The following is a 288,358-nucleotide window of genomic DNA, read 5'->3' as shown; positions in this document are numbered from 1 at the left end:
ATAGTTAATTCAAAGGGAAATTTTAGTATAAATCCTACAATGGCAGAAGAAACAGCAGAGGAATCTGCACCTAGACAGCGAGAGTCAAAACCTATCAAAACTGAAAATGATAGCGATGATGATTGGGTTTGGGATTTTGACTTGGATAAGGTCAACAATGCCTACCAGATTTTAGTTAAAAAAACAAAGGTTCGGCGATATGTATTTCATAGTGACGCTGAAAAATAAAGAAGAAAAAGAAAACTGAAAAAAGAAAAAAGGTAAAAAACTAAAAAATTAAAAAAAGAAAAAAACTAAAAATAAAAAACGTAAAAAAAGGTAAAAAACTAAAAAGAAAAAAAACTAAAAAAGCTAAAAAACTAAAAAAAAAAGTGAATTGAGTGTCCCTTTGAGTGGGACACTCAAAGAGAAATTACAGACCGGGACACAAATGGCGACCGGGACACTCAAAGAGAAATTACAGACTGGGATACCGGGACACAAATGACGACCGGGACATAGGGAATATAAATGACGACCAGGACAAAGGGACACAACTACAACGGGGACGCCGGGGGCACAGGGCGATATATAAATGACGACGGGGACACAGGGAATTTTCGATTAGCAATCACCATCAACAAAGCTCAAGGGCAATCGTTAGAAAAATGCGGTATAGATCTGAATACGGATTGTTTTTCCATGGACAATTATTATGTTGCATGTTCAAGAGTTGGTAAACCTGAAAATCTGTTTATATGGACAGACAATGGGACAGCAAAGAATGTTGTATATTCGCAAGTTTTACGTAGTATATATATATATATATATATATATATATATATATATATATATATATATATATATATATATATATATATATATATATATATATATATATATATATATATATATATATATATATATATATATATCTATATTCACAGGTGGGACACAGGGACACAACTACAATGGCGCGTAACGACTTACGCGCGCGGGGGGCTTGGGGGGGGGGGCGCGATGCGTCTCCCCAACAGCTAGTATATATATATATATATATATATATATATATATATATATATATATATATATATATATATATATATATATTTATGAAAAAATTAAAAATTTAATCTCTGGTAATCTTACAATTTGTTTCTTATAAGCAAGTCGCTGGATTTCTATGGATTTTATCATCTTGATAGATATTATTACTAACTTTAAATAGAGGGACTTTTCCATTTGTTAAGAAGTCAATTATTTATCCACAGCGACTGAAAGTGTGTGGTTTGCTAAGCCTCCGTTGATTATGCCACGGCAAACAGCAATTCCAAGTGAAATTCTCAGTAACATCCAAAAGCTAATTGGCTTTTCTGCAAAATGTCTTTTTTGCTGACATTAGTGAATCATTAATCCAACTGAATCAAAGATTGTTTTTATGCTAACAGGTCAAAGTCTAGCTACCAGCTTGAGACAAAGTTATCGAGTTGAAAATTCTGAAAATATAGTTTTCATATTAGCTATTACACCAACACTTTTAATTATATATAGTGTATTCAAGCCATTGCTTCAGACTGCTGCTATTGTTGCCTACATTCTAGTGAAAAATGTCTTAGTGCAGTCAACATCAGTAAACTTGTATTTATCCTTACTCTTAACAGATAGGTGGTACCGATTCTGCTAACTGCTGGACAAACATTGCCTTTAAGGTATATTGTACCTTAAAATTATATTGTAGTATATTTTCAGGGTATGTTGTAAAATTAAATACGGGTACCAAATAACGTTGTTTTAAACGATTTATATATGTCTTTTATTGTGGACGGTAAGGGCCACGCCGCACATACAGGGTACCCATCCGGTGAAAAATGACTAGCTTTTAGTGTTTTTTTGGTTGATATGGCGATTTTCTTCAACAATCTTGTGATTTATGTACATTTTAGTGCTTTATAAAACTCACTAGAGATAGTGATAAATTCAAAATCTGGAATCCAATTTTTTTTTAAGCCCCTCCATGTATAGGGGTTTAGTTTTGGTTGCAATGGCTGTAAAATAAATAAAATGAAATGTCTGTGAAAATCAACGAAAGAAAATTTAAAGAGTTGTGTTTTAGAATCAATAGATCGTTAATATTTGAATTTTTACGGACGCAAAGATTTGTCAAGTACACATGGTTTACTTATTATTTTTAAGGATGAACGTGCAACGCCGATAGAAATATAATACTGTCTTAATAACATCATTAAAAAAAATATTGATGAAATTGAGCAAATAAAGAAGCTAAAAACAATGTCTTTTGGAATCAATATATTGTTAATGTTTGAATTTGTATGGACGTAAAGCTTTGTCAAATCTAACTTATTAGTTTTCCTTATTTATTTTAATGGCTCGACGCGGCAACACTGACATAAATGTCATACTTTCATGACCACTTCATAATTAAAAAAAAAAAAAATCTCATAAAGTCGTTGTCTTCAGGTGTGAATAGCCATAAGAGGAATTTAGGGGACAAAAAATGTTTTTAAAAAAATGTTGATGGAATTCAGCAAAAAAAAAGCCAAAAATTTTTGTCTTTTGGACTCAATAGACAGTTGGTTTTAAATTTGTACGGACATAAAGTTTTGTTAAATTTAACTGATTAGTTTTACATACTTATTTTAATAGTGCAACGTGGCAATACCGACAGTAATATGATACTATCCTTATGACTTCAGGTGTTAATAGACCTAAGATGTGTTTAGAGGACAAAAATGTTTTTCTTTTGATGTCTTTGGCACTTTAAATTTTGCATTTTTCCTCCATGCAAAATCAATCTGGTCTCCGTTTTTTTGTGGCAATTTCACAAATATTTGAAACCTAATAATAAGATCTTTGAAGAAATTTAATTTGAATTCCAGACTATAATTAATGTGGACAATATTCTGTGTTACTTGAACTATCAACGATAATATTTCTAATATATGCACCGTGTGGACTGCATTTTTATATCGCTTAATTATAATTGTATTTTTTACCTCAGACTCATTATCGGAAACATTTCTCGTTGGTTACGCGAAGATGAACGTGATGAAGCGTCAATCTCTCACAAATGGATGGTGTATATCCGCGGTAGTAAAGAGGAACCAGATATTAGCACCTTCATCTCTAAAGTGAAATTCTTCTTGCACTCTTCTTATGCTCCGAACGATGTTGTTGAAGTACTGTACGTATTAAGTTTCTATTAAATTATTGAGATTAAGTGTCAGCCTTTATATGTTCCATAACCCTGACTCCAAAGGGTCTTACATTATTTTTCATTCTCTGATTCCGACTCCATTCAGCAAAAATCTCCATTTAGCTTCCAAAAAGGATCTATTTACCTTGATTCCAGCCTTTATCTGTTCTACAACTCTGACTCCAAAGGGTCATACGTTATTTTTCATACTCTCATTTAGATTCTATTTAGCTTGAATCCAGTCTTTATATGTTCCATAGCTCTGACTCTAAAGGGTCTTATATATTTTTTTTCATGCTCTTATTCCGATTCTATTCAGCAAAAAATTTACTAACACTCTATTTAGCTTTACTCCAGTTTTTATATGTTCCATAACTCTGACTCCAAAGGGTCTTACTTTATTTTTTCACAGTCTCATTCTGACTCCATTCAGCAAAAAATTACTAACATTGTATTTAGCTTGACTCCAGCCTTTATATGTGAAGAAAAATTGTATTTACTATAATAAGTGGGAGACAGTAACAACGGCAATCAAAGGGGTAAAATTAACCTTGACTTGATGCCCATTTAATTAGACAATCTGTCTTGGCTTTTTCTAAAATTGGACCATGACTTGACTTTTCCCGCAACTATTCCCTTTTCAATTCAAAAGTCAACGGATTATTGTTGTTGCCACTTTTTAGTAGTATTTAAGAGTATTTAACTTGTCTCCAGCCTTTATATGTTTCCATAACTCCGACTGCAAAGGGTTTTACGTTATTACACTTAAGCCCATTCCGATTCTATTCAGCAAAATTTATTAAGACTCTATTTAGCTTGACTCCATCCTTTATATTTCATAACTCTGACTCCTAAGGGTCTTACGTTATTCTACTTTCTCTGATTTCGACTCAGTATTCTACTGTAGTACAATGGTGAAAAAAAACCTATTCACTATTATTATCCTACAATAATTTAACATCTCGCGTTTTGTGTCAGATATAGAGATATTCAGGTTTAATGAAACATCGTCAGAAAGATTAAAATTGTTTTTGTTTCTTTTTTTTCGATTGAATGGAGCAGAATTTAAGTTCTGAAAAGGGCAATCCCTAAAATTATTATATTTTACCTGCTAGGAAAACACTCAAAATTAGCTCGAAGGAATTATCATTTGGGCTACTTAACCGCTTTGGCAGTTCTCTGTGGTATCACCCCGCAAGTGGTGTTAAATGGGTTTGAACAAGTAAATGAAAACGGAACATTTTTATATTATATAAATCTATTTTCATTTTTTCTTTGCTATATTTAGCTTTTTCAGTGTAGGAAGGTGCAAGTTCGTCATGTACTTTAGCCATATTTCGCTTCTCTTAACAATCAGTAATGGGTGTTCTTATATACTTCATTCGAAATAGGTGCAGACACGGATAGGCAACACTCACAGCGCTGTTTTCAATTTTTCATGATTCTTCTCGTCATTCTTGGAGAATTCCCCCTTTCAGATTCAGCTTGTTCTTTTAATGTACTGCTAATACGTGAAGTTCAATCAGAGCAGGTGTTTCTCCATCCTCATCTGATATTAATAATTTGGATTTTTTATAGAAATTTGTTTAACTGTAATCTCCTCAGAGTCACGGGCTCACGGCAATCAAGTGCCCTCCTAACGGTTATCTTTAGTATCTTTAGTAAAAAGTGAAGTGTAAACTTTATATGATTGAAGATTAACTAATACAGACTCATCGTAGTGTTAAGCTAACCGAGTGGTATGCTGTAGAGCACTTTTCTTCCGTCCAACTTTGTTAAAACTTTGTGCTCTGGTCATCCTCCAGATCATCATTTTAATAGTTTTATAGTCTCGTTACACTCAATGTTCATTCTTTGTCTTACCACCTCCCAGCCCAGCAGAATTGTTCTAGCTATATGGTCATAGTCAATCTGGAGGACTGACTCAAGTCACCTAAATCTATTCTTCCTGATAAATGTACCGAATGGGGTGAAACTGCTTCGTTCATAAAGAATTATGTTTCGCACCGCATAGCCAAGCTTGATTTCCAAATGATTCTTTACGAATTTGTATGAAAAATGTCTAGTCCCTTCTTCTTCGTTTAGATCCGATGCTTGTGCGTCGAGTTAGTGAGGTTAAATATCATTGGCTTAAATACCCTAATTTTTAATCTTACTTGGGTAAATTTTGCTTTCTTTTATGTTCCTAAGTTAAACAAAAACGTTAGGCTTCTATTATTGTACCTTCTACTTTCTACTTAGAACCTTTGTCTTTACTCACAACACTGCTCATGCATGGAAACGTATTCTGAATGACTAGCATTATATCACCTACCTTCATAGCACCTCGAGTAACATCATAACGTCCCCTTTTCTGAAAACTTCTTCTACTATGGCTTCTTCAACTTAACTAAAGTCCTAGCATTTCATTTTTTCATCAAAATCATCATAGGTACGATCACCCCCCTCAATTCAGCCCTTAAGTAATTCAAGATTGTGTGCATGATCGAAGTTCTATATTGTCTTGCCTTCTCGTCGTAATTCTGTATTACCCTCTTCTTCTAAAAATCTTACGCCAAACCAAATCCATTAGAACAATCCCCCTTAGACGTACATCCAAAGGACCTTCTTCTTCTTTGCCTCTAAATGTAACCAATGCTTTTTTGCTCCGTCCATAGTTAGAAATATATTCAGTTTCTTTCCTCCCTCGAAAAAGTTAAAATTATAGCAGAACCCCTCGAAAAGGATGCTATGTGATACAGATTATCCCTGGTTAACTTTAATTTACAGCACTTGACAGATTACCGTGGCGTAAAACACTTGTTACTGTCTTACAGCAAAGACGGTGCGAAATGCGCTGTTGCTGCCTAACAGCACATAAGGCGTTGTTGTTGGCTTATGGGCCTGTAGGACTTGTAAATCTAAGAAAGTAAGTTTCTGCTAATCACAAATTATGAGTAGTCCAATTTCTGTTGAAATAATTTGAATTCTTTTCAGAAATTCTCCTTTTAACTTGACGCGAAGAGGTTGGGGCGAGTTTCCTCTGAGAGCCCAGCTTCATTTTAGACACCCACGTGATAGACCAATTGAAATAGTTCATCATATCAAATTGGATAAAACATACACTGGATTACAAACATTAGGTAGGTTATTACGAATTACTTCATTTCACTTCTACGTATAGTCTGATCCGCCATATAAGGAGGTTAAAGTCTACAAGGAAGAACGAGCAGTTTGGAATCAGTAAACGGTGTATAATGTAAGTTTACATAACCCGTAAACCGTATAATGGTGTACAATAAACCGTAAATAAATGGTGTCATGCTGAAAAGAACCTACATTCATTTAACTTAAGTCTAAAATTTTTTTTTTAAGATATCTCAATATAAAGGTGATGCACCAGATTTATAAAATGTATTTTAAACAAGAAGGGCTGGTGGGGAATATGATGAGGTTTTTAAACTGAAGGCTTATTAGCACCTGCATGGTTTCGGTAAACTGTGTAACTAATCCCACCAGTGGGGGATGCTGTTAGACACAGTTTTTTTTTCTATTGAAGTACTTCGTCATATTTTTAAATACTAAATCATGACTGCATACTGGAGAAAATGTGAAAGTTTCTGATGTTGCAATCCAGCATTATTGTTGATATGGTTTTCTTTAAAAAAAAAATGTATTTCTTCGTGTTTAAGTTAAACATGTTCAGCGAAGTTTCTGATGTCGAAGTTTAGCACCTGTGAAGGATGAGTTGGGACACCGATTTTTTTTTTTTCGTACTGAAGTGCTTTGTCATATTTTAAATAAATGATCATGCTTGCATATTGGGTGAAATGTGAAAGTTTCTGATGTTGCAATTCAGCACTATTTTTGATTTGGTTCTCTTAAAAAATGTGCGTTTCCTGAGTTAAAAATATTAAGTGAAGTTTCTGATGTTGAAGTTCAGTACATGTGAAAGATGAGATCGAACATCGATTTTCCTTCCTATTGAAATCCTTCGTCATATTTTAAATATAAGATCATGCCTGCATATCGGGGGGAATGTGGAAGTTTCTGATGTTGCAATTCAGCATTATTGTTGATATGGTTCTCTTAAAAAAGGTACATTTCCTGGTGTTTAAGTGAAAAATATTCAATGAAATTTCTGATGTTGAAGTTCAGTACCTGTGAAGGATGAGTTCGAACATCGATTTTCTTTCCTACTAAAGTCCTTCGTCATATTTTAAATATAGAATCATGCCTGCATATCGGGGGAAATGTGGAAGTTTCTGATGTTGCAATTTGGCATTATTGTTGATATGATTCTCTTAAAAAAGGTGCATTTCCTGGTGTTTAAGTGAAAAATATTCACTGAAGTTTCTGATGTGGAAATTCAATATCTGTGGAGGATGAGTTCGAACATCGATTTTCTTTCCTACTAAAGTCCTTCGTCATATTTTAAATATAGAATCATGTCTGCATATCGGGGGAAATGTGGAAGTTTCTGATGTTGCAATTTGGCATTATTGTTGATATGATTCTCTTAAAAAAGGTGCATTTCCTGGTGTTTAAGTGAAAAATATTCACTGAAGTTTCTGATGTGGAAATTCAATATCTGTGGAGGATGAGTTCGAACATCGATTTTCTTTCTTACTAAAGTCCTTCGTCATATTTAAAAATAAAATCATGCCTGCCTATTCGGGGAAAACGTAAAAGTTGATGATGTTGCAATTCCGCACTATTGTTGTTACGGTTCTCTTAAAAAAGGTACATTTTCTGGTGTTTAAATTAAAAATATTGAGTGAAGTTTTTGATGTTGAAGTTCAGCACCTGTCAAGGATGATGTTAGACAAAGGCAGGATCCGGACTCGAGTTTTTACTTCTGAATCTTTTTATGACGCGTTTTGAATATAGGATCGAGCCTGCTTAACAGGGGAAAAGAGCAAGTTTTCGATGTTCAAGTTCAGTACTATTCTTGATCCAGGTACCTAAAAATAAGCGCATTTTCTGAGAAAGAGAGTTGAAATTTCAGGCCAATTGATTTCCAAAAGCCTTCCGGGTGTTGAAGTTTAACATTCTCATTGAAGTTTCTTATGCTGAAGTTTAGCACCTGCGAAAGATTATGCTTGACAGAAAGAGGATGAGCTTTAGCACCAGTTTTTTGGACTGAAGTACATATTTTATCGTATTTTAAATATAAATCATGCCTGTATATCAAGGAAAATGCGAAAGCTCCTGGTTTTACAGCTCCGAAATACTGTTTATATAGCTGTCCTAAAAAATTATATCTTCTGAGAAAGACAGTTGAAATATCATTTGATTTGCTTTTCAAAAGCCTTTCTGGTGTTTAAGCTTAACATGTTGAGTGAAGTTTCTGGTATTGAAGTTCAGCACCTACGAGATATAATGTTGGACAAAAAGAGGATGAGCTTGGATATTAGTTATTTCTGCTGAAGTACTTATTTTTATATATTATAGATATAAAGTTAATAATAATAATTTATTTAAACCCTGTATAACAAAAATTATAAAAATTCTGAAAACAGGAGTGAAGGGGAGAGAGGAAAAAAAAGTCACACAAAACGCACAAACTGGAAAATACAAAAGTAGAAAAATATAAGATATGAACAAAGAAATATTAGAACAAACACAACCATAAAAAGAGTAAGAAATACCAACAATTGGACACACTATAAAATGTCTTTATTGGAAGGATATGACATTTGACGAACCTAGTTAATTAACGATGCCATTGGAAAGTTAGGAATTTTACTATTCCTACAAAGGAAATGGGTATGAACATCTTCCGTTTTATAAATTACATTAAAAATACTAAATACTAATGGTATTTTAAAATACACTGAATTAATGGATCTCTTTTCTTGACTTAGAAAACAGGCCACACCGGGACTGAAAAGAAAATACTACTACTACTACTACTAATAACTCACTGCAGCACCAAGCCGCCTGAGGCCAACACAGCTACGCACGCTCCTCCTCCAACCTAATCTATTTAAAGCCTCCCTCTTTACACCCTCCCAGGAAGTTCCCATTTCCTTTAAATCCTTATTTATGACATCCTCCCAACCCAGACAAGGACGACCTGCTTTCCGTGTAGCCCCAGACGGTTGGCCAAAAAGGACAATCTTCGGTAATCTGTCATCCTTCATCCGTAGAACGTGGCCTAGCCATCTCAACCTTTCTTTCATTATAGCCCCAGAAAGCGGGATTGAACCACACTTTTCGTACAACCTACTGTTTGAAATACGGTCAGTCAGCCGGGTACCCAGAACAATCCGTAGGCAATTTCTCTGGAAAACATCTAGTAAATTTTCATCTGCTTTTCGGAGTGTCCATGCTTCAGAGCCATATTTGACCACTGTCATCACTGTAGCTTCCAATATTCTAATCTTGGTTTGTAGGCTTATCTTTCTATTCTTCCAAACTTTTTTTAACTGTGAAAAAACACCCTGAGCTTTAGCTATTCTACTTTTAACATCTTCACTGCTCCCACCATCTTTACTAATAATACTACCAAGGTAACTGAAGCTCCCAACCTGATCAATCTTTTCGTTACCTAAGGTCACCTGTTCATCTTCACTTATTCCTAACCTTAGTGACTTAGTCTTCTTAACATTAATTTTCAAGCCTATTTTAGCACCCTGAACTCGTAAAACCTCTAAAAATTCATTCATTTTGCTCACACTTTCATCTAATATGCTTAAATCATCAGCATAATCTAAGTCCAGGAGCGTTCTTCCTCCCCATTTGATTCCATGGTCTCCAATTGCCTTTCCTGTGCTCCTTAAGACGAAGTCCATCAAAATGATCCATATAAAGGGGGATAGAACACAACCCTGCTTATCTCCTGATTTAATACAAAACCAGTTGCTAACCTCATTTCCTACCTTAACCGCAGCAGTATTATTCTCGTACATAGCGCAAATCACTTTAATGTATTTTTCTGGTATACCATATAACGATAAGACCTTTGTTAACGCTGTTCTATCAACAGAATCGAAAGCTTGCTCATAATCGATAAAACTAAGGACCAAAGGTGTTTGACAACGAAGGGACTTCTCAATTATAAACCTAAGAGTGAAAACATGGTCGACACATCCTCTACCTTTTCTAAAACCGCATTGTTCTTCCCTTAAAACTTTGTCTACAGCATGTCTCAGTCTAAAAAGTATCATATTACTCAGTAATTTGCTACCTACAGAGACCAGACTAATGCCTCGATAATTCCGACATTCACTCTTGTCACCTTTCTTATACAGTGGTTTAATTAAGGTTTTCCTAAAATCATTGGGTACTTCCCCTTTTTCAAAATAAGCGTTATAAAGGTAGCCTAGTGTATATTGGTCGAACTGACCTCTGACTCGGGCAAGTATTCCATATGACCTCCTAATTTTGCCTTTGAGGCTGTGGATTATTAGGTGTTCTGTATCACGAAGAGTTTTGCCATAAGGAAGGCCAAGATACCAAAGACTTTGCTTCAGCAACTACGGTTTCATCTATATTTATAATAGTTTGAGGACTTCTAATCTGTCAGTTAATACTAAAAATCAAAAACTTGATTTTGGACAGTGCAATGATTAACCATGCGGGATTTAAAATCCAAGAAATTGAGGTCACAAATTCCTGCAACCTAGATAGATTCTCATCTACTAATAGAGGGTCATCAGCGTGTGAAATATGACTGATATCAAGGGCATCTAGAGTGACTACAGGCTGCAAAACCGCTGTAGCTGAGCGAAGACCTACATTAAAAATTATAGGACTAATCACTGACCCTTGTTTAACCCCTCTCCGAATGCGTATCTTGCTTGAAGTTAAACAGCCAATTCTAATTCCAATGGTAGAATTTTGGTACCATGACCAGAGAGACTTGCAAATGAACGGATTCACCCGAGATTTCAAGAAAGATAAAATGGAATGGGAGTCCTATGTAGAGTCAAATGCTCCAAATACATTGAGTGGAAAAGCGAATAATTCTTTCTTGGAGTATTCATACTGACGAAAAATTGAAAAAAGTGTACCGTAAGCATTCAGAACATCAAAACCTCTGCGAAGCCGGAATTGTCCTTCATATTTGCTCTCATGAGTCTGGTCAAAAATAATTTTTTCTAAAAGCTTCCCAAGAATAGAACAAACTACAATTGGACAAACAGAAGGGTCTTTACCTCGTTTGGAATACAAAACGTTTAAAAATATAACAGTTCAAAATAGGGATGAAACCTTTTAATTGACAGTGAAACAAATATAAAATTTTTTAACTGGATATTTCAAACACATATAGATTGTTCATCATCAGCAGTAAAACTGATGATGATGGACACTGTATATGTGTTCGAAAAATCCAGTTAAAAAATTTACATTTGAGAGAGTGAGAGAGCCTTTATTTTAAAAACGACTTTCACAGTCCGTGTCGCTGTTCTACAAAATTCTTTTAGGGTTTTTTCAACTAAAACATTGTGGTTAATCAGATCAAAAACTTTTTGGAGGTCTATTAGAAGTAGATTTAGCCAAACATCAGGGTTTTCCAAATTTATATATATATTGTATCCAGTAAGCTTACAAGATGAGTAGTGGAAAGGCCACGTTGATTACCAAATTGCTTTGGGTCAATAAGTTCTTCTTTGATTTGAGCCAATCAGTCAGAAAGCTTTCATATAATTTCGAAAAAACTGAGGTGAGCGCAATTGGTCGAAACCTATTGAAACCCTTTCCAGCGCCCTTCTTCTGAATCAGCGTCACAAATCCCTGCTTCCAAATGTCACTGTCAATTACAAGGTTTCATCCCTATTTTGAACTGTTATATTTTCGTCATGGAAAGGTAGTGTGGTTTTCGAAGTTATGAGTTTTACTGCTGATGATGGACACTGTATATGTGTTCGAAATATCCAGTTACAAAAATTTTATATTTGTGTCACTGTCAATTAAAAGGTTTCATTCCTATTTTGAACTGTATATTTTCGTCATGGAAAGGCAGTGTGGTCTTCGAAGTTATCTACAAGAAGTTCGGCCCTCACAAAATGACTTTGGTACATAATTCTGAGACAAATTAGCTTGAAATAACAAAGAAAGATTAAGCGAAGCTTGGAAGAGCCGCGCTTCAATTATTCGGACATGATCCCATCAAGAACCACAGACTTACCAGATTTCAGATGTCATACCCGTTTTTCAATATCAGAAAATGAAACTGTTGTGAAATTTCCATAGGGATTGAAATCATGAAAATGAGTTAATAATTTTGATTAAAAGATTGTTTATTGAGGAGAAGGGTCAGTTGCAAATACTTTAGAAAAATGTTTGCTCCAATCGTTCGTTGAAATAATATCTGGAGAAGACATTGGAAAGGAGGTCAATTTAGACACGTAGTGCCTTAATTTGGAAGGGGTATTACTGATATTAGATGGTAGCTCAGTGATTTGATGCTTTTCCACGAAAGGACAAGCTTACGGAATTTATTTTTTGTATACTTTGTAAGATGGAAAAGGGACCCAGACCGTGATTTATCAGCCTCAATCCACACAATCCGCTAAAAACAGTGACGTTCTTTTGCCTCTTTATGGTCAGGATACGTAGACCAGCCTATTTTCCTGGTACCCCTCCTTATTCTTTCAAGTGGAACATAAGGAGTGGCTGCGGATTTCAGTGCGTGAACTATTTGGGCCAGATGAAGCTCAAGGGCTAGGAGCTCAGATGAAGGAGAAGTAGCTAGAAGAAGGAAGGGAACTTTATTTGTCTACTAGAGAGTTTCGATCAAGCTGGTAATAGTATAGATTAATACAATTGCAATTCAGGTTTCTTAACCATTTGGGCACGGGGCTAGTAGGCTCAAGGGCTAGGAGCTCAGATGAAGGAGAAGTAGCTAGAAGAAGGAAGGGAACTTTAATTATCTAGTAGAGAGTCTTGAGCAAGCTGATAATAATATAGATTAATACAATTCCAATTCAGTTTTTTGAACCATTTGGGCATGGGGCTAGTAGGCTCAAGGGCTAGGAGCTCAGATTAAGGAGAAGTTGCTAGAAGAAGGAAGGGAACTTTAATTATCTAGTAGAGAGTCTCGAGCAAGCTGATAATAATATAGATTAATACAATTCCAATTCAGTTTTTTGAACCGTTTGGGCACGGAGGTAATCCCGTTGGGCACGGAGGGTCTACAGGGACTAGTAGCTCTAGATGAGAATGGTCACTTAAAACAATTTCATCGAAGACGACCACCAACTGCGACCGTAACTCGAATATATCGGTCAATGCACTATTAGGAACACTTGCATAAAAGTGTGTGTAAGTAAAAGAACGTGTTTTGTCCATAATAAATAAGTCACTAGGCAAAGAAAATAACAAAATTCGTGAACGGGGTAGGGAAACATCAGTCAAATCAGTTTTAAACTCACCCAAAGTTAAAATCAATTTGTTATTGGCCCTGATTTTTACTAATTTAATTTACTAATTTAAACTTAGAAAATGAAACACAAGCTACCACAAATCTCTGATGTGAGCGAATATTGCGGTAATTTGTTGGTATAACAAATTTCCCAAATCAACAGTTAGAAAAAATTCCGAAAGCTCGAATAAAGTACTCCGAAACCTCTTCCTAACTACAAACAAGAGACGGCCAGACGAGCGGCCCCTCAGAAGGATTAGAATGAAAGCTTTTACCTTGACCAAGAGTAATCATACCATCTCTGCATGTCTCTAGGAACTTAGTGATGTCTCATGTAAAGTACTCGGAAACCTATTCCTAACTACAAACAAGAGACTGCCAGACGAGCGGCCCCTAGTACTCTTGGCAGGCGGTATCTAATAACTAAAATTACTAAAAAAAATTAAGCCCTGGCAATTAGCTGGTAGTACTAGATGTTCAGAAATACAAATGTTATCAAATTCACTGAGTATTATACCTATTAGGTCTAACTTCTCTTCAGCACCGATCACATTCTGGAAAAAAAGTGTGACTAGTTAGAGTCACAGAGAGAAAAGAGAAACGATAACGATAAAATAATATGGTTTTGCTTGCTGCTTTCTTGAGTACGGTACAAAGAAAATTGAAACTAGTGTGATTGCTACCACAATTGATGTACTCTGGGGCTCCTTTTTTAAAGAGCAATGGTCTCCCGCACATCTTGGGCATTGAGCTGTTCTACTACACTTCGAGGCTTTGTGACCAAACGATTGACAGTTATAACACTGACGGGGTCTCTCTATTGGCTTATAAACTTAGAAGTGTGTATAGTCGATATTAATTCCCTATTTCAATGCACAATCGAGGTCCCCACCACGTCGAAAAGATAATAGAACAGTCTTAGAGATACAGAAACGCTTCACACTATCTCTACAGATACCTGGAATAGTTCGCACATCAAAATCATTATCAATATAGCAATCCATAAAAACTCTTTTTGATCACTTTGCTTTTTATTTGCACAGGCATGGCTCTAAGAGCTGCCACCGCAGAGCACTCATCCTTCATTTGGAGGATTGTCTTATCTTTCTTGTTGATAATTCTCTCTATAATATCAACTTTTAGCTTTTTATTAAATTCATTCTGTTTACCTGGATTGCCATTCTTTTGTTCGGGAGGTGGATTAGATATAATAACGGGAATTGTTGTTTATCTTTCTGGTTTTAAAGGCCAATCTGGTGGACAAAGCTGGACAGTGCTGGATTCACTTAGTTTTTAAACTATTTAATTCATTTGATTTATTTAATATTTAATTTATTTAATATTTAATTCATTTAATATTTATTCATTCTAATTTATTAAATTTATTAAATTTATTCATTCAATTTATTCATTTTAATTTTAATTTATTTAATATTTAATTAATTTAATTCAACTTATTTAATTCTAAGTTTTTCAACTTAGTGAAAAATTTAGTTGAAAAATTTTCAACTTTTTTCAACTAAAAAATCCAATAAACTTTTGCAGTGATTTAATCTTGACGCAATAGCATTATTAACGTCATTAGACAAATCAGGAATTTCATTGGTCTCAGTTATTACGGAACGTGGAATAGACTGATCATCACTCGAACGAGAACTGAGTAACTCATACCCAGAATCTCCGAGAAATGAGGCTGTCGATGGCTGCCCCAACGACCATCAAGAAGGTCAATGCTAAATTCACTTTTACAAGCATTGATAGCGTCCTTAAAGGCTTCTTTGCTCAAGAACTTTGCATGTTTCAAGATTTTGTCTCTGTCTATATTTTCCTTAATGGATCTTTGGAGAAAGTTCCATATAGGGCTGGTAACCAATCGTACCGCCATTTTTAATTTCAGTCCATGTTTTGTATTTCAACTCATACAATGCTCAATAACTGTAGAATCTAGTAACAATCTAATGATTTCAATGCCTGAAAAATGGGCTAGTTAAATCAATAAATACCTTTAAGACAATGTCATATTTATGGGTAAGTCTTGGTAAGTAAGTATAATCTAGTCCACTTGGGTATCGACAAATGCACTCGAATCCAAAACAAAATAAAAATCAATATAATTAAATTGAAGAATTTTCACAATATTAATACTTCAAAAAAAAAACTTACTAAAATTATGTCTGTGCCACAGGGAGAAAGCGAAAGCCTTTCATGTTGAAATTCAGCAGTTACTAGTTGTTCCGAAAAAACTGTATATTTTATGGCAAAGGCAGTTGAAATTGCATTTGAATTGCTTTCCAAAAGCCTTCCTGGTGTTGAAGTTTAACATGCTCAGTGAAGTCCCTGATGCTGAAGCTCATCACTATTGCGAAATTGAAAACAGTGCATTTCACCATAATATAAACATGTAATTATGTACAAATTGCTAATACTAAATTTTAGCATTGTTGTTGATCTGGTTACGGGAAAAAAAGTTTCTTTTCAGGCGTAGATACTTGAAATTCAATGCAAATTACTTTCTAAATGATGATGCCCATGTTCAGTGAAGTTCCTGATGGTGAGGTTCAGTACTGTTTTTTTCTAGTTGAGTCAAAAACTGTTGAAAAAATTACCTTCGTCTCAAAACATTTTTTCCATTTTTCTCAAAATTATTTTTTTCAAGCTAATCTTATTTTTCTTTAAAAATTTAATGCTAAACTTCCAAGCGCCTTCCTAAGGATAAAGTTTGGTATATTCAGTAAACTTCGTATTGTTTTATCTCAGCACTGTTGTTAATCTGTTTGTTGTTTAAACAAAAAAAAAAGACTCAAGATTTGAAATTTAATGTAAATGGCATTTCCAAAGCCTTCCTAATATTGAATTTCAACCTGCTTAATGGAACTCCTGTTGTTGCAGTTCAGCACACTTGTTTATTGTTTCAGTCATAAAATTCGAAATATCAGACATAGAGACTTATTCAGTTTATTCAATTGGATATATTCAACTGAATGTGGAATACACCAGGACATTAACATTATTCAGTTTATACGGTTTCTTCAAATTTTATTCAGCTGAAACATCATGTAATGTACTTCCTGAGGTCTTCTGCTGGTTGATCTTCGATAAATCTTACAGATTTGTCTACTATATCTAAATATTTATGGTATATCTATTGAAGCCTTTGTTTTCAATATATGAAAAAAAATTAAGTTTTCTTCAAAATTTCAAATTTGGTTTACTAAAGTTTATCATTTGATGCTCTAAATATTTATAGGTTATGTATTTCAGGTGGCGAAAGCGTATATGATATAATGGTGCATGAAGGAGATGTAGATTCATTTGATACATCAAGCGAAATGACTGATGAAATAAATGTGAATATCAACTTGGACGTAGAAGAATTAGATGAACCAGATATAGAACTTCCTTCATATATTCCACCAGAATTTTCCCTTGAAACTAGAAAAGAAGCTGACTTTGAGTGTGAAATTGTTACTGATATGGCTCATCTTGAATCGACCTTACCGAAACGTGACCTGTTGGACCTCATAGAAAAAGAAAACGCAGCTTTGAAGAGTCTCGCTACAGTTAAGCTGCCGACAGAAATACATAAAGTTCAAAAAACTAACTTAAATTCTTTTGTGAAGTGTAAAGCTCCTAATGGCATGACATATTTGATTCACAAAGCAATGATTGTAAATAATCGACTTTCTCCGTCAGTAAAAAATAAAATACAGATTTGGCAAAACCCTGCAGCTAGTCACATTCCTAGTACTACTCGCGAAATTTCTAACAACAATGAAAGTATGAAGCAAAGGACGAAGCTACTCGAGGAAATCAAGTAAGTTTGACATTTTAAACAGTTTGTGGCGGTTGTGATAATCCCAAATTGGAACATAAAACGTAGATTTACAGCACATTCCGCCTAAGCTAAAGAGTTCTGTTGATTGATTGGGAAATAGCTGAGGCATGGAGCTTGGCTCAAAATCTTGAAATAATTGAAGCATTTTTTCTGATTTCTATCCCCCTTTAAAATTCAGGTAACAGAACAGCTTTTAAGGTTCAGCTACCGCTCTATGCCAGTTTCCCTCTCTCTCTCCAGTTTCACACACACACACTGTCTCTCTTTCTTTCTTTCTCTTTTACTCCAAAAAAGATAGAGAGATCTGCTACTTTCTGAAATATTGCTATTTTACGATGTCCCCATATTTATTCATTTCTTAGGATTTGCCTATTTTTGTACTTCTTCCAATTTTTATAAAAAATATTTTTATTTAATACTCTTTTTGTCGAATTTTCCTGTTTTACTTCGTGTCTATCTTATTTTTATCTGGGAGAGGGACATGGGAAGCGTGGGATGGCTGTCCCCAACTGTGCATTACACTCTCGGCCCAAGATGGAATCAGGAGATGGGTACTTACGCTTCGCAGAACATTTTTCAGCTAAAAAGTTTTCTTTTTCTTCAGGTCAATGTCAAGTAAAATCAAACAAAGGAAATGGCAATCAACAGACCAACTGCTTTACTATTTATTTTCTCGCTTTCCACTTGTCGATAGCCGATGCAAGACGTTCGCCCATAGGACTGTTTTACCATACACAGCATCTTCCGATCATGAAATTTTATCGAATTGGACTATTGGCAAAGTTCGAGCCGCAGAGGTAATGTTGCAACGTTGCAAAAGTCTGCTTGCAAACATTTTCAAAATAATATTTTGTTAAGATTATTTATACATGATGCTTAATGCATTTTCTTGTATTTTAAGTATTGTTTTTTTTTTATTAATATTCATAAAGATTATCTTGTGCTATTGACATGGAACAAAAAATATTGTGAAGATCTAAATAAACGATCAGGCATAATTTGTAGTAATTAATAGTAAGGTTCCTCCCTAAAAAAGAAGATCGAAAAAATAAAAATTACCAACGTTAATAAACTTTTATTGTATTTTCATTTTTATTAATTTATTGGTTAAAAGCATTAATTTAGTGTTGATATTAATTTTTCAAAAAGATCACACTTTTTATGTTTACTTTAAATCTTTTTTTTTAATCTGCTCCATGGGTTTTCCTTGGTGCTAAAGGTGAAAATACCAATTAGAAAACGAATCCTTTTATTGTTCGTTATAAGTAGTAATTCCCTGTTGTTTGTAATTCGTAATAAGTGGAAAAATTCGTAATAGTTTTTGCATTACTTTTGTGAGCATAAGCTTGGGACTGTTTTAACTTCAGCAACATCAACTCAAGAAATATCCTCGTGTTGATCTATATGCAAAATTAGAGTTGCAGATGTAACGTGATAGTGTCCGTAGTTCATCATTCATTATTTTCATTATTATTCATCATTATTCATTATCATCATCATTATTCATTAGCAATAGTTCATTATTTCTACGGTATTTAAATGTATCCAAATACTTTTCGTTGAGGGTATTCATAATTATTGCTTAGCATGTTTCTATTATAAATCTGTTTTTTTTTTTTTACCCGCTCCTCGCTTTTTTTTATTGTTCTTAAACTTTTAGATGCCAAATTACAAGAAATTCATTGTAGTTTTGCATTAATTTTTTAGGTGTGCAATTAATTTTGTGTAATTTCGCCAAATTATAAGCAATTCATTTTGGGTTTGCAGTAATTTTTTAGGTATGCAATTAATTTCTTGTAATTTCACCAAATTACAAGCAATTCATTTTAGTTCTGCATTAATTCTTTAGGTGTGCAGTTAATGTCGTGTAATTCTCCAAATTACAAGGAATTTATTTTAGTTTTGCATTAATTTTTTAGGTATGCAATCAATTTCGTGGCGATTTTTTTCGAAAATTTAAACTTTATTGTGAAAAATTGGTTACCAATTCAATATTCAAAGTACTTTGTCGTTAGCCACAACCTCTATCCACGGATCGACCCAAATTTTTGATTTCATCGTAATTGGAGAATTGCAGGTCATCCATCCCATGCTACATTGACCGGAAGATGGAGTAATTTATGGGCTATACTGTGATGGGGTAGGAATTCCCATTTGAGCGCTTCTAAGTATTTTTTTAACGGGAGCTTCAATATTTGGGTGACCACTGTCATGTTGCAAAATAGTTTTGTCTTTTCTATCGGCGTATTGTGGCCTTTTTTTTTGCAATGCTTGGCTCAAAAGCATCAGTTGTCGTTGGTAGACTTCTTCCTTCATCGTTTCATTCGGATCAAGTAGTTCATAATACATCACGCCTAGCCGTTGATGAAGTCGAGGATGGGACATAGCTGGTGTATCCGTGTTTTTCCCGACGCTTTGGATTATTGCCTGTCATAGTTCGATGCAAAAAAAAAAATAATTGTTTTGCCATCGAGTATTTGTTCATTTGTGAAAAGACAGCGCTGGATGTCTCTTGGCTTTAATTTATACGGCACACTATTTCCTACCTTTCAGGTCATTCCGTCGCTTTTAAACGACGGGACTTGATGAGTGACTTCAAGTGTTCTTGCAAGTTCTTCTTCCGTATGTCTTCATCGTGGGTTTACTTCAATTCTTAATCTTCAGGATTTTTCGGGGTTCCAGCACGTTCCTCGTCTTCTAAGTCAAAATAAAGCAAAGCTACAATATACTGCCACTAAAATATGATGGCTTGCAGAATCATTTTCCATCATACCGAAGTAATAAAGTAAAATTTCCCGCAAAAAACATATGGTTCGGTACAAAATTCATCGTATTCGGTGAAGTAAAAAAAATTGTTGTTTACACTTCATCTAAAAAAACTAACATTGAAATATGATAAAATTTGCAATGCTGGTAAGGGGCTGAATGAAATATAGAAAAATTAGCAAATTTGTGCTTTTTGCGGTTAATTGAATGTTTTGCAGGTTGACTGATAAATTTTCTTTTAAAGTCTGGCAGAGCTACTGGTTCTATGGTAAGGTCGTAACATGACTTTACCAGTCGTAATGATAAGGTAACATGATATAGACTTCTGCCTTTGCTTCTTGACCGCTAAGAGCAGTTTCAATTTTAGGGAAGATTCCTAATATTTAACATTCTACTAGAATATTTGTCTGATCTCAACCTAGCCTTTAAGGTATTTAGATATAATCTGACCTATTCTGGGGGGGAAGCTCCATCTTTTTTTTCATGAGGACTTGTACCAGATGGGATTATCGGAGCTCTGGGAAACTTTGGTTTATCCCAGATCTATCTTTTGTAGATGAGAAGCAAACTCGACCACTGTATGGATGAAAAGGGGGAGATGTCCTTAAATTATTGTCCTCAGTAAATCTAGTAGAAGAGGCTTTTGGATCTCCCAAAGTCGGTGGAAAGCAAAAGCACTTGATCTAGCTGAACTTCTGAGAGATCCTTGAGAACCGGTTATCAGGTCTCTGTTAAACTTTGTACAAAATAACTGTCCTAGTTGCACTATTTGGCTGCCCTCATACAGTCCTTTTCTACCTGAGGAGGAGTTATCTAAGTATATGTCATCAGGGAATCAACAAGGAAATGTGGTTGAATCGTCACCAAAGACCTTGAGAATTGACTGTTTTTGTCCTTGTTTGCTAGTTTCTTTCAGTCGAAAATACAAATATACGGCCTACTATGAAAGTTACTAGCCTGTTGGTATATTTGTGTATACTGGGTTGAGCTATGATTACTGGATGTGCAGTGCATATTTCTGTATATTTATCCCATTTATCGCTAAATATTCCCCAACTATTATATTGTTTTCAATTTGTTAACATGCATCAATAATTTTCAGTCTAGATGAAGTATGATGAAACGTTTCCACCAATCTAAACACAGCCCTCTTATATTCCCGCCTCAATAAGGAATCGTATGAAGTTTATAATTTAACCTAAGGATTTAAATGCACATTGCTCTGGCCTGTAGGGGGAGGGAATTTTTAAGGTGAAACTCCCTATATCTTCCACAAGTAGGGCTTATTTGGGCTAATCGTAGAAAGACAATTCCCCCTCCCTCATGGGAATGCAGTTACTGCTCAGAAGATGGTGAACGATTTAATTAACCGTTTTTGAACCTTTATATTCTTTTTCTTTTCAGTTGTATAGAGCAAAGATGATAAAGAAGATTGTTGACGAGTGTAGCCAAGATGAAAATTGGTCAACACACAGAATCATTAGATGGTCTCGGTTAAACGGATACCTACCAATCCATGCCTGGCCACTTTCTCAAGAAGGTTTTTTTCTTTCTTTTTTGTTTAAGTTTAGTATAAGATTGGATATTTATTATTGAAAATCGCTATTACAAGCCCCGAAGGTTCTAATTCGTACTTCGGGGTCAAAAAGAAAAGTAGGACAAAAACAACAAAATGTAATAAAAAGTTTGTAAATAACATTAGACTTAAATTGGCTAAAGAATGCCCGGTTAAATCATTCATTGACCATTATTGAGATACAAGGCCAAAGATCCTGCTTTGCCACTGATGGTATATGTGACTGTCAAATTGATCTATCAGTTACTAGGTCCTTTTTTTACAGGAAGTGGTATCAAATCTATCACCCAATCTTATTGCAGTTGGGATCCAATTGGCAATGGATTCTAATTGGCAATAGGGGGTCCCCTATTGCCAATTAGAGCATCGATCCATCTGTAGCTATCTAGTATCAGTATCATTATTTAGAAGCGTCATTTAATCACAAAAAGAAAATCGAAAGAGAAGAAAATTTTGTCATTTTGTAAAATTCATAATATACAATGGTGCCTAAATTACATTGAAAATGAATAGTTTTAATTTTTGAAGAAATTTATTTTATTCTTTTATGTGAAGTTTTGCAATGACAAATCTGTTCGGCTCTTTTTTGCGTTTTAGAGGAATTTGTTGAAAATGAAGAATCTATTAAGAGGTCTTTAGGGTTTATCAGCCTGATGGAACTGGATTGACATTACAAAATATAATCGCACTAATTTTGAGAGCTTTCGTTATTCCTCAATCAATGGGCCGTGATCATTCAAACGATTAAAAACAAGTAAAGCTTTTTGGGTCATATGCCTCTTAAAACTTGCTGTCTATTCATATTAATTGAAGTGTATGGAAGAGGAATTAAGATAGATAGGTCCATTTCAGACCTGTTGCCTAATATTTTCGTTTTTGGCTATCCATATGGTGCCAATCGATAAACAGGTCTTTCCCGATTGGGGTAGGGAACGCTCATAAGAAATGATTTAAAAGGAATTGGAAATTCATGGGAGCGGGGTAATGAGTGAAACGTTTAATAGGTTGGGGTGGAGGATGATCGTGCGCAGCTGTGTTGGCCTCAATTAGTTATTAGTAGTAGTAAGAGTAGTAATAAGCGATTCTGTGAAAATATATGTGTGATCAAACAGTTCAAGATAGCAAACAGTAATTAAGGAACTACTCTAAGAAATAGTAACCGAAACTCTAAAAAGACTAATTTTAGTAACAATACATACAACAAAAGGATTGTCGTTTTATAGCTAATTTCTAATCTTTCTTGATTTTCCGACAATTTTTAAGACTGCGCCCGTAGTATTGGTGTGTGTCAGGGGGAGGGGGTGGATATTATCCTCATACTTTGACTGGATTTTTCTATGAAGCGTAAATACTTTTGTTAACAATAATTTCTACGACCCCACTGCTTTTCCATTTACGAAAAATTAAGCAAATAGAAAACGGGTTTTAATTTCGACAAAGTATTGAACAAAAAATAAAATATAAAAACAAAACTACACTTTAACTAAAAAAATTAAAATAATCCGAATATTTCAAGCCCCACGTTCGGGAGCCTTTCTCAACGGAAAAATAAATAGAAACGACAAAAAAGAAAAAAAAATGTTTTTTTAAAACATTACACAAAAAAAAAACCACGACAACTGAACACACGAAAAAAAAAACAATAAATAAATAAGAACAACTCACATTATAAACAAAAACTCCCAGCACTGATGGTAATAATCGAAGACGACACCAAAGCAACACCAAACGGGTTTCATTCTAAAGATTTGTTTTGGTGTTGTCTTAAATTATTACCATCAGTGCTGGGAGTTTTTGTTAATAACGTGATTTGTTCCTACTTAATTTTTTTTTCGTGTGTTTAGTTGTCGTGTTTCTTTTGTGCTATTTAAAAAAAAAAAATTCTTATTCTTTGTCGTTTGTAATTTTTTTCGTTTAGAAAGGCTCTCTGACGTGGGGCTGAAATATTCGGTTTATTTTTATTTTTTTAGTTAAAGTGTAGTTTTGTTTTTATATTTTATTTTTTGTTCACTGCTTTGTCGAAATTCAAACCTGTTTTCTCTTTGTTTATTTTTGTTAACATGTATACTGGCGTAAAGTTGGAAAGGCTGGGGGAGGGGATCATTAGCACTGCCAGGAAATTTCTCGGGAAGTGTGGCGGGTGCTTCAAGGGCTAACAGAAACTCTGTTTTCACGGAAATTGAAATTGAAATCTTTTGCATTTTCCTATTTAGATACACGATTAATTTCTTCTAGTTTCCTGGGGGAGGCATTACCCCCCTCCCCCCTCTGACTGACTTCTATGGGAAACATCCCAATCAAAATACTTTTCCAGAGGATTCGTCTTTATAATCTGGATATGATGAAAATACAATTAGTTTTCAATATTCAAAACTCCCGCCTCCATATCTGGAGGGTGGTATTCTTTCAAGAATGATTGTTATTCTCGAAGTATTGTTTTACACATATTAAACTTGGTTGCAAAAACAGGGGTTGGAAAAAGTAGTAGTAATTCTTCTTTACATTTAAGAGGGCATTGGGTCATACAGGTCGTAGTAAAAAACTATGAGTAAACGGCTATCCTTGTCAATAGGAACCAAAACTCTAAAAAAAGCTCTATTTAAAATATATGCAACAACAAAAAGTTAATTACTAATGTGTAAAATTATTAATTTTCAAATTGTTCGTTAAACGTTATTAGCATATCAAAATTTGCATAACTTTGAAATAGGAATTACCCCCCCCCCCTAAAAAAACTTGGTTTGGACTAAAATTAAGCAGTGAAAGTCAACATATATGATAGTCCTTAAGGGACTATCTGCAAAATTTAAAGTATCTCATTTGTCTTATTAAGTGAATGACTATTCAGATGATTATAGATTTAACCTGTGGTCTCCCTTCTTTTGAAAAAATCTAATTTTTTTTGCATATATATATATATAACATTACTGTAGGAAAGTTAAACTTTGATTTACCGAGTCCGGTTTGAGGGGGATGTAATCCTCCTCGCATTTAGGGCAACCGTACATATACTATTAAAGGCGAACATAAATAAAATAAGAGCTAAGAGCTCATATGGCACTTGTGACGAGGCAAGAAGAGCTAAGAGCCAAGAGATCATATGGGTATGAACTCTAACAAAATTTATGAATCAGTAGATTGATTTAAAAAGGAAAATAAGAGGCTTAATGCCGGTCAGGATTTAAAATAAGAGCTCTGAGTCACGATGTCCTTCTAAATATCAAAATTCATTAAGATCCGATCACCCACTCGTAAGTTATAAATACCTAATTTTTTCTAATTTTTCCTCTCCCTTTCGCCCCCCAGATGGTCGAATCTGGGAAAACGACTTTATCAAGTGAAATTGTGCAGCTCCCTGACACGCCTACCAATTTTCATCGTCCTAGCACGTCCAGAAGCACCAAACTCGCCAAATCACTGAACCCCTCCCCCGAACTCCCCCAAAGAGAGCGAATGCAGTACGATTCTGTCAATCACATATCAAGGACATTTGCTTATTCTATCCACCAAGCTTCATCCCGATTCCTCCACTCCAAGTGTTTTCCAAGATTTCCCCCTCCAACTCCCCCAATGTCAAAAGATCTGGTAGGGATTTGAAATAAGAGCTCTGAGACATGAATTCCTTCTAAATATCAAATTTCATTAAGATCCGATCACCTATTCGTAAGATAAAAATACCCCAATTTTCACGTTTTCCAAGAATTCCGGTTTCCCCCTCCAACTCCACCCAATGTCACAGGATCTGGTTGGAATTTAAAATTAGAGCTTTAAAGCACAAGATTCTTCTAAATATCAAATTTCATTAAGATCTGGTCTTTCTTTCGTAAGTTACAAATACCTCAATTTTCAAAAATACCCCCCCTCCCAACTCCAACAAAGAGAGCAGATCCGGTCCGGTTATGTCAGTCACGTATCTTAAACAGGTTTTTATTCTTCCCATCCAGTTTCATCCTGATCTCACCGCTTTAAGTATTTTCTACGATTTCCGGTCCCCCCAACTGCCCCCCCCCAATTACGCTTGATCCGGTTGAGATTTAAAATAAGAGATCTGGGTTACGAGGTCCTTCTAAATATGAAGTTTCATGAAGATCCGATCACTCCTTCGTAAGTTAAAAATACGTCATTTTTTCTTATTTTTCAGAATTACCCCCCCCCCCAATAGAGCGGATCCGTTCCAATTATGTAAATCACGTATCTAAGACTTCTGCTTATTTTTCCCACCAAGTTTCATCCCGATCCCTCCAATCTAAGCGTTTTCCAGGACCTTAGGTTCCCCCACCCCAAAATCCCCCCAGCGTCATCAGATCCGGTCGGGATTTAAAAAAAGAGCTCTGAGACACGATATCCTTCTAAATATCAAATTTCATTGAGATCCGATTGCCCGTTCGTAAGTTAAAAATACCTCATTTTTCTAATTTTTCAGAATTAACCCCCCCCCTCCCAACTACCCCAAGCGGAGAGAGCGGATCCGTTCCGGTTATGTCAATCATGTATCTAGGACTTGTGCTTATTGTTTTCACCAAGTTTCATCCCGATCCCTCCACTCTTAAGTGTTTTCCAAGTTTTAGGTTTCCCCCTCCCAACTCCCCCCCCCCAATGTCACAGGATCCGGTCGGGATTTAAAATGAGAGCTCTGAGACACGATATCCTTCTAAATATCAAATTTCATTGAGGTCCGATCACCCGTTCATAAGTCAAAAATGCCTCATTTTTTCTAATTTTTCAGAATTACCCCCCCCCCCCAACTACCCCAAAGAGAGCGGATCCGTTCCAGTTATGTCAATCATGTATCTAGGACTTTTGTCTATTTTTCCCACCAAGTTTCATCCCGATCCCTCCACTCTAAGTGCTTTCCAAGTTTTAGGTTTCCCCCTCCCAACTCCCCCCCCCCCCAATGTCACCAGATCTGGTCTGGATTTAAAATAAGAGCTCAAAAACATGATATACTTCTAAATATCAAATTTCATTGAGATCCGATCACCCGTTCGTAAGTTAAAAATACCTCATTTTTTCTAATTTTTCAGAATTAACCCCCCCCCCCCCCCAACTACCCCAAAGAGAGCGGATCCGTTCCGGTTATGTCAATCATGTATCTAGGACTTGTGCTTATTTTTCCCATCAGGTTTCATCCCAATCCCTCCACTCTAAGTGTTTTCCAAGATTTTAGGTTTCCCCCTCCCAACTCCCCCCAATGTCACCAGATCCGGTCGGGATTTAAAATAATAGCTTTGAGACATGATATCCTTCCAAACATCAAATTTCATTAAGATCTGATCAACCGTTCGTAAATTAAAAATACTTCAATTTTACTATTTTTTCCGATTTAACGGGCCCCCCACTCCCCCCCCCCAGATGGTCAAATCGGGAAAACGACTATTTCTAATTTAATCTGGTCCCTGATACGCCTGCCAAATTTCATTGTCCTAGCTTACCTGGAAGTGCCTAAAGTAGCAAAACCGGGACCGACAGAATTTGCGATTACTATATGTCACTTGGTTAATACCAAGTGCCATGAAAAGACAATTTCTTTCAAATGAAAGATAAGACCGACATTAAAATCAAAACAAAAACCAAACAAAAACCTTGAAGCTTTAAAGACTAAACTGCAAGAATGTTCATGGGAATTTATAGATGATAAAGATGACTTGGACTCTAATTTTGACAAATTTTACTCTAAAGTAAAAGATTGTTTTATAGAATGCTGCACCAAAAGACCTTCTAATCAGCCTCGAAGAAAAAATCAACCTTTTAACCCTTGGATGACAGAAGGACTTCTGACAAGCTCCAGCCGCAAACTCTACTTGTGGAAAAGATACAAAAGTTCTCCTACAGCTCGTCACCTACAAGAATTCAAAACTTAAAAGAATTTATTCAAATCATTGATTCGCAGAGCGAAAAGCTCGTATTATGCGTCAAGTTTCTGGAGTGCAAAACGAACATGAGAGAAAAACTTGGAAAGTCATCAATTAGACCATCATCTCATAGTCCTGACATTCCAACGAAGCTTGATATTGACGGGGTACTGATCGAGGGCCCTTGTGAGATTAAGAACTCCCTTGCATCATATTTTGCTTCAGTTGGCGAAAAGACTGTCAAGGAACTTGGTGGAAGCGCGATTTCCCTCGCACAAGATCAACATCTCAAGTTCATGGGACCCCCTTGCCTTAAATCTATTGTTATAGAACTTGTATTGGAATCAGAGGTGGCAAGACACATTCAAGGTTTAAAAGGTGCATCGTCATCCGGCCCAGACTACATATCAACTAAAGCTGTGCAAGCTATATTCTCTTCAGTTCTGGGCCCTTTAACAAAGCTTATTAATATTTCGTTTGAAAAAGGAAAGTTTCCTAGGTCTCTAAAAACTGCGAGAGTGATAGCTCTATTTAAGGGTGGGAACAGAAGTGACCCGTCAAATTACCGACCAATTTCCCTTTTTTCAGTATTTTCAAAATTATTTGAAAAGCCGATGCAAAAAAGGTTCACAAGTTTTTTACAATCTAAGGAGTTTTTGCACAATCACAATCACAATCATCAGTTCGGATTTCGATCGAAACATACTACGGAGCAAGCATGCACTACACTCATCAGTTTTCTTCATACCGCTTTAGATTCTGGAAAAATACCAGCCGCTGTTTTCCTTGATGTGCGGAAAGCTTTTGATAGTCTTACTCATAAGATCCTTCTTGATAAACGGTCTCATATAGGAATACGAGGTTCACCCCTATCATGGTTCCGTTCTTATTTACACGATAGAACGATTTCCATGGACCCTGACTGACTAAAGTCCATTGGTGTAGACTATGGAGTACCACAAGGATCGATTCTTGGTCCTACTCTGTTTTTAATATACATCAACGATTTATTTAAAGTGGTAAAGAACGCAATTCCTTCTGCGTGTTGTACTCTATGTCACGAAAAGGAAAATACGGTGGCATCTTCTGATATTCTGCCATCCCCTCATGAAGATTTAGTTGCCTTCGCTGACGACAGCAATATCCTATGTGCTGAAGACACGGAACAAGCTTTAAAGGTTAAACTTCATATGCTTATGGAGCGGTCTTAGCACTGATTTGATACTAACCGACTTGCTTTAAATATCGCTAAATCACACTTTCTCATATTTTCTAGAACCGGCAAGGTATGCCCGTCCTTATCAACTATATCTACCTCGAAAGGACCTTTGTCTCGACCTAACGTAAGATACGTGCGTTTCCTTGGAATTTTGTTGAATGAGAATCGATCTTTTAGAAACCACATCAAGATAGTCCAAGCAAAAATATCACGTAGTCTTGGGATTATTCGGAAACTTAAACACATTTTTCCTGGATCTATTCTTCGGACCCTCTATTTTTCACTCATTCAGTCGTATTTAACTTACTGCAACTCGATTTGGATGTCTACTTTCCAGTCTCTGCTCCATCCGATTAAAGTAATTCATCAAAAGGCTCGCCAGTTAGTTAACGAATTTAATAAAGGACATCGAAAAGTGCTTTTGAATACTTATGCACTCTATGTCGTCTCTTGCTCTTCAATGATTTTCAAGTATCTTCATGGTGAATAGAATAGAATAGAATAGAATATATTTATTCACTACAATAGCCGGAGCTAGCATTAGCATGTCATGACAAAAATAATTTATACCTTCAAAAACACTCACAGGAAAATTTAAACAAACAATATATTAATCAAACATTAAATATTAGTCGTGTCAATATTATTAAAATGACGGGTAAAATATGGAACAAATGATTTGCGATATCTCTCAGTACTACATGCTGAGCAAGTCAGTAACTGTGGACAATTGTTTTTTATTTGTCGAAGTCTAGTAACTGGTCCTCCAGTTGGGGGGCTCGCAAAGTTGGGTAGTAGACGACAATGAGCTGGGGAATTTAAACAATTTAGTCCAAATCTGTATGTTAAGCCATGTCTACGACTATCAAGTGAGTCCAAATTGAGTTGTTTCAGTGCATCTTTGTAGCCAATTCTTGTAGAGATTTACTAGTTCAGGTGAGAAAGGCCTGTACACCACACTATTTATTTGTCGATTTGGGATAAAATGTTTGGGTGTCCAAGCAACACACAAGTGATCACTCAAACCTAATGGGGGTAATGTAACTGGAGTATTATAATATTCAGGACAGTTGCTAAAAATGAGATCCAACATACGGTTACCTCTTGTGGGCACATTGACAACCTGCTTAAGTGATAGTGAATTACTTAGCCATTTGGCATCTAAGTCATTAAAGTCACCACACATTATGATACCAGCATTATGATACAAGGATCGTACATTGTCAGTGCAATTCTGTAAGTAATTCACAAGGTCTTTACGATAGGGGCCACGGGGCGGATAGTAAACAACACATATCACCAGTGATGCCACTTCCTTGGGAAGCTTCTTAGGCCTGCACCACAACCATAATACTTCAAAACCATGCTTATTTGGTATATTACTGAAAGTGAGAACTCGATTTCTTATAGACGATCGACAAATAATACCAACACCACCACCATGTGTTACTGAAATATCATTGGGTGTCATTCTAGGTTTGAAATAGGTATCATATCCTTCAAATGCTACAACATCTTCAGTCGCGGACCATGATTCACAGATACAAGCAATATCAACCAGTTCATTCTTCAAGCAAAGTTCAACCTCTTCTAATTTGTTCATAAATGACCGGACATTTGATAATAGTATTTTCGGAAATATATAGGGATGAAAGGGGGGCTTTAAACTGCGGTCTCGAATCTCCTTGCCAACACATTGAATCGGTTCCAAGTTGGGATACTCGGGTGGGTGAATCTTTGATTTCTTTGAAATTCCAAATTGGTTGGTTGTTAGTACTGGATATATTGTCGGAAGGCTGACAGATGTTGGTTCTTGCCAGTTTCTCCAAGTTTTCACGAGGAGTGGTTGGTATGAGGGGGAACTGCCTCGCTGTTTCAATTCTTCCTTTCCCGATTTAGTTAAACCAAGGAGCTCTTATAATCTACGCAATAAAGACCACCTACTATTACCTCAAACTAAGACAGTCAGATCAGATTTTAGTCCCCGAATAGCATGTAGTAAAGTATGGAACAGTCTCCCTGATAATGTCCATAGCATTCATTCGTTTGATGCCTTTAAAACCCAACTAAAAATATTTTTGGTTGATAAATATAATGGGGAATAAATTTGAGAAAAAATTTATTTTGAATTGTTTTGAAGTAATATTGTATATGTTTAATAATATGATGAATAATGAGGGTAGGGCGACATCCCTAGTTGCTAGGCTTGAGCACGTTTATTTATTTAATATTAATTGTTGTGATTTTGTGATGGTGGGAGATGGTGTGGACTTGGATTTGAATTTCGAGGACGAAGAAGGAGTGAAAATAACACAAAGTTATTTAATTGGATTTCTTGTTTTTTTAAGAAGAGACTCTTTATTTGGTATTTATTTTTGTTTTAACCCCTATGTAACGGGCCGTGGAGCCTTGTAGTGGTAGAGAGTTATTGTTGTCCATTTATTTTGATGTTAATAAACTGAACTGAACTGAAAATTATCCCGTATATGAGGGGACATGCCCTCTCCTTAGTCCCCTGTTCTTTACATCAAAGTTTTATGTGACTTTAAAATACCTCTTATTCCGGTTTAAGTAGTCGTTCCTAAACAAAAATTAGGACAAAAAGCTAAGCTTTAGGGTAAAGACGGGGGGGGGGGGCTTAGGAGAGTCAGCTTTCCTCGTATACAAAATAATTTCTTATTTTCTGTAATACAGTTTGTACATTAAGTTAATCTGTAGCTAATCTTAATTGGAACTCACTTAAATAGGTCCCAAGAATAGTTAAAAACATAATTGGAGAGTTTAAAATTATATAGTGCAAGTATATATGGTATAAATGGTGACAAGGTTTTTGTGGAATGGGTGGTCGTTTTGAATGTGGAAAGGGCTCATTCGATTGGAAACCAAAAGCTCTAGTTCCTTTTAAGAGTCAAACGTGATATAAGGGTAACCAACCCCCTACCCCCTTTTTCCCAAATATATCTGGTCAAAATTTTGGAATAACAATTGTGTTCAAAATAGTCTAAAGGCAAAATAACTATTTTTCTGAGGTTTACCCCTTGCCCCGAGGAAAGGGGTGTAAGATGTACAAGTTGCTTATTGTTACTTAGATACTTTGTTTACTTTGATAGTTTGATTTACTGATTTGGGAGGAACCTTAATTGACGGAGCAAGGACTGTAAGTTGTGCAAGTTGCTTATTGTTACTTTGATACTTCTTTACTTTGATACTTTGATACTTTTTCACTCTCTTACTTTGTTACTTTGATATTAATTTTGATACTTTGATGAAACTTTAATATTGAAAAAAAAATGATTTTGAAATAGGGGTTGTTGAAAAAACTTGAAACTTTAGTAATCAAAAAACGAAGAGAAATCAATTAAAAACTTTCCGAAAAATAAGTTTTTCAAGGAAAAGTAAATTTCCAGGATAACTAAAACTCAAACGGACCAGAAATTAAATAAACAATCACAGCAAAAAGGCATACAGTGACGCATTAGGTTTTAGACTTTTACAGTGAGAGAAGGAGGCAATACCCAAACTCTTGTTTGTAGAGATTTTTGTTCGTTTCAAGCTTGATTTGTATATTCAATTTCGTTTTAAGATTTATTTCTTTATTTATACTTTAGTATGCTTATTACCTTATCCACTTTAGTACCTGGTTTCTGTTTGTTTGCTATGATTGTTTATTTAATTTCTGTTCGTTTTGGGTTTCATATTATCTTTAATAGTAATTTCAGGTTGTTTTAATTTTGAATTATTCTTTGAAAAGAAGAAGTTGAATATGAAGTTGAAGAAGTTGAATATGGCCTTTACTTTTCTTGGGAGAACTTCTTTTTCGGAATTTTTTTTTGTTGTTGCTGATTATGAATAAAAGAACAATGCCTCAAATTGAATTCGTAAAATCGATGACCAGGCTTCAAACTTAAATCGGAAGAATACATGCGTCATAAGAAAAAAATATTCAGTTGATGATGTTTGAGGCGTTAGAGCCCAGGAAAGAAACAAAAAATCTATGTTATTTACAAGAAGAGGAATATTCCCAAGATAACACATTTTCAAGTTTAGTCAAAAAAAATTATTTTGAATATGAAAATATAACTGCTATTTCAAAAGTCATATAAAAAAATTGATTCGTATTAAAAGATTTTCAAATTTAAATATCAAAAACTTGCTAGGCTAGTTCTCCAATAAAAATGTTGGTTTTATATTCATTTTTTCAACTGCATTTTTTCCATTTCTTTTTAGGTGTGCTTGTTAAATTGGAAAACTATGGCGTTAAAAACTTTAGCTCCCTGACAGTCGCTCCAGATGAAATAAATTTTTCCCAAAAATATGGTGACATTGAAGAAGAAATAATTGATGTAATTGGAACCGATGAGATGGACAGAAGAGTCAAGCCAAAGGGTAATTTGTACCCCTTTTAATTTGTTTTCCTAGGATTTTCAGGGTTTAATAAGCTGAGACTCAGTTAAATTTAAGGAATAAAAGAGCTCATACTAGAATGAAAAGAAAACTTTAAGCACCAGGGACAGTGAAAATGGAATCTCGTTGTTTGAACGGGTTCAGTAGGAACTTACACAAGATTATATTGCTCATATCTTAATAAATTAGGAAAATTAATGTTCAGTTTTCATTTAAAAGAAAAACCTGCATATGCAGTTATGCTGTTTGTCGTAGTAGTAGTAGGCGCCAAATTTCGAAAAAAAGAAGTGTTGGTAAAAAAGAAGCTAAAAATAAGCTAAAAACATATAGCACCAAACAGCTTAAGAAGATGTAGGTGCCTTTCTGAATCAACTTATTGTTAATAAGTTAAAATAATCAATTTTTCTTAATTCATATCACGGATCTACTTGGCAGCACTGACGAGACTATGATACTGCCCAAAGAGCATGGGTAACTTAGAAGAGCAGAAATTGACGCTAGCGTCAGGAAAAATCATCAACGTTATCTTGTGTTTGGCGACAAATGAAAATTTTAGAACTTGTTAATCGTTTTTATGGCACTTGGTATTTACCAAGTGACATATAGTGATCGCAATTTCTGTTGGTCTGTCTGTCTGTCTTAGTAAGGTACTCTTTGTAAGGTATTTTTAACTTACGAACTGGTGACTAGATCTTGAGAAAATTTGATATATAGAAGGAATTCATGTCTCAGAGCTCTTATTTTAAATCCCGACCAGATCTGGTTACATTGGGGGCAGTTGGAGGGAGAAACCGGAAACCTTAGAAAACGCCTAGAGTGGAGAGATTGGGATGAAACTTGGTGGGTAGAATAAGCAAATGTCGTAGATACGTGAGTGGCGTAACCGGACTGGATCCACTCTCTTTGGGGGAGTTAGGGGGGTCCAGCGCTTTGGCGAGTTCGGTGCTTCTGAACCTGCTAGGACAATAAAAATTGGTAGGCGTGTCAGGGACCTGCACAAATTGACTTGATAAAGTCATTTTCCCCGATTCAACCATCTGGGGGGCTAAAGGGAGAGGAACAATTTGAAAAAATGAGGTATTTTCTATGACACTTCGTATTTACCAAGTGACATATAGCAATCGCAATTTCTGTTGGTCTGTCGGTTTGTCTGTCTGCCCCGGTTTTGCTAGTTTGGGCACTTCCAGATAAGTTAGGACGATGAAATCTAGTAGGTGTATCATGGACCAGACCAGATTAAATTAGAAATAGTCGTTTCCCCGATTCGACCATCTGGGGGGGGGGGGTGTTAATTTGGAAAAATTACAAAAAATAAGGTATTTTTAACTTACGAATGGGTGATCGGATCTTAATGAAATTTGATATTTAGAAGGATATCGTATCTCAGAGTTCTTGTTTTGAATCCCGACCAAATCTGGTGAATTGGGGGGAGTTGGAGGGGGAAATCTGAAATCTTGGAAAACGCTTAGAGTGGAGTAATAGGGATGAAACTTGGTGGGAAAAATAAGCACAAGTCCTAGATACGTGATTGACATAACCGGAACGGATCCGCTCTCTTTGGGGGAGCTGGCGGGAGGGGGGGGTGTTAATTCGGAAAAATTAGAAAAATTGAGGTATTTTTAACTTACGAAGGGTGACTAGATCTTAATGAAATTTGATGTATAGAAGGAACTCATGTCTCAGAGCTCTTGTTTTGAATTCTGACCGGTATTAAGCCTCTGATTTTCCTTTTAAATCAATCTGTTGATTCTTAGAATTTTGCTAGAGCTCATGTCAAATTTGGCTCTTGGCTCTTCTGACCTCGTCACAAGTGCCATATGAGCTCTTAGCTCTAATTCTGTCAGGAACTGAGATTAGACACCTAGTTTACCAACTACACAAATTAATTATATCTATCAAAGAAGCTAAGTTCTGCCAAATGCTAGATGGCGTTGGGAGTTTTTTTAGGCAGTAGTGCCAGTTCCCACTCGTTCTAAGCCTCCCATCCTCTTTGGTACTGCCCTAAAACATCGTATTTTAAAAAACACTAAAGAAAAATCTTAAAAAGTCGTAGTTTAAGGTACGAATATACATAATTTTGTTTCATTATGTAAATTAAAGGGCATATAAAAGTATCTAAGGTAATAAAACCATCTTTAAAATTAGACAGATCCCCCCCTGCACCTTCTAAAAGAACGATATTCATGCTGGCACATATAGTAATTCATATATTTTGTATTATTCTAGTATTACACAAAGATTGGAAATCTGCAATTGAATTTATATTCCAAAATTGGAAAATTGGCTGGAGTGAGTTAATATAAATAAATACTGTTTGAAAAATCAGTTAAAATGAAATTCAATAGTAGCAGTTACTATAAGTAAACATAAAGAAATAATAATAAAGAAAATCAAAGGTTAAAGCAGTAAATAATATACTGCATGAAATGATGGAATTTATATTTTCTTGAAGTTAAGGTATCTTGGTAATTCTTGAACTTTTTTTTTTTTTGAGTTAGGAAATTATGCGAAAGTAGTATTTAGAATAAATTCTAAGCGAATATCCGGTGTTATTCGTATTCTGTATTTAAATTATTATCGTAACACTCAAAAATGAACTCTAAATTATGCTGGTTTCACAATTGCAAAGAAAACGCAAAAAAGGGTCAATTTTTAAATGCACTAACGAAATAGGACCCGACGGAGTTGGCAATTCTATTCTTACGACACGTGACCCTTTGTAGTTTTTTCTGATGCCTGGTAAAACAAAGAGTGAAAAATCTCTAGAAGAAAAAAACAGCGGGTCTGTAGCCAGTAGAAAGTAAAGAAAAGACGACAATCATGGACATTTAAAACCGAAATATTCTAAAAGATAACCAATTAAAATAGAAAAGGGATAAAAATCTAAAATTAAAAACAAAAGAAATAAAAAGAGCCAACCATATATATATATATATATATATATATATATATATATATATATATATATATATATATATACATATATATATATATATATATATATATATATATACATATATATATATATATATATATATATATATATATATATATATATATATATATATATATATATATATATATATATATATATATATATATATACATATATATATATATATATATATATATATATATATATATATCTATATATATATATATATATATATATATATATATATATATATATATATATATATATATATATATATATATATATATATATATATATATATATATATATATATATATATATATATATATATATATATAGATATATATATATATATATATATATATATATATATATATATGTATATATATATATATATATATATATATATATAGAAGATATACAATTTGAGAATGTCCCTATCAACACACAAAAGATTCCTGGTAAGTCTGCTGACTATTGTAAAAGGGTTTTCGTTTGCTTACATTGCTTTTCTAACTATCATTATTGGATCTGGGCTTTGATTGAACTAAGAGGGCCAATACATATTCATGAGTGTTTTGTAGTTGTTTCACCTTGATCCTAGTTTGACGCGTTTGGTTAAACGGTTTTGAATTTCCAATGAAATATAAGTTTGGGGACTTCAAACGAAATATGACTAATGGCTTTCCTCAAGAAGTAGAAAAAGATTAAACAACTAAAAATTTTTCTTGAAAAAACTAAAAACTAAATTACGGTTTCTAGTTTATGAATAACTTTTTAGACTTCTGGTTTTTATTTTGCTATCAAAATGTCAAAAATAAAAACCAAAATTACGGTTTCTAGTTTATTAGTTCCTTTTTAGACTTTTGGTTTTTATTTTGGTAATTAATTGACAATCCAAACTCCTTACAGGCCAAGTTTTACTCCTTGCCTCCTCCCTCTAAGAAAATATTGTGTGGTAAGCTCTTGGAATAAGGATGCAAGATATTATTATTAAATAATACTAAACAATTATATAAATAAAATAATAGATTATTATAATAGAAAATTTCGTAGTACGGTGAAATAAGGTGAAGGGAAGAGGGTTAATTAACAGCTTTTAAATCAGTAATTAGCTGATGATCCAAGCTTGTTATATATTTTATTTTTACACCAATTTTGCAAAATCCTTTTTTATTTTTAGTCTGGCTGTTGGTCATTTATCCCACCCGGTGATAGCCTAAAGTATGTTAAATTCATATGATATTTTATGATATGTCATAAAAAATCATATTGACATTCTATGCAAATGACATAATTAAAAATGTCTTCAATGTTAAATGCATTGGTGGTAAATTTCAAAATTCGTTGAAAGTAATTATATATATTGCCATGAAAGGAATTCATGAGCTGGTGAAAAATGTCAAAATACGCCTATTTTTTGTATTGCTTTCAGTTGAATGTTAAAATGGTAATTTCGGTGGGTCTTAAATTACTGAAATATTAAAATAAGAACACGCTATCCCAAAACAACTAAATATCTGAATGATATTAATTCAGCCTTTTTTAAATGTATGATTTTGTTGCTTTTGTATAGCTCGCACCGGCAATTTTAGCTTTTGAAGAACGCCCCACCCCCCTGTGAAGTTCCCGCCTGTTTGGCTATTTACCCATTTACCACAATAACCTAATTTCTTCGAAGTGAATATGATGTTTCTAGATCCGTCAGTTTTTCAAGGACTAGAATATTACCTTTCGATATTCCCCCTCCAGCATTGTCAAATATTTCTGGATAACTTGTCTACTGTTTTGCCTATGGCAAACCACCCCCTAAATAAAATCCTCCCTACTAGTCTTATGCTCCGTCCAACCATTTTGTGTGCCTCCCTTATTTTACCCAAAATCTACTCAATCTTAAACATGCGTGCTGTCAAATCAACTTGAAAAGAAGTAACGTAGTGCCTATATGTCCTTATTATGCACGTTAAATTTTTAGAGATTTATATTGCCCCTGAGAGAGCTCCAAAATTATATCCTGGAGTGTACACACACAAACATTCCCTTGTTCTTAGGCTATATACAGCCTATTGCCTATATAGGCCGTATTTAACAAGCAACTTAAATTATTTTACCTTAGACCCCCTGTGCCTCGAGAGGCACCCAGGTCATCAAGAAGCAGCTGATAATCTTCCCTAAACTTGGCTGCTGCCACAATTTTCTCCCACTGAGGCTGGATTGGGATGTTTAAGTTTCGCAAATCTGTCTGGTGTGTTCAGTGCTTGGTGTTTCGGGGTCTGCATCTACGGTGCATACCCGACGGTTGCCATTGGAACGCAGCACTCGGTAGTACGTGACCAAGGTATCTCAGTCGGTGAACTCCTATGACACTATTAATTACCTTCACAGAAATTAAAAGGATTTTTGTCTTATTATATTTGCTTATTTTCTAGTTCAAGTTTGCACAAGAAATGAGGCTTCAGAAGTTGTTGAAACATTATCTGGCGAAGATAGAACTATGGCTAATTTTTTGGTTTCTCATTTGAGAGTAGCTGGTTATTCCTTTGAGTCTTTATTTGAGATAGATGGCACACATATAGAAATACGGGGCGTTGAGGCGATTTTAGTAAAGGTAATTAATTTGATATTTGTATTAGTTTAATTGTAGCAGCTGTTATTAATTTGTATCAATTAAGTTCATAAAGTAATTTCTAAAAGTCTCGAAATAAACAGAAGTGTCCAAGAAACCCTATAAAGTTCCAGGAATGTATTTATAGGACCGAGAACAGTACTTGTTAAATCTTCAAATGAGCTCAAGGATGCGTCTAAACATTATAATAGCAAGATAGTGTTTGAAATGTTAAAAGAAGCAACAGGAAAAGCAGCTTCAACAGCTGATACGCTGAAATAATGCGGGAAATCATCCGATCCGAAGACGAGCAATTGGAACGCTGGCAAGAACACTTCTTTGAGCTACTGAACCATGTCAAAGCCTCGCCTGATCTCTTTTCTCGGGTACTGCTAGGGAATCTTACAATATAAATCTGGACCCACCGAATATCGTAGAAGTACTAAAAGCGCTCAAGTGCATGAACAGTAAAAAGACACCAATAGAGGATGGAATTCCTTGTAAAAAGTACAAAGCTTCGCAAACCCTTGTATGCCACCTAACCGACCTTTTTGGACAGGTTTAGCTTTCCCCAAAGACTGGAAAGTATCAGTCCTCGTTCCAGTAAAAAAAAAGAGGACAAGACTGTTTGCGGAAATTATTGAGACATTTTCTAAATTGACCATGCAATGAAGATCTTCTGCGTCATTCTCTTGAGTAGATTTAAAAATGTGTGTGACAAGCTAATCTGTCCTAAACAGGTAGGCTTCAGACCAGGGAGGGGCTGCCTAGAGAAGACACTAATGATCCGGCTCATCCAGCAACAGTACCACAGGTATCACATACCATTACTCATTGCTTTCGTTGACATCACTGCTGCTTTTGATTCCCTTCTCAGAGACAAACTATAGAGGACTATGGCTAAAGATGGAGCATCACAGGGCCTCGTTGAAATACACTGTAGTGGATACATGAATACTGAGACCTTTTTCCGCATCTTGGGTAACAATACTACCAAGTTTACAGTTGAGTCTGGTGTCAAGCAGAGATGCACCCTATCACCCACACTATTCAACTAGGTGATAGACTGTATAATTTATACTGATCTGTCCAACCATAGGGAATTGTCTATGGTAAACTAGATGACTTTCCTCAGTCCCTAACAGACTTGGATTTTGCAGGCAATGTTGCCTTGTTGGAAACCACAGCCGACGGCTTACAAGACATGATCGATCATGTCTCCGAGACTTCGAAGAAAATTGGGCTTACCATAAACAGCTCTAAGACTAATGTGATGGCTCTCAATCATTCTACTCCATATCAAATCATCGTGGGCGACAAACCAATTGAAAACATCGAGGAATTCAAGCGCCTTGGGTGCATTTTAACACCAGATGTTGGAGCAGGTGTTAAAATGGTGGAGTCTTTACCTGTCTGTAAAAGGTGCTATATGCCAGACTTGAGATTTCTACAAAGACCATAGCCAGAGTCTACAAAGTATCCATGCGAACTGTGCTACTGTATGCATGCTTGAAATGGATGATAAAGGCTGTAGATCTGTAGAAGCTAGAGCTCTGGAAGTGTTCGATCACCGCTGCCTTCGCTATATACTCCAAATTAACAGGTAGTCTAGAATTTTTCAATAGCCAAGTAAGAAACCGCTGTGGCCAGAATGAAGAGCTATCCTCTACCATCAAAAGACGTTGCTTCAAACTTCTCGACCACACTTTACGCCTGCCCAAAGGTACGATATGTCGAGACGTCCTTATATGTGAGCCAGTACCATCCTCGAGACGACATTGGGGAGGATAGATGAAAAACATTTAGTAAAAATTCAAGGATGGGCTTGAACCATAGGGAGGCTTCCGTAGGCATGATAGGAGATAGAATAGAGACTTGCTGAAGATCGCTGGGGAAGCTGCAACCGACAGATCGAAGCGGTGGTCGGATGCAATTCCAAAGTCCGTTGGTGCCAGACAGGGCAGCTCTTCGTCTAGTTCCTGTCGAAATAAGTAAGTAATGTGTATATTCGTCTTTTTCAGAACTCTCCCCACTCTTTTTTTTTGTTCTTACTTCAGCGTCGAAGCACTTACACTCTGTTTATTATTTTACTGGGAAATTTTGTATAACCTGGTTGAAAATTCGAAAACAGAAGAAAAATACATTTCGGTCCAACAACTCCTTAACCAAACATATACTCTTTGAGTACATTATTCACACTCGAAAGCCTCAGAAACAACAACTAGGCGTTGAACATTCATTTGAGTCTTTAATTGAGATAGATGGCACCTATATAGAAATATATTCCTTGGGCCAAACGAAAAGTAGGTCCTCCCCGAATAAGGTGAGAGATTCCGCCCATAACACTAATAATAATAACACAATATTCAGTCATCTTAGACTGATATTCTGCCCTATAGTTATTCTGCCCCTTTTTGGAATAAAAAAAACGGGGTAAAAGGAATTGACTGTTAAAAGTCACCATCTCCTCTTGTTTACTTGAGGCTTTTCTGTATTTTCAAAATTCTTCTTGACTAGAATATTCCCTACGCAGAAAACAATGAGGAGCTACAAGACTACTTTAGGCAGGTATACCCTAATAACTATTATGTACACAATCTAGGATGTTCATTGTTAATTTTTTTTTTTTTTTTTTTTTTTTTTTTTTTTTTTTTTTTTTTTTTTTTTTTTTTTTTTTTTTTTTTTTTTTTTTTTTTTTGTCTAGTGGAGACTCTAATGAACAGGAATTGAAATGAAAATACAAGTAAAATTGTTTTTAATCTGTGATTGTTTCGAAAATTTAGCTCCGGCTATTCAGTCATCAAGAAGTGAATCTAATACCCCTTTCTGTAGTATAACCTTTTCCACTAACGCATTCTCTATATATAAAACAAGATCGTCTCAGGAAACAATACATCAGTAGCTTTTTTGTTCTTTCAAATATTAGACATTTTTTAAAGAAGCATCTATTAATGTCACCCTCCTCTCTCGTTGACTTTAAAGGCTTCGAAACATTGTGTACCCTCAGAACCCTCTTGATTAGAGTACCCTGTATTTGCAGAAAAAAGGGTAGGGATGAGACTGTCCTAGGTCATCAACTGTCTCCTTCCTTATATATGGGTTTACCGTATTAGTTAGTTGTATAGAACAAATTTCTAGTCCCTTCTAGAATAAACCCTCCCTCAAAAGCCCTATTTCGCACAAACAAGGCTATCTGTACAAAGGATTAGAAATATTTGCTGAAAATTACACTTTTTCTTTTCTAGGTATGGAAGCTAGCTGCAAAAGATATGATACGAGCCACCATTGCTGGGGCGTTGTCAAGAAAGAGGGGCCAGTAAGTCAAATTATTTTTCGTAGGATAACAGTAATACCATAAACTCGAATTACGAAGGCTATGTATCTACGCAAGGCTTTATTGGGGGGACGTATAAAAGGATGAGCTATCGAAACATTTGAAAATTCCGAAGAAAATGGTGAACATTTTAGATTCCGAAGGGGCTGGAAAGTCACCCCCTCCCCCCATATATGCTCCTCGTGAAAATCTGCGTCTTCTATGTTTAGGCTGGTAGTCCTATTAGTTAATTGATGATGGTCGTGCAAACTTTTCATATTATTAATTTCCCTGCATTAAACGCCCAGATTTCGAAGGGGCTTGGACATGAACCTCTCCCTCACCGCTTATGTTCTTCGGGAAAGTCTATCTCTTCCACGGCTAGCCTGGTGTGTGCCATCAGTTACTTGATGAAGGCCCTGTAAACTTTTGATATTGTTACTTTCCCCGCGTTATACCTCCAGAAACAGAATTAAGAGAGTATACTAGAATAGGATCAAGTTCCGTTGTGTATGCAGGGTTACGTAGAGGGGTGGATATATTGATCTGTTATTACGGGGTTCCTGGTTTGTCCCCAGTATGAAATTAGAGCTTTTTCAGCATTTTTTTTTTTTTTTTTTCAAAATTTCTTTTACAATCGTAGTTTGGCTTGGTTTTTAGTTTTGACAAATTCGACTTCTCTCAAAAAGAAAAGTTAAAAGTAGGATTTCAGCTCTCTTAGGCTAAAGCCATTTCTAGGCATTCTTCTATGACCTTAGCTAGGTCCTGTTTAACTCGTAAAGTCTAAGTTCCGAAGTTCACCCTTACTTTTAAGGCATGAAAACTTATGTCAAAATTTGGTGATTTTTAAGAAGTTCTTGTCTACTTTTGCTTGGATTTAGCAAAGATATGAAGCTGAAAATGCTTTAGGGGCCTCATTTAGTCTATAGATTTATTTCTGCCATCAAGGTCATTAAAGGTCAGTGCCCTTTGGAGAGGGAAGGGGTAGAGGTAAACACTTTAAAAGACTTTCATGGGGCGTCATTTACATTTCCACGTAAATCAACGACTCTCAAAGATAGAAAACAGCCTTTCTTCTACAATTGTGCCAAAAAATTAAGTGAATGCCTCTTAAATATTTAATCCTCCTCTCCTCCTTAAAGACGAGAGATCACCCTCCACAGCTTGGTCATTAACGACTTGACTCATAGGTAGTGAATCCAGCTGAGAATAGGGCTTAGGGATAGAATTTGTTGATTTCCAAATTTTGTGAATGTCATTGCTATAATCAAAACGTTTATTCACGTATCTTTAATATTTTTAAGTTTGCGTAATTTAATCTAACTTATTAAAAAATTATTCAAAATTCAGAGAGACCGGTTCTTCCTTCATAAGTAGTAAAATTTTGATAGACAAATGACACTTGGTGAAGGCGTAGAGGTCTTATAAGTGCTCCAGGCATCGGATGTCCTTCTCGAACTTTCCGCAGTTTAGTTCATATTACACAAAAAAAAAATACAAAAAAATGATCATGCCGTTTTCCTATTCAAAGCGCTCCCAAAAGTAATAACCATCGCAGTAATCCCAGCAATTGGATATTTTCTAACTTTCCCAGGGCATTTTCATCTTTCTCCGAGAAATTAAGAATCATCTGCAATACCCCCCCCCCCCCACCTCCCAATAAAAAAAATCTAAATAAAAAACTGTCAAAAATGGGATTTTTGAAGGTCAACGAAAATACTGAAAAACCAAGCGAATATTTCGGGAGGACAACCGCCTCTCTTCTCAAGTGTGAACAAAAAAATTCGAGGAAAATGCGAAACAATGTGTTAAGACAAAGAAAACCAAACAACACGGAGAATCAAAGTCAAAAACAAACCAATAAAAAATAATAAAAGCCAAAATTAGAAGAAAGATCAAATTCAGTAAAAACTAAAATTAGAAGAATTAAAACCATAAACCTATCACCAAAGGTAAGTCACTCACCAATACCCACTACTAGCAAAAAAAACAAAAATCTTTTACTGCTATCTTTGGATACTAGTATTTTTTTTCTTGTGGGCCTTAAAAAACCTCTCTTTTGATCTCTTTCCTTAGGGTTTTATGCAATGGCAGGCCAATGGGGTTTATGGAATTGAGCCCCCCCCCCTTCTTAAAACTTCCATTTTTAAAACGACACCGTTTTTAGGGGTTTTTAGGCAATTTTTTTGAAATCCACTCAAATTTCTTTTTCAGAATATTTTACTACTAAAACCAATTTAGATAATAGTTACCATTCGTGAATCAGCAGCTAGAAATAGCAATTTTTTCAACTTACCAGTTTTTTTTAACGTGTTTTTTAGTTGTTGGCTATTAAGGGCCGTGGTTCGTTCTTTACATTTTATTGTGTTGTTAAACGTTCAATTTTATTATCCGTACATATGTTTTTTTCTATGTCATAATAAAAAAATTTAACCGTTATTAAAATATTAAAAACTAAACTATTAAAACCTTATTAAATAAAAAATTATTAAATTTAAAGTTGATTTTATTAAAATCAGAATCAAAATTGTATTATTAAAATGATTTCAAATTTTATTATTAAATTTAATACTATTAAAATCGTTATTACAATATTAAAAACTAAATCCTAAAAACTTTGGAACTTCTAGTTCCGAGTTCACATCCGAAAGCCTTTATCAACTGATTAAAAAAAAAAGAAAAAATAGTCACAACCATTAAAACGTGCAAGAAAATCTTATGAAGAGATGAAGAAAAGAGATAAAGAGACATAAAGAGAACAAAAGAAAAGGGAAAAACGAAAAAAATATTTCACTGACTGTTTTGATCGGCTTATACCAAAAGTTAATTTGTTTTAAAGTATTATACACTAATGCAGAGGGGTTTTGCGGATTGGGCTCAAGGCCATGGGGCATTCATTGGGCTCGAGGCATTCATGGGGGGATTTGACCCCCCCCCCCCAAAAAAAAGAAATTTGTCCGCCTTGCCCGACTTTTCTTACGCATTTAAACAAAACTTTGATACGATTTTAAAGTTTTTTGTAAACCTTAAAATTTTGGATAAGTTGAATATTTAGAAATTTTTTTGACACTTTCTGGAATTGTTCAGGAACTAGATTTACTCAGAGACATAAATCTAGCCAGTGGTGTTTACACGTACTTTGTAAATTGAATATTTAAATAAATAGAAATACAAATACATACAAATATAATATATTATAATAATATAAAAATAATAAATATACAATATAAATATAAATAAAATATATAATATAAATAATATATAATAATATGTAATATAAATACAAATAGCCCTGCCATTTGAAGCATTGTGACAAAAGAACATTAAACTTTTTAATTCATTACGTTAAAGATTCTTTAGGAAATTTGCTAAATAGTTCGTTTTTGAATTGCGTTAATAAACTCTAGTGTTTGGACGTTCATCTTCGAAAACAAAATAAAAAATTTGAGCCGAGGTGTGAAGGGTGGTAGGTTAAGGGGTTATCTTAGGATCATAGTCTAGACTGTATCAAGGGGCTTCGGTTATGGGGTTTCCCCCCTGCTCCTTGTAAAGAAAAATGTATAAAAACAAATTTTGGGTATGTTTATTTGGTCATATTGGATTTTAGTCCCCAGGTTGATAGAAATAGGGAAAGGTGGTATACCAGCCTAGGTAAATTTGGTATCAGAAAAGAAAATAGTAATGGTAGCTACAGATTGCTGCAACTTTGTAAGAATAACAATCTAGTTATAACAAATGCTTTTGAGGGGGTGAATTTGGTTTTTTCATTTATAGGCGTACAACAACAAAGTTGATGTCTAGAAAGTATGAAACCAAGAAAGGAAACGATATAATAAATGAAAAATAAAATCAAGTAGGTGAGAAAATGAGGATTTCGTCAGCCAGTAGCAAAATAAGAAGACACAAGCAAATATTTCGACAAGGACCTCCGCCAATTCGTCCTCAGTGTTCATAAAAATAACAACAAAAAATCCAATCTTTTGAAGTGAACTTCACAAGAGGAGAAAAGATATTACTTTCCTCCTCTTGTTAAGTTCACTTACAAAGGTTATTTATTTTATTTTGGAGCCACATTTCCCAAATCAAATGAAAACGACAATGAAAACTGAAGAACGATCCAAATATTAATATAAAGGCAAAGAAATACTAAAGAAAACTGACTTGTTTGTATGAATACTTGAATTATACAGGCTTATCTTAGTTTTGACAATTTTTTTGCAGAAACTAAATTTCAGCTGGGGTGGGGGCAAACTGAGATCGGTGGCCGACTTGTGTCTTGACGGGGCAGTTGAGCCCCTCTCCCTGCCTCATAGCAAAGTATGCCACTGATATGTTGACGAGGTCAAATTTAGGTAAAATTCAGGTTTACCTACTTTTTACTATCTTGGAAAGGGGTTAGGTTAGGAAAATGAAACTATCAGCAATGATTCCAAGGCCAAAAATATACTCTGGGAAGGTATTTTCAAGCTGCATGTTAACCCTCTTCTGACTTCTAACTCTTAGAAATTTGCCTACTTGACAGGTTGTCTGTTGAAATTTTGGCAAAACAACATTTCACCTTAATTTTTAGTTACCAGTTTCTTTTTCTGTTGTTTTAGTTCTGAGAATGTATTTCCTGCTATTTGAGTAGAATTTCAAGGGGATTTTCCTCATGATTTTTCCCATTTCAATGGGGATTTTTTTTCGAAATTTAGCAAATGAATCTGCAGATCTTCGAAACCTCATAAATTGGGATTGAGCAGTTACGAAGCTGAAATTAATTTTGTTGTGCTTCAATTAAGCAGAAGATCTGTTTTGCAAGGTTTCACTTTCGTAACACAAATATTTTTAAAGGTCATCAAAGTTCACTGCTCTCTAGAGGGAGAAGGGGTGGAGATTGGTGTTTCAAGATAGGCCTACCTTCCCTGGACATACTTTGGTGTGTATATTTATTCCAGAAAGTTTAATTTTTCCTAACCTAACCCCTTTCAGATAGCAAACAGCAGCTAATCTAGAATTTTATCCGAATTTATTCTCTTTTCTTCATTCGAATTTATTTTCTTTTCTATATTCGAATTTATTCTCCTCGTTTATATTCTATTCATTTTCCAGTATATTCTTCATGTTTTCTTCTCTTAAATCAGTTGTACAAGGGGCTGTAGCTCAGTGGTAGAGCGTTCGCTTTGCATGTGAAAGGCCCGGGGTTCGATCCCCCGCAGCTCCAAATTTTGTAGAAGCTTAGTTGTATTCGGATCACAGTATAAGTTAAGTTTTATAAAATCGACAATTATGGTAAACTTGAATAGTGATAAAATTACCGTGAATTGGGCAATTTCTATGGTTGCAACAATAGCTTGAACCTAGTAATGAGCAAATCACATTCCAAAGTAGCCGAATTTATGCAATCTTCTTACGTGGCTGAATAGTTCACACTAACTTTTGCCACCGTTTTTCTATTACTAGCTTTAAAATTTAACGCGAGGTCATTTTTGACTGCGATAAGCCCCAGGAGTGAAAAATTTGGTCGAGAAGTGACCTAGTATTGGTATTTAATTAAATGTAGATTTATCAAGGGAATCTGTCCGTATTACCACAAAAGCGAACTGAGAGGAGAAAATCTTCATTTCGTGATAACAAGGAGGGGAATTTAAAATTCTAACTTCTTTTTTAATTCAAGTGACATTTTCTCCTTATGCAAATTTAGAAGAAATGCAAATTAAGATTTTTGTTTTGTAGAGGCTTAACGGCCTGCCATCAAATTTGCGAATATATTTATTTATTTTATTTATTTATTTAGGCTGTCGAAATGATATTCCAGGATTGTGCTGTTACAACGGGGCTGAAAAACTGTCAAATAGTTGTTTCCGAGTATTGCTATGGCACAGAGTCGAATAAATTGATATCATTACTATTTTTGGTATTATACTATTATATATTACATTTTATATATTTATTATATTATGTATTATATATATATACTTATAGTGGGTACTTCGGGCTACCTTCCCAGGACATACTTTGGCCTGTGGACCCATCCCTGAGGGTTTCATTTTCCTAACCTAGCCCCTTTCCGGGATAGCAAGAATTCAGTAAAGTGCCGAAACCCTATAGGCAAGTGTGTATTCTCCTGATGAGCCCTTGTGTTGGGTTGTTGCCTCTGAATAATTTGTCTTTTTTTAATGTTTTTAATATTTGGTAAATGACGACTTATACTTACTTACGACACGACTGCCTGTCAATGGATTATTCTTTATGGTTGATTGTGTATGGCTATGCTGTTTGACCTGTGTAATTGTATGGATGAGTAGGGTTAAGGCCTTATTCAAGTGCTGGTCTATATTAATCACTAATGTAGGAAAACAGTCTTCCTTTTCTCCTTCTGTCCTCCTTTTTTTTTTTTTTTTTTTTAATGTGTTTGTGCTGTTGCATTGGTGATTTCTCTTTTCATTATAAATCTTGTGCTGGGAGGGAGCTGTCAGTATCAAAGACATAAATTTCAGACCTTTCAACTATGCTAAACGAAATGGCTATCTTAAAATTTTGATCAGATGTGTTTTGGGAATTGATGGGCGTGGGGGGGGGAGCTTGTTGCACTCCGATCACTTCTGACTAATAAAAAAAAGAACTAGACCTTTCAATTTTCCATTGAATGAGGCTTTTCATAAGTTTCTAAGACAACAAATGACCATCTCAAAATTTCTATCAGATGAATATCGGTAAACTAAAAGGCATGGTGGGGGGGGTATTCAACCTTTGATCACTCTCAATTAAAAAAACACAACATTAGAACTTCTGATTACCAATCCAATGTCCAATAGCCCCCCTCCGATGTTTAAATTTAGGCCTGGCAGCATAAAGTGTCTTCTGATTTATCTAGCTTCAGAACTGTGCATAAGTAGAGGCCTAATAGGAGCTTATAGTTTTAATTTTTCTTTATTTTTGTCTGGAAAGGAGACAAATATTTTTTAGCCCCTTCCCTCTTCCATCCATGTTAAATTTGATTTTGCTTTTCCTCAGACTCTCCATTACTTTACCCAAAAGTACATGAACGTCTAAACTTCACCTCCCAAGCTGTCCCCAATATACTGCAGAAATGATACTCTGATGAAATTTATGCAGATAATATATTTCAATAAATCTCTCCCTTATTCCTGAGTAAATATTCAAAATCTACTCGAGTCCTTATCCTTTTCAAAATGCTCACTCAAAGTTTAAGATCAATCTCTTTAACCATTACATAGATATTTTAAATGATTCCTCAAATCTGCCGTAAACTAAGAAGATACTATAAATAATCCATTGCATTTCTTGTATCAAAAAAATATGAACCATATATTGGAAAATTCAAAATACCACATACCTTGTGACAGCGTAGTGGATAACGCCGTGTCTCTTAACCAAGGGTTTTCTGGTTCAATCCCGCGTTTCACAAGGAAAATAATTCACTAACTCACTAAATAATTTTTTTGAGAATTCATAACTATGTAGATATGATAGATATGATTTTCGCACTATTTTTGAACAATTGGCTGTCTCAAAATTCTATTGGATGTTTTTCTGGAATATAAGGCGTAGGCTGGAATATAAGGGTATTCATAAGTTTCTAAGACAACAAATGACCTTTTGCTGTTGGGTTGTTGCCTCTTTGCTGTTGGGTTTGCAGTTGGTTTGTTGCCAATTATTTGTCTTTACTGTTTTTATTGTTTGGTAAATGATGACTTAAACTTATTGACGACACGACTGCCTGTCCATGGATTATTCTTTATGGTTGATTTTGTATGGCTATGCTGTTTGACCTATGTGATTGTATGGATGAGTGGGGTTAAGGCGTCATTCAAGTACTGATCTATATTAATTACTAATGTAGGAAAACAGTCTTCCTTTTCTACTTCTGTTTTTTTTTTGCGTGTTTACGCTGTTGCATTGGTGATTTCTTTTTTCATTATATATGTTATGTATCATATGTTATGTATTTTCACTATTGTATGATATTCATGTAATTTGGGTTTGCTTTTTTTGTGAAGCGGGGTGGTTTTTACAACATTATTTTTTTGGGGGGGATTTGTATAATAGAAAGCAAATGTATGAGAAGTTCAAGCATATTAATAATTTATGTTTTGGATTTCGGTTAGTAAATGGTGGCCAGTTCACTGCCTATTTTTATCTTATTAAAGCTCTGCATTATATGACATATCACCCCTTCTATTCATCCTAAGATATTAAAATAAAGACCAAACTCTTTAGAAATATTTGAAATTTAATGAAGGTCCGTATAAGTATAGACTTAAAACTAGGTATATGAGTCGAAATACCCCTTCAAATGTCAGAAAAATCATTTAAAATAAATAAATTTTTGAAAAATTGTTAATAAGAGAAGGTAAATAATTACGTTTTTTTTTCTAACTGGTATAGATGGGCTTCTGAATGTTCATTTTGAACAAATGGAATGGCATCGTTTTTTTTTTTCAACATTTACTAATAATATAGTGGAAGAATTAGACATTCGCACCACTTAAGTTAACCACGGAAACGGAATGCAACTAAAATATCTCTTCCGAATTTCTCCACTTCTCGATACCAACTAGTCACAAAATATAGTTATGTTTTTGTATAGGGGCTGCATATATTTGTCCATAAAATTATATAAACTGCTATATATACCGCTGAGGATTATTTTGATACATGCCATCCTATCATATTTCAATCATTAGTTTTTTTATAAATCAAAATTTTTACAGGACAATTCTCTTACTTAATGCTAAATCTGACACGATGCTTTAAATTTTATTTTTGTGGTCAAGAGACATATCAAGATTTAACCGTTTAAATTGAATCTGAAAATCTCAAGATTAAAAAAAAATTAATTAGAAAACTACCACAGCTCAAAATCTTGGTAATTTAAAACCATCAATTTATATGCCTATTAAATACAAAAATAACAAACACATAATCAATTATTTTTTTAAGAAGTATTTTGACTCATATGCTTCAGAGTTTAGACTTCAGAGTTTTCTGACGATTTTGGTCTTTATTCGAATATTTCTAGATGAATAGAAGAGGAAATTCTAATGAAGAACTCTAACCTGGCACGACTAGCCATTATAAACGTTATATACGTATAACGTTATACGTATAACATTATAAACGTTAGCCGAAATATTGAGGTAGACATTGACCGTGTACTAAATAGAAAGGGCGGAAGTAGAAATAAAGAAATAGGATTTTTCTTATAAAATTGTGAATCTGTAATTTCAGCACAATATATCGAACTTTAAAAGTGGAAAGATACGCTATGTTGTTATGAAAAGTCAAATTTTGTTAGTAAATTTTGAGATTTCTTAAAAGTTGACACGGTTTATTAAAACACTATTTTTAAAAAGAACTAGTGATTAATTAGTGCTTTATTGCCTAAATTAATTAATTAGTGCTTTAATTATTTAGTAATTAATTAGTGCTTAAAACCTTCGTTTTGAAGGTCTTCTGTGTATTTCTATGTATTTGTTCTGTTTTTCTTGTTACATCCCTAAAAGAACTAGTATTTAATGTTTAGTACATCTTTTACAAATATACAAATTGTATCTCAGTCCTCACTTCCTATTCTTCATTACTATCATAATTATTAAGCGATGCCACATAGTTAGGCGACATCCTAAATGATTTGACCTATACAAATAGTGACTAAGAATGCATAACCCCAAAGATGGTTAAAGAAAAATTCTGTTCTGACAGTACAAAGCTTAATTCACTCGCTATAGTGGGCAGAAGTGTAACGATGAAAAATTATGTAGAAAATATTAAATATCATATTTTTCTTATAGACGGTGAACGGCTTTTCATATTTTTTTTTTATCACGGGGTAATTTTTATAACTTACTATTTGTTTGTGTCAATATTTTATACCATTTTAATTTCAATAGATTTATAAAATTTATAGAAGCCTCACTAGATTTTAGATTAAATATACGACCATTTCTACTACCTACCTACGACACATAATTGTGGAGGCTTCCTTTAAATTGCTGGTATTTCTATATTTGCAAGTTTATCGAAGCAACCTATTATGCACCCTCGCTAAAGGAAATCCTGGATCCGGCCCTGAATGGGGTACTTGCGTTTTATAGCGACCACACCGAAGAAGTGAAGTTCGGTAAGTCCTAATGAAATATACCAAAATACAATTCTTTAGCAACAAAATTATGGAAAATGCACTGAGAATTATGGAAAGCAGGCCACCCAGGACACATTATATTAAACGCCTAATCTAACCATCTCTGTATATTAAATATTTAATTAAAATATACCTGCAAAGTAGTTTCTCTGACACAGGCTAAGCTGATTATATCGGAGTGGACACAGAAAACAAGTTTCATTTTTAAATAAGGTAATTTGACACCATTATGTGCATAAAATAAAAAATTGCTTTCCTTGGTGTCTCCAAGACTGTGAAATTTGAGATTAATGGTAATCATCGAAAGTTTTTAGCATTAGAAAATTCAAATGAATAGAAAGGGTGGAATAAAAATGTTTGCAATTATATTGATCTCAGGCGCATCTTCGATCTCATAAGTTGTTAGTAGTAGTAGCAGATTTTTATAGTTTTTCATTTTTCAGGAGACCTAAGGAAATTAGTCTTATCGATTCTGCCGTTGGTATTCAGCAAAGCAGTCGCTTTAGTTTTCTAACGGAAGAAAACCTTGGAAAACCGGTTGTGCGGCTTTGAAGCCCTTATTAGCCCTTTTAATTGATTCTACTTACTCTTAGGTGCTTTTTCCAGGTACCTTTTGTTTTCATTGTATTCAAAAGCCAGGAGTTTCAATCTCAATAATGTTTAAAATGTTTTTTAAAATTATTTTTGATATTATTATTATTTAAGTGATTATTATAATTATCGTATTTCAAACTAAACATATAATAATTATTTAAATATCATTTTTTAAATCGAAAAAGTTGACTATTAAGGTCGTAAAGGAAATTCTTAGCATTAATTCTCGAGCTTTTTTGTTTCATTTTTATTGTCTACTTTGTTTCGAATATTTTATTTTTCTTCTAAGCATGTATATCATTTAATATCCATTTTTAGCCTAAGTGCCTATTTACTCGATTAAGCGTATTTATGATTTTCTCACAATTCATTTTATATCGAATTTTCTTGTATATTTTATTTAGTCAATTTTGTTTTATCAGAATAAATTTTTGTTCCAACACGTTTTAATGAATCCAATGATATAAGTATTTTTATCCTGTCCATGCAATTTGAGCTGCAAGATTTTGATAAAATTTCCATTGAAAGCGAAAATAAAGGGTTTTTACCTTAAGGGTTTTTGGGACTCTTAAACACTTTAGAAATTATAATATTTGAAGTTCGGTGTACACGGCTTTTTTTATATTGATAATGCGTTGAAAATTGTTGAAAAAAGGACAATTTTCCTATTTTTTAGGCAAGTTTAGAATCTACCCTAGAAAAAGTCAAAGTAAAATCATAATTCTGGCTTGTGAATGAATAGAGCTGAGAATATTGAATCGAATGAAATAAGTATTTTATCTCCTTTTTGTGCAAGTTAGGACTGCAAGATTGAGATAAAATTTCTATTTGGAGGGGAAAAAAGGGTTTTTACCTTAAGGGTTTTGCGAATCTTAAACACTTTAGAAATTAGAATACTTTTTATGGTGTACACGGCTATTTTTCAGCTTGATATTGCGTTGAAAATTGTTGAAAAAAGGACAATTTTCCTATTTTGTAGGCAAGTTTAGAATCTACCCTAGAAAAAGTCAAAGTAAAATCATAATTCTGGCTTGTGAATGGATAGAGCTGAGAATATTGAATCGAATGAAATAAGTATTTTATCTCCTTTTTGTGCAAGTTAGGGCTGCAAGATTGAGATAAAATTTCTATTTGGAGGGGAAAAAAGGGTTTTTACCTTAAGGGTTTTTGGGACTCTTAAACACTTTAGAAATTAGAATATTTGGAGTTTGGTGTACACGGCTATTTTTTAGCTTGATATTGCGTTGAAAATTGTTGAAAAAAGGACAATTTTCCTATTTTTTAGGCAAGTTTAGAATCTCCACTAGAAAAAGTCAAAGTAAAATCATAATTCTAGCTTGTGAATGAATAGAGCTGAGAATATTGAATCGAACGAAATAAGTATTTTATCTCCTTTTTGTGCAAGTTAGGGCTGCAAGATTGAGATAAAATTTATATTTGAAGGAGAAAAAAGGGTTTTTACCTTAAGGGTTTTGCGAATCTTAAACACTTTAGAAATTAGAAAACTTTTTATGGTGTACACGGCTATTTTTTAGCTTGATATTGCGTTGAAAATTGTTGAAAAAAGGACAATTTTCCTATTTTTTAAGCAAGTTTAGAATCTCCACTAGAAAAAGTCGAAGTAGAATCTTAATTCTGGCTTGTGAATGAATAGAGCTGAGAATATTGAATCGAATGAAATAAGTATTTTATCTCCTTTTTGTGCAAGTTAGGGCTGCAAGATTGAGATAAAATTTCTATTTGGAGGGGAAAAAGGGTTTTTACCTTAAGGGTTTTGCGAATCTTAAACACTTTAGAAATTAGAATACTTTTTGGAGTTTGGTGTACACGGCTATTTTTAGCTTGATATTGCGTTGAAAATTGTTGAAAAAAGGACAATTTTCCTATTTTTTAAGCAAGTTTAGAATCTCCACTAGAAAAAGTCGAAGTAGAATCATAATTCTGGCTTGTGAATGGATAGAGCTGAGAATATTGAATCGAATGAAATAAGTATTTTATCTCCTTTTTGTGCAAGTTAGGGCTGCAAGATTGAGATAAAATTTCTATTTGGAAGGGAAAAAAGGGTTTTTACCTTAAGGGTTTTGCGAATCTTAAACACATTAGAAATTAGAATACTTTTTGGAGTTTGGTGTACACGGCTATTTTTAGCTTGATATTGCGTTGAAAATTGTTGAAAAAAGGACAATTTTCCTATTTTTTAAGCAAGTTTAGAATCTCCACTAGAAAAAGTCGAAGTAGAATCTTAATTCTGGCTTGTGAATGGATAGAGCTGAGAATATTGAATCGAATGAAATAAGTATTTTATCTCCTTTTTGTGCAAGTTAGGGCTGCAAGATTGAGATAAAATTTCTATTTGGAGGGGAAAAAAGGGTTTTTACCTTAAGGGTTTTGCGAATCTTAAACACATTAGAAACTAGAATACTTTTTGGAGTTTTGTGTACACGGCTATTTTTTAGCTTGATATTGCGTTGAAAATTGTTTAAAAAAAGGACAATTTACCTATTTTTTAAGCAAGTTTAGAATCTCCACTAGAAAAAGTCGAAGTAGAATCTTAATTCTGGCTTTTGATCTGAAACTAATGAATCCAATGATATATGTATTTTGTCCTTTTTGTGCAAGTTAGATATGCAAGATTCCTATTTGGAGCGAACATATGCCTGAGGAGTTTTTGCGATTCTTAAACACTTTAGAATCTATCCTAGAAAAAGTTAAAATAGAATCATAACTCTGGCCAATAGCGGATTCAGGGGGGCCAGGAAGCCATGAGCCTCCCAAGATTTTTTCCCGTGCCCTCTTTCCCTCTTTTTTCTCTCTTTTTTAGAATAAATTTGTCAATTCGGTCAATTATTGGCACCTATTCACATTGGGCCCCCCTCAAGATTTTGCTCATTGGCATCCTTGTCACATTGCCCCATTCCAAGATTTTGCCATAGATCTGCCCCTGATACTGGCTTGGTGAATCTGTCGGATTGGTATATTGGAACTTTGGCGTACACACTTTTTTAGATTGATGAGGGTGAGATAAAAACAAGCACAAACACAAAGAGTCAGATACACAAAAATATACAGACAAATATAGAGAAAGGCAAATAAACGCTCAGACACACACAGAGACATGCAAACACACGGTCAGACAAACAGGCACGGTGAGGGAGAATTAAAAAACACACACAAACACAGAGTCAGACACACAAACACACAAAAACAAGCAACGAGACAGGCAAACACACACTCAGACACACACAAAGCCAGGCAAACACACAGGCAAGGTGAATGAGAGAGAAAACAAAAACAAATTCAAAGATTAAGACACACAAACATGCAATGACAAAGACAGAGACAGGCAAACACACAGTCAAACATTCAGAAACACAAGCAAGGAGAGAGAGAGAAACATAAAACAGAAACAAATACACTGAGTTAGACGCACAAAGACAGGCAAACAAATACTCCGGCACACAAATACTCAGACACAAACAGAGACAGGCAAACACACAGTCAGACAAACAGGCAGAGTGAGAGGGACAAAAAACAAAGATGAACACACAGAGTCAGACACGCAAACACACAAAAATAAGCAAAGAGACGGGCAAACTCACACTCGGACAGCCAGACACAAGGGCACGGTGAGAAAAGAAAAAACAAAGAGTCAGAAACATGAAAACACAAACATAAAGACAGGTTAACACATGCCCACACACACATGGACAGACAAACACATAGTCAATCAGACAGGCACGGTGAGAGTGAGACAGAAAACACGCAGAAACACACAGAGTCAGACACACAAAACACACAAAGACAAACAAAGAGCCAGGCAAACACACACTCAGACACAGATACAGAAAGGCAAACACACAGTCCGACACACAGGCACGTTGAGATAGAGAAAAAACACGCATAAGCCCACAGAGTCAGACAGACAATCAAACAAAGACAAATAGAGAGACTAGGTAAGAGAGAGACAAATACACACACAAATAGGCAGATTCAAAAACAAACACGCAAAGGCAAACACAGACGCTGGCAAATACAAAATCAGAAAAAAGACACACACAGAGACAGGTAAACACATAGTCAGACACGCAGGCACGGTGAGAGAGAGAGAGAGAGACATAAAGCACACACAAAACACAGAGTCAGACAAACAAAGATACAGGCAAACACGCATTCAGACACAGACAGAGACACAGGCAAACAAACAGACACTAAGGCACGGTGACAGAGAGACAAAAAACACGCAAAAACACATAGAGTCAGACACACAAACACAGAGATAGGCAAACACACTTTCAGACACCTACAGAGACACAGAAACACACGGTCAGACACACAAGCACAGTGAGAGACAAAAAAATACGCAAACACAGAGTAAGACACAAAATCAAAACACAGAGACAAAAAACACACACAAAGACGCACACAGAGACAAGAAAACATACAGTGAGACACGTGGTGAAAGAGAGACAAAAACACACACGAACAAACAGAGTGAGAAACACAAACACACGAAAACAAACACAGATACAGGCAAACAAACACTCAGACACACACAGAGACAGGCAAACACACACTCGGACACACACAGGGACAGGCAAACACACAGTCCGACACACAGGCAAGGTGAGTGAGAGAAAAAACACAAACAAACTCAAAGACTCAGACACACAAACATGCAAAGACAAACACAGAGACAGGCAAACACACACTCACCCAAATACAGAGACTCGTGCAACCAACTTGTCGCAGCCCGGTTACGTACACCATGTTTTAACAGCTAGAACAAAACGTGGTTCGTAAGGGTATTTCAGGCAAATTCGCTCCGTTTTATAAGGATTCAGCCTTTTTCTTACATGCTAGTATGTTAGGTTAACCTAACCTACACAAGGTAGGTTAAGGTTGCAAAAACATGAACCAAAGGACTTAAGGTATGATTTCTTATAAAAAAATATCAGGAAAATGTCTTGGGGAATCATTAGGGGATGCTAAAGGGTGCCAGAGGGTCTTTAATAGTGTGACACGATGTTATGAAATGACCTGGCGCATCATGGAGGGTCAGGTTGCAAAAACATGAACAAATGGATTTAATTCATGAATGCCTTAGGAACGATAATATGCATCACCGGTGTCCCCAGGGCCAGCCACATATTTCCACGGTGGCGGGAATCGCTCTGAAAAAATGTCCTGCAGCTCAAAGTCGGGATGTGTTAAACGAATTTTTGCGGAGGGGGACTGAAATCTAACACCCCAGTTAAAGAAATGGGTCATTTTCATTAAGACCTCTCAGAAATGACTGTTAACATGATTTAAATTTATTTCTAACAGCAGCCCTACCCCTCTGGAATTGTTTGCTGGGGTTGGCCAGCCACAATGTCACGATGGCGCTAATACGTATAGTCTCCGGTCAAAGAGACATAGTATTTACATTAAAAACTATAAGAAATACCTCTTAACATGGCTTACATTTATCTCTTTTAACCCCCCCCCCCTCTGGGACTGCTTGCTGAGAAGGCCAGCCACATATTGTGACATTGCCGTGCATATGCATAGTCTTGGGTCAAAGAAACGTGGCATTTCCGAAAACCTCTCAGAAATAAGCGAATACTAAAATGGGTCTCTTTATCTTGCAGGTTGCATCTAATAGAGCAATAGAAACGATGCATTTTCGTTAAGATCTCTCAGAAGTACCTCTTAATATCCTTAAATTTATCTGTAATAACAACCCTCCCCCTCTGAAATTGCTTGATAGGGTTGGCCAGCCACATATTGTCACGGTGTCAAAGTCTTGACTAAAAGAAACGTAATGTTTTCATTAAAACCCAAGAAATTACGGAATGCAAAAATGTGCCTCTTCCACTTGCAGGTACATCTAATAGAGCAATAGAAACGATGTGTTTCCATTGTTACCTTTCAGAAATACCTCTTAACATGGCTTAAATTTATCTCTAATAACAATTAAATTTATCGCTAATAACAAGCCCCCCCCCCTCTGGAATTGCTTGCTTGGGAAGGCCAGCCACATGTTGTCACGGTGGCGTGAATATGCATAATCTTGGGTCAAAGAAACGTTAAAACTTCTCGGAAATAACTCTTAATACGGTTTAAATTTATCTCTAATAACAACCCTCCCTTCTGGAAGTGGTTACTAGGGAGTTGGCCAGCCACAGAGTGTCACGGTGGCGAGAAACATGCACAGTCTTGGATCAAAGAAACGTATCATTTTCATTAAAACCTCTCAGAAATAACCGAATGCAAGAATGTGTCTCTTTTTGCAGGTGCGTCTAATAGAGCAATAGAAACGATGCGTTTTCATTAAGATCTCCCATAAATAGATCTTAATATGGCTTAAATTTACCTCAAATAACAACCCTCCTCCTCTGGAATCACTTGCTAGGGTGGTTCAACCACATTTTAAACATCATGAAAGAAAATGAAATTTAAAAAACCCTTGAAAGAAAATGACATTCTGACGAAAATACGCCTTGAAAGAAAAAATTAAATCCTGAAGAAAAATTAAATCCTGAAAAAAATCTTTTAAAGCATTATGCTACAATCCACATGTTAACTGTCATTATGTAACACTCCATGTATGCACTGCCATTACGTAACATCCGATGTATGCACTGCCATTATGTAAAAATCGACGTGTGCACCGTCGTTACTTTACACCCACGTGTACCCCTCTCAGTTATAGTCGAGGATTCCCCGCTTGACTAGCGGACTCTTACAAGGCCTATTATGTAACAACCCTAGACGTCCTGAAGTAACTAACACATGCGTCCTGGAGAAAAGATTCCCTATTACGTAAAAGCATCTGCACCTTGCCCTAAGGGAATCGCCGTTAAGCTTCTTCGTCATCTTAAGTCATAAAAGGAAGAAAAGAGTAGCGGTTATAGACCTCGTGGAATCCATAGGGAGTTCACTACTAGTATGGGAGGAAGGTGGCAGAAATTTATTTCAAAATCTAAATGGGGCGGGGCAAATTTATTTATTTTCAATTTTTTCAGTGAAAATACAAATAAAAAATAAATTTGAAATAAAAATACGAAAGAAAGAGGTATATTTCATAATGTAGAACGACAAAATGCCAGATCCAACTGACACCTTTGTTTTTGTTGTCTCTGAACGTTAGAGGGATTTTTTATTTACATCTTAATTGCCTATTGTTGAAGATTTTCTTGTCCTTGTAAGTCATTTGTTTCAATGGACTGCACTTTCAAACAATATTTTCAGTCGTCTTTCGAGTTAATTTTCAGAATTGTGTTGCGAGAGCAACACTTTGGTATTGTCGTGTTTTTTTTCCTAGCACCCCGATTTCAGCTTATTCCTGAAAAGAAGTAAGGGTCTAACCTCTGCAGTTTTTACGAAAAAGTGTGGAACTTAGGCCAGATTGATGAATATGAAAGCATTTTAGAAAGCATCATAGTGCTCTTGCCAAGGGCCAAAAAGGATGGTTTTTGCTTGTCCTTGAGCCAGAGCCTATAGTGTGTGAATTGACTTGGAGTTTTATAGCCTATATGAGAGAGAACTATCTAAAGTTATGCAATCAAGCTTTCATTTCATCAAACCATATTTCTGCTTTCGAGTGGAAAGATCCTTTCTAGCAGGCAAACAGACAGACACCAGTTTCAAATTGAAGATGGACTAAAATCTACGAGTGTTAAATATATGTAGCAGTTACCCGGCCCCACAGCAAATACATCTTCTTTGAGTGATAAATAGAAAAATTTACAGAAATAAAAAAGTGGGAACCGAAAGTGCTGTCATCTATTCTTTCTATCCATTTCTGTTCGTGATTTTAGGTGATTTTATCATTCGGTTTTTCACACTTGGGATTGCGGTAGAGAAATGGTATCAGATGTACCTCTTAAACTTTAAAACTTCTCTCATTGCTAAAGAAATTAGAGTTTATCCTTTGCTCCATTCTAAGTGATGAGGTTAGAAACTTAGCCTAAGGCAAAAAGTCAACTTTTGAACTAAGATAGATAGATTTTTTCGACGGCAGCCGATAGCTCTTGATGAGCTGATCAAACTATATGTCATCCATTTTTGATAGAAAAATTTCTTCGTGAAATTTCTTCGTGAAAAGGGGCTGACAACTTCAGTTGTAAGGTACTCACTGAAACCAAGTTGGCCGATACCAATTGTGACACATATATGGGAGTTTTAAGCAACGGTTGGCTGTTAGCTCATAATCATCTTCGGCAACGAGGGGTTCGCAACTTTTGCAAGACTAATTTGGTTCCAGTGGTAAGACATGTAGGGGACTTGTAAGTAATAATCGGCTTTTAGGCTACAATCATCTTCAGCGATGAAGGGTTTGTAACTTTTGCTAGTTCCAATGAGGGGTTTGTAACTTTTGCGAGTGGGTGTACATAGTATTTATTTTAAGATACTTACAGATTAACAACTTCAGCGTTTAATCGAAGCGAGGAAAAAAAACCAAAAGGTTGCTTTCGCAACACTTTACTCGGCAAAGCCGAACAAAGGTTGCCACAACACCTCACGTTGCCCATGCAACGTAGATCTAGTTCAAACTAAAAAAAATATAAAGATTTTATAAAAATCATCTATTTTGGACTGTATTTGGAAAATTTTTGGTTGTACCTTTTTATTCGGAAAAATTTCGGAGAAATATGGAACAAATCCGCTTTCTTAGGTTGGATGATCCTGCGTAAAGTAGACCTAGTTTAGTTTGGAAAAATCTTGGTAGGCTAGGTAGCCTAGTCGAATTTAATCTGACAATCTTACTGGCCACGAAATTCTACTTTCTTTACCCCAGCCTGCAGTTTAAAGTACCCGAAAAGACAAGTATCCATCAATTTTTGGGTCAAACAAACTCATAGAACGGCATTGTTTTTTTGTTTTGTTTTTTTTTCCCTAAAACAGCACCAGTTTTCGCTCTTTTAAGCTTTCTATGCTTTTTCGTTTAACCTTCGATTTAAATCTCAGACCAAGGTCTGATCTAAGATTTTTTCTGGGGTTGGGGGAGAGGCTATAGGAGGAATTTTCGGTGGGCGGTCACAAAAAAGTTGGGAAACACATAAAAAACTTATCTATACTCATTTTATTACGTTTTTACGAGTCAGAAAAAATTTTCGGGGAGAGGGGGTAAAGCCCTCAACTCTCCCATGGATACGGCTTTGTCTCAGACTTCCTTTGGCTTCACGACTCGATATCTTTAGTGTGCAAAAATTAACCTAGTAGGCCGTGCAACCCTCTGTTTAAAAAAAAGTGCTTAAAGCTATAGCAAAACAACTTTTATTTGTCTAAGTATTTAAAAACTAGATTTCAATAGCTGGTAAGAAAAAAATTAGAGGGGCACTTGGTCCCGACTAAAAAGTCTCATTTTCGGCACTTTGTTGCCAATGAATTTATAAAAAATTGCAATAGTTCCTTGTTCTTTGTTATTCACAGACCATTCACATCATTACTTATTATTTGTGGTTTTATTATTTGCAAGTGACACTTTAGTAGTCGTGAGAATTATAATTAATTTTGGAGGCACTGACATTAATTTTAATTTCAGCGGAAATATGATGTTTGCTATGCTCTTATCGAATTTTGTTTGTTTTACACGATGCAAAAAAAAAAAAAAAAAAAAAAAAAAACGCTGATGCAATAAAGCATCATTAGCAGTTTTCATTGTCTCGCGACAATGAAATTAAAATAGTAACCCTTTGGCTTTTGGCCATTTAGATTTTCGGCTTAATTTTCAGTAAAAATGTTGAACTCTAACAGTCCAGACTGCGGTTGCAACCCTGTGTTTCATAACCTAAATATCAGAGAAAAGTATATTTTAATAGAATTGAAAGTAGGACTCTATTAAATTACTTATTATCTGTGACATGGTAACATGGCCACAAAGAAACAGTTTACCTGTAAAACACATTACGGCTCAAAACTTATTTTTTTTTTACTGGCTTGAAATTTTATATCAAAGAACCAATCAAGATTTACCTCTCATCTACCGGCCCAGACTTAAAATGGCAGACGAGGGCAGTAAAAATTGTGGGGACATACTCTTATCAAATAATCTTATGGAATCATGTAGTTGGATTGCAAAAGTACGTCACAGTAACAAACGGATTGAGTTAAAGTACAACTTTTAATATGGAAGCATAGAACAGTTAAAGACATCTCTCTTTTTCTGTTTGGTTTAGTTGTATAGTTCGTGCAGCCAAAATGTTCTGAAGGTACCGTTGTTTGAGTGAAATCAGCCGAAGGTAGAAATTCAGAAAAATTCTTGGGCAAATGCACCATTTACCATTTTCACAAAATTTTCACAAAATTTACCATTTTGACTCTTTCTCTCAACTCTTCTTTTTAAAAACAGTAAAAAAAACTTTAGCGTAAAGAGCAGGGCGTTGATGAAGAAGCAGTCCCTTTCATATACGAAGTAATTTCTGTTCGTTTTAAGTTTTAATGTCGCTCCTTACTTTCAGTTAAAAAACTTGTTTTTTTTATTTTAATTTCTGAACGTTTTTAAATCAATTCATGTTTTGACTTTGGCTCTCCGCAGAGGAATAATTAAAATGAAATTTGCATATTTATTTTTTTTGGCTAAATGGCTTTCTCATAGTTTTGATCGGATGATTTTGAGAAAAAGGAGCGGGGGAGGAAGCCTAGTTGCCCCCCGATTTTTTGGTTACTTAAAAAGGCAACTAGAACTTATAATTTTTTACGAATGTTTTTATTAGCGAAAGATATACGTAACTTGTAAATTAGCTTACGCAACGAACTTTTGTGTTCTCATGTTTTTAGTACATATATCAAGGTTCACCCCCTCGTCAGTACCTTGCTCTTTACATTAAAGCTTGTCCCAATTCATAAAGAATGACAATTGTCCCAATTCATAAAGAATGACCCCTGAATCACAAAAGCCGTAGAATAAATAGATGAAATTACTAAAAATACTTTAGCGTAAAGAGCGAAGTATTAGGAGGAGGTGAGCCCCTCATATGCGTAATAATTTCTGTTCGTTTTAAGTTTTAATGCTGCTCCTTGCTTCCAGTTGAAAAAAACTTTTTCATTATTTTTTTTAAATAATGCTAGAAAATCCTGCGCTCCTTCATGGAAACTTTCTTCCCCCATGATAAATTCCTCGACAGAAAATTCCCCCAACATATTCCCCTCTTCTCAAACCCTCCCCCAACCAAAAAATTTCCCTGAAAACGTCTGTACACTTCCCAATAACCATTACTACATGTAAGCACTGGTCAACGTTTGTAACTTGTAGCCCCTCCCACGGGGACTGTGGGGAGTAATTCGTCCCCAAAGACATAGTTATAAGGTTTTTCGACTACGCTGAATAAAATGGCTATCTTAAAATTTTTGTCCGTTGACTTTGGGAAAATAATTAGCGTGGGAGGAGGCCTAGGTGCCCTCCAATTTTTTTGGTCACTTAAAAAGGGCATTAGATCTTTTCATTTCCATTAGAATGAGCTCTCTCGCAACATTCTAGGACCACTGGGTCGATGCGATCACCCCTGGGGAAAAAAAACAAAACAAATAAACACGCATCCGTGATCTGCCTTCTGGCAAAAAATACAAAATTCTACATTTTTGTAGATAGGAGCTTGAAACTTCTACAATAGGGTTCTCTGATATGCCGAATCTGATGATATGGTTTTTCGTTAAGATTCTGTGACTTTTAGGGGGTGTTTCCCCCTATTTTCTAAAATAAGGCAAAATTTCTCAGGCTCGTAACTTTTGATAGGTAAGACTAAACTTAATGAAGCTTATATATTTAAAATCAGCATTAAAATGCAATTCTTTTGATGAAGCTATTGGTATCAAAATTCCAGTTTTTAGAGTTTTGGTTACCATTGAGCCGGGTCGCTCCTTACTACAGTTCGTTACCACGAACTGTTTGAAAACACAATCGAGAAGTGAAGTTTGGTGACAATAAAATATGATGAAAATACAATACTTTATTAGCAACACTCTGAAGCTCCTTTGTGAATTATTAAATTGGGAGCTTCGGCGTCGGCTGACCTGCTAAAGTTTTGTTGTTATTACTCTTTACAATAACCACACTATTATTACTCTTTACAATAACTTTTTCTTGTTGGAATTCTTCAGCATAGCGATAGGTTAATCCAATGATTGTTTTATGGGCGCATACCCACCACCACCCCCCCCCCTCAGAATGTCGATAATTGCGCTAATTACGGTGGTAGTAGTCCAAACAACACCATCGAGGGAAACCAAGTCTTTTTGGTACACCCCCAAACACTAATTCTCTATTTATCCCTGAGCATAGCCATGGGTGCAATCACTGATTTTTTAATTTTGGAACGCTTCCTATTTTCTTTAGATAATTTCAGACGGATTTTTCAATAGAAATCAAATCGATAAAAAGAAACAGGGAAAATAAGAAAGAACACATTTTGCAAGTTTTGATTATTTTATTTATTTATATTTTGACTGTGTAAATTAGAAAACATATTGGATTGAAATATATTGAAAACAATATGAAAATAATTCTAGTAATTTTTTGTTAAAAAAAAAATTTCTTGGAAAAAATCTTTGGTGTAAGATTCTCTATTAGAAATCTTTGAACAAAACTATTGTAAAATTTTCTAAACCATTATTAAACTTTAATATCATTTTAGGATTGATTTAGTCAAATTTGTTTCAAGATATCAGTCATGATATCATTCCTTGTTTTTCTAGTTGGAAAAAAATGGAAAAAAATCATGTTATAAAATTTCCTTGCTGGAAAAAGTATTTTTGGAACGGAAAATTTTGTAAAAAAAAAATCTCAGTAGGGAAACTTATTTGCTAGAAAAAATGTTTCTCGGAAAAAAATCTTGGGTGTAAGATTCCCTTATTGGAAATCTTTGAAGAAATACTATTGAGAAATTTTTATATTGGAAAGAATACTTATCGGCAAAGCTACTTAAAAGGGACAATCTTTTTTGAATAAAATATTTGTTGGTAAAAAGGAATAATTAATCTGATTGTCAATTAATTTCTTTGGCACCTGTTTACAAAATTCAAACAGTGGAGATAGCAGATTTGGCTTTGGAATAAGTCGTAATCAAAGCGGTATCCAAGATTTTTTCTTGGGGTAGGAGGGTACACAAAATTAAATTAAAAATAAACCAAAAAATTTTTCATATTTGAATTTTGGTATATTTTTACGAATCAGACAATTTTTTAGGGGGTCAAACCTCCCCTGGGTATGACACTGGTCATGATACAAAATACCCTGTAGTCTTACATTTGTTTGGTACAATATTGATTTGAGGCAGTAGCCAAAATAGACTGCAATACAATTATAGATTGCTATTAAAGGATGTTTCAAAAGTAATTTTTGTGTTTCAATCCTTTCCTAAGGATTCGAAAGCAACTCTCCAGGCATGACAGCAAGCTGTGTACAAAACTATTTGGTTTAAATGGCCTGCATCTAGATTGGTGCCACTGTTTCCACTAGTTCAAACTTCCCCAGAAAAAATGAGTTTGCCACAATTTCCACGATAAGAAAATGTTAGAAAAATGGCAATTCGTTTTTTTTTGTATTTTAGTGTTTGTGCGTTTATTAACGTTTATGTTGGTAAGATTCCGTAGAAACCAATTTTCTATTGGTAATTTCTTGAATCGAGGAAAAATTCGAGAAATTTGTAAAAATTCAAGGACGGCATCTACAAACCAATTTTCTATTGGTAATTTCTTGAATCGAGGAAAAATTCGAGAAATTCGTAAAAATTCAAGGACGGCATCTAGAAGCCAATTTTCTATCGGTAATTTCTTGAATCGAGGAAAAATTCGAGAAATTCGTAAAAATTCAAGGACGGCATCTAGAAACCAATTTTCTATTGGTAATTTCTTGAATCGAGGGAAAATTTGAGAAATTCGTAAAAATTCAAGGACGGCATCTAGAAACCAATTTTCTATTGGTAATTTCTTGAATCGAAGAAAAATTCGAGACATTCGTAAAAATCCATGGACGGCGTCTAGATGTATAACGAAAGGCAAGTTGAGATTATTAGGTCACTTTTTACATATTTAGAATTGCACTTTTTTGAAATCCTGCTCCAACCAGGGCGTCCTTAAACAAGGTGAAAGAGGCTATGCAAAAAAATTGAAGCAGAGTTTGGAGCTTTAAGGGAGAGAAGAGAAGGAGGATGTTTAAGTTGAAGGTGATGGAGAAGCTAAGAAAATGCATAATTAGATGGATAAGATAGATCGATAAATAATTTTATTGAACAAAAAATACAGAACATTTTGCTGCGCCTGCTAAGGAAACTCCTGAGCGCTCGTTGGCAGCAGGTGGAAATATTCTATTCTAGATATTCTAAAAAAAAGTACTATTTCACATTATTCTACATGGTAACAACACTAAATCCGTACGTATACAACATTCATCCTACTTACATAAAACACATACGTAAATTCTATTCTTTTGCAAGAAAAAATCTTTTTTTTGAAAAAAAAGAAAAATTTTGAAAAAAAGAAAAATCTTGAAAAAAAGAAAAATCTTTTTCTTTTTTTGAAAAAAAGAAAAATCTTTTTTTCTTCTCTGGTTGCCTTGAAGGCTACCAGATTGCTTGCATTTCGTATCGCAATTGGTATTACATCCTATACGCAGGGAGAAAAACTTCTTATCACAGAAGAAGCTCTAGTCGTTTTTTTCTAAATTCGAAAATACTTAGTACTTTTATAATAAGATTTTAAATATTCAATTATTAAAAGTATCACTTCAAAAATTAGTAGAAATAAATCTTTCAGATAAATAAGAATCAAAACATAGCAAAACAGATTTTGAAAATAAGGTGAGTATTAACAGCGTAACGAAGGCTGGATTGCCGAATTACAAATTCAAAGAACAAGGTTGTTGTTAAACTGACAACCAGGCAAAGCGAATAATCAAATTTTCTTTACGAATACCGTTATGGGATTGACTATGAACTCATCATCCCGATTGTCAGAGAAACATTGTTATTATGATCTAGATTATTCATGACCTAGAGTGGCCAAATTACAATGCACATTATAATTTTACAATTATGTTCGTTGGTGGAAAAGACTTTAGCTGTGAGGAAGCATAGCTAAGCAGTATTCAGCTAAGAAACGAATTACATTGAAAATACTGTTTGGCCGAAATACCCTAACTTCTTTAAAATGTTGGCTCTCTAAGTCTCCAGCATTTTCAATTTTCTTTTATTCTTAATCTGATCTTTTTTGTTTCGATACTTTTTGTTTCGACCTTTTTTTACATTGGAAGCAATTTTCACAACCCAGACAAGTTGTGAAAAGAACCTCAAAATTGGCGAGGCAACTTCCTCTTTTAAGTACTAAGGACAGTGAAAGTTAGTTCTGATTGTTTGTAACAAACACACATATCTCGAAAAACAAAGAAAATCAGGAAGTCGGATGTTGATGAAAAGTACCTCTATATGCAGCTTTTTGGTAAGTGCTGCCAAATTTAAATCGTAGTTTAGCTAATTCATTTTCAGTGATTAAGTATGGTTCTGAAATATGAGCGCTTTAAAACACAGAGGAAAATTTGCTAGAAGTTTTCCAGAGAAATTGCCACCGATTGTTTTGAGTACCCGACTGACTGACCCTAGCTAAAATAGTAAACTTTAACTTTCTTCGGCTATAATGAAAAAAAGGTAGAGATGTCTAGAACACGTTCTGCGGAAAAAGGATTACAGATTGACCAAGATCGCTCTTGTCGGGCAACCGGCCTGGGCCAAATGGGTAGCAGTTGACCCTCAAATGGAGTGGGAGAATGTCGCAAGGAAAATGTAAGGGAAACGGGGGGTTGTTGGGAGGGTGTAAAGATGGAGACTTTGAATAGATTGGGATGGAGTAGGAGGAGCGTGCGCAGCTGTTTTGGATTCAGGCGGCTTAGGACTGCAATGAGTTATTAACAGTAGTGATTCATCCTCACGGTTCAGCATTTCAACAATAATGAAAATGTGATACTGCCCTAAAAACTTTGTAATTTCGAAAGAACCAAAAGAAATTATGGCTTTCAAGTATGGATAAGCCTAAGATGGCGGAGGGGCAAAAAAATAATTTCTATGCCCTTTGTCCCCAGAAAACAGTCAAAGTGTTTGGAGCAAATTTTTCAGTTTTTTATTGCCCTATAAATTTATTTTAGTAAAATAACACGTTTTTTAATTGCTACAGTCAAAATGGCGTATTTGAAGATTTCTAAAGAACCTTGGGATTCTTATTTCTGATGCTTAAGTGCCCTTGCCTTTGCAAGTGTATGTAAATAATATAAAATCACAGTGAAGAATTGAAACAAAAAGTGAACGAGTAATGGTAAGATGACGATAATTTGTTTTCTATGTTGCTACAAAAAATACTGCAAAAAAGACTGCAAATATTTGGGTACTGCTGTTTATTATCCTTTCCTAATATTCAAAACTAGTTATTGATATTTTTGTTTGGCCTTTGGGCTGCCAGGGTTTCGAACACTTTTATTGTTTCTGCCAAAAAACTCTCGCAAGTAATACTTCATGGAACATTTTAAAAATAGTTATTAAGACTCTAAACTCAACTTCAGTAATAACATATAATCAGATGAAACTGGAGAGCTATAGAAATTTTATAACTACAGAAGATAACTTTAAGAGTTTTAGGTAACTATAAAAGCTGAATGAAATCTAAAAAGACAGATGCCCTGGTATGCAGATCCTTCTCCAATCGAAAAAACGATATTCCTGGCGTGATTCCAAATCGGAAATTTGCATAATGGCCATCTTTCTACAAAAAGGTATGTGGTGGAAGATAGAGAATGGTAAATGTCGTTAATGTCGTGCTGAAATGTTGCTGGAAGGAGGGACGGGGGGGGAGGGGCTGAGGGCAGAACCACGGGCCAACTTTACTTCCCAATCGTACAGAATAACAGCCTTGTGCGATTTTGCTTCCATGAAAATAAATATGCCTAGTCTTCGACTAAATAGTCAGTAGCAGAAAGGTCGGGGAGTGGGTGCGGAAGATGGTAGAGGCCCACTTCATTCCTCAAGCGATACATATTAATTATCGTCGCTCGAAGAGCCTCAAACAAGGCACAATCCTGCTAAAAAGCGGGCAGGAGGATTAATTGGGTCCTCTAGTCAAACAATGTAGCCAACCTTACCTTGTTCTTGATCTAACAAGGCGCACCAGGCATATTTTCCTTCTAATGTGTCGGTTTGGGAGGGATAGGGGCTGGGAGGGGGAGGGGAAATGGCCCACTATGTCTTTAATCACATGGATTGAAAATCGTCAAGTTGTATGGGTCTGTGGTGAATGAAGTCTTGTACGAAAAAAAATTGATGTCATGTGTTCAGCTCGATTCATCGTGGATTATTCATCCGTCTTAAATGAAGGTACTGTCTTAGCTTTCAAGTTCATTCTCTTGTCACGGGCCAATTTTCCAGTATCACTACTAAAAATGGGGCAGACAGCAAGATCCAATTCCTTTAGCAGTGAAGCAGTAGATGTGAAGAGCTAGCTAAAGCTAGTTTTTAAAGAAACTCCCAAGATACCTGAAGAATTGTTTAGCTTGTCATTGAGAGACCCGGTGCATGTGATGGGGGAAGCTTAGTCACTGAGTAAATTTTCTAGACGGCTTACAAATATATCAGCGAAACACGAGATCACGCATAAGGGCACAAGCGGTGCAATAAATTTCGATCTTGGACATATTCAGTAAAAAAATAAATTAAAAAAAAGATTGGTAAGCACTAGACTATAAGACAATCTTTTTGACAGCTGTTAGCCTTTTAGGTTACTAAAGGTGCACAGAACACTGTCGAGGGTAAAAACGTACTTAGATCACTTTTGGTTGACCAAAAAGAAAAAAAAGGCCTTCGCCATTTTGTTCAATTTCGTCTTTAATAATTCTATTAGTTCACTTCGTTATATGGTTTAATTTTTAGTTTATTTCATGGGACTCCACTTCCTGATTTACCTATTTTCGAAAAATAGTCACATAAGCCTTCAGAAATTTTTCACTTCCAACATTTAGGCTATCATCGTCTTTCAGGGTAGTCGAATTTTCAATCTTCTTATTTACGTTTAGCACTACCCCAATTACTTTCCACCTAACTTTAGTGTTCTTTTATTATTTTCAATTTCTCTCCTTGGCATTCGTTAATACAGTACCTTTGAAGCTGATTAGCTTCATTCTGAAGTTTCTTAAAGTCAGTCAATATATCCATAATTCAATTTAAATTTTCGGTTACTATGGGCTGTTTTTGCTCTGATGATTCCTGATACTGCCAAGGGTATAGTTACAGTATTTCTATAGGTAGTAAGGGTGGTGCTATCGCTGTATGTGCTATTTAAGTGGTAGTTAAGAAAAGTGACTATTTAACAAACGCACTACTTGGTGAATTTAAATACATTATAAACAATAAACATATATTGAACAATCATAAATATAAGGAGTGGTGCTTGGCTCTTACTTAAATTGTCAGCAATGAGCTGCAGCAGACGGCAGTAGTATAGTGTAAACAAGCTTTCTGGTGGGCGAATGCGAATGTTGTCTATACTCGGCTTTTTTTAGCCAGATCCACCAATAATGCTGCTCTGCTTATCTCCCTCCACTTCCACCAACCCCCCACGCGCAGCACAGGATGTTCGTAATTTTGGATGGATTTTGAATCTGTAAGATTTAAGTTGTTGTACTAAACTTTTAGTATACATGATTTGTTGAAATTAAAGTCTATGATTTTTTATTAGATTCATTTGTTTGTCGGACCCTGATTTATATTAATGAATAGCATTGATATCAGAAGGCCACATAAAGCTGGAACAAAAATCATAGGCAGCGCAATAGCGCTGGCTTGGTACAGGATAAGTGAAGTATTTCCACAGATAATTTAGTATTATATTGTGACATATTGCTCACATTTGAATAGTATGTGAATACGCGTATTAAGAATACGTATTAGGAATACGTATTAAGTAGAATACGTATTAAGAATACGTACGAGCGTATTCCTAATTTGAATGCATTTAAAAAATAAAGTTAGAATCATTAACTTATCCGTTGGGCATTGTTTGACAAAGTATATCCAGAAAATCTTAACTTCTTGGCATTGCTGCGGCAGAGACCATAAATCAATTAAAAATTATCAGGGATGCCAATTCGAAGGGAAGATTGACTTCTAGAGTTAAAAAAATCACCTTTCCCTTTGTATCTTTGTTTAAAAAAAACGAATTCTATAAAAATTAACCAAATATGTTCTTGTGTAAATCAGGGTAGGGGGGTATACATTTCCAGAAGGGGGTTGCACTGAAATTTTATTTCTATATTTCCTTTTACAAGCAAAACTTGTCCCCCTAGTGCTGCGTGATAAAAAAGATAACAATCGAAAATGGGTTGAAAATGAAAATGGATTGGTACCGCTTATGCGTGCACGCAAAATTTCTAAACTGTGACAAAAACATGCATATATTGTTTAAATTCCCTTTATTCTTTTCTCAGCAGACATTTCGTAGAGAATGCTGACACAGAGATAAATGTCCCACAAGTAGTGTTGGCGGTGTGTGAAATGTGACTGATTTCAGTCATAATACTTAGCATATCCATGTCAATTCTTTTTTTTAGAGCTGGTTAAAAGAAACAAGTAGAAAAGCGAAAATAGCGATAATTCAGCATGGTATTATACATAGAGGCAGTTCTACTTTTCTAGGTTAGTATGTGGATCTGATGCGTAAAAGAATAGAATGTTATCAGGCTTATTAGGCATTCCAATTACAAATGAGAGAATCAAAGCTCCAATTAATTACTGAAAATAGAAATTAAAACAATTAAATGATTCCAGGAGCGGATCCCCCTATACCATATTCCATGACCAAACTACAACCAATTTGACCTATCTAGATATAGTACGAATATCATTATAAAAGTACTAAGTCTTATTTCCTTTTACAATATTTTTTTTTTCATTCGGGAAATGAAACCTTCTTATTCTTCAATGATTACATATTTGTTCTATTTGCAGATATGGAGGGTGTATTCATTTCCACTTTTGAAAGTTTTAAAATAAGATATTCTAATCTTGAAGTGATATATTTTAAGAAGGTAAAGCACCTTAAATATTAGGGGGAGGGGAAATTTGACCTGAGAAAACATGCCAAAAGGTTCAATTGGGTTTAATTAAAAAAGGAAATAACTAAACTTAAAGTACATTGCTCTGTGACTAAACTCACATTGATAACAAAACTCACGTTGAAAAACAACGTGAAAAGAAAGCAAAACTTCCCAAAACAGGAAGTATAGAACATTTTAAATTTTGCTAGTAACTAGGATCACATCTTTACTTGATGATAATTACTTTACTATAATTAGAAAATATTATTGTTGAGCATATTTTGAAGTGTTATGGACCTTTAACACTTAAAACGAGCGACAGTTTTAAAGCTGCTTAATAAATTATTTTTTTCCAAAGTATTGGGGGGGGCAACTGTCCCCCTTGCCCAGACCCCCTACTCAACAACGCTACTGGATACTGTTACAAACATGATCGGAAGAACACGCCAAAAAAAGCACAGCTCTAACCAATAAAGAGCGCACGACAGCCGTAATGTTTCTTGAAGCTAATGTCTTCACAAATTTAACACAAATTTCCAGCTCATTCGTTCGTTTCAGGTTTCATAATTTTCATTCCTAGCCATTTTCGATCATTTTAGTTTGACCAAACAGTTCGTGGTAACGAACTGTAAGTAAGGAGCGAACCGGCTCAATGCTAACCGAAACTCTAAAAAACAGAATTTTGATACCAATATCAATAGAATCCGTCTTATTTTGCTTATTTAATATATATATGTTTCATTAAGTTTAATCTTACCCATTAAAGGCTACAGGCCTGAGAAAATTTGACTAATTTCCTAAAACAGGGAAAACATTCCCTAAAAGAAATGAAATCTTAACGGAAATGATACCATCAGATTCAACGCATTATGAAACCAAACTGTAGAGGCTTTAAGCTTACATATGCAAAAATATGGAATATTTTTTTTTAACAGAAGGAAGGTCACGATTGTATATTTATTGTTTTCCCCCAGGGGTGAAAAAGGGTCCTGAAATTTCGTGAGAGAAAAAGAATCCCCACCCCCTTTTTCCAAAAACCGTCCTATCAAAATGTTGAGATAGCCATTTTATTCATCATAATTGAATGGCCCAACAACCATGCCTTTGGATGTAACAGGAAATCCCCCCCCCCCCACAGCCCCAGGGGATAGATCTTTAAGTAATTTATTTTCCCCATTGTTTATGCATTGTTATTAGGAAGTATGTATACATTTTTGTATGGGGGGGGGTGAAATTTTCCGCTGGGATTTTTCCACGGGGAAGTTTTCCATGGGGAGGGATGTTTCTAGGGGGTGAATTTGTCAGGGGAAATTATACACTGGGGGAATTTGCCAGAATTCCCAAACAAAATTCTTTTTATATGTTTTGATTTCTCTTTTCCGTCTCAATTTTACGCGTGGAGTTGTTAAGGGTATTTTTCAAGGGTAAATTTTCACCGGGATTGAAATGTCTAGAGAATATTTCCGTGGGGAATGGGATTTCTCCGTAGAGGTGGGCCCAGATTTCCTGGCATTATTTAAAAAAAATCAGAAATTAAAGAAAAAACAAGTTACTTCAACAGAAAGTAAGGAGCAACATTAAAACTTAAAGCAAACAGACAGTATCAAAGGCAGTACAATAGCGCTGCCTAAATAAAGAACGATGCCTGCAAAATGTATTATTTATTTATTTGTTGGTTTGTTTTAGACCTGGGCACTTCGTATCGAAGGAGTTGTCACAGAAGCTTCAAAAAGAGCTCATTCGATTGGAAATTGAAAGGGCTAGTGTCGTTTCTAATACTCAAAGCGAGACTTTTCAACGTAGTTGAAAAGTCCAGAAATTATGTATTTGAGGGTGGCACCTCCCCCAACCCTCAGGGCAAGCCTTTTAAGTTATGTTCTGGAGGCATTTAAGGTTTTTATAGAAAGAATTGTCATTGAAAATTCAAAAAGGGCTCATTCGATTGGAAATTGAAAGGGCTAGTGCCGTTTCTAATACTCAAAGCGAGACTTTTCAACGTAGTTGAAAAGTCCAGAAATTATGTATTTGAGGGTGGCACCTCCCCCAACCCTCAGGGCAAGCGTTTTAATTTGTGTCCTGGGAGCTTTTAAGGTTTTTATAGAAAGAATTGTCATTGAAAATTCAAAAAGGGCTCATTCGATTGGAAACTGAGAGGTCTAGTGCACTTTTTAGTAGTGAAAGTGATCGGAGGGCAAATGCTCCCGATGGCCATCATTTCCCAAAACAACTCCGATCAAAGTTTTTATATACATATATCCATTTTGTTCAATGTAGTTGAAAGGTAATGATATTATGTCTTTGCAGACGAACCCAACTCCCTCCCCATAGCCCACAAGGCAAGGGTTGCAAGTTATGCCCTTGGGGCATATAAGGTTTTTATAGAAAGCGTTGTCGTAGAAACTCTAGAAAGGGCTTGTTCGATTGGAAATTGAGAGGATTAGTGTCTTTTTTATTAGTCGAAAGTAATTGGACCCCCCCCCCATCATTTCTCCAGAGACTTCCGATCAAAATTTTGAGAAAGCCATTTTGTTCAACGTAGTTGAAAGGTCTGAAAATTAGGTCTTTGAGGATGACACCCCCCCCCCCTTCCTCAAAGCAAGCGTTGTAAGTTATGATCGGGGGGTATATAAGTTTTTTTACAGGAAGCGCAGTCGTATAAACTTCGGAGGAAGATCATTGGATTGGTAATCAGAATCTCTAGTACCCTTTTTAAGAGTCAAAATGACGGAGGACACCTATCGCACACACACGTTGTATTGTCTCCCGAAATGCATCTAATAGAAATTTTGAGACAGCTATTTTATTTAAAATAGTCAAAATGTCATACAACAATGCTTTAAGGTTTGAAACAAACCCCCAGAGCCTGGGGGCAAGGGTTATAAGCATGACCCGCGGGCACTTAAGGTTTTTTATGGGAGGGATGGTTGTATAAACTTTAGGGGAGGTTCATTTGGTTGAAAATTAGAAGTTCTAATTCACTTTTAAGAGTCGAAAGTAACGGAGAGCAGCTAGATCCCCCTCTCCAACTACTCCTCTTCACAAAACGAATCTGATTAAAATTGGGAAATAGTGATTTTGCTCAAAATAGTCCAAAGAACATATATAGATAACTTCTGCTATCTTTCTGTTATACTGTTATACTGTTATACTTTCGTAAAGAACATATAACAATGCCTCTAGGGTTGACACAATCCCCCAGTACCCTAGGGATAGGATTGCAAGTCATACCCTGCGGGTATAAAATGTTTTTATGGAATGGGTGGTCGTATAGGCTTCAGATGGGGCTCATTTGATTTTAAATTGGAAGTTATAGAGCCCTTTTTAAGATTCAAAGTGATTTGAGAGCAACCAGCCCCCCTTCCTCCGCGCTCATTATTTCCCTTAACAATTCCAATCGAAATTTGGAGATAACAATTGTGGTCATCGTAGTTGAAGGGTCCGGAAATTATATATGTGAGGAACACAACCCCTATAGTTTTCAGGACATGAATTAAATAAATGAAACCCAAAACGAACAAAAATCACAGTAAATAACAGATTCAAACTTAAAATAAGTAGAAATCAACATGAATAGGGCTCAAAACCTATGCCTTCCCAAGGACAGACCATAGTTTGTACTTTACTGAAAAAATTACATGTTTTCACTTTTACAACTATAATAAATCAAATATTATTAAAATTTTCAATAATAAATATCAGCATATGTATATTAAACTGACAATTCATTTGTATTTGTATTTATTGTGCAAATTATGTTCTGGCCTTGGGAAGGCATAGGTTTTGGGCCCTACTCATGTTAATTTCTGCTCGTTTTGAGTTTGACTCGGTTATTTATTGTAATTTCTGTTCTTTTTGGGTTTAATTTATTTATCGATGCTGATTTGTGGTAGTTTTATGCTTGGTAGATTATTTGATTTTATTTTTGCTCACTCTTGGTTTAATGGAGTTCTTTACTTTTCTTTGAAAAACTCTAATGGAAATTTTTATGGCACTTGGTATTAACCAAGTGACATAGCAATCGCAAATTCTGTCGGTCTGTCGGTCCCGGTTTTGGTACTTTAGGCACTTCCAGGTAAGCTAGGATGATGAAATTTGGCAGGCGTATCAAGGACCGGACCAAATTAAATTAGAAATAGTTGTTTTCCCGATTTGACCATCTGGGGGGGGGGACCCGTTAATTCGGGAAAAATAGAAAAATAGAAGTATTTTTAACTTACGAACGGTTGATCAGATCTTAATGAAGTTTGATGTTTGGAAGGATATCGTGTCTCAGAGCTGTTATTTTAAATCTCGACCGGATCTGGTGATATCGGGGGGGATTGGGAGGGGGAAACCTAAAATATTGGAAAACACTTAGAGTGGAGGGATCGGAATGAAACTTAGTGGGAAAAATAAGCACAAGTCCTAGATACAAGACTGTCATAACCAGAACGGATTCGCTCTCTTTGGGGTAGTTAGAAGGAGGGGGCTAATTCTGAAAAATTAGAAAAAAATCCGGTATTTTTAACTTACGAATGGGTGATCGGATCTCAATGAAATTTGATATTTAGAAAGATATCGTGTCTCAAAGCTCTTGTTTTCAATCCTCACCAGATCTGGTGACATTGGGGGGAATTTGGGGGGGGGAACCTAAAATCATGGAGAACGCTTAGATCGGAGGAATCGGGATGAAACTTGGTGGGAAAAATAAGCAGAAGTCTTAGATACGTGATTTACATAATTGGAACGGATCCACTCTATTAGGGGGGGGGGGTTTAATTTTGAAAAATTAAAAAAATGATGTATTTTTAACTTACGAAGGAGTGATAGGATCTTCATGAAACCTCATATTAAGAAGGACCTCGTAACTCAGATCTCTTATTTTACATCTCAACTGGGTCCAGCGTAACTGGGGGGGGGGCAGTTGGGGGGACCGGAAATCTTAGAAAATACTTAAAGCGGTGAGATCAGGATGAAACTGGATGGGGAGAATAAAAACCTATCTAAGATACGTGACTGATATAACCGTAACGGATGTGCTCTCTTTGGTGGAGTGGGGGGGGGGGTAATTTTGAAAATTGAGGTATTTGTAACTTACGAAAGGGTGACCAGATCTTAATGAAATTTGATATTTAGAAGGATATTGTGCTTTAAAGCTATAATTTTAAATTCCGACCAGATCCCGTGACATTGGGGGGAGTTGGAGGAGGAATTTGGAATTCTTGGAAAACGGGAAAACTGGGGTATTTTTACCTTACGAATAGGTGATCGGATCTTAATGAAATTTGATATTTAGAAGGAATTCATGTCTCAGAGCTCTTATTTCAAATTCCGGCCAGATCTTTGACATTGGGGGGAGTTGGAGGGGGAAATCTTAGAAAACACTTGGATTGGAGGAATCGGGATGAATCTTGGTGGATAGAATAAGCAAATGTCCTTGATACGTGATTATGGAACCGTACTGGATCCGCTCTCTTTGGGGGAGTCGGGGACAGGGGTTCAGCGATCTGGCGAATCAGGTGCTTCTGGACGTGCTAGGACATGAAAACCGATAGGCGTGTGCACAAATTGGACCTGCACAAATTGACTTGATAAAGTCGTTTTCCCAGATTCGACCATCTGGGGGGCTAAAGGGAGAGGAAAAATTAGAAAAAATTAGGCATTTATAACTTACGAGTAGGTGATTGGATCTTAATGCATTTTGATATTTAGAAGTACGTCGTGACTCAGAGCTCTTATTTTAAATCCTGACCGGCATTAAGCCTCTTTTTTTCCTTTTAAATCGATCTATTGGCTCATAGAATTTTGTTAGAGCTCATACCATATGATGTCTTGGCTCTTAGCTCTTCTTGCCTCGTCACAAGTGCCATATGAGCTCTTAGCTCTTGTTTTTTAATTAATCACGTATATGAAGGGGATCGCCCCTCCTCAACACCTCGCTCTTTTCGATAAAGTTTGAATGTTTTCCCAATTCCTTAAGAACGAATCCTGAAACAAAAAGATCGTTTAATTAGAACAATAAGAAGCTCTTTTAAAAGTGCTAAAAACTTTAGCGTAAAGAGCAGGGTGTTGAGTAGGGAGCAATCCCCTTCATATACGTAATAATTTATGCTCGTTCTAAATTTGATGTTGCTCCATACTTTCAGTTGAAAAAACTTGTTTCTCTTTTATTTGATAAATTACATAGATCAGGTTATTATCACTTACTTAGAAGTCGTTCTCAACTTTTCATGGAAACATTATGTTTTGATTCATTTGTTTGAATTTGTTTTATTTAATGCTTGAGCTAACGATATTATTGGAAGTGAAACATTGAACTTAAAGCCCACGTATTTTTAAGGAAATCATGTCCTTCAAAATTTCTGGAGGTTGAATGTCCTTGCCTTTATATATGAATGTAAACAATGTATATGTACTTATTCATACACCTAATAGAAAAACAAACAAAGGGGAGATGGTAGTAATGCGACTTTTTATGTCTCTGCAAATAAAAGATGCAAGAAATTCAGTACAAACATGTCGACACTGTTTCTCATTCTTTGCTAACACTCAAGTACTTATAGACAAAATGAGCAAAGTTAGGGGTTTTGGTTGATGGGGGAACACATTTTATTTAACGGGAGAGGGTTTTCTTCTTCTTAAAATTCGATACCTTAAAATAATTTTTCGAGCCTCAGCGTCGGCTAACTGTCTAGAAGACAAAGGGCCTAGTTTGACTGTGAAATTCGACTAAAAAGACATGGTGAAATTTTAAGACCCCTATTTTGGCAAGGTTTTCAATCAAAGTGGGTTGCCCCACAGGGAGCTCCGAAAGCTGGCAAATTGTTCAAATGATATTTCCTTTGAGGTGTTTTTTAGCTTTTTCCTCACAGGTATGCTAGAAGACTCATGCTGCCCTTTCCTCCGGTAAAAAAAAAATTCTGCTCCGTTTAAGCGGAAAAACAAAATTAGCACTTTCTAAGAATGTAAGTTTATTCTCTGAAATTCTTAGAATTAAATTCTTTGGAATGTAAGTTTATTCTTATGATTATTCGAATTTCTTATCCAATAGCTCTGTAAAATAGTGGAATTTCTTGCCATAGCTCTGTAAGCTATGGCAACACCGCTAGATCAATTCAAATAGTTTGGCCACACAGACTAAAAAAGTTATTGATGGACAAGATAGGGCCATCCTTCAAGGTATTAAATATATAAAAAACAAGTTTTTTTCAACTGAAAGTAAGGAGCAACATTAAAACTTAAAACAAACAGAAATTATTGCGTATATTAGGGGTGTCGTCCCCTGCTCAACACCTCCCTGTTCAAGCTAAAGTTTTTTTAAGCTTTTTATTGTTCTAATAAAACAAATCTTGTTCTTTAGGAACCGTTATTCAAGAATTGAGGCAAAATTCGAAGTCTGGCAAAATCCGATCCGAAGAGCGAGGTGCTGAGGAGTTGGCAACACCCCTCATATACGTGATAGTTTCTGTTCGATTTAAGTTTTAATGTTGCCCCTTGCTTTCAGTTGAAAAAAACTTGTTTGTTATATTTAATTTCTGATCGTTCTTTAAATAATGAGACCTGGCTCCACCTTCATGGGAAAATACCCCCTCCCTGTGGAAATATCTTTTAGACAATGCAAGTCCGGTGAAAATTTACCCCAGACAATTACCCTTAACGTATCTACACGTAAAATTGAGTCGGCAAAGAGATAGTGAGACACATAGAATTAATTTCGTATAAGAATTCTGGCAAACTCCCCGAGAGACAAATTTCTCCTGAAAATTTCACCCCCTAGAAACTCTCCTCTCTACGGAAAATTTTTCCCGCTAAAAATTCTCCCATTAGAAAATTCGTCTTCTTCCCACCAATAACGAAATAGTGCGTGACCTTGGTGTTTACTTTGATACCCAATTGAAATTTGATAAGCATGTTTCGGAAATTGTAAAGAATGCGAATTATCGTTTATCGTCTATAAGGAGAAGCTTTAGTAGGTTTAACCTTCGTAATTTCTTACTACTATACAAGTCAATGGTCCGCCCTCTTCTTGAGTATAATACTTCTATTTGGTTTCCATTAAGTTTAACGGATGAGCATAGGATAGAAAAGGTTCAGAGAAGGGCCACTAGATTGGTCCCAGATTGGTACCTTCAGCGCCTTTCTTATCCGCAGAGACTTTCTAGGCTTCAACTCCTGTTGTTGAAGTTTTGTAGACGTTGCAATGACCTTGTAAATGTGTTTTGTATAATTAAAGGAGTGGATGATGTTGATCCAAATTTATTTTTTTAAATTTAGCCATTATCAGTCTACTCGTCAGCATGATTATAAATTATATCCCCCAAAACCACTGAAAAAAATTGGCCAATTATCTTTTGTTAGTAGAGTTGCCGGACCATGGAATGGTTTGCCTTTGGAGGTTGTCGAGGCAGAGAGTGTTCGAATTTTTAAGAGTGCATTAGTAAATACGCCTTTTTATTTAGACGCTTTTGTTGTGTAGTGTCGTTTTATTTAGAAGTTTTTGCTGTTTAGTTTGTCGTTGCCAATTTACTTTAGATTAGTATTATGATTTTGTGTTTTTGTGTTTTTGCGACAAGCATTGATGCTTACCGCTATTCGTAATAATAAATAAATAAATAGATAAAATTTATGCACACTTCCCAATAATAAATACTGTACGTATACAATGAGCAAATTTTATAACTTAAAGACCTTTCCCCAGGGGCTGTGGGGGGCATGTTATTTACAAAGACATAGTTATTGACTCTTTCAACTATGCTGAACAAAACGTCTATCTCAAAATTTTGATTAAGAAAGGAGCGTGGGAGGGGGTCTAGTTACCCTCCAATATTTTTGGTAAATTTTTGGGGCTAGAACTTTTCATTAGATGAGCCCTCTCCAGATATTTTAGGACCACTGTGTCGATACTATCACCCCTGAGAAAAACAAAAAAAAACAAATAAACATGCATCCGTAATCTTTCTTCTGGCAAAAAAATACATGTTCCATATTTTTGCAGATAGGAGCTTTAAACCTCTACAGCAGGGTTCTCTAATGTGCTGCATCTCATGGTGGGATTTTCATTCAAATTTTATAAATTTTAGGGGGCTTTCCCACATTTTTTGAAAATCGGGCAAATTTTCTTCATTAAGTTACTTTGACTTTTTGGAGATGTTTCCTCCCTTTTTTCAAAATCAGGCGAATTTCCCCAGGCTCATTAGTGTTTGATAGGTGAAATCGAACTTAATGAAACTTATATATTTGGAATCAGCAAAATAATCCAATTCCTTTTATATATATATTGGTATAAAAATTCCGGTTTTGGTTACTATTGAGCCGCGTCGCTCCTTCTTATAGTTCGTCACAACGAACTATTTGATCGAATCTTCTTCGAAATAGAGAAATTTCTTTGTTTCTACAGTGTATGTCATATAATCCTCTGTAAGCGGATATCATGCCAGTCTACCCCCTCCAAGATAAAAATCCACACCCACCCAGATAAAAATCCACGCCACACAGATAAAAATTCATTCCATGTACCTTGTTGAATTATATATTTAAATACTTGATTATTTACCAGGCCTATGGCGCACGGATATGCGTGGGCAATTTAATGAGTGATTGACAGATATTAGATTTTGAAAGTGCCACATTCTTATTTATGGAAATGTCAATTAGTTAGTGATTAACGACTATTTGATTTCGAAAGTACGATGATTAATGCAGTAGCGATGACCTAGCAGAGGCAGTATAAGTAGCAGCAACAGTGGCGTCGAGCAAAGAGCAAAGGATCTTTCTTTCTGGCCAGTCATTTCGTATAAAAGGATGGCCATAGAAACATTACTGGATCCAAAATTGTAAGCTTTAGTGTCATTTTGGCTTATACTTGAGGCTGTTCGAAACTATGGACGTAACCTACGACTTTTACGCATAGGCTAGGTAGTTATAAATTTATTATTCATTTTTGTGCTATGAATTAATATATTATAATCATAATTTACCTCAAATTTCATTGCTATTTTATTAGTGAATATATCAATTCGGTATGCTATTTCTGCTTATAGGAATAAGTTTTTGTTTTCCGGTTGAAGCGGGGGAGAAAGCGAGTCGGCTTGAAAGCGCAGAAGGAAACTTCCAATTTTCAACTATTGGAAACTATGGCAACCAAATAAGTTTTGTTGATAAATTTGTTCTGGAAATTTTTCTACTACACTAAAGGTTGTCCACAAATTTATTTCTTATATATTTCTACATATATTTCTTATATTTTCTTACATATATTTATATTTTCTTATATATTTTATTTCTTATATATATATATATATATATATATATATATATATATATATATATATATATATATATATATATATATATATATATATTTCTTATATACTAATTTATTTATTTCTTATTGTTTGATAGAATTATAATTTCATTGTTTATCTTAGAAAATCTGGAACAATTCTTGATCTACAAATTACATAAGAACGACATTAGCTCTGACTTCAGAGGCGCCATTTGGGCCAAATCTTGGGGTGGGCATGAACTTCATCTGGCCCCCCCCCCCGATTCACTTCGTGTCGTGTAAGAAAAATGCGGGTTTTGGCAGCACATAGATCGAATATTCTAAGTAAAAAAGCATTTTCAGCACCCATGTGTTGCTTGGAAATGTACTGTAACCGAATGTGGAACTCAGCCACACTGACCTCTAAAATTAATTATAACAACGAAGAATACAATCAATGAGGTTAAGTGAATAAACTGAAAGGGGAAAATTCAAACAGACTACAGGCTGGCACTCCTTAGCGAGAAACTTTCTTATTTAAGTAAACAATACGTCGGTGAAAGTAATCTTCATTGCTATGCTGAGGGTTGTAAGCAAAATATCGGTTTTCCTTCAGCAGAAATCTTCCAGATCAAATATATTTACAAAAAGGAAAAACACAACAAAATAAAAAAATATTACAACACTCAAGGTAACAAGGAGAGCCGACGAGGTTTCATCTTTGAAAAATCGTCAACAAGCTGGTCGTGGTCCAACTATTTCTAGGCTAGAAAACAATCGCTCATTGCTCGCTGTTGTCACAGGAAGTGCGGCAGCAATACGAAGTACCTTAATTACTTCTGAGTAAGCCACTGGTAATGCCTGAAGATGGTCGACAATGTCTAGGAAGTTTTCCGGCCTTTTCTCCTCATCGAGCAAGAAATGCTTGGCGATACCAGCTTGAGGTTCAAGAAGAATGTTATCGATATCCAGGTCACTGTAAAGAGCAGAGAAACACTTGAGCAGCTCTGTGTCCATAAACTTGGTTGAGCTTGGATCCAAGGCTTCGAGTGTACTCAGCACTGGCAAGTTATCTGTGAACCTTCTGTCAAATTCGGCTAGTAGACGGTCAAAAGTTTTGAAGTATTCTCGCTTCATTTCATCTGCCAAAGTAGTAGTCCGATCTCCAGATTCGATGAAGTTCTTTCCTAGCGTAAAAGTTGTCACAAATTGTTTCAGATGCTTGGTGATCTTTTGAGTTCTTCGAGGTCGTCCTTTCTGACCAACAGAAAAGGGTCTAGTCGTGGATTCATTCACAGCAGGTACTTCGACTTCGAGTTCTGTCACAAACTCTTTAGCCTTCTCGAAAGCGATACGAATGAAGCGTCTGAACGCAGGTCGGTGAGTTCGCTTCTTGTGGCCTGAATCAGGGTGCACGATCGGGAAATAACCAATTCGACGGCCAGGAGCTGCTGAGACAGCGAGTTCGTTGCTTGTATAATTGCTTCTGTGAAGTGCAATTGGAAGATAACAAGGAACGATTTCATCTTCTTCCGAAGCCCAGCTGCCTCTGCCCGTGCTTCACCGTTGGCTCCCTCGCTTACAGCAGACAGTACAGCTAAAATGCATTCATATTGGAGTCTAACCTTCAATATAGATCGATACCAGTAAGACCACTTCTTCCCAGCTCCAAAACTTCCAGTTCGGCAGCTTTCTGGGCCTCAACAAACAACTGATGCCGAGTGTTGCTGTTGGAAATGTGTATAGAGTCTGGACCAATGAGAAAAAAGAACCAACAGTGCCGACAGATTCCACGCACCTCGCAATGACGAAATTCAGCTTATGTGCATGGCAATGAATGTAGAATGCCTGTGGCGATTTCGCTCTCAAACGAGCTTGAACACCGGAGAATGGTCCGCTCATTACGCTTGTTCTGTCGTAGCACTGCGCGACACAGTTTTTCCAATCGAGTCCAATTCTTGTCCCTGTATCATGAATGAAATTTGCTAGACTTTCAGCATCCAGGCTCTTCATGTGATAGCATCCGATCTGTCTTTCTTTTACTTTTCCTTCGTCGAAGTACCTAAGAAGAATGGTGAGCTGCTCTTTCTTCGAGTTGTCCTTCGTTTCCAGAACGGCAAAGTATTTGGTGCTTTTTAATTCTTGCACTATCGTACGCTGGAGCCTGGAACCGATCACCGAAATAAGATCGTTCTGGTATTCATGGGATGGGTAGTGACCGTACCGTCTCCGTGACCGTACCGTAGCTTGTTGAAGAGCGTAGGAGAGTACTCTGCGAGAAGATTGCACGTATCGACGAAATTTCCCTTGTTTGTCGAGGATTCTGTTTCGTCGTGCCCCCTAAAGACAGTGCCGAGTTGCCCCAATAGAGCTGTTAATTTTAATAAGGCTTTTACGTGCTCTCTGTTCTCCTTGATTTCATTGTCTCTGTCTGTCATTAAAACAGACGCGATTGGTTGCAACTCCTTGGTTTTTATGGCTTTAGACTTCGTCCATGAAACTGCACTGTCTTTGTGGCGGTCACTTCTAGTATGCTGTTCGATGACGTTAGAGATGTCTCTCCATCTTCTCACGCCGATGTCTATAAAAGTTCTAGACCCGTACCTCTGCCCGTGAAGAATAGTTGTGCCGCCCAAGTGTCTCCAGCAGAAGCAGTAAACAGAATCATCCTGGATGGAGTACTCCAGTCACGGGTGCTTTCCATAATATGAAGCATTGAATAACCGTTTCGGCTTGCCGTTTGCCGTCACTTGCGCAGGGTATTGTACTAGTTTCGGTTGGGATGGTGGATCGAGAGAGGACAAAGAAATGTCCATAGGGCCGTTGTACCGGTGATTCTCTTCATATTGAGGCGTATGTCGCCGAAACTGAGGCTCCAACAGACCTGTGACAGGCGTAGTGGTTCCTTGGGGTGTCTCGTTTCCTGCTTGCTCGATCTGAGGGACCGTTACTTCATTCGAAAAAGACGAAACGTCGGTGATGGTTTGTTCAGATGCTGAATTACACTCCTGAAAGAAAGTATACACATTAGTTTGACTTTTAACCAGAGTAACACCCCTACTAGTTTGGCCTGACCTCTTTTAAATCCATTTTCGTGGATTTGTTGTAGACTCTATAGTTATCTTTCGTTGGTTACTAACAGAACAAAGGAAATGCCACAGTCTTCCGAATAGAAAATGACTGATACTTATATCTCTTTACCATATGTACCTGGTATAGGTGAAAAACTTAAACAAAGTTACGTAAACAAAACATTGAGGCTTCCAATCAATTAGACAATTTAGTAGCTTTCTGAATTCTTGGAAGGATCAGACTCGTGGGAATTTATGAAGTAGCATCTATATAAATTCTTGCTCGTGCGGAAAATTTTTACATTGGCCAGACCCACCAATAGTTTGTGAAACGGTTTATTAGCATTGTAATTCAATCAATACTTCAATTCAATCAATCAATTCAACAAAATTCAACAACAATTACAATGGTACAACCACGGGGTTAACTCAAGCAAAATTAACGTAGTAAACCTAAGAAAAGTTTTTTTTTTCTGACACGCGTTCACACAGAACTTCAGCTAGGACTATCCAAAAAATTCAATAATAGGTGAGACACAATTTTTATCAGCCGGAGGAATGGCAAGTTCGGACCCAGTCTATGCATTTCCATCATCCTCAAAGAAGCAAATATTTTCAACGATGGCAATTACAAAATTACAACTACCTGTTAACTCAAGTAAAATTAACGCAATAAACCAAAGAAATTTTTTTTTTTACACGTGTTCATACAGAACTTCAGCTAGGACTATCCAAAAAAAAACCACCAATAGGTGAGACACAATTCTCTTCAGCCGGGGAAATGGCAAGTTCGGACCCATTCTGCATTTCCATCATCCTTAAAGAAGCAAATATTTTCAGCGATGGCAATTACAATGTTACAACCACGGTGTTAACTCAAGTAAAATTAACGCAGTAAACCAAAGAAAAGTTTTTTTTTTTTTTTTTACACGCCTTCATACAGAACTTCAGCTAGGACTATCCAAAAAATTCACCAATAGGTGAGACACAATTTTTATCAGCCGGGGGAACGGCAAGTTCGGACACAGTCTATGCATTTCCATCATCCTCAAAGAAGCAAATATTTTCAGCGATGGCAATTACAATGGTACAACCACGGTGTTAACTCAAGTAAAATTAAAAAAGTTGTAAACCAAAAAAAATTTTTTTTACATGCGTTCATATAGAACTTCAGCTAGGAAAATCTGAAAAATTCACCAATAGGTGAGACACAATTTCTGGTATCTCCTTCCAGCTCCCCCCATTGTCACCGGATCTGGTCGGGATTTAAAATGAGAGTTCTAAAGCACAAGATCCTTCTAAAGATCAAATTTCATTAAGATCTGATGACCTTTTCGTAAGTTACAAATACCTCATTTTTTCTAATTTTTCCGAATTACGCCCCCTCCCAACTCCACCAAAGGGAGCGGATCCGGTCCGGTTATTTCCATCATATATCTTGGACTTGTGCTTATTCTTACCACTAAGTTACATCCTGATCTCTCCGCTTTAAGTAATTTCCAAGATTTCCGGTCCCCACCCCCCAATGACACTGGATCTGGTCGGGATTTAAAATAAGAGATCTGAGTTACGAGGTCCTTCTAAATATTTAATTTCATTAAGATCCAATCACTCCTTCGTAAGTTAAAAAATACCCCATTTTTTCCAATTTTTTTGAATTAACCCTTCCCCCCAACTCCCCTAAAGATAACGAGAGCGGATCCGTTCTGGTTATGACAATCACGTATCTAGGACTTGTGCTCGTTTTCCCACCAAGTTTCATCCCAATCCCTCCACTCTAACCGTTTTCCAAGATTTTAGGTCACCCCCCCCCAACGTCTCCCAATGTAACCGGATCCAGTCGAGATTTCAAAAAAGAGCTCTGAGACACGATATCCTTCGAAACATCAAATTTTATTCAGATCCAATCACTCCTTCGTAGGTTAAAATTTGTCAAGTTAATTTTAAATTAATTTTTCAGAATTAACCCCCCCCCCAAAGAGAGTGGATCCGTTCCAGTTATGTCAATCACGTATCTAGGACTTGTGATTATTTTGATCACCGAGTTTCATACCGATCCCTCCTCTCTAAGCGTTTTCCGAGATTTTAGGCTCCCCCCCCCCCAACTCCCTGCAATGTCACCTGATCCAGTTGGGATTTAAAATAAGAGCTCTGAGACGCGATATCCTTCCAAACTTAAAATTTCATTAATATCCGATCACCCGTTTGTAAGTTAAAAATACCTCATTTTTTCTAATTTTTCCGATTTAACCACCCCCCACTCCCCCTCCCAGATGGTTGAATCAGGGAAAAGACGATTTCTAATTTAATCTGGTCTGGTTCCAATACACCTGCAAATTGTATCGTCCTAGCTGACCTGGAAGTGCCTAAGGTAGCAAAACCAGGACAGACCGACAGAATTTGTGATCGCTATATGTCACTTGGTAGATACTAAGTGCCATAAAAACACAGAAAATCCTTTTCCGCCCAAATTCAGTTCTTTTAGTCCGCAAAACTGTCAGTGGCACAGAAAATTGAAACCCAAAAGAACAGAAACACAAACTTGCATTTACTCGCTGAACCGGTTCACATGGTGACGGTTTCTGTTTCTTAATCCATCTACTCAAAGAAGACTGATTTTCTGCCTCTTTCTCCTTCTTTAAGGCTGCCAATTTCCGCTTTTGAGCTCCATGATAAGAAACAAATAAGATATTGAATCAACAAGATCACAAGCGACGAGAACAGAAACAGAATAAGAACTGACTCGAGTAATTTAAAACGGTGCTTATATTCACTAAAACAAGGAAATAAACATTGAAACATTTGCCAGGAACTGACTTATTTTAATCTGTCAACTTATAGGAATTGCTGTAAATATTCAAAATTTATAATATTAATGTAATTATCTAGGAAATGGGCATTTGACAGTTTTTGAGAATTTAATTATGTATTTAATCTACTTTAAAAGTTTACAATGGTTAATAGCAAATAGCGTAATTATTATGGCAGGCAAAGGGCCCTTTGCGGTGGAAGCTTGGGCCCCCTGGAAAATCTGGGGTGGGTATTTGCTCACCCCTGCTCCCCCCAAATGGCGCCTCTATCTGACTTTACAAGACTTTAGGGTGAGATTCAATCATCTCGTTTTTCAAATGTTCTAGTGACATGCATAAAGTGGCCCTTACCCCTCCTTCCACATAGGATGAACTGTGTCAGAAAACACAAAAAGGACAACAGAGACACTTACTCTTGCAAACTTTCATCAAGATCTTATGACCACTTCTGCTTTCCTCATAGAGGTCTCATCCAATATAAACCTCCAAAAATTTCAATAGGACACTTTTTCACCAAGTTTAGTTGAGGTCTGACGACAATTTCGGCCAAACATCCTGACAAAAAGAATTCCTGATTCCACTTCTGTCCGTCGTATGTCCTAGTGCAACCATTTAGCAACATTACCCCTGCCTCAACAAAGTACGAATTGTGTTCGGAACACAAACCGCCCTTCTTGGACACCTTACAAAATATGGTTGAGACCTAATAACAGCTTTTTTAGCTGTTCTAATGATAAGAATTTAACGGTCTACCTCCATACCCCCTCCAAATATTTTAGATAAGATATATAACTCCAATATTTGCAGCTAGGACACTAAATTTTCACTTTCAACTAGTTCAGTTGAGATAAGACAACCTTTTCGGTTAGGCATCAGTAGTATCTCCAAGATGGCTTTAGGAGGGCTCTTATCCCTCTAAATCCCAGTCCCGACACTTTAAAAAAACCTCTTCAAGATGCAGGTGTTGTTAATTTTCTTCAAAGATGCAGGTGCTTGTTACGTAATTGGAAATGTTTTCTTCGAGGTGCTTGTTACGTAATGAGTATTGTTTACCTCTGCAAATGGATGAAGGTATGTGTTATGTAATAGGGCTTGTTTACTTTTGGTTTTTACATAATAGGTTTTGTTTACTTCAGGATTTCCTTGGTTGTTATATAGGGTTTGTTTACTTCTGCTTGTTACGTAATAGGGTTTGTTCAGTTATGTTGAGGGTGATGAAATCTTGCGTGACTTGGTAAATTTATTGCGAATGATACAAGTTATGTTAGATATTGAATAAGCAAGACTTTACATAGCATTGGCTTTAGATTTTTCATTACGTAAATGATTGCCTATTGAAGATACTTCATGGAAAAAGAAATATAAAAGACACGAACTTTTTTATTGTTCTGAGCCCTATGCGCCAGCAATAGCTCTAGAAGATCTTTATCATTTATATTTTTTGTCCCACAAATATCGGTCACCCTGAAGGTTGGGCAAAAGGCTTGCTGCTTTTTCATGTAGAAAAAAACGAGCGACTGAAGCATCGATTCTACGCCCTATGCGCCAGACAAAGCCCTGGTTTATCATTTATATTTTTTGTCCCACGAATATTGGTCACCCTGAAGGTTGGGTGAAAGGCTTGCTGCTTTTCAGTGTAAAAAACGAGTAATTGAAGCATTGATTCTACGCCCTATGCGCCAGTAATAGCTCTGGAGGATCTTCATCATTTATATTTTTGTCCCACGAATATCGGTCACCCTGAAGGCTGGGCGAAAGGCTTGCTGCTGTTCCATGTAAAAAAAGGAGTATCTGAAGTATCGTTTTTACGCCATGTGTGCCAGCAATAGCCCTGGAGGATCTTTACCATTTATATTTTTTGTCCTACGAACATCGGTCAGCCTGAAGGCTGGGCGAAAGGCTTGCTGCTTTTTTGTGTAAAAAAAGAGCAACTGAAGCATCGATTCTACACCCTATGTGCCAGCAATAGCCGCGGAGGTTCTTTATCCTTTATATTTTTCCCCCATGATTATCAGCCTAGCAGCTTTCCGCTAGTACATAGCAGATTTCCACTCTAGCTGGGAACATCAGATGGGAACTCCGAAAGAATCTAATCAGGCTGCTGATGTCATTCCAATCCTCTGATCAGCCCCTAGACAAGCAGAGAAACATTGTTACAGAGGAAATCATCCAGCGGAAACGGTAATAAAAATAATGCTTTATTGAAAAGTGACTATCAGAATAAAAATTTTGTTGGATTTGCGTTCCATGTCTGTAATAAATTTGTGTCGTAAATCAAAGGGATAATACAATTCAAAATCATTGAGAATGAGAGAAACAATCAGAAATATTGATAAATAATAACAAATAGTGTAAAAGAAACTAGATTAAAAAAATAGAGCTCAAAACTCGGAACACATCTTAAAAATAAAGCCAAAGAAGCATCACAAACAGGCAGAGGACGAAAATGGCAATAAATGGCGGGGGGATATAATTATTGTGACAATGTACCGATCTACTAAAAAGAGGTGATTGAGTTACTTTTGTGTAAGACATTAATCAAAAATTATTAAGGTGTTCCACAATAAGGGATGAAATTTTTTGAAACCTCTCGGCAACAATGTGGATTGGAGGTTAGGTTGTGAAGGCTAGGGGGGATGTTTTGACATCTGTTGAAGTTGTGAAATTTTGAAAAAAACCTTAGTGCTAGCCCCCCCCCCCCCTACTACACCCCTGTTTTCCCCAAAATCGTCCAATCAAAATTTTGAGATCACCGTTTTGTGCAATATAGTTGAAAAATCCAGTAGAGGGAGTTTTCCACGAGACAAATTCTCCAGAGGGAGTTTTCTATGGGAGTAACTGTCTACTAGGGGCGGGGGTATTTGCGAGAAGAACTTTCCACAGAGGGGGGATTTCCGGCATGATTTTAATAACGATCAGAAATTAAAGTCTTTTGCAAATGAAAATGGACTAAGAAAAATTTTCTGCCGGATTGTCTGCAAGAAATTTTTCGGAGGGAATTTTTGGCTAGAATACATTTGTCTTTCGGATAGAATGGACTTGTAAAGTTTAACCCTTTGTGGCAACTTTCATATACGGAATAATTTCTATTCGTTTGAAGTTTTAATTTTGCTCCTTATTTTCAGTTGAAAAAACTTGTTTTGTTTTATTATTTAATAATAAGTAAACACAGTGGGAATGCATCTTTGGGCAATCAAATTTATTTTGAGTTTAAGCAAAGTAGAGATGGATTAGCTTGTTTGACAATATTTGAAACATGTGTGTTCCACTTAATATTAATGGAAATTGTTTCACGAAAGAGATAACTCGTTTCAGTAACATTTAGACTGGGATAGTATCTAGAAAAACGTGAGCAGATTTCAATAAGTTTATCGTCATTGTTGTTGATTTAGTGGTATTTGCTTTCACAACGTTGTTTCATAACCTGAGCTAAGCCCCCACCCTCATATTTATCTTTCGTGTTTTACGGGCTAAATTTATTTATCTTACATTGCATATGCAGAGATAGGTTACTTGTTAGCCGTTCAAAGTTTAACCTGATTAAGTCGAAGCAGTTTGTTTCTAAGCTGTTTGTCAAAATTGGTCTTAGTGTGACTATTTTGAAAGTGTGACTATTTAGTTTTAAACATCAAACACCGAAGCAGTGATCTGAATTGTGGCTGTAGCTCCTTTGCAGTTAAGCTGGTTCCAGCGTTGAGTTGACTTAGGATTAGTATTTTCTCTTTTGTATCAGTTATCCGTTCTGATGTGTCAACACACGTTAAAAATAAACTTAAAGTAGGTCAATCTGAAATTGTCGCGAATAATGGCCGTTATTCTCTTAATACCGATATAATTCCAGATCCCCCTCACATCACATAATTCGCCCTCCCACCCCCCTCTACACAAGATACTGCATAAGCCTTTTCCCGCCACAGGAGACAGGGTTGGGACTACACTGATTATTTACTTACAATTCTTTTTTTCAGACATAATAATGGAACAGGAGCCATCTAGATTTCAGGACGTAGCTGAAGTAGAGGTACTAAGTTCAGGAGCTTTAGCAACAGCATATGTCATTTGCCACAACGTTCAGGATCTGCTGTTTCTTCGAGGATTTACTGCAAAACCAATTCCTGTCGGTAAAAAGAAGAAAGGACGCAAGAAAACTAGAAAACAGAACAGCAAATAAAATTGGGTTAGTAACGGAATGTTTATAAAGCACAGCTTATATACCAATATATTGGTATCTAAGCTGTGTTATAAAGGTGCTAAACTTCATACTTGAAAAACGTTTGTTTTTTATGATTTGAAAATTCTTTTAATTAAACACAACACTTTTGAAATCGTTTCCACTGTTATTTCTACAAAATATCCCGAAATCTTATACGATTTGCCAAATAAATCAATTAAAAAACATTGTTCTTATTACAATTGCTATTTAAATGTATTTAAACTGCATATACGTTATAGAATAGAAAAATTGGGTAGGTTATTACTTTAAAATTAAGCAGAATACAATGGTTTTCTTCAATGATTCGAGCTTAAGAATATCTGAAATAGAGAGGGCATTGCAAATATCTGGATAAAGGTGGATGTTGGGTAGACTAAATCGGAATCTTCGACTAAAAAAAAAAAAAAAAAAATTGTCGATCGCGCTAGAAATCATGGGATAATCACAACTACACTTAATAGAGAAGCACAGTTGAGAACCGGTGCAATTACTCGGGAAGTTTGCTCAAGTTTTTAAATTTTTTGAGGCTTTCGTAGATTTTACACCCTATAGTTTATTTTTGGATTGTAGGCGGATGCAGGTGGATGTTCAACCTCTTTGTTTCAGTGGGTCTTTTTTTGTATTGGACGTCTTATTCACTCCCACGATACAAGGGGTATCGTTGATTCCTGTGTACGAAGAAACATTTTTTTCCGTTCATGTTTTCTATTTTATATAGAGCAGTGGTTCCCAACCGATCTTAAACTATGTCCTACCTGGATATTTCTAAAATGATGATGCCCTTTTCGTGATATTTAAATTTTGTTATTCAAAATTTTACGTAAATTCACCTCAAAGAAGCTTAAAAGGCCATTAACTTGGCATCTGTTTTGGGGTCGTCCTCCATGCATATTTTATACTAATGAAAAATGTTGTTAAAATGCAGCACCTTTTATGAAATTATTAGGAGGTTTCAGGCTATTTGGTTTGGTTACTATGGGTCGTATTCTACTTTTACTAGGTTGCAGGTATCGGTGCAACCATGATGAATAATTCCAATACTATCATATATCTTTTTTGCTCTTTAAATGTGTTTGAATATAACGTCATTCACATGAAAAATGTTTGTATTTCCAAAATTATGGTTCTAATGTCAGCCGAAGGGTGCAAGTCCTTCCCATGACCCACCAAAATATTGCCATGCCTTGTCGGTGAGGCGTGCGCCCCACGTTGGGAATCACGGGTATAGAGGTACCCGAAAATGAAATAGCTTGGGAAATGATTTTAAGACTTCTGATGATCCCCATTTATTAGAAAAAAATCCTAATGAAATGTTTTCACAATATGAATTTTGATTTTTTTTTTCATTAATTTATATATGTTAATGGGAAATTTTGATGATGCATATTTTCCTGGGATAAAGAATTTCTTTGTTTTTGTATATTAATTGATTGTTGTGGTGGTATTGTGGGTGTCGCTAGCAACGTTTTGTTTTCTTTTTTCTGTCAATCCCCACCCCCCTGCGGACAATCTTTTGTTTTAGGGGAGATGTTACATGTCTTAGGCGCTGCTTCATAGTTAATTCGACTGATTCCAAGTAATTTTCCAACTCTAATGAGAGTATCAACAAATTCATACTCGACCTCATGCTAATGGGAATGCTTAAGGGCTTATTTCCAAGTTATTGGCAATCGTGTCAAGAAAGGAGAAACAATATATCGAACACAGCTTAGTTATACAATACAGTTATGAAAACTCGATTTATTTTTGGGACACAGTGCGCGGTAGCGATGCTAGCGGCTGGAGACAGGAAACTGGCAGTCTGAATCTAAAAAATCGGAGCAACTGGACAAACGAAACAAAATTGCGTTCCCGTCTTTGGTGTTGTAGTACGATCTAGGAGGCGTCAAGTTCAGAGCTCTGTACCAAAAGCTTCTCATGGGCAAGATAGGAGTTTTCATATTTGTATTGTATATCTAAACTGTGATATCGAAGTTTAAAGGTTTTTGAATTTTTGAGCTATTAGCAGTAGCGTCAAGAAAAAATAAATTGCAGGGATAAAACAGCAAAACAATGTATATCAACAAATACATACTCTACCACATATAAATGGGAAGGCTTAAGGGCTCATTTCCGAGTTATTGGCGATCGTGTCGAGAAAGAATACTGCAGAGCCAAAAACTGAAACAATACTTCGAACAATGTATCAACAAATGCATCCTCTATCACAAGGTAGTTAGAAGGGTTTTAAATTGTTGAGCTATTGGCAGTAGTGTCAAGACAAACAAATTGCAGTGCTAAAAACAGTGAAGCAGTGTATCCAAAAATACATGTCCTACCACATTTAAGTTGGATCTTTTTAGGAGTTATTTTTTACCTATTGTTACCTATTGGTAGTTCCCTTTTAAGAGTCAAAAGTGATGGAGGGCAAAGAACTCCCATCCTTCCCTGACAGCATCTTTTCCCCAAACCCATCCGATCAACGTTGTGAGACTGCAATTTTGTTCATAATAGTACAAAGGGTATGCAACAATGCAGTCGGGGTGGACACAACCCTCAGATCCCAGGGACAAGGGTTGTAAGTTATGCCCCGGGGCATAAAAGGTTTTTATAAAACAGGTGGTTGTATAAACTTCAAATAGGACGGGGTTCACGTGATTGGAAGGCTGAAGTTCTAATGCCCTCTTAAGAGTCAATAGAGAATTGAGGGCAACCAGCACCTCCCTCACCAGTCTGTCATTCCCCAAAACACTTGCAATCAAAACTTTAAGAGAGCTATTTTTTTCAGCATTGTTGAAAGGTCCAATGCTTAGTACCTATTTATGGAAGTATTTTTATGGGGTTTCGGGTTTTAGGTTAGTAGCGGTATCAGGAAAAAATTCCTATCTACGATGTTGTAATTCATTTGAGATAAAATTGTCCATTGCTACAATATATCTAAGAGAAATAAGACAGGTGTAACATTAAAATCAACGAAGAAAATGGATCACTCATAAATTTTGACTTTATTCATCAACAGCTGTGACAATGATGCCACTCGGGCATAACTCTAAAATGTTCAGACCGACACGTTAGGGTAGGTCAGGGTCGCTGTACGGCTTCTTAAAAAGTGCACCAGATGAGTTATCTAACATGGGAAGGTGACATAAAAACTTTCACACATGTTGAGCTTCACGCAACATCTGCAGGATGAGTTGGTTATATTAAAGAAGCTTATGCTTCGTTAAAGTCCCGTTTTCGTTCGACGTTTTACTGAAAAACTGGACTGCCAATCAGCCAGTGATCTGAAATGAAAGAGAATTTTGAAAATACTGGCTTCAGGAAATTTAAATCAGCACTTTTATTCCGGCACGTATACGTGCCTTAAATTGCCTGGCAAGGCAGCTTGAGTTCTTGTGGTTTCTACAAGCGAAACACAAATCTGTATTATGTCATGAAATGTGTTATGAATGATCAAACAATTCGTGGTAACGAACTGTAGTAAGGAGCGACCCGGCTCAATAGTAACCAAAACTCTAAAAAATGGAATTTTGATACCAATAGCTACATCAAAAGAATCGCATTTTAATGCTGATTTTAAATATATAAGTCTGATCAAGTTTAGTCTTACGCATCAAAAGTTACGAGCCTGAGAAATTTTGCGTTATTTTAGAAAATAGGGGGAAACACCCCCTAAAAGTCATATAATCTTAACGAAAATTACACCATGAGATTCAGCGTATCAGAAAACCCTAATGCAGAAGTTTCAAGCTCCTATCTATAAAAATGTGGAATTTTGTATTTTTTGCCAGAAGGCAGATCACGGATGTGTGTTTATTTTTTTTTTTTTTTTTATTATTTTCCGGGGTGATCGTATCGACCCAGCTGTCCTAGAATGTTGCGAGAGGGCTCATTCTAACGGAAATGAAAAGTTCTAGTGCCCTTTCTAAGTGACCAAAAAAATTGGAGGGCACCTAGGCCCCCTCCCACGCTAATTATTTTCCCAAAGTCAACGGATAAAAATTCTGAGAAAGCCATTTTATACTGCATAGTCGAAAAACCTTATAACTATGTCTTTGGGGACGACTTACTCCCCCACAGTCCCCGTGGGAGGGACTACAAGTCACAAACTTTGACCAGTGCGCGGCTAAACAAGCGTATTGGGAATGGCGGGCCCTCGGTAAGCCAAGAGACTCGCATCCAGTTTTTTTGCTAATGAAAAAGAGAAAGGCTGAATTCCAAGCAGAGCTCTGTCGTCATAATAACCTGGTCATAGAAGAAGCTTCTTCAAACATTGATAACGACAAGGACAAGAATCTCCTTTGGAATGTTCTCCGAGGCAATAGGCGGATTAACATGCATGATACTAATTCCACACCATCGCTGAAAGAGTGGGAAAATTATTTTTCTAAGTTGTCGACTTCGTACGATTCTAACAGTGTTGTGTTGCAATTAGATGAAAGGTTGAAGAATTTTTCAACTGATTACAGGATTTCTGAGGATATGTTACGTGGAGCAATCAAAACGTTGAAGGCGCAGTCGACTAAGGATCATGATGGCTTATTTGCTAATCACCTCAAACTTGCTCCTTCTTCTTTTCTTATTACTCTACTGGCATTTTTCAACCTTTTACTTACTACTGGTTTTAGTACCATCGTCATTCTATATTGGCATAGTTACGCCTATTCCTAAGAGCGGGAAAAAAGACTTGTCATCTTGTAGTTCCTGGAGGCCAATTACTAGGGGTTCTATGATTGGGAAAGTGTTTGAGTTGTGTTTGAAGGATCTTCTTGAAATTCTTGACACTGGTTATAATCAAGTTGGTTTCAAGAGAGGTTTGGGATGTGACCATGCCCATGCATCTTTCAGCAAAGTTATTGAAGAAGCGAGAATCTCTGGTCAACCGCTATACGCCCTCTTGATTGATATCAAAGGGGCCTTTGATAACATCTCTCATGCATCCGCTCTGCTCACTTTAATCCATGCTGGATTGCCCCTAGCTGTCATACGAGTCCTTCGCTCTTGGTATTCTGGTTTAAAGATCCGTATCTGTCCGAGTTCGTCTTCATCTCAGTCCAAATTAATTCAAGTGGGTAGAGGAATTAGACAAGGAGGAATTATTTCTCCTTATATATTCAATTCTTGTTTAGCTACTGCCCTTAATTCTCTTTCCTGCTCCTTTGTTTCATTATCTCGAAATCTGTCTTACATTGCATATGCTGATGACATTATCCTTCTAAGCCGGTCCAAGTCTAGTCTTGTTTCTAATTTTAATACTTTAATTAATTGTTTAAAAGGTTTGGGCCTTTCTATCAGTTTTGAAAAATGTCAATTTTTTGTTGTAAATTGTTTAGAGGATAATGTCAGGGCGACTCTCGATTGCGGCAATGGTGTTATTTTTCAGTCGTCGCCAATAGTCACTTATTTGGGATTACCTTATGCTGCTTCGAAAAGAGATTTCAAACCAGTCCTGGTTCAGCATTTTCAGATGAAACTACGCAAGGCATTTGGTCTTTTAATTCGTTTTCGGGGTCTTTACCGTCGGGACGTCCTTGGTCGTATGTATAGCGCTGTTGCTCTGCCTCACGTATTGTTCCCGTCCCTCCTCTTCCGAAATTTCAGACCTTCTGATCTTTCGCCCATTAAAGTTGCTTATTTTAAATTCTGTAAATTTTTACTTGGTTTCCCCCTTTCTTTTAGTAACACTGAGATTGTTTTAAAGCTTAATGTGAAGGATCCTGTAGTCTGTATAAAGAAAAAATATAAAACATTTGAAGATAGGGCGAAAATTAGCCTTTTAGGCCACAATTTATTTCCGTTTTTTAGTAACAGTTCTGGCTCTTCGTGATTTATAGGCTAATCTATTTAGCAAGTGTTTCTTTTTTTTTTTTTTTTTTTTTTTTTTTTTTTTTTTTTTTTTTTTTTTTTTTTTAAGTGTTCGATCAATATTTGATAGGTTTTGATTGTAAGTGTTATCAGTTGTTTTTTCTTTATATTATATTGTAGCGTACTCCTCATTTTTTGAGGGAAATAAAGAAAATAAAATAAAATAAAATATAGTAATGGTTATTGGGAAGTGTACAGGCGTTTTCAGGAGGATTTTTTGGTTGGGGGAGGGGTTGAGAAGAGGGGGATATGCTGGGGGAACTTTCCATCGAAGAATTTTTCATGGGGGAAGAAAATTTCCATGAAGGGAGCGCAGGATTCACTAGCATTATTTAAAAAAAAAAATGAAAAAATAAATATGAAAAAGTTTTTTCAGCTGGAAGTAAGGAGCAGCATTAAAAATTAAAATGAACAGAAATTATTACCCATATGAGGAGCTCACCTCCTCCTAATACCTCGCTCTTTACGCTAAAGTATTTCTAGTAATGCCAACTATTTATTCTACGGCTTTTGCGATTCAGTGGTCATTCTTAATGAATTGGGACAAAATTTAAGATTTAGTGTAAAGAGAGAGGTACTGACGAGGGGGCGAACCCTCTCATATATGTAATAAAAACATGAGGATAAAAAGTTCTTTACGTAAGCTAATTTATAAGTTACGTATATCTTTTACTAATAAAAAGATTCGTAAAAAATTAAAAGTTCTAGTTGCCTTTTTAATAAACCAAAAAATTGGAGGGCAACTAGGCTTCCTCCCCCGCTCTTTTTTTCTCAAAATCATTCGATCAAAATTATGAGAAAGCCATTTAGCCAAAAAACAATAAATATGCAAATTTCGTTTTAATTATTCCTCTGCGGAGAGCCAAAATCAAAACATGCATTGATTCAAAAACGTTCAGAAATTAAATAAAAAAAACAAGTTTTTTCAACTGAAAGTAAGGAGCGACATTAAAACTTAAGACTTACTTGTTCATTAAAACGAACAGAAATTACTTCGTATATGAAAGGGGCTGCTTCCTCATCAACGCCCCGCTCTTTACGCTAAAGTTTTTTACTGTTTTAAAAAGAAGAGTTGATAGAAAGAGTAAAACTTTAGCGTAAAGAGCGGGGCGTTGATGAGGAAGCAGCCTCTTTCATATACGAAGTAATTTCTGTTTGTTTTAAGTTTTAATGTCGCTCCTTACTTTCAGTTGAAAAAACTTGTTTTTTTTTATTTAATATGAAAGCAGAATCAAAATGAAAATTTTGATCAAAGTGGGTAACCCCCAGCCATGGCGTCTAGGACAGCTGCCCTGGTTGCCCCCCCCCCCCCTGAACAGCTCTGTATGTACAGTGTATATGCAATTCATTATGAACATATTATGTGTAATAAGAAGGTGAAAATGTGCGGCTGGAAGTCAAAAGAAGCCCGCTTAGGATTCCAGGTACTTTTTAGGAGAACAAGAAAAGATGAACGCGCTTTCCAGTTCACTTTTCAGTGTTATAAGATTAGTTAACAGATTTAGCCAAGGCAAACAGAAAAAGATAGATTGATATAGCATAAAACCTTGTTAAATCATGCTTTTATTCCATTGGTTTATTTTTGTGACGTATTTTTAAAAGTCAATCATATTACTCCTTATTTCTGATAGAAAAATTGCCCTTTCGTTTTAAAATCAGTGCTTGGGGCCAAATACTGCGGAACGACTAGTCTAACATATCCAAAGGGACGTCCACTTTCTACCACTTGGCTTCAATCCAGGGCCGTATCCAAGATTTTTTTTTGGGGGGAGACCAAATTAATTTTTTCGGGAAGGGGGGTTCAAAAAAATAAGAAAGGCATCAAAATGTTGTTTCTATTCATTTTGTTACGTTTGTACGAGTCGGACAAACATTTCGGGGGGGATTCAAGGCCCCCGCCCTGGATACGGCTTTCCTTATATCTCAGGACACCACACATACCACTCAGTTCCAGCACGCATGGAAGGCACCACCTGGCCTACGTGATTTCAGAAAGTGGGCACCCCCTCGAGAATGCCGAAAAATTCAAGTTCTGAGGAGACAAATCACTCCGCCTTCTTGAAGACTAATCGAGAATTTCGTGACAAATATTAACACAGGAAAAAAAGAAAAGATTTTTACTTACAATATTTTTTACAATTAAACTGTATGCAGCGAAAGTGGAATAAAAAAAAGAAGGGAGCAGAACGGGTATAACCCATAGCTTCAAAATTCAGAAAGAAAAGGGTTAGGCTACAATTTTTAATTTATTCATGAATAATCAGGTCGTTTCTTTTTTTTAAGGAGGGGTCCAAAAAAATAGGGGGAGGCGTGTATTAAGCAAGCAACTGAAACAACTGTGTGGTAAATGAGTTAAGCCCTTAACCACCCATCCATCGTTATGGTAGGGCTTCCTTACTTAGTTAAAAATATGTCACTGTTTAACCAGAAGATGGTTAAGGGGGTCCTTTGAGTAGTTCTTTTTTGGCTAGGTCTTCTTAGAAAAGTTTTAATTTCTAGGCAACCCGGAATTCTTGGTTATGCTTGGGTATGTAGCATATTTACGAGTGCATTTTCATGTCTAAACCAATGTTTCGTTGAGAATAAAGTGGACTTCATTACCTTCTTTGACTGAAAAAAAATCTGAAAAGCTTTGTACAGTATCACACTTGAAAAGCACATGCTTTAACAAAGAAGCTTTTTAGCAAAAAAAAAAACTGTTCACGACTTTAAAAGTCGCCTCAAAAAGCTTTGTGTCAGAGTCACCTTAATAGCATTTTGGTGTATCAAGGGTGTTTTTTACATTAAAAAAAAAAACAAAATGTTAGTAAAAATAGTAAGACGAGCGCGCGAACCAAGATTAAAGTATTAAGAGCCATGATATTGACAGCCGAATTAAGGGTGATTTGAGCCATTAGACCCAATCGGGCCCTGCATTTGAAAGGGCCCCGCGTTACCATCAAAAAGAACAAAAAACACTTTGAAATTTGAATTAAATTGATTTTACTGGTAATAGATAAGCTATGGACTATTCAACTAATTAACAACATATTTATTTTAAATTTGCATTGCTGAATGAGATTTATTAATATATTTATTATTATATAATATTTACTTTTAAATATAGAAATCTTACCCTTAAAATTTCTTGTTAAATTTACTGAATTTGATCAGGATAGTCCCGTATTATAGATATTTTGCACTATATGCAAGTTTACATGCATAGACCAATGTGCAGGTATATTTTATTCAAATTTTTTATATATAGACAGGACCCCATAAAAAAAATTCAATCGACCCCCGAACCTATTTCATCTAGATCTGATTGACAGTCGTCAAACGTGGCTCTAAAGATGGAGCACTTTGAAAGGCTGAAAATGCCTTGTTAAATCTTTTCTGGAGGATTTGCCTAAGGAATGTCTTAGGTAGTCAATTGACTTACCATTTGTCAAAAACTAAGCTTGGCGTAAAACGTAGATTGACACCACTTTCAAAGGCTACAAGGAAAGGAAGGGCAAGATGACTAGGCCCTGTTTCACGGACAAATGATGACATGTTGAGAAAGATTATACTTTTTGTCCATGCATCTCGGACAAGACAAAAATAAGACAGTCCCAAAATGCAGGGTTGCCACCCCTAGTAATAAATCACTATTTCTAGTGATTGTTATATTGCCTATAAAAATATCACTAAATCAGCAAATAAAACACAGATTGGCAAAAATTATACTTTTTGTCCATGCATCTCGGACCAGACAAAACTAAGACAGTCCCGAAATGCAGGGTTGCTACCCCTAGTAATTGATCACTATTTCTAGTTATTCTTATATTGCCTAAAAAATATCACTAGATATGCGGATAAATCACAGATTGACAAAGATTATACTTTTTGTCCATGTATCTCGGACCAAACAAAAATAAGATAGTCCCGAAATGCAAGGTTGCCACCCCTAGTGATTTATCACTATTTCTAGTGATTTTTATGTTGCCTAAACAAAAATAAAATAAAAACAGCACATAAATCACCAGATTACTGAAGAAAATCCCTAAATAAATCAAAAATCACTAAAATATAGGGATTTTTTCCCTCACCTGCTGGCTTCCTGCTGAAACGGTGTGGGAAAAGGTCATGAGGAAGGAGTTAAATTAAATTGGAACTTCATGGAACGGTGTATCGAGTGAATCTTTGAATAGATCGGGACGGAGGAGGGCTGTATACAGCTATGTTACGCCGTGTTGTTAGTATTAGTGGTTTTACTTGCTAATGTACTGTGCTCATCACATTTTGCTTATTTACTCAATTCTGCATGTGAATGGAATTTTCTATTTGGGAAATTTTCCACAGGAAAAGGGGGGTTGGAGAGCCTAATTTCAGTGGGTGGACGGAGGATTTTCTTGGGGGAATAAAGCGGACTGTCTTTCAATGAAAGACAATTGAGAAACTCGTAAATTAGTCTTCATTTTTAATGTTTTTTTATTGTTCTTTTTTTTAATATTTTAATGACAAAATCAGACAAGAGAAGACGGAAGACATAAAAAAAAGCAGTCCACGCCATCTACTATCAGCTACTGCGGAAATCAGCTACTGGGGAAAACCGCAATGTTTACATTTGTGATAAGATAAGTTAAATACCCATGAAAATTTACCGGTGACACAGATTTTGTGAATGATTAGTTTCGTGTAACAAATTGTAGATACTGCTGAGTATCGCGTGACGAATCATTACAAGAATTTCGTTATTACTGTAGTGCTAAAAATAATATAAAAAAGTTCAAAATATCACAATTTATATTATCAGCTGCCGCAGAACACTTCAGCTTTTCTTCACTATAGTATTCACTTCAAGACCATTTTTCAGAATTTTTTTAAGGCACACTTCAGGCACTTTTAAGGCACACTTATTTGAAGGGGATTCCTTCTTCAACACCTGGCTCTTCACGCTGAAGTTTGTTAGTACTTCAAAGACAAAATTAAAGCTTTAGTATAAAGAGTGAGGTATTAACAGGGGGGCAAACCCCTTCATATACATGATAAAAATATACGAATATAGAAGTTCGTTACGTAAGTTAATTTGTAAGTTATGTATATTTTTTACTAATAAAAACGTCCGTTAAAATTAAAAATTCTAGTTGCCTTTTTAAATAACCGAAAAATTGGCAGGCAACTAGGCCTTTTCTCCCACCCTTTTTCTCAAAATCGTCTAATCAAAACTAACAGAAAGCAATTTAGCAAAAAAAAAATTAATACGCAAATTTCGTTTTAATTATTCATTTGCGGAGAGCCAAAATAAAAACATACATTAATTCAAAAACGTTCAGAAATTAAATAACACGTTTTTTTAACTGAAAGTAAGGCGAGTAAAGGGGCTGCTCCTCCCTCAACGTCCCACTCTTTACGCTAAAGTTATTTGCTGTTTAATAAAGTAGAATTGAGAGAAAAAGTAAAACTTTAGTGTAAAGAGCGGGACGTTGTGGGAGGAGCAGCCCCTTTCATACACGGAGCAATTTCTGTACGTTTTTGCTCCTTACTTTCAGTTAAAAAAAAACTTGTTTTTTTTATATTTAATAAAAAAAATGCGTAAACAATGGGGAAATTTATAGCTTGAAGACCTTTCCCCTGAGGTTGTGGTGGTCATGTTATATCCAAAGGCAAGGTTAATGGGCCTTTCAGCTATGATGAACAAAACGGCTATCTCAAAATTTTGATCGGGCGATTTTGGGAAAAGAGGGTGGGGAGGGGGCCTAGTTGCCCTCCAATCTTTTTGTTTACTAAAAAATGACACTAGAACTTCTATTATCCTTCCAAATGAGTCCTCTCACGATATTCTTGGACCACTGGATCGATACGACCACCCCTAGAAAAAAAAATAACAAATAAACACGCATTCGGGATTGAAACGTCTGGGATTGGGTTTTCTGATACGTTGGGTCTGACGGTGTGATTTTATAAGATTATTCAACTTTTAGGGGATGTTTCACCCTTATCGATCAGGGATGTTCGATACAATTACCCCTGGAAAAGAAAAACAGCAAATAAACACGCATCCGTGATCTTTCTTCCGGCAAAAAATAGAAAATTCACGTCTTTCCAGATAGAGGTTGAAATCTCTGGAATTAGGTTCTCTGATACGTTGAATCTGATGGTGTGATTTTACAAGATTATTCGACTTTTAAGGGGTGTTTCCCCCTTTTTGGAAAATTCGGCAAATTTTCTCAGGCTCGCAGCCTTTGATGTGTAATATTAAACTTATATATTTGGAATCAGAAAAATAAATCAATTCTTTTGGTATATCTATCGGTATCAAAATTCCATATTTTACAATTTCAGTTACTATTGAGCCACGTCTCTCCTTACTTATAGTTCTTAGTCGTGAACTGTTTGATTCTTGGATATGTTATATCCAAAGGCAAAGTTAATGGGCCTTTCAACTATGCTGAACAAAATGGCTATCTCAAAATTTTGATCGAACGTTTTTGGGAAAAGGGGGAGGGAGGGGGCCTAGTTGCCCTCCAATCTTTTCGGTCACTAATAAATGACTCTAGAACTTCTAATTTCCTTCCAAATGAGCCATCTCACGATATTCTTGGACCACTGGATCGATACGATCACCCTTGAAAAAAAAAGAAAAACAACAACAAATAAACACGCATCCGTGATTGAAACCTGAGGAATTGGGTTCTCTGATACTATGGATCTGATGATGTGATTTTATAAGATTATTCAACTTTTAGGGGATGTTTCACCCTTATCGATCAGGGATGTTCGATACGATTACCCCTGGAAAAGAAAAACAGCAAATAAACACGCATCCGTGATCTTTCTTCCGGCAAAAAAATAGAAAATTCACGTTTTTTCAGACAGAGGTTGAAATCTCTGGAATTAGGTTCTCTGATACGTTGAATCTGATGGTGTGATTTTACAAGATTATTCGACTTTTAAGGGGTGTTTCCCCCTTTTTGGAAAATTCGGTAATTTTCTCAGGCTCGCAGCCTTTGATGTGTAACATTAAACTTAATGAAACTTATATATTTGGAATCAGAAAAATAAGTCAATTCTTTTGATATATCTATCGGTATCAAAATTCCATATTTTACAATTTCAGTTACTATTGAGCCGCGTCGCTCCTTACTTACAGTTCGTTGTCGTGAACTGTTTGATTCTTTCTCGTCAGACAGGTTTTTTTTTAACATTTTTTTAAACATTCGGTTAGTATAGGACGTGGTTCGCTCTTTAATAGGTCGCAGTTTTCACTGCTGCCATGATATATTGTCCAATTTGTCTCTTCCAGATATGAACATGAGTAGATACTTATTTTAAGAAGCATCAAATTTCCTCTAGTGATGGAAAGGGGTCAAAGGGGTCTAGTGTTCAAAAACCGTGAAACATTAGCTGAATTGGTTGCTTCCGTCTCTCTGCATCGGCTTCCAAACTTTTAAGTATCATCATTATAAGAAGAAAAAGAGCAACCTAACTCAGTTACATCAATGAAATCTTACCAGGGACAATAATCGGGGGAGAAAACTTCCTCCTATATTTTTCCCCCTCTGAAACTTAAAAAGTACCTCTTCTGGTATTTGTATTGAAGAAAATCAAAAAGGGAAAACAAATTGCCCTTCCCCTTAGATTTTGCAAAATAATCTTTTCTGTATTCATTCAAATCCCAAAAAATCCCCCCCCCCCCTGTAGTTTTGTGAATTGATTACCCGAGGAACCTGCACAACTTAGAATAATTCAAACAAATTAGAACAAAATCACAAAAACCATCAATCAAAAACAAAAATATACACAAATCACAATAATGTGAGCACAAATCAAAAGGCAATTACAAAAATAACTCTTCAGTTTAGTATTCAACTGTTCCTGGAAAGTTTCTCTCAAGTTTTCACCCTGGAGTCTACCAACAACATAATTTCACGGGAGATAGTTACCCTTGCGAAATGTCAGCTTCAAATTAACCCTAGATGCTGCTAGATGGTGATCTTTACTTTTAAAATCAATAAAAGCACTCCTATACACCCTAATATCTTGTAATGGTCCTACCAGTCTTCGGTTTACTATAACATAATCAATAAGGTTTGCTGTCGTGCCATCACGTGAATATCATGTTTACTTATGGGCCTTTTTATGACCAAACACCGTATTGGTTACAACTAGATTGTTATACCTACGAAATTGCAAATATCTCTACCCATTACTGTTTTCTTTTCCTATGCCAAATTTACCTAGGCTAGGATACAATCTCTTCCTATTTCTACCAGCCTGGGCGTTAAAATCTCCTAGTAAAACATCGTATTTCTACCTGGGAGCCTGTTTATTTGCTCCTGTAACTGTAAATAAAATTCATCTGAGTCACTATTATCTCCGTCAGTAGGTTCTACAAGGGCATATTAACTTTTTAGTCATAACATAAGCAATTAGTATTCTATTATTAAAACCTTCCCAGCCTAAGCAAGACTTAGCAGTTTCCTTATTCATAATGAGCCCTACTCCCTGTCTAAGCAAATTCTATATTACCTAATTTCATGCTTCCTACCCCTGGGATATGAGTTTCTGAAATTCCTAATAAGTCCAGTTTGAATTGTCTGAATTCGTCAGTCAAAATATCGATAGGATAGTCATTTTTTAACGTCGTTACATTCCAAGTTCCAATTTTCATGTTCTTTAAATCATTGAAATTATTTTTGCCTCAGGAAAAGCAACGATCCTGGATACCAGTGCAGGACAGGGATCAACATATCTTCTCAAGTTCACACTGCACTTGGAGATGCTCTTCTATCAACAAGAGTCGAAACCCTGCAGAGACAGTCTCAAGCCTATTACCTCTGACTCATTATATATTCATGCCTACAAATATTACGCTACTAGGGGAAAGCAGTCCATAGTGGATAAATTAGCTAGGAAGAGGTTTTTCAGCCCGAAAACTGAGGTCAAAACGGACCAAGCCCAGAAGAATTATCCATTAATTAGAATCCCGTGTCAGTGCTGTGTCGTTGACTAATACAGGCGAAATATCCGCGTTATTTTGGTCTTTCATCCCTTTTCTCTCTACTGGCGACAGTCTCGTTTGAGATTTTTTTTAGTTTTATCTCTCTTTGTTGTTTGTTGTCGTTAACTAGGCCATAATTTCCCCGAGGGCGCCACTCCTCAAGTGGGGAATAGAGTTAGCAAGGTTCCCAGTCTTGCAGGTACCCCAGAAGATTCGAGACAGCCCTTTGCAGAGGTCTTTGTCCATAGATCTGGATTTTGCGCCCTGCCACAATTGTCCTCCTATGCAGGATCCTCCCACAACGGTATTCTGCGCCATGCAATTTAACCTATTACTGGGAGAAGGTTTGTAACTCAAGGGACGTGTGGACACGCCAGTGGGCCCTGTTGAGGGTACATTTAAGGGGCCTTCTTCTTCCTCCACCTGCATTTATGGTCCCGGGCGTATATAAGATGACGCGATATAAAAGGGTATCTTTCTTTGATAAGACCAAAAATGCCTTCTTTGAGCCTTACTCATTGCAAACAGGCGATGTATGTTAATAACAATTTTATGCTTCTAGTCTACATTCCCAAGCTCTTCGTACATTTGAGAGATACTTCTAGTCTACATTCCCAAGTTCATCGTCCATTGGAGAACAGCTTAAAAGTGGATTTGTGATAATTGTCTCAAGAGTATGATTATGTCAAATTAGAAAGTGACTTTGAAATGTTCGGTGTATAATTTGTATCGTAGCTTTTCTGCCTTTTTGAAAATAATTTTTTCCGCGTGATTTTTACGTCTTCAACGCTACCGTAAACCAGAAGCAGCAGGATAGCCTCCACGTTGAAACTCTTCCAAATATTTCAAGATTTTTACTATTTTCGTGTAGTTTCGTGTAGTTTCATGTATTTTTTCAAAATTTGAGCATTTTTTCCAAGAACACCGCCCTCCCAAACTGTTATATTTTCACAAACGCGTTCATACCTATGGGCAATCCAGAGGGAGCCGGGTTTCGAAACTGCCATAAAGGAGTAAGACTATCCAAAAAAATCACTTCTTCGTTATATAATAGATAAATAACCCCTAAAAATCCCTATATCACAACCCCTTAATCTAAAATTCAGGGCTTAGCCTTTATTTCAAAGATTTATTTTCCAACTTTGCCCGCTTTAACGCAGAGAAGAAAAAATAACAGATTTGATGCACATTAAGGTTTTTTTTTAATCTTGTTCCTTCCCACCGATCGAAACGTCTGCAGGTTGTCAGGAGACAGGCAGAATTGCCATGTATGCCCAAAAAACAGGATAGTGAAAGTGTTGTCCACAAAAATCTCACCTTGGATCCTTATCGGCAGGCCTAACTTGCTACAATACCACAATCTTGTCGAAACAAGTCAATCAGAACTGCACGGAAGTTCCGAAGATCCTTGGCTGTTCGCAGACATCGCCCATATTCAACCATAGCAAATTAATTTCTTCCCTCTGGTAGCTGATGAGTCTCGGTCAGTGCCACTGCAAGAAAGAAAGAAATAATACGACCTTCATGTAAGAGCAGCCTACAAACTCCATCGAGTGCCGGGTTACTCTCGGGTAGCCACAGAAATTTACTTCTGTTAAAGAGTTTAAATTTTAGTTTTTATCATGCGCTTCGTTACTAACTTGTCAGTAAGGATAAAAATTCGCTTAATAAATTTAAGCATGTAAGTGCACGGTGATGACACTTCAGGTCTGTACCAAAGATTTTGATCCAGTTAGAGGAAGGTTTTTCCCTATCATAAAAAAAAGGTTTTCCCTCCTGATCCTAAGCAGACGATTAGAAATTATAAAGGTTTAAGTTCCCTATCAAATTTAGTAACATTACGAGAATATGCATAATATTATAAAAGGGGCGAAACCTCCTCTAAAACTAGTACAACTTCAATGGAGATTTCCAATCGCATTATACATATTTATCAAATTGCGCATATGTAAGAAACACTTAAAATATATTTCAGGCTTCTATCTTTAAAAACACCAAATTTAGTATTTTTCTTAAGAAAGATGGCTGTGGATACGTGATTTTTTCTTCTTCCTTTTTCTCAGGGATAACCATGTCAGGCTAGCTGTGGTTGAGTCTACAAGTTTGTTTCTCCCTGTATGAATTAATTTTAGCACCCATAGATAATTCCGTGGCTAAAAAGAAAGTTAGTTTACCTGTTTTTCTAGCGGGCCGAACTCTCTTGACAACCATGTACGCAAAGTGAGCAGTCAGACCCAGACGCTTCCCCTAAAATTGCAAGATGTTTACCATTGTTCAATAATTGCTTATATCATCGTCAAGTTGGTATGCGAAAACCCCTCAAAATAATGGAAAAATTCCGATACTTCGGGGTAGGCTAAGTCTCCGTCCAGGGGGGCTACCGGGTTTGACCCTCCCCCCCCCACAAAAGTGTCCAACTCATAAAAAGTAATAAAAATGCATATAGACAAATTTTTGATTATTTTTTTTAAGTTTCTTCGTTGTAACCCCCTACCCGAGCAAAAATCCTAAATGTGCACTTATTTTGATGAAAGACCTAAATGCGGACAAGGCATGTGCATGCATGTTTGGCCATGAATTTGGTTAGGCATTGGAGTCCTATCAGACATGTATATGAGTGGAGACACGGACGTAATCTTTTTTCTGGGGAAATAAGAAAAAAATCTCGTACGTTCTCTGCAGTGTCCCCTGAGTACAGAGCCGTTCTTAGGTTTGGTGCCATCCGGGGAAAAATTAATTACAGTGCCCCCTTCCGCCTCAAAGCAAAAAAGGCTGAATCAAAATGACAAATTTGATCAAAGTGGACACCTTAGCCGCGACGCCCCCCAGCCAGTACCTGGGTCTGTTGCCCGGTTGCCTTCCCCCCTTTGAATGGCTCTGCATGTGTACATCCCTGTGTAAATCCCACCCTTTAAGCGAAGATCATGAATAAAGTGACATCCTAATTGGTAAAATTTCAAATCATAGACATTGAGTTTTACACCCTAGAACTGGAGGCTTGGTTGTAACATGTGCAAGCAAGGCAAGGTACACGCCAGTTATATAAGCCCAGATGTGTGGCCAGACACGTGTCTAGGCTTGGCCGTCTAGCTAGACATGCGTGTGAACACTGCTTAATGTTGATCTGAATTATGGTTTTTCCCTTGAGATTTTTGGTTCGACTGGGCGCAGTCGTTCTGCTATCATTAAAATTTGGCCAAGTTTATGCAGGTTACCTATTTCAAGAATTCAAGAGATAAAAACGGGTGCAATTTAAACAAAATGGTGAAATAAAAAAATAAAAAATTATAAATAATAAAAATCCGAATATTTTGATTCCACGTCCGGGACCCTTTATCATCGTAAAAATTCCTTTCCGTTGATAATGTCCCCTGACGTGGAGTCGAAATATTCAGATTTTTATTATTTATAATTTGTTGTTATTTTGTTTATTATGTAGTTTATGTTATAATGTTTTATTTAAATTATACCCGTTTTCTCTCTCTTAAATTCTGTTAATAGAAAAGTAGTCTTATCCATTCTGATAAGAAACTACTAATTTCACTGATCATTTAGCAAGGAATCAGGAAGAGACAATGAATTTATACTTTTCTGCTCTGATTATTTGAAAGAACGTGCAATACGTTATTGGATTAGGTTGATTTTTTCGGTCAGTCGGATGATCCATGAGTTTTGTCTTCAGTTCAGACCGTTACTCTTGACAACGCAGGAACATATTTTTTGAAAGCTAATTGAACCAGATAAAATTGAATTTAACAGGAAACAAAAGGACGCAGGGTTGCCATACCGAGACCTTCTTATCCCAATATCCTGACAAGACCCGATTTTGCAAAATGCTGTGCGAGGTTCGCTCAAGTACTGAAGTAATGCCATTGCAGAGAACGTTTTCGCTGGTGGTGGCCGAGGAGCCAGATGAAAGAGTTACAGTGCAAGTTTAATCAAAAGTTGACTTACTTAGAGTTTTAGAAATACCTAAAATGGATTAAATAAGCTACTTTTTGTAAAAGTTGAAAACTTTTGAAAAATACTGTTTATGGACTACCGCTGCTTGCATCAAGTTGAATGTAATTCAAGCAGGACGGGCTCTCAAGGAATCCTCCTATACCTCCCATATTAAAGATTTGCAGTTTGCCTGACGTTCCTGAATTAGTTATTTCGGCGGTTTTTATTATAGCAGATATAAAAAAAATCTGGTGAATATCTTGATCTAATCAAATCTTAAAGCCGACAATTATCTTTTTTATAAATCCAAAATAATTATAAAACCTGTATCGGGTTTGCATTCTAGATTGCTACACTTGACACTGTTGTTATGGGTATCAAAAGATATTCTATTCAACAACCAGAAACTTATTTCTACAATATTTACTTGCTGGCTGCAGTCCCTTTAAATACTTTACATATTTGAGTTCCGAAGTCAAAAATTCCCCTCAAAAGACTAGATGAAGCTGTAATCGGAGCGTGTGAGAATGCATAAATTAGACCAAGGGACTAACCACTCGGATTGTTCTTGAGTGATTCAGTGAAGTATTAGTTAGTTGTAACCGGTTTAAACAGATTCTGGAGAATAAGTAGCGTGCAGACATCAAACTACCGGTTAATAAATATATATTAAAATATATTATATAAATAATCACAAGAAGAATTGCTAAGGGTAACCTGCGCCTAATCGTAATTTTGAGTGAGAAACCCCTTAAGTTCAACCTTCTTATGTTTGTTTAGTTGAAGCGACGAAGAAAACTGATAACTTCGTCTTTGACCGAGTTGCCGCCTCTGAAAAAGAATTGACTAGGGAGTAAAATGCTTGGACTTCCGCTAGGTCTTCAGGGGCGCAATTAGCCATAGGGTGGAAAGGGGGTTAACTGCCCCCGACCTCAGTTTCCCTCCCCTATCTGAATTTTATTGTCTTTGAGAATATCGTCTAAAATAAGACAGGCCTACATAATTCAAGCATTCCCAGAAACAGACCAGTTTTCTTTAGTGTACATTTGCCTTTACGGTATTATATTGCTCATTTTTCATTTTCCACTTGTTCATTTTCACTTAACTTTGTAAATCGACTTCAGCTCCCTCCATGATTTTGAAGAGATTATGCCCCTGTTGTGATTGTGTTCTAAATAAAAAGTGATTGTATTAAATAAATTGCTCTTTTCATTTCAGTTAAGTAATGCAACCCTAAGTGCCATATTTTTCAGGAAAACGGCTTGAAAAAATTAATTACGTTTCAATAATTAAATAAATAAAAGGAATATTTTCTATGCAAGGCCGTTTCCAAGGGGGGGGGGTACAGGATTTCAACCCCTTCTGAAATTTTTGTTCGACTCTTTAGTACATTTAGGATGTACCTTGCAACTCGTATACACGCAGAAGACGCAATTTATTGGACGCTCATTTCTCTGATGACATACTCATCTTCAATATAAAAGCCACCATCAACATAATGCTTGGGGGCCAAGTACCATCAAATAGAAGGCTTGAAATGTTTTTGCAGAATTCCAGAAAAATCCATCGGGGTATCCCAAAATCGATTTTTATATACCTTAAATAGTCTATTTGTAAATTTTGGGTTTATTATAATAGAATAATTTTCAAAATGTAAAAAAAAAATTTGAAGTATTATCCTATTGACATGTTATCAAACTGATGGCCGTTCTACTCCAGAAACCGATGACCCCCTTGATTTTACTTCCTATGCATGGGCTTGCCCAGCCTCTTCCTTAGGATTTGATTCATGTATTTAGGGCATTTCCCCACTATCTTCACACCATAAAATACGTTGACTGATTGGTCAATAAGGTAATGGAGCTTAAGGATGTAGAATGTTTTGCAATTGATCAAGAAGGAATATTTTCTAGGCAAGGCCGTATCCAGGGGGGATAGTGGGTCTGAAGTCTCCACCCCCCCTCCCGAATTTTTCGACTTGATTTGTAAAAGTATAACAAAAAAGCATACAAAGCTTAAAAAGGAACGTGGCAAAAGTGTTTTTTGTAAAACCCCTTCAAAAAAGTAGCCCCCCCCCCTGCACAAAAATATTGGCTAGGGGTTTTTTCTAGGCATTTACGAAATTAAGGGGTACCACTGGTCTGTGTTCCCTAAAATATTCAAAATTTGCTCCGTTTTGTCCTATAATATACTTGGCTTATTGTCTATTCTACCATCCAAAGAAACTTTGGTAAAGGTTTTATATAGCGCTGAAATCAAATACCGGCATGGGGAAAAAGTATGCTATTATATTCCCTTTTCAACGTTCTTCATAAGTATAATAATCCTCGTTGAAATTGGTCCAAGCCACCCGCTTCCCCCTCCACTTCTACTAGGGCCAAATATAGCCCTATAGCCCTTGGGCTGGGGCGGTTGGAAGGAGCATTGAATATGAAATCTAATGGTATATTTCTTTCTTTCCTCTCTGATGTTTGTCCTACGCCAAAGACCGTATCTAGGGCAGAAGCGTAATTATCTATGGGGCAGGGGAGGTGAACACCCATCCAAAAACCCGGTTTACCCCACAGCTTGCCCTCCTCCCAGATGAAATTTAGTTTTTTCAAAAATCTTGTCAAAACTAAGATGAGCTTGCATAATTTTCTACAGAAACGGTCAGTTTTCTTTAGTGTATGTTTATCTTTATAGTACGATAAAGTGCCTTTATAATACTATAAAGTACCTCTATAGTACTTTTATAGTACTATATAGTACCTTTTTGGTACCATATGGCTCTTTTTTTAGTTTTCACTGTCATTTTCACTTGATTTTGTAAAATTGGCTCCAACTTAACCCCCCCCCCGGTATTTTGACCAAATGACGCCACTGTTACAGGGAGGGGTCCAGGGTTTACCCCCCCCCCCCCAAAAAAAGTGTCAGACTCATACATACGTAACAAATATGCATATAAAACACATTTTGATGTGTTTTCTTAAGTTTATTTGTAACCCCTCCTCCCCCGAATAAAAATCGTGGACACACTCTTGCCTATACTATACCTTTAACAAAATTCCTGCTTGCCTGCCAGTACCAATAAATAAATGCGGTTAAGGTAAACAACGCAAGTCCTTAGAATGTGAGGCGGAGATAAAGAATGAAATCTGCCACGAGTGGATGATTAGAATGTAAATCACTTCAAACTTGGTTTTAGTCATAAAAATAGTCTTAAACGTTTGATACAGGATTTGTGTTTTCACTTCAAGAAATAACAGTTCAGGTAAAAAAAAGACAGGAAAACAGAGGAGATAAATTACATATTAAAATCAGACACTTTCCAAGTAATAAGAAAAATATCAACAGGAGTGACCTGACGGGCCATATTTGCGCCATTTCGGCGCTGTTTTGATACGGCTGTGCATTTAATGTTCGAATCGACGCATTTTTAGGGGGATGGGGGGAATGTTCATTTGGTACACTTTAATTTGAAAAACGGAGCTTTCGGCGCATTTTCATTTTTATTGCGGCAATACTTTAAACCAGACATAATACTGTGACGAACAGATGTTATTTGATAGTTGGAATAAGAAGAGTCCAAAAGTCGCCCCTCCTGCGCAGGTCCCTGTTAAAGATATATTTGAATCCATCCTTAATAACTCACAGAAGGCATTTTGGGTCTCCATATGGTGGTAAACTATAAGTAGCCTAGTGAAAGTTGTTTTTCGACATTTAGTTGTAAATTTTGTTCAGTGGTCCCTAAGGGATTCCATTAGAACATTTTATGTGGGGTGGCTACGGGCCCATTGACCTATATCATGTTCTATATGCATTTATTCATAGACATTGGCATTATTGAAGTAAATTATTGGGGAACAATAATGCTCCCCAGTAAATAGTAACATACTATTCTGAAATTAGAATTACAAGTTTATATATTGACCATTTTATGATATATTATCCGCAAAAACTTTTATAGTAATGCACATTTTTCCTGGTTTGACATTATAATACTACATGAGCAAATGTGTTCTCTTTAGCCTAAAATGACTTCACCCACGATATGAAAATTTTCGCCTATGAGCTTAATAACTTTGTTATGTCGATTTATCGAGGGTAAGTTATATATGTATATATATATATATATATATATATATATATATATATATATATATATATATATATATATATATATATATATATATATATATATGTTACCGTGTATGTCCGAAACCTGATTAATGTCGACATTCACCGGTGAATGTCCGAAATTCCTTTTTATCTGCATGGATTCAATTAGCTTTGCGAGTCAGCTTTTTCAGTCTTATTCAAGCTATGATGGTAAAATTTAAAGCTAGGTTAGGCCCAGGTTATGTTAGTTAGGTTAAATTTGGTTATAAATATCGGAAATGGGTTAAAAACCTAAACTAACCAAACCTAACCCAACCTATCCTGACATCACCAAACCTTGCATTAAATTGAAAAGTTGATGAGTAAGACTGAGCTGACTAAATTCAAGGAGAAAAAAAAAATCGGAGATTCACTGGTGAACGTCGACATTCACGAATCTTGAGCATTCACGGCAACATATTCACAGATACTGCACTAAATAGCTTGCTATAATAATAAATAAAATACCATCAGTGAATCTTTGAGAAAGTTTACACGTTCTTCCCAGTGATGTCCCTTGGGGGGGGGGGTCTTCGGAGTGTTATGCCTTTCGTAAGAAAAAAATAATCTGTAGTGTTGGCATGGAGTGTGATTGTGATGAACGTAATACCCTATAACCAAGGTCGTATCTAGGATTTTGTTTGGGGGGAGGGGTACTTTTCACGGGTAGGATTTACAAAAAAATAAAAGACAGATCAAAAAATGTTTTATATACATTTTTTAGTTGGACACAAATTTCAGGGGGGTTAAAATCCGGCCCCCCCTAGATTTGGCCTTGACTATCACCGTGATTCGGATATCGACCCAGTTGGCAAAATAATCAACTAGTTCAGCCCCCTCGAAAATAAAACAGCCAGTAATGTATCTGGCTCTAATATATAAAATTTAGATCTAAAAGGCGGCGTAATCCTCTTATATCTGATCTTCTTTCCCTGTTTCAAGATTTTAATCACCCTCTGATTTAATTTCAAAGACTTTTTCTTGAATTTGGAGTTTATAAAGATTTCATTTATTTTATCCGTGCATAAATTTACGTATTTAAAAAAAACCTGGGCAGATCGTACAAATGGTGGAAGGGTCTTTTGTCCAAAAAAAGGTTTTATTTTAAGCATCGAAATTCTGTTGATATGCATATTTTTTACGATTTTACGAGTCGAACAAATATTTCCGGAGGGAGGTTCAAACACATCAGCCCACCGCCACCTGGGTACGGTTGAACTTGCAAGTTCACCGCCACCTGTGAACTTGCAAGATTTAAATTTTCTGCATTCTGAAGCTTCCAATAAAACCAAAGAGTGCTCTCATGTAATTTTCCAAAACCTCTTCCCGCAATATAAATATAAATACATAAATACAATTTTGTTTTAAAATAGGGACACAGCAGTTCCTTCAAGGCAATCCTCACTTCCATTTCAGTTGGTGCAAATGTGACGGGAAGGCTGAGCCAAAGGAGAGTACAGTGCCTCAGCATGACCCCGAAATTTCTCTGGAGACAGGATCCTGAGCTATCTTGCGCTTTGAGTTTTTCCCCTTCTAAACTAGATACAATAATAACAAACAATAATAAAATTCCTTGCTCATATTGTATCTATTTACCCTAAGGATGTATCCAGGATTTTATATTGGGGGGGGGGGGGTACAAAAATTTTACAAAACGCGTCAAAAATTTGTTTATATGTATCTTTGTTACTTTTTTTGTAAGCCAGGCAAAAATTTTGGAGGGTGGGATCAGACCTCGTACCCCCCCCTAGATATGGCCTTGATTTAGCTTTGTCTTGAAATCTGACTTTTTTCAATTCTTTTTGATCCATTTTTGTGATCATGCAAAGCTTTTAACAAGTTTTCGTTACAAATTTCCCGCCATCGTTGTAAAATAATATGTGCGGATCATGAGTGGAAAATGTATGGAAGAAATAGAAAATTCTGAAGTACTACTACTACTACTACTGATAACTCACTGCAGCACCAAGCCGCCTAAGGCCAACACAGATACGCACGCTCCTCCTCCAACCTAATCTATTTAAAGCCTCCCTCTTTACACCCTCTCAGGAAGTTCCCATTACCTTTAAATCTTTATTTATGACATCCTCCCAACCAAGACAAGGACGACCTGCTTTCCGTGTAGCCCCAGACGGTTGGCAAAAAAAAATTCTCAAGTATTTGGTTAAAAAACAATGAAACTTGGATTCAACTGGAAACTCTATGAAAGGACATTTAATGAAGTCATAGGATACCGATACGAGTAAAATGAGAATATCTAATTTTTATCTAATTTATTTTAGGTGTTTAGCTAGTTTAGAAGGGGAAAATCTCCTTAATGAAGACATACTGATAAAAATTGATGAATATTATGTTATTTTTAGCTAGTTTTGGATGGGAAATCTCCAGTAAAATTACTGTAGCCAAGTTTCATGATTTCATCGAAGTGGCGGTTTTAACCTCCCCCTGCGACGGTAACTGGATCTTCTGAAAAATTCTAATTTCAACTGAAAAGTCATAACAGTCAATTACTGGTGATATCCCCCTTCTTTAGACATGCTATAACCCCTCTGACTTCTCTGTCGCCTACACACATGGGTACGGAGTTGCAAGGGCGCATCTAGGATTTTGTATGGGGGGAGGGGTACAATAAAATTTAAAAAACCCATTAAAAATGTGTTTAAATGTACTTTTGTTCCTTTTTTCGAATCAGAGAAAAAAAAATTGGGGGGGGGGGTCAAACGTGGTTCCTTCCTGGATACAGCCTTCCCGAGTTGTTTCAACATATCCCGTTTTTTGTTATTGTAATATTGCTAACCTTATCTGAACCGGGATCTCACCTATTTTCAAAATAAATTTGTTGAAAATCTAATATTGGTCTGCAAATCCGGTTGAATTGCTTAAATATTAATGATTTTATGGGTGTAATTTCCTCGTCTGACCTGATTGACTCTGTGATTACACAACTTATATGGTTGAATTGTTATTGCTTTGGCGTCATCCTTAAAGTATGATTGAAAACCCTGTTATGCTCTCTGCCTTAATTACCAAGCTGGCCCACGGGCCTACCCATACATCAGGGAGGTACGAAGTTAATATTTTAATTCATAAAATTCATATCAAATATATTATTAGTTGTTTCTATTAATATTATGTATTTGTTTTATTATACATTTTGTTGTTATCTTTTTATTATTATTTTACCATTCTCATAAAAGATATCCTATGTACGTGCCTCTCAAATCAAAAAAAAATTACCAGGAGAATAGGGCTAGCACATGAAATTTCGAGATGTTTTTGTACCTAGAGAGATTTGCTCCTCAGTCCTCACTCCCCAGTCACTTTTATACAGAGTTTTTATTTAAATCGGTCTCCTTAAGAGGGGGGGGGGCTGGACCTTTCAGTTACTTTACCTTTGATAACCAAAGATACGAAAATTGTAACGTTAAAAAATTGTCAAATGACAATGAAACCTTTTGTATTTATACTTTCAATCCGTCCAAAATTTTCGTAGGTTTATCCTCCAACCTCCCCACTTACACAATCTTCAGGTGGCTGAAAAAAATGTTTAAGTTGTTAAAAAAAAGTTATTATTATTTTGCTCGAATACACTGATTCTTAATATTTTTCTTAAAATTCTTCCTGGATGATAGGATCTTACCAAAACGCAAGGAGCGAAAGTTATAATCAATTTTTATAAAAATTATAGTCAAATGCTATACTTTTGTAATATATAGAATTCATAATATTTTCATGGAGGAAAGGGGTAAAATACTGAGTAACATGCAATGGAAATTATTCAACTAAACTCAAGTCACGCCATCATTAATATATCCCACATGAACCTTTCAGATGCATACTTATTCTAGGTTTAATGTCAAAACACTTAATTGATTCCTAATTTCATATAGACGCGAGAATATAAACTGGAAATCTAAAAAATGCAATATAGCATAAGATTGGAATCTAATGAAAAAAAAACGAATAATATAAAAGAAAATTAATTAAAAAATATTAAAATGGATATAAAATAAATTCAGTACTAAAAATATCACTCTATCAAAATTTAAATCCTTTTCACCGTCAAACCCTAACTAATTCTTGATCCGAACATTCTAAAACATGATGTAATTTAGAAGTCGATTCTAAAACATTCATCATGCTCAGCCACAGGAGCAAACACATTAATATCTTGGAAATATTTCCCCTTGAGATTATCGGCAATTTAATTTTGAACATATTTTATTTTACCAACTTCGATTAGGCCTATGGGCGACTATAATTTGGCAGATTGACCTTATTCTTTTGCATATTTACTGAGATGTTTTTAACCCCCTGAGGAATATACGTCTAGTTATAACTCCAGATACGAACCGCTCTAGGTGATTAACACATTCAGTGCCTTCGATTGTAGACTACTTATCCGACAAGCCCGATCACTTATTCCTAGCGTTTGCAAGACGTATATGACGTCAGACATTCGTAGGCTTACTGATAGTTGTTGGATAAGTTCCTACTAGCCCTGGAAAATGCAGAATAACTGAGGGGATAAGTGATCTTATCCTTAAACTTCAGTCTTTTCAAAAATGGAAAACATATGTGAAATTGTGCGCGAGAACAAAAGTGAACGTGAATGTATGATGTGACACATCTTGAGGGATTTGTAAATAAGCCATGTTTATAGTGAAGTATGCCTACACGAGGTTAATGCTTTTAGTTGCCTAGTTAAATTGACCAGATCGTTACAGTTGACAAGCAGATAAGCTTTTGTTGTTATCTTTCACGGACTACATCCGGGGAAATTAACGTTGAGCAGATAAGAGACGCTCGAGCGCGCTTGTTGGGATTAAAGTTAAAATTTGCCGTGAGCGAACCTATTGGCTAACTACTTTGACGTCACGTAGCCAATTTCGCCTGAAAAAGGCAAATAAAGATACGGTTTAACAAGGGGAAATGACACTAGTTTCTTATAATCTTCTAATAGATTTTCAACTTTTGATGTTCTACAGCCTAAGAATATTTCTAAAAAAAAATCACTGCTTGCCTACCAAAAGCTAAAGCGGATGTGAATAGTGGATTAAGACCTACTAGAAAAATATCCATCACTTTCACACTCATTTTTAAGATAAAAATTTGAATAATTGGTGTTGGTTCACTAAATCTCCCTTTTCATTTTTTTTTAATTTTGATATTCCTTTTAATTTTTCTTTGTAAATATACAAAAGAATGTCTTTGAAATATAAGCGGATTTTAATTTTTGTTAATGAAAACACTAGGAAATGTATTTTTCAAAATCGAGGAGGGGGGAGATTATGGGCTGCTAAAAGTTAAAGTGGATGAAAATCGATTAGGAGAATCTTTCTCATTTTTTCCCCATTTTCTAGTTGAAAGTTAGAGTAGGCTAATAAGAAGGCGTTTAAGCTGACCTGCAATGGATTTTCAGGCATCAATTCTTCGACCATTTAGTTTTTGTCGTGTCTTTGTCAGGTTTCTGTGAATTTAAATCTCCGCTGATACATGACTCACTGTTAAGATAATGGTAAATAAAAACGAAAAAGAACATAGAAGGAATAAAAAACTAGAAACAGGTGGACTGGCTTTTCCTCAAGGATGTATCCAGGGGGGATGATTACAGTATTTGAACTCTTCCCCTCGCCAGATTTATATCTGACTCGTAAAATGTAAATAAACAACTTTTTGACACGTTAAAGACAATGTAACGATCCCCGAAGAAAATCCTAGATACGCCCTTGCTTATTAATAATGGGACTGAAATTTAAACCTCTTTAGTGTATTGAACGAGATTCCAAATCGATTTGTCAATTGGAGAGAGGCACGGGGCCAGTGTCCATTGAATATTTTGCCCCACCTGTAATTTGAAACATACCTTTTTTGCGGTATTTCTTATTAAAAAAAACGTCTTTGGTATTTTTATTGAAAAAACTGAGAAAAACAACAAACTTCCTCCCACCCCCATCGCAAATACATTGACCCTCTCCCCCTCCTGAATTTTCGTTGAAATGACACGACTGTCCAAAATTAAGCTTTGCCTAGCTGGACCTCAAGGCCGTATCCAGGGTTGTTAAGGGGTTTTAAGCCCCCTCGAAATGTTTGTCGTACAAGTAAATACGTAACAAAAATGAATATAAAATAGTTGCTGGTGCCTTTTTTAGAGTTTTGTTTTGTAAACCCTCCCCCCCCCCGAAAAAATAATCCTGGATACGACCATGCTTGACCACAGGTCTTATTATGTCCTGGGAATTTTTGTATCTATTAGGTCTTGGAAATATTATGTCACATTTATACATGATGTCAACTCGGTTCTTGAAACAGTAACGTGTATACTACTCTTATATGTATAGAAGCGTAAATGCATTTTGAAACTCTTTCAAAGGAGAAAGAAATTCCACTAAAAATGTGGTGCGGTATCCGTGTTGGCTCTACCGCAAAAGTCTCTTTCACATGTCAAACTACCCTAAAAAAGTTATTGTTAACATGGCATTACTCATATATGGGAACGTAACTTTAAAATGCATCTTCATGTAACGATTTCACTTTTCATGAATCGTATATGTTAAATTGAAATACGGTACTTGTGACCTATGACTTACATCTTTTTTTGCATATATTTCGTCTTGATCAGAATTATTAGAGAATATATTGTTATTTGCTTGTTTTTATAAATTTATTTATAGTATACCTATATAATTAATAGCTGGTACATTTTCTTTTTAAGTCTTATCTAATTTCTATATTGACAACATTTAAATCTATGAATTGAACATTCTCGGTGATTTTATAGACATGTTGATAGCAGGTCATCATTCCATATCCATGGATAGAGTCAATTTTAGACAGGGTCCAGGACTGGTAAGGGGAAAGATGTCTGAATTTTGGAAGGATGCCAACGACTTTTGGGGTAATAATATTGCATTTTACAACTGTTAGAAGATAGATAAAACGTTTTCGTATCATCGTATCAGTATCTAGTTTAAGTTGTGTATCAAGTTTATCATCAATCGTATCAAGTTTATATATCATAGGAACATAGAAACCTAAAATTAATTGAGTATGCCATTGGTACCATGCTTCATTGATATTGTACGGAATTTAGTTTCGACCCAACACAATTTAGATAGTTTTCAGGCTATTTTTCGCAATTCCAATAAATTTGTTAGAAATTAACGTTTCTTTTTTTTTACTATGGGCCCTGGTTCGTTCTTTACTATGTTGCAATTGTCGCTGTAAGTTTTGGAGCTGAAGTCACCTTTACCGTCCCTCTAAGTTCCTCTCCCTGGGAACCATACTTGTCATTCAAATACATGCCAGCAGTGGCATTATAAAAAAACAATATTTTCCTTTGTGGGAATGCTAAATTTGCTTAACTTTTTATATTGTTTTAAATTTTTATGTTCCCTTTTTTGTTGAGCCTTGGGAATCATTAACAAATTTTTCACATGACTCAGCATCTGAAGTAAAAACTCAGAAACGAATGGGCCTTTGAAGCTGTATTCTGACGACCATAGGTACTTTAATTTATTCCAGTAATAAATTAATGCATCTGAATGGTCATCAATCACTCTAGTAACTGGATTTCGCGTCATCCGGTGAAAATGTTTTTTATGTACGCGAATATATAGTTAGTTTCGATTCTAAGGTCAAGATAGATACAGCGTTTTCTTCCGGCAGTGTAAGAGAGTGCACGTGTGAATGATAAGCCGGCTTTATCACAGAAATAATTTACGTAGACTATTCTTGACGGACTATTTTAAATATCTAAAACACGGACTCTTAACAGACTTTCGTCTTCGTCTTAGCTTTCAAGTAACTCCACAAATCTTATATAGAAAGTATTCCAGCGTTTGCGACGCCATTAATCTTGAGTTACAAAAATTCAAGCAAAGTTAGCCGGATGAGACTCCCATCTCCTTTGCTTGAGTGCCAGCTATCCTGAGGGAAACTCCGGGATGAACCAGCTAATAGATGGCTCGATTAGTCTTTCGCCCCTATACCAAGCTCCTACTATTTGGGAGAGTTACTCGTAGGCTAACTTAAAAGTTAGCCTAAAAAACCGTTCAAAATGAGTGTTAATCAAAAAAGCTATACAAGTTCGAAAGCTAGCGTAAAGTGCATCCATATTGATAATTTGAGCGTCTTAGATGAAAATGTTAGCCACATGAATGATTTTTGTGAGCCTTTGAGATTTCAGGGTGCAAAAATATGTATTAGAATTAAAGATAAGAAGCCCAAGTCGCCTAGATCGGTCACAATAAATGTGAAGAGGCGATGTTGGTTAACGGGACGACCAATCAAATGGGTAGTTTCACTTACCTAGGTAGTATTCTTAGTAAAGATGGTAAACGTAGTGAAGATTTAACAAGCAGAATAGCCAAAGCTCAGGGTGTTTTTTCACAGTTGAAAAGAGTTTGGAAGAATAGGAAGATAAGTGCGCAAACCGAGATTAACATATTGAAAGCTATAGTGCTGACAGTTGTTATGTAAGGTTCTGAAACATGGGCGCTTCGGTAGGCGGAGGAGGATTGTTAGATGTTTCCCCGAGGAATTGTCTGCGGATTTAGTTATGCGTCTGACTGACCGTATTTCAAACAGTAAGCTGTGCGAAAAATGTGGTTCTTTCCTGCTTTCTAGAACCATAATGAGAGAAGGGCTGGGAGGGCTAGGGCTTGTATACGTTTTGCAGATAAAGGATGGCATATATCCAAAGATCGCTCTTTTTGGCGGGTCATCCCCAAAGAGGTCATAAGAATGGATTTAAATGAAATTCGAGGTCCATAGGAGGGTGTAAAAAGGCAGGTTTTGGATGGAAGAGGAGCCTGCCAAGCTTTTGGCCTCGGAGTACTTGGCGCTGCAGTAAGTAGTTAGTAGTAGTAGTTTTTAGCTTACAAAATGTTTCATCTCTCTAGGTCATCTCTCTAGGATTCATCCCTTTAGGTCAGAGTTTAAAAATGTGTTTCTCCAGTTAGCAAAGAGAGGATCAAACTGCATGTAACTTTCCTGCTATACAGTGGTTGAAAATGAACTATTGGCCCATCTTTTAGATAGGTAAATCAAAGGAGATCTTTTTTTAGACATTCCTACAACAGACAAGTTCGATAACCTCGAAGACCACACTGCCTTTCCATGACGAAAGTAAAACAGTTCAAAATAGGGATGAAACCTTTTAATTGACAGTGAACAGATATAAAATTATTTAACTGGCTATTTCGGACATATATACAGTGTTCATCATCAGCAGTAAAACTACTGCTGATTTTCATCATCAGCAGTTTTGCTGCTGATGATGAACACTGTATATGTGTTCGAAATACCCAGTTAAATAATTTTATATCTGTTCACTGTCAATTAAAAGGTTTCATCCCTATTTTGAACTGTTTTACTTACAGACAATTTCGCTTCTTTCGCTTTACGTGACGATGTCACTTGACAAAATTTACTGTAATCTGTCAGAACTTGGCTGGGTTCTGACAGGAATTGACAGCTAAGCTCTGACAGGAGTTGAATTTTACTTTGACAGCCGGATTTCACATCAACTCAATGAAAAATATCTTCTTATCTACAAATATTAGAATACCAAGGATATAGAAACTCTAAGCCACTGCATATACAGGGGCTTCAATTGAAGGGGGAGGGATGATTTATTTTTCCTAATATAGAGGGTAACTTGTCATTTTTTTTAAAATACCAAAAAAGCATTATGATACTTGTCAATTATATGGAACACACCCAAGAAGTAAAGTTAGGCTAATCCTAATGATATATGTGAAAACATGATGATAGTATAATGCTTTAGAAACACAATCATGGAAACTACGATAAAGAATTATGGAAAACAAGCCGCGCAGAACTTATTATATTACATACCTAACTTAGCCCCTAACCATTTCAATCTATTAAATATTCAATTAAAATATAACTACATCGTAGTTTTTCTCAATCAAAATAACCAAACCATAACCGATTGCGAAAAGCAAACTGGTTTCTGTCAGATCCTAGAGAGCAAATTCTTAAGTGTGTTCCGTATAATCAACAAGTACCGGCATTTTTCAATGAAAATACCAAATACGACAATATTTTTGAGTATGTCAGTGTGTGCGTGAAAGCACACGGGTTCTTGTAGTGTGTGAAAGCACAAGAAGACTGGCCAAATTACGAAACTGTGGGAAAGGGTGCGATATCTTTTTTCAATTGAAAAAAAAAAGATTCAAAAAAGGTATTTTTGAAGTCTAGGGGAAAATTTTTAATTAAAATTTAAAAAAGGAATTTTTGGTATATATCCTTCCTTTCAATTTGTAACTCGAGGTGAGTTAAAGGTACTTAAGTATTATACGAGAAACACTCCAGAAGTGAAGTTTGTTAATGCTAATGAAACGAAACAAAATATGACGAAACTATAATAATTTATTAGTTAAATTGTGAAAACTACGAGAAAGAATTATGAAAGGGGGGTTGCCCAGAGCGCATTATATTAAATATGTAACCTAACCAAAATACCAACTAAACATTTAACTAAAATATAGCTACTATGTATTTTCCCAGCGAGCCGAAGCTAATTGTCTGGTATTATCACAGTTAAAAGCGGGTAATGCCTCATGTTGGCGATCCAAATTCTCGAGTGTTTCTCGTATAATACTTAAGTACCGAGTTAAATTATCATTTCTATCATTATCGCCCTAGGAAGCGGAATAGAGCTATATTTTCATGTCTTACTGTTTGATCAGAGAACTTTATCGAGCCCTTAATTAGTCATTTGGCGCCTAAATAATACCAAGACGATTGTTTTTTTAATTTTCTTGCCAAAAAAAAATTCTTAATAGCTAATTTGACAAATCTTATCACGACTTTCTTTTATTGACTCCTGTAATTCCTTTAATCACACGGCGCTCGTGTAATCCCACACCGCCGAAGGTGTTTGAAAAGTTGTTCGGCGGCTTATCTGAAAAAAAAAATACCGCTAAGAAGAACCAGCTGTTTTGAACTCAAATTCAAAATTCTTTAGCTGAGACAATAAAATAGCAAGGGAATCCGCTGGGGAGGTAGGTGGATATTATTTGCTCCTTCATGGTCTGCGAAAAATATATATTTATATACATAGCAAATATTCGTACAAGTCTAGAATTTGGTATGAGTCTAGAAGAATTTACAAATAGCCTACATTGCAAATTTTGGTATAGGCTAAGTCTAGAATGTTCTTACTTCATAATATGCAGAAAAATTATAGTTAACAAATATTGACTACAATTCCAATATACTTTACCTTCAACTCCCCTAATGTTCAGATATATAGCCAAATTATATATTTCCTATGTGTTTTTTGATTTCGTCAACGTTGACTTAATTTACGGATGCATGGGTTGAAACAAGAGTGGCGTATTGCAAAATGCATGGGGAATACTGTATATAACTTGGTCTATATGTTTGCACATTAAGAAGAGAGATTAGGGGTAAAGTATAGTGGAATCACACTCAAAATGGGTTAACTCCAATTATTCTGCATATTATGAAGTAAAAAATGTTTTCTGAACATATTACCTCCTCAATAGCCCTAATTTCTATCAATTTTTTGCTCTACTATTTTTTCTAAATACCAAAAGTCGGGCAAAATATAGAAAAAATTGTCAAAACTTACAGGCAGATAGATGAAAAAAATAGCAATTCAGCGGACCAGGAGGATCTGGGGCAGGAGGCAGGGGAATCCCTGTCCCCTGCCAAAACTGGCTAGAAGTGGACTTTATAAAAATAGGGACACACAGTGAAGGGATATTGACGAATTCTCTCTGTAAGAATACCCCCACACTTCAGGAGGCAATTCAATCTGCGTTAGAAGAATTCAAATATTATGGCCAAAAATAATCATTTTCAGGATTTGACCTCCCCATCCCTAGGAAAAAGCCACTGGTCCTTCCTCCTTTAGTTGGACCGATGTGTAGCCATAGCCTATCTTATAAAAAAAAGGAGTAAAAATCACAAATTGTCTTTTAATTGGTTTGACTTTCCATTCAAGTCCCCTAGAAAATGAAAAAAGATTTTATTTAATGAGAAAGATATCTGTTAAATTTTCTCTGGAGGTTTTGTCGGTGATGGTTTAGGTCATCGTTTGAAAGACCGTATTTCAAACAATAAACTGTATAATAAAGTGGTTCGACTCAACTTCCTTGGGCTATAATGAAAGCAAGGCTATGATGGCTATACGAAGGAAATTGAGATTTCATGGAAAGGGGTAAAGAGGAAGCCCCAACAGATTAGCATGGAGGAGGTGTGTGACCGAATATATTGACCTCAGGTAGCTTGCTGTGTACAGTGACCTGTTAGTAGCTGAAGTAGTAGCCTAGTTAATGAGGTATGTGATATCCGATAGTTTTACCGTATAAAACAAGTACTCAAATAAGTTTTGAAATTAAACTGACCAGAAATGACACGCGTAAAAGAACTCCCACGTTTACGCATTGAATCATTAGCGTTTTAGGTAAATAACTAGAATGGCCAAAACATTAATAATGAGAGTTGTGAGGGGAGGGGGGTATATTATGCTATGACTTGATATTATATGCTTGGCTCAAATTTTATCTACTCAAATCATTGTTGCCGTCATTTTAGGGTATTTTGACTCCAGAATAACGATTTGGAGGCACAAGAGTCTTTTTATGCGTCATATTTATAAAATATTTGATGTATGGATTGCCCCCTAACCTAAAGGGTTGACCCTTTTAGGAAAACCTTGTAAAAAACGAAATCTAGCCCAGCGTAAATGACAATTTTAAGACCCGTTAAAAAAATAAAATACTATAACCTTCCGAAAGAAATCATTGAATTAACGACAGAAACGAATACTGACAAAAAAACTTGTCAGTAAAATTTTGTCGGAAAAATATGACAAAAAAAACTTGTTAATTGAAAAAACCAAAGAGGATTGAATCGTGTCCGGTTTGAATACGTAAAATAATGTTTAAGAAATCTTCCTACGACGGAAGAATAAAAAGGGCTTGTCCCCTTACTATCATCTCCTCTTCTTTTAAATGTTAGTCTACCCCAATTTTCACGATGGTTGGTGTTTCCTTAATCCCCCACTAATACCTTTGCATGGGTCGCTGAAGAAAACCTGATAATTGCTATTCTAAAATTTGACAGATGAAACACTTCCTACGCATGTTATACCTGGTAACGACTTCTTGGGGATGGAATGACTTCCCCTTAGTTTTATCAGGGGACCACCCTATTAAAATTTGAAAACTTTAGCCAAAATATATTTTAAGCTATAGTACCTCTTTCCCTGTTTAAAAATTATTCGGATCACTAATAAGAAGACGATCAGACCTTTGTGCACATACCAGTATTGCCAGATGTCTGACACCACATAACTCAGCCATAGAGACGAAAATACGCTGATTTAAAGAATTCAATGCGCAGCCACCTAAAAAAAGTGCCTAATTCGCACAAATTAGCCCTATATGGGTCGCATGTTGAACTGCTAAAGATATAACTGAACACTGTGTGTCGAGTGACGTCATGTTTGTGTGTCTACTGACGTCATGTTTGTCTACTGACGAAATTACAGACCGGGACATCGGGACACAAATGACGACCGGACACCGGGACATCTTATATCTATCTATCTATCTATATAAAAATAAGTTGTCTGTCTGTGGATCAGGTGACGTCATGTTTCTGTGTCGACTGACGTCATTAAGTTAGTTGTCGTCATTTTTGCTATGACGGTGACGTCATTAAAGATATTTAAGACATATATGTTCACGTAGAAATCTATTAATGTATAAGTTTAAAATGGCTGATGAACTTACAATGGCAAAAGCCGATGAAGATGCTCAAAGAGTCTATGCCAAAAAACTTGCTGCTGATAGAGAAAGTCAGAAAAGAAAGCGTGCCGAGGAATCAAAAGAACAGCAAGGAAACAGGCTTGAGGCTAAAGAACGCAAAACCGCGCAGTTAGATGAAGATCCACCTGGACAGCGAGAGTCAAAACATATCAAAACTGAAATGATAGCGATGATGATTGGGTTTGGGATTTTGACTTGGATAAGGTCATCAATGCCTACCAGATTTTAGTTAAAAAAACAAAGGTTCGGCGATATGTATTTCATAGTGAAGCTGAAAAATAAAGAAGTAAAAGAAAACTGAAAAAAGAAAAAATGTAAAAAACTAAAAAATACTAAAAAGAAAAAACACTCAAAGAGAAATTACAGACCGGGACACAAATGACGACCGGGACAGAGGGAATATAAATAACGACCGGGACACAGGGAATATAAATGACGACCAGGACACAGGTATTTAAGAATATCGTTCAAAGACAAATTTTTAATTGTAAGAAGACCGTTGAAAGAGAAATTTCTAATTGTAAAATGACTGAAGAACCTACAATGGCAACACCCGAGGAAGCTGCTCAAAACGAATGTATTCAAGCCGAAGTAGCTGAGTTGGTAAAGCGTTATGTTTCAGGTTCTAGGTCCGAGAGGCTCCAGGTTTGAACCTTGGCTTTAGCATTAATACAAAAGAAGAAAAAAACTAAAAAAGGTAAAAACTACAAAAAAACTAAAAAGAAAATATATGGCGCGTAACTAATATGGCGCGTAACGACTTACGCGCGCGGGGGGGGCTTGGGGGGCGCGAAGCGCCCCACCAACTAGGTGTTGGGGTGGCGCGAAGCGCCACCCCAACAGCTAGTAGGGAATATAAATGACGACCGGGACACTCAAAGAGAAAGCGACCGGGACACAAGGAATGTTCGATTAGCAATCACCATCAACAAAGCACCGTGACACAAATGACGACCGGGACACAGGGAATATAAATGACGACCAGGACATAAGTAAAAAAAAAAACTAAAAAAAGGTAAAAACTACAAAAAAAAACTAAAAAGAAAAAAAAAACTAAAAACTAATAAAAAAAAATAAAAAAGCTAAAAAACTAAAAAAACTAAAAAAGAACAAAAAAACAAAAAAAGAACAAAGGTTCGTACAGACAACGCTATAGGTCATTCCAAACAGCGGGGAAAATTATACTAAATATCAGAAGATTTCGAAAATTTGGTTTCACACGGAATAGGACAACTGAATAGGGATATTCTAACTACTAGTCGATCATCTTTGATGGACACGTACACTGAAGCGTATTCTGGTGTGTAGTGAGGGTTTTTTTGGAGGGGGTGAAGAAACCTAAAAAAGGTAAACTTTACGAAACATACCAGAAAGGCTGGAATAGTTTAAAAAATGTAGGCTTCAGGGAGACAGAGAGACAAAAATTCAGGGAGACAAAAAATGTAGGCTTTCAGGGAAAGGGCAATAACTAAAATGTTTCCGGAGGGAGGGGGGACAAATAATACGAATATGAAGTTTCGTTTGATGATTTGAATAAGAAATAACCGGAAGTTACAGAAAATTTAATATAGTGGCCCAGGCCCCTGTTTCCCCTTTGTATACGTCCCTGGCTTCTGAGGAGTCTGGACCGAAGGTTCTTCCTGTGTGTGGTCCTGGCTTTTGGATAATTCAACCAGGGGTGGTTTTAGAGTTGCATGCCTTTCCCCAAGAAAGATCGAAGTCGCGCTAACTGACGGGTTGGAGGGGATAAAATACCTCCGATGGGGGAGCCAAATTTTATCAGTGCCTCCCTCCCTAAAATTAATTGTATCCTTTTTGAAGCCAACGATATCATTTAAATAGATGCCAATTTTTCGAGTTGTTTTTCATGAGCCATGATGACTGCTGGCTTGCAGCTATTAAAATTTAAATAAAAGTACAAAGAAAAATAATAATTCGGATGGTAAATTTTTACGAGTACAACGAACTTGGGAAATTAATCTTCAAGTTATTCACCTGAGTATTCTGCGGTTTAGAGAATATGTGCCCAGATCATCACTCATCGAAAAAACGTAAATTAGAACTGAAATGCATAGAAAATGCAGGATGTGGCGAAGGTTTTTATTACGACAATTTGTGTCACAAAGGGTGAATTTATGTAGCTAAGAACAGTTATTACGGTCATGCAATTTGGAATCAACTTCAGACTTGTCATATATCCGTGCCACGAGTGAACGTGGGTTTAATTATCATGGAGAACCTTGGTAAATTCGCTGAAACAGCAAGAAACATAGACTACAGTTAACAAAACAAAAGACGAAAAAAGGGAAATGATAGGTATAAAAAATGACAACCTAGAAATCTCAGTGAGCAGTTTGAGTAGATCAGAAAATCCCCTTCCTATACATATTCCGGTTGGGATCTGATTAAGAGTGAGCACATATCTTGCCTGTGGAACGTAGTCAGAAGAGTCTCCGTGCAGGGGGGAGGGGGGTGCCACCAAGATTTTCTGGTGCCTTCGTTCGTCTTTTTTCTACCCATTTTAAAAATAAACTTTTCAATTTGGGCAATTATTGCCACCCATCACACTGCCCCCCCCCCAAAAAAAAAAATTGCTCTGGATCCATCTTTGTCACCATATACTAGCCTACTTCTCAAATACCACATTTTCACTTTTTTTTATTTCCTTAATATCGCCCATATATGTAGTGTTTCGGCCAAGAAGTGTTTCTTTCCTTTTTGCTGTTTTTCTGATTATGAAGAAGCATAAGATATCAATGAGGGTTTCCCAACTCTCCACCATCTAGTATACTTTTTGGGCACTGTTTGTTCTGCCACGCGTGTTGCGCTTCCACCACGCTATACCTCATTTCTTTGGGCATCCTACACATCGCACCACGCATTGCACACTCAACGTCATGTGCTGCATTCTTCCACCACGCAATTTGTGCGTCAACTGATGGGAAGGATTTTTTGAAAAAGTGTAACCCTTCAGGTATTAATCGCTAGTAATTATTTCTACGTCAACCTGCTCTGGTCTTGAAAAAAGAATTAGCCCGTTTTCAATGAATCCTCTAAGCCAATGGACCAGTAGCTTCCTGTGACCAAGAAGTTTTTTTCTGCGACAAGCTTGAAAGCTTACCGTATCTGGTATTAATAAATAAATAAAAATAAATATAGTTTGTGTTAATTATAATACTTTAGTTTCTCTGCTGACTGGCTACTACTACTAACAACTCACCACAGCACCAAGCCGCCTGAGGCCAACAGAGCTATGTAGGCTCCTCCTCCATCCCAATCTATTCAGAGCCTCCATCTTTACACCCTCCCAAGAAGTTTCCGTTTCCTTTTAATTTTTCTTTATGACATCTTCCCACCCCAGACCAGGACGACCTGCTTTCCGTTTAGCCTTAGATGGTTGGCCGAACAGGAAAATCTTTGGCAATCTGTCATCCTTCATCCGCAGAACGTGCCCTAACCATCCCAAGCTTTCTTTCGTTATAGCCTTAGAAAGCAGGATTGAACCACACTATGTCTTCGAAATATCCAGAACTTCTGTATATGTTTTTCACTGTCTAAGAAAAGGACCTATCCCTATTGGAACTCTTATCTGTTTCGTCATAGAAAGGCAGTGTGGTCCCTGAAAAAATACCATATCATGTTTATCCGTGACATTATTGAAGCCACGTGTTAAGTGTTTTACTGTACGTTTAAGTGGTCAACATTTCGAATTCCATCAGCTTGAGGAACAAGTTTTCACATCATCTCTGTCTTATCAACCTCATTTGAGTCGCCTAAACCTGAAATTTCAAGTTTATGAGAAATCCGGCAAGGCCAAGTTAGAAAATCGAGTTTATGCGGAAGGTTAGGCGAAGTCGCAGCGCAAAATGAAAGGAAAAGTCTAAAGAAATTCAAGTTGTTGTTTTAGTTTGTCCTAGTAAATGCCCCCTTTCCTTTTTATCTATGAATGCTAATATTGTTGTCTTTTGTCAGTATTATCGAGTATAGCTCAAAAAGACCAGTAACGGTTCTAACAATCAAAACCATAGACATAGGACTTTGCTTCTCTTGGGGGGGGGGGGGACCCTGTTGCATAAAAGCTGTGTTCTTTAAAAAGATCAGAAAGTTTCAAAGAAGAATACTAAGTTTCTTCGCGGGAGGGGGTGTGCTCTCTAGCTTTTCACAGCAAGCCGTATGTTACTAGTCTCCAGCTTTAACCCCCTTGCCCCTTCTACTCTGCACATATGGTCAATGGTCACGATCAAAGTAGACGGGTTTGCTTTAGCCAATGAAGAGGAGTAAATCTTACAGAAAAAGGAACTGCTCTGGGTGTAAAGCTTTTTTTTAAAAGCTTAACCTATGAATTTTTTTCGAAGTTCCTCCCCTTTGAACAATTTTCTATGGTTGCCCTGGATTATAACGGAAGATATTTAATTGAGACCCTAGCGTTATTCCCCTGCCAAATTCCTAGCCAATGCCCTGATACTTCATCAATATTATTTTTCTTCTTCTGGCAGAGTTTTCACCTCCACCGATTTTTTGCGAGATCTACTAAGTTCCCAACCCATATCCCGACGAAACAGAAGATACCAGAACTATTTTTTCGGTAGAAAATTTGTAGATAAAGGTGACTCTCAGGCTTAGAGCCATCTACTGATCTCTATCAAAAATCTCTTCATCCGATCAAAGCCCATTCCACGCTTCTATCGGTTAAAATTTTAAACAGAGGATAAATTTTTTAATAACCTCTACCCAAGGCTGTATCCAGGGGACGTAACTAATGAATTTAAACACTTTTTGCTATAAAAGAGTAGGGAAATAATCTCTCTTCCCGTTGCTTTTATTTTAGTTTTGATTAGTGTGACCTAAAAGCAGGAACGCACGAGGGAGAGGCTTGGGGCCAACCCCCCAAAATTTACGTTGTTCCCAAAGTTCATGCGTGCCTGCCTAGCCTGGACTGGTTGATTAGAATGTGTTGTAAAGAATTCGATAAAAAAATTGCATCTTGTTTTGAGGTTGATTGTAATCTTAACCACGTGTCCTTTTCGTCTCGCCTATTCTTGCCTTACCAAACCCGGTAATTTGAATAATTTTATTAAAACCATAATTGAAAAATATTATCATCCTTTCGCCTATTTTATACCCAATTATTCGTCATGTATGGCTTAAATTATCTGCTATAAAAAATTAGAGAGTAAAACAAAGGGTAATTTTACGGTAATATAATAATCTATTGTGATAAAAGATACCAAAAATAAAAGAGAGTAAAAGGGATAAATAAATAAAAGAGAAAAGGTCATAAGTGCCGAAAAGTGAAATCTCACCTTTGAAAAGTAAAAACAATTAAGCACATTTAAGACATAGTGATCGTAATTCTAACTACTCTATTTGTTTTCATATACAAAAATGCCTAACAGATGTTAAAACACTGAACTGGAAAGTTAAAAGTGATCTTATGCTCAGGACTATTAAGGTCTTTAGAATTTTATGAGGAGTTTTTCACTTTTCGCCACTTGTTTTACACCTTAGATCGGCCCTTATTTTTTAGGTGTGGCATACATTGTGCCACGCTTAGTTAGACTCTACCAAATAGTGCCACCTGTTACATGCTTCTAAAAAATGTGCAGTGTATGGCTCATTCCCACTATATGCTGTAGTTACCATAAGGTGTATAGGATCTTGAAAGTTGGTGACCCCTCGTAATTATGTAGTTGAAAAGAATAATCTTCTCATTATCAAGGTATAGTCTTTTTGATTAAGCAATGTAGGGCTGCCATATGTATCAACTATCCATGCATCTGGCGTGTAACATCGTGACTTTCGAAAAACGTCATTTTCTGATATGACTTTCAGACTTTCAAAAAATGTCATTTTTTGATATGACTTTCAAGACTTTCAAAAAATGTCATTTTCTGATATGACTTTCAGACTTTCAAAAAATGTCATTTTTTGATATTCTATTTAATCTTATGTCATTTTGATATAGTATATTGCTTAACAACTGCACCGTCAGAGATTGTCAAAAGTGGACAAGCCCACAAATTTATCTAGTACGATTAAAAACTGTTCTTTAGCAGAAAAGCGTTCTATTTGTTGATAGTTGCGAAACTTTATGCTTCCCATTTATTTTTATTTATGGGGAGGAGAGCTGATACTTCTGCCCTTCTTTTTGGGCCTATTAGCTATTTTGCACTCCAATTTTATTTATTTCAGTTTTATGTTAATTGGATATTGTATGTAGCTTAATAAGGGTTCCTCAGAAATTATTAAAAAAGATAAAGCCGCAATTTTTCTACAGGAATTCCAGAAAAGACCAACATTTTTTTGAAAGTTGGAAAATGGTAATCCGTATTTCTTATGCATTTTGATCTTTATAGGGAGGCTGTTACCCCTACCCCCTTCTGTGGACCCTCTTTTATATTGATACTTCTTACTTAAGGTAGTAGTTATACAACTACAGTAATAAAGTAGTAATTATTTCGATCTTAAAAATGCCGGTTTCAGATCTCAATCGAAGTTTTATTTCCACATATTGCACAATCAAACTAATTAGAATAAGTAATAAGTATCACAACATTTGCTATTGTTGCTCGTGACATTTATAAACTGCTAATCATGTGTATTAATTATATTTAATTACGGTATGTATTTCCGTATAAAACCTTTGATAAACCGATATCAAATGTATCATTTCCTTTCTTTTAAGAAATAGGAGGCAGTTCCATGCATGAATGTATGGTAAAGCCTGAAAATGAAATGGTAAGGCCTGAATGCTGTCGTTCATTGACAAAGATTTTGAAGACTAGGTTTCTTTGGAAAAATTATTCGGGACCCCTTAAGTGGATAGTGTTTGAATTTTGGAATTGAAATGAGCAGAAGTATACCCAATCGGATGCTAATACTGCCACTACTACTGACGACTCAGAGGAGAATCCAGTCAGCACAAGTGTGTACGCTTCTCCTCCGCCCCAGTTTATCAAAGTTTCGATTTCCTTTATACCCTTTCTGTATGACCTGATTTGACCTCTTCCCACCTATTTGGGGACGACATGTTGTTTATTTGGCCTTAGACAGATGGCTAAGAACGGGTAGATCTTTTCCAAGCCATCTTAATCTTTCTTTCTATTATTCTTTCTAATATTTGTAATATTCTACTATTATTCTAAGAAATCTATATTTATTTCTAATATTCATAGAAAACATGATCACATTTTCCATACAGATTTATTGATGGGTTTAAAAGGTACCTGTGCCTAAGAATATCCTCAGTTGATTTCCTTGGAATATGTTTAAGGCCCATTAACACTGAGATCTTATTAATGCTGAGATTTAGCTAGCACTAAGTTTGATTGTAATTGTGCCTTTTAAAAATTTTAAAATTTTTAAAATTGTGCCTTTCAAAAATTTTCCTCGGCTTCTGGAAAGGTCGATAGAACCGTACTTGACCACCGTTAATACCTTGGTTTCTAAGTATCTAATCTAGGTTTGGTAAAATGAACCCTATATTACATTTCTGGCAAGTCTTGCTGTTGAAAATACATGAACAGAATTTTTTTCTAAGTTTTAATGTATTTAGCTTTTTTTATTAATTATTTCCGCATACATGATTAAGTTGGATAATTCCAATAGTAATATGCTTAATTAATAATCTTGAACACAGAATTCCCTAGTGTTCTATAACTATACCTGGCTTGAAAATGAGACACAGAAAGTATTTAGCTGAAGTTTCTTTAGGTTATGGACATTAGGGAATGATTTTTGTCCCATGTTGGTGGCAGCCATGCTTACAGTTGCCTACATATTTGCTGGGATAATACGAGCATAGGCTCAAAAACTCTTAAACTAACGGTTTTCTTTGTCAATTTAGGGAATTATCTATTTACCCGACCATCTGCAAAACAATTCCCTGCTACAAAAATAAGACATTGACCTCAGGAGGCCAAAAATAATAATACGAAAGCAAATAATGAGAAAAAAATAATAATAAGAAGAAGGATAAAAATAATAGATGTGACCCATTTTGGGTTTTTACACTAGTACTACTAACGACTCGCTGTCGCACCAAGTCGCCTGAGGCCAATACAGCTGCGTAAGCTCATCCTCCATTTCAATCTATTCGAAACTTCTCTCTTTACACCCTCCCAAGAAGACCCGATTTCCTATAAATCCTTTCACATGACCTTGAACACACAAAAACATTGATTTAGCTAAGGATAATAATATAACGTTCTAACTTTAGTTAGAAGTCCTCCAGGTGAATTTTTCAATATCTTGGTGGGGGGGAAAATTTAAATTTTTTGGATTCCCCCCCCCCCCCCCCCTGAAAGAAAAAATCACCCTCCCCCCATAAATGTTGAGCCTGGATTATTTGAGGAAACAAAAAGCAAGTTTATTCATCTTTCTATGGCTCAGCCAAACACCAGCCCTCTTTTACATCAATACTTGCTTATGTGGGCCGGATTCAGTTTTCTATTAAAATGAGTTTTAAAAAGATTTCTAGCCCATGCTCTTATTACATCTGGTAGACCATCTGGTGGCCACTTAATTTATATTAAGAGAAATGACATTAAGGCGTTCAAAACTTAGTATTAGTTTGTTCAATTTATCAATATAATTTGGTTTATATATAATTTACATTATTTGCAAAATATATATATATATATATATATATATATATATATATATATATATATATATATATATATATATATATATATATATATATATATACTAGCTGTTGGGGTGGCGCTTCGCGCCACCCCAACGACCGGGACCTGTGTCCTGGTCGTCATTTATATTCCCTGTGTCCCGGTCGTCATTCGTGTCCCGGTGTCCCAGTGTGTGATTTCTCTTTGAGGGTCCCGGGCGTCATTTATATTCTTTGTGTCCCGGTGTCCCGGTCGTCATTTATGTCCCGGTCTGTATATACATTCGTTTTTGAATTGGTCTTTTTTTTAGTTTTTAGTTTTTTACCTTTTTTTAGTTTTTTTTAGTTATACCTCATGATTCTAATGATTGCCCTTGAGCTTTGTTGATGGTGATTGCTAATCGAACATTCCCTGTGTCCCTGTCGTCATTTATATATCCCCCTGTGCCCCCCGGCGTCCCCGTTGTAGTTGTGTCCCGGTCGTCATTTATATTCCCTGTGTCCGGTCGTCATTTGTATCCCGGTGTCCCGGTCTGTATATACATTCGTTTTTGAAATGGTATATGATGAAATAAATTTGTGTATTTTTCCCCTTTTTGTCTTTTTAGTTTTTTTTTTGGTTTTTACTTTTTTTTAGTTTTTTTCTTTTTTTTTTCTTTTTTCTTTTTAGTTTTTTTTCTTTTTATTTTTTTTAGTTTTGTTTTTCTCCTTTATTTTTCATTTTTTTTTCTTTTTTAGTTTTTTTAGTTTTTTTATTAGTTTTTAGTTTTTTTTTCTTTTTAGTTTTTTTGTAGTTTTTACCTTATTTTAGTTTTTTTTACTGGTCGTCATTTATACTCCCTGTGTCCCGGTCGCTTTCTCTTTGAGTGTCCCGGTCGTCATTTATATTCCCTATGTGCCGGTGTCCCGGTCGTCATTTGTGTCCCGATGTCCCGGTCTGTAATTTCGTCAGTCGAAAACATGACGTCAGTCAACACACAAACATGACGTCACCCGACAGACCCACACACACACAGACAACTTATTTATATATATATATATATATATATATATATATATATATATATATATATATATATATATATATATATATATATAATTTTATATTCATATAATATAGTTTTATAATTCATTTGTTTACATAACTTGTTAATTTGAAAAATGCAATTTATTATGTTTCTATGCTTTAACTTAATTTAATGTTATTGATATAAAGAAGTTAAGCAATTTGTTTTTCTGGAGATATTTTATTCGGGGACAAATTTTTTAATGACGAAACTAGCTCAGAATCATAATGACTTAATCAGACTGTCAATCAAATGTTGGGAATTTTCTGTTCATTTGCGAATGCTGATAAAAGTCTGAATATTTTGGATTCATATTAAGAAGCTTTTATCAACGAAAAATAAACTAGATTAAAAAGTTAATTAAAACTAGTTAAAAGTTCCATTGCAGCAGGTCTATCTAACAGGTCTATCTAACAGGTATATCTATCAGACTAAATTCTTATAAATGGCAAAAATATTTCCCTCTCTATTTCTCATTTTTTTCTATTTCTTATTTTCTTTATCTACTGTTTATTAGTTTACAGACTATTAGCTTACAAGACCCCTCCTTTTACAGGCTATAGAGCCTCTGTTGCAAAGAGTCGGAGCTTAGATGGGAGCAATCCCTCTTAGAAGATTTCTAGTAATTTTATCCAATAACGGATATCTTTAGTTTCATTTTATACAGCTTTTTTCAGGGTTATCCCAGGGGGAATATACCACCACTGATCTCGCACTCTTTAAGCTGAAGATTAATAAAAAGGCTTAAAAACAGATTTTAAGCGGGGCAACGCTTAAAATCTTGTTGGGGACAGGGGTCTGATCATTCCATAACGGCTATGCTGGTGATGATGTCTGAATTTCTTCGGAGGGCTTTTATTGACCCAATATTGTTATCTGGGGCATGCCCTCCCGGTCCTTAAACCTTTCTGCAGGTGAGCATAACAACGGGATATTTATTTCACATTTAAATTTTCCCTACATTTGATATTGTAGGCTCACTTCATAAATGTTTGCCCAAATGAAGGGGGGCTACGGTGTAACTCCCCTTTCCGTATTTACCTGAGGGAAGGTACTTGCTAATTGCACAGAATGCACTCACGAAGTGAAGTTAGGTCAATCATAATGAAATATACCAAAATATGATGAAAATATAATACTTAAGTAACAAAATACTACAACAAAGAATTATGAAAAGCAGTCCGTCCAGAACGCATTATGTTAAATACCTAACCACCTCTATATATTAAATATTTAACTAAAATATACCTCATCATAGTTCATTTCACGAAGGAATAAGATAATTATAACCGAATGTGAGACAAAGACCGGTTTGCTCAGATCTAACAAACAAACTTTTCAAGTGTTCTGGATAATTAACAAGTACCGAGGAATTTTCACGAAAAGCTGGAAATTTGTTTTGAAATATTTCCTTTTTGAGGCAATAGGTCCCTCTCCTCCTACTGAACGATCGATTGACCTCTCTCAATTCTGTTGTTATGCAACTATGCAGTACCGCATAGCCGAAAAAGAAGAGATTTCTTTGTCTAGTCTAGGCATTATAGTCATTGTAACGGTCTATGAACACAGAATTAACTTTAAGTGGGATACAAAAGAAATTGCGTCTCACCATTTGTTACTGACTTGAAATTACTTCATCTAAATTACTTTCAGAACATTAGTTTCAAAATTTAGTTTTTAACTTCCCATTGTTAACAATTTTGACTGGCGTCGTAATCCTGTCTGTGATATTGTTTTTGCTTTTTTTCAGATAAATTATCTCCCTCAACCTAGATATTTAAAAAAAATATGGACTTTGTCTCAAAACAAAAGGTACAATCCTGTTGAAGCGATATGCATGGAAGAACACGGGGCTGTGGGCTGTTCTTTGCGTTTTGAAAGGAGTTTCAAGGTAAAATGATCCTTCGTGAGACAAAAACAGGGTATTGGAAAAATCCCATTTTGGGTAGTGTCCAAATGTGGTAAGAGGGACTCCAATCATATATAAGGTCTTTCTAGTTTCAATTACTACTGCTACTACTAACAACTAACCGCAGCACCAAGCCGCCTGAGGCCAACACAGCTACGCATTTTCCTCTTCCATCTTTTGTTATAATAAAAAACTTAACATTGTTGTGGCTGGTTGGTATTCCAGAGGGTGTCTGAAATGCCCTCAAAGATTTTACCCCTTTCCTCTGTTCTTATTATAGTCTAAACCCTCCCGACTCCCTTGATTTGGCCTTTCTACTAGGTCACAAATATTGTAAAATTCTTAGTGTTTAAGATAGTTGCTTTTTTTTTAAATTATCTTTTTCTGCATAAAATAATAGTATTTGTCTATACTTGTATTTTTCTATTTATTTTTTTTGTTTTCAGGCTCCAAAGATGGGTAGAAATTGTCAACGCTTCTGTTCAGTAATAGTGGCTTGGTCATGTCTCTGCTTTGTTGTGTTTCAAGTGGTAATTCACAAAACACCGAATCAATATTCAGCGCCTTCCATTAACTCACGCTATCTTCTCGAAAAACTAACAGATCCTCCCGGTACAACGTCGAAAACAGAGGAAAAAGAATTCACTGATACTGACGATGAGGAGGACGTGCTAAATATAGATACTTCTCCTGCCCTAAGTGAACTAGAAACTGCTACGTTTCTACAGCGCAAACTTCACAACCTTCCGTACGAATTCTACGTACGGTTCAAGTACCACGTATTTTCTAAAAATCATTCTTGTTCTCACTTTCCCAGCATTTATGATATAAAATTCAACAACATTTACTGGCAGGAACTAATAACGTCCAACGGAACGTTTTTCTTATACGGAGCGTATTATGATAACCGTCCTTTAAGCTCTATTGGCCCATCAATACGTGTCCTTGGTCTGATTGACCGTATTGAACCAACAGTCCCTACTTATTGTCAAATGTGGTACCAAGCTAGTCAAGACCCAGTTGTAACAAAAGTGTTAGAATATAAATATATGTGGAATAAGAAATGGGGAAATTACAAACAAGGTGTATTACAACCATATTTAATTACGTGTAAGATACCAGATCCTTTGAAAGGAATTCCGCCAGTATCTGTATCCCTTGTGCAGAAGCCGTGTGATGCCGCGCGGACAAATTTACGCGTCATCAATGACAGACCAGAGAAGAAGGGAAAATTTGCTGTGTGTGTGAAAGGATTAGATTTCCTTGATGTCGACTTATCTGTGCGACTTATTGAGTGGATTGAGTTATTGAGTATTCTCGGCGCTGAAAAAATATTTTTATACGAATTGGAAGTGCATCCAAATATATCAAAAGCTCTAAAATATTATGAAAATTTGGGAAGAGTTGTGGTTACACCATTAACACTGCCAGGGGATTTACCGAATTTTCCAGGTCTTCGGCATCATTTTTTAAAAACCAAAATAACCAATAAACGTCAAAATGAGTTAATACCATATAATGATTGTTTATACCGCAATCTATATAGTTACGAGCATATTGCCTTATTGGATACTGATGAAATAATAATGCCTTTACAGACTAATAACTGGAACGAATTAATGGAGATTATTTTGACAAAAGCTTTTATTAAAGGGAATTACACAAGGGCGTCTTACAACTTCCGCAATGTCTATTTCTGGGATGATGCAAAACATTCTTACCATGGTTGGAACCCAGAGATACCCAAGTATATGCACATGCTGCAGCACATTCACCGCTCGGTGAATTACACAAAGCCTAACCAGTACGTAAAGTGCTTCCACAACCCAGAACGGGTGCTGACACTGCACAATCATTTCCCGTTATCGTGCTTGGAGGGGCAGTGTACATCATACCCAGTTGAAACAGATGATGCTCATCTACAGCACTACAGAGCAGACTGTGTGACCAGTTTGAGGAAAAGCTGTGAAACTGAATTTAAGCAGAATACAACTGAGGATGTTAATGTGTGGAAATATAAGGATGAACTTATTTCACGTGTTAATGAAACATTAAGGGTGTTAGGATTTTTTAAGGATAGGTAGCGTTTGCTTACTTGGTGAATTCAAGAGATGATATTTGAGAAAAAATACTTCAATTCTGTGATTTATTCTGATTGGAATTGTGGTATTCTAATTTATTAGCTGTTACCAGCAGATAAAAATAATATCCTTGATGATGAGTGTATAAGAGGATATACGATATATTTAGTCATTTGAAATGTTCATTTTTATTCTTGGAAATAAGTGATTTTGCCATGCAAAATTTGTGGTAAATTATTAGAGGAGTCGTAACTGAATTTTCGTTTGAATTTGACGCTTTATTTTGAAAGTATGGTATTTTTTATGTCTAATCAAATTACACAAATGACCGTAACATATCTTTCAGAATTATAGGTCGTTGATGTTGGAGAGGAAAGGTTCCTCGAAAAAAGCTGAGGGGCTACACAGGGATCCCAAATCGGGGGCTTGGAAGCATTTTCCCACCACTCCCCTAAAATACGAGAAATATCCGTTTTTGGTTATTTCATTGAAAAAACTGAAAAAGACAAAATTACCTCCACTATGCTTCTAAAAATTCCTTTTTGTATCTTTACTAAAAAAAAAAGAAAAAATTCCCCCCCCCAAAAAAAGTGAATTTACAACCACAAGGCTTCTTACAAAATGATATCTGGCAAACACGGTAAACTGATATTTTGGAAAGCTCTCTCAAATAATAAAGAAACGCAAAAACTGGTCGATTTTATACAATATACGAAATTTGGGAAATTATTTATACATTTTGAGATTCTTAGTCTTAAAATTCCAAGAGGAGAATTCTGGACCCCTTCCCCACCCCTGAGTTAACTAGTATGAGCACAAATTTCGAGTTGGGACAAAGACTGTGAACCCCCATTCAACCCCAGTAGACGTTAAAGCTACCATGATCAACGTTACTGTCACTTTTCAAGAAACTGGGACTCAAGCGGTACACGCAAAGAGAAGGCTAATTCAGACAAGTGTGATCAAATTTGAAAAATAAACGCAGAAACTTGTGTTTTTGTGGGAAATATAAGGGAATTAGAGAAAAAACGTAAATATCTGGAGATTCCATGCATTACGATTCTAAGAGGATAAGTTCTTAAATCAGGATTAATCCTCTACTTTTTGTTTGGCCGCATGTGGATGGCCAAACAGCAAAATCTTTGGCAACCTGTCATCTCTGATCCATAAAACGTGGTCTAGCCAACGGAACCTTCCTTCCTTAATAGTACTAGAAAGTGGGAATGAATTATATTTTTGAGACGGTTTATTGTTTTATATAGTTAACCGATTGACTAAAACTGTTCTTAGACCATCTCTCTACTGATATTGCAGGGGCATTGGGCACCTTAGTTCCCACATCATACCGATTGAAATACTTGTATTTGCTGTTTCTAGCTTGGCGTGACCTATTTTGTTTTCATTAAAGATGTCAGTGGTGGTAAGGCTGGGCTAGATAGGCTGCTGCCCCAAACGGTATCTTAAAGTTTTTTTTTAAACATATTTTTCATGAAAAGTTTTCTAAGAAGCATGCTCCTTTTGTTGTTTGAGGCCTCATCTCGTTCGTATCTTCAGTCATTTCTAAATAAAATTTATATTTATTTGGTCCTGCAATGGCGAGGATCAACTCCTTATTAGGATACATCGATATATACATATAACTAAGAAGGATACATATAACTAGGATACATGGGTTTTATTCTTGTCCCGGTAGAACGGTTCATTCCAGTTCTAGCTATTGAGCAATTAGAATTCTTTTGAAAAATTAAAAAATATTAGTTCTGAGTCCCAGGCAGTAACCGTGAAGAATAAGGTGCGTTTTGGTAACAGATGCCGACTCTCTGCCCTTTAACTGATTTACCGTATATAGTATTAAAATATACGTATATAGTATTTAATAGTATTAGACATAAAAAGAAACCTGAAAATTTGGTCGTAATACTATTTTTTTCCTTATTTTTGAAAGTCATTCTCTTCAAAAATGGCTCGGAAAGTAGCTTGGAATAAGAGAACGTGGCAGACCGTAGTAGAAGTAATGTGACGGAACTTTGCTGGCGATGGAGCATAATAAGTCACGCAGTGTGGCAAAAAGTGGTGTCGTTGAGGTAAAGGGAACCTCATTATATCCCCTATTTGGATATAATGTGATTAATTTGGTCGTCCAGTAGAGAGTGAAGAATGAAAGCATCAACCTCAGTATAAATATCTATATGGACAGTAGCGAAAAGTTTCTTTAAACATACACACATTCATAACGCGTTGTTTGGGAAGCTCTCAAACCGTCAAAACAATAGTTTCTCGTTGTGATGCGCTAAGAATTTGTCATTGTGCGTACGCGAAGGCGCGTTCATGAAGAGTGGTTTAACTTGTGTGTTTTTTGATTTGTTTCAAAAATCTTCAATGGAGAGTATAGGACTTTTCGCCACTGTTTGTATGTATTTATACTGTGACATCAACTGTTCATAGATCATCCTTGAATGATTCGGATTAGTAATAGTTGTGACATTACATATTTAACGGAGTTTAGGGAAAGCGGAATTCAAGGACTATCCTGTGTCCCTCTGTTATGAAAACTTATTCTTTCCATGATTTCAACAAGAATTTGAAGAAGCGAGGAAAAATATAATAGTCAACTAAATATGATCGATGATTAAGCTTTTATCAGATACTAAATTCAACTGAATTAAGGGTTCATCACTCTCAATGCTGACATTGCATTAAATCTGACATTTAACTAATGTTAGTAATTCAAAAACAATGAAAAACTAAACGCAACAGAATATGGACCACATGCAATTTCGACTGATGGAACCTTGCTATATGGAAAATATAAGAAACAAATGATTATTTTGCAAAAAAACTGCTGTATACTGAATTGCCTTCGTATTACACGTGGAATGCTAAAAATAAATCATTTGAACGTCGAAAACAGGGTAAGTCAGTCGACGGCCAACCTACCATCTTCAAAGATACCACGATGGGAAGACTCTACACCATTCACCCCAATCAACATGAATGCTTCTTTCTCTGCCTGCTTTTGGGGAATGTACCCGGTCCGACGTCCTTGAGTATATATATATATATATATATATATATATATATATATATATATATATATATATATATATATATATATATATATATATATATATATATATATATATATATATATATATATATATCTATCTATATTCACAGGTGGGACACATGGATACAACTACAATGGCGCGTAACTAATATGGCGCGTAACGACTTCCGCGTGTGGGGGGACTTGGGGGCGCGAAGCGCCCCCACCAACTAGCTGTTGGTGTGGCATTAACAGCTAGTATTTTTATATATCTACCTTAAAAATTTTATAAATCTATACTTAATTCAAATTAGGCAAATGGATGTCGTTAATCTTGTTAGTGTGAATGATTTATACTTTGCGCCCTAATTTCTGCAGTAAAAGAAGGCATTGAGGTTTCATCCGAATTTGACAAGTCACTTGCATCGGTGCAATTTGCTGTAATCGAACTACGGAGTTGAACACTACCCGTACCTAACGGTTTCGTTGTAAAATATCAGTTTTGAGCTTGTGTCTTTATCTAAATGACCAGGCAAATCGCCACCTTTCCCGTCAACTGAAACAGCACGTTCATCATAGAGTGACTTTACGTCGCCTCACTGAACTGTGAGAAAGACTTCGACCTTTCGGACTCTTCAGAATAACGTCACCAGTAGCTTCTGTAGGCAACCAGGACACACTTTTACTCCGCAGTTTGAGACCAATTAAAGCGTCTCTTTCAACTTCATCTATTAGAATTTCAGTGTCCTGTTTGCTTTTATTGAAGCCTTTGGCTTGTTGATGATCATCTATCAATTCACATGAACTTCCAAGAAATAAAAGTGCTCAACACTTTTACTGAAAAGAAGGCGAGCCAGAGGAAGAACAAAACGATAAAATCGGAAACTTCCGTCCATCTGGTTGCTTGTAGTATAATTCTGATCACAAGCACAGAAAGCGGAATAGGAGTAAAACTCATTTTTCGGGCTACGATATCCGAGTGATCCGTAGGAGCAAACTTCTGCTTTGTTTCAGCTAATTCATAAGCAAGACTTGTGGTAAAGTCCTTGTATACATCGATTGGTATATCATTGAACCGAGTTATAAAAGCATGTTTGACCCAATCAATTATGGGCTCTGCCAATAAAACTGCAATACAATTAGGAAACAGAATCCAGAAGCGATTTTCTTTCCAGGCATACTCTCGCATAGTTTGAATCACAACCATTGACAGCAAAATAAAAAGGTGGAAACGTTCCCGAATATCAGCATATGATAGTTGGAACAAATTGTTTTTCTCAAACTTTTTAAATTCACTTCCTTTTAGCTCCACAAAATTATTAGAAAGCATAATGGTCAGTAGGGCTTTATTTCGAGAGTTCATAGCCACGCTTAAGGTAGTAGCCTGACAGAGTATAATCATCGTATGAAAGATTATGCATACAAAGGCCAAAATGAAATGAGGAATCACTCCCAAGTGCTCGCGTTTTCTGCCTCAAGGTTCTGTGGCCGTCCAAAATAGAGCATCAACAATGTCTATTTGCAATAGATTATACATCTGCAAGACATCTGTTTATATCAAATACATCTGCTTATAGCTTGTAAAGACCTACGTCTGTCCAGCTACGTCTGTTTCATTAAAAGATTCAGTCAGAATTAACTTGTTTGCGTAATTTTCATTATTGTAAAAAAATTTATTTATAACTCTCAAAATAATTCTAGGCTTTAGAAACAATCGAGAGTTGCTCTCACTTATTTAGATAAATAATTTTTTAGTCAAATTAGATAAATAACAAATAAAAAACATTAAAATACGAAATAAAATAAAATAAATAATAAACAGTTAATTAGAAAAATAATCTTAAGCTTTTGAAACGATCGAGAGTTACTCTCAGTTAATTCGAGTTATACCCGATCCCAAACTGTAATCACACTTGTCGAGGGAAACGAAATTACACTTGACTGCAACACCAATAGCGCTTAATTTGGTGAACCTATAAGCAGATGTCTTGCCCAAATACTGAACAGAGTCTATCAGCAACCTCCAACATACTATAAAAGATGGAAAGCTTGATAATACTTAGATAATACTACTAGTTCTTATTAGATGATAACCCACAGCCGTATCTATTTTTAGAAGTAACCAAGAAACTAGAATAATGAACAACCCTTTAAGTATATCTACCTTTTCATGATCATCTAAAATGCTTCTTTTTCTCTGATTCCGAAAACATATAGAGAAAGGACGGGATAGTAGAGATAATATTACTGACAGCAACCGTAATGTGAGATATGTAAAGAGGTACAAAAACGAATCAGCACACAGAAAAACTCTAAAACACATAAATTTTTCAACTTGTTTTGGAATGTTCATAAAATGGTAGACTTTTTCTCGCCTTCTATTGAATCGCTCTTCTTCTCTTTACATGACGTATCCTCGAAATAATTCTGCTTTCCAAAATCTCCAAAATGACATGCTGTTTTAAACAAAGTAATGAGGTACATCCATCAAACTTTGAATCTAGTTCCACTTATTTCTTTAGGTATTTGGTGCGAGTTAAGTACCTTCCAAAATCACCCCCTTTTTTTAATATTTCCCCCGAGCAAAATTCTGGATAAGGCCTTTAAAAGATGTAATAAAGGATCAATTTGCAATAAGCTAATTTTCGGTTACCGAAGCAATGCGACACCTCAAAGATCCTTCTCATCAAATGGTTTTAAAAACGTAATTTCTGTGTTAAAACCTTACGAAACAATAAATTCTTTAGTATAAAAAAATTTTTTTAAAAGATACTTGATCTCATGTCAAATCCAGGAAAAGACTTTTTCACCGATTGAAACTTTTTGCTTCTTTGGGGTTCTGTCTTCAGGTCTGTCAATAGCTGTACAGTAAATGCCTCTTGCGCTGAAATATAGGCAGTAATTCAATACCCACAGTATAGTAAAAGTTTTATTTGCGCAAGGGTTTGTAATTTTTATTCTTTTGCAAAAATAATTTAGCTTAAAAAATACCATCTTTATACAATAAAAAGAGGATAAACATCCAAATCTTTATTTTCCTACAGAATCAACCTGCTAGAATCAAATTATATTGCCCTTGAGGGATATTAAATTAAAAAAAAAAAAAAATCGAGTAAGGTAACGTAGTGAGGTAAGTAAAAACGAAAGTAAGGAGCGACAAACGCAGCTCCTTTCATATACGAAGAAATTTCTGTTCGTTTTAAGTTTTAATGTCGCTCCTTAGACAAACGCTTCTACTGTTTGATTCAAACTTCTGCTGTTTGATTCAAACTATGCGAGAGTATGCCTGGAAAGAAGATCGCTTTTTTGTCAGTCAAATTTGTCATTAAATTATCTTTTTTATTAGTCTAGCAAATGTTTAAGTTTATAAACTGAATCAATTGCCTTGCCTGACGCTCATTGTAGAATGGCCCATATTTTGACTTCAGATGCTCGTTTGCCTCTGAATTCTAGGCGAAATTATTGGTCTCATGTTACAATTCTAAATTCTTGGTTCAACCTAACCTTCGACCATAGGTAAGCATCCCTTGTTCACCTCTCATTCAAGGCAATCAATTTTAAATTCATGGGTCAACCTGCCTGAGACTCTTGGCTGGCGATTGAATCCATTTTTCAGTATAAGTCCAACTTTCCAATATATTTGCCACTCTCCCGACGTACTTTCCACTATAAATCCCAACTATCCATTATAAGGGACAATAATGGAAATTTTCCATTATAACGGAAGAACCGAGCGTGAATAACCTTAAAGAATCTCAACAGCTTGACTCTAGTTCGGCAATGTGGAGTGATAATATGAAAGGGGCTGCTTCCTCATCAACGCCCCGCTCTTTACGCTAAAGCTTGACTCTTTCTCTCAACTCTTCTTTTTAAAACAGTAAAGACTTTAGCGTAAAGAACGGGGTGTTGAGGAGTCCTTACTACAGTTCGTTCCCACGAACTGCTTCATAAAGAAAAATTGATTGCATCTAGCAATCAATTGATATTAGGTGATATATGTTTTTTTTCTTTTCCAGTATTATATTCAAACATATATAAGATCATACAAGATCTAACTGAGAATAAAACAAGAGTCGTATTCAATCACAAACAATTTCAAAAAAAATATTTTTGCTTTCTAAACAGGTAAATCTTAGCTCCCTAATTTCACACTATACGTCTCTCAAATAAAACTTATTAAAATAACGCGCATAAAATAGCCTTTTTCTTATATCTAGCCGAAGAAATAAAATAAATACATTAATTCCTCCAAATATAGTAATAGAGGCAACAATCTTAACAGGGCCTTTTGAGGGTGAGGCTGTTCTTATTCCTCGCATTCCCATGATTCCAACGGATTTGCCTTTTCAATTTAAAAGATTGCAATTCCCAACTCGATTAGCATTTGCAATCACCATCAACAAAGCTCAAGGGCAATCATTAGAAAAATGCGGTATAGATCTTAATACAGATTGCTTTTCCCACGGACAATTGTATGTTGCATGTTCGAAGGTCGGTAAACCTGACAATCTATTTATATGCATAGACAATGGGACAGCGAAGAATGTTGTATATTCGCAAGTTTTACGTAGTTAATTTATAGTGTATATGTATATCTATTTACCTATCTATCTATATAAAAATAAGTTGTATGTATGCATTTTTGTTTGTTTGTAAAAAGAGGGTTTGCATATGACGTCATTATAAGTATATAAGGCTTTGTATATGCACAGACAATGGGACAGCGAAGAATGTTGTATATTCGCAAGTTTTGCGTAGTATATATATATATATATATATATATATATATATATATATATATATATATATATATATATATATATATATATATATATATATATTTGGCGTTGGACGGCCCTTGGACATAGATCCGAAATATTCACTTAATTGAATACCAATGTCTTGAGAAAATTTCCCTGTTGTTTTTTAGTTATGTTTGTTGGTTACTATACTACTACTTCTAGTAATAACCATTTCAAGAAAAAAAAACTCATCTGATCTTGAAATTACGAGAATTTGGTTCAAGCAAGTAGTTTCAGTTCAAAGCTGGGATGCAGGCGTTGGACGGCGTGCAGAGAGGTGTGCAGAGAGGTGTTGAAGGGGTTATGGACCCTCAGTCACACATCATCATTGGAAATGAATATGCCCGCAAAATTCCCTATCAATCAGACCATGGGAAGCAGGTGAAATATTGATAAACAGATTTAATTTGGACAGGTGAAGCGAAAAACACATGGAATGAAATGAAAATAAAAAAGTGAAAATTCTTAAATTTTGCTTCCTTTGAGCCAATGATAGGAGTAATTCTTCTTCCCTATACTTCCTCCATAGCCATGTCCAGAATTTTTTTTTGGGGGGGGAGGAAGAAACACACTTCACTAAACACAACAAAAGTTTGTATACGTGTTTCGTTGCTTTTGTACGAGTCAAACACAATTGTCAGGCGGTTCAAACCAGGTAACCTCCCCCCCGTTCCAATGAGCCTCCCCCTAATTTGAAAATTTTATCAGAGTATTTATTACTTACAAGTGGATACCTTTATATGCATTTCTTATACATCCAATATTCGATGTCAATAAATAAAACCACTCAATATTTTAATCATATCTTTTTTTATGATTGATCGCCGAACAAGTTCGTGCCAATTCAAAATATCGATTCTCATTTTACAATTCTTCACCTGGCGCTTCGTATAACAGACAGCGATCTTCTTTTCTGCCTTAGTTGTTTCAAAACTATATTTTGTACATTAGTAACCAGAAAAGGCGAGTAACACAGTTTACACAGGTCTTTATACACTTAAAGCAGTAAATTTGCACATTCGTGACAAAATTTAAACACATAAACACACGGAGCACCAATTTTACCCCACTAATGGACCACAGTGTGAACCAAATCGACCACACTAATCAAGTGAGGGTGGTAAGCTTAGTACTTCAGCTTTGGTTAACGTTTTCCTTTCAGAGAGTAAATTGGCAAAAGCAGCAGCAACAGGATCAGCCATCAGCGTAGCAACTGCTAACACTTTTTCACCCGAGCAGTAATAAGCTACAAATTTAAGATCAGCAAGGCTGCCACGGATGATGACATCATCAAAAGTAGACGCATATCCTGAAATAATGATAGAAAACTAAAGCTGTTTTCACAAGGATACACATCCTTTGGGTATGTTATTTTTTGCAGTCCTACGATTTTAATCTTTCAGTGCAAGAGGATAATTTTGATTTCCTTCCAAAACTGCAATGCAGGAAATTTTGGAATTTGGCCTTTTTTTAATTAAAAAACACGCTAAAAGGGGTTGCAAATCGTAGAAAATGGATAACATTAGGTAATGGTAATGTTGGGGGTTGTTCCCTCTTTTTCCAAAAATCGGACAAATCTTCTAAGGCTCGTAGCACTTCACGTGTAACATTAAACTTAGTGAGCTTAATATATTTGGAATTAGCGACAAAAACTAATTCTTTTGATGTATTAATTGTTACCAAATTTCCTTTTTTGAAATTTCACGGTTCCACGAACTCTTTAGCTCTGCACTTTAATATTCTGCATATATTTTGGAATAGAGTTAGAATATTCCAGAATATCTAATTTTTCATTCTTGTTGTTCCTTAATTTCCCTTTGGTTACTCAAGTTTACATGGGGGGAAATTTACATGGCTTTTTCTTCTCCTAATATAAGATGCTTTATCGTTCGTTTTTAATTCTTAATTGTGCCATTTTTGTTGGCCTCCAGATTAGCTCTCTGTTGGCTCTGTTTCCACTTCTATCTGCTTATTATGTCTGCGTCAAATAAATAAATGTCATAATAGTGGACAATCTAGATAAACATGTTAGTTTATTATTTGTGGAGTCATGAATCACCAATGTAAATTATTAAATAAAAAAACAAGGTTTTTTTTTTTTAACTGAAAGTAAGGAGCGACATTAAAGCTTAGAAATTATTCCCTATATGAGAGGGGCTGTCCCCTCCTCAACGCCCAACTATTAACAATAAAGTTTTTTATTGTTTCAAAAAGTAGAGTTGAGAGAAATAGTCAAACTTTAGCGTAAAGAGCGGGGCATTGAGGAAGGGACAGCCCCTTTCATATAGGGAATAATTTCTGTTCGTTTTAAGTATTAATGTCGCTCCTTACTTTCAGTTATTTTTTCTTATATTTCATATCTGAATATTTTTAAATTAAGACAGCTTTGATTTTGGCTTACCGTACATGAATAATTAAAACAAAATTTGCATATTAGTTTTTTTTTCTGGCTAAATGACTTTCTCAAAGTTTTTATCGGGCGATTTTGAGAAAAAAGGGGCGGGGGAGGGGGCCTAGCTGTCCTGTAATTTTTTGTTACTTAAAAAGGCCACTATAACTTTTAGTTTTATTTACGAACGTTTTTATGAGTAATAAATACACATTACTTACAAATTAACTTACGTAACAAACTACTATATTCGTATGTTGTTATTACGTATATGAGGGGATTTGCCCCCTTGTCAATACCTCGCTCTATTTCCAGAAATGGAGACAGAGCCAACAGAGAGCTAATCTGGAGGCCAACAAAAATGACACAATTAAGAAGAAAAAACGAACGATAAAGCATCTTATATTAGGAGAAGGAAAAGCACTGGATTGTTTTAGTTATCATTTTCTTAGGGGGGGGGCCTTCGAAATAGTCTTAGGGGGATTCCACCATATTTGCAGATTTTTGTTGTCTTTAACTTAGGCTCAAAATTTCTGTTCAATTTAAGTTTTAATTTGCATTATATATTAAGTTTAATATGCATTATAATTTTACTCTTTTTTTTGGCCAAATGGCTTTCTCACAGTTTTGATCGGGCGATTTTGAGAAGAAAGGGACGGGAGAGGGGGCCTAGTTGCCTTCCAATTTTTCGGTTACTTAAACAGGCCACTAGAACTTTTAATTTCATATAAGGACATTTTTTTAGTAATAAATATACGTAACTTACAATTTAACTTACGTAACGAATTTCTATATTCGTATATTTTTATTACGTATATGAGAGGGTTCGCCCCTCGTTAATACCTTGGTTTTTTACACTAATTTTGCTGGAATTCTTTAACAATGACCCCTGAACCACAAAGGCCGTTTAATTAGAATAAATACTTCTCTTGAAATTGCTAAAAATATCCTAGCGTAAATAGCTAGGTATTGAGGAGGGGGCGAACCCCCTCATATACACAATAATTTCTGTTCGTTTTAAGTTTTAATGTTGCTCTTGATCCGGCGACTTTGGGGAAAATGAGCGTGGGAGGGGGCCTAGTTGCCCTCCAATTTTTTGGTAACTTAGAAAGAGCACTAGAACTTTTAATGTCCGTTAAAATGAGCCCTCTTGCGGAATTCTAGGACTATTGGGTCGATAAGATCAGCACAGGGAAAAAAACAAAAAACAAATAAACACGCATCCGTGATCTTTCACAGCAAGGTTCTCTGATGTGCTGAATCTAATGGTGTGATTTTCAATAAGATTCTATGACTTTTAGGGGATGTTTGCCCCTTTTTTCAAAAATAAGGCAAATTTTCTCCGGCTCGTAACTTCTGATGGGTAAAACTAAACTTGATGAAACTTGTATGTTTAAAATCAGCATAGAATTCGATTCTTTTGATTTGTATATTGGTATCAAATATGTAAATCTTTCTTTTTTTAGAGTTTCGGCTACTATTGTGGCGTGTCACTCCTTACCACGAACTGGTTGATACTTGTAGCTAAATCCTTTATCATGTCAATTCTTTGTCTGTATGTGATTGCGTCAGCAAGTTCTGAGATGGCTAAACTCAGATTATAATAAACTTTTATTGATTCATTTTGTTAGTTGCGATATGTCTGTTTAAGAATAAAGAAGAGATTTTTCATATTTAGATACTTCATTGGAATAGGGAGAAATTAGTCGGCAACAAACTGGTGTCAGAAGTGGGGTGTCAGAACTTGTTTCATTTTTGACGAGGTTAATTTTATTCAAGATTGAACTTCGTCGTGTGAAGTTAAATAAGTGAAAAAATATTTATTTTATTTACGGTGTTATTTTTAACAGTTAAAGTGAATTCCTATTGAAATTGAAGTTATTAACAGATTAATTGCTTAGAAGAGAGTAAATGGAATTGGACATTTAGATAGAGATACCTTGTCGGTTGTATGATTAATTAACGTTAATGTATTAATTAATTAACGTTAGCCGTGTGACTAACTTTTTATAATGGTCAGGAGAGATTCCAATTAATAGTAAATTCAAGTAGAATACGCAACTCAGTTTTGAAAGAATACTCCGTGTGGTCTAAGGCAGCTTTTCGGTGCCGTATGGGCCGGATGGACCGGTCCATACAGGACAAGTGTCCTGTATGGACACTTTCCATACAATTTGTATGGACCGGATGGACTTAGTGTCTTTATCCTGTATCCTACACTGAAGTGGGTAAGCGCTAGTCTTGTCAGAGCGGCCGAGTTTCAAGTCTCGGCTCTACAGGCTGTAGTGAGGGGGACTTCTTTTAGCTCAAAACAATCTATACCAAATTTTGCAGTAATTTTATATTACTCACACATTGGTTCTATACCAAATTTTGCAGTAATTTCGCATTACTCTCGCATTGGTTCTATACCAAATTTTACAGTAATTTTATATTACTCTCGCATTGGTTCTATACCAAATTTTACAGCAATTTTATATTATGCTCGCATTGACTCCAAACCAAATTTTACAGTAATTTTATATTACTCACGCATTTGTTCTATTCCAAATTTTACAGTAATTTTATATTACTCACGCATTTGTTCTATTCCAAATTTTACAGTAGTTTTATATTACTCTCACATTGGTTCTATACCAAATTTCGTAGTAATTTTATGTTACTCGCATTGGTTCTAAGAAAATTTTGCTGTAATTTTATATTACTCTCGTAGTGGTTGACGGCTGGATGCCACAGCGACAGGAGCTTGTAAGTGACAATAACACTTACCAAACATCCCATAAGTAATTGGAAACCCAAAGTTGTTGACGGAGCCACCGGATAAGTGTTCAAAGTTGTTGACGGAGCCACCGGATAAGTGTTCAAGAGACTTAAAAAAGCTATTAACGACTGACTGTTGAGCCCAAGACTAGCACGTCTTCCAGTTCGTCCATTCCTTCCAGTCTTAGTGGCTCCGACGCCAGGTGGGAGACATCTGCCTTGGTAGAACTGCAGTTGAAAGCTATCACACGTCTACCACTAGAAGCCAAGACAGAAAGTTCAGAGGAACAAGGAGAAAATGAGTCAACCCTATCCAAAGATAATTCAGGCAATACTGTCGTTGGCATAGATCAACGCGTCACTATGAACCAAGAGGGAATTGTAGCCCTACTACAACAGACCGTAAGGTTGAGTATGGAAGTGATGAATGACCGTTTTGCTAATCTTGCCACGCACTTTAGTCGCACCGTTCACGCAGGCCAAGCTGCAATTCAGAATACAACCCTAACAACTGGGATTTCGCTTATTTCAATAGGAAAGTTCAGCAATGAGGGGGACACTGATACATACCTCAACACCTTCGAGTGTGCAACTATCCAAAACCAGTGGGACAAATTGACTTGGGCAGTAAGGCTGCGTGGTTTGTCGACAGGAAAAGCCGCCGAAGCTATTTCGATGCTCCCACCAAACCAAATTAGCTATTATAATGAGGTGAAACGGGAGGTTCTTCTTAGTCTTGGGGTCACATCAGAAGTCTACCGAGTTCGTTTCCGCTCCGAACAGAAGGAGGCAGATCAGTCTTTCATTGACTATGGGAGGAGACTGGAGCGACTATCTATCAAATGGTTTGAGTGTCAAGATTACAAAACAGAAACAGATCCTGAAACCCTCAGACAAAAATAAATTATATCCTTCGACTGACAATGGTTGAGCAATTTCTAGGTTCTATAAAAAAAATAATCAATTATACATACGCCTCAAAGAACTCGACCAGCCGCCTTTGGAGGAAGTTCTTTCTTCAGTTAAAACTTTCGTCTTTGGAGGAAGATTAATAGATGCGTTTTTTCTTGCCAGAAGAGAAGAGAATCTGGTTTCGAAGAATCTGCCATAGAAATAAAACAGATCTGAAGAAACTCAAAATCACGAAGAGAAGCCTAAGACAGAAAAGAAAGATGCAAAAAAATATAGCCGCTTGCACCTCCCCGTCACAGAAGAAGTATCAAAGCTGTTATAACTGCGGGAAGAAAGGGCATATGGCTAAGGACTGCCGACTGCCATGGAAACGAACTCTTCTAGCTCGAAGCCCTAGCCCAATGGAAGATGCAAGGGAACGTTTCTATTTCGAAGGTGAAATTAAAAAGCAACAAGCAACTTTCTAGGTCGACAGTGGCGCCACCCTGTGCATCATGCATAAGTTATAAATGCCAGGCGATAGCTTCCCTTCAAAGAAAACATAAGTTTTTTTTCGTAAATAAAAAACATAGTTTCTTAGCAAATATAGAATAGGCAAAAATAAATATGAGTATAGTCAAGTATAGTTTCTTGGCTATATTTACTCGAGGGTCGCCTCGAAGGGCATTTGTCGCAAGATATTTACAAGGAATTTTTTAAATGTGTTTTGATTTTTATTTTATATCTGGTATAAATATAATAATTTCTTTAAATTCCTGATTTGTAATATACTTGTAATTAAACATATGCTTTAGTAAGTTATACATATTTTGATTTTTGACAAAACCTTGTGATCTAAACCCTGTAAGTTTGTTAACTACATTTACCTGAAGGGTCGCCAGTACTCATTACCCCACTACAGGCAAGTTTGAAACAGAATTCCCGGAATTTACAGGATCGGGTTTATTCATTGTGCCGCCAAGACGTAAGAGTAAAAGTGAGCTTCCTTGCACTTTCAATCCCAACAAAACTAACCGATACTTAACTGTAAGCAGAGTATAGGTGAAATTTAAGTATAGGTGAAATTTAACCATAGGGAAACAAATTTTAAATATAGGTCAAAATAATTATAAATTTAGGTAGTTATAGTTTCTTGGCTATATTTATCTCAAGGGTTGCAACTTTTTGAAGGGTATTGCCTAATAACAGACAGGGTGAATCACAGTCCCAGGAGCTTCTAGTCCTGGCTTTATCCACTATGCCGTCACAAGTTGATTCCTACATAAATTATTCATATTTTAGTTCGCTTTGTATTTATATGGTTTTTTTTGTATTGTCTCGTTCGACCAAGACCGTACCCAAAGAGAGGGGGGGGGGAAGTTACAGGATTTGAACCCCTCCCCCGAAATTTTTGTCCAATTCATAAAAAACTAACTAAAATGCATATAAACAGAAATTTTCGATGGGTTTTTGAAAGTTTTTTTTGTGTGTAACCCAACATCCCTCCCCCCGAACAAAAATCCTTGCGTTCGACACTTAAATTTTACAATCCTAACCTAGCTGTTTATATATATTTTATCTTTTTGTCTATCAATTTATTTCCGGATAAATAAATAGCCTTCATATTTTCAAAAAAAGAAAAAAAGATAATATTACCAGCATATCTTATGCTTTTGCCAAAAATTTGAGTCCAAAAGAATGGGACGGTTTTCATTGGTCGATTCTTCCCCATAATATTGAAAGCAGCAGTGCGTCCATGAGCCATTGCTAAAGACCAATGACCTATGCTAGTTCTCTGTGGTGAGGATTCTGAGTGAAGTGTCAAGGGGAAATTTGCTATATCACCTGCAGCGTAGATAGATGGCTCTGACGTTTGCAGATGCTAAAAAACAACAATATGATAAACGTAAAGACTAACGCAGACATCAAAAAAAAAAAAAAAAAAAAAATGGAAATCTTATAATAGCTGGACCTTGAAGCGATATAGAATCGGAAGGTAGATTTAAGCTTGAAGATTTTAATATTGGAAGGAAAATTCCTAAAACTAAAGAAAAAGACTCATCCTCATTAGGTTTTTAAAATAATTGTACAATCTTTCAATAAATAAAAAACGAACAGACAATAAGTCACAAAACGTTGACAGTAAAGAAAGTTAGCCATTTTATTATTTAACCTAGGAAGAGATTAAACACTATCAGTACCACTTATCGAGTGGAGTGTGGCTATTTATTGAAGAAGCAGAAAACTTCAAAGAAAATTGATATTTGATAGAGCTAATCTATAATACAATAGAATTAAGCAGCATTTTTATTTTTAAGAATTATTTCAAGTCACAATAGCGTCTGCACAAAATAGTCCTAGGTTACCTCAGGTAATCATGACAGATGAAAAAGGCTAGTTGATTTTAAGTTAGTAGGCCTATTTGTGACCGAATAGTGCTCTCTTTACCTTCCACTGCCAGTTCAAACTTCTACAATGATACTTACCAACAGTGTTTCAAGTGTTCAAAATATTTTCCACAATGATTTGTGGCGTAGCTAAATGACTCAGAAAATACTAAAAGGGAAAAACATTATATATCCACATTTCTAAAATTAAAAAAAAACAACTCCGCAATCATTGTATTTTAATAATTATCAAAGGAAGTTCGTCAGAAGTCCTCAGAAATCAAGAGAAGAGCAAAACTTTTTCCACATTAAGGAGCCAAAATTAATTCATATTAGCTAAGCTTCTCCAGAGGTGAACTGTATTGTACGTAAAAGATACAAAAGATTCCCAGCCTCTTTGCTCCAAAAGGAGCAATGGCACTTCATGATGAAGTTCTTAAGACAAACAAATTAAACACACATAGAGAGAGGGATTAGCTATCAAATGAGTCATTCGACTTTACTTTGCAATCTTGTGTTAACCTCCTTGCCTTATTAAGGATAAATTACTAGACGCATCCTAACCATACAAAAAAAAGAAGTTATGTATATTCCTTAGAATAATAATAGGTACTTGTATGACATACGCCCTACCTAATGTTCTTCTAATATGTGTATCTGACACTCAATCCTAATGAAATCTACCAAAGTAAGATAAGAATATAATACTTTAGAAACAAATTCGGGCTATATATTTACACATTAGGGGGAGGGAAAAAAGTATAGCGGGTCTGCATACTTAATGTGTTAGGTACAATTATTCTTTATATTATGTAGTTAAGCATTGTTTTTTGACTTCGCACTGTCCAAATACTTCACTCAAGATACTCAAGATAAAAAAAGTACAATGGCATTTCACGATGGAGTCCTTGAGACAAACGAATAAAATACACATAGAGAGGGACTAGCTATCAAATGAGTCATTCAACATTGCAATCTTGTGTTAACCTTCTTGCCTTGGCAGAAAAAAATTACAGATAAATAACTAGCCGCATCCTAACCATACAAAAAAAAAAATTCAAGATAAGGGTGGGGGCTCAGAGCCTCTAGTTGAGGTTTTTGACAATGACATCTCGACTGGCTATGTCAAATATGTCATGAATGGCTCATGAAATATGTCATGAATGACATAGCCAAAATGGCTATGTCACATATGTCATAAATGGCTATGTCAAATATGTCAACAGGTATTTTGATCCCTTTCGGGCAAAAATTGGCACATTTTGGCAGAAAATGGTATTTTGGCACAAAATAGAATACTCTACTTTGCTGTGGCTCGGTCTCTTGTTGCTCAAAAAGGTCATAACCTGATGATAGTTAATTAACAACTAAGGTAACAGACGCAGCATTCATGCCATTATCAGCAGATGGTTTAAGAATAAAGAAGGAACTCTATGTGGTATTCATGTCATACTGTAAGCCGTTTTTCAAGACAATGAGGGGGGAGTAGCTACATTTTATTGAGGGTTTTAGTCCATTCAACATCGATTGGGTGTCTCAAAATTTCAATTTTCTGGCAGTTTTACTTTTTTGAGTGGAAATTGGATGTTTGATGGCACCCTGTTGCAAAAAACGCCACTTTGCTTTGGCACGATCTCTTCTGTTATTTACAAGGGTCATCACCTGCTGGGGCTTTATAAAAAAAAACATAAAGCTCAATGCAGCATTCACGTTATAGTTTAGAGCGTTTTTTTTTTTACGACAGGCTGAAAATATCCTGTTTAGGGTTTTGAGGTGGGGGGAGGGGCATCAAATGAGGGGGATTTACAAGTACTAATGCCACCTATATTTTTTCGCTCTCTTTCTGTCCATATTTTGAAAGATATCTTTTTGGGGTCGGGAGGGTTGAACAATCAAGTTGAACAATCAACTAGCTCTGTTAAAACTTGTACTCCTCGGGATTTTGACCCTCTTTGGGCCAAAAATCGTCTTCTGTGGCGTAGACTGGCAGAAAACATCACTTTACTGTGATTTGTCAACATGGAGCTCAAAACCTTCTTCTTGAAGGTTTTGAACTATCTGAAATGTATCTAGTTTTGAACTAGCTGACATCTTAGAGTAAAAAGCGATATTTGCGTACAGTAGAACATTAAAACAACAGTAGAACATAACAACTTTGCTTTGGGACGATCTATTTTAACACTTAAAGTACTAAATACAGCTAAAAGGAAACCTGATCCTTTAAATTGATTAAGAAGAAACCTCCTTAGATACACCTCCTCCATACATGTATAATAAAATTAGGGAAACATGGGAGCTCAATTTAAAAAAAAAGACCTCCATATACCCTGGTTTTCTATCCAAGCAGCCATATCCCGGTTTTCTATCCAAGTAGCTGAGCGTACCTTAAGATGGTTCGGACACCTACTTTACCCACAAAGATGATCTTTGACCCTACGAAAGCCTGTTGGAAAAGACCCCGCGGCCGACCGAAAAAGCGATGGTTCAACAGTCTGTCCAAGTTCCTGGCGATGGCAACCATCAGACCAAGTGAAGCACAAATGCTTGCACTGGACCGAAGCGGCTGGAGGAGGCAGACGTCACTCTCTACACCAATCAGCACCCGGCAGGAGACCTAAGTCAAGCAAGTCCATATACCGTCATCCAGTATTTACGCTTTGTGGGCACCAGGCTCAAAAATAAAGAACATATTTAAACAAGAGCCAAGAGCTCATGTGGCACTTGTGACGAGGTTGGAACCTAAAATTAGAATCTGTATTACAGTTATTGATTTTGCTGTTCTTTGTTTATTGCCAATTATTATAAATATGAGACGGGGGAACTATCTGGACCTCCCCAAATGGTAGAATTGGAAACGAACATGGACCGTGTGTCACTCTTTACGAGATTGCAGCTATAACTCCAAGGTTGATATAATCTTGTATAACATAAAACCTACATTCTGTACTGGATTAAGAATAAACATCGGTACAGCCACAATACCTCTAAAAAGGTTTACAAGTTGAAATAATAATGAGACCAGACGTTTGAAGGCGATAAATGTCCCCCTACCCATCATAAATTTAAAACATCATAGCTGCTACAGTATTTATAACCAAGCAAAGAGCAAACTACAGAAACAACAATTTTAAATACAAGTAAAAAATCAACTCTTATTGAAAACAATTTTTCATTTAAAGGTAACACAGTAATGGCAACTATCGTAAGATTCATTTTAGTAGCAAAAGTTTACTCTGGTAGCAAAATCTCCAGAATTTTAAAACAGAGCTTGCAATTCAGTGAAAATGGTGACGGGTCTAAATGACCATGGCTGCAGCAGTAGCTGCAATCTAGTAGAGAACAAACCACTGCCCCCTCCCATAGTAGCCAAAATTTTGGAGAACACGAAAAAAACTACCTAATGAGAAAAAAACTACTTTTTCTAGCTGATTCAGGAATGGTAACCATTACCTTGTTTAGTATTAATAGTCAAACGTTTTTTGAAAAAAAATATAGGAATTTCAAAAAATGGCCAGAATTAGAAAAAGACTACTTCTAAAGTTTTAGCAGCGCAAAGCAGCCCCATCACTGGCCAAATTATCAACTTTATATAATTAATATTGTTGGTAAATACCAGCCAAATAATAGCTAATCTGAAAACCAGGACATATAGAGCGGGTAATATTTTCCCCAGAAGAGTGGAGATCCAATCAATTTGCCAATTTTTCGATGCTCATAGGAGGGCATACATCTCTTTGGCCTAAAAGCAAACGACTACACATTAATATAGAGACTGCATGTAGTTAATTGATTTAATTAAAAGACGGCGAATTTTATAAGTAGCCCACTAAGTATATCCTGTTTCTCACGGCTCAGCGATCGTGATGAGACTTTCAGAAAGTTTTTCTAGGAGGGGTGTGGAGAGGGGAAGGTATAAGACTTAGAAGTTTGGGGGAAGGGGAAAAGGCTAGTTTTTCCTTGTCCTCAGAAAATAGTATGCACTACAGTGGCATTCAATGTACTCTATTCAGAAACCAAATCATCAAAATTCCGACAATTTTTTTCGTATTTTTTCGACAATTTCGAAAAAAATTTCAACAATTTTTTCGTAAAAAAAACTTAAAAAAACATCGAACCCTCTCGACGTTTTCGTTGCTTCATATGAGGATTAGAAGTTAAGATCATCTTGATCAGAGTATTAAAAACAATTGTGATATTATTTTCTTACGGAATAAAATAAAGCAATCCTTTTTAGTAAGTATGAATTTTAATGTTTTTGCTGTTTTTTGTGGGGCGGGGGGGGGGTGTAAACAAATAATTGAACAATCTATTATGGCTAATAACTTAGGAGCCAATGAATGGGAAAGGACAGACCCCATTCAGGAATTTTTTAGATGAGTGGAAAGAGCCTTTAAAATTCAATTCTAGAATTGAGCTTTTTTTTTACAGGTGACGAATCGCCCGCCAGTTTGACTGATTATTAATAATTTTTCAAAAAAAAAAAAAAAAATTTGGACCCTTACGTACCCTTTTGACCTTTTTGCTTGAATCGGAGAGTATAGGAAACGAGTAAAAATCAGACCTTCTGAGAAATTGGGAGACAAAAAACTTATTTGATAAAATCCCACTTACAATGAGAATAGCAAATACTGAAATTTAGCTAGTACTAAAATGAACCAATCAGATTTTTCATAAAACATTTCAACCAATCCACAAGTTTCCAATCTTATAACTCTCTTAGAGGCGACGAATCAACTGTTCGGCCAGTTGTTAATAATTTTTCGAAAAAAAAAACACCAAATTTTGAACCCTTAGAGCCAAAATGTTCACCAAAGAGATGTTTGTCCGACTCGTAAAAACTTAATAAAAATGTATAGTAACACATTTTGCTTGAATCAGACAGCATAGGAAACAAGTAAGAATCAAATCTTCTGAGAAACAGGAAAAAAACAGCAGGAATTTTAATGTAGGGTCTTTTTTGACAAAATCCGACTTACAATGAGGTTAGCAAATGCTAAGATTTAACAGTTGCTAATTTTAACCAATCAGATGTTTTCTTGGAATTTTTCATCCAATCAAAAATTTCTATAGAAAATCTGATTGGCTCAAATTAGCGCTAGATAAATTTGGGTGTTAGTAAAATCTAATTTTGAACGGGCCTTAAATCAATAGCTATTCCCCACTGGTCTTTTTTAAAACACGCTATTAAATTTCGGTTACCATAGGCGACGGTATGTTCTTTTCATGGCTGCTACAAAAGGGACAATTGTGAAATTTTAAAGGAATGGCATAATTAAGATTATTATAATTTGCATTTTTACACTATTAAAGATGAATTTCCACTGTAAGGAATAACTAATCAGGATTATTTTTGTCTTTAAGAATAGCTTTAATTCAAAATAAAGTCTGTGTAAAGTAGGCCTAGACTGGCTTGAGAAAATATTGGCAGTAGGCCCGGACTGGCGTATCAATTAACTAAAAAAGACAGAAATTGGGACTCTTTGTGCTCTGCTACACATTATGCCTGAAAAGACGTATCTGCAGAAGTTTAGAGTAGTTAAATATTTTCAAGACTTCATATACCAAGAAACTTAGATTTGGGGTATACTCAAAACCATCAAGAGTAAAATTTTAGATCAGGTACTTATCCCCGTTTTAGAAAGCTGTTGTGTTGAGAAACGAAATTATCAGGAATGAACCCAGGGCCAAAATGTCCACCGAAAAGATGTTATCAATCTTAAAGTAAGTACGACATTCAAACAAAGTGTTAAACACTAGATTGCGTTTAGTTTCTATTATTATTGCTTCCTCATACTTTTTGGGAATAACACGGAGACTTGAGTGAAGAATAACAGATGAAAAGATTGTGTGAATTCCTCCCCCTTTTCAAACAGAAACATTAAAGTAGTTAGCATACCTCATCTACGTTAACGTATCCAACAGGATCTAATTCAAGTCCAGAGTCCTTAAGAAATGCAGTGGCTGGAACAACACCAAGCCCGAGAAGTAAAACATCTGCTTTCAAACAAGATCCATCAGATAGAACAACTTCTTCCAATAAACCTCCATTGCCTTTACATTCCATAATCTAAAACAAACACAATTTACAAGGATAAATGTTTTAAGGATACTTCCATCATTCCTAATTTTTACTTGCCGAAAGTTTTTGAAAAAAAAAAACGACATAGGCCTACTAATGGCAAAGTGATTGGTATCCTTTATTATGGTAAGCTATAGACACATAATAAAAGGAAAATTCTATAAATAGCCGTAGTTGTAGAAGTCAAACTCGAAAGCCTTTGACAGCCCTGCAGAACTCAGCCAAAACCAAAGTCTTAATATAGTCTGAGCACTCATGGTTTTTACACTTAAATATCATCTGAACCTTTCAGTTTTTTATCTTCCTTTATAATTCAGTTTTTTAACTTCCAATCAAATTAAATTGATTTTTTTAAATCTTGACATTCACTTTCTAATGCCTCTTTCTTTTTTGCCATTTAATTAGTATTCTGTTTAGTGTTCGGCTAAAATCTAAACAAAACTCAATTTCAAGATAAGGACGGATGTGACCTAATTTCAAACGGCGAAGCGAGCGGTGGAATAATCAGTTACTACTACCCTTCAGTTTCTGAGATAAGCCCTAGATTTACTGGGAGGAAACGAGTTCGACCAGATTTACAAAGCCGAAACTTAGCATAAACACACTAGAATAACAAAGCCTAGATCTACGTTCAGCATAAAAAGGATTGAAAAAGACGAGACGAAAACTAAATTTGAAACGATTATTGACGTTATGCATCTTTAAAATAACATATCTTCGCCTACTTCTGCCGTACAAAAACAGAAAAAATTGATATTTCGCAATTTTCTTGGAAACCAGGTTTTTGCAGAAGAAAGTCAAACTGTCTTTTTTCTGCAAGGGAACTAGGCGAAGCCAAGAAAATTCAAGCACACCAGGAAATTTCCCACGTCGTTGTATTGAACCGTTCGTTTTATTGTATTTTATTGTTGTATAGCGTTTCATTGTTCCGTTCGTTTGCTGCGTTTTATTGATCTATAGCGTTTTATTAACCCGTTCATTTTATTGCGTTAAATTGTTCTATAGCGTTTTATTTCATCGTTCGGTTTATTTTTCCATAGCGTTTTGTTGTACCGTTCATTTTGTTTCGTTTTAGCGTTCTTTAGCATTTTATTACATCGCTCTTTTTATTAAGTTTTATGTTCTATAGCGTTTAATTACACCGTTCATTTTATTGTGTTTTATTGCTCTATAGCGTTTTATTGCACCGTTCGTTTTATTGCGTTTCATTGTTCTGTAGCGTTTTATCACACCGTTCATTTTATTGCGCTTTACTGTTCTATAGCGTTTTAATGCATCGTTCGTTTTGTTGTTGTATAGCTTTTTATTGCACTGTTCGTTTTATTGCGTTTTATTTTCTATAGCGTTTTATTACACCGTTCGTTTTATTACGTTTTATTGTTGAATTGATTTTTATTGCACCGTTTGTTTTATTGCGTTTTATTGTTCTATAGCATTTTATTCCTCCATTCGTTTTACTGTGTTTTGTTGTTCTATAGGGTTTTATTGAACTTTCCGAATAAACAAACTTTAAAAACATTTTGAAAAATGCTATCATCTCTGCACTGCAATACAGAGCCCAGGATTCGATTCCATCAGCCGCAGAATCAACACAAGGGCTTATGTAATCAAAAAGCGTGCTAATCCATAGATTCGACGATTTGCAAGTAATTTCACACAATGATTGTAAGTATTTTTCCATTTAAAATCTCCATTTTTTTAATAGATCTCCGAAACAAGGACAATTTTGTGTTATACCTAAAGCTATCGCTTTTCATAAGGTTATCGTTTGAACTACCGTTTTGAGCACGAAATCAACCACCATTGCAGTTTATTCCTTCTAACTATACTTTTTAACTAAAGCTTGCTGCCAAAAGCAAAATTTAAAATTCCTAAAGGGACGAGCGAAAACTTTTCGGCTATAATATTTACTATCACAACTCTCGCTATCATTATCGACAAACCTTTTTAATCTGTCAATATAAATCCAGAGTGTCCCTTTTGGTGAATTAAATAAAAAAACACTTTTTTTTTACTGAAAGTAAGGAGCGACATTAAAACTTAAACCGAACAAAAATTACTTCTTATATGATATCCCTCATCAACGCCCCGCTCTTTAGGCTAAAGTTTTTTCATATACAAAGTAATTTCTGTTCGTTTTAGATTTTAATGTCGCTCCTTACTTTCAGTTAAAAAACTTGTTTCAAAATACTTGCTTAAAAAACTTGCTTCAAAAAAAACTTGTTTTTTTATTTAATTTCTGAATGTTTTTGAATTAATGCATGTTTTGATTTTGGCTCTCCGTAGATGAATAATTAAAACGAAATTTGCATACTTTTTTTTTGGCTAAATGGCTTTCTCATAGTTTTGATCGAATGGTATTGAGAAAATAAGAAGCGGGGGAGGAGGCCTAGTTGCCCTACAATTTTTTGGTTACTTAAAAAGGCAACTAGAACTTTTGGGGAAGACATACTCCCCCACAGTCCCCGTGGGAGGGGCTACAAGTTACAAACTTTGACCAGTGCTTACATATAGTAATGGTTATTGGGAAGTGTACAGATGTTTTCAGGGGGATTTTTGGTTGGAGGAGGGATTGAGAAGAGGGGGATATATTGGGAGAACTTTCCATGGAGGAATTTGTCATTGAGGAAGAAAATTTCCATGAACAGAGCGCAGGATTTTCTAACATTAATAAAAAAACCAATGAAAAAATAAATATGAAAAAGTTTTTTCACCTGAAAGTATGGAGCAGCATTAAAACTTAAAATGAACAGAAATTATTACGCATATAAGGGGTTTACCTCCTCCTAATACCTCGCTCTTTGCGCTAAAGTATTTTCAGTAATTTCAACTATTTATTCTACGGTCTTTGTGATTCAGGGGTCATTCTTAAGGAATTGGGACAAAATTTAAGCTTTAGTGTAAAGAGCGAGGTACTGACGAGGGGGTGAACCCCCTCTACGTAGCTAATTGAAGTTACGTATGTCTTACTAATTAAAATGTTCTTAAAAAATCAAAGGTTGAATAAATGGCAATCTCAGAATTTTGATCTGGAGACTTTTGGAAAATAATTAGCGTGGGAGGGGGCCTAGGTGCCCTCCAATTTTTTTGGTCACTTAAAAAGGGCACTAGAACTTTTCATTTCCGTTAGAACGATCTCTCTCGCAACATTCTAGGACCGCTGGTTCGATACGATCACCCCTGGAAAAAAAATAAATAAACACTCATCCGTGATCTGCCTTCAGGCAAAAAATACAAAATTTCACATTTTTGTATATAGGAGCTTGAAACTTCAACACTAGGGTTCTCTGATACACTGAACCTGATGGTGTCTATTCTATCACTTTTAATGTGTGTTTCCTCCTATTTTCTAAAATAAGGCAAATTTTCTCAGGCTCTAACTTTTGATGGGTAAGACTAAACTTGATAAAAATTATATATTTGACATCAGCATTAAAATGCGATTCTTTTGATGTAGCTATTGGTATCATAAGTCCGTTTTTTAGAGTTTTGGTTACTATTGAGCCGGGTCGCTCCTTACTACAGTTTGTTACCACGAACTGTTTGATATCGTTTAACTAAACATAAATTTTAGGTTGTTAAACCTTTCGGTAAATAAAAACCCTGTGTAACTTATGTCTTATTGTGCTCTATTAAACACGGTTCTAGTAGGTAAATAAAACAAAATCGATAAATTTAAAAATAAAATAAAATCCGATTTAATTAATTAGAAATCTATCAAACAGTTCGTGGTAACGAAATGTGGCAAGGAGCGACCGGCTCAATAGAAACCAAAACTCTAAAAAAAATGGAATTTTGATACCAATAGCTACATCAAAAGAATTACATTTTAATGATGATTTTAAAGATATGTTTCATCAAGTTTAGTCTTACCAATCAAAAGTTACGAACCTGAGAAAATTTGCCTTATTTTAGAAAATAGGGGAAAACACCCCCTAAAGTCATAGAATCTTACTGAATCTTACTGAAAATCACACCATTAGATTCAGCGTATCAGAGAACTCTATTGTAGAAGTTTCAAGCTCCTATCTACAAAAATGTGGAATTTTGTTTGTTGCCAGAAGGCAGATCACGGATGCGTGTTTATTTATTTTTTTCCAGGGGTGATCGTATTGAACCAGTGGTCCTAGAATGTTGCGAGAAGGATCATTCTAACGGAAATGAAAAGTTCTAGTGCCCTTTTTAAGTAACCAAAAAGTAGGGGGCTACTAGGCCCCTCCCACGCTAATTATTTTCCCCCTCATATATGTAATAAAACATGAGAATACAAAAGTTTGTTACGTAAGATAATTTATAAGTTACGTATATCTATTACTAATAAAAACGTTCGTAAAAAATTGAAAGTTCTAGTTGCCTTTTTAAGTAACCAAAAAATCGGAGGACAGCTAGGCTTCCTCCCCCGCTCTTTTTTTCTCAAAATCATTCGATCAAAACTATAAGAAAGCCATTTAGACAAAAAAAAAAAAAAAAATGCAAATTTCGTTTTAATTATTCCTCTGCCGAGAGCCAAAATCAAAACATGCATTGATTCAAAAACGTTCATAAACTAAATATAAAAAAAACAAGTTTTATTTTACTGAAAGTAAGAAGCGATATTAAAACTTAAAACGAACAGAAATTACTCAGTATATGAAAGGGGCTGCTTGCTCATCAACGCCCCGCTCTTTACACTAAAGTTTTTCACTATTTTAAAAAGAAGAGTTGAGAGAGTCAAACTTTAGCGTAAAGAGCGGGGCGTTGATGAGGAAGCAGCCCCTTTCATATACGAAGTAATTTCTGTTCGTTTTAAGTTTTAACATAACTCCTTACTTTCAGTTAAAAAAAAAATGTTTTTTTTATGATCTGTAAAAGTGAATAATGCATCACATAAGACCCATTCACAATGAGAGATTTAGCTTGCGCAAATTTAGACATTCAAATTTTCCAAAGAATTTTCTGATTGCCTGAAAAATTCAGACTGTCTCAAATTAACAGTAGGTAAATTACAGTATCCTAATAAAATCTTATTGAGAATGTGACCTTACTCTAAAATCCTAAATTTTCTCGAATTTCGTGACACTACTTATTCAAACTATGATATAAAACTACGTTTTTATTACCCCCCCCCCACACCTCTGTAAAAACATTATTGGACAGTCGCAAAAAAAAATCCTCCGCACGTGACGGTGCTGATAATAAATAATTACAACAATAATCACTAAACATAATAAAATAGTACAGAAGCTAAATTGGGCAAACTTAACAAGCTTGAGCACAACAGGCAAGCGACACGTGGCGCAGGAACTTACCACTTGTAATTCCCTTTATACAGCCTAAATTTTCATAGCCACAGCAAGCTTTAACACAATTTTATTATGGTAGTTAGCTTTAAATATTGAATAAATATTTAAATATTTATTTAATATTTAAATTTTAAATATTTATTTAATATTTAAATTTTAAATATTTAAATATTGAAATTACCGTTGTTTCAAGCTTGAATTTGACACCATTTTCTTCATGTAGTTCCTTCACTCGCATCCCAACTTTATCACCCAAGATTCTTCTATAAGGCGCCCCATCTCTTTCTACAACTGTCACTGATGCGGCATCCTTAATAAGAAAGGCTGCAGACTCCATACCTAAAATCAAAGATTATCTCTCTCTCTTTTTCTACATGTGTCTATTTCTACTTTCTTACAATGTCTCTTTTTAAACCTATCACTCATACAGCATCCTTAATAAGAAATCCTATAAATTCCATACACAAACAGAAAATTCTTGAAGAAACACCTTTATAGAAGAAATAAAACTACCATGTTCCAAAATATATATTAGATGATCCAATTTTCTCAACTATTTCACACCTTTAATAATTAAAAACTTTTTTTTTTTAAAGAATCGCCCCGTGTATTGTATATTAACAAAAAAAAACTTATGTCACTAAATTTTCCCCTCAAATATAAAGAGAAAAATATAGAAAGAGCAACATCAATTTGTTTTACTGTTTAGAATTGTTTTTGAATTTTTTGAAATAATTCTCCTATAAGGTACCCCATCTCTTTCTACATTTGTCACTAATCCACCATCTTTAATAAGAAATCCTGGAAATTCCCTACACAACAAGAAATTTTGAAGAAGCGCCTTTATAGAAGAAGTAAAAACACAAAATATCAAAAACATATTTTATAAGATCCGGTTTTCTCAACTATTTCATAATTTTAAGGCCGTGATTAAGTGAACCTGAAAACATCGAGGTTCAAAGTTGAAGTCAGGGTAGCCTTCTGTCTCTGAATTCTCTAGAGACCGTAAAATGTCAAAAACCCTTCAAATAGCACTTATTCATTGGCGGAAATAACAGGTTACTTATACCAGCTTGTCAATCTGATCTCTAGGGCGATCTGAAACGATTCTTTCTGGCAACCGACTTATATAAATTTCAGGTAGCTGAAAATATTCTATGGGACTGTTCGAAAACAGGAAAATACATCGATAAATGGTTGCAATCATCTTACAGGTTATTGTCTTCTTCTCATTATAGTACCGATTTTGTTCTAAAAGCAATATCCTTCATAGAGTACACTTGTGAAAAAGAGCGAGATAATTTCTAAGATTTCTAAGCAATTAGAGGAAATAGAGCAAAATCCTAGCAAACATTTTGTAGCATCTTCAAGAAGCTACGGCCTGATATTAAAAGCGGTATCTTCCGCCAATTAATGCTTGAGTACTCTTTAAATATATATTTTCAATTTTAACATGGGATTTTCGAGTTCCATCAGTTCACTTAATCACAGCCTTAATAACCAAGAACTTTATTTTCAAAAAAAGAATCAACCCGTGCATTATGTATTAATAAGAAAGCTTAAATCACGACTTTTTTCCCCAATTAATTTGGTAAAACAATTTTTTTTCAAAATTGCCAGAAGCAAATCCAGCTCTAAATCGCTTAAGTCACAGCTGTTACTCCAATTTCCTGGCATAGAAAAAAAAAGCATAGGATGAAAGTTACTAGAATCAGCCTTAGATATCAAAATTTATAGTTGTAGAAAGAGATGGGGCTCACAGATTCGTAGTATTGTTTTTATGGAGTATGGAGGCAGTGAATACATTAGGAAGACATGAAACGTTTCTTAGCAATTCCTTTTATTAGAAAGGATTTAAAGGAAATGGAACTGCATGGGAGAAAACATAAAGTGACTCTGAGTAGATTGAGTGAAGAATGAGTACTTAAAGCTGCGTTGGCTTACGAAGGCTTGCGAAAAAAAAGAAAGCAAGAAAGAGAAAGAATAGAATATAATTTTAATTTTTTTTCACAGAATGGTTGCCGAATTTGGATTTTACGTCACAAACAGCACTAGTATAAATATATATCATATCGAAAGAATTTGACCTTCACGTCAAACATAATCCAAACAAAAAAAAGAAAAAAGATGAGTCAAAACTTAGTTTGGGATTTTATACGGGAGTCAGTTTCGGGCGGGAGGTTGGGGTTCAGGGATGAGGGAACGGAATCGGGTAACTGACAGGGTCTTGGTACCGAAACGAAGGCACAGGAGCTTATATATAAATATATATAATATACAAATATGCTCAGAAGAAAGACCAAAATGGCACACTGGACAAGCAAACTCCAGCATTGGCTGAATAAAAGTGCAATAAAGTTGAAGAAGAACCTTGAGGGGTCAAGAAAACTAAATCAAAAGTTTTAGAAGGGAAACCGAAGGGGAAGCTTGTTTAAGGATGTTTTGAACATGGGCTTCCCACTTCAAGTCAGCAGTAATTGTCACCCCAAGTAGTTTAATGCACGTGACAGATATTTTAGGAGGAATGGGGTTTGTGAAAGAAGAGAGTGATTTAAAAAAAAATTAACTGTCATAACTGACGAATTATTAGTATTAACTTTCATCTTCGACAAAGAAGCCTCCTGTGTGACACCATCAAATAATGTCGTGATTGAGCTTATAATATTTCGTCGACAAATCTCAAGTGCAGACAGGTCGTCCACATACTTCCATCGATCAATGTGGTCAATCATGAAACTGTTAACCATAAGGAATAAAATGAGACCCATCAGGGTTCCCTAGGGGACCCCACAAAAGATAGAAAGGAGATCGGAACAAACAGTTTTATATTTAAGCACTTGAGAACGGCTTGTTAAAAAGGAGGCAACAATTTTAACACTCACTTGAAACTCCGTCAGCAGTTTTGTTTACAAGGATATTGTGGTCAATTAGGTCAACGCTTTCTGGAGATCAATAAATAAAAGATTCAGCCAAGTATCAGGGTTCTCAAGATTTTTAAGAATGGTGTCAAGAAGTCTAACAAGGAAGTGTGAAGTAGATATTACCTTCAGGTCTTCAAACTGTTGTAAATCAATAAATTCAAGAATCAATTAGCTAAAATACCTTTAACCAATTAGCTAAGAAACCCTCATACGTTTTTGAGAAAATTGGGGTCACGGTGATAGGTCGTAATCAAGTAAAATCATTCAGGCCTCCCTTCTTTTGGATTGAAGTAATGTAGCCCAACACAACAGGTAACATTGACAAATGTTACTTATTTTTAATGACAAATGTCAATAATATTAATTTAATAATATTTAAAATGTCAATAATATTTTTAATGACAAATGTCATTAAAAATACTAACAAGGGGTGTTGATAGTTTATCAGGGGTGTTGATAATTAATTTAATTAACGAAATTAATAAAATTAATTTAATTAATAAAAGGGATATTTTTGGAATCAGAAGGAAATACAAACTCTGTTGTTAAGTGACTAAAGTTACTAAAAGGATAAACTTGACAAAATGGGACTTTTATTAGATCCATTGGGATATCAATGGGAAAAATACTATTTTTTTCAGTTTCTGCATTTTTTCTATAATTTGTCTCATTAAAATTTCCGGGGTGTCATTATTTGGAGTTTCAAGGATTATCTGGCTTTCCGAGAAGGCGGGGAAAAGTAAAATCGGGTAGTAAAATCGGGGTAGTAAAATGCTAGCTTGGTGTTTACTCAGGTCATTGGCTGTCTGTTCATCCAGAAGGAAATCAAGGTTCTTGCACGAGCGAAAAAGTTTCTTTCTTTCCAAGGCGAAAACGTTTTAGCTTCAAATGGATTAGTCGGTTTATTTTTTCATTAATGTAAGGTTTGTCTGAAGAACATACCTTCTTGATAGCCTTGGGAAACAATTTCGGTAATTTGTCATCAATTTTGTTCGAAAAAAACTAACCTTCAAATTAAGATTTGCACACAACACAACATCATCCCAAATTTCACACGTAATCCAAGATCCAAAATAAAAAAAGACCTTGACTTGTTAGTGGCCGGTACGAAAATTCAGTAACTGAGTAACTTGTTTTAGAAACTAGCAGCGGTTTCAATTCTAGCATGAAATGATAGCTACGACCGAGCGGGGGGTAGTTGAAGTATTGTAAAAGGTTTTAAGGTTGGTGGAAATAACATCCAAACTGGTTCCACCTTTTGTAGTAGGGAAATCAACAATTTGCTTAAGCTTATGATCTTTGCACACATAATTAAAGCTTAGTTCGTTTGCATCTCCTGCTATATAGATGCCGATATTTGGACACTTTGTCGTCACAAAGTCAAGATTTGCTTGTAGAATGTCACAAAGATTACGACGAGAACAAGCATTCTCTCCGGGTGAATAATAAAATGATCAAACGATTCAATTAGTGCAAGGCCGGCATTTGGGCTTAGTAGATATCCAAATGCTTTCATTGCAATCACCTAGTCCTGGCAAATGGTTAAGGGTAGAAGATAGACAATTCTTAGTGAAAACCATCACTCCTCCTCCTTTTTTCCCCAGTGGACGGTCAACCAAGTATAGCTTTATAAACTCCTGAAAACTAGTTATTTTAAGGATTTCTGAATTTTGTGCCTGGACTTCGGTATTTGCAATTATATCAATATGGTTCACTTTTCCTGTTGCTTCTAACTCAACTAACATTTCAAAATTCAAACTTTTGGCGTTCGTAAGAAGGAAAACGGGAATTATTCAGCGTTCTTTAACAACAGATTAAAAAAAAGCTTCATTCTGAGGCAGCTTTGGCGGGGTGAAACCGTTGAAATTAATGCTGGGAGTGGACAAAACATCACCTAAAGTGAAATATTGTCACCCGGACCGAGAGACTACTAAACCGGTTTTGAAGTGGGAGGGGAAGAGGATCAATTTTAAAGGTTGGAGGTAAATTAAGAGAGCCACGGGTAAAAGTTTCCTGGTGTTCCAATAAATTCTGCAAGATCAGTTTCTTCTCACGGTGAAAACCTGCTACTGAATGGAACGCCATGGCTTATAGTCGAAACGCAGGAGGCTGATACTTTAGAAAGTATATATCTAGGGATTGGGAAAGGGTCGGTAGGGGATGATGAAGGAGGCCAGCTCCAAGGGAACCGGAGAAATATGCTGAGCTCGTCTGACCCGCAATGACCATGAAGAAGGGATCCAGTAACGGGATGTCGGTATTGAGGAAGGTTGTCGTGAGCGCGACTGGGGGGAGGCGAACCGAAAGACAAGTTTTTTGGCACCGGCTCGGGACTAGGATTACTGCTTGAAGTATTGCTCCAATTAACAATTTGGGTATGGCTTGGCATACTATAATCGAATACTGGATCACGGTTAAAATGATTAAAATGAAACAAACAGTCAAAATACTTAAAATGCACTGAACGGTTAATGCGACTTTTAAAATTACTACTAGCACCATGAGCAAAACTGCACAACTTGTTTGCAGAAGCCATCATAGGGCAAAGATCAAAATTCAAAATTGCAAGTTGTTGCTTTGCAATTTTTCAGTTTGTATTTTCGACATATGTGTAGAAATTTACAGTTCTCTTTTCTGTTACAGGAACCTCCTTCGAAATGCTTGCACATTTTATTTACATGGGAATTTTGGTTGTTTTCGTTAATTTGGTTGTTTCTTCTTATCAGTAACATTTTTGTTTTCAAGAATAGACGGATATTGTTCACCAAGTTTGCATGCCCCTAGTGATATAAAAGATACATTTTTTCTTAGTTTTTCATCTTTCGGTAATTCCTAGTCCTTCAGCAATTTTCGAATAGCTGTAATTCAGAGTAGCTGAATTTCACAACTTTTTTCGAATAGCTGTAAATTAAGAGCGTCTATTTCGGACTGTTTCATCGACAGGGATCAGGCTTGAGGTTCAAGTCTTACTTCCATGCTGTGGACCTTTTTTTCAAGTTGCAGGATTAATTTCTCTTTTGAAATTCAACTTTCACAACTATTGGGACAATTTTGAGTTGGAAAGTTCTCCAGAAGCGGGAAGAGGTTAACAACAGAGGGAGTAGGGGTATCAGCCTCAGGGTGCTCAGTTACAACAGCCACAACACATGAGCTGCATTTCCAGTTGGATTTTCTTTCCGTAATATTGGCGTGGCTCCAGCACAGGGGCGATGGAACCACAAAAGAAATTTCCAGCACTGAATCGTCACACCTTTTCCACACAGCCTTTCACATCCAGGGCAGATATAAGTAGCTCTGGTTCGTGTCATATTTAATATACAATTTTACTGGTAGTACAACTAATTAATAAGTCCAATATCAATTTCCTTCCAAATGAGGGTGTCAGTTCATAAATCCCAAAGGAATTTAAATAATCCAAGTTCTGACTCTGAAACTATTTTCAATAAAAGTCTGTAGGGGAATCAATAACTAAGTAATCCAAGTTCAAATATTTTCAAAGTCCAAGATTGATTATGAGAAGTCTATAGGGAACCACAATTGAGTCTTTCTGTATAATGAGAGTATAGCCAGGTTATATCCAATAGCGGTGTTTACAGTAACAACTCTCAATCAAGACGTTTTAATAGCCGAGGCGTTTTTTGACAGTTCGTTATTTCTCACACAGTCTTAGGCGGTATTTCTAATAATACTACTAATATATGCTAAAAATACTACCAAATATATACTAATTATACTACTAATATAAACTAATAATATATACTATTACTAATAATAAACTGATAATACATATAATAAACTAAAAATACTAACAATACTACCATACTAGTAATACTACGATTGAAAAACGTTTGGAAGAATAGGGAGACAAGTCTTTGAAAACGCTTAGGAATAACGAAAGGTGTCTGTTCCTTCCAACAAATTCCCCTCCTCTCAGCCTTACTTGATATTTTATCTATTCGATCTGTCATAGTATACGCACTTTAAACGGTGGCTTTAAGAATAACGAAAGGTGTCTGTTACTTCCAACAAATTCCTCTCCTCTCAGCTTTACTTAATATTTTATTTTTTCGATCTGTCATAGTATACGCACTTTAAACGATGGCCTGCATAGCTTAATGATAAACGAATTATTCAATAATAAAAGAAGGCTACAATGATTAAGATTACCAAGTCCCACTTTACGTATGAAGTATGACACGTTACCAAGAGTGATATTTTCTTAGCAGTCTCACTAGAGTCAGGGTGCTAGAAGTGATATTAATGACAGTGGTCAAGTATGGCACTGAAACACGGCTGATTTAGAACATTGAGAAAATTATTACGGCCACATTTTACGGGCGAAGGATGAAATACTACGGAAAATTCGCTTATTTTGGCAATTGAACAGGAGGTGAATGAAAAGCCGGACGTCCTCGGCTGGGATAGGAAATGGTCAATAGGAAGGATTTAAAGGAAATGGGAGCTACATGAGAGAACGTATAAAGTGAAGTTCTGAGCAGATTGGGTCAAAGGAGGAGTATCGACGTCACAAGAAGTATTGACGTAGCAAAAGTAGCGCTTACTTTCTTCATTAAAACATGGAACAGGAGACAACAAGAAGAGCTAACTATCAGGGTAACAGCGGTAGCTACAGCCTAGTAAGATATAATCAGTCCCATACTAGGAAATACTATAGCTCGTAACCCCTAAGCAAAAGTGTCAGATCAAAACACTACATGCACTATTAAAACCACGTTTTCCCGAAACCCTTATGTAGGAAAGTTTACAGTTCCTTGGCTTGAGCAACAGCAAAAATCCACTGGCTTAAAAATTAAGAAAAGTGACAACAACCAATATATTCTGGATCGACAGCATCTTCTTTTTCTTTCCGTTCTTTTTTTCTACAGTTAGCGGGGCAAAGGTTTACTACAAGACTAGCAGCAATATCAGACGGCGGGCATAAAAAAGGCCATAACAATTCAAAGCCCCTTACGAAAGATACTTCCCAGTTTTTTCACCATCGGTGATCGTATTGAACTCGTAGAACTTCGAAAATGATTTCATTGGGACAGGGATTGCGAGCTCTAACACCCTTTTAAATTTTACAATTCCTTAGCTCTTTTTCACTCCTCACTTACTGCAGCCAAAAACGACGTCAAGTAAAAAATTGGCTTGCAACCATTCAAATCAGAAGGGTTAAAAAACGAAAAAAAAAACAACAAAAAAACATGTCTCCAAAGGTGGTGTAACAAGTGCCTCTGCAGAGCAATCCCTTTAAAACCATAATCAACAAGGCGGCTCAAACCGAACTGATGGTCATAGCATATATCAAGAGTGATTTTTCGAACGTAAATTGTAAGTTCCTATGCTCTTTTTATGAGCTGAAAGATATTGGAGGGGAGGGAGATAAAAAATACTTTCGTTTCTGTTTTGGCCTAGGACCCATCGTGACGGAACAGGATGTCATAATTTAAGTAAAAATAGTTTCTTCAATAAAAAAAAATGAAACATACGAGAACTATGATTATATGAGGATATTTCTCTCCGAAATGCCCTGGATATAATATTGAACACGAATATTTAATAAAAAAAAACAAAAAAACTTTGAAATGAATGTAAAGAGCAATACTAAAATTCAAAAAGAATACAAACTGTTCTTGGTATGAAGGGCCTATTTTTTATCGCTAAGGTTTAAATTTTTTCACCCATGGTCTAAGACGAAATGATTGAATGCCAAAGCAATCTGACGAAAAAAGCTAATTCGTTCTTATTTCACAATGTCTCAGGAAGGATTTATTTATTAGGTAGATAAAATATTTGCAATTTCCAGCTGGCTTCAGTACAATGCTTTCAGTGAAATAGTAGCTATGATTTACTGTAAAGAGTGACGGGTCAAGGGAGCGGCACCCCCTTCATATGGAGAACAGTTTAGTTTCATTTAGAAGTTAAAAGTAGCTCTTTCAAGCAATTTTTTTATTATAGCTCACAAACGAACTTAGCCAATTATATAGCAGAGTTAGCAAAACGTACCAATAAAAGAAGCCCCAGCTATGATGACATTCTTGCCTTTGGAAGCAGAGGCTATTGTGTTGGCATCTTCCGGACAGCGAAGATAGAAGACATTTTGAAGGTTAGAACCAGGGAAAGTAATCCTTCTTGGACTGTAAGAGTGAATCAATTTAGTCGGACTGACGGAGAAGAAATATGATACCTCTACTAATAGCATGCTTGAACATATTTATTATCTGTAATTTACAGTCTATGAAATTCTAGAAGTATATACGATTATACAGAACATGCATTTGAGATTGTGAAATTTTTAGCTTCCATTTAAACAACAGCGCCACCTAGATTTCACGAACTTTAAAATAGATGGTGTCGGTAACCCATCCATTAGCGCCCTTAAAAAAGTGCACAAATTTTAATGTTTCGTTAAAACTAATTAGTGTTTTTGAAAGAATAGAATGCAGTTAGCAGGTACATTACTCTACTCGGGCACATTAATTTAGTCTGCGAAATGTGTTAGGAAAACGGTTTATGGTCAATGAACCTTGACCAATGCCCTTGGTTATTCTGGCTGTAGGTAGCTCTTATTTGACGGTTAACCAGCCTTACTTCAACTCAACACTCAGTTCTTACGATGACTGAATCAAACCTAAGAGCTCGGCCAACAAAACCCAAAAGCCCACAGACCTCAAAATACAGCCCAAGTTCACATAATATTTTTACCTAGGACTAAAATTTAATGTTTAAGGCAATCTAGTAGCCATGTTTTAGGTTGCTTTGTGAGACAATCAATATAGTGAAATCAACTTCATCTGGCAAGTACTGAGAGTCAAAAATTGATGGCTTGAAAATCAAGTTGGAGTCAGAAACACTAACGCACGTTAGCCTGATTAAAGTCACCCGTAATTCCTAATTTACCTTAAATAAACGTACGTTCTCTGAAATTTCCCTTAAGTTCACATTCGTAAATATACGAATAACAGCACAAAATACAAACAGTTGGTTTCCTTTAAAGTACCCAGGACACGAAAATAAGTTTGTCATCCGAATCCATCTTAGTTATATTCATATCTGAAAACCACATTTTTTTTTAGATATTTTGTTGGGTTTGGTTCGAAAGTATGAAATTTTTGGTAGAAGAACCAATATCTGCCACTATTACCACACTGGACCGTGAAAATTAATTTGCGAAACTATTTAGTCAAATTTTAAACATTTTTCACCTATAACATTTAAAAGTTAATAATCTACTAGTTTCCAAAGAAGTTTAAATCTTCAAAGGCAAGCTGTCTGGTATTGATTAGCTTATTTTTTGCTGGTTTTTCACCCAAGTTTCATTTCTTTAAGTCTGCCACCCTCTACCGCCAAAACTCTATGACTGCATAAAGAGGTCGTTTTCGTTAAAAATTGAATTCCCGATTTTTCCAAAGTATTTAAGATACATATATAGTTGTGTAACTTTCCACTCAACCCCTCCCAAAAAAATCAGACTATTTTTCACTGTCCTTGGTAATTTTAACTTGAATTTTGGGAAGATTATGAGAACCTGATTTGATTCTGGCGAATGTCAGAAGACTCAAAATTTGGGGAAGATTGAAGCACTGACTGGGAGAGGAAGTCGAAAAAAGAAAAGCTTTATCTACCAGCTGCACTGAATTTTTTTTATGGGGGATTACAATTCTATTTAGAATCACACAAAACATGCCTCATTTGAGTGACAGTAGGACTATTTAATTGTAGATAGTCTAATAAATAAGCAGTTATATAGTAATAATACTTCAATTAATCACTTAGCCTTAACGTGATTTGGATTTTGGAGGAAGCCAACAACTAAAAGAGAGAGAAAAAAAACTTGAGACAAAAATAAGAAAAGAAAATCAAAGTTCGCAAAGTTTATATATTTTATAGTTCCATATATTTCAATTTTTAATTCCCCCCCCCCAAACAAAAGTACATACTAAACTTGAAAATTCGAAAATTAAGAAACAACAAAAGTTAATCAGAAATAGAAAAGCTAAAAATATTACCTTGCTCCAGTTGCTAAAACTAGATGTGTATATTCAAGGTCGTCTCCATTGGAAAGCTGTATCGTCATTTTCTTTATGTTGACGCCAGTTACATCTACTAATTTCATAACTTCAATATCAGCATTCTGGAAATAAGTAACAAACGTTCAGAATGGTAGACTTTTTTTAACCTGTCAACCAAAGGAAGAAAAGAATAAAAGGCCAATATTATCAATATACACGTATCAACACTGTTTTAAAAATCGGCCTTTCGCATTAGAATACGGCATTAGACTTTACAGTCCGTACCGGCGGTGCTGATCTCCGTTTCTGGCCCTTCAGCCAGGAAGTGCAGTTGGGGGCCAATCATCCTGTGCTTTCGCACACCCTTCCTGTTTACCTTCCCCAGATTTCTCCAGGTACCCATTTAAAGCTGGGTCAACTCTGGCTAAGCTTACAGAGTCACACCACTGACCCCCGTCTGGCTAAGCTTACAGAGTCACACCACTGACTCCCGTCCCAAACTGAACAATTGGGTACACTGGGATTCGAACCCGCGTCCTCTCAGACAAAGGATTCTAAATCCAGCGCACCAGTCCATTCGGCCAGGACGGCCTTTCGCATTACTGCACAAAAATTCACGTCAAGGGGTGTGTGGACGCACTTACAGACACAGTGTGATGGACTCACTGAGCCAATTTGAACCACAATAAATGAACCTTTATACGGCAAACGTAATCTTTTGCGCTCCATTTAATGCATTGTTACGCCACGTGTTCTGATTCGTATGTCTATCCCCCTTCACATAGTTACGGTTCCCTTTATACTACAGCACTATTTTTCAATGTCAGCAAAAATGAACTCCGAAACAGTGATATATAGATGTCACTTGAACAAGGAGACATCCTTTGAGTCTTGATAGAGGTGGTGCTGAAGTAAGGCTTTCAAAACATACCATAGAACCTTTTACACTAGTAAAACTTAAAATTTTGTATTACGTTATCTTACAGATCATTTTTCGGTAACGTAGCTACTCCCAGGTGGCTCCCAGATTAACCAAGAAATTCACCTGAACGACGTAGACTTCATTGATGACATCGAAAAGCTATAGCTCTGCAAAAGCGATTCTAGTAACTACTAGATGGGCTGAGAGAAAGATCAGGCCAATTCGGTCTGACAATAAACGCAGAAAAGACCAAATACATGGCAACTTCCGACTCTCCCTCAAATATCAAATATGGAGACCAGGATTTCGCATACGTAGTGCAGTTTAAAAACCTGAGGAGTACAATAAAAAATACTGGCTCAATCGCACACAAAGCTTCGGCGAGACCAAGACAGGCAAGCGACCCCCTTTAATAGACTTTGAAAAATATGGCAATCCAAAAATCTCTCCCTTCCTTGAAACTTTGGCTTTTGAACAGCAACGTACTGCTTGTACTCCTTTGCTATTTAGAGACCTGGTACCAACAAAAACAAGAAAGAAGTTTTCAAGCGTTTAAAAATACGAACCCCCAAGAATATTGAATATCGATTAGGCCCAGAAAGTCACAAACTAATCAATACAAGATGCCGTCGAGACCTTATCAGAGTGCATAGATTTAGATACTTAGGATATGCTCTATGGCCGAATGACCAGCGACCCGCTGTAGGGAAAGGTCCAGTAATACACTTTCTATTCATTTTTATTCTTTTCCCTCATTTTTTTTATTCTTTTTCCTGTCTTAGGGCAAGGAAGCATTGTAAAACGATTAAAGAGGTGGCTGACAACCGGTACCTTTCATTATAAAAGGGGAAAAATTTTCCACTTTGTTTCATATGTACACTCTTTGGGCAGGGAGATTGAACTGGATTTTCGGGGTTTTCGGGCTGGGGGGGCAGAGGGACTTAAAATTTTGTGTTTGGGGGACAGGGGCAAGCCATTTTTCTCCAGTCCTGGAAAGAAGTATAAGGTAAGACTTTTTCTGTTTTATGTCAGTCATCTGCTTCGAGTAATCCTGTAGTCTGAAGACACAACAGCCTTGATCTCCACCCAAATACCATAGGGGTAGCAAAACTTTTCAGTATTCAGAGGAAATGTCCGTTTTAAATGCACTGCCCCTCGCAACTAAAGCCTTGATCTCCACCCAAATACCATAGGGGTAGCAAGACTTTTCAGTATTCAGTGGAAATGTCCGTTTTAAATCCACCACCCCTCACAATTAAAATTTTGATTTGGGCATGTATTCTTTCTCTTTTCATTAATGCAGCCTAGCTACAGCATTGATTTGCATTAAGAGGTCTATTTTCTTTATTTCTATAAAATTTCTTATCTTAACGTGATTCCTCAGTGATTAGTTTTCTTGTAGGCGAAATTTAAGTTTTCTCCAGAAATCAAGCAAATACTTTGCAAATGCCGGGTGAAAATTTTGGTTCGTCGTTCACTTAATAAACAAACAAAAAATTAAAATTTCCAATCTATATTTCATTCAAAAATAATTTTTACAAAAATAAGATTTGCTCTTGAAGTAAAGTTCAGTACAAAATTTCCAGAAAACACAAAAGTCAATATGAAACGAAATTGTAGATATGCTATGAAATACAATACCACTTCGTGGAATAAAGTCGCGGTTGTGATAAGATTTTATGTCACAACATTAGAAAAAAGCTAAAAAAAAAAAAAAAAAACAAAACAAAAAACACAGGTGCCCATAAGAAACATGTTTTTTTATATCATGATTGTATGACAGTTTTTGAAAAAAAATTGGCGAACATTTAAAAAAAATTATAACGACAAAATCTGCCATAATCATCTCCATAATGAACATTAAATCAATATAGGATTCGACCCAAAAAGCTAAACGTGCAAATGAGTTTCAACTGAAATACCTTGTAATATTCCTCAGGTTTCAATATTATATTGCTGGGGCTAACTGACATAGCCTTAGAAAGTTTCGGGCGATCATACGGTAAATGACATTCCCTTGTGATTAATGTTACTTTCCCTTTGAAACCTTCTTTCCGAAGTGTGTCAGCACAAGCAAAACCTGCAGCACCTGAAGATGAAATCAAATTAGAGACAAAAATTTTTTTTCCAAAATTAGCAGTTAATTTGGAAATTATATAACTTATGCTTAAAAGTCAAAGAATATATATAAAAGATTGTAATTTTAGAATAAAGGAATTTCCATTGGAACAATGGAATTTGGAATGGAATAATGGAATTTGAAACGGAACAATGGAATTTGGAATGGAATTGAAATTTGAAAAAAATGGAAACTAGAATAATGGAACAGAATAATTATAAGAATAGAAACTAGCATTAAGATCAAAAATATAAACATGAACGCCATCTACAGTTTAGCATCCCGTTTTAATTTGTCAAAGATAACCGTTTTAAGCTTTCTATTCTTGTTACTTAATTAGTACTTAGCTGTATAAGATACATGGAGAGAGTGACAAATTAGCTATTCAAAAGGCCTTATTGATCGCGTCGTTTAGCAGGCCTTAAACATAGCCTCACCTAAAATCAATGTCTTCATAAGGGAATGAGCTCACAAAGAAGGGTTGTGGGAGAATTAAAGGCGCAAGTGCCCCACCCTCGGAATTTTGAAAATTGCACTAACTAAAGGGAAGGAGGGGTGAAAAATACCAAAGGGGAGGCCCGAATTCCGTTGGCACCCCCAAACATTAATTATGTGTCCATCCCTGCGTGCTCACCTCACTATTTCTTAGCACCACGGCACACTCACGTCACCAGGTGGATCATTTTTTATATATAACCTGTCCGTTTTAGAACAGGCAACTATGGTGGGACATTTTTTATGGTGGAACATTATATAACCACGGTGGATCAATTTTTAATATAAGCTGCCTGTTTTTAGCAGGCAGCTACGATGGGACATTATATAAGCCATGGTAGGACATTTTTTTAATATAAGGTGCCCGTTTTTTTCTGTGTTTATTCAAGTTCAATAATATGAGAAAACGTGGGACAAATAAAAAATCTGAAAATTCATAACCAGGAAGTAGACTTGGCCAGAGAGGTTTTAAAACATATTTATGAGTTTGTTAAACGGGAAATAAAGATTAATGCTGTTCCTTATCAACAATTTTGTATTTTTGAGTGACACACTAATGGCCATGGCCTACACCTCTAACGGTTTCTATAATTTTTCTAAAGATTCCTATCATTTTCTAGAAGTCCTTATTTTCTTTCGTTCTTGACGAATTTTAAAATGTAGAGGAGACAAAGGAGTTTGAATATTAGATCCGATCATGGACCTAACACACAAAGAGCCTTCTTATAAGAAACACCTTTTTTGCTCTTAGGGGAGTGATATTTTTTGCTCTCAGGGGGTTGATATTTTTTGCTAAAACATATCTTCATTAAAAAGTCTCAATTCTTCCTCATAAAGTTAGTATCTTTTCAAGAACTCTGGTATATTTAGTTTTTCAGTGCAGCGGCGTAATTTCTCTGGTTCCTCATGTTCTGTGATTACGTCTCGACACCTTGATCTCAATGCACAATCCGACCCTCCGAAGAGAAGTTCACACCTACAAAGGTAACGGAGAATACTAATGCCTTTTCCATATGCTGCAAAATACAGAGTAAAGACATCTATAGCAGCATCCTTAGAGACTAATAGCTGGCAAACTTTCAGGTCACCTCCCTTAACAACAGTATGTAAGGGGGATTCCTCGGGATTATTATCCTTTTTGCCAGAATTTGCTCCCTTTTCTAAAAGATACTCAGTTAAGCCTATATGATTGTTAGACATAGCTAAAAGTAATGGGCTATTTTTGTATAAATTAAGGCATGTTTAGCGGCACCCTTGGAGACTAACAGCTAACAAACGTTCAGATTGCCTCCCCTAACAGCAATATGCAAGGGGGGTTCCTCAGGATTATTATCCTTTCTACTGGAATTTGCTCCCTTTTCCAAAAGATACTCAGTTATCCCTATATGATTATTAAATATAGCTAAAAGTAATGGGCTATTTTTGTATATAATTAAGGCATCTATAGCGGCACCCTTAGAGACAAAAAGCTGACAAACCTTTAAGTTGCTTCCCCTAACACCAATATGTAAGGGTTCCCCAGGATTTTTATCCTTTCTAGTGGACTTTAGTCCCTTTTCTAAAAGATACTGAGTTATGCCTATATGATTATTAAACATAGCTAAAAGTAATGGGCTATTTTTGTATATAATTAAGGCATCTATAGCGGCACCCTTAGAGACAAAAAGCTGACAAACCTTTAAGTTGCTTCCCCCTAACAGTAATATGTAAGGATTCCTCAGGATTATTATCCTTTCTAGTGGACTTTGCTCCCTTTCCTAAAAGATATTCAGTTGTGTCTATATGATTATTAAACATAGCTAAAAGTAATGGGCTATTTTTGTAAAAATTTAAGGCATCCATAGCGGCACCCTTGGAGACTAGCAGCTGACAAACGTTCAGGTCGCCTCCACTAACGGCAATATGTCAGGGGGGTTCCTCAGGATTATTATCCTTTCTACTGGAATTTGCTCCCTTTTCTAAAAGATACTCAGTTGTGCCTTTATGATTATTAAATATAGCTAAAAGTAATGGGCTATTTCTGTATAAATTTAAGAGACCTATAGCGGCACCCTTAGAGGCTAACAGCTGACAAACGTTCAGGTTGCCTCTCTTAACATCAATATGTAAGGGGTCCTCAGGATTATTATCCTTTCTACTGGAATTTGCTCCCTTTTCTAAAAGATACTCAGTTCCTATATGATTATTAAATATAGCTAAAAGTAATTGGCTATTTTGTATAAATTTAAGGCATCTATAGCGGCACCCTTAGAGACAAAAAGCTGACAAACCTTTAAGTTGCTTCCCCTAACAGCAATGTGTAAGTCCTCAGGATTATTATCCTTTCTACTGGAATTTGCTCCCTTTTCTAAAAGATACTGAGTTATGCCTATATGATTATTAAACATAGCTAAAAGTAATGGGCTATTTTGTATATAATTAAGGCATCTATAGCGGCACCCTTAAAGACAAAAAGCTGACAAACCTTTAAGTTGCTTCCCCTAACAGCAATATGTAAGGGTTCCTCAGGATTATTATCCTTTCTAGTGGACTTTGCTCCCTTTTCTAAAAGATATTCAGTTGTGTCTATATGATTATTAAACATAGCTAAAAGTAATGGGCTATTTTTGTATAAATTTAAGGCATCCATAGCGGCACCCTTGGAGACTAACAGCTGACAAACGTTCAGGTTGCCTCCACTAACGGCAATATATAAGGGGGGTTCCTCAGGATTATTATCCTTTCTACTGGAATTTGCTCCCTTTTCTAAAATATTCTGAGTTGTTCCTATATGATTATTAAATATAGCTAAAATTAATTGGCTATTTTTGTGTAAATTAAAGGCATCTATAGCGGCACCCTTGGATACTAACAGCTGACAAACGTTCAGGTTGCCTCCACTATCAGCAATATGTCAGGGGGGTACCTCAGGATTATTATCCTTTCTACTGGAATTTGCTCACTATCAGCAATATGTCAGGGGGGTTCCTCAGGATTATTATCCTTTCTACTGGAATTTGCTCCTTTTTCTAAAAGATACTCAGTTGTGCCTATATGATTATTAAATATAGCTAAAAGTAATGGGCTATTTTTGTATAAATTTAAGAGACCTATAGCGGCACCCTTAGAGGCTAACAGCTTACAAACGTTCAGGTTGCCTCTCTTAACATCAATATGTAAGGGGTCATCAGGATTATTATCCTTTCTACTGGAATTTGCTTTCTTTTTAAAAGATACTCAGTTGTGCCTATATGATTATTAAATATAGCTAAAAGTAATGGGCTATTTTTATATAAATTCAAGGGATCTATAACGGCACCCTTAGAGACTAACAGCTGACAAACGTTCAGGTTGCCTCTCCTAGCATCAATATGTAAGGGGGGTTCCTCAGGATTATAATCCTTTCTACTGGAATTTGCTCCCTTTTCTAAAAGATACTCAGTTATCCCTATATTATTATTAAATATAGCTAAAAGTAATGGGCTATTTTTGTATAAATTTAAGAGACCTATAGCGGCACCCTTAGAGACTAACAGCTGACAAACGTTCGGGTTGCCTCAAATAACATCAATATGTAAGGGGGGTTCCTCAGGATTATTATCCTTTCTACTGGAATTTGATCCATTTTTAAAAGATACTCAGTTGTGCCTATATGATTATTAAATATAGCTAAAAGTAATGGGCTATTTTTGTATAAATTTAAGGGATCTGTAGTGGCACCGTTAGAGGCTAACAGCTGACAAACGTTCAGGTTGCCTCTCCTAACATCAATATGTAAGGGGGGTTCCTCAGGATTATTATCCTTTCTACTGGAATTTGATCCCTGTTTAAAAGATACTCATGTGTGCCTATATGATTATTAAATATAGCTAAAAGTAATGGACTATTTTTGTATGAAGTTAAGGCATCTATAGCGGCACCCTTAGAGACTAACAGCTGACAAACGTTCAGGTTGCCTCTCCTAACATCAATATGTAAGGGGGGTTCCTCAGGATTATAGTCTTTTCTACTGGAATTTGCTCCCTTTTCTAAAAGATACTCAGTTGTGCCTACATGATTATTAAATAGAGCAAAAAAGCAACGGGCTATTTTTGTATGAAGTTAAGGCATCTATAGCGGCACCCTTAGAGACTAACAGCTGACAAACGTTCAGGTTGCCTCTCCTAACATCAATATGTAAGGGGGGTTCCTCAGGATTATAATCTTTTCTACTGGAATTTGCTCCCTTTTCTAAAAGATACTCAGTTGTGCCTACATGATTATTAAATAGAGCAAAAAAGCAACGGGCTATTTTTGTATAAATTTAAGGCATCTATAGCGGCACCCTTAGAAACTAAAAGCTGACAAACCTTCAAGTTATTTCCCCTAACAGCAATATGTAAGGGGGGTTCCTCAGGATTATCATCCATTCAACTGGAATTTGCTCTCTTTTCTAAAAGATACTCAACTGTGCCTATATGATTATTAGATATACTACAAGTAATGGGCTATTTTTTTTTATAAATTTAAGACGTCTATAGCGGCATCCTTAGAGACTAGGGGGCGTTCACACAAGAATTATCGTTCCTATTTGGTTTGCTTCATATTCTAAAGGATAGTCATTTATACCTATTTGATTTCTATCTACCTCTAAGCGCAATGCGTAAGCGTAACGCGGAAAATTATTAGCCGTCATGAAACCAGGTTACCTTTGTTAGCCGCGGCATGTAAAGTGAAGCAGTATAAATATTCCGCGGTTGCATTTGCATCATTTTCTTTATAAAAACTGATTTGTCATTAAAGAAATTGCGTCTTGAAACTCCTGCTTACATTCGAGGATTTTGGTCATCAGGGATTTCTGATTTTAGTCAAGGGATGATCTATGAAAAATATTAAGAGAGTTGGCAGGAAGAAAAGGATTTTCCTAAAGTCGTGACCTATCTAGATCGTTTTTTCACACCAAAAAATGGTAGTAAGACAATTTTCAAAAAAAAAAATAATGCCATTTTAGGGGAAATCTAAAAAATAACAAAATATATATATATATATACAATTATTGCCCGTTGAATAATATAAGATATATTTTTTTCCCTTCAATTTTATAAGTATGACACTATTTTATCTATTTACTATAACTTTTGCAATTCTGTGTTTTACAGACAGCTATCACTAAGGAAGAACAAAACCAACTATTATGCTCTTATCTCTCTAAATTAAACAAATAGGAACTCAACAAGGCTATTGTTTATAAACTATTATCAACAGATAGCATCCTTGAATTGACCAAGTACTAATTATTCATAACTGAAATAAGTCAGACTCGATTGTCATTATAGTCATCAATTGCCACGGTAGTTACAAGATAAAAAAAAAGTTTATACAATTTATTGTAAGTATCATTTGTACGGTAAGCTTGATAAGCATATAAAAAGTTCAGAAATATATCAAATTGTTGAATCAACAAGAAGGAAAAAGATCAGCAATTGGATATTCGCAATCCTCGTTATAATTTCCTGGAAACGAAAACCCTATTAAGGGTTTAATAACCTATTAGTAAAAACCTATTAATTTCTGAACCCTATTAAGGATGGTAGCCAAATTACTGACGATAAAGATACCGTGCACATTAAGCAAACTTTGGGAAATGGGATGAAAATTGCCGTTAATCGTTCTTATATGCTCCATATTAAATAAGTATATACACTTTTTTTTACAGTTTACTTGCTTTTGATTTTGTTTTACTGCACAATAGAAGGTGGAAAAAATCGTATATATTACAATTTAAAAGTGAAAAAATCAGATAAAAGACACCTATGAATTTTTCAGACAAACTCGGGCAGCGCTTTTCTATGCAGTTACACACCAACTTATTTCATGGGTGACGTTCTTGAGGCAGGGAGGGAGGAGTGAATTCAAAGAAAGGTAACACAAATACATTTGATGTGAAAATATTATATATTGGTTAACAGTTAAATTGATATAAACAAGCTATGAGATAAATATATAAATAAGCATTAAGGTAAATTAATATACATAAGCTATAAGATAGAATAATATAAATAAGCTAAAAGGTAAGGTAAATATTAACAAAATAATAATTTCAGCCAACGGAGAGCAGAGCTCGGCGTGTCAGCTTAGTATAAAGTGACCGGAGACGAAATATCAAGTTACAGAAGAAAAAGAAGGAAAAAAGGAAAGAAGAAAGAGCAGAGACCATCCCAGTGAAATTATAATTTAATCCAAAATTAAGGCTAAATCTATCATTCGTAGACCCCCCTCCTCATGAGGGGCAGTTTTAAAAGCATATTTTTAGTTGACACACGATTCTTAGATTTATGAATTACTTCAGACAGATTAAATTTATTTACAAAAAGGGGGATTTTACAAAAAGGGGGATTTGGTATCCGACTGCAAATTTGGGCATTTCTTATTTAAGTTAAGATGAAATTCCTTGAGTGAACACGGCCAGAAGAAACAGGAACTCGAGCAATACCCTTATCTATTAAAGATAAACGCCAAAAAATTCGACAACAATCCAAAGAATAACAAGTAACTCAAATTTTAGGAAAACAGACCCCCCCCCCCTCGTACACACCTGATGAGGAAAATACTATAAAATCTCAGAAAAATGCAAAATATGTGACATATTTCCTGAATCTCTATATTTATTTATAATCTGCTTAATATCGCGGCGCCACTTCATTACCACAATACAAACTCGCTCTAACATGGACTGTTGTTGGTGGCAACGAGATACAAACCTAGATCGTTTATTTGCGATTCTTTGTGATTTGCAAGTAAAAAACTATACCCAGTGACTTTTGTGTACAACCTACCAATTCACTACAGCGAATAAGGGGTCAACTAGAGGCGAAAAGGGATGTTAGAAATAACCCATCCATAGTAGATTTTGGAAAATACCGTTTTTCGGTATGTTCCTTAATTTTCACACATTAGCACTCCTAGTAGAGAAAATAATTTATTGGTTTTATACGAAAACATATTCAATTTTACTCAACTTGGCAAACATAGCTAATTATATTTACCAAAGGACTGGAAATTTCAATTGCAGCCTTCACATAAATACAAAGTAAGTTAGAATATAAATAAAATAATTACATTTTAATTTATGTGAGCTTGAATATTTTCTAGTCAAGTATGCAAAATGTAACCTAAGAAATTGTTAATTCACGAGACCCTTAATCAGTACTATGCTGTCAAACGAGTAAATATTCAGTACAAAAGACTACTACTACTACTAAAACAAATCTCCACAGCACCAAACCACATGGGGCCGAAACAGCTACGGACGCTCATCCTCCATCCCGATCTATTCAAATCCTCCCTCTTTACACCCTCCCAGGAAGATACCAAAGAAAGCCTCTCTCTTTATACCCTCTCTGACCCTTCTATCTTTCTTTACAACATCCTCCCACCCCAACCAGGGACGTCCTGATTTTCGTTTAGTCTTAGACAATGAAAAAAAACAAGTCTATTAACTAAGCGTTAAATATCAAAACCGACAGAATCACATAATGAAAGGAGATCCTAGAAAGGCTAATGCCAAAAATACATACCCAAACTCATATATCAATTCCAAGAAGCGACATTTTAGGAGTCTCAAACTTCATTTGAGCGTATGAATCATCACCGGCAATTTTGAGTGTATGAATCATCGCCAGCAATTTTTAATAAGAAAAATAAGGTTTTTCCTTATTTCCTTATATATACCTTGAGAAGTTTTTTTTTGGGGGGAGGGGCTTCGGAATCAAACAAGGGGGAAGGCCCTCCCAATATAACCATGTTCTCCTAAGACGCCACTCCGCTGATACTAAACATGGTCTATATTATTCTGTCTCACCTCTAACTAGAGGTGCAAGTTCACCTGAAAAATTAGATTACTTCTGATTTAAGCTGAATAAAGTTAATAGCTCACCTCCTCCAACAATGATAACCTTCAAGTTAGAGCTTTTATCTTCTTTGGACAATGGTTTCACAACACCCGTCGTTCGTAAATCCTTCAGATTACCTTTGATAATAAAATGGTCAGATGTCTCCTCAATAGGAAATTTGGCGATCCCATCTATGGAAGGATAATCTTCAACGTCACCTTGCAATAAAAATAACTTTAAAATGGGTTTTGTATAAATAAAAGAAAAAGCAAAATAAAAGCAAACACTAGAGGTAAATACAATACAATGTAAATATAATAATGTAAAAAACAAAGTAAATACAATAAAAAGTAGAAGTAATACTACAATAAAAACATAGTAGTATATTTTTTTTTAAGTTTCTCTACTAATTATAATTTACTCTATTAGTTATAATCATTAATTTTTTCTATTATTAATACAGTAATAATACAACAAAAAAGTAAAATAAATAATAAAAAAGGTAAATACAAGTTAGTATAGTGTCTCACCTCTTATTAACTTATTATTTATTAATTTATTATTTTCCCGCGATCTAGCCTTATTTAGCTAATATCGTTGTTTCCAGAAGAAAAAAATATTACCAGAAATAAACGTCTGGCAACAACAACAAACAAACGTAGTTCAAAAGGGGAGTGACAAGAGGGGACGGGATAAAAATACAAAAGTCGTCAAAAACCAAAATCAGATTAATGCCAACAGTGATCTCCTCCACGAAAAAAAAAACTAGGAATACACGTTTAAAATACCCTTGGGGGGGGGTGGTTAATCCTTTTTAATCGTTTTTTTAATCCTCATCCTCTCTCTCTCTCTCTCTGATGGGGAGGAGGAGTCAGAAAATAAAAAAAAATGCATATGCCACTATTTTCAATTTTTACAGGATGAGATCAGTTGGTCGGACCAATTTAAAGAGAGTCTCATTAATAACCTTCTTTTGTGCTCGGGTGTGATAACAGTACTACCTTTTCCTGTCTCCATTTAAGCTGGGATATTGAACCCTTCTATCATTTTTTTTTCATTCGTGTTTTTTTTGCGCAAATCAGCTGTGAAAAACATTTGCAATATACAAGGTCTTCCTTTTCAGAAAGTAATTTGCCTGAATAGGGGAGAAGGGATTTTACTCCACGTTCTGAACGGATTCATGCAACCTGATGGGGGGGGATGGGCTAGTCACCAGAAAACATACTAAAGACCAGAGGCTCCTGGTCGATCCAGGAGACATAGGAGGATACAGTCTACGGTCAAAGGTAAGCTGCAAAAGGTATAATCTTAAAAAAAAACAGCATATTTTTACACAAGCATACAGATCAGTGGTTATTCAATTTAATTTCAAAACTACTTTCCTTCTGGGATGTCAATAAAACCCTTGGGGGATGCCTTCCGTTTTTCTCTATTTGAAAAGAAATCACAAAACCGAAACATAAAATACAGACCCGTAGAATAAGCTAGGAGAAGTCTATTTTCAAATGTCAAGCTCTTTTGGCTAAACTACGCGTCTTTGCAAGAGAAGAGTTATGCTTTTTGTTAGGCAATTATTTCATGAAATACTTTCTATGTAAATGATTCCCGCTTTTATTAAGTCGGACTATATAACGTTGTTTAACGTTATATAACGATTATATAACGTTAACAGAGCAGACTGACAAAGGAGTTCTAGGCCAAACAAAAGCCGAGCTAAAATAGTTCAGGCAGAAGATTAAGTCAGCTAAGACAAAGCTGTTGGTCTTTCTTGGTCTGTGTGTGGTACACGCAGACGAATGGGAGCCAACCAAGAAGCGCTACAGCCTTGACTAGGCCTTATTCGACGCCTAGATTGAGACATAAAACTCTCTATTGGACACCCTGATTAGGATCAATTTCCCATAGACGAGATACTGTAGAATGAAACGAGGAGGCGAAAATTCCCGACATGAAACTCTGAGTATTGACTGTCCTGACACGGGGCACAGCTTCTGCATTGAGGCTAAGTTCCCTTTGTTATGTTGAAATATTGAGTGGGTCAGCATACCATTGAAATACGTTGTTCAAAATCGCAAAATATTCTTTGTGAAGGATTTGCTACGGAAAGGGGGGAGGAGACAAAACCACAATCAAAAACCATGAATAAGATATCCTGACTTATGCCAGCAGTCAAGACCGAGAAAAATAAAAATATTAATAAAAGCTGAAAACCAAATCCAACTCCCCGACCTCAGGGAAATCCATTCGGGCTGATTTCTTATTGAAGAGCCCTGTCTTCATTAACACTTTTTAAGGCACATTTGGACGAATGAAACCAGCTTTTAGTCCTACGGACTTTTCCACAAAAAGTCACTTCAAATGCACCTTCTTTGCTTTCTGATCCTTAAAAACTACTAGTGAAGAAAAGAGGATCCAGAAAAAGTTAAAAGGTACGAGCAACTTCACCTGAAAAATGAAGTCACGGCTTTATTTGCCTTCACATATATTTTAAATTTATGCATCTGAAATACCCATGATCCACAAGTTACTTGAAATATGCTTTTTAGATGTAGGATACCATTTGAGGCATGAAGTCACCTTATTTCTCAATACTGAAACCCAAGAAAATATCCAGGATTTTTTCGGGGGGGGGGGGGACAAAAAGAACTTTAAAAACACATCAAAAAATGTTTTTATTCATGTTTGTCACGTTTTTACGAGTCATACAAACATTTCTGGGAAGGGGTCAAACCGCCTAGATACGGCCTTGCTGAGACCTCAATTTTTTCAATTTACTATCGGTTCTACTCGTTTTATGATGACTAATTATAAAAAGCTGATAATTTTTTTGGAACTTACTTCCTAAAGTATTACCAACTACATGGCAACAAGTAAAAAAAAGGAGAACATTCTGTATTATTTCAGGGTGCTATAAATTGTCCTCAAATTGTTCGCTGTAAAGGATCACGAAAACTAATTAATGACTTGCGGAAAGACTTTTAACTATTAAACTGAGAGGACGAATAGTTACTAGCTAAAAATTACAGTAGAAGCAGTTAACGCATGTTGTTAAAAAAAAAAAACTGAAAAAACAAATGACCGTGGATTATTAGTTTCATTGACATGTACTGATATTTATTCCTTGAAGTTTTGATAATTTTTTATTTATGAAACTAAGAGAAGTGAAAACGTTTAAAACTTATTTTGTTTTCAGTAAAGCGCAAATTATGTTCTGGTCTTGAGAAGGCATGGGGGTTATCAGCCCTACGCATGTTAATTTTTACTCGTTTGAGTTTGAATCGGCTATTTACTGTAATTTCTGTTCGTTTTGAGTTTCATTTATTTATTGATAGTGATTTGTGGTAGTTTTACGCTTGGAAGATTACTTAACTTTATTTCTGCTCATTCTTGGCTGAACGGAGATCTTTGCTTTCCTTTGAAAAACTCGCTTTGTGGCAAAAAGTTTTTTAATTAATTTCTGTTCGTTTTTTACTGACATAGCCTTTTTCGTGAAAAAAATAATATTTTACATGTTTTCAGTTCTTCTGTAAACGTCCATTGTATGGGTTGTTTATTTGTATGCTGGCGAAACTTTTTTAACAATTTTTAATCATGACACAAACAATACTGTTAATTTAATTTTATAGCTTCTGAAGTTGACCTGAAAAATAAAACTTAATTTCATTCTCAAAAGATTCTACCTATCCTCTTTGACAGCCTGGATACACTTACACTCTTTTTATGTATTAAAATTGTAAGAGCAGAAGTAGTAATAGTAGTATCTTCAAGAGTTTCAGTTTAATGCTCCCAGTCTTTCTCGATACATTGCTGAGGTGTCTTATTGACAGCCATTTAACACAATGCTTTTTGATTTATTTTAAAGCAACACTTAGTTTTAAAGCATAATAGGCCAATTGCATAATTGTGGGGGTTGATTGCATAATTGTGATGGTAGGGGTTGTGGGGGGGCCTAATATCTCTAAAGACATGGTTGCTGGATTGTTCTACGATGCTGAGCAAAACGGTTGTCTCAAAATTTTCACTGAATGCGTTTGGAAAATGAATGAGTTTGAGAGAAGGGCTGCTTGCCCTACAGTCTCTTTTTACTCTTAAAAAAGGCACCAGAACTTATACTTTTGAATCGAATTAGCTCCTTTAAACGTTTCAGTGATATTTCTAGCTATTATGGAGTGGTACTGCCTTTGATATAGCTTATATGCTCCTTTGAATACCCTGAATGCATACAATTTTTTCGTTTAATTGAAACTTCTAAATGTTCCCTATAAGCTTCATCTTAATACCCTCAGCGTCATTAGTTACAGTAAATGTAGAGGCAGTATCAAAAGGACACATATAGTGCATTCTAGCTAGTTCAAAGTCTCCAACAACTTACCCTTAAAAGCATGCCGTAGCAGCAGCATTGGGATGCAAATATTTTCTTTTGATTAGTTCAACATCCCTCACAACAAACGCTGTTAGTTTCAACTTCACACCCCGAACTGTTCGTAAGATATTACTGCTACACCCTTTTGACAACCTGCATACAGAGGCGTGTTCTGATTCAGTTCATCTTCCTTCCTCAAAATTTCTTGAAAATTTAACCTTCATGCTCTTAGGCATAATTGTAATAGTAATCACAGTAGAAGTATTGATATTACTAGCAATAGTATTGAATAGTGATAGTACTTCTAGCAGCAGTTGTATTAACTTATTGCCTTTTGGTCACTTGAACATCCCTTTCATCAAGTCCTGGAAGTTTCAACTTAATAGTTTCAACTTAAGTTTCATTGGTGATATGTCCTTTTGATAACCTGTATGTTCATATACTTCCAGAAATTTTCATCTCAATGCTCTTAGCCCTACAAGTAGTTGCAATAGAGGTAGTATTAGTAGTGTGCACATTTTGCGTTTTGGTGCGATGATCTTTCCTTAAAGTAGTCTCTGAAAGTTCCAACTTGAAATATCGATAGTTCAATCGATAGATTCAAGATTCAAGATTTTATTTAAACTTCTGTACAACACACATAATATATAAAAAAAAAAGGGTCAAGCCGGAGACACAAGGTCGATTGACAAAGACCCGGTATAACAATATAGCACACCTATTTGACAGAAAAAAGAAACAAAAACAAATGCATAAAATAAATATCAATAAATCCACGACTCACCACTAGACGGGAACCCACCCACAAAACAACTGACACTCGGCAAATATCAATCCGAAAAACAAAACAAAACAGTGTGCAAGCGAGGGTGACCGATGACTGGCAACTTATTTGAAAAAAAAAAAAATAATAAAAAAAAATAAAATGAGCCCACCTTATCAATATCAAACAAACAACTATTCACTTTAAGATTTTTTTTTTATTACTGATTCTTGAATTTATTTATAAGGATAGAATGAAGTTGCTTTTTAATATGTGGGAGAGATTTCTATTTTGACAATGTGTATGCACATAACATCTTTTGATATCCCCTTAATACTGTAAAAGGAGTAGTGTGGTAGTAATAGTGGTGGTAGTTGTAGTAGTATTGTTAGCATGCAAATATTGCCTTTTTGATCATCTCCCTTATAATTTCCTGAATTTTCCAAATTAATATACTCAGTTATTCCTGTGTTGCACCGTTTTGACAATCCGTATACATATACAGTGTTTTGATTTAATTCAACGTTCCCTTCAACATTCTCTGAAAGTCTCATCTGAATATCCTTTGTCTGCTTGGAAAGTAAAGTTCAAACGTGCATACCTTTCTCAATAACATATACTAGGTGTAAACAATGAACGAATTGCCTAACTTAAAGCCCTTGTCCTAAGGACTACGGAGAGGTTGACATCCCCAAAGATATAATTACTGGACCTTTCAAAAAGGCTGAACAAAATTGCTCAATTAAAATATCTATCGGACATGTTTTGGAGAAGGATAGGCTTGGGGAAGGGGGTTGATTCTCCTCCATTCACATTTGACTCTTAAAAATGGCTCTAAAACTTCCAACTTCCAATCAAACGAGCTCCATCCGATCCAAGGTTTCTACGACCAAACGTTCCAAAAAAACCTTATATGCCCGGGGCATAGCTTATAATCCTTTCCAATGGGCTCTGGGGGATTGTGTCCACCCTAAAGACATTGTTATATGATTTTTTGGACTATTAATAACAAAATAGGGATCTCACAATTTCACCTGAATGTGTTTTGGGAAAAGAGGATGTCAGTAAGGGGGATTAGTTGCTCTCCAACATGTTTGATTCTAAAAAAGGAGCTAGAACTATAGATTTCAAATCAAATGAACCTCTTCTAAGGTCAGAAGATACCCCTGAGGCATAATTTACAACCTTTACTCCAAACTCTGATGGATTCTGTCCAACTCAAAGGCCTTATTATATGATCTTTGGACTATTTTTGAAAAAATGGCTATCTCAAAAAAACTTTTCGGATGCATTTGCAGAAAATACAAAGTAGAGGGGGGGGCGGTTACTCCAATCACTTTGACTCCTAAAAAGGGAACTAGAGCATCTTATTTCCAATCCAATGAGCGCCCTCCGGATTTATACGACCACCCTTTCTATAAAAGTGTTATATGACCTCTGGGCATAACTTACAACCCTTGCGCTGAGGGCTATGGGGGGGGGGGGTTCATCCTCAAAGACATAATTTCAAGACCTTTCAACTACGCTGAACAAAATATAATTTGATAAGATGTGTTTTGGGAATTGATGGGCGTGGGAAGGTGGCTTGTTGCCCTTCAACCATTTCTGACTATTGAAAACGCCCTATCAATTTCCAATCGAATAAACCTTTTTTGAAGTTTCTACGACAACAAATGACCATCTCAAAATTTCTATCAGATGAATTTCAGTAAAATACGAGGTGTGATTGGGGGGAGGGATCCACCCTCTGAATCTTAAAAAGAGTAATAGAGCTTCTGATTACCAATCCAAGGAGCCCACTCGAAAGTTTATAAGACCATTCTTTCAATAAAAACTTTATATGTCCCCAGAGCAAAACTTACAACCCTTGCCCTAAGGGCTGTGGGGGAGGGGTTTGTAACCTCAAAGACATAATTTTCGGGCCCTTTAACTACGCTGAACAGAATGGCTGTCTCAAAACCTTGATTGGATGTGTTTGGGGAAATGGTGGGAGTGGGAGGGGGTTAGTACATTTCAGGAAAATGCAAAGTGTGTGGGGGGATATCCGTCCTCAGATCACCTTGAATCTAAAAAAAGATACCAGAACTTCTGATTACAATCCAATGAGCCCCTTCTGAAGTTTATACGACCATCCTTTCTATAAAAACTTTATATGGCCCCAGGACATAAATTACAACCCTTGTCCTGAAGGATGTGGGGAGGGGGGTTGTCATCATTAAAGACATAATTTACAGGACTTTTAACTACCTTGAACAAAAGGGCTATCTCAAAATGTTGATTGCATGTGTTTGGGGAAATCGTGGATGTTGTAGGGGCGTCAGTTCCCACCTGGTCACTTATGACTATTAAAAGCGGCACTAGTCCCTTCAATTTTCAATTGAATGAGCCTTTTTAGAAGTTTCTATGATAGCAAATGGCAATCTCAAAATTTCTATCAGAAGCATTTCGGGAAAATACGAGGTGTGGGGGGGTATCCACTATCCGATTAACCTGAATCTTAAAGAAGACACTAGTACTTTTGACTACCAATCCAATGAGTCCCCTCCAAAGTTTAAATGATCACCTTTTCTATATAAGCCATAAATGGCCCCAGGGCATAACTTACAACCCTTGCCCTGAGGGCTGTGGGGGAGGGGTTTGTAACCTCAAAGACATAATTTTCGGGCCCTTTAACTACGCTGAACAAAATGGCTGTCTCAAAACCTTGATTGGATGTGTTTGGGGAAATGGTGGGAGTGGGAGGGGGTTAGTACATTTCAGGAAAATGCAAAGTGTGTGGGGGGATATCCGTCCTCAGATCACCTTGAATCTAAAAAAGGATACCAGAACTTCTGATTACAATCCAATGAGCCCCTTCTGAAGTTTATACGACCATCCTTTCTATAAAAACTTTATATGGCCCCAGGACATAAATTACAACCCTTGTCCTGAAGGATGTGGGGAGGGGGGTTGTCATCATTAAAGACATAATTTCCAGGACTTTTAACTACCTTGAACAAAAGGGCTATCTCAAAATGTTGATTGCATGTGTTTGGGGAAATCGTGGATGTTGTAGGGGCGTCAGTTGCCACCTGGTCACTTATGACTATTAAAAGCGGCACTAGTCCCTTCAATTTTCAATTGAATGAGCCTTTTTAGAAGTTTCTATGATAGCAAATGGCAATCTCAAAATTTCTATCAGAAGCATTTCGGGAAAATACGAGGTGTGGGGGGGTATCCACTATCCGATTAACCTGAATCTTAAAGAAGACACTAGTACTTTTGACTACCAATCCAATGAGTCCCCTCCAAAGTTTAAATGATCACCTTTTCTATATAAGCCATAAATGGCCCCAGGGCATAACTTACAACCCTTGCCCTGAGGGCTGTGGGGGAAGGGGGTTGTCATCTTCAAATAAATAGTTCAACTACAACTATGTTGAAGAAAATGGCTATCTCTAAATTTTGATTTGATGTCTTTGAATGGAGGGCGTGGGAAGGGGTTTAGCTGCCCTCCTATCACTTTCGACTATTAAAAAGGACACTAGCCGTTTTAATTTCCAATCCAATGAGCCCCTTTTGAAGTTTCTACGACAAGTCCTTCGATACGAAGTGCCCTGGCCTAAGACCAAAACAAATTTCTAAACAAATAAATAATACATTGTGCCCACCATCGTTCTTAGGCAGCGCTAATGTGCTGCCTACGATATAAAGAAAATATAAGAATATGCAGTAACAAATGACATTCTTACGGATATAGTCTAAAAAAGAAGTTTTTCAGCAAGACTTAATGGCTAGGTTTGTCAGTGAGCAGGGTTTGAATCATTTTCATATATCGTGAATGTATGTTTCGATCGTGGAACATACCCTCTAATTTTGTTAAAATGTACCTGCAAAAACTGCACAAATCCCACGATTTTGGGAATTGCCCCTGGAGCTAAGTGGGTCAAGTTTCCCTGGAGGTGCAGTTGGTGGTCTGTTTGATTGCTGTCTTTTTATTCGTGTTTGATTTTAGATTTTCTTTCCTTTAATATGTAGTTTTTTATTGTTTCTTTCTCCACACTGAGGAGGTCTTGTTGGAGATTAAATAAAAATAAAAAAAAAACAACTTTTTTTTTAACTGAAAGTAAGGACCAACATTAAAACCCAAAACGAACAGAAATTATTCCTTACATGAAGGGTTTACCCCTCTCCAATACATTGCTCTTTACGCTAGAGCTGTTATCAATTTTAAAAAAGCTTCCTATTCTAATTAGACGACCCCTGTGTTTCATTAGCCAATCTTAAAAATTGGGACAAACAGTCAAACTTTAGCAAAAAGAGCAAGGTATTGAGGAGGGGACAACCCTCCACAATACACAACCCTCCACACTGAGGACGTCCTGTTGGAGATTAAATAAAGAAACAATTTTTTTTTTTTACTGAAAGTAAGGAACAACATTAAAACTCAAAACGAACATAAATTATTCCGTACATGAAGGGTTGCCCCCTTTCCAATACCTTACTCTTTACGCTAGAGCTGTTATCAATTTTAAAAAAGCTTCCTATTCTAATTCGACCCCTGTGTTTCAGTAGTCAATCTTAAAAATTGGGACAAACAGTCAAACTATAGCAAAAAAAAGCAAGGTATTGAGGAGGGGGCAACCCTTCATATGCGGAATGATTTCTGTTCATTTTTTGTTTTTATGGTGCTCCTTACTTTCAGTTAAAAAAAAACAATTTATTAAACAATTAATTTCAGATTGTTTTTCAAATAATGCCGGTAAAACTGGCTCAACCTGCATAAAATATACCCACCCACCCCCCTCTAATGGGAAACTCCTCCGTGGAAATTTCCTCCAACATAAAGTGCACCCCCCATCAAATTCCCTCTATATAGTTCTATTCTCGCTGAAAATTCCCTCCCCGTAAAATTTTTGCGGACGATTCAGCCTGAAAAATTCTTCTTAGCATACTTTCTTTTGAAGAAGACTTCAAAATTAGAGAAAACCTCTAATTGGTTCCTCGATCACTCCGGAAATGCCCCTTCTGTGGAAATTTTGTCCCCTCCAATGCCAAATTGAGTTTACAAAGATAATGTCCCCAGTGTAAAATATCCCCTGGATAGTTCACCCCCGGGAATTCTTCCTACCCCAAGATTCTTCCTATGGAGGCACAAATCCCCCCCTGAAAATTGTCTGTATACTTCCCGATAGGAAATATTATATGTAAACAATGGGAATTTTTCATAGCTTACAGGCTTCTTCCCACGGACTGTGGGGAGGCATTTTACCGCTAAAGATATAGTTATTTGATCCTTCAACTGCACTGAACAAAATGCCTATCGTAAAATTTGATTAGATAGCTTTGGGGGAAAATGGGCGTGAGAGGAGGGGGGCAGATGCCCTCCAATTTTTTTGGTTACTTAAAAAGGGCACTAAAACTTTTAGTTTCCTTTCAAATGTACCCTCTCCCGACATTCTAGGACTATTATTTTAATAAGATCACCCCTGAAAAAAAAGTAAACACGCATTCGTGATCTGTCTTCTGGCAAAAACAGCAAAATTCCACACTTTTTATATAGGAGTTTGAAACTTCTACAGCGGTGTTCTCTAGTATGCTGAGTAGGATGGCGTGATTTTCATTAGAATTCCTTGAATTTTAGGAGGTGTTTCCCCCTATTTGAAAATCAGGCTATTTTCTCAGGCTTGTAACTTTTGATGGGTAATATTAAACTTGATGAATCTTACATATTTGGAATCAGTATAATAAGCTGATTCTTGTGATGTATCCATTGATATCAAAATGATGTCAGAAATTATAATCGTTTTTTAGAGTTTCGGTTACTACTGAGCCGAGTCACTCCATACTTACAGTAAATACTGCTGATTCAAAGCTTGTATGGAGATCAGGTCACATTGGAAAAGAATTCAGTTTTTTCATTCTTACCTCATCACAGATACCATTAAAATGATCCCGCTTATAAAACAGATAGCTGTTTCTTCAGTAAAATAATTAGAATATGGAATAACTGAAAACATTGGAATAATCAAGACAATATTAAAACAAAAACGGAATAATTAAAGTCAAAATTTCACCAAGGGTTCAAAAGTTTCTATCCTCCGGGCTCAAAACTTGATATTAAAATAAAATGCAAAAAAGGTTATTCAGCAGTCCTACTAAAGAAAAATATAGGCTTTTGCCGCTTGTTCTTGAATCATTGGTAATCCCAGACTGCAAAAATTAAATTCTAAAAAAAAAATTAATTTACACTGGATTACCACTACTTACCTGATTATCACAACCACTAGACCATATTACCACTACCACCATATTTTTTTAGACGACTAGATTACCACTACAGTACTTTACGCTATTTTATCTGATTTAAATATCGCTGATTCAAAGCACCTATGGAAATCAAGGCTTGAAATTCCTTGACTGTCACCTGATTAAAATTCCCTCCCACTTTCCATATAGTGCACTTGTTTTTCATAAATACACATCGAAAGTATAACAGTTCAAAATAGGGATGGAACCTTTTAATAGACAGTGAACAAATATAAAATTTGTTAAAAAACGTTGTTAAAAGTTAAATTTGTTAAAAGTTAAAAAACTTTTAACTGGATATTTCGAACACATACAGTGTTCCCTATTTTGAACTGTTATACTTTCGTCATGGAAAGGCAGTGTGGTCTTCGAAGTTATCTACGTAGAAATACACATAAAATAAGTAAAGTCTAAATTCTAAACAGAGTCCGAATATCTCTATCTATCAAGGCTCCTAATTTCAGGAAAATTCCACAAAGCAAGAAAACGTTCAAAATAGAATGTAAAAAAGGTTATTCCGCAGTCTTACAAAGAAAAATGCAGGATTTTACCACCTCCTCTTGGTAAATCCCTGGTAAGCCCATACTACCAAAATAAATATAACAAACGCTTTGCACTAAACTAAAAAAAAATACAACAACTTCTACCTGTTTCTAATGAAAAGGATGCACCATGCCAGGGACACCCCCTCCTCTTGGTAAATCCTTGGTAAGCCCATGCTACCAAAATCAATCTAAAAAACACTTTGCACTAAAGTAAAAAAAATACAACAACTTCTACCTGTTTCTAATGAAAAGGACGCACCATGCCAGGGGCACCCCCTCCTCTTGGTAAATCCTTGGTAAGCCCATGCTACCAAAATCAATCTAAAAAACGCTTTGCACTAAAATAAAAATAAATACAACAACTTCTACCTGTTTCTAATGAAAAGGATGCACCATGCCAGGGGCACCCCCTCCTCTTGGTAAATCCTTGGTAAGCCCATGCTACCAAAATCAATCTAGAAAACGCTTTGCACTAAAATAAAAATAAATACAACAACTTCTACCTGTTTCTAATGAAAAGGATGCACCATGCCAGGGACACCCCCTCCTCTTGGTAAATCCTAGGTAAGCCCATGCTACCAAAATCATTCTAAAAAACGCTTTGCACTAAAATAAAAATAAATACAACAACTTCTACCTGTTTCTAATGAAAAGGATACACCATGTCAGGGGCCCCCCCTCCTCTTGGTAAATCCTTGGTAAGCCCATGCTACCAAAATCAATCTAGAAAACGCTTTGCACTAAACTAAAAATAAATACAACAACTTCTACCTGTTTCTAATGAAAAGGACGCACCATGCCAGGGGCACCCCCTCCTCTTGGTAAATCCTTGGTAAGCCCATGCTACCAAAATCAATCTAAAAAACGCTTTGCACTAAAATAAAAATAAATACAACAACTTCTACCTGTTTCTAATGAAAAGGATGCACCATGCCAGGGGCACCCCCTCCCCTTGGTAAATCCTTGGTAAGCCCATGCTACCAAAATCAATCTAGAAAACGCTTTGCACTAAAATAAAAATAAATACAACAACTTCTACCTGTTTCTAATGAAAAGGATGCACCATGCCAGGGACACCCCCTCCTCTTGGTAAATCCTAGGTAAGCCCATGCTACCAAAATCATTCTAAAAAACGCTTTGCACTAAACTAAAAATAAATACAACAACTTCTACCTGTTTCTAATGAAAAGGATACACCATGTCAGGGGCACCCCCTCCTCTTGGTAAATCCTTGGTAAGCCCATGCTACCAAAATCAATCTAAAAAACACTTTGCACTAAAATAAAGATAAATACAACAACTTCTACCTGTTTCTAATGAAAAGGATACACCATGTCAGGGGCACCCCCTCCTCTTGGTAAATCCTTGGTAAGCCCATGCTACCAAAATCAATCTAAAAAACACTTTGCACTAAAAAAAAAAAAATACAACAACTTCTACCTGTTTCTAATGAAAAGGATGCACCATGCCAGGGGCACCCCCTCCTCTTGGTAAATCCTTGGTAAGCCCATGCTACCAAAATCAATCTAAAAAACACTTTGCACTAAAATAAAGATAAATACAACAACTTCTACCTGTTTCTAACGAAAAGGATGCACCATGCCAGGGACACCCCCTCCTCTTGGTAAATCCTAGGTAAGCCCATGCTACCAAAATCAATCTAAAAAACGCTTTGCACTAAAATAAAAATAAATACAACAACTTCTACCTGTTTCTAATGAAAAGGATGCACCATGCCAGGGGCATCCCCTCCTCTTGGTAAATCCTAGGTAAGCCCATGCTACCAAAATCAATCTAAAAAACACTTTGCACTAAAATAAAAATAAATACAACAACTTCTACCTGTTTCTAACGAAAAGGATGCACCATGCCAGGGACACCCCCTCCTCTTGGTAAATCCTAGGTAAGCCCATGCTACCAAAATCAATCTAAAAAACGCTTTGCACTAAAATAAAAATAAATACAACAACTTCTACCTGTTTCTAATGAAAAGGATGCACCATGCCAGGGGCACCCCCTCCTCTTGGTAAATCCTTGGTAAGCCCATGCTACCAAAATCAATCTAAAAAACGCTTTGCACTAATCTAAAAATAAATACAACAACTGCTACCTGTTTCTAATGAAAAGGATGCACCATGCCAGGGGCACCCCCTCCTCTTGGCAAATCCTTGGTAAGCCCATGCTACCAAAATCAATCTAAAAAACACTTTGCACTAAAATAAAAATAAATACAACAACTTCTACCTGTTTCTAATGAAAAGGATGCACCATGCCAGGGACACCTAACCTTTCCATCACAGATCGAGCCCTTTCCTAGAGGGCCGCCATAATGAGGGCATTTACTTCCAATAGCATGTAGTTTACCACTTGTTCTTACAACTACTATCTCAGTTTCATCATCTAGCTTCAGTGTTTTCATCCTATACAAGAAAAAAGTAAATGTATCACATAAAATGGTTACAGAGGCTACTCATACCCATAAAATATATCCATAGTTCACCCATAAGTATACCCATAAAATGTTATATCAGCCACAGACTTAGGATTTGGCTTTTTCAATAATTCAAACTCAGAGGTAACCATTGCTAAGACACTTTATAGCACTGGTGGATTCAGAGGGACTTCGGGCCCCCTAAGATTTTTTTGGCGCCCTCATTCCGTGTTTTTTCTGTTTTTCACAATTTTTTTTTTTAAATAAATTTGTCAATTTGGTTAATGTCACATTCAGCCCCCCTCCAAGATGTTGTTCTAGATGCATCTTTGCTTTATAGATTCGTGAATTTTAGAAATACCGAGCTGCCCTTTAGCCCTTTAGAGATACCGAGCTGCCCTTTCGTGCCTCAAAATATCTGAGGTATTAAATATCTCCCAAATTTATATTTAACATAAGCTCTTGTCTAATAAATTCCCATTGTTTGTTTTCTCAACAAACTTTTATCCTTAAGATTAATCCAAATATAAGTTACAATTCCTGAATCAGCATCAAAAGGCAATTATTCTCACTTGACTATGGGCTAGAGTTCATTCTTTGCTAGGTAGCCCCTAATGGCCCCTAACGATATAATAAAATAATAAAAGGCCCCTAATGGCGCAACCATGATTAACTTATAAAATGTCCAAAAAAGATATCTTACGAAAAAGTACAGAGCTAAATTAAACCAAACTCAAAACGAATAGAAATAAATATTTATAAATAAATAAGACATGAAAAGAGCAAAGATTACAGTCAACATTTAAGTTAAACCTAAAATGAACAAAAATTACCACAAAAAGGAGTAGGGCTAACACCACCTAAGACTTCTGAAGGTCAGAGCGTCATTTGGGCTTCACTAAAAAATGTTTTTACTGGTCAAAACATCAAGAGCAGCAACAAAAAAAAGAAAGAAAATCACCATAATAAACAAGATCACTGAAAAGAGCTAACGAGAGTAAACTGAGAGTAAGTCTACTCTACTCTGAGAGTAAGTCTAAGAGTAAGAGTCTACTATTAGAATCATTAATATAGGGTGATACATGATGGAATATATCAACAACAGCTCCCTGTCACCCTTTTATAACATAAATTATTTCTGTAAGGACTTGAACCCTGATTTTATTATGCTGTTTCAGTGTGAATTGCCGTTATATATATATATATATATATAAAAAAAAAACAAAAAAAAACAACAGTCTAACTTGATAGATTAATAGAATTCCATACTCCACAAACTTTTCATTACTAGCACCGTGTTACCAACCTCAGCTGCTCCAAATTCATATACTTTGCATTATGTTTCACTTTTAAATTACATTCCAACCAATTCCTAAGCAAACAAAAAATTAAACTCTAGCGTTGAAGAAAACAGGAAAAGATCTACTGTAGGCCAAAGCATCATTGCTTCCTTTAGTAAAACATACCCCCCACCAACTAACAACACTTGTAGTAAGTTTCCCATCAGCCAAGATTAATAATCCTTACTTCTAAGCATTAGAATGATAGAAATAACTATTCCAAACAAACACAAAGTAGAAATTATAGGGAAAATCTTTTCAAGACAGTGGAAATCTAATCTGTGGATATTTCGGCCCTATGTCCAAGGTCCGTCTTCTGCACAATACAAGAAAGATATATATATATATATATATATATATATATATATATATATATATATATATATATATATATATATATATATATATATAAACTTACATTAAAACGTTAGAATTAAAACAAATAATCTTTTTCAATTTTTTTTAAAACAGCCCTAGCATCCTTACTTCAACGAAGTTCGAGTCCTTGTTGAGTCTTGGTTGAACTTTCTTGAAGTAAGGATGCTAGGGCTGTTTTAAAAAAGTTTATTTATATATACATATTTTTTTTCTTTCTTGTATTGTACAGAGGATGGCCCTTTGACATAGGGCCGAAATGTCCACAAATTTGGTTAACACTGTCTTGAAAAGATTTTCCCTATTGTTTCTACTTTGTGTTTGTTTGTTATGGAAAGGCAGTGTGGTCTTCGTCACTATTTTCGTCTAAATAACTATTAATTTTGAGTATTGTTAACCTATTGTTGTACTACTAACAATGTATAATCATGACAGACACTAATTGTGACAAATAATATTCCTATAACATTAGCACTTACTCATTTTCATTCAGGTCAACTTTTTTAATCTTAAATGTTTGAAGACTAGCTTCTTCTGGAGTAGCATTGACAGCTTTGCTAGATGTCTCTTCTTTCATGGCTTCATTGACTTTGTCTCGTTTCTTTGCAGATTCAGGATGACTGGATGTTGCAGTGCTTCCAACATCATCTATAAGGAAATATTACATATTATACTCTTGTCACAGGTGTAAGTCCATGTAAGATCCACCTTTGCAAGGGAGTAGGGGTAGAGGAATTATAACATATACGAATTTTTGGCTATTTCAGGGGATTTAGCTTCAGCAAAATAATCTAATTCAAGTTGATTTTTCAGAAGAATTCTGTGGGGTAAGAGTCCTTCTACTCTTTGAGGAGAATGTACGCTACTCTCTGTTGTTATCTAGGTTGCGTACTCTTCCCTAAGTATTCCAAATTAAGGTAACCAGAACAAACAACATGCACACATATTTAACTCAAATGTACCACAGGTGTTGGGTAAAACAAGAAGAAGCTAAGGACAAAGCACCAGCAGATAAAAGATTGAGTATAGCAGATCCATAATGATGCTTTCTCCTTCTGCAAAATACGCTTAACACTGTTCACAGCAGCATCAAATTTTTTAACTATGCTGCACTTGGCTTATCACAAGAGATCATTTAAGCTGCAGGCATTAGCAAAAAGGATTAGGAAAGGTCCTAAAAATAGACAGCAAAAAGAATAAACATAAACTTTGCAAGGATCAAAAGTAGGTTAATTACATATTCTGCACAAAATACACCAGTAAAAAGTTCAATCCTGAAAACAATCCTAATAGATAGATGGATATTTGTTGCAAAAAAAAGCTACAGGGCCATGGCAAAAACCAAAAAGTAGAATAATAAATAGGCTACTCCTAAGGCATGAACTCAAAAAATACAGGGGTGTCAATTGGGGGAGGCAGGACATTTGACTCCCTTTTATTTGAAAGATAATTGTTTTTGGTGCAATATCCTCATGTAAAATATTTCTTTTTTGTATTTTCACTACAAAGGAACATATATTTTCCTTGCCCATGGACTTTGAAAAATGAATTTTGTACGACCCTCTCCCCCAAATATTCAAGGATCGACGCCACTGCCAACTCATATAAAACAAAATACAAAAATTCACATACATTCAATAACATTTTCAGCATTCATGCTGAGTACTCACTCTGTTTTAAAATTCGGTAGTCAAGATTTGTGTCAAATGATTAACAGCTAATTGTTCTGAATGGGCTATATAAACAAACTACTTGTCAAGATAGGCTAGTAAAAAGTCCCTCATTTAGAATTTTCACTTATATATGATAAGAGCATTGGTATAATCGAAAATAGCAGATCTTACTTGCAGTTTACAAATTCATCCAACATTCATTACAGTGGTAGGTCAGTCTAAGGGGGACTTAGATGAAAATGGAAGGTGTGGTAAATTACTGCTTATTGGGTCTTATTCTTATACTGGTTATATTGGGTTTTATTTGGGTGCACTTTACCTGGGATGCAGGTAAATTGGGATCAACAAAACTCTCCTGGAGTGATGGTGGGGCCAAATGTGGTTGGGACAAATAATGAGCAAGAGCAGGCTCCCATGAATACAACATTTATTCTACAAGTAGTACCTATGTCTCAAGCTTTACACAATCAGGTATACAACAGACAGTAGGATTTAATCAGGCTAGACAATCACCACATGCCACATCTCTAGCCCCCAACAATAGGCACAGTCAGTATTAAATTTATATCTCACTACACTCTCAAAATAGATGTACAGTCTCTAAAAAAGTTCATTTGTTTGTTCAAGTTCTATTTATTTTCATAAAATAACAATAACAAAAACAATATCCCAAAGGGCTCAATGGCCCGTTATTTGGGAAACGGCATACAATAAATAAAGAATCATAAAAACTTGTCATAAACATACTAAATAACATCTAAATATAAATATGTAAGGAAAAGAAATCAACTCACCAGCAGTCCCCACGAAACAGCAACCCTCACATCACCCGATAATAAAATACAAATTAAAATTCTCGCGTCATCGAGGATGAATGCAATAGATGAAAACTACCCATCTCTTCCCCCAGACAAAACCATGAATTCAGGAAATACGAATCGTAAGAAGTGGAGGGCATTATAAATTTGTCAAATTTAGAATTATCTCATGACTTTGGACAACAAGCCAAAAGAGCTATTTCCCCAACCCTCCTCAAGGAAAACAGCAGAGTAGCAAACAGTTGCTGCACAGCTCCTTCTAGGTACAAGCCAAAAGAGATATTTCCCCAACTCTCCTCAAGGAAAACAGCAGAGTAGCAAAAAGTTGCTGCATAGCTCCTTCTAGGTACAAGCCAAAAGAGCTATTTCCCCAACTCTCCTCAAGTAAAACAGCAGAGTAGCAAAAAGTTGCTGCACAGCTCCTTCTAGGTACAAGCCAAAAGAGCTATTTCCCCAGCTCTCCTCAAGAAAAACAGCAGAGTAGCAAAAAGCTGCTGCACAGCTCCTTCTAGGTACAAGCCAAAAGAGCTATTTCCCCAACTCTCCTCAAGGAAAACAGCAGAGTAGCAAAAAGTTGCTGCACAGCTCCTTCTAGATACAAGCCAAAAAATAAGGGAGTCCAGATTCTGAATAGATTTGAAAACAGAATTATCTTGTCTAGCAAAAATAAAATAAAAACCTTGCCTATGAGAAGAGACCACTTCAAGCCTTAAAGAAGCTTTGAAACTGAGCAGTTTGAATTTGAACTGAGCAAAGATACTTCATAATACTTCTACTCATTGAATCTGCTGTTATAAAGCATTGACTATTAACAAAGTAGGTGAAACAGAAGTCTAAGCAGAGGGATTTAAACCCATATGTCAAGGAGTAATAGGACAGACGCCAAAAGAAATCACTGAGCTAAATGCTTCAGTAAAATCTATAAAACGATTGAAAAGATTTAATAGAGAAAGAAACAATTGGAAAATAGCTTATCGATTTGTGTAACTTTTGAGAGTAATCCTTTGCCCTCAGCTCATTGGCTCTATGGAAGCAAAGGGGAAGTTTAAGAATACCAAAGTCCTATTGTCCAGTACTTCAAGTGCCAAAAGTGTGGCCATATGCAGGCTCAATGCAGGGAACTGCAACCAATTTGTCTCAGAGGTACAGGTTCCCTCTAGTCAAAAGATAGTGAACTCAAGAAAGCAACAGAGAAAGAAGTGAAATTTCCATGCTTCTGTAGCATATAGATCTTATGCAGACGTATTAAACAGGAAAAAGGCCATGGAAATTAATAAAAAAAAAACCCTAGATAGACATTTTGACAAAGCTAGTGGTTTTTGTGTCTAGTGCACCAGGAGTGGTTGACTTGAAAGACTTGGAAATACAAGAAAGGGTCCACAGGTTATACTCTCTTATGAACACATCATTTAAAGAAAAGATAGATCCAAGTGAAATCTTAAAGCTGATCAACATGTCCCCTTAAATAAGAGTATTATCTAACATAATCTAAGGAAAATCCTTAGATTGCTCCAAGCTGCAATTTAAGGTAGGCTAATTATTATTTAATACCCAATCAGTCTAAAGAGCTAAAAAGGCTTAATTGAGAGCTTTGCAAGGAACAAAGAAATTAATATAATCTGCCTTCAAGAGAAATGGCTGACAAGCAGAGACACATGTTTAATGAAAGATTCCAACATAATTGCAAAGAATAGAGAAGAAGGTAGAAGAGGTGGATTACTTACAGCCACACCATCAAGACACTATCAAAAAGATAGTGCACTATCAGGTGTTAAATTTTGGATTAGTGGTGGATCAGAAGGTAAAAGTTTTTTCGGGTAGAGTTTGCACAAACAGTAAATCAAGGCTAATATTACCTAATATGTACCTAAAGGAAGCAATATAGATTTGGAAACTGTGATTAAAATAGTAACAAAAAAACAGTAAAATCAATAGATGGGTTTTTAATATCCGCCCCCCCCCCTGATATTTGGTGTGATTGTGGAAGTAAGAATAGTAGTGGAAGTGCACTGGAGAAGGTCAAGGACAAGATGAAGTAATTCTTTTGACACAATATGGGTTACCCACTAGAAAAAACTCACACAGGGGATCATATTCTACAATTGATTTAGCTTTTGCATCTACTAGAATGACAACTAAGACAGCTGTCACATCACAAACAAACGGTAATTCTGCCAGTGACCACTTAACTGTAATTGTTGATATTGAAGACAGAATTGAAAGCCTAAAAACTGATAACCAGATAAGATTAGATTTCAAAAGAGCAAACTGGAAAGAGGGTAGAACAGGCCTGGGATCTTATTCAACTGGAAGATGAACTCAACCCTTTTGAAGATATGTAAATCCCAACAACTCCAACTAGAGACAGTAGAAAAAATTATCCCACAGAGCAAAAAAGGAAAAATTTTTGACAGAGAACCTGTATGGCAGAATAGTGAATGTGAAGATACAAAAAAAGTAATGAATAAGGCAAAAAACGACTACAATAAAATCCTATCTACAGTTAACTGTACAAAGCTAAAGCAAATTTGCAAGAGCCACAAGTGATGCCAAAATTGATTCATGGATTAAGCTTGCAGAGAGTTTAAATGTCAAAGACTCATGTGGAAATGTTTACAAATTCATTAAAAGAATAGATAGTCGAAGCAATCCTTTAAATCTAAACACTCCATGGTAATTTAAAAAAGAGCTAATAATTGATGACAGGAATAAAGCTGAAGTAGGAGTTAGGCACCTAAGACAGACCACAGGCAAAGAGGACCCATTAATAAGGACAGACCTACACTCTAAAGTATTTGCTAAAGCCAGAAAACTAGCAGAGGAGGAAAGTAATGAAGCATAGAAGCTACCTTTCACTGAAGAGGAATTAGAAGGTATGTTAAATAAATAGCCAGGGTGGGATAGAGTCCACCCAGTATTATTGAAAAATCTTCCAATTAGATGGAAACAGAAATTATCAAAGGTTACTAACATGTTGTGTGAAAGGGAAGATTTTCAGACTGCTGGAAAGAAGGCATAGCAGTAAAGATACCACAACCTTAAAAACAGTTTAGTGGGAAAACACTTATTTATAACAATACTACCAGTTGTAGGAAAGATTTATGAAAGACTTGTCCAGAAAAAAGTTGATTTACATTATGGAGACGACACAAATCCTTCCGGACATTCAAAATGGATTCAGAAGGTAGAGGCACAGCTGATAGAAAAGTCATGATAATAAGATTTCAATATATTAAGGTGCATTTGACAACATTGTCCTCCAACAGATATTAAATGGACTTATAAGGCAAATTGATGAAGTTTTCAACAGAATATATGCCAGGAAGTTGCTATGCTTGCTGGAGGGTCAAAATAAAAAACAAGGTTCAAATTAAAAGAGGAGTTCCACAAGGAAGCATCATTGATCCTGATTTTACAACACAAGTGAACATGAGATTCCTGTTAAAGATCACATGAAATATGACTGAACTTTTTCTGATGACAACAAGACTTGGACCATGGAAGCTACCACAGAGGAAGCTGGAAAAGAAGCCCAACAAATACTTCTCCAAATAGAAACATGGGCAAGTATTCTAGATATATTATTTTAACTATCCAAAGTATAATCCATGATAATAACACAGAGGAGAAAAAACTAGGCCATCTGTTTTGAAATTCTATGGAAAATATATAGAAGTAGTACAAGAATACAAATCACTGGGGATATAATACAAATCCCTGGGGATAATACTGGTCAGTAAGATGAGGCTTGCCAAACATACTGAAAATCTCAAGCATTAAAATATATATCTAGTAAAAATGATGACAGGGAGAAGCCATGGAGCTCATCCAGCAGTAATGATAGAATTTTATGTTAAGTGGCCAAATATGACCAAAGACTGTGCAAAACACGGCTATTAAAATCGCCTTTGGAGCAAAAACAGACCACCCTAATTACCATCTTATCAATTTAATCTGGTATAGAACAACTGTCAATAAAAAGAGATACGCTGAAATATATTCAAATATATACTAAATATTCTGAAATATACAATAAATATATTAAAATATGTTCAATATTCATACTGAATATGCTAAAATATGCTCACAACATACTAATATCATAATAGGTAAATTTTTCACAGTTCACATTATTAACTTACAAATAAAGTGAACATACCACTTGATGCCTTTTTTATATTTTTACAAATATAATAATTGCTTCTATCATAAATTCAAATTTAAGCACTTTTTGACCTAGCCTAACTACAAATAATTTTGGTGCTGAGAAAATTGAGTATTATTTTGTTGAAAATGACCAAAAATGCATACTCTAATTGAAAATTCAGCATCTAGGAAGAAGAAAATGGCATAAATGGCAAAATAAAATTTATGGATCCTACTTAATTGTGGAAAATCAGTGCTTGTAGATTAGGTTATATGACATGAAATTTATAATGAAACAGAAAGTTTGAGACCAATGTTTTAAGCCTTCTTTATACCCAATATTTTGATCATTTTCAAGAGATCAAAAAGTGTTTAAATTTGAATTTGTATTAGAAGCAATTATTAAATTTGTAAAGAACATAAAAAAAGGCATTGAGTGATTGTTCACTTTATGGTAAGTCAATAATGTAAACTGCAAAAATTTTACCTAATAATACACATAATAGGCAACACTAAAATAAATTCAAAGAGTATAGGCATAAGATAAAAATCCCTCAATTAAGAAACATATTATTAAACACAGACTATGTTGTTTGAAGCTGCTAACACTGACGTACCAAAGGAAAAGAGTTGATACGATTTTAACCAAGAAAATCCCTTCTAAAAACATCCTTCCTGGTCTCTTTGCACAGTCCTTGCATTCTGGTACTAGAGGACATTCAATGAAGCTCCCCATGCAGCATTCCACAAGCCGACATAGAAGACATTTCTTCAGCCGAAGAGTCATCAATCTGTAGAATCAACTGTCTGAGGAAACAGTTTCTGCAACTTCAACCAACACGTTCAAGTCCCACCTTGATAAGGAATGGCTTTGCCAGGAGTTCCTTTACAATTGAGAAGAGCCTCCACAAGAGTCTAGATCAACAACCACAATCTACACCAAACAATTATATATATATATATATATATATATATATATATATATATATATATATATATATATATATATATATATATATATATATATATATATATATATATATATATATATATATATATATATATATATATATCTATATATATAAAAATAAGTTGTCTGTGGATCTGTGGATCAGGTGACGTCATGTTTGTCCGCATATGACGTCTGAATTATTTCACACTAATACAAAAGAAGAAAAAAAACTAAAAAAGGTAAAAACTACAAAAAAAACTAAAAAGAAAAAAAACTAAAAAAGCTAAAAAACTAAAAAAAAATAAAAAAAGGTAAAAATCTAATAACTAAAAAAAAACTGAAAAAAATAAAAAAAGGCAAAAACTACAAAAAAAAATAAAAACTAATAAAAAAACTAAAAAAGCTAAAAAACTAAAAAAAAACTAAAAAAAAACTAAAAAAAAGGTAAAAAACTAAAAAAAACTAAAAACTAAAAAAGAAAAAAACTAAAAAAAAGGAAAAAACTGAAAAATAAAAGAGAAAAAGAAAACTAAAAAAATATGAATAAATATATATAAAAATAAATTGTTTGTGGGTTATGTCTGTCTGTCTGTCTGTCGAGTGACATCGTGTTTGTCCGCATATGACGTCTGAATTATTTCACACTAATACAAAAGAAGAAAAAAAACTAAAAAAGGTAAAAACTACAAAAAAAACTAAAAAGAAAAAAAACTAAAAAAGCTAAAAAACTAAAAAAAACTTAAAAAAGGTAAAAAACTAAAAACTAAAAAAAACTGAAAAAACTAAAAAAAGGCAAAAACTAAAAAAAAACTAAAAACTAATAAAAAAACTAAAAAAGCTAAAAAACTAAAAAAACTAAAAAAAGGTAAAAAACAAAAAAAAACTAAAAACTAAAAAAGAAAAAACTAAAAAAAAGGAAAAAACTGAAAAATAAGAGAAAAAGAAAACTAAAAAAATATTAATAAATATAAAAAAAAATCTAAAAATCTAAATAAACTAAAAAAGAAAAAAAAGAAAAAAGGAAAAAAATAAAGGAGAAAAACAAAACTAAAAAACGAATGTATATACAGACCGGGACACTGGGATACAAATGACGACCGGGACACAGGGAATATAAATGACGACCGGGACACAGGGACACAACTACAATGGGGACGCCGGGGGGCACAGGGGGATATAAATGACGACCAGGACACCGGGACACAAGGAATATAAATGATGCCCGGGACACTCAAAGAGAAATCACAGACTGGAACACCGGGACACAGGGAATATAAATGACGACCGGGACACAGGGACATAACTACAAAGGGGACGCCGGGGTGCACAGGGGGATATATAAATGACGATGGCGACTCAGGGAATGGTCGATTAGCAATCACCATCAACAAAGCTCAAGGGCAATTATTAGAATCATGAGGTATAGATCTGAATACGGATTGTTTTCCCATGGACCATTATATGTTGCATGTTCAAGAGTCGGTAAACCTGACAATCTATTTATATGCACAGACAATGGGACAGCAAAGAATGTTGTATATTCGCAAGTTTTATGTAGTTAAAAACATATATATATATATATATATATATATATATATATATATATATATATATATATATATATATATATATATATATATATATATATATATATATATATCTATATTCACAGGTGGGACATAGGGACACAACTACAATGGCGCGTAACTAATATGGCGCGTAACGACTTACGCGCGCGGGGGGGCTTGGGGGGGGGGGCGCGAAGCGCCCCCCACCAACTAGGTGTTGGGGTGGCGCAAAGCGCCACCCCAACAGCTAGTATATATATATATATATATATATATATATATATATATATATATATATATATATATATGTATATATATATATATATATATATATATATACTAGCTGTTGGGGGCGCTTTGCGCCACCCCAACACCTAATTGGTGGGGGCGCTTCGCGCCCCCCCGCGCGCGTAAGTCGTTACGCGCCATTGTAGTTGTGTCCCTGTGTCCCACCTGTGAATATAGATAGATATATATATATATTTTTAACTATGTAAAACTTGCGAATATACAACATTCTTGGCTGTCCCATTGTTTGTGCATATAAATAGATTGTCAGGTTTACCGACTCTTGAACATGCAACATATGATTGTCCATGGGAAAAACAATCTGTATTCAGATCTATACCTCATTATTCTAATGATTGCCCTTGAGCTTTGTTGATGATGATTGCTAATCGAATATTCCCTGTGTCCCCGTCGTCATTTATATATTCCCCTGTGCCCCCCGGCGTCCCCGTTTTTGTTGTTTCCCTTTGTCCTGGTTGTCATTTGTGTCCCGGCATCCCAGTCTGTAATTTCTCTTTGAGTGTTGTGGTCATCATTTATATTCCCTATGTCCCAGTGTCCCGGTCGTCATTTGTGTTCTGGTCTGTAATTTCTCTTTGAGTGTCCTGGTCGTCATTTATATTCCCTGTGTCCCAGTTGTCATTTGTGTCCTGATGTCCTGGTCTGTAATTTCATCAGTTGACAAACATGACATCAGTCGACACACAAATATGATGTCACTCAACACACACACACACAGACAACTTATTTTTATATCTATAACTGGGACAAAGGGAATATAAATGACGACTGGGAACCTCAAAGAGAAATTACAGACTGGAACACCCGGACACAAATCACAACCAGGACACAGGGAATATGAATGACCACTGGGACATAAGGACACAACTACAACAGAGACGCCAGGGGCACAGGCGGGATATATAAATGACAACCAGGACACAGGGATTGTTCAAATAGAAATTACAGACTGGGACGCAAATGATGACCAGGACATCGGGAATATAAATGACAACCGGGACACTCAAAGAGAAATTACAAACTGGGATACCAGGACACAAATGACAACTGGGACACAGGGACACATCATTAGAATAATGAGGTATAGATCTCAATACAGATTGTTTTTCCCATGGACAATTATATGTTGCATGTTCAAGAGTCAGTAAACCTGACAATCTATTTATATGCACAGACAATGGGACAGCAAAGAATGTTGTATATTCACATGTTTTATGTAGTTAAAAACATATATATATATATATATATATATATATATATATATATATATATATATATATATATAATGGAAAGAGAAATCACCAGTGCAACAGCACAAACACAAAAAAAAACTGGCTTACCAATAAAGTGAACATATCACTTGATGCCTTTTTTATGCTCTTTATGAATATTATGAATAAGCACTTTTTAACCTAACCTTATTATAAATAATTTTAGCACTGAGAAAATGTAGTATTATTTTGTCAAAAAAAGCATAGAGAAAACATAGTATTATTTTGTCAGAAACAATTGGTAGCTTGTACTTTCATTGAAAATTTTTCATTTTGAAGAGCTCAAAGAGTGCTTAAATTTGAATTTGTAGTAGAAGCAATTATTGTATTTGTAAAGAACATAAAAAAAGACATCAACAGGTATTATAATTTTTTGTTGTGTCACAAATCAAGACATCAAATGGTGTCACAATTTTTTGAAATCTATCATTTTTAAGAGCAAAAATATGCTTAAATCTCAATTTAAGGTATAAGCAATTATTATAGGCATATTTGTAAAGAGCATAAAAAAGGCATCAAGTGGTATATTCACTTTATAGGAAAGCTAGTTATATGAACTGATATAATCCATTTTGGCAAACACAACAAGCATCATAAGTATTTCCTTCAAGACAACTTCCTGCTGTTTCTGATGGAAGAGATCTTGGGGTTATTGTAGATCACCAATTAAAGTTTAGCAGCCATGCTAAGTCTATTTCATCTTCTGCAAATAAAAACCTTGGTATCATAAAAAGAACCATCTCTAGCCAACACCCTAGATTTCTTATGAAGTTATATAAGGCATTTGTACGTCCACGCCTGGAGGTTGGAATGTCATTGGCAGCCCCTTTCTTCAAAAAAGATAAGAAGTTGCTTGAGGATGTACAGTGTTGTGCCACTAAGATGGTTAGCAACATTAATAAATTTCCATATGAAGAAAGACTATGTCATGTGAAGCTGCCAATGCTGACATACCAACAGAAAAGGGGTGACATTATTTTAACAAAAAAAAATCCTCTCTAAAAACACCCTTCCTGGTCTCTTTGCACAGCCCTTGCATTCTGGTACTAGAGGACATTCATTGAAGCTCTCCATGCAGTGTTCCATGAGTAACCATAGAAGCCACTTCTTCAGCCAAAGAATCATCAATATGTGGAACCAGCTCTCTGAAGAAACAGTTTCTGCTACTTCAACTGACATGTTCAAGTCCCACCTTGATAGGGAATGGCTCTGCCAGGAGTTACTTTACAATTGGGAAGTTGCAGAGTCCTCCACAAGAGTCTGAACTAATAGCCACAATCTACACCAAACAAATTCTTTTTTTTTCATGGAGCATCACAAGGATGGATAATCCTTATATTGCTCTAAGCTGCAATTTAAGGTACATAATTTTACCTAAAACTGAATAAATTGGGATTGAGCAAAGTGGTGAAGCTGAAAATAACTTTATTGTACTTCATTCAAGCAGAAGACCTAGGCTATTTTGCAAGGTTTCACTTTTATAAGACACATATTTTTAGAGGTTATCAAAGGTCAGGACCCTCTAGAGGGAGAGGGAGTGGAGGTAGGTACTTCAAAATACCTTACTGGGACATAGGCTACTTTAGCCTGAATAATAATAGAAAAGAATAGGCCTTGGCTATGCCTATAAAAAAAAAATTAATGACTAAGAATACAAAAATTATGAAGTTTGTTTCAGATTTTCCCATCAGAAAATAAAAGAAAAGTGCTGAACAAAGAAGATTATCTCAGCAGAAGCTAGAGGAGATGTTAACAATCAGCAACAACATCAGTCCAAGTAAATAAATATATAACAATTAGTTTAACACACCTTTAGATGACTTTGAACATCCACCTCCCATTTTCTTATCTTATTATTACAAATAGGACAGATTTGAGTTACTTCTGACAATCTTTGGCTAACTCCTCTGTACACAAGCCTTATTAGATGCTTTTTGAGTTAATTGAGATAAACTAATTCAGTTCCTCTGATAGCAGTGAGTTACTTCTTGCCTTCAATGGCTCTTTAATCACTTTCTGTGGATATAACTTGTTTCCTAATACAAAACATACTGACTAGTTCTTCATAACTTGCTCATGAGCGTGTTCCAGCTGAGACAAAAAGTAACTAAAAGTTACGGAAAAGTTACTAAAAGTAACTTTTTCCGTTCCAGCTGAGGCTATTTAGCAGCTGGAACGACAGAAAAGTTACTTCAAAGTAACTTTTTCAGTAACTTTTGCTAAAGATAGTTAACGAGCATCTTTAGTTAAGTAACTTAACATCATTATCATCACTACAATAATATAAAACTTTTATGATGGCTAACAAACAAAAGTTTGAAGACTATGAGCCTTTATGCAGTGAAGAGAATGGAACTGCAATTGTTCAAAGAACCAGTGATGGTAAACAATCTTATTTTGACCTTAAAATGATTTTTAATAAAAAATTCATTGGTAAAGTTCAAGCATTAATGTGATCTGCTGGGCATATCTAGAGAAGCTTGGTTGAATAGTTTGTTGGGGATGAAGTCTTCAGGTCTTGCTTTAGGAAGCTTCTAATTAAATTCCTGTAATCCTTGTACAGTTGCTAGCCTATCCAAAGTCAGTGGTAAATTGTTTTGTAGAGATGGCATAGCCTAGAGTGAGTAAGAGGTCTAATTGTCCAGAAAAAAATGTATATAGTTCAATCCCACTTGACAGAAAGAAACACTGTGTTACTCTGGAAGCTGATTTAAAACATTCAATGATAATTACTTAAGCTAGCCTTGGCTAGATTGAATCCTGTAATTCATTGAAGTTCTTCAAAAAACTTTTCAGTTTATTGGTAGCCTGTAACAACTTTTTAATATTAATTTTTAGATACATTTGAGCCCTCCTAGCAAAGTTTCTTGTAGGCTACTCCTGGCTTGAAAACCTAAGCTTAGGAGTTTAAGGCCTGGTGTTGCTGTTATTTTGGTTGGGATTAGGGTCAATGGTGTGACTCTGTAAGCTTAGCCACAGTACATCTAGCTATAATGATTAGCCTACCTGGAGAAATTTAGAAAAAAAACTAAAGAAGAATCAAATGTTTTTGCACTCAAATGAAGAATCAATGTTTTGTAACACTCCCAGCTACAGACATTGAATCAGGATATCACTTGCCGTGCAATGCTGACCATTGGTCAGCATACCATTTTTTTCCTTTTTTAAGTAGGCCTAACTTCTTGCTACATTAGAAAATAGGGTCAAAACTAGTAGGCTTTACAATTATGCAAAATAATGCAAAACTCAAACCCTCATGTATTGCTATCAAAATAGGAATTGAGAAGAATTGTATACATCAATGCATAACAAAAAATCTAAGCTATGCATCAATATGGTTGTTAGGTACTTGTGTATTATTCAGAACACACTCAATAAGTAAAGTTAGGTTCTTTTGTGAAACAAACTATGATGCAATTACATTTAAATTAATATTTATACATAGAGGTGGTTAGGTTAGGTATTTGATATAATGCACCCCCCCCCCCTTCCCCTATTGTGCAAATAAGGTTTTGGAATTTAGGCTAAGAGATTGGTTAGATAAAGAGAAAATACTGAGTCCAGTACAAGTGGGATTCAGATTGACATTCAGCACTATTGACCATATTTTTACTTTGGAAATATTGAGATGGAAAAATGGTTGGCTATTTGTATCTTTTTAGACCTGAGAAGTGCTTTTGATTCAGTAAATAGGAGGTTGTTAATTGAAAGCCTGTTAGAAATAGGCTTGCCGTCTTGTTTTTAGCAATAATAGCAGCTATGTATAGGAGGGTGAAGTTTGTTGTAAAGGTGATGGGGAAATTTTCTAGACTAGTTATGTCTCATTTGGGTGTGAAACAAGGATATACTTTATCCCCAAAGCTTTTCTCCTTGTTTGTTAATGATTTAGACAGTTTTATGAAAAAATAATGGAGCCCCATTTGTATCTTTGGATTGGTTCAGGCTATCATGTATATTATTTGTAGATGATATAGTAGTAGTGGTGGTAATTTCAACTATTTATTCCACAGCCTTTCTGATTCAGGGGTCATTCTTAAAGAATTGGGACAAAACTTAAGATTTAGTATAAAAGGCAAGGTATTAACAAGGGGACAAACCCCCTCATATACATAATAAAAAAATATAAGAGTATAAAAGTTTGTTATGTAAGTTAAATCTTAAGTTATGTATATTTTTTACTAATAAAAACGTTTGTTAAAAATTAAAATTTCTAGTTGCCTTTTTAAGTAACCAAAAAGTTGGAGGGCAACTAGGCCTCCTTCCCCACCCCTTATTTCTCAAAATTGTCTGATCAAAACTATATTGATTAAAAAAATTAATATGCAAATTTCATTTTAATAATTTATGTGCAGAGAGCCAGAATCAAAAATGCATTAATTCAAAAATGTTCAGAAATTAAATAAAAAAAAATAGTTTTTTAAACTTAAAGTAAGGAGCAATATTAAAACTTAAAACAGACAGAAATTACTCTGTATATGAAATGGGTTGTCCCCTCTGAAATTCCTTGCTCTTTATGTTAAGAGCACAATTCTACTTTTTAAAACAATTAAAAACTTTAGTGTAGAGATTTAGGGATTGCAGAGGGGACAACCCATTTCGTATACAGAGGAATTTCTGTTCATTTTAAGTTTTAATATTGCTCCTTATTTTCAGTTTAAAAAACTAGTTTTTTTTTATCTTTGTTTAGGGATTAAGCATAGGGAATCATGTTTGAGGAGTTAGCTTGGTAAGAGTTTATTTATGGGTGTTTTTGAATTCATAAAGTGTTTGAAAGTTTGTTTGCTTGTTTAAGTTGTTTGCAAGTTTGTTTGCTTTTTTAAGTTGTTTGGAATTAGGTGCTTGTATAAAGTTGCATTTGTTTGCTATGGCCTGCAGGCTTTTTTGCAAATAAATCTTATCTATGACATTTTGCCTTTTTTTTCAAATAAATATAATACAGAATTTGTAGAACAGACAGAGAAGTTGAACAAATAAGCAGAACAATAAATGTGTTTTTATTCCCTTCACTGCCTGTGTCAATAGAAAAGCCAGGGATTTACTGTTTTCATTCCCTGGAAATTAGTCTTATACCTGGTTCCAAAAGTGAGATTGAATTTGTCAAAGCTTGGAGGTTTATTCCTCCTGTCTGTTAAAAGAAAACAGATGCATACTTGAAGTTTTGTTCATTTCTATCTTACATTTCATGGGCATTCATGGTATTTCTTCCTTTATTAATTATGGTATTTCTTCTTTTTTTCAAATAAATATAATACAGAATTTGTAGAACAGACAGAGAAGTTGAACAAATAAGCAGAACAATAAATGTGTTTTTATATTCCCTTCACTGCCTGTGTCAATAGAAAAGCCAGGGATTTACTGTTTTCATTCCCTGGAAATTAGTCTTATACCTGGTTCCAAAAGTGAGATTGAATTTGTCAAAGCTTGGAGGTTTATTCCTCCTGTCTGTTTAAAGAAAACAGATGCATACTTGAAGTTTTGTTCATTTCTATCTTACATTTCATGGGCATCCATGGTATTTCTTCCTTTATTAATCTGTCTTGTTTCTTTTCTGCAGGATTTTTTTTGTCTCATTTTTAGAAAGATACAAATTTTTATTTACAAATTACTTATACTAGAAGCACATTTTCAAGACTTTGACCTAACTTAGGATCCCTTGTTCTAAAGGCATGATTGAATTTCTTGAAGCTCGAAATTTCTTTTGTGGCAAATTCAATGGTAAATATTTAGTTCACCCTTTTTGCAACTTAATAGTGGTAAAATAGGTAAGATTGTAAATTTTTAGTGACTGCAATATATTTCACCTATTGCTAATTGCAGTAGAAAGGAAAGCCACTGGTAAGGACCCCCAAAGAATTATTTCAGATTATTTTAAAAAGGCTTTACTACCCATAAAGCTGGCATAACTGGAGAAGGGGCTTCTCAGGAATTAATGACTTTAAAAGCTATACATTATACATAAAAATGCACATTTTTATGCAGAAAGGCAGCAAGTTATTTATTACTAATCAACTACAGCAGGTATATCTATTGCTTTCTTTAACCTTCAATAAAGATAAAATGCATGCTGAAAACTGAATGCTCTTTGGAAACTTTCTTTAGACACACTAATTGTGAGATGGATATCAACAAAATTCCAACAGGGTTTGTATATACTTAAGATTTACAAACAAGCATATTGAATGCTTAATTTTGTGATATCCTAATCTCTAAACAGTAAACTAGATTCCTTACATTTTCTAATAGTTTTCCACCAGCTCATTTCAGAAAAATCATTTGTAATGACAATACACCCTTTGCTTGGGTGGCCTGGCCTCTCCAAAATGAAAGACAACTGCTAGTAGGCTAAGTTAGTTCTACTTAAAATTTGCTATATGAGTTAAGGTATCACTGAGATGGATTATGTTTTTTGCCGCATTTTTAACTGGATTATGAAGCCCATCTCTAAGTTGAACAAAAGATGAATTTTATCCATCTTTTGTTGGTTTCACAAGGATTTTAGTTGAACTTGAATCCTTGTGAAAATGGCCCCTAAGAAACTTTTATAAGATATTAAAAACTTCAGGGTGAAAAATGAGTTATTAAGGAGAAGGAAGCTACCCTCATTTATGAATCATTTAAGAATTTACTGTAGCTATTAGTCCCTGACAAATCTTGGAAACACAAACTTTAGATGTCAAGTATAATAAAACAAAGATGTTATTATCCTTGACATTGCAAGTTACTCAGAATTACAATGGACACCACCAAATTAAGTATTTATGTTTGCACTAATTTATTTTAAATTCAGAAAAGCAAGTTAATGTTTACATTCCATCAGAAATTTGTAATTTTGCAACAAGCCAACAGCTGCATCCATAACCAAAATGATAAGATGCTTATCAATGCATTTCTGAGGAAAATAAATATTTGATGGGACAATTTTCTGCAGGAAAAATTCTTCACAAAGAGGAAATTCTTGCTAGGGAAAGTTATGTAATTTGATTTCCCCTCCACAATACTCTGCTCTTTATGCTACAGTTTGACCTTTTGTCTTAATTCTGTAACTCTTGAAACACAAGGGCCATTTGAATAAAATCAGAAACTTTTAAGTCCTAAAAAACTATTTCTATGTAATATAAAGAAATAACAAATTATTGGCTTTGGGTGAAACTAATGTTACCAGATAGTACACAAGAAATTGGGTAACATCATTCTTTTCCAAATTGGGTTTTGTTTAAAATAATATGTATTTTTCAAGAAAATCCTGACATTATGGGAATGATGGGAACCATTTTTGGAATTAACATATCAAATAGCATGAAACTTGGCAAAATACTTTATGGAATTTTCAAAACTGTAATTTTGGAGGCCAATGTTATCTATGAGTAAATTTATAAATGCCAAACCTGAAAAAATTAATTCCAAGAAATTAGAAGTTTATTCTACAAAGACAGTGATAGGTGATGTAGCCTATATGATTATTTCTGCTATTTAACCAACATTCTTTCTTGGGAAAAAAGAAAATAACTAAATGAAAACCATAAAATAGCCTAAACTCAAAAACATAGTCAGATAAAGAATATTTCTGCTATTTAACCAGCAAAACAAAATTAGCTAAATAGAAAGCATAAAACAGACCATAGCCAAAAGCCAGGAAGCAAAAAGAGACTTGTTGGTTGTACAGGCTGTCAGGTATTTAGTCAAAATGTTCCTATTGGGTTAGTTGGTCTATACATATGGTAAACTTTTTCTTCAAATATGCACATCAAAATAAAGACTCACAATGATTGTATACAAGATAACATCTTTTTATACAAGATGATGAATAACATCATAATCGCAGGTTACAACAATAAATGACTTTGTAGCAAAACAAAATAATGTATTTTTAAATAAAATCAGAATCCTTTTTTCTCGGTCCTAAAAAACTGTTTCTATGTAATGAAAAAAAATTACAAATTAATAGTCAACATAATACTTGTCTCCACTCCAACATTCGTTTATACATATACCCAACAATAGAGAAAATGGGGTAGGTAAGTAGTAATGCTATTTGGCAGTTGCTGCTAAAGTGTCAGCAGCTTTTGGAATTCTATTTAATTGTGCTATTGGCAGCTTTGGAACTTTGTCCATGCCTGAATATACAAGATTGTGTCTAGAAAAATAATAACTTGCAAGATTAAATTGAATATTACATTACAACTTACCACCATTTTTCTTCATTTTCATCTGATCCTACATCAGTATCCATTATTTCATCAATAAGCAACTGTAGAACTAAATAATGTTGTGCCATTTCTGATGTACCACTGGCAGAGTTCATTGTATGAAGATTTGAAAAAAGCTGTAAAATTGTAAAATCTAAAATTGTTTCTAGCTGAGATAATCTATTGAATTTTTGAAGTTATTTGATATTTAGGATTTTGTAAGATATCTGTTTCAATAATAGTGAGTGTTTTGAAGAGTATCAAGTATTTGAGATGAAAGGAATGCATACAAAGTCTATAGGTTCAGTTATTTTTGTTTTCTACCTATCAAAAGACAACAGTTTTTGAACAGCCATCAGAAGAGAGAAATTTCCCTTCACAGAAAAATCCTAAATCAGCCTTTGAATTTTTATGCACCTATCTCTATGCTATATTTTTCACAAATTTTGGAATATTTGATGGAGGCTGTAAAATTTTGTTCCTTTATTGGGCTTTGAATAAACCATTTTTATCTTGGACTGTGGTCTCAAAGAAAGCCTAAATTTAATTAGAAGCAAATACAGTAAACTGAAAACTGTGTTGTGACTACTCTGCTTTATAAAGGTTAAACTTGGTGAACTGAATATTTCAAATATATGTCATCCACTTTACTCTAAATTAAATCCTACCTGCAAGTTTCTGTTTCTTTCTCTTGTTAAGTTTAGGTCATGGGCCTGATTTGGTTATTAAACAAGTTTCTGAAAATCGTATTGCCCTAACAACAAAATGTTCCATGTTCACAAGTTAATGCCCAAGAAAACATTTTTAATTATCATGAAAAATTGGCATTTTTTATATAGCTTATACCTTTGATCTGATACAAGTTTAACCTATTCATAAGCAAATACTATAAAATTATGCAAATAAATAAAAAAACAAATTCCATGAAAATGAAGACATGAAACCCTTACAATTTTCTATGAATAAGCTGAAATCAGTCAAGTATAAAACAAAACAAAATCTAGGACAAAACCAAAGTCTTTCTGCTATGCTAATTCACAAATGGCACTAATTTACAAAACTGTAAATGGGAGGGGGAAGGCAATGTATTTTGAAAATCTGAGGAGGGGGGTTCCTTGATGGATGTACCAAAATATATATATTTCAATGAAAATTCCCAAAGTATTTTGCCAAATCTATGGGAACTCCTTCTCATTTGATGCAGATCCATTATTAAAAAATCATTTAGTAAGCTCAAATACTTTTCAAGATAGCCTAGTGAAAAGGCCATCATTTGGAAATTTTAACTAGCCTAGTTTAAAATTCTAACCTTAACAGTTCAACTGAATGTAAGAAAGTGATAGGCCTAAGCCAAATAGTTTCAATAATCAACACTACTGTATGCTATCTCAGACACTAATGCACTGAAATTAATATAGAAACAGGATATTTAAACCAAATCTAGGTTAATGCCCACAGATTTATTGCAAAATTAATACCTTTCCATAATGAATTTGGCATTAAGTTATTTATGCAGCATTCTGCTTTTCTTTTTGTGAACAATGTAGGTCAATTTTATACAGTGGGTTAAATTTAAAATATAGGTTAGGCTAGCTTAATCAATCAGGAAACAATGCAGAAAAAATAATTGTGGTAAAATTCTAGTTTAGCTACTGTTTGCTATCTTGGCAAGAGGTTACGTTATTCAAACTATACCCAAGACAAACAAGTTTAAACATGCAACTAGCCTAGAATATCCTATTCATACACCCCTAGAGTGTAGGCTATCTAATTTTTTTTATTTCAAGATCAGTTCCAAAATATTCTAAGAGTTTCCTCTACTGGTCGGTGGCCTTAGCTACAATATTTACAAGGACTTGTGCACAGGAAGTTATTCTAAATTCAGACTAAATGAGTCTAAAACAAATGTTTTATCAAAATCTTGGTCGTAATATTTTTTCTATCTGAATAAGACCTTAGTTACTTCAAAAGCCGTTCCTGGTGAATGTAAAATTCAAGTAACTTCTCTAGTTACTTTAAAGTTACTTGATTTTTCACCTGGAACACCCTCGACTCATATCATTATATCTTCTCTTTCTTTGAGTTAACAGGCGTTGAGCCAGAACTGTAGATGTGGCGAAAAATTCGGGTCTCGTTTTGGCTTGAATCGCTATGTTGTACGCCACACATCACAAAGAATCTGTTCGCCAATTACCGTTCAACTGCGAGTCCAGTGGACTTGTTGGTCATGTGTCAATATTATGATACAGTACTCCACAAATCTTTAGACTACAAGTGGCCAAGCCTATTAGACTTAGGTATCACTTGTTCACCTATGAGTCCAAGCAAATTTAGTCCCAAATTTCGCATGCAAATCCAGTGAACATTGTTTGTCCTGAGTCAGCCCATTATCAATCCAATCTTTTGTCCCTTAGTTCTATGATTATCTACCTTAGTTCTGCCCTAGGAATGTCGTATGGACGGATGATAGATAAAATTATCTATCAACAAAAGAAATGACATCATTTTTATACAACCGTAAAAAGGGCTTGTGCCAGCTCCGCCTCTCAATCACTCGGACTATCTGTCCTTGCTTTTTCCAATTGCAAAAAAAGCTGAGACAGACAGCCCGAGTGAAGGCCCAGCATAGGATTGTATAAAATTTATGTTGAAAGTTCACACCTATTTAATAAGCATATGCCTTTAAAATATTCCCCTATAGAATTTTCGCGGTTACCCTGAAAACGGATACTTTGCGCTTACCCAACTCCCGTATATGCTAATATTATACTTGGCCAGTTCTTGTGCCATCATCGAGATTTCATTTTCTGAATTGGTTAGAAATATATTCAAAGTGAGTAAGAAAATATACGAAAGCTAACCATTTACGGAACTTTTTCACCTGTTTCGGGAAAATTGATCTTTTGATCAAAACCTAGTAATTACTAAGCTTCATGTTAAGATGAGGTCAGTTTTCAAGCGTTTTTTTCAAGGGTTATGACACATTTCGACAGGTACAGCATATAAAAATGGCGAATTTAACTTTTTTCTTATTAAGGCCAGTTTCACATTAGCTAAATAAGTCTTTCACACTTGCTCGTTTAAAGTCTGTAAACTCCATAAGCTCCTTAGCGTAACTTGCTAAAGCTCCATAACACAAGTTAATTACAAAGTTGAAGAAATTTCAACTTAATACGCGTAACGCAACCAATTTAGAGCATAAGTGATTCGAATTGACTATAAATTAATTATACTATTAGATAATAGACTTTGTTAAGGTAATGCCTTTTTGTGCAATCCAAGGGAAAAAATTATATTTGTTTCCTTTGTACCGTCCATGTCTTTAATTTTATATATTGAATATACCGCAAATTGTTTCTTCATCTTTAGTTTTGAAAGCCAAATAATATGGAAAAGATTACGTTAAGGAGCTTATGGAAATGGAAATGTTATATGCAAAATTTAAATGTCAAACAAATTTACTTAAGCCCCGTAGCGTAAGCAATTTAGCACACGCAACTTAGTGGTAATGTGGAACCGGGGTTAACTTATTTGTTCCCTCATCTAGGAAAAATAGCAATGTCACGCTTGGCAACAGGGTCATATTGATTCCATTTATAGCAGAACTACTAAAAGAACAGTTTCGACCGATGACATTTGGGTTTGTGCAAAAAAACAAACAAAACGGAAATTCTGGGAGAACTGCTTGACAGAATAAAGAGAACTGCAGGAACCTCAATGCTCTGATGTGGTCAGGAGCTGAGTTTAGTGTCTTTTCGTACTAACTCATCAAAAATAGTCCTGCTTCGGTCAATTTGTCATTTGGGTACCAGTATCACGTATCCAGTCCAGAAGCATAAAATCATTAAATACTATAATAGCACCATGGGCAGTGGTGACAAATTTTTACCAACTATGTAGTTCAATGTTAGCCGCTTGGAAGAGCAACAGGTCACTCATTTGCATGTTTTACGGGGTGATCAACATTTGTGCATCAACAATGATGTCATGTACTCTTGCACTTTCTCCAAATCTGGTGAAAAACCCTTTTCACGAGAGGCTTTCGTAAATGTTTTGTTCAAAGATTTCGCCTACCCCTATAGACACTATTGAAATCCATGCAAAATATATTTTTTTTTCTCAGTTTAAAACTAAATGTTCCTTTTGAAACTTAATATCATACTATGCAGCTAAACCTGGGCTTTAAACTTACACTAACGTTTACTGACCTTTGGCGTTTGCCACTATCTCGCGATGAACCGAGATTGACTGCTAGGAAAATCAAGACACAACCAGCCAATCTCTTAAAAATTTGGAATAGGGAGAGCAATTTAGACATTGCTGATAACTACAACTTGTGGCATCACTCATTAAGAGTGGCGTTCATAACTGAAAAGGCCAGAGCTCTTTGATTTATATTATTAACACACTTTGTTTGGTATATATTGTTCCTTGTAGGCTAGAAAAAATTCCTAAATTTCCTTGTAGGCTAGACTGAGAATAATGTTGATGTATGTTAGGTGAATGAAGGGACCTAGATAAATTTTTCTGAGGCAATTGATAGCCTTAAACAATTTTTCAGGGGACTAAAGTACACACAACAGGTTAAAGCTTTATTTTATTCTTTATCTTTCAAATTTGTCCTATAATTATTTCAGACATTTCCTGACGCGAAGAAAGCAACAAAATTTAAATCTCTGACACGCTGAAAAAGTGATTTTCATTTAGTGAGTAGCCTAGTGTATAACCTAAACCTTAGGTTATCTCTTAAAAATTAAGTTTAACTATTTAAATTGAAACCTTAAATTTAAGGTATTTGAGCAAGATTCAATAATTTGAATAGGAATTTGAGCTTTTCTAGTTTTTTTTTCCGAATTGATATGTTGGCTGGGTTATTTTCCAAACTCTCTTCTTCTTTTTTTGTTGTCACAACAAACACTAGGCCTACAGTTTTCTATATGGTGTTACCCATTAATAATACCAGGAATAAATGTAGGGTCAATGTTCCTATTACCTGAACAATTGTTTTTGGGTCATGAAACTATTGTTAATAGCCTACATGCATTTTGACTTTTTGAACATCTATTCTCTCTTGCGAAATATTATATTATATATTTGCAGATTGGGGGGGGGGCAAGCATAGCATATATTAAATACAGCAATGGTTAGTTTACATATTTAATATATACTATGATCCCCCCCCCCTGATGTGAAAAAATATATAGCCCAAATTTATTTCTAAACTATTACAGATTTGCAGTTTCAAATATCTGATCAACAAAAAGGGAAATGGTTGCAATTCTATATGTATAAATACAGGATATTTGGGCTGGAATAATTCATTAATGTTGAGTTTGTGATAGTTTGCAAGAGAGAAAAATGTTCAAAAAGTCAAAATCCATCTATTAACAATAGTTTGATGACCCAAAACAATTGTTCAGGTAATAGGAATATTGACCAAAATGTAGAGAAGATGCATATAGTACAACCTGCAATCCCAAATTACCACAGTTTCTTAAATATTCCTCTATAGCCTATATTTAACAACATCCCTTAATTCTTATGTAAAAATTCTTCTTTTAGGGGTTATAGGGCTCTAAAAGAATTTATTTTGCTCTGTTTTAGCATATCCTATTTCTGTATCTAAATTTCCCTGTAGGCTAGCCTAAGAATAATGTTGATGTATGTTAGGTGAATGAAGGGACCTAGATAAATTTTTCTGAGGCAATTGATAGCCTTAAACAATTTTTCAGGGGACTAAAGTACACACAACAGGTTAAAGCTTTATTTTATTCTTTATCTTTCAAATTTGTCCTATAATGGCAGTAGTCCCTCTGCCTCTAGAGGGAGTATATGGGTTGTCCCCTCTATGTTGAAGCTTAATATAAGGAACCATTCTGGCTGGGCATCTTTACAGAAGGAAACATCTTCATGAAAAACGCAGTATGAATACCATTAGATTCTTTATTTCATGTCCTTTTCAAAATCCTACTTCTGTTTTGGGGAAGACACCCAATCTACTGAACGATCCCATATATAGCCTCTATAATGTGTTTCTTTTTTTTTAACCTTAATATGTCTTGTATAATGGATAGCTCCATTCTTGAATTGATGAAATACTATTTTGCTTTAGTAATTACATTAAAATTAAGGACAATATTATTTGGGATGATCACACAACCAAAGCCAAAGCATACCACTGTTGTACTTCAAGTCTGTTATCAAATGAGTTTAAAGATTACATGTTTTGCCTCAAATTGGAAGTCTTGGGTGATAATTTGATCAAATTATATATCAATGTTTTAACTTTCTATAGTTGTTATATTGATTTCAATATCTCCAATCATTTTTTTTGCTCAAATTTGTCAACTTTTTATCATGCCAAAGTTCAATAACAAAAATTATGATTAAAGAGTAGCCTATTCTGAACAATTTATTTTCAAAAATTTTCTTAATTAACTTAATTCACACTTTGGAACAATTTACTTGCAAGAATTGCAATGCTCCATAATTGATGATGACAATAAATCTAGTTTCTGTGTTGTTATGGTAGTGATGGTTAGTATGGTGCTATGGTAGTGAGGACTGGGAGTGGTTTTCCCACTGGAATTTTCATGGTTTTGTATCCTGTTCCTTGTTAATTCTTGTTTTAAATTCCTCTGGTGAGGTTGCAGATACTGTCTCTTTGCTTAGTTGGTTGCAGTTGTTCATCACTTGCTGGCTGTAAAAATCGAGTTGGACCTTGGTGTTAACAGTGGATATGAACAGCTTTTTTGAAAATCTTTGTGTTTGTCTTTGGTGGGGAGAGAAGGTGAACAGCTTCTGGTCTGCTTGCTAGAGGTACTTATAGGGTGAGGATCATTTTATTATCTCTGTACCAAAAAATGAAAATTGAGAGGCTAGCAGATTGTAATCTACTGCAGTAGGGCTGACTGCATAAACCATCAAGGCATTTGGTGCCTCTCCTTTGGACACCTTTAATGAGCAGGATGTCACTCTTGTAGAAAGGACCAGCAAGACATGTTCCAAAATCCAGGATTGAACTGATCAGAGCTTTGTATAGAGAAACTGTGGAGGATCAACCACTGGAGGTTTTTTTCCAGGAGTCCCAAATTTGGTTTGCTTTCAAAACTGTTTGGCAGTGTGCTCATGGAATTTTAAACTGTCATCCAACAGGACTCCTAGGTCTCTACCACCACTAGAATTAGGAAGCAAGACTGTCAATGATGTTTCTCTATTGTACATAGTGTACTGGTGTTGCAGATTGCCACAACTGGAATGAAGAGTGAAGCACTTTGAGATGCTAAAGGACAGAAGCCATTTACCTGTCCATGCTTGAATTTGGTTAAAACTGGCTTTTAAGACAAGACAACCTTAACCAAACGTTTTTCAACTAATGCAGGTTTGAATTTGGCTCACATTGCATGAAAAATTAAAAAGAAAATTTGCATATTAATTTTGAAAGATTTATTCTCTTCTTCTTTATGCTAAAGCTGCTAGCAGTTATAAAACAGCTTCCTATTCTAATTAAAGGGCCATTGTGTTGTTGTTGTTGTTGTTTGGGGTTTGACCAAACAGTGATGTGTTTGTATCACTCAGTTGTTCTGTGCCTTCTATAATCACTAGCTTGCTTGGGTGTTACTTCAGTAACTGTTCACTGAACCAGAACAGTATCACTTGACTTGCTGATGGAGGGGGGGTTATTTGCCTGTAGCAACTGCCTGCATTGAAAAACGGGAATCAAAACACTGCAACTATGCCTTGTCAAACAGCAATTGAAATATATGTACAACACAATAATAAAAAGTAATACAATTTTTACACATTATAACCAATATCATACAACCAAATGCCAATAAAATATATCTAAAATGATAAATAAGGCAATTCTAAAAATCTTGTTAAATAGGTGATAAAAAAAAAAATTATAGGGAATGAACCAAACCAGTAGTCTTAACAAATCTACCTAATAGGTTTGTGCTTAGTTTTCTAGCCCAAGGAGGATACGTGTGATGTCCCAGAACAGAACGCATTGTGAATGCACTAAATGCCTTCTCACAACAATTTCTTAGTACTTCTCTCTCTTTTTCATATTTTCTACAGTTAAAGATGATGTGATGTATATCTTCATACACTCCCCACGTGTCACAGTTGGGGGATGGAGCCATTTTCCACTGGAATAGTGTTGATTTTGTCTTTGCATGGCCACATCTAAGACGAAATAGGCAGGTGGAAAGGATGCGAGAAGTGAGGTACTTTTCTTTTGAAGGCTGCTTATAATCATAGAGATTGAGGAGCTGAGTATGGGAAGAATGGAGCCAGACCTCTTCTTCTTCCAGAATTCTTGAGCTGATTGAAGAAAGAAGTTCAGGACCAGTAATAGGGGTTTGAGTGATCAGGCCTAGCTGGGAGGCTTGTTTTGCAGACTGATCTGCTAATTCGTTTCCTGTTATACCACAGTGTACTGGAACCCATATGAATAGAACAGATATACCCTTTTTTGCAAGTTGAGCAATCAAATTTTCAATCTCAATGGCAACATTTCTTGCTTGGTGTTGCTGGTGTGAGAGGTAATCCAGAGCTGAAAGTGAATCAGTGCAGACAATATACTTCTGATGTTTGCTCTCTGTTTGGCTTGATATGGCTTGAAGTGAAAACTTAATTGCCATAAGCTCTGCAGAGAAAATTGTCAGATTAGGCGGTAAATGGTATGAAAGAGACAGGCTCTGGGAGGGTATAAATACTGCACAACTGCATTTTGTTTCTGTCTTTGAGCCATCTGTATAAACTTGAATGTATTCCTCATATTCTGCCAACTTTCCCAGGAATAAGATTTTCATCAGAGCTTGGGGGAGGCCCTCCTTTTTTTGGTGATCTTATGAATAATCAATTCTTTAATTCCTTTGGAGGCACTAGGCAAATCATCATCCAAATTGACAGTCAGCCTGCCATTCTCAATGAACTCTTCCATGCCCGGAAGGCAAAGGAATCTCTGGAAAGAAGACATCTCTGTTGGTTTAAAGCGGATGTCAGGGGCCATTGTGTGAAACAACTTGCATCTATGATCTGTCATCTGGCAAAAACACCAAAATTCTACACTTGAAACTTCTACAGTAGGGTTTTCTTGTATACTGAATCTAATGGCATGGTTTTCATTAAGATTCTTTGAATTTTAGGGGGCACTAATATAAATGAATAAATAAATCTTAAAATTAATTCAGCTAAAATTGAGTATGCAAACCAAGCTTAAAAGAAACAAAAATATTTTACTATTGTAGCATAAATGAAACCCAAAACAAACAGGAATTAAATAAAACAATTAAAGCAAACAAACATACAACATATACTGATATAGATGAATAAATAAATCTTAAAACAAAAAAGCTTTAATTAAATATGCAAGTCAAGATTGAAACAAACAAAAATCACTAAAACAAGAGTGTGGGTACTGCCTCCTTTCCTAACTGTAAAAATTTGAAACATACCACATCATTGACACTTTACTGAAAATGAATGATGTTACAAATATTTTCTTACATACTTGTTACAACATTGAAAATAAAAATGAAGTGACATTAAAATTAAATTTGAAATGATGGGCTTTTCAGCAGCTGATACATTATCATTATATCATGATTATGTCATCATCAAATATTTAGTTTAATTTTATTCCTTCCCAAAACCATTCATGACAAATGCAGTTACACTACAAATGAGAATTTAACTAACGCCTCCTTCCCTAATTGTATAAATCTAAAGCCTTCTGTGTCACTGGTGCTTCATTGAAAGCAAATTATATTGCAAATATAATCTTTAACAGTTATTACAGCATTTAAATGAAAATAAAAATTACAGTATTCACATTTTACTTATTCAAATTTATTTATTATAAAAAAGAATTTTACTTTTTTAATTTATTTGTTTAAATAGGATTAAACCTTTAGCCTCCTTATACTATCTATATATATAAAAATAAGTTGTCTGTCTGTGGATGGATCAGGTGACGTCACCTGAAAAAACTGGATCAGGTGACGTCAAAACTGAAAAAACTAAAAAAAGGCAAAAACTACAAAAAAAACTAAAAACTAATAAAAAAAATAAAAAAGCTAAAAAACTAAAAAAACTAAAAAAAGGCAAAAACTAAAAAAAAACTAAAAACTAATAAAAAAGCTAAAAAACTAAAAAAACTAAAAAAACTATCGTGGATCAGGTGACATCACCTGAAAAAACTGGATCAGGTGACGTCAAAACTGAAAAAACTAAAAAAAGGCAAAAACTACAAAAAAACTAAAAACTAATAAAAAAAATAAAAAAGCTAAAAAACTAAAAAAACTAAAAAAAGGCAAAAACTACAAAAAAAAACTAAAAACTAATAAAAAAGCTAAAAAACTAAAAAAACTAAAAAAAAGGCAAAAACTACAAAAAAAAACTAAAAACTAATAAAAAAAATAAAAAAGCTAAAAAACTAAAAAAACTAAAAAAACTAAAAAAAGGTAAAAAACTAAAAAAACTAAAAACTAAAAAAAACTAAAAAAGGAAAAAACTGAAAAATAAGCTAAAATAAAGGTAAAAACCAATAAAAAACTAAAAAAAAAAGTGAAAAAACTAAAAAAAGGCAAAAACTACAAAAAAACTAAAAACTAATAAAAAAAGTAAAAAAGCTAAAAAACTAAAAAAACTAAAAAAACTAAAAAAACTAAAAAAAGGTAAAAAACTAAAAAAAATAAAAAATAAAAAAAAACTAAAAAAAAAGGAAAAAACTGAAAAATAAGCTAACATAAAGGTAAAAACCAATAAAAAACTAAAAAGAAAAAAAGGAAAAAACTAAAAAAAATTTTCATCTAAAAAACTAAAAAAAACTAAAAAAGGTAAAAACTAAAAGAACTAAAAAAGAATAAAATAAATGACGACACTCAAAGAGAAAGCGACCAGGACAAAAGGAATGTTCGATTAGCAATCAACAAAGCACCGGGACACAGGGAGTATAAATGACGACCAGGACATAAGTAAAAAAAAAAATTAACAAAACTAAAAAGAAGGTAAAAACTACAAAAAAACTAAAAAGAAAAAAAAACTAAAAACTAATAAAAAAAACTAAAAAATCTAAAAATCTAAATAAACTAAAAAAGAAAAAAAAAGGAAAAAAATAAAGGAGAAAAACAAAACTAAAAAACGAATGTATATACAGACCGGTACACCGGGATACAAATGACGACCGGGACACAGGGAATATAAATGACGACCGGGACACAGGGACACAACTACAACGGGGACACCGGGGGAAACAGGGGGATATAAATGACGACCGGGACAAAAAAACTAAAAAGAAAAAAAAACTAAAAACTAATAAAAAAACTAAAAAATCTAAAAATCTAAATAAGCTAAAAAAGAAAAAAAAAGGAAAAAAATAAAGGAGAAAAACAAAACTAAAAAACGAATGTATATACAGACCGGGACACCGGGATACAAATGACGACCGGGACACAGGGAATATAAATGACGACCGGGACACAGGGACACAACTACAACGGGGACACCGGGGGATGTAATATATATATATATATATATATATATATATATATATATATATATATATATATCTATCTATATTCACAGGTGGGACATAGTGACACAACTACAATGGCGCGTAACTATTATGGCGCGTAACGACTTACGCGCGCGGGGGGGCTTGGGGGGGGGCGCGAAGCGCCCCCACCAACTAGGTGTTGGGGTGGCGCGAAGCGCCACCCCAACAGCTAGTATTAAATAAAAAAAACAAGTTTTTTTAAATGAAAGTAAGGAGCGACATTAAAACTTAAAACGAACAGAAATTACTCCGTATATGAAATGGGCTTTTCCTCCTCGACACCCCGCTCCTTACGCTAAAGTTTTTATTGTTTTAAAAAGTAGAGTTGCGAGAAAGAATGAAACTTTAGCGCAAGGAGCGGGGTGTCGAGGAGGAAAAGCCCCTTAAATATACGGAGTAATTTCTGTTCGTTTTAAGTTTTAATGTCGCTCCATACTTTTATTTAAAAAAACTTGTTTTTTTTTATTTAATTTCTGAAAGTTTTTGAATTAATGCATGTCTGATTTTGGCTCTCCGTACATAAATTACTAAAATGAAATTTGCATATTAATTCTTTTTTTGGCTAAATGGCTGTCTCTTAGTTTTGATCAGACGATTTTGAGAAATAAGGGGTGGGGAAGGAGGTCTAGTTGCCCTCCAATTTTTCGGTTACTCAAAAAGGCAACTAGATCTTTTAATTTCTAACGAACGTTTTTATTAGTAAAAAAAAAAACGTAACTTAAGAATTAACTTACGTAACAAACGTACATAACTTACGTTACGTTTTATCCCAATTCTTTAAGAATGACCCGTGAATCAGAAAGGCCGTAGAATAAATAGTTGAAATTATTTAAAAAATTTTTAGCATAAAGAGCGAAGTATTTATCTCCTCCTAAATACCTCGCTCTTTATGCTAAAGTATTTTTAGAACCCTTCATATGTGTAATAATCTCTGTTCGTTTTAAGTTTTAATGCTTCTCCTTACTTTCAATTGAAAAAACTTTTTCATGTTTATATTTTCATTGTTTTTTTTATAGTAATGCTAGAAATTCCTGCGCCCTTTTCATTGAATTTCTCTTCCCCCATGAAATACTCCTCCAAGGAAAGATCCTCCCATATAGCCCCCTCCCCTTAACCCCACACCCAAACCAAAAAAATCCCCTGATAACGTCGGTACACTTCCCAGTAACCATTACTGTATGTAAACATTGGTCAAAGTTTGTAACTTGCAGCCCCTCCCCCAGGGACTGTGGGGGGTAAGTCATCCCCAAAGACATAGTTATTATGGTTTTCGACTATGTGGAACAAAATGGCTATCTCAAAATTTTGATCTGTTGACTCTGGGAAAAAAATGAGCGTGGGAGGGGGCCTAGGTGCCCTCCAATTTTTTTGGTCACTTAAAAAGGGCACTAGAACTTTTCATTTCCGTTAGAATGAGCCCTCTTGCAACACTCTAGGACCACTTGGTGGATACGATGACCCCTGGGAAAAAAAACAACAAATAAACACGCACCCGTGATTTGTCTTCTGGCAAAAAATACGAAATTCCACATTTTTGTAGATTGGACCTTGGAATTTTTTCTATAGGGTTCTCTGATATGCTGAATGCGATGGTGTAATTTTCGTTAAGATCCTATGACTTTTAGGGGGTGTTATCCCCTATTTTCCAAAATAAGGCAAATTTTCTCAGGCTCGTAACTTTTGATGACAAAGACTAAATTTGATAAAATTTATATATTTAAAATCAGCATAAAAATCCGATTCTTTTGATATATCTTTTAGTATCGAAATTCCGTTTTTTAGAGTTTTGTTTACTATTGAGCCGGGTCGCTCCTTACTACAGTTTGTTATCACGAACTGTTTGATTAAACACTTAATGTATATTAAATTGCATTCAACACCTTGGTGCAATTAAATGTTTTCAGATCAGAATTCCAACACGTTATCCACTGCACTACGAAGGCTAGCAATTAAATGTTTCTCCTTATAGAATATTAAAATATAGAATATTATATTCAAACTATAGAATATTAAATTCAGATGCCTGCTTGTGCAGAAATTTTAGCCCACTACACCACTGCAGATTTGGGCAGTTCTAACATATAACAAGCTGAACATGGATGATGAAATCAGGTTCCAACGTGGGTTTTTAGCCTGTTGGTATTATGGGTTTTGACTATTACCAATTTGAAAACATGGACAACAATAGAAAGAAACATGAGATTCTGATTGGCATAAAAGGGATCTAACCTGGTGGAAAAATCTTGATCTATCATTGAAGTATACTTCTTTAGATAGACTTCCATTGGACTATTCAAATGAAACTTTCAGGAATCAAACATTGTATTAAAAATCTTGAAAAATTATTCACTTAGAAAGTACTTTTTCTCAATTGTTAATGAAAGTTGTTCAGAAAGTGATGGGTTCTATATGTAGCCTTGTCTGAAGTAATTGCATGTCCAACTATTTAGATATTGCCTCAAAATTTTAATTAATTGACAGATACTGACATAAATAGAACCTCTGGAACAATTCAGCCTATAAAATCAAACACTTTCAGATTCATACATCTTCTAAGTTTGTTTACTGTTACTGCAACTGCATGCCAGCCTCCCCCTAATGCCTGGATAATGCTTTAGGCTTTATTCAGGAGATTCTTGGTTTTGCTGTGTTTATTTTTCAAATAAACATTTTGAAGCAACCTTAAATCCTCCTGTGCTGCCAGAGGAACCCAGGGCATCCACAAAGAGCCATCAGTCATCCTGCATGTGTACCACCACTCAAAAATCTTCCCATTGAGGTTAGACTGTTGTGAGAATGCTAGATAGATCTTACTGATCTGTGAGATACAAGGTGTTCTTTAGTTGACCTTTCTTGTGGATTTCCTGAGGTTGCTATTCCAAGATCTGTCTTCTTTTATAAAGATTACATGTCAAAGGTATTGCCAGCTTTGTTGCCAAATGATATCAGGAACTATAGCTGGCCTGAGATACAGCAGACTGTCTGGTCTCTGATACAATCTTTCCAGTCAGTGAACAGAATCCTCTGAAGGCAGTTGTCCAGATTTTGAAATAATTGTTGACAAGAAATAAATGTAAAGTAGCACACTCTTTTGCATATAGGTCAGAGCTCTGTTAAGGAACTATGAAGGGAAAGTCATGAAATTAAGCTAAAAGCCAATATAAATTCATCAAACAAAGCTTTTTCTGAAAAGATAAAGTAAGAATTTTAATGTTTTGTTACTAGTTTAGAAGTTGAATCTTCATCTAGATTAGCTCAGGTCTAACTGGGTTTGATGAGGCATGTGCTTTTCAATTATTAATCCAAGTGTGAAAATTTTATGTATGCATTCATTTCCCTGCAGATCAGACCTTAATGTGTAGACTATCTCCTGGTTCCCACTGCTGTGATTATCACACACTGCAAATCGTGTGACAAGCGACGCACAACCATCCGTTTTGCTGCAATATTAGATGTGTTGAATAATTTCAACTCATACAATAAATTGCATGTGTTGTGCACAGATAAAGTGCAATAGCCCTTTTCTGAATTTGGTTTAACACTCTCATTGCTTCTGTAGAACCGGTGGGGTCTACAAGTTTTTCTGGATGACCACTTATGTGATAGGTGACATATCCAGGGACTGATAGCCCATCCTTCTGCTAATACTCTCATTTGGCTTAACACTCTCATTGCTTCAGTTTGAGAACCTGATTTGAATTCTTCCATAGTTTGTTGCAGCAATGCAAAAGTCTGCATTTCTTTGTGAGCCTCCATGCGATTATGTTGCACATCTGTTCTGCCAAAAAAATGGTGTCGAGATTGACGCAGCAGTGGGAACAAGGGGTATAATGTAGACCAGAGGTTCCTAATTTTTTTTCTTATAGACCACTTTAAAAATTTCACTGGTTCTGGTAGACCACCTTCAGCTACATTTCAACCATATTTCCAAAACTCAATAAAAATGTGAAGATCAAATCTAGGCTACCTATGGAAATTTGCTTTGTGACTTAGTTCCAACCACAAATTAAGAGTTTTCAAGAAAAAAAGAAGTGAGAATTGATTGGTTGATGAATAAACTGATTGTGCTGTGAGTGGTTACTCGCTGCATTCTTGCAAGATCTATTTTTTAGAAATTTCATATGAAAAACGCTTCTCTATTCATTCAAACTTAAAGTATTGTTGCCAATATTCATAACTACTTTCCTAACTTTCCTTCCCAAGTCATCTTTTGCTGCATTATGAATGATTTTGCTTATTATTTTCTATCTGTCTTCATAAGCATCCAATTATAAACCCCCTGTAATATAACTAGCTGATGTAAAATTTATCTTGGTTACAATTGTCTTTATCAGTTGGTTCTACTGTGGCATATGCTGCTGCAACTGATGCAACTTGTATTTCATGGTCATAATGTAGACCAGAGGTTCCCAAACTTTTTTTTTTCTCATAGACTGCTTTAAAAATTTTACTGGTTCCAGTGGACCCCCTTCAGCTACATTTCTACCATATTTCCAAAGCTCAACAAAAATGTGAAGATCAGATCTACCCATCAAAATCTGCTTTGTGACTGAGTTCCAACCATGAATTAACAATTTTCAAGAAAAACAAAAAGTGAGAATTGATTGGTTGATTAATAAACTGATTCTGCAGTGAGTGGTTGTCGAAATGTAAGATTGAGCTATCAAAAAATCATGTCCATTCAACTTGATTTTTTTATTTCTACTCACAGCTCAAGGAACCAATAAATTCTCATTCATTTTGTTTAGAAACAATTGGAATGAAAAGAATAACAAAAGTATACTTTCTTGTGTTGTAATCAAATATGTAATTATTACGGTTTTAATTTATAATGTTAAGTAAGTTCTATATTTCTACAATAACAATCACAAAATAGTCATATGTTAATGGGAAGGATGTACTTGATGAATTGACAGCAAATTATTAATATTAGGGTTGAATTTGGTTAGAAATAACCCCAGATCTCCCTGTTTTGTGATATTCAATCTGCTCTTTTTCTGTTAAAAGGTTTGTAATGACACTAAAACTCTTTCCGACAAGATATGACAATGGAAACGCTATCAAAAGCTTTCTCACAATTGCCCACGGTCCAAGATATTTTTTTGGGTATTTCTGCCTGCAACCAAAATGTTTGATACCATCTTTGATTTGATACCCATAAATGTTTGATTCCCACAGTTCTGCCTGCAACCAAAATTTTTGATACCCTCTTTTAAATTTTACCTTCAGCTCGTCATTAGTACTAAGCTCAAGTAGTTTATTTTGTAATATAACGTTGCCTAATTCCGTTTCATCAAGTGGATTTATGGCCCATGATGGTATTTCCTTGTCAGAATATCTTTGAGTATCGTTTTGAAGTCATCATGCAGGGCAATTAAATGTTGAATGTATGTCTGGATATCGCTATTAAGGCAATCTATCTTTGACAAGTTTAAAAACCGGAACATTGGCGCCACCTAAGATTTTGCTTCGTATATTTCAATTTTCCAAGAAAAGCTGAAATTACACCCTTTGCTTTTATTAAATTGAGACTGTCCCCTTGTAATTGTAAGTTAATGTCATTAAATTTTTAGAACAAATCTGTCAAATACGTGATGTCTGCTTTCAGATTGATCAGATTTTCTCTTAAATCTTGATCTTTACTTTCCAGAAACTTTAATTCTGATTCAAACATTTAGTAAAATCTTGTTAAACATACACCCTTCGATAACCATCGTGCTTCAGTATGTAAGAGCAATCATTGAAATTGTTCATCATTTTCATTGCACGATTGTGCAAATAAACGCGTATTCAACGCATTGCTTCTTATTTTATTAACTGTATTAATCGCAAATTGAAGTGATTGGTGCAATTTCCCACTCAAACTTTTCACTGCTAGATGTTGTTGGTAGATGACACAGTCAATTGCAGTTACCTCTGGTGTAATTTTTTTTTAAAGATGGCTTATTAACCCACGATATCGCCCACTCAGTTCAATTTTTGAAAATATTCTAAATATTTATCTATTTTATCAGGATGACACCTTCTTAGATAATCTTCGAGATTCGTTTGTTTGATAGGGTCATTGCTCAAAACTTTGTTGCATAAAAGGCATATGGACAACCACTTGTCTACTTTTGATGGTAGAAAACCAAATTTTAAACAATCAACACTATTCTCGGATTCATTCATGTTTCGTATTAATTACCTATCTATACATTAAAAAAAACAAAAACAATGTTTTAGTAAATTTATGGCAGTCTTACTTAGCAGGATATGGCTATTTGAACAGAAAGGAGCAATGAAATTAATAAAATAATTATTGCAATGAAATAAACAAAGAACCGTCAGTAAACTGATTCTTTATTTTAAAAGCAACAAATCGCTAAGATCAATGATAGAATTTTATGGAAACGACTGTGCCAATTTCATTTTTTTTTTACATGTAAAAAAATCTTTAAATAGTAAATTAAAAGTTGAAGTTATAGCATACTGGCAGATACTATTGACAAACACAAACATCAATTCACTTTACTTTTCAAAAATTGGCAAACAAATGAAAAATGTTTATCCTTAGCATTTGTATTTATATTGGTGAAGAATCAATCAAGTTCATGCAAGACCGCAAGCACATTCACCACTAGTCGTATTCCGTCCCTTTGCCTGTCATGTGGGCATGGTCAAGTGAAGTGATAGATCGGCTGAGGGTCTGACTACCTGCATCAAACAAGTCATTGAAAAAGAACTCGATTCTCTCACAAAATATTGTTGGATTTTGTGCAAATATTACTAAAAAAATATGTTTGGAACCAACAGATCTGCTTCAATGCTAATGAAAACATGGAGCCCCATATTTTGAATGTGAAATAATCATGCCACCTTATTCACTTATGTCCATCCTGCGCATGCTTGTCACTTCCAAACAAGCTTTGCAGAAGGTGGTAATGGCAGTGTTAGTGCTTTGCAAGTCTTGACATGTTGTAGTGAATATAAAATATGCAAGTTTTTACAAGCAACAGTCACTGATTTTCTTAAAATAATACCTACCTATATTAATAACTGAAGTCCAGCCATCATTTTACTTATTCACTATTGAAACCAGATACAATTTTGTTGACCCCCTTTTGCTAATTGTGCACCCCCGTTTTTTACACCAACATAGACCCCCGTCAAGCTTCCTGTGTGCCCCTGGGGGTCCACCAGGACCACTTAGGGAATCACTGATGTAGACAATTAGACTTCTAATGTTAACTCCTTCCCTACCTAAACAAGACTAAGATGCTTTCTTATTCATTATCCCTTCTACTCCCTATCCAAATCCCTCCTATCTGAATAAATATTATCTAATTTGATGTTATGTAGTGTTAGGAGAATATTTTCTTAAATTCTTATCTAGTCCTGTTTAAAACATCCAAATTTGTTAATCCAAATGTCAATGATAGCTGTTTTTCAATTTTGTAGTGTTTCATATTGCATTTTTGTATTATATAAATCTTTGAAGTTGTTATAGCTTCAAGGAAAATATTGAATTCCACCAGTGACTAATAAAGGGCCAGGGACTAATAAAGTCTACGTAACTAATAAATTCTGGTTATAGTAAGACAGGAAGATGCTCCCTGGACCTCAAATTTAATGCAGGATTTGCATAAGCCTGGTCCATTTGATCACTATGGTGTTGGAGCTTGTAAATGCAATCCTATTAAAAACAGTTGATATCCTTCTCATGCAACCTTTGGCCTATTCTCCCTGACATATTACATAGTTCATGTCTGCAAATATTATACTGTGGTGGGAAGGCAACCCGTAATAAATAAAAGAGTTAGGAAGAGGCTAATTGGCCTAAAAAATCCCACCAAAACAAACATAACCTACAAGAAGTAATTGTTGATTATAATCTTGTGCAATGATTTGCCAATTATTATGAATGGCCTCAATTCCTTGAATGCCCTCAATGTCACTGCAGTCATGGTATTATTTAGGCTAAACTAATTATTTTATTTGGGCTAATTATTATTTTATTTATTTATTATTATTATTATATACTATTATTATAATTATTATTAATAGTTGTTATAATTATACATATTATTATAATTATTATTATTATTATTATTATTATTATTATTATTATTATTATTATTATTATTATTATTATTATATATTATTAGCCTAATTATTTAGGCTAAACTAATAATTGGGGTAAACTCAAGAAAGGTTTATCCCAACATTGCCTTGTGGTTGGACATGCAGGATTTCCCTTCAGTGGACAGAAACAGTAAGGAGATTATGACAGAGTGGAAATCCTCAACCATCTCACAACTCTGGAACAGCTTAAACCTTTTGTACCCAGCCTATAATTGTCAGGACATTCAAGAACCAGAATACCTGGAGCAGATTCCTCATGTGGGAATAGTCTAAAAGGCCCATACAAGAAAAATTAAAGATAGTATTTTAAAAAGGCACTTTTTAATATTTTGGTCTCTCCTTCACCCCATTTAAGATTTCATCCTATGTGTCAATCCATATGTTAAACATTTAACATTTATTTAATATTTTTTGGACCAATTTGATAGCTGGATCAGCTCATATTCTAAGCATGCCAGTGAGTAGACAATCTAATAAAAAAGGGGATGGGGCACTGGAATAAAAGGTAGAGACAAGATATTAATTTCCAAAAAAATCTCTATCACAAGCCCACAAAGGGCTGAATTCGGACTTTGGAGTCGACAAATCGTATGGATGCACTAAAACTGACAAAAATGCAAAAAAAAAAACAACTAAAAAGAAAAACTATTATGAATAATCATTTATGAGTCAATAATTAAACTGTAATAAGTCAATTAAAAAGTTAAAAAGATAAAAACTGGTCAAACTAAACTTAAACAAATACAAGTCAGAAAAAGAATTGGAAGGGAAATTAAAAAAGGGGAAGTGGGGCAAAATAAGTGAGTAAATACAAAAAGAACAAGATATATATATATATATATATATATATATATATATATATATATATATATATATATATATATATATATATATATATATATATATATATATATATATACATATATATATATATATATATATATATATATATATATATATATATATATATATATACATAAATTAATAGGGACACTAAAAAGTGTCAATAATATAACTGTATAAAGTCAATAAAAGAGGTAAAAAATAAAAACTTGTCAAAAAAGGGGGGACAAAAATAAGTGAATAAACACAAAAAAAGAGAACAAAATATAAAATATATAAAAATTAAGAGGGAAATTAAAAAAACAGAGGGAAGGGGAAACAAAAAAATAAGTGCAACAACCTGGGCAGCACCATTAGCCAATAAACAAAAGAAAGAGGAAAAAAAGGGAGAAACTATTGGGATATTTTATTCATTTTTTATGGCACTTGGCATTTACCAAGTGACATATAGCGATCAAAAATTCTGTTGGTCTGTCGTCCCGGTTTTGCTAGTTTCGGCACTTCCAGATAAGCTAGGACGATGAAATTTGGTAGGCGTATCAGGAACCAGACCAGATTAAATTTAGAAATCGTTTCCCGATTCGACCATCTAGGGGTGAGTGGGGGGATGGTTAATTTGAAAAAAATAGAAAAAATTAGGTATTTTTAACTTACGAACGGGTGCTCGAATCTTAATGAAGTTTGATATTTAGGAGAATATTGGGCCTCATAACTCTAATTCATAATGCCGACTGCTTCCGGTGACATTGGGGGGAGTTGGAGGGGGAAACCTAAAATCTTGGAAAACGCTTAGAGTGGAGGGATCAGGATGAAACTTTGTGAGACAAATAAGCACAAGTCCTAGATACGTGATTGACATAACTGGAACGGATCCGCTCTCTTTGGGGGAGTTTGGGGGGTAATTCGGAATAGCTAGAAAAAATTAGGTATTTGTAACTTACGAACGAGTGATCAGATCTTGATGATATTTAGAAGGATCTTGTGCTTCAGAGCTCTTATTTTAAATCCTGAATAGATCCAATGACATTGGGGGGAGTTGGAGGGGAAACCAGAAATCTGGGAAAACGTGAAAATTGAGGTATCTCTATCTTACAAATGGGTAATAGGATCTGAATGAAACTTAGAAAGGTCTTTTGTTTCAGATGCTCCATTTTCAATTCGAATTGGACCCAGAGACATAGAGGGTTGGAGGGGGAAACAGAAATTTTGGAAACCGGGAATCTTGGAAAACGCTTAGAGTGGAGAAATTGTGATGAAACTTGATGGGAAGAATAATCACACGTTCTAGATACGTGATTGACATAATTGGAGTGTATCCGCTTTCTTTTGGGGAGATGGGGGGATTTCCAGTGCTTTGGTGAGTTCGGTGCTTCTGGATGTGCTAGGACGATGAAAATTGGTAGGCGCGTCAGGGACCTGCACAAATTGACTTGATAACAGTCATTTCCCCGATTTGATTATCTGGGGGGCTGGAGGGAGAGGAAAAATTGAAAAAATTAGGTATTTTTAACTTACAAATAGATGATTAGATCTTAATGAAATTAAATATTTAGAAGGACCTCGTATCTCCGAGCTCATATTTTAAATCCCGACCGTATCTGGTGATATTGGGAAAGTTAGAGGGGGAAACGGGAAATCTTGGAAAATGCTTAGAGTGGAGAGATCGGGATGAAACTTGGTGGGAAGAATAAGCACAAGTTTTAGATACACTGATTGATATAAATGGACTGAATACGCTCTCTTTTGGGGATTTGGGGGGGGGGGGTGTTATTTCAGAAAAATTTGAAAAATTAAGGTATTTTTGACTTAAGAACGGGGACCAGATCCTAATGAAATTTGATATTTAGAAGGAACTCATGTCTCAAAGCTCTTATTTTAAATCCCGACCAGGTCTGATGACATTGAGGGGAGTTAGAGGGGGAAACCGGAAATCTTGGAAAACGCTTAGAGTGGAGAGATCGGGATGAAACTTGGTGGGTAGAATAAGCAAATGTCGTAGATATGTGATTGACGTAATCGGACTGAATCTGCTCTCTTTAAGGGAGTTAGGAGGGTCTAGTGCTTTGGTGATTTCGGTGCTTATGGACGTGATGGACGACAAAAATTACGTGCTAGGACGATGAAAATTGACAGACGTATCAGGGACCGGCACAAATTGACTTGATAAAGTCGTTCCCTGATTCGGCCATCTGGGGGGTTGAAGGGAGAGGAAAAATTAAAAAAAAACAGTATTTTTAACCTACGAGTGGGTGATCGAATCTTAATGAATTTTGATATGTAGAAGGACCTCGTGTCTCAGAGCTTTTATTTTAAATCCCGACCGGCATTAAGTATCTGATTTTCCTTTTAAATTAATCTATTGATTCTTAAAATATTGCTAGAGCTCATGCAATATGAGCTGTTGACTCTTCTGACCTTGTCACAAGTTCCATATGAGCTCTTAGCTCTTGTTCTGTGATGAAGGGGACAAAAGTTTTTTCATATCTGGAAGTAACGCAGTGAATGGGGGACGATATATTGATGGGCTCAAAAACAGCCCGAGGTGGCCATAATCTGGATGGGGAGTGACGTTTGGGGAAAATATTTGCTGTCCGAAGGTTTGTTATTGCATTTTTTGCAAACGGAGGCACAACGAAACCCTCATTTGCTCATGGGTTTCCAAACTATTTTTTTTTTTTTAGGAGCAGAGAATATGGAACCTTGCCATCTTTGAAAATAATTTGCAAGGCTCTTTTTTGGATTGATTCCATTTTTTCCGATTCTTTTCGAGAGATACCAGGGTGCCAAACTGGACAAGTCTATTCATGATGCAGTGGACAAAAGACGTGTAAATCCTTAAGGAGTGGGAAGGGGGGACGCTACATTTATTTAGGAGCTTAAGGAGGGCGATAGACACATTAGATCTATGGATGATGTCTTTAACGTGGATATCCCACTTTAAATTTGAAGAAATTTTGTCGCCAAGTAGTTTAAATGAGGACACATAAATTTTAGGAGCGATAAGATTAAGAAAACAGGCTGAGGATTTGAGGAAACAAATCATCATTATTGAGGACTTAGAGGGGTTTATTGTCATGTCTAAGTCCAAGGCCTCCTCTCCAATTTCATTGAAGATACTTATAGGATGGCTTATTAAATTCCTGAAGCAAGTTTCAACAATCGTTGGGCCATCAAAAAATTTGATGGCCCATGACTGAAAAAAGGAGGGGTCATAGGAAAGTACCTTGGGGTATGCCATTGTGGACAGGGAGAGAATTTGAATAATAATTCTGGTATTTGACAGCATGCGATCTATTTGTTAAGAAGGAGGCAACCAATTTCACCATTAAGGGATCAATGTTGAACTCGCTGACACGTTTTTCAATTAAATTGTTATGGTTATCAAGGTCAAATGCTTTCTGTAGGTCAATGGAAATTAAATTTAGCCAGGACTTAGGCTTTTAGAGGATTTTCCCGATGTGGTTAATAAGGGAAACGAGGTAGTGGGACGTAGAAGTGGATTTAGGTTCCCAAATTGCCTCAGGTCAGTAAGAGGTAGGAAATTTCATGAAGTTTTTAGAAAATAGGAGTAAATAGGACGAACGCCCTCAAAACCAGGCTTTCCGTTTTTGCGTTCCAAAGCGATTATGAAATCCTGTTTCCAAATTGTTGGAATTTGCCCAGACTCAGTAACCTCGTTAAACAGGAAAGACAGGGGCCTTGAAAGCAAGTCACCAAAGGCACTAATAAGAGGAAACAGGTTATCCAAAAGACAAATACTTGTTTTATTTACATGGTTTAAAGACTCTGAATGAAGGATGTACTTACTCGTTTTTTTTTGTTTTTTTTTTTGGGGGGGGGGGAGGGGCTAATGATATACATCCCTGCTTGTGAATAATAAATTTTGATCCTTTTACTGGCTTAGAATTTCTTCCAGGAACTGATTAGGTTTTATCAAGGCAGGCTTATTGGCTACCCTCTATGATGTGTATTAAAGAGCTATATGATTGGCTTACGAAAATTCAGCATACATTTTATCTTCTAGGGTACAACAGGATCTACAATTAGGATACCAAAAACTAGTCACTGTAGAATCTTCGAAATTTAACGTGTTGTTACCAAAGGAATTCTATTTTTTTTTTTCTGGTCAGGAATCCCATTAAAATAAAGAGAAAAAGAGCAATTACTTTGCTATAATTCCATAGAAAAAGTCGGCTTTAGTTTCATTATTTGACAAATAAATTCAACAAAATTTCCTTGCATACAAGTTCCTCTGAGAGGTAAAATATATATATTTTTATTTACGTATTCTCTATTAGGTGAAGCCATCTTTGTTAGGATAAATCTATTGTGATTCCTGCTTGAGTCATACATTTTGATCTTTAAATGATTAAAATAAATTTTTGTCAAATTTTTTATAATTCTTTAGAAATTTAAAAAAGTTTCCAGAATTTTTACTGGCTTAAAATTTCCCTTAAGTGTTTAGATTCTGCTGTACCCTGAAAGATACATTTTTTTAGTATTCTTTAGAAATAAAATAAGTTTCAAGAATGTTTACTGGCTTAAAATTTCACTAATTGTATAAATTCTGTTGTACCCTGAAAGATACATTTTTTTAGGATTCTTTAGAAATAAAATAAGTTTCAAGAATTTTAAGTGGCTTATAATGTCACCAATTGTATGGATTTTATTGGAACCTGGAAGAAACTTTTTTATGATTCTCTATAAATTTAAATAAGTTTCCAAAAATTTTTACTGGCTCAAAATTTCAGCAATTGCATAGATTCTATTGACCCCTGGAAGATGAAACTTTTTTATGATTAAATAAGTTTCCAGAATTTTTACTGACAAAGTCTCACCAATTGTTTAGATTCTGTTTTACCTTGGAAGATGAATTTTTTTTAAGGATTCTTTAGAAATGTTAATAAGTTTTCAGAATTTTTACTGGCTTAGAGTTTCATCCATGAATCATTAGGTTTTACCAAGGCAGGGTCATTGGCTACCCTCTATGGTATGCATTAAATAGTCATGTGATTGGCTGGTTAAAATTCAGCATGAATATCAAACAATGAAACTAGCCTAAAACACACTTTTTACTATGGAGTTATATCAAAGTAATTGCTCTTTTTCTCTTTAATTTAATGCAACTCTTGACCAAAATAAACGTTTTATTTGCTTTGTATTTTTCTAAAAAGGGGAGAACATCTTTCGTAACACATCAAATTCTCAAAGATTCTACAATTACCAGTTTTTAGTCATCTGATTGTATAGATTGTGTTGTATCCTGGAAGATAATTTTTTTTCCGAATTCTTTAGAAATTTAAGTAAGTTTCCAGAATTTTAGACTATTGAATTTTCTGTCTCTTAAGAGAAAACTAAATTTCCATGAATTTACGTAGGGGTAGGTTATTCTATGGTGTTGTAGGATCTATATATGCTAAGATGTAAGTTGTTTCTTTTTTATAGGCATAATATATTTTATCACCTTATAGGTTTAAGGGATTGTTAGCCTGATTTATGGTTGGTATATTGTCACTAGAGTAAATGTCAAACTGCCTTTTTAATTTTTTTTTCTCTTTTGCTATACAGATTGCTTAAACTCTTTCTGTGTAGATTTTGACTCTATTCTATAGGATTAAATGTTGTAATAAAAAAGGATTTTTGTCATACATCAAATTTAAATTATTTGAATTTTTTAACATTTCGTTTTGTAAAAAAGCAGCACTAATAATTGGTAGAGCATTATTTTTATCACAATTAAATTTTAATGGATACCATTTTGTCCATGCACAAAGGGCTATAAAACTATGTTAGAAATTTATGATGGTTATACGTAAGAGAAACAGAGAGTTCAGTTGTAAAAATGTTGTGACTAAAAAGGTTCTATTCATTTTATTGACCTAAAATTTTATATAAAATAAGCTTTTAGCCTTTGTGCTCTTTTTAATGGCTCAAATTTGAAATAGCAACAACAGGTAAATACAACAATCGTAAAAAATGATATTATTTGATTTTTCCTTTCCGACATACACTTATGAAGCTAAGTGATTGGCTTACAAGATTTGTCTTTAAAATTAACCAATGGAATTCAAGCACACTGTAACACAGAAGCACAGGACAAGAATTCCTCTTTTTTCTCTTTGTTATACCCGGAGTATTGTATATTTTGAGATTATATTTGTTTTATTGCCAGGGTTTAAAGTAAAAATGCTTTTGACTAATCTTTCAGCTTGAGGAAATTTATGAAGATAAGTTTGTATACTCTTTTAAGATAATCTTTTTTTTACTCTTGTTTCAGATTTGAAATGCGTCATCTACGTCGAATTCTTCCTTTATTTTCTAACAAATATTCAATTGTCTCTGCTAGGTCATGTCAGGTCAGAAGATACTGTGACACTAGTGATAAGAAAAAAGGTGACGAATTCTCGCTCTTGAAGTCTAATGTTAATAACAAAATAGAACCCAATGTTCTTGTACCCAACCCTGTAGAAAGGACTTTAAAATCCATGGGTCTTATGGAAAAAGAAGAATTTGACAATATTGATCCAGATATTCCACGATTTTGTGACGTTGTAATTATTGGTGGTGGCGTTGTTGGTTCTTCAGTAGCTTATTGGCTGAAAGAAAGTGTGCCAGATGGACTAGAAGTAGTTGTTGTTGAAAAGGACTTGACTTATTCAAAAGCATCAACAACACTATCAGTTGGTGGAATTCGTCAACAATTTAGTATTCCTGAAAATATTCAAATGTCCCTTTTTGGTGCTGAGTTTTTGAGGAACGCAAATAGATATTTGAATTGTGATGATTTACTTCCTCCTGAAATCCAATTTCATCCTCATGGATATTTGTATCTTGCCTCTGAAGCAGGAGCTGAGAAACTGATGGAGAATGTGACAGTTCAAAATGATTTTGGCGCTAAAGTGGCGCTGCTGACAGCAGGACAACTCAAAAGTAAATTTCCTTGGATCAGCACTGAGGGTGTTGCTTGTGGTGCTTATGGACTAGAAAATGAAGGATGGTAAAGCATTAATATTTTCGTTTTGCCTTTGTTATTAATTAATAAAAACAATTAATTATTTATTAATTTTTTGATGAACTGTTTTTTTTAATAAATTATTTTTTAAAATTAATTTTTAATTTTAAAACAATTAATTAATTTTATTTTAATTTTATTAATTATTATTTATTTTTATTAATTATTATTAAAAATTAATTATTCAAATTAATTAAAAAAAAATTAATTTAAATTAATTTTCAAATAAAGTAATTATTAATTAATTATATTAATTATTAAATATATTAATTATATTATATTAATTTAATTAATTTATTAATTATAAATAATTATAACAATCAATAAAAACAATCAAATTATATGATAATAGACAAACAGGAAGAATGAAAACACTCGAAACTTGGAGTAGGGGCGCCAATCTGGGAAAATATAGTGGATGGGGTGCTAAATGTATTCAAAAAAGGGGTTGGGGGCCAACTTGTTTCAATTAAAATATAAAAAAGGTAAATTTCAATGAAAGAACAAAAACTTAAGGTATTTTTCAAAAGCGAGGCCCCTGATTTGAAGATGTTTGTGCTTTTAGAAATATTCAAGGTAATATATTATATTAATTTCTAATACAACCAAAGTTTTAAACTTAATAGCTCTTGGTGCAGACAGACTAGTAAGTAATGGATGATAATAAATATCTCACTAAGTTTTTATGGCTCTGATTATTGCATTTGAAATGAACATTGAATGGGGAATAAAATGATATATTTGTTTTTTGTCTCTCTGATTTTTATTGTTTCCTGTTGAACTGCATTGGAACCCCCTCCACCTAATGTCTGGATATAACCCCAGGCAAGATATAAAAATAGGCTAATTTTAAGTTTTTTTTTCAAATTAGCTTGGGAATCATCCGCTTTGCTGCCTCTTCTTGTCTATCCGCTTTTTGTCGCCTCTACCCACTCGCAGGATATTTGACCCTTCAACACATGACACATTTCATCATTATATTGTACCTTAGGTATAGCCATATCGTTTATACATTTTCTTTAACTCGGGGGATCTGCCAAACCCACACTTGGTTTCTGGTCTATATCTTCAAAACTTTAACAATAAATAAATTTTTAAATTGTATAAATTACTAAAACCATCAAAGTAAATACTTTGTAGTTACTCCTTATATAACTACAAACAAATCTCTGATATTTCCTAACACAAGTCATAATTTTAATGGACCCTACTTTATAACAAAACAAACAAAAATTCTTTAGGTAGGATGTCTTTAGGTAATGATGTATGACATCACATCAGCGGCGTAATTTCGTCAAAATCATGGGACTGAGGGGGGGGGGCAAAATTGGTTCCAACTTTCCCAAATCAAGTGAAAATGACAGTAAAAACAAAAAAATAAGCCATTTGGTACCATAAAGGTATTTTTTAGTGCTATAAAGTACCTTTATAGTACTTTATAGTCCCAAACCAAGGTTTGGGAGGGGCAGTTTCCCCCCTGCCCCATAGCAAATTAAAACCCTGCATAACATGAATCTGAATAAGCTGGAGTTCATAAGCATAGCCAGTTACTACGTAGGATCTAATCTTAATTATATTCTTTCTAAACTCCCAGAAAACAAAAAAATTAATACTTTTTAAACCGAGAATAAGACAGATAACCCTGGATCAATTAGGTGGTATGTTTGTACAAATGTGTAAGCTACTCTATTTGAATTAGAAAAATATGATACAAAATTTGTGACCTATCTAGGCTTGTGAAAAACATTTTTAGAAAAATGTTTTTATAAATAAATCTAAAAAAGAGCATATATGTCATACGTTTATAAATGTTTAGAAGTACACAAAATTAGACTTCCCAATTGTCAGCTATAAGTTTAAACAATAAGCTTTTATTCTTTTTAACCAGAGTTCAACTAAATCCTAATTAAAATCCTCAGGTAACCTGCCTCAAGTCAAATTAAAAAAGCAAGATGCTAGTCTCGCCCTAAATTTGGACATTGTCTAATAACAACTCTGCCTTTACAGTCTTTGAGACTGTACTTGTGTCTTTGAGACCCAACAATACCAGGGCTGCCAAATTTTTTTTAAGGCGTGTGTCATATTTTTTCCGAAAATGTGCTTTTTGTGTCATCTCAGATTCCAGAATGTGTCACAAAATGTGTCATATTTTTTTGCTACAAGTGGTATCATATTTAAATGTCAAATCTTTATTTAGAGTTTTGAATACGTAGTCTTTTCCAAATCAGTTCAAAAAGGAGTAAACTTAACCTTATCCTATTATCTTGGGATCATGACCTTTTTGTGACGTCATGAAAGAAATAGAAACATTCGATTAAATTATTGTTACACACTATGAATTTGTGTCTGGGCGGCCAACGAGGCAATTTTACATTTATAAAAGTTTTAGGGACAATCAATTCCGACAGCAAATTGAAAATAGACTTTTCGTATGACGTCGTAATCGTAATCGGCTCTATACATAATCGGCTTTATTGGCTAAGCTTTTTATTACTTCAATATGTAAGCCATTCAACCCGCTTCAATCTAGTATTTTTGTCATATTTTTTGGTGCCTTTTTATGCCAGATGGATTATTCTGAAGGAAAGACATCTCTGGAAATTTGTAATCTTGTCCGAGGTTGGATACCCCTCCTGTACTCCTAAAAATGGGAGTTGCTGCTTATGCACACAGTTCTGGTAAACTGCATGCTGTTTAATTTTTACTATTAAGTACGTACCAGTTGGCTACATCAAATACTCAATCAAGAAGTATTCAGCGTGCATTTTGATTTGAAATTTCCGTCTATGGCTGTTTTTTTCGCGTGTTTTAAATTTTAAATACGGTGATGGCATCTGTCCTGTATTCTGCACTGTTTGTGTCCTACTGCCACCGTTAGGCAGCGCTATTCCCTTCCATTAAATTGTAGCTTTTCTGGAGGTAAAAAATTGGAATTTTACTTTTCTTTTATTACCATTTAAAAATCCAGACTAGGCTGACAAAAATATGTCATTTTTTGGGGAAAATGTGTCATTTTTGTCGATTGTGTCATTTTTTATTGAAAAATGTGTCATTTTCGTCGCTTGTGTCATCATTTCGTCTGAATGTGTCATTGTGTCACGCAACATCAAATTGTGTCATTTTGACACAAAATGTGTCAATTTGGCAGCCATGAACAGTACGAATATCGTATATGTTTTTATATCACTTTCTCTTATAATCTGTCTCAGCCTTCAATGAGAACTCCCTTCCTTGAAGTACCTCAGTCTTTGAAGCCTCCTTGAAGGGAGGGTGACTCCTTCTTATCCGAGGTAAGCTAAGATAATTTACTGAGTTCATACCCCAAGGATTAAGACTTTGACTTTTATTTACATAAAAAACTAAAATATAAACTATTACAGATATAAATCTTCTTCTTCTTCTTATGTTTATGAGGTCTGTGGATCAATATGATGTCCATTCACCTCTTAGACATTACAGGAAAAACTCCACTGATTATTGAAAGCTTCTGGCAATATTCCTAGAAAAAAAATCTGCCGGTTGACAACAAGCAACGTGTTGCTAGTAATAATGGCGTCTTTTCAGGATTGATATCGTCAACCTATAAATAATAGCTTCTAATTCATGTGACAGGGAGCAATTGATGAGAGCATCAAAAGTAAAGTTATGGGGTATCTTTAATTGAGGGCAGTAATTCCTCAGTCTCCTGGAATCATTATCTCCTGGGATGCAATCAAATAGCACATGTTGAGCGTCTGTTTCCACCGTCTCAAAGCATTTTCTACATAGTGGGGTGTGGTGGATTCCCCATTTAAAAAGGTCGGCGTTAAGTAAAATTGTTCCAGTTTTTAACTTATAGTAGATCATATTAAAATCCTTAGACTTGAAAGGAGGGTACAAAAATCGCTGGTAAGTAATATTTGTTCTAGCTCTAACAACATCTCTGTAGTTCTTTGTTCTCAATTTTCTTGCCGGAGGGATCTCAGCAGCCTTATTTGCCAAATTATGTGCTATTTCATTATATTTGATTTCTTTATGACTAGGAATGTTAAGGAATGAAATACCACATCCTATCGAGAACAGATATCCAATCTTTTGGCGTATATTTTTCAGGTCATAATCATCAGCTTGATAATTTATCTTGTTGAGAAGATGAATTGATGAAAGGGAATCTGACAGGAACAAGACATTTCTTGAAGAGGTCCCAAGATCACTTAAAGCATCTAATGCAAGTCGAACTGCAAATAATTCAGCCGAAAGTCCTGATGAATTAATTGGAAGGGGGACAAAAATATACAGGTTTAGATCAGGGATACAGGCAGCTGCCCCAGCTTTAGAATCTTTAACAGAACCATCAGTGTAAACATGCATATAATTGGAAAAATGTGTATTTAAGTTGATAGATACTCCAATCACATCTATTTCAAAATCGTAGTAAACTGTAGGCAAAGGGAAATTGATAATATTACTATCTATAAAAACTGCTATACCACCGCCTTTCCTTTTTGTACCCCTGTCTTTATGATAGCACTTATAACCAGGCAGGGTAATATTTTTTAGTCTATGTAGATTAGTTTCTTGAAGACACACAATATTAACATTGTTCTATGTTATGTAATCAGGTAAGTCCACTAGTTTCATTGTATTAATTGATGCACAATTCCACTGGAGTATCTTTAAAGGGACAGAAATATCATTAGTCGTGTATTTCTGTGAGATAATGGAGAGCCTGACATTGGTTGAGGATACTAATAGCCTCACTATCTGTTTCTTCAACAATAGATTTAGAAAAATAGTGTACAGCTATTTCTCTCAGAATGGTGGCCTTCAGATGTTTTGGTATATCTATTTGGTAAATAAAGGTGACTGAGATCAGGTACTGTATCAGCTTGGATAGAGCAATATGATCCTTTGCAGATATTGCAGAATTGGGCAGTACACTAGGCATGGGGGCATTGTTACTTTTTTGAGGCTTGGAGTCATTATTTTTAGATTTGTTACTTCTTCCTGAAGGGGTGAAATTTAAATCAGCCAGAAGAGATTTAGGGCTAGTCAATAGAGATGCAATACTACTTGTTGAGGATCTTTGCTGTGGTGTACTAATTATACTAGGAGCCCACTTCCATGGAAGAGTCTTAGTACTTTCCTTTAAAGTAGGAATGTTTTCCTTGAGAATACTGCTGTATGATTTTGCAACTATTCCCACTGGTAGGTTTTCTTTCCTGGCAGTTTTCAAAACTTGATGCCTTTCCAAATATTTGGGGCATGCTCTTTTGTCAAATGAGTTGTGATCTCCTTTACAATTGGCGCACTTAGGCTTAGAACTGCAGGATTGGTGTGAGTGCTCTTCAAGACAATAATGGTGCCAATAATTGAACAAATTGACACATTTATTTTAAGAAAAGAGTGAAACAAAGGCGTTGAAAAATGAGGGTGCCAGAAAAATCTAGGGGAGCCATGGTCCTCCCCAGCCCCCTGGATGTGCCACAGATAATGAGAGAAAGGTTGAGATGGCTAGGGCACGTTCTGTGGATGAAGGATAACAGATTAGTGAAGATCATCCTTTTTGTACAACCGTCTAGGAATAAATGGAAAGCAGGTTGTCCGCGGTTGGGGTTGGAGGAAGTCGTAAGGAAAGATTGAAGGGAAATGGGAATTTCCCGTGAGGGTGTAAAGAGTGAGGCTTTGAATAGATCACGATGGAGGAGGAGCGTTCGTAGATGTGTTGGCCTCAGGCGGCTTAGCGCTTCGTTGAGTTGTTAGTAGTAGTAGCATTAATAGTAGAAATAAGAGTTAGGTTATTATTCCTGAATTAGCTTAAAATGGCCATTCTCTCTTGAAGTTTGTTTTTAAACATACGTTAAACATTTGGTTGCTATGAGCCAGGGTTCCTTCTTTACTAGGTTGTGTCTGACACCGAAATCATGGTACAGAGAAAAACTCGCTTTAGGTACCCGTTGCATAGCAACATATGATTACTTGAGAGCTTAGAATTTACGGCCATAGTCAATTATTATATAGGGTAATATTTATGATCTTTGTTTCACATGTAATATAGACAAACAAAAATACTACAATGTGGCCAACAGGGAGCTAAGCTCAAATCAAAGGCCACCTATTATCAAAATAATTCCACGGTCCACCATAAGTAGGTAAGATCAAGTATGTAGGCATAGCTACTTTATATTCTATTGTAAGATATTTTTATTTCTGTGTATGTTAAATGTTTTTTAACTGTTTAAGGTTTGATCCATGGAGTCTTTTATCCGCCCTGCGTCGGAAAAATCACTATCTTGGCACCGAGTATGTCGAAGGAGAAGTTGTGGGCGTTGAAGACTTGCACCTGGGTGTTAACTATTCAGGACAAGAAATTATGGAGTCAAGAGCTCCTCGTGACTTGCGGGTAATCTATTTAATTGCAGTAATAGTGGAAAGCTAGGGACAGTTCATTCATTTTTTTTTTTTTGAATTTTTTCATAGTTTTATGAGCAATTCGAACAGGGTTCAAATTTTATAGATACATCTAAATTTGATGATTCAGACCGTATTTTTGATAGCTTACTAGGCAAAATTTGCCAAATAAATTGGGTCGTATCGAATAGAAACTTGGCTCTACTTTCATCCGAGTATTGGCATGAAAAATTAGAAAATTTTGCGTGAAATTCGCGTGTTCCATTTTTCTTCCGATTATACAGTTTTGAGGCAAACTGTTTTAGTACAAGCTGCTGGAGAACAACACGAAGGAACAAAACCTAACAAAAATAAATAGGGTTCGATCCCACTTTCAGGGGTTATGATGAAAGTAAGGTTCAGATTGGTATGTCATGTTCTACAGATAAATGATTGCCAAAAATGGGGGTTTTGGCCATCCATCAGCGGCCAAACGAAAGGCAAGTTGTGCCTGAATGGGATTGGAACGACTTGATAGTCACGACTGAACATTATTTGAAATTTAGATTTCAAATAACGACGTCACTTAGTTGTTTTGCCCGACAGAATTTAGTGTCTTCTGCTGGAATTGGGCTTTACGCTTGGTTCTGACAGAAATTGAATTTCGATTTGGAAGTCTAATTGACAATTTCTTTGTGGGCCCCCTGAGAGTAGTAGGCACAAATAGGGGCCTACTTCTGTTAATTTGAATCAAAATCAAGCCACTGACAGCTCTGCCTGGGGTATGACCGTGAGGTAGGGCATTATGTGAAGTACACTGACAAGAGTTGTTGAGCTGTAGCTATTAATGGGAACTGGAACCATTACCGGGGAGTTAATCCCCCTGGATGTGTGAAGTGCCGACTATGGGGCAACAAAAGATCTTTTGGCGAGTAATTCGAGGCGGGGGAAAGAAGTTATCTTGCTTTTACTGGCTCTGAGGGTCAAGTTTCGCTTGTCACTGAAATGTGGCTAGTCATGAATGATTGCTTAAATTTGAAAATTTCTCCAAGAGTACTTGTTCTTTTTCTAAGAAAAAAAATTCCAGCAACATTTTATTTTAGGTATCTGTTTAGGTATAAGGTAGATAAAATGCCACAGATTTTGAAGAAACACCTTAAATCTGGAACTTTTCTAAGAACACTTGTTTTTTTCTAAGAAAGAAAATTCTCTGACAACATTTTATTTTGGGTATCAATTTAGGTATAAGATTGATAAAATGTCATAAATTTAGAGGACATACCTTAAATCTGAAAATTTTCTAAGAACACTGGTTTTATTCCTAAGCAAGTAAAAATTTTTAGGAACATTTTATTTTATAATTTACTAGAATTTTGTACTAGAATTTAGCTGTAGGGTCAGTTTTTTACTTTAAGTTTGGCTATTAACGTCTTTTGAAATATTAGCTTCAGCAAAGCTGAATGTGTACCTCAGTATCCCTATCTCTTCTTCTTCGTCCGCGGGAAAACGACTGTGTACAGCTGTCAGCCAAATTTGATATATGCTGGGTTTAAGCTCTAGATGTGGCAATACCTCAGTATCCCTATCCTTTCTTCTTCGTCCACGGGAAAACGACTGTGTACAGTTATCAGCCAAATTTGATATATACTGAGTTTAAGCTATAGATGAGGCAATACCTCAATATCCCTATCCTTTCTTCTTCGTCCACGGGAAAACGACTGTGTACAGTTATCAGCCAAATTTGATATATGCTGGGTTTAAGCTCTAGATGTGGCAATACCTCAGTATCCCTATCCTTTCTTCTTCGTCCACGGGAAAACGACTGTGTACAGTTATCAGCCAAATTTGATATATGCTGAGTTTAAGCTATAGATGAGGCAATACCTCAATATCCCTATCCTTTCTTCTTCGTCCACGGGAAAACGACTGTGTACAGTTATCAGCCAAATTTGATATATGCTGGGTTTAAGCTTTAGATGTGGCAATACCTCAGTATCCCTATCCTTTCTTTTTCGTCCACGGGAAAACGACTTTGTACAGTTATCAGCCAAATCTGATATATGCTGAGTTTAAGCTCTAGATGTGGCAATACCTCAATATCCCTATCCTTTCTTCTTCGTCCACGGGAAAATGACTGTGTACAGTTATCAGCCAAATTTGATATATGCTGAGTTTAAGCTCTAGATGAGGCAATACCTCAATATCCCTATCCTTTCTTCTTCGTCCACGGGAAAACGACTGTGTACAGTTATCAGCCAAATTTGATATATGCTGAGCTTAAGCTCTAGATGTGGCAATACCTCAATATCCCTATCCTTTCTTCTTCGTCCACGGGAAAACGACTGTGTACAGTTATCAGCCAAATTTGATATATGCTGAGTTTAAGCTCTAGATGTGGCAATACCTCAGTATCCCTATCCTTTCTTCTTCGTCCACGGGAAAACGACTGTGTACAGTTATCAGCCAAATTTGATATATACTGAGTTTAAGCTATAGATGAGGCAATACCTCAATATCCCTATCCTTTCTTCTTCGTCCACGGGAAAACGACTGTGTACAGTTATCAGCCAAATTTGATATATACTGAGTTTAAGCTATAGATGAGGCAATACCTCAATATCCCTATCCTTTCTTCTTCGTCCACGGGAAAACGACTGTGTACAGTTATCAGCCAAATTTGATATATGCTGGGTTTAAGCTCTAGATGTGGCAATACCTCAGTATCCCTATCCTTTCTTCTTCGTCCACGGGAAAACGACTGTGTACAGTTATCAGCCAAATTTGATATATGCTGAGTTTAAGCTATAGATGAGGCAATACCTCAATATCCCTATCCTTTCTTCTTCGTCCACGGGAAAACGACTGTGTACAGTTATCAGCCAAATTTGATATATGCTGGGTTTAAGCTTTAGATGTGGCAATACCTCAGTATCCCTATCCTTTCTTTTTCGTCCACGGGAAAACGACTTTGTACAGTTATCAGCCAAATCTGATATATGCTGAGTTTAAGCTCTAGATGTGGCAATACCTCAATATCCCTATCCTTTCTTCTTCGTCCACGGGAAAATGACTGTGTACAGTTATCAGCCAAATTTGATATATGCTGAGTTTAAGCTCTAGATGAGGCAATACCTCAATATCCCTATCCTTTCTTCTTCGTCCACGGGAAAACGACTGTGTACAGTTATCAGCCAAATTTGATATATGCTGAGTCTAAGCTCTAAATTTGGCAATACCTCAATATCCCTATCCTTTCTTTTTCGTCCACGGGAAAACGACTTTGTACAGTTATCAGCCAAATCTGATATATACTGAGTTTAAGCTATAGATGAGGCAATACCTCAATATCCCTATCCTTTCTTCTTCGTCCACGGGAAAACGACTGTGTACAGTTATCAGCCAAATTTGATATATACTGAGTTTAAGCTATAGATGAGGCAATACCTCAATATCCCTATCCTTTCTTCTTCGTCCACGGGAAAACGACTGTGTACAGTTATCAGCCAAATTTGATATATGCTGGGTTTAAGCTTTAGATGTGGCAATACCTCAGTATCCCTATCCTTTCTTCTTCGTCCACGGGAAAACGACTGTGTACAGTTATCAGCCAAATTTGATATATGCTGAGTTTAAGCTATAGATGAGGCAATACCTCAATATCCCTATCCTTTCTTCTTCGTCCACGGGAAAACGACTGTGTACAGTTATCAGCCAAATTTGATATATGCTGGGTTTAAGCTTTAGATGTGGCAATACCTCAGTATCCCTATCCTTTCTTTTTCGTCCACGGGAAAACGACTTTGTACAGTTATCAGCCAAATCTGATATATGCTGAGTTTAAGCTCTAGATGTGGCAATACCTCAATATCCCTATCCTTTCTTCTTCGTCCACGGGAAAATGACTGTGTACAGTTATCAGCCAAATTTGATATATGCTGAGTTTAAGCTCTAGATGAGGCAATACCTCAATATCCCTATCCTTTCTTCTTCGTCCACGGGAAAACGACTGTGTACAGTTATCAGCCAAATTTGATATATGCTGGGTTTAAGCTTTAGATGTGGCAATACCTCAGTATCCCTATCCTTTCTTTTTCGTCCACGGGAAAACGACTTTGTACAGTTATCAGCCAAATCTGATATATGCTGAGTTTAAGCTCTAGATGTGGCAATACCTCAATATCCCTATCCTTTCTTCTTCGTCCACGGGAAAACGACTGTGTACAGTTATCAGCCAAATTTGATATATGCTGAGTCTAAGCTCTAAATGTGGTAATACATATGCTGAGTCTAAGCTCTAAATTTGGCAATACCTCAATATCCCTATCCTTTCTTTTTCGTCCACGGGAAAACGACTGTGTACAGTTATCAGCCAAATTTGATATATGCTGAGTTTAAGCTCTAGATGAGGCAATACCTCAATATCCCTATCCTTTCTTCTTCGTCCACGGGAAAACGACTGTGTACAGTTATCAGCCAAATTTGATATATGCTGAGTTTAAGCTCTAGATGTGGCAATACCTCAATATCCCTATCCTTTCTTCTTCGTCCACGGGAAAACGACTGTGTACAGTTATCAGCCAAATTTGATATATGCTGAGTTTAAGCTCTAGATGAGGCAATACCTCAATATCCCTATCCTTTCTTCTTCGTCCACGGGAAAACGACTGTGTACAGTTATCAGCCAAATTTGATATATGCTGAGTTTAAGCTCTAGATGAGGCAATACCTCAATATCCCTATCCTTTCTTCTTCGTCCACGGGAAAACGACTGTGTACAGTTATCAGCCAAATTTGATATATGCTGAGTTTAAGCTCTAGATGAGGCAATACCTCAATATTCCTATCCTTTCTTCTTCGTCCACGGGAAAACGACTGTGTACAGTTATCAGCCAAATTTGATATATGCTGAGTTTAAGCTCTAGATGAGGCAATACCTGAATATCCCTATCCTTTCTTCTTCGTCCACGGGAAAACGACTGTGTACAGTTATCAGCCAAATTTGATATATGCTGAGTTTAAGCTCTAGATGTGGCAATACCTCAATATCCATATCCTTTCTTCTTCGTCCACGGGAAAACGAATGTGTACAGTTATCAGCCAAATTTGATATATACTGAGTTTAAGCTATAGATGAGGCAATACCTCAATATCCCTATCCTTTCTTCTTCGTCCACGGGAAAACGACTGTGTACAGTTATCAGCCAAATTTGATATATGCTGAGTCTAAGCTCTAAATTTGGCAATACCTCAATATCCCTATCCTTTCTTCTTCGTCCACGGGAAAACGACTTTGTACAGTTATCAGCCAAATTTGATATATGCTAAGTCTAAGCTCTAAATGTGGCAATACCTCAATATCCCTATCCTTTCTTCTTCGTCCACGGGAAAACGACTGTGTACAGTTATCAGCCAAATTTGATATATACTGAGTTTAAGCTCTAGATGAGGCAATACCTCAATATTCCTATCCTTTCTTCTTCGTCCACGGGAAAACGACTGTGTACAGTTATCAGCCAAATTTGATATATGCTGAGTCTAAGCTCTAAATGTGGTAATACATATGCTGAGTCTAAGCTCTAAATTTGGCAATACCTCAATATCCCTATCCTTTCTTCTTCGTCCACGGGAAAACGAATGTGTACAGTTATCAGCCAAATTTGATATATACTGAGTTTAAGCTCTAGATGAGGCAATACCTCAATATCCCTATCCTTTCTTCTTCGTCCACGGGAAAACGACTGTGTACAGTTATCAGCCAAATTTGATATATGCTGAGTCTAAGCTCTAAATGTGGTAATACATATGCTGAGTCTAAGCTCTAAATTTGGCAATACCTCAATATCCCTATCCTTTCTTCTTCGTCCACGGGAAAACGAATGTGTACAGTTATCAGCCAAATTTGATATATACTGAGTTTAAGCTATAGATGAGGCAATACCTCAATATCCCTATCCTTTCTTCTTCGTCCACGGGAAAACGACTGTGTACAGTTATCAGCCAAATTTGATATATGCTGAGTCTAAGCTCTAAATGTGGTAATACATATGCTGAGTCTAAGCTCTAAATTTGGCAATACCTCAATATCCCTATCCTTTCTTCTTCGTCCACGGGAAAACGAATGTGTACAGTTATCAGCCAAATTTGATATATACTGAGTTTAAGCTATAGATGAGGCAATACCTCAATATCCCTATCCTTTCTTCTTCGTCCACGGGAAAACGACTGTGTACAGTTATCAGCCAAATTTGATATATGCTGAGTCTAAGCTCTAAATGTGGTAATACATATGCTGAGTCTAAGCTCTAAATTTGGCAATACCTCAATATCCCTATCCTTTCTTCTTCGTCCACGGGAAAACGAATGTGTACAGTTATCAGCCAAATTTGATATATACTGAGTTTAAGCTATAGATGAGGCAATACCTCAATATCCCTATCCTTTCTTCTTCGTCCACGGGAAAACGAATGTGTACAGTTATCAGCCAAATTTGATATATGCTAAGTCTAAGCTCTAAATTTGGCAATACCTCAATATCCCTATCCTTTCTTCTTCGTCCACGGGAAAACGACTTTGTACAGTTATCAGCCAAATTTGATATATGCTAAGTCTAAGCTCTAGATGTGGCAATACCTCAATATCCCTATCCTTTCTTCTTCGTCCACGGGAAAACGAATGTGTGCAGTTTTCAGCCAAATTCGATATATGCTGTGTTTAAGCTCTAGATGTGGCAAAAATGATTTGGCTCTTTAAACTAAATCTTCTTCATTTTCACTCTCTACTGGCTGAGGATGTTCCAGTGCTGATCCCTTTTATTTTCCCCGTTTCTATACCATCTTTACCATCTATTCTATACCATCTTTCGTATTTATCAATGAATTTCATGTTTACCAAATGATTACGAATTATCAATGATTACCATATTTGATTACCAATGATTACCATATTGCCAATTACCAATGATCACTACATACCAATGATTACCATATTTACCAAATGAATATGAATAGAACGGATGGTAAAGCTATTATCAAAATTATTATCCATAAAGACACATTACATCATACTTAACGCTTTTCTTTGCATCTCTTCAGTTTAGTATTCTGTTTTGTACTAAACCTTATTTCACTGTTAGTACTGCAAGGATACGTCTATTCAATATATGAAATGAAAAAAAAGCCTCTGTTAAAAGTGAAGAAATATTTTTGAAATGGCTAATCTAAAACAGAGACAAAAGACATTTAATGTAGATGACTAACAGGCCATGTAGATGTCAAGTGATTCGTGCTCATTTACATTCAATTTTAAAATGAGTTCGTTCTCTACTAGTTCACTTTAGTTCGTTCTTTACTAGGTTTTATCTGACATCATAACCATGATGTAAAAAAAAATGGATATCCTGTAATGTTGAAAACGGATCGGGTATTCAGCGTGCTTTGAAGCTATTTGGGATGATGGTAATAACCTTGGAAGACAGTGATAATATGGCTGTTACGCAATAGGTTTATCGAATGATCAGTTCATGTTTAATAATTAAATTTTATTAAACCGTCATAGGATTAAAACTGACATTAACCACTAGAAAATTTATGATTATTTTATAAGTTATATTTAAATTTTTTTCCTTCTTATATAAAGATCAAGTGTTCCGAATAAGCCTAATTTTAATAGGCGACTTTGATGAAAATATTTTTGAGAATAAAACGAAGCCAGACCAGTAGAAACACCAAATTCATCGGTTACCAAAGAACTGCTCAGTTGGACATCTGTATTATGTGCTTCTTTTTTTTGTGGTAAAAACAAGACAATTTTAATTAAAGCAGCGTAAAATAAGAATTATTTGTTCAACTAAGTTACATCTTAATGCTGCTGAAATAATTTTCTTGGAAATAGCTATTTTGTTAAGACTTCTTTTTATTGTGCGCTGTTGTGTCAGCCTCAGATGGCTTTATGCCAATACCAGTCTTTAGTAGCTAGTTAAAATCTTGACCTATGCTATTCTAAGCTGAATAGGATATTCGGGATTTAATTGAATTTTAAATTAATGCATTTTATAGATAAGAACAAAAGATGGTAAGGTTTATCCCTTACGATTTGCAGTTGCAGTCATATGTGCTGGGCATGCATCAGGGGAGGTGGCCAAAATGATGGGAATTGGTGGCGGTAATGGATTATTTGTTGTGCCCGTTCCAGTTGAGCCAAGGTATGTGCTTTGTTCCAGATAAGCCTTTTAGAAGTCAATCTAACCAATTTAATAATATCTTTTTTATACTTCTTTATTGTATACTATCAAGGAACTTGATAGACTGAAGTTACTTCTGTCAATTAGGCCTGGTCATGATTTGAAAAACGATGAAAAATTGAATAAAAAAGAAAGATTTTCAACTGAAGGTAAAGAGAAACATTAAAACTTAAAACGAATAGAAATTAGTCCGTATATAAAGGATTCTACCGCTCGTCATAGCGTATTCAAGTTCATGTTTAAGATCAGTTCAAGTTTAATCATTAATATTTATTTTACCTTAATAGGATTAAAACCGATATTAACCACAAGAAAATTTATAATTATTTCATTTTTAATTGTTTCAATATTCCAATATTTAATTCGATAATAATTTTAATGATTTCAATTAATTTCGATTGTATAATTTCCATTAATAATTTCGATAATAATTTTGGACTATTTCAATATTTAATTCTTTCGATTAATTATTTCGATAATAATTTTTGATTATTTCAATATTTGATTCTTTCGAATAATAATTTCGATTATATAATTTTGATTAATTATATAATTCAGAAACAAATCTAACCAATTTAATAATATTTATTTTTCACTTCTTGATTGTATAATATCAAGAACCTTTAAAGACTCTTAAGTTACCCCCTTATATGTCCCAGTGGCTGGTATGTCTTCAAGTGGCTGGTTCTCTTCTTTGTTAAATTGATTTTTTTAAAGTTTTTCTGAAGGAACTAACGGGCGAAGTTGAAACTTAAAACGAACAAAAATTAACTGATGATACCTGTGCCTGTATGATTGTAGAAAACTAGAGCTTTACTGAAAACACAAAAGCCAAGTACAGAAAACAAGAATACTGATTTAGGAGTCAAACATCGGTACCCAGCCTGACGACAGCCAACTAATTTATAACGCTTTTCATTGTCCTACACCAACGTGATATCAGTAAATTTCAGTATACAATTAAATTTACCTTAATAATATAAGCATAAAAATAGATGCTATTTTAATAACTGCTAAGTTAATGAACAGCATACAGAAATAATTTATCAGGTCAATCTCACCAACTATATAGCGAATAATATGCAATTTTGAATTTTGAAAAAGACGCTTTTCTATTTTCTATTTTCTATATCTATGGAATAGAAAATGTCAAGTTATGATACAAATTCTAAAGCTAGACTTAATGCAATCAAGATGGCTTTATGCTCAAGAACAATTATTTGAAAATAAACTATTTGAAAATAATTTGAACAATTATTTGAAAATAAACTATTTGAAAATAATTTGAACAATTATTTGAAAATAAACTATTTGAAAATAATTTGAACAATTATTTGAAAATAAACTATTTGAAAATAATTTGAACAATTATTTGAAAATAAATTATATTAAATATTAGTCATATGGTTGAGAACATTTTCTTAGCATAACGTATAACTTACTTAAATGATCCTAATTCTTTCTTCTTACATGTTGAATCAAAAGGGAACCTGAAAAAGAAAAAATTAAATATTAGTCGTATGCTTTAGAACGTTTTTTAAAAATAATATATAACTTACTTACATGATCCTTTAGCTTCCATGTTGAATCAAAAGGGAACCTGAAAAAGAAAAATATTAGATATTAGTCATGCTTTAGAACATTTTAAAAAAATAATAAATAATTTACTTACATGATCCTTAAGGTTTCTTCTTCTATGTTGAACCAAAAGGGAACCTGAAAAAGAAAAATATTAAATATTAGTCTTATGCTTTAGAACATCTTTTAAAAATAATATATAACTTACTTACATGATCCTTAAGCTTTCTTCTTCTATGTTAAATCAAAAGGGAACTTAAATATGAAAAATATAAAATTTTAATCGTATATTTTAGAACATCTTTTAAAAATAAAATTTAACTTACTTACATTATCCTTAAGCTTTCTTCTTTCGTTTTGAATCAATAGGGAACCTTAAAAAGAAAAATACTTAGTATTAGTCATATGCTTTAGAACATTTTTGTAAAATAATATATAACTTACTTACATGATCCTTAAACTTTCTTCTTCTATGTTGAACCAAGAGGGAACCTGAAAAAGAAAAGTATTAAATATTAGTCATATGCTTTAGAACTTTTTTGTAAAATAATCCCTTACTTACATGATCCTTAAGCTTTCTTTGTCCATGTTGAATAAAAAGGGAACCTGAAAAAGAAAATCGTTAAATATTAGTCATATACTTTTGAACATTTTTTTTAAATAATATATAACTTACTTACATGATCCTTAAGCTTTCTTCTTCTACGTTGAACCAAAAGGGAACCTGAAAAAGAAAAATATTAAATATTAGTCATATGCTTTGGAGCACTTTAAAAAAATAATATATAACTTACGTACATGATCCTTAAGCTTCCATGTTGAATCAAAAGGGAACCTGAAAAAGAAAAATATTAGATATTAGTCGTGCTTTAGAATATTTTTAAAAAATAATAAATAATTTACTTACATGATCCTTAAGGTTTCTTCTTCTATGTTGAACCAAAAGGGAACCTGAAAAAGAAAAATATTAAATATTAGTCTTATGCTTTAGAACATCTTTTAAAAATAATATATAACTTACTTACATGATCCTTAAGCTTTCTTCTTCTATGTTAAATCAAAAGGGAACTTAAATATGAAAAATATAAAATATTAATCGTATATTTTAGAACATCTTTTAAAAATAATATTTAACTTACTTACATTATCCTTAAGCTTTCTTCTTTCGTGTTGAATCAATAGGGAACCTTAAAAAGAAAAATACTTAATATTAGTCATATGCTTTAGAACATTTTTGTAAAATAATATATAACTTACTTACATGATCCTTAAACTTTCTTCTTCTATGTTGAACCAAGAGGGAACCTGAAAAAGAAAAATATTAAATATTAGTCATATGCTTTAGAACATCTTTTAAAAATAATATATAACTTACTTACATGATCCTTAAGCTTTCTTCTTCTGTGTTGAATCAATAGGGAACCTGAAAAAGAAAAATATTAAATATTAGTCATATGCTTTAGAACTTTTTTGTAAAATAATCCCTTACTTACATGATCCTTAAGCTTTCTTTGTCCATGTTGAATAAAAAGGGAACCTGAAAAAGAAAATCGTTAAATATTAGTCATATACTTTTGAACATTTTTTTTAAATAATATATAACTTACTTACATGATCCTTAAGCTTTCTTCTTCTACGTTGAATCAAAAGGGAACCTGAAAAAGAAAAATATTAAATATTAGTCATATGCTTTGGAACACTTTAAAAAAATAATATATAACTTACGTACATGATCCTTAAGCTTTCTTTTCCAGTGTTGAATCAATAGGGAACCTGAAAAAGAAAAATATGAAATATTATTCATATGCTTTAGAACATCTTTTAAAAATAATATATAACTTACATTATTCTCAAGCTTTCTTCTTCCGTGTTGAATCAATAGGGAACCTGAAAAAGAAAAATATTAAATATTAGTCATATGCTTTAGAACATTTTTGTATAATAAGATATAACTTACTTACATGATCCTTACGCTTTCCACTTCTATGTTGAACGAAAAGGGAACCTGAAAAAGGTTCCCTTCGATAATAATTTTAATAATTTCAATTAACTTCGATTGTATAATTTCCATTAATAATTTCGATAATAACTTTGGACTATTTCAATATTTAATTATTTCGTTTAATAATTTTAATAATTTTAGATTATATAATTTCGATTAATAATTTCGATAGTAATTTTGGATAATTTCAATATTTAATTCTTTCGATTAATAATTTCGATAATAATTTTTGATTATTTCAATATTTGATTCTTTCGATTAATAATCTCGATTATATAATTTTGATTAATTATATAATTCCAAAACAAATTTAACCAATTTAATAATATTTATTTTTCACTTCTTGATTGTATAATATCAAGAACCTTTAAAGACTCTTATGTTACCCCCTGATATGTCCCAGTGGCTGGTATGTCTTCAAGTAGCAAAATGTCTTCAAGTGGCTGGCTCTCTTCTTTGTTAAATTGATTTTTTTTAAAGTTTTTCTGAAGGAACTAACGGGCGAAGCTGAAACTTAAAACGAATAAAAATTAACTGATGATACCTGCGCCTGTATGATTGTAGAAAACTAGAGCTTTACTGAAAACACAAAAGCCAAGTACAGAAAACAAGAATACTGATTTAGGAGTCAAACATGAGTACCCAGCCTAACAACACCCAACTAATTTATAACGATTTTCATTGTCCCACACCAGCTGCGATATCAGTAACTTTCAGTATACAATTAAATATACTTTAAAAATTTAAGCATAAAAATCGATGCTATTTTAATAACTGCTAAGTTAATGAACAACATACAGAAATAATTTATAAGGTTAATCTCACCAACTATAATACCAATAGTGAGTAGTATGCAGTTTTGAATTTTGCAAAACACGCTTTACTATTACTGGAAATTAAACAAAAACAAACAAGTTTTTTTTTAAATGAAAGTAAGGAGCGACATTAAAACTTAAAATGAACAAAAATTACTCGGTATATGAAAGGGGCCTTTCCTCCTCAACGCTCCGCTCTTTACGCTAAAGTTTGACTCTTTTTCTTAACTCTACATTTTAAGACAGTAAAAAACTATTCCTCTTCTCTCTATGCAATAGAAAATGTTAAGTTATGATACAAATTCTAAAGCTAGACTTAATGCAATCAACTCTTAATGTAATCAAGATGGCTTTATGCTTAAGAACAATTATTTGAAAATAAATTATATTATTATATTAAATTATATTATTATATTAAATTATATTAGTCATATGCTTATAACGTTTTTTTTCAAAATAATATGTAACTTACTTACATGATCCTTAAGCTTTCTTCTTCCATGTTGAATCAAAAGGGAACCTGAAAAGGAAAAATATTAAATATTAGTCATATGCTTTAGAACATTTTTTTACATCATATATAACTTACTTACATGATTATTAAGCTTACCTTTTCTATTGTGAAGGGAACCTGAAAAAGAAAAATATTAAAAATTAGTCAAATGCTTAAGAGTATTTTTTTAAAATAAAATATAACTTACTTACATTATCCTTAAGCTTACTTTGTCCATGTTGAATGAAAAGGGAACCTGAAAAAGAAAATTATTAAATATTAGTCATATACTTTTGAACATTTTTTTAAAATAATATATAACTTACTTACATGATTATTAAGCTTACCTTTTCTATTGTGAAGGGAACCTGAAAAAGAAAAATATTAAAAATTAGTCAAATGCTTAAGAGTATTTTTTTAAAATAAAATATAACTTACTTACATTATCCTTAAGCTTACTTTGTCCATGTTGAATGAAAAGGGAACCTGAAAAAGAAAATTATTAAATATTAGTCATATACTTTTGAACATTTTTTTAAAATAATATATAACTTACTTACATGATTATTAAGCTTACCTTTTCTATTGTGAAGGGAACCTGAAAAAGAAAAATATTAAAAATTAGTCAAATGCTTAAGATTATTTTTTTAAAATAAAATATAACTTACTTACATTATCCTTAAGCTTACCTTTTCCATTTTGAATCAAAAGGGAACCTGAAAAAGAAAAAATACTTAATATTAGTCATATGCTTTAGAACATTTTTGTAAAATAATATATAACTTACTTACATGATCCTTAACCTTTCTTCTTCTATGTTGAATCAATAGGGAACCTGAAAAAGAAAAATATTAAATATTAGTCATATGCTTTAGAATTTTTTGTAAAATAATATATAACTTACTTACATGATCCTTAAGCTTTCTTTGTCCATGTTGAATGAAAAGGGAACCTGAAAAAGAAAATTATTAAATATTAGTCATATACTTTTGAACATTTTTTTAAAATAATATATAACTTATTTACATGATCCTTAAGCTTTCTTTTCCAGTGTTGAATCTTTAGGGAACCTGAAAAAGAAAAATATTAAATATTAGTCATATGCTTTAGGACATCTTTTAAAAAGAATATATAACTTACATTATTCTCAAGCTTTCTTCTTCCGTGTTGAATCAATAGGAAACCTGAAAAAGAAAAATATTAAATATTAGTCATATGCTTTAGAACATTTTTGTATAATAAGATATAACTTACTTACATGATCCTTACGCTTTCTACTTCTAGGTTGAACGAAAAGGGAACCTGAAAAAGAAAAATATTATATATTTGTCATATGCTTTAGAACATCTTTTAAAAATAATATATAACTTACTTACATGATCCATAAGCTTTCTTCTTCAGTGTAGGATCAATAGGGAACCTGAAAAAGAAAAATATTAAATATTAGTCATATGCTTTAGAACATCTTTTAAAAATAATATATAACTTACTTACATTATCCTTGAGCTTTCTTCTTCTATGTTGAATGAAAAGGGAACCTGAAAAACAAAAGTATTAAATATTGGTCATATGCTTTAGAACATTTTTGTAAAATAATATATAACTTACTTACATGATCCTTAAACTTTCTTCTTCTATGTTAAATCAAACGGGAACCTAAAAAAGAAAAATATTAAATATTAGTCATATGCTTTAGAACATCTTTTAAAAATAATATATAACTTACTTACATTATCCTTAAGCTTTCTTCTTCCGTGTTGAATCAATAGGGAACCTGAAAAAGAAAAATATTAAATATTAGTCATATGCTTTAGAACTTTTTTGTAAAATAATCCCTTACTTACATGATCCTTAAGCTTTCTTTGTCCATGTTGAATAAAAAGGGAACCTGAAAAAGAAAATCGTTAAATATTAGTCATATACTTTTGAACATTTTTTTTAAATAATATATAACTTACTTACATGATCCTTAAGCTTTCTTCTTCTACGTTGAATCAAAAGGGAACCTGAAAAAGAAAAATATTAAATATTAGTCATATGCTTTAGAGCACTTTAAAAAAATAATATATAACTTACGTACATGATCCTTAAGCTTTCTTTTCCAGTGTTGAATCAATAGGGAACCTGAAAAAGAAAAATATGAAATATTAGTCATATGCTTTAGAACATCTTTTAAAAATAATATATAACTTACATTATTCTCAAGCTTTCTTCTTCCGTGTTGAATCAATAGGGAACCTGAAAAAGAAAAATATTAAATATTAGTCATATGGTTTAGAACATTTTTGTATAATAAGATATAACTTACTTACATGATCTTTACGCTTTCCACTTCTATGTTGAACGAAAAGGGAACCTGAAAAAGGTTCTCTTCGATAATAATTTTAATAATTTGAATTAATTTCGATTGTATAATTTCCATTAATAATTTCGATAATAACTTTGGACTATTTCAATATTTAATTATTTCGTTTAATAATTTTAATAATTTTAGATTATATAATTTCGATTAATAATTTCGATAGTAATTTTGGATAATTTCAATATTTAATTCTTTCGATTAATAATTTCGATAATAATTTTTGATTATTTCAATATTTGATTCTTTCGATTAATAATCTCGATTATATAATTTTGATTAATTATATAATTCCAAAACAAATTTAACCAATTTGATAATATTTATTTTTCACTTCTTGATTGTATAATATCAAGAACCTTTAAAGACTCTTATGTTACCCCCTGATATGTCCCAGTGGCTGGTATGTCTTCAAGTAGCAAAATGTCTTCAAGTGGCTGGCTCTCTTCTTTGTTAAATTGATTTTTTTTAAAGTTTTTCTGAAGGAACTAACGGGCGAAGCTGAAACTTAAAACGAATAAAAAATAACTGATGATACCTGCGCCTGTATGATTGTAGAAAACTAGAGCTTTACTGAAAACACAAAAGCCAAGTACAGAAAACAAGAATACTGATTTAGGAGTCAAACATGAGTACCCAGCCTAACAACACCCAACTAATTTATAACGATTTTCATTGTCCCACACCAGCTGCGATATCAGTAACTTTCAGTATACAATTAAATATACCTTAAAAATTTAAGCATAAAAATCGATGCTATTTTAATAACTGTTAAGTTAATGAACAACATACAGAAATAATTTATAAGGTTAATATCACCAACTATAATACCAATAGTGAGTAGTATGCAATTTTGAATTTTGCAAAACACGCTTTACTATTACTGGAAATTAAACAAAAACAAACAAGTTTTTTTTAAATGAAAGTAAGGAGCGACATTAAAACTTAAAATGAACAAAAATTACTCGGTATATGAAAGGGGCTTTTCCTCCTCAACGCTCCGCTCTTTACGCTAAAGTTTGACTCTTTTTCTTAACTCTACATTTTAAAACAGTAAAAAACTATTCCTCTTCTCTCTATGCAATAGAAAATGTCAAGTTATGATACAAATTCTAAAGCTAGACTTAATGCAATCAACTCTTAATGTAATCAAGATGGCTTTATGCTTAAGAACAATTATTTGAAAATAAATTATATTATTATATTAAATTATATTATTATATTAAATTATATTAGTCATATGCTTATAACGTTTTTTTCAAAATAATATGTAACTTACTTACATGATCCTTAAGCTTTCTTCTTCCATGTTGAATCAAAAGGGAACCTGAAAAGGAAAAATATTAAATATTAGTCATATGCTTTAGAACATTTTTTTACATCATATATAACTTACTTACATGATTATTAAGCTTACCTTTTCTATTGTGAAGGGAACCTGAAAAAGAAAAATATTAAAAATTAGTCAAATGCTTAAGAGTATTTTTTTAAAATAAAATATAACTTACTTACATTATCCTTAAGCTTACTTTGTCCATGTTGAATGAAAAGGGAACCTGAAAAAGAAAATTATTAAATATTAGTCATATACTTTTGAACATTTTTTTAAAATAATATATAACTTACTTACATGATTATTAAGCTTACCTTTTCTATTGTGAAGGGAACCTGAAAAAGAAAAATATTAAAAATTAGTCAAATGCTTAAGAGTATTTTTTTAAAATAAAATATAACTTACTTACATTATCCTTAAGCTTACTTTGTCCATGTTGAATGAAAAGGGAACCTGAAAAAGAAAATTATTAAATATTAGTCATATACTTTTGAACATTTTTTTAAAATAATATATAACTTACTTACATGATTATTAAGCTTACCTTTTCTATTGTGAAGGGAACCTGAAAAAGAAAAATATTAAAAATTAGTCAAATGCTTAAGATTATTTTTTTAAAATAAAATATAACTTACTTACATTATCCTTAAGCTTACCTTTTCCATTTTGAATCAAAAGGGAACCTGAAAAAGAAAAAATACTTAATATTAGTCATATGCTTTAGAACATTTTTGTAAAATAATATATAACTTACTTACATGATCCTTAACCTTTCTTCTTCTATGTTGAACCAAGAGGGAACCTGAAAAAGAAAAATATTAAATATTAGTCATATGCTTTAGAATTTTTTGTAAAATAATATATAACTTACTTACATGATCCTTAAGCTTTCTTTGTCCATGTTGAATGAAAAGGGAACCTGAAAAAGAAAATTATTAAATATTAGTCATATACTTTTGAACATTTTTTTAAAATAATATATAACTTATTTACATGATCTTTAAGCTTTCTTTTCCAGTGTTTAATCTTTAGGGAACCTGAAAAAGAAAAATATTAAATATTAGTCATATTCTTTAGGACATCTTTTAAAAAGAATATATAACTTACATTATTCTCAAGCTTTCTTCTTCCGTGTTGAATCAATAGGGAACCTGAAAAAGAAAAATATTAAATATTAGTCATATGCTTTAGAACATTTTTGTATAATAAGATATAACTTACTTACATGATCCTTACGCTTTCTACTTCTAGGTTGAACGAAAAGGGAACCTGAAAAAGAAAAATATTATATATTTGTCATATGCTTTAGAACATCTTTTAAAAATAATATATAACTTACTTACATGATCCATAAGCTTTCTTCTTCAGTGTAGAATCAATAGGGAACCTGAAAAAGAAAAATATTAAATATTAGTCGTATGCTTTAGAACATTTTTGTAAAATAATATATAACTTACTTAAATGATCCTTAAGCTTTCTTCATCCATGTTGAATGAAAAGGGAACCTGAAAAACAAAAGTATTAAATATTGGTCATATGCTTTAGAACATTTTATAAAAATAATATATTTACTTACCTAATCCTTAAGCTTTCTTCTTCTATGTTGAACCAAAAGGGAACCTGAAAAATAAAAATATTAAATATTATTCATATGCTATGAATATTTCCTAAAATTAATATATGACTTACTTACATGATCCATAAGCTTTCTTCTTCTATGTTGAATCAAAAGGGAACCTTAAAAAGAAAAATATTATATATTAGTCATATGCTTTTGAACATCTTTTAAAAATAATATATAACTTACTTATATTTTCCTTAAGCTTTCTTCTTCCGTGTTGAATCAAAAGGGAAATTAAAAAAATATATTAAATATTAGTCATATGCTTAAGAACATTCTAAAAAAATAATGTGTAACGTACTTACATGATCCTTAAGCTTTCTTCTTCTATGTTGAACCAAAAGGGAACCTTAAAAAAAATATTAAATATTAGTCATATGCTTTAGAACATTTAAAAAAAAATAATATATAACTTACCTACATGATCTTTAAGCTTTCTTCTTCTATATTGAATAAAAAGGGAATCTGAAAAAGAAAAATATTAAATATTAGTCAGATGCTTTTTAACATTTTTTAAAAATAGTATATAATTTACTTACATGATCCTTAAGCTTTCTTCTTCTATGGTGAATCAAAAGGGAACCTGAAAAAGAAAAATATTAAATATTAGTCGTATGCTTTTGAACTTTTTTAAAAATAATATATAACTTTACATGATCCTTAAGCTTTCTTCTATTAAGTTGATTCAAAAGGGAACCTGAAAAAGAAAAATATTAAATATTAATCATATGCTTTAGAACATTTTGTCAAAATAAATATATAACCTACTTACATGATCCTAAGTCTAAAAAAGACCTAAGAAAGCCTTGAACCTAAAAAAGAAAAATATTAAATATTAGTCATATGCTTTATAATATCTTTTAAAAATAATATATATCTTACTTACATTTTCCTTTTGCTTTCTTCTTCCGTGTTGAATCAATAGGGAACCTGAAAAAGAAAAATATTAAATATTAGTCGTATGCTTTTGAACTTTTTTAAAAATAATATATAACTTTACATGATCCTTAAGCTTTCTTCTATTAAGTTGATTCAAAAGGGAACCTGAAAAAGAAAAATATTAAATATTAATCATATGCTTTAGAACATTTTTATAAAATAATATATAACTTACTTACATGATCCTTAAGCTTTCTTCTTCTATGTTGAACCAAAAGGGAATCTGATAAAGAAAAATATTAAATATTAGTCATATGCTTTAGAACACTTTTGTAAAATAATATATAACTTACTTACATGATCCTTAAGCTTTCTTCGTCCATGTTGAATGAAAAGGGAACCTAAAAAAGAAATATATTAAATATTGTTTGTATGCTTTAGAACATTTTAAAAAATTATATATTACTTACATACATGATCCTTAAGCTTTCTTCTTCTATGTTGAATCAAAAGGGAACCTTAAAAAGAAAAATATTAAATATTAGTCATATGCTTTGGAACATTTTTGTAAAATAATATATAACTTACTTACATGATCCTTAAGCTTTCTTCGTCCATGTTGAATGAAAAGGGAACCTGAAAAAGAAAAATATTAAATATTATTCATATGCTATGAATATTTCCTAAAATTAATATATAACTTACTTACATGATCCATAAGCTTTCTTCTTCTATGTTGAATCAAAAGGCAACCTTAAAAAGAAAAATATTAAATATTAGTCATATGCTTTTGAACATCTTTTAAAAATAATATATGAGTTACTTATATTTTCCTTAAGCTTTCTTCTTCCGTGTTGAATCAAAAGGGAAATTAAAAAAATATATTAAATATTAGTCATATGCTTAAGAACATTCTAAAAAAATAATGTGTAACGTACTTACATGATCCTTAAGCTTTCTTCTTCCGTGTTGAATCAATAGGGAACCTGAAAAACAAAAATATTAAATATTAGTCATATGCTTTAGAACATTTTTGTAAAATAATATATAAATTACTTACATGATCCTTAAGCTTTCTTCTTCTATGTTGAATGAAAAGGGAACCTGAAAAAGAAAATATTAAATATTAGTCATATGCTTTAGAACATTTTTTAAAAATAAAATATAACTTACTTACATGATCCTTTGGCTTCCATGTTGAATGAAAAGGGAACTTGAAAAAGAAAAATATTAAATATTAGTCATATGCTTTATAACATTTAAAAAAAATAATGGATAACGTACTTACAGGATCCTTAAGCTTTCTTCTTCTATGTTGAACCAAAAGGGAACCTTAAAAAAATATTAAATATTAGTCATATGCTTTAGAACATCTTTAAAAATTATATATAACTTACTTACATGATCCTTGAGCTTTCTTCTTCCGTGTTGAATCAATAGGGAACCTGAAAAAGAAAAATAATAAATATTAGTCATATGCTTTAGAACATTTTTTAAAAATAATATATAACTTATTTACATGATCCTTAAGCTTTCTTCTTCTATGTTGAACCAAAAGGGAACCTGAAAAAGAAAAATATGAAAGATTAGTCATATGCCTTAGAACATCTTACATTTTCCTTTTGCTTTCTTCTTCCGCGTTGAATCAATAGGGAGCCTGAAAAAGAAAAATATTAAATATTAGTCATATGCTTTAGAACATTTTTGTAAAATAATATATAACTTACTTACATGATCCTTAATCTTTCTTCTTCTATGTTGAACCAAAAGGGAACCTAATAAAGAAAAATATTAAATATTAGTCATATGCTTTAGAACATTTTTGTAAAATAATATATAACTTACTTACATGATCCTTAAGCTTTCTTCGTCCATGTTGAATGAAAAGGGAACCTGAAAAAGAAATATATTAAATATTGTTTATATGCTTTAGAACATTTTAAAAAATTATATATTACTTACATACATGATCCTTAAGCTTTCATTTTCTATGTTGAATCAAAAGGGAACCTTTAAAAGAAAAATATTAAATACTAGTCATATGCTTTAGAACATTTTTGTAAAATAATATATAACTCACTTATATGATCCTTAAGCTTTCTTCGTCCATGTTGAATCAATAGGGAACCTGAAATAGAAAAATATGAAATATTAGTCATAACCTTTAGAACATCTTTTAAAAATAATATATTACTTACATACATTATCTTTAAGCTTTCTTCTTCCGTGTTGATTCAATAGGGAACCTGGAAAAGAAAATAATTAAATATGAGTCATATGCTTTAGAACATTTAAAAAAAAATAATGTATAACGTACTTAAAAGATCCTTAAGCTTTCTTCTTCTATGCTGAATCAAAAGGGAACCGGAAAAAGAAAAATATTAAATATTAGTCATATGCCTTAGAACTTTTTTTTTTTAAATATTATATAACTTACTTGCATGATCCTTAAGCTTTCTTCTTCTAGGTTTAACCAAAAGGGAACCTGAAAAAGAAAAATATTAAATATTTGTCATATGCTTTAGAATATTTTTTAAAAATAATATATAACATACTTACATGATTCTTAAGCTTTTTTCTTCTACGTTGAATCAAAGGGGAACCTGAAAAACAAATATATTAAATATTAGTCATATGCTTTAGAACATTTTAAAAATAATATATAAATTTACTTACATGATCCATAACCTTTCTTCTTCTATGTTGAACCAAAAGGGAACCTGAAAAAGAAAATATTAAATATTAGTCGTATGCTTTAGAACATTTTTTTAAAATAATATATAACTTACTTACATGATCCTTTGGCTTCCATGTTGAATGAAAAGGGAACTTGAAAAAGAAAAATATTAAATATTAGTCATATGCTTTATAACATTTAAAAAAAATAATGTATAACGTACTTACAGGATCCTTAAGCTTTCTTCTTCTATGTTGAACCAAAAGGGAACCTTAAAAAAATATTAAATATTAGTCATATGCTTTAGAACATCTTTAAAAATTATATATAACTTACTTACATGATCCTTAAGCTTTCTTCTTCCGTGTTGAATCAAGAGGGAACCTGAAAAAGAAAAATAATAAATATTAGTCATATGCTTTAGAACATTTTTTAAAAATAATATATAACTTACTTACATTATCCTTAAGCTTTCTTCTTCCGTGTTGAATCAATAGGGAACCTGAAAAAGAAAAATATCGAATATTAGTTTTATGCTTTAGAACATTTTAAAAAATAACATTTTTACTTACGTACATGATCCTTAAGCTTTGTTCTTCTATATTGAATCAAAAGGGAACCTGAAAAAGAAAAATATTAAATATTAGTCATATGCCTTAGAACATCTTTTAAAAATAATATATAACTTACTTACATTATCCTTAAGCTTTCTTCTTCCGTGTTGAATCAATAGGGAACCTGAAAAAGAAAAATATCAAATATTAGTTTTATGCTTTAGAACATTTTAAAAAATAACATTTTTACTTACGTACATGATCCTTAAGCTTTGTTCTTCTATATTGAATCAAAAGGGAACCTAAAAAAGAAAAATATTAAATATATTTTCATGTGCTTTATAACATCTTTTGAAAATAATACATAACTTACTTACATTTTCCTTTTGCTTTCTTCTTCCGTGTTGAATCAATAGGGAGCCTGAAAAAGAAAAATATTCAATATTAGTCATATGCTTTAGAACATTTTTGTAAAATAATATATAACTTACTTACATGATCCTTAATCTTTCTTCTTCTATGTTGAACCAAAAGGGAACCTGATAAAGAAAAATATTAAATATTAGTCATATGCTTTAGAACATTTTTGTAAAATAATATATAACTTACTTATATGATCCTTAAGCTTTCTTCGTCCATGTTGAATGAAAAGGGAACCTGAAAAAGAAAAATATTAAATATTAGTCATATGCTTTAGAACATTTAAAAAAATAATATATAACTTACGTACATGATCCTTAAGCTTTGTTCTTCTATGTTGAATCAAAAGGGAACCTGAAAAAGAAAAATATTAAATATTAGTCATATGCTTTAGAACATCTTTTAAAAAAAATTTATAACTTACTTACATTTTCCTTAAGCTTTCTTCTTCCATATTGAATCAATAGGGAACCTGAAAAAGAAAAAATATTAAATATTAGTCATATGCTTTAGAACATTAAAAAAAAAAAAATAATATATAACTTACCTACATGATCTTTAAGCTTTCTTCTTCTATATTGAATAAAAAGGGAATCTGAAAAAGAAAAATATGAAATATTAGTCAGATGCTTTTTAACATTTTTTAAAAATAGTATATAATTTACTTACATGATCCTTAAGCTTTCTTCATCTATGGTGAATCAAAAGGGAACCTGAAAAAGAAAAATATTAAATATTAGTCATATGCTTTTGAACTTTTTTAAAAATAATATATAACTTACTTACATGATCCTTAAGCTTTCTTCGTCCATGTTGAATGAAAAGGGAACCTGAAAAAGAAATATATTAAATATTGTTTATATGCTTTAGAACATTTTAAAAAATTATATATTACTTACATACATGATCCTTAAGCTTTCATTTTCTATGTTGAATCAAAAGGGAACCTTAAAAAGAAAAATATTAAATACTAGTCATATGCTTTAGAACATTTTTGTAAAATAATATATAACTCACTTATATGATCCTTAAGCTTTCTTCTTCCATGTTGAATCAATAGGGAACCTGAAATAGAAAAATATGAAATATTAGTCATAACCTTTAGAACATCTTTTAAAAATAATATATTACTTACATACATTATCTTTAAGCTTTCTTCTTCCGTGTTGATTCAATAGGGAACCTGGAAAAGAAAATAATTAATTATGAGTCATATGCTTTAGAACATTTAAAAAAAAAAAATAATGTATAACGTACTTAAAAGATCCTTAAGCTTTCTTCTTCTCTGCTGAATCAAAAGGGAACCGGAAAAAGAAAAATATTAAATATTAGTCATATGCCTTAGAACTTTTTTTTTTTTAATATTATATAACTTACTTGCATGATCCTTAAGCTTTCTTCTTCTAGGCTTAACCAAAAGGGAACCTGAAAAAGAAAAATATTAAATATAATAATAATAATTTATTTATAACCCACAAAGTACATTAAACTGTGGAGTAAACACACAAAAAAAGAAAAAACAAGACAAAAAACATAATAACACAAATAACATAGCAGCATAACGACATACAACATAAATAAATTACCTCCAATCAAAAAATGGCCAAAGAGGGTCAAAAACACCGACCATTTGCCGAGTTTTAAAACATATATCTTTAGATAAATGTTTCAGTCGCGAGGGCGCATCAACGATGTCAAATTTAGAGACGACTGTATGATTCCGATACCACCGAGGCAGACGCAGCAAATACTTGCAATACTTAAAATATCCTGAGCGTATTCTCTTTGTATCCTTTTTGCGAAGGATTAAAGCAAAACCAGAAAGATAAAAAACAGCAGGGGCACAAAAACTAGAATAAAGACGGCATAGTCCATTTCGTTATACCGACCACGATTTGGTGAAATTTTCGCGTATCCAACCCGCATACTTTTCAGCACGCTGGACGTAATAGCGGAGCAAGTAGACGAAAGTGACGTGGAAAAGAGAGACCCAACCATTTAATACTTGCTGAACATGGTATAGTTGAAGAACCCAAGCAAAGAGGTGATGCTGGTGGAGGACTCCCAAAACACAAAAAATCACATTTGGAGGCATTAACTGAAAGGCCTACTGTGGATAGTGCGGCTGAAAGCCGGTAGAAGTTGGTAATTAGACTATTTTTTGTCCGGCTAAGAAGCAGAACATCATCAGCATATGCAACGTGACTAATGCCTAAATTATCATTGTAAAAAATTGACGGTTGAAGACGTTGGAGACACGAAGCTAAAACACATTTAAAAATGCTCGGGGATAACACGGCACCTTGCCTAACGCCTTTTTTAACAGGAATATACTCCCCTACCGTACCATTCCACTTCACCCTAACTGAAGAATTAGCATACCAATACTTAAGCACGGAAACAATAGAAAGGTTAACACCCGAGGCTGCTAGAGAAATCAAAGCATTTGAATGAATTACATTATCAAAAGCACTAGATATGTCAACAGTCAAACAATACAGGGGACTTTTTTGAGCAACAGCTTGTTTCATTAGCCGACGCACAATATGGTGAGCTTGAAAACAGCCCATACCTTTTCTAAAACCAAGCTGGAAGGGTGTAAAATTGCACTTGGAGTTAATGGCCGGTAGCAATACATATTCAAATAGCTTACTAACAAAACAAGACACAGTGATAGGACGATAATTAGAGCAAGCACTGGGGTCCTTACCCCTCTTGACTATGGGAGATATACAACCGGACAAAAAACTATCTGGCACAACGGACTGTGCCAAACACATCTGAAACAATAATTGCAAATGCTTCAGCAGTTCAGGACAATCATAAGCAAAAAACTTGAAGCAAAGACCATCACTATCGAGAGACTCAGACTTATTCACTTGCATAAGAGCTCGGAGTATAACAC

At 34.8% G+C, this 288,358-nt stretch overlaps 5 protein-coding genes, 1 long non-coding RNA gene and 1 other non-coding gene across 14 annotated transcripts in view; 4 read left to right on the top strand and 3 right to left on the bottom strand.

Annotated features, from left to right (window-relative positions):
- LOC136037823 (uncharacterized) overlaps positions 1-93,039 on the top strand; it is a 111,627-nt gene extending 18,588 nt beyond the window's left edge. Inside the window, exons 4-13 of one of the 4 annotated variants that reach the window (XR_010620047.1) lie at positions 2,999-3,181; positions 6,170-6,315; positions 16,806-17,358; positions 17,984-18,176; positions 21,550-21,685; positions 33,020-33,178; positions 38,561-38,739; positions 41,982-42,052; positions 52,640-52,802; positions 92,933-93,039. Coding sequence is in view for 2 of the 4 variants with exons in the window: in XM_065720658.1 (XP_065576730.1) it covers positions 2,999-3,181; positions 6,170-6,315; positions 16,806-17,358; positions 17,984-18,176; positions 21,550-21,685; positions 33,020-33,178; positions 38,561-38,739; positions 41,982-42,052; positions 52,640-52,748 (1,729 nt within the window). In the remaining 2 variants the exon portion in view is untranslated. Of the gene's footprint in view, positions 1-2,998; positions 3,182-6,169; positions 6,316-16,805; positions 17,359-17,983; positions 18,177-21,549; positions 21,686-33,019; positions 33,179-38,560; positions 38,740-41,981; positions 42,053-52,639; positions 53,232-80,179; positions 80,667-92,932 lie in introns of those variants that run through there. The other 3 variants (XR_010620046.1, XM_065720658.1, XM_065720659.1) reach the window with 3 other exon arrangements.
- Trnaa-ugc (transfer RNA alanine (anticodon UGC)) lies at positions 47,181-47,252 on the top strand. The gene has a single exon. It is a non-coding gene; the product is annotated as a tRNA-Ala (tRNA).
- Positions 93,040-96,142: 3,103 nt separating the features above from the next.
- LOC136037820 (uncharacterized) lies at positions 96,143-110,240 on the bottom strand. Its single transcript, XR_010620045.1, has 3 exons — positions 110,161-110,240; positions 109,304-109,479; positions 96,143-96,440 (listed from the first exon to the last, which is right to left on the bottom strand). It is a non-coding gene; the product is annotated as an uncharacterized LOC136037820 (long non-coding RNA).
- Positions 109,538-143,917, top strand: LOC136037819 (uncharacterized). 4 transcript variants are annotated; one of them, XM_065720653.1, is made up of 2 exons: positions 109,538-109,693; positions 141,949-143,917. In XM_065720653.1, the coding sequence occupies exons 1-2, from the start codon at positions 109,682-109,684 to the stop codon at positions 143,584-143,586; spliced, it is 1,650 nt and encodes a 549-aa protein (XP_065576725.1). In that variant the 5' UTR covers positions 109,538-109,681; the 3' UTR covers positions 143,587-143,917. The 4 variants fall into 4 exon arrangements, with proteins under 4 accessions (XP_065576725.1, XP_065576727.1, XP_065576726.1 ...); XM_065720655.1 differs by having other exon boundaries at positions 109,559-109,667; XM_065720654.1 differs by lacking the exon at positions 109,538-109,693 and adding an exon at positions 115,087-115,181.
- A 3,156-nt stretch (positions 143,918-147,073) lies between these two features.
- On the bottom strand, positions 147,074-148,298 carry LOC136037818 (protein TAPT1 homolog). The gene is given in 2 exon segments (XM_065720652.1): positions 147,074-147,443; positions 147,445-148,298. Coding segments are annotated over 2 exon segments (963 nt in total). The 5' UTR covers positions 148,167-148,298; the 3' UTR covers positions 147,074-147,202.
- A 1,059-nt stretch (positions 148,299-149,357) lies between these two features.
- LOC136037817 (apoptosis-inducing factor 3-like) lies at positions 149,358-222,463 on the bottom strand. 2 transcript variants are annotated; one of them, XM_065720651.1, is made up of 11 exons: positions 222,194-222,457; positions 210,126-210,294; positions 207,745-207,920; positions 193,586-193,759; positions 185,000-185,166; positions 182,153-182,277; positions 180,150-180,280; positions 171,401-171,558; positions 165,755-165,925; positions 159,128-159,353; positions 149,358-149,513 (listed from the first exon to the last, which is right to left on the bottom strand). In XM_065720651.1, the coding sequence occupies exons 1-11, from the start codon at positions 222,222-222,224 to the stop codon at positions 149,392-149,394; spliced, it is 1,650 nt and encodes a 549-aa protein (XP_065576723.1). In that variant the 5' UTR covers positions 222,225-222,457; the 3' UTR covers positions 149,358-149,391. The 2 variants fall into 2 exon arrangements, with proteins under 2 accessions (XP_065576723.1, XP_065576722.1); XM_065720650.1 differs by lacking the exon at positions 149,358-149,513 and adding an exon at positions 151,819-152,740 and having other exon boundaries at positions 222,194-222,463.
- A 10,734-nt stretch (positions 222,464-233,197) lies between these two features.
- LOC136037815 (FAD-dependent oxidoreductase domain-containing protein 1-like) overlaps positions 233,198-288,358 on the top strand; it is a 108,591-nt gene continuing 53,430 nt past the window's right edge. Inside the window, exons 1-4 of the mRNA XM_065720647.1 lie at positions 233,198-233,275; positions 255,380-256,099; positions 262,337-262,496; positions 270,538-270,683. Coding sequence (XP_065576719.1) covers positions 255,387-256,099; positions 262,337-262,496; positions 270,538-270,683 — 1,019 coding nt within the window. The 5' untranslated portion in view covers positions 233,198-233,275; positions 255,380-255,386. The remainder of the gene's footprint in view (positions 233,276-255,379; positions 256,100-262,336; positions 262,497-270,537; positions 270,684-288,358) is intronic.

Source organism: Artemia franciscana, chromosome 17, assembly GCF_032884065.1.
Source record: "Artemia franciscana chromosome 17, ASM3288406v1, whole genome shotgun sequence".
In the NCBI taxonomy this organism is placed as follows: domain Eukaryota; kingdom Metazoa; phylum Arthropoda; class Branchiopoda; order Anostraca; family Artemiidae; genus Artemia; species Artemia franciscana.
This window is presented reverse-complemented; position numbering and strand designations above follow the sequence as displayed.

What these genes read in the sequence shown, in the direction of transcription:
- LOC136037817 (XM_065720650.1), bottom strand. Translation starts at nt 222,224, where the DNA reads ATGGGAGGTGGATGTTCAAAGTCATCTAAAG. An exon ending in ATGTTCAAAGTCATCTAAAG is followed by an intron (nt 210,295 to 222,193) that starts GTGTGTTAAACT and finishes ATTTCCTTATAG; the next exon opens with ATGATGTTGGAAGCACTGCA. An exon ending in GGTTATCATTGTTGGAGGAG is followed by an intron (nt 185,167 to 193,585) that starts GTGAGCTATTAA and finishes TTTCATCTTCAG; the next exon opens with GTGCTGCAGGTTTTGCTTGT.